Genomic DNA, 264556 nt, shown 5'->3' on the forward strand with positions numbered 1-264556 from the left:
TCACACCACATGACTGGTGACCTCAACAAATTTCTTACCTTGAAGGAATTTGATGGCGGATTTGTGAGATTTGGTAATGACTCACCCTGCATGGTAAAAGGTAAGGGAAATATTTATCTTAATGGGAAGAGTAGTGCAGATAATATCTACTGGGTTGAAGGATTAAAGCACAATCTTTTGCGTGTTGCACAACTCAATGACAGAGGATATCATTGGAGTTTAAGAATGGAATGTGCAAAATAAATGGGAGCAAAGGTGAACTGATTGCAACCGGAAAGTAGACTAAAGGTACCCCATTTCACCTGAATCCTAAAGTCAACAATTGTTTAATTGCTAAAGTAGATGATAGTTGGCTTTGGCATAGGAGATTTTGTCATATAAATTCTCTTGCACTCGATAGTTGCTAGCCCCCCTAGATTAATCTGTCTGCTAGATAGTTATAGAATCGAGCTAGAATAAGGTTGGTTGTTTCTTTTACAGAATCATGTTTTGCTGGATTTACTTCTGGACCACTGCTGCATAGCGAGAAGAACAACTTTGTTGGAAAAAAATAGGCGAGAACACTTCTTACTTTATGGTTGTTTATGATGGCTTAGCCAGTCGATTATAGCCACTACCCGTAGGGCCCCCCTACTATTCTAAAGGGCCCCCAACAATATCAACTATGATTGGGGGGGGGGAGGTGGGGCGGTTTCTCGAATTCACAACTATAATTACCCGAACTGGGGTGGGTGGGAGGAGGCTATGGGACTAATTAATTAACACTTAATGGCTATGGGTCTGGTTCTCGTAAGTATGGGTCTGGTACAGGATCTTTATCTTGATCTCGAGCATCTGAACCACAAGTATCAGGATCTCTATCACGATCATAAGGATCTGGACCTGGAACTGGGCACGGAACCAGAACCATGGGCTTTGCCCTAGCTTTCTATGTCTTTGATGCCTCATCCAAGACAGTGAGAGGTTTGCCTCAGTTGGGAAAACCGGTTAATGCTCTGTGTAAGGAATGTCAATTGGGAAAGATGACATCCTCAACTTTTAAGAGAAAATCTTTTTCAGTGGAACATCTATTAGATTTGGTTCATACAGATCTCTGTGGACCAGTAAGGACCAAAAGCATTCAAGGTGACGGATATTTTATGATCTTAACTGATGATTGCTCAAGAATGATGTGGGTCACATTCTTGAAGGATAAAACATAAGCTTTTAGTAAGTTAAAGGCATTCAAGGCTTTAGTAGAAAAGGAAAGTGGCAAGAAGATAAAGTGTCTGAGGATTGATCAAGGTGGTGAATTCACTTATGTGGAATTCACTAGATATTGTGAAGAAAATGGTATCAAACGGAAGCTTTCTGCACCGAGGACACCACATCAGAATGGTATTGCAGAGAGGAACAACCGGCCAGTTGTTGAAGCTGCTAGAACGATGTTGATAGAAGAAGGTATAGCAAAAAAATTCTGGAGAGAAGCTATCAGCACAACTGTCTACACTATGAACTAGATATTAGTAAAGAGAGGTAAGGATATGACTCCTTATGAATACTGGTATGGTAGATCACCTAATGTCAGTTATTTTAAGATATTTGGTAGTAAATGTTTTATTAAGAGAGGTGACTATGTCAGCAAGTTTGAGGCTAAAAGTGATGAAGGTATATTTTTTGGTTACTCTACCAAGAGTAACGCCTACAAATATTATAACAAACAGACACAAAGAATTATTGAGAGTGTTGATGTTTGAGTGGATGAGTATCCTGAAGTCTCAGGGGAAACCAGTTAGCAGAAAAAGGATGAAGATCCTTGCATTTTGATTTTGGAACTAGAATCAGTGAAGCCAGAAGCTGATAAAGAGAATGTTATTGTACAGTTCAACCGGAACAGGTAGATTCAAAAGAAGATGATGATAACGAAGAAGAAGAACCTAGAGATAATGATCATATTATTCTGAGGTATGTGAGACTCAATCACAATCCTGACCAGATTATTGGAGATAAGGATGCTGGAGTATTAACCAGAAGAAGAATTAGAGAGAATTCTTGCATGATCTCCACTATTGAGCCTAGAATTGCTAAGGAAGCATTTGGAGATGGTCACTGGATTAAAGCTATGGAGGAGGATCTTGATCAAATTGAGAAGAACAACACATGGACCCTAGTATCCAGATCGGTGAATAAAAATGTGATAGGTACTAAGTGGGTATTTAGGAATAAATTGAATGAAGATGGTGTAGTAGTCCAAAACAAAGCTAGATTGGTTTGCAAAGGTTATGCACAAGAAGATGGAGAAGACTATGGTGAGACTTTTGCACCAGTTGCTAGACTGGAAGGTGCCAGGACTTTACTTGAATTTGCAGCATATAAGGGATTCAAAGAATATCAGATGGATGCGAAGTCAACATTTTTTAATGGGATATTGGAAGAAGAAGTATACATTGAGCACCCAGATGGTTATGCTTTGACTGATGAAAAATACATGGTATGAAAATTGCACAAGGCACTATACAGGTTAAAGAATGCATCAAGAGAATGGTATGAGAGGCTTCATTCACACCTGATGAAGATAGGTTTTCAGAGAACTAGTGAAGACAACAACATATATCTCAAATCTGAAGGAGATAAGATACTGGTTAGTGAAGTGTTTGTGGATGATATCATATTTGGAGGCAATGATGACATGAGCAATGACTTTGCAAATGAGATGAAAAATGAGTTGGAAATGTCTCTACTGGGAGAGATAAAAAAATTGATAGGCTTACAAATACAACAAATGAAGAGTGGTATTTTCATCACACAGTCTAAATATGTGAAAGAGGTATTGAAGACATTTAGAATGAGTGACTGTAAACCAATTGGGACACCAATGGTTACAGGTTGTAAATTGTCTAAAAAAGATGAAGCCACATCTGTTGATGAAAAGGAGTACAGGTCAATGATTGGGAAATTGCACTATGTTGTTCACAGCAGACCGGATATAGGTCATGCAGTTGGTCTATTTTCCAGATTTTAGAAGAATCCAAAGGAAACACACCCGATAGAAACCAAGAGGATATTCAGATATTTGAAAGGCACTATTGATTATGGATTATGGTATCCATATGCAGGTAACTTTGATTTGAACGTGTATACATATGCAGACTGGGCAGGTAATGTTGATGATAGAAAAAGCACAACCGGTGGAGCATTTTTTCTTGGAGGAAGACTTGTTTCATGGAGTAGCAAGAAGCGGAGTTGTATATCACAGACTACTGTTGAAGCTGAGTATGTTGCAGCTTATATAAATTGTACCCAGGCTATCTGGATGAAACACATTCTGGAAGGATTCAAGTTGAAGATTACATATCCAATAAAGATCTTATGTGACAATACCAGTGCCATAAATATTTCAAAGAACCTTGTTTTGCTTGCACGAACCAAGCATATTGAATTGAAGTATCATTTATTGAGAGAAAAAGTGCATAGTAAAGATGTGATATTGGAGCATGTTTCTACCAAGGAGAAGCTTGCAGATATCTTTACAGAACCTCTGCCTAAGACTACTTTTAAGTATCTTAGAAGTCAGCTAGGGGTTGTACCCCTTCATGAGGTCAATTGAGCATGATGTAGATTACATCAGTCCTGGAGCTATTTGTTGAATTTTACAATAGGATTGGTGTAGAGTGGAGTTATTCCATAGGGGGAGCATCAAGTTGCAGGTTGATGATGCTTAACAGTGAAGTTCGAAATTCCATGTTTTACTTTCACTTTGGCATTGTTGTCAAAGGGGGAGAAGAACTATATGAGAAGAATTGTATGATTGGCAGAGAGGTCTATAGCCAACTACCAGCTGAAGACAATGAGAATACATGGTAAAATGTAAACCAGGATTCCAATTCACAATCATAGCAATCAAGGGTATTGATACTTGTATTGCCATCAATGCCAAAGGGGGAGATTGTTAGAATTTGCATGAAGATTGCATTAATGAAATGTTATGTTGTCATTGATGTCAATTAACTGGTAATGATGTTGTTATAATGTTGTTTTGTAACCGATAGGAAGAGCTAGTGAAAGGAACTGCAACCGGTAGGTGAATCTGTGGAGGAAACCGGTATTGCTATGAAATGGAGAGGTGAACCGGTAAACCCTAACCGATGAAGTTTGGTGAATCAGTTGTATTGGTTTATGATCTGATGATGAGCAGTAATGATTATGACATGTATGCATGTTGTATGAGAAGAGTTTCAAATGGTTTTTGGCACGTAGAGATAACGGTTTTTATCTTGGGAATGAGCAAGTTCATTGCATGTAATGTAAACGGCGAGATGAGTTACAGTGTTCGATGAAGCGGTGATCAAGGAGCGGTCGAGGTTATCTTGAATGATGTGCAATGATTGTTATGTAATCCAATGGTCATACTTGAACCGATTTGTTTGTAATCTCTATGAGAAAATTAGGTTTGTGATGTGTTACTGACCTATTATTTTGTTGATAAGGTCGATGAGTTGTTTTATTGAAGAGTTGGCAATTTGTAGTTGAGAGTGAGTGTGGTTGTTGAACCAGATGATGTATCTGCAGTATGTGTAAAGGCAGATAGGAGCATGAAAAGGATCTAAACAAGCAAGTGTAGTGCTATTCAAACAGATCAGCAAACCCCTATTGTTTTCTAACAATTACAACACTCAAATCCCCTAACTGGGTAAGCTCTAACAAGCTTAGTGTTATTCAAATCCTCTAATCAAGTGATCCATTAGCTTGGATTTCAAATCCTCTACCGAGGCTACTCCTTACAGGTTATTGTTTCTAATAGGGCATTATAGTCAATCCCTTAACCGGGTGGTCCCTAACAGGATTTGTTCTAAACAGGACGTTGTAAAGCTTTAACAGGCTTGACTCCTAACAAGGCGAACTTCAGAAGAGTTCAGAATACTTGTGGGTATTCATCCCCACAGTGTTTTTTCCCATTTGGGTTTCCACATAAAAAATATTGTGTCAAGTGGTGAATGTTTTTTTTGTTATGTTTACTATGGTTGAATTGCTTAACTGCTAAATCCACTTTGATATATTATGTTAAACGACAACAATCTAAAATATGTTTTAACTAATGTCAGTAAAGTATTTGAATGATTCAATTAATGGTTTGTGAGTTTCAGAGATGTTTTACTGTTAGTCTATTATAAAAGTCAACCGGTTTACTTATTGCATTTGATGTTCAATGTTTAAACCAGTCAGTTTAGAGTTTGCTTTGAGAGGTTGATTTTGAGATTGGTGAAAGTTTATGCTAGTTTTCTATCTACTGATTCACCCCCCCCCCCCCTCTCAGTAGTTGACCGGATCCTTATTCTTTCATCATACCATCATCGACTTCCAACTAGGCCTCAAGAACACAAACTAACATTTCCAGTGGTCCCCACAAAGAGCGAGCTAAGCATTGGTATTTCCAATCGACCTAAGGATTAGAAACTTCCAATCAACTCCCAAATCAGTGAACTAAAGATTGATTATTTTCGATCAACCCTTCAATCATCGAACTAAGATTTCCTATCAACCTTCCAAAGTGGGACCTAAGCATTGAGATTTCTAATCACCCCCCAAATGTGTGACCTAAACATAAGCATTCCTACCACCAAAGATGGAGTGTGATCTAGCATTCAAGGCGAAGGGAGAAACATTTAAGAGTTTGTGCCACCTTGAGAAAGGGCCCCACAATGAAGAAGAATGTTTTATTCAAATTCAAACTTGACAAAACACGTCAACTTTCAAACTTCAAATTGTAAATCATTAAATGATAGCCAAGTCGGCCTTGTGATGAGGTATCACACCGCTTTCAACCACTATAAAGATACCATTGATCATTTCCTTTGATCAATATGCAATTCATAAGGTGAATTCACTCAATCAAGCAATGATTCCATTCAAGGAAATATATTGTCACAATCTTCATTGCTAGAACATCAATTCTTTCACCATTGGTGGCAATTTGATCATGTTTCAACACTAAATAATTTCGGCAAGGCAAATTCTTCCAAGACTAAGTGAATCCTTTATTTGCCAAGCAACATATCCCCCCAAAGACAATAAATTTGTCACTGCTAGTATCAACATTGCGACATTCAAATATCAGTAAATTCATCATTGGAATCGATGATTCTACATTAGCATCTGATCAAGAGCGCATCAACATAAAGGAAAATTTTGCCAAATTATCAATCAATCTGAAGTTTCTAGGTAGATTTTAGATTGTTTCCAGGTATGAATTAACTATTATTTAATCATTTTTATTGAAATCAGACCATAATTTAGCGTTGGTACAACTTCGTGTTTATTATTTTCATATTGTTTTAGTTATGAGATGCTTTGTTCATTAAAATTTTGACCATCTAGCGTGCTTTAAGGAGGCAATTCATTTAACTTGGATGGTATTTTTTTAGATTTCAAGCAAATCTAGGGTTTTATCCATGCCTAAGGTTTTGTGATTCATCAATGATTTTGATGATTCTATGAGTTTTTTTTGGAAGGAAAATTACTAACCTTGAGACATTTTTAGCATTATTGACATTATAATCATATCAAGACCCTATCTTAGGCAACTCTCAAAGGTAGAGCATGACAAATCTGAAGATCGAAGTGGGTGCACAACAAGATCTCATCAAGGAAGATTTGAAGGGAGAAGAGTTGGAGTCCAAGATTACATCATTTTGGGGAAATGTAGGAGACACCAACCTCGACCACATCAACATGAAGTTCCAAGGACCCTTGTATACCACCAAGCCTTCCGGATTCTCAAAGATGATAATCAAGAGCGGGATAGTGCAAGCAATAGGCTTCCCTTCAGCTATACAATGCAATGAATTGATCATTGAGTATGCTAAACACTATGACGCGAGAAAAAGAATGATAGTAGCACCTAATGGTAGAGAGCTCACCTATCTATCTGAAATGACTATTAGTGAAGCTTTCCACATACCTAAATTCAATGACATGATTTACAAAACCAAGGAAGTAGTATAGGTATTCTATGATGTTGATCCTGACAAATGCCTTGGCATAATCAACAAGTATTGTTTATTGAAGAACAGGTTGGGCATATGCAAGCTACCCACAAAGCTCTAGAAGATTGACTTCAAGGAGGAATTCAATGACTTGATCACTTTTCTCAACCGAATCATGGGAACCCCTCAAGCATCCCAGTTCGAGAATTGGATGTTCTACTTCATGGAGATCATATCAATTGGAAAGGAGAGAATCAATTGGGCAAAAATCATAAGCAATAACATTGATATACAACTCAAGAGACTTGCATGAACCAAAACATTCTACATGAGTTCATATCTTATATATTCGCTTTCAAGAGCTCATGAATATGTGGTTTTAATTCATAGATGTCTAGTCAGTATGCAAGCTGGAGAATTGAGAGCATGTGAATCATACATGATGAATACTAAGAGGGGGGGGTGGATTAGTATACCAAAAACTATTGTACTTAAACACTTTAACAGTCTGGCAATAAACCGGTAAAACAGTTTAACAAACAAACCGGTTAACACACATGCAAACCAAATAGCAAATAAGGCATTCACCCATAGAAGCACAATCACCATAACACAAGAGATTTTGACGTGGAAACCCAAATGGGAAAAACCACAGTGAGATGAAACTCACAAGAAAATATCTATAGAATAGTAACCAGACCGGTTAAGGTCATACAATGTTCTTTACCAGAACAGTTCCTATTAGGAATCTCAGTCTCTATTAGGAGATAAGTTCGATCAAAGACTACCTTGTGAGAGGATTTCAGATCCACAGTTGTGAACCACCTTGTTAGAGGATTTACAAAGGCTTTTCTGGGCCTACCCGGTTAAGGGTTTCTGACTTGTCAAAGATGTGAGTAATCAACAAGTGAATGATCTAGCAAATGGCACAGTCTGCTTGATTAGATCCATTGTAGCTCATAGCTTCTCTTCAACATTACTTCAATCTTCAGTAAATCCACACTCTACAGAATTGATCTTCTCAGTTAAGATCGCACATACAAGAGCTTCAAATGACCACCAAAACCTAACAGCTACTCTCATACATACACATACAAAACCCTAGACATGATGTCCTAAAAAGGAATCTGATTTCATGTCGGTCCAATAGGATTACATTGCAAGTTCCTAGGTTCATTGTATCTAGACACATTTGATAACACGACACAAAATCACCGTCAAAGTGTCGGTGGATGGTAACTCATCACAAAAATATATCGGTTGGTAACTCATCACATAGTATTACCGGTTTATACAAATTTTCCGGTTACCGGTTGATAACTCAGAGTAATACCGGTTTAACAGATTACCGGTTGACAAAAATTGAAGACTAGGAAAAAGATAACTGTCGCTTCTGGCTCCTTTGCTCCACTCTGCTTGAGATCCTTAAACTGTTTGATCTCTCTATGCCGCTTGGGTCTTTATACCGCTTGAGATCGATAAACATCAATAGTCTAAACACTACAACATGATACCAGTTTGGAACAATTACCGGTTGAGCATAATTCATACATTCACAAAGTGATCTCATAGCAAGTGTGTGTCCATCAATGACAATCACAACATAATCATCAAAATGCCAACAATACACACAACTACAATATCCTAGTAGGACATATTACATAAGGTTGAACAATGCTTTCACTATGCATATAACATGAACTTTGCAAGGTGTCATTCATCAAAGATTATCTCCACAAGCAAATTTATTGATAAAGAAATTTGGTGCTTGGTTTATTCAGATTCCCAAGTTCACCTACATAAGGATACAAGGATGCTCTTGTACACCCTACAAGATAGTATTGCTTGAGTTGGTGAGGCAGTTGATGGCATACAACAAAGTACACAATAATAAACACAAGTCAAGAATTTCAATTCCCATTTTAATTGGACAGTTATTGGAAGTGTGTCCATCCTTGCAACACCAGAAAAGGTGGAAGAAGAATTGAAATTTCTCCTTCTTATTCCATACTTTTCCAAAGACACCTTTGATCCCTATGACAATATCAAAAGATCCAATGGAAGAGGGCACAAACACAAGCTACAATTTGAAGACCATTTTATGAATGCTCAAGATGATCTAGACATAAGAAGAAGGATGTGTTCAAGACTACTTATTGACATCATTAGGACGTGCAAGGTGTTTGACATTCCATATCAGGCGCAAGATAATGGAAAACACCTCCAACCTATATATGAACAAGAGAAAGACAAAGAGGTGAAGGTCAATTGGATTGATGTGGAGATCACCAACCTAGAATATTTAATGAAGCCAATCTTTGCATATACAAAACGATGGGTAGACATCCAAATCCATAAATTGAAGAGCTAAGATACCCAGTTGACTTTCAAATTGATGGGAGACGTAGAGTCTTTTGATGATGATATAGAAAGTGAAAGCATGAGTGGAAGTGCCACCTAGTCAACTCATTCCAAAGGATCTAAGAGAAAAGAAAGTCACAAGGAAGAGACCCAAACAAGAAGCACAAATCAATTTCAAGCTGCCCTTCTACTAGCACCTCTTTAGTGCATGAAGTAGAAATGAATCAAGCAGTTGACAAGGAAAATCATCCACCTAGGGAGAGCATTGATCATGGAGTGAATGAGTCCATGGAATCTACAGTTTAGAACAGTAGGTGTGAAAGGACAGACAAGGGTAAGTAACCATTGGGTCAAGACAATTCAGTCTCACTTGAATCAATAAAAGATGAAGTAGGAAAAGATGTGTATGTAAACATTGAAAAAGAAGATAAAGAAGTAACATCTCAACCTTGAGAAGATCATCAACTAAATGAGATGAAAGTAGGAGAAGAGAAATCTGCTATCCCTCCATGGCTTAGGTAGAGGTTAACAAAATAAGCGATAATAGTAGAGGAAAATCCTATTGATTTGGACAAAACTCAAGAGATTGTTGAGAAGAAGAAAGTAGTGAAAATGTCAAAAATGACAAGAGACTATGCAAGATCCCTAGTGATACAGACTGCCACTCCAAGAGTAGATAAACCTAAAGGGGAGATCACATCAAAGAAATGTGACTTGGACATGATTGATTTAGGTCCTCCCACCATTGAGAAAGTGTTGGAAGACATGAACGACACGGTGAAGACAGTCCATGACATGCTAAAGTTGGAAGTAGAGAAGAATAAGAAATTTGAAAGGGAAATAATTGTATTGAGAAGTCACTTCCAGTAGTTCAAGCAATCATTGAGGCATCATGATCCTTCAACTATGCCACCATCATTGCTTCCTCTAGATTCAGTTGACAATTTTGAAAAGATGAGAACCTTATCACAACTGATGGATACTTGGATAAATAAGACCAAAAGGGTGAATGCATTATTGAAAGAACTAGTGAAGATTTTGATAAGGTTGTAAGTGTCCTTGAAAGAACTCAAACATCATTAGGATTTCCCTTTGGATCCCTTCTTTTGGGATCTAAGGGTCATGTCAAAAGAAAGCGAAGACCTTTAGAATGTTTGCTTTTAACCAAAATCCAACCTTCTTCAACCTTAGCAGCCTCAACTTGCCAATCCAGCGAATCCAAGGTAGGAAACCCAGCACCCAAGGAGAGGCCAGCAAACATCGAAGAGCCAATAGGACCAGTAGAGACAGGGCCAGACACATCCCTGGAAGAAGAAACAGACAATGGGACAGCTTCAACAGACGCATTAGAAGCAAAAACAGGTATAGGGGCAACTCCAGCAGACATACCATCCAAAATCCTGACACACCCAACAGCAGGGACAGATCCAACAAGTAATATATCAGGGCCACCAGATGGCTCAAAAGGAGTCGAAGCAGGAACAACATTTGAAACATCAACAGAAGGGACAACACCAACAACAACATCCACTGAGGGAGTATCAGATCCCGTCCCAGGGACCAAGGGGGCAGATCCAACAGAATCTACCATAGGTACTTTAGAGCCACTGATGGGAAGATCCTGCCCAACTGTCTGAGAAGAGCTCTTGAAAACCATATAATGTTGAGAAGAGGCACCTTTCCACCATGAAGAGGGCTTCTTCACTTTAACTTTCTCTAAATCACATTTAACCGTGGCATGCCTAGTCTTGAAGCATCTTCTACATCTGAAGGGAATCCCTTCATAATCCAAAGGTTGAATCCAGAAACCCTTGGGGGTCGAAAGTTTGATCTCTGCTGGCACCCCCTTAGAAGCATCAATATCTACCAAAATACAAGCATAGGTAGAATGGAGGATATCAGAGGAGTCCACATCCACCATAAGAAAATCTCCCAACGCCTCACCCACTTCCTCAAGGACTTGGTCCACCCAAAGATGAAGTGGGAGGTTGGGGAGTCTAACCCAAATTGGCATTTTACAAAAGGATTCAAAGGAGGGATTAAAATCCTCATGCCAGGGTTTAATCGTCAAAGGGAAACGATTCTCCCAAGTAAAAAAATGATCACATAGAATGATCTTTCTATCTACCAAATTATCAAACTTGGCAATAAAAAAACCTTTGGCCAAAGGGAAAATCTGAACCGAATCCGACATGAGGGGTTCCCAATGCTTGGAGATCCAGTCATGGAGTCCCAAGAGACTGGACCAAAAACCCCTAAACCGGCATATAACCGCAGTAGAAGAAAGATCAGAGGCAACCCGATCAATCTCTGTAACCATCTCTTCTTCCAGATTAATAGCAATAGACTTACAAACAAGAAAAGGCTTAGTCTCAGCATGAGCAGGTCCCTTACCCCCACCAAAAGCCAGACGATCCACATAAGATCCCCTAGAGACCCCAAAAGTTGAGCAATCAGCACAATCCTTCCCTACACCCCCTATGGTAGATCCATCCACAATAGTGGGAGCAAAAGCGGACCCATCACCGTTCAAAGCAGCTACAGCAGGGGCGATCTTGTCCACTCGGGCAGGAGAGTCGTTAGACCTGCATTTCAAATTCTCAGACATCGGGAGGGATGAAGAATTGTTGCTCAATGCTACAAAATTAATAAAATCATTGAAGTATTGGTAACTTGTTGAGTTTTGAAACATTTGCTTGTTTCTTCATCCTTTTATCAGAGAACTTAATATTGAAAAGAAAAAAAAAATTAGAGTAGAATCTGCTTTAAGTATTTTAGATGAATGAAAGATGCATGTGCATGATTGATAGTGAAGCTCATTGTTCATACTACTAGTACTCCATAAATGATGAAGTATCTCGCATAGTCAACTAAACTCATTTTAGCAAAACTTAACTTCAATTACTATTTCATAATTGATATGCTTCATCTTGAAGGTATCCATGCCTGTGGTAGTGATTTGAAAATCATCAAGCTATCCTTGAAGATTGCACTAGCGATGTGGAGATGTTCATGACATGTCAAAGAAAAGCTTAGTTGAGCTCACTTGAAGTTGTCCATTATTTTGCATTCTTAGCATTAGCATTAGCGTAGAATTCTTAAACCTTGCTCCCTTTTCATTTTTTTTTATCAAAGATCATTAGCAGAAGGAAAAAGCAATATTGCAACATCATTTGAAGAGTAACCATCGTTGAACTTAGATTGATGAAGAACAACTAAGTAAGTCCCCTTGCAGGTACAGAGAACACATCATACCAATGAAGTTATCCAGCACGTCAAGACCAGACATTATAAACCTTGGAGTCTCAAGTGATCCTTTGCCATCTTTAGCATTTGAGAAGTCTTTGTTCAAAAGAGGGTAGAGGATTCAATGCTTTATTATGTGTTCGATAGTGCATAAAAAACACCATCAACACATACCATGACTACCCATATATTTATTTGTAAACTCTCACATAAATACTTTTTCGATTATTACTTGAGTCTAGGAACTTGTCTTTTGACCTTTTAATTTGCCAAGCGTTGTCCATTCCTTAAATGATTGTCCTCATGCGTTGCATCCAACATTTGGTTCTAAACCATGTTGTGATATCTCCAAACCATGCTTCCTAACAAGTTGCAAATAAGTGTTCAACTCCTAAAACCACCATTTATCTGATTTCTTGAATTGACATGAACTAATCGCTTTGATCTCTTAAGCTAATCTCATTCACTTGTCCTCCCATCATAATGAAATAGTAGAACGGTGCGATTTTTTGAGAACTTTGAAACTGCAGCATTAACAATATTTCTTTTGTTCAAAGTCAACTGTGAAAGTCAGCAAGTAATTTTGTTTGAATACAATTTCCTAACTAGGCTACCCCACAATCTACGAAGATATATGTCTGCTTCTGGGACAACAAATTCCAAGAAGTATCTCTGCTCCACGAGGATTTGTGGGTACATATATCTTAGAGCTGCTCTTAGACCGAGAATCCTGTGTAGATTTAGTATTAAATGAAACAGCCAAATGTGGGAAGGAAATCCCAATAAGAAAACCCAAAAACAATTCCAAATGTTGATGTATTGATAAGCCTCATGGTCTCATTTGGCTTCTTCAGGACTCCACTGTTACATTTGCTGTAAAAATGTGCTTGGTCAGTCTCTCTGTTCATTGTGCAACCTGTCATACCACTTTTTTCTTCTTTTCAACGTGCTCTACGCGTGAATAGCCAATTGTCTCTCGGCCTTCAACATGCCATGCATCTCTCCATACCCTACAACATGGTCAATCCTCTCCATGACTTCTGCAATATTCATGCCAGTTATGGAGAAATCTCTTTAATGCAAGTAACTGAAAACCCTAGACTTGCATATGCTAGGTGAGATACCTGGGTGAAACAAGGAACTGACTTGCAAAATTTATTTTCTCTCCCTTTCGTCATCTAACAAACTCCTAAATGTTTGATTTTGTAAAAAACCAAAAAAAACCTTTTCCCTTCAGAAAATGTAGAGCAAAACTAAGATATAACAAAGCAACAAGAGTAACTTCATGTAAATGCCGGTCAATGCTCATGGTTGGCAATGCTTCCATAGATAATCATTCATACATACAACCTTTTGTCATCAAAATTTTATTTCAAATTAATTTAGTAGTTTTTTTTTTAATTTTATTTATATTTCATAATTCAATTTTTAACTCTATTTTTTTTTCAATAGGTTGTTAGTTCATTTACATCTAAGATGAATTAAAACACATATTCCTTCATCCACTCAATAAAAGGCATTCAACTACACTGAAAAACGACAAAAAAAGGTAGTGTATGTGCATTCAAACTTGTCTCTCCTTTCAAACAAACATATTGACTTGGATGCTTCCACTTCCTACCTTATTTTCCTTGATGTTAAAAATAAATCAACTAGCAAGCATAAGAGTGCTAATGCCAATGGCATTGCTTGTGGTTCTTCTAACATATCAAACCAATACCTACATCATCTAAATTAAAGTGATGATATTTTTGAAGATCCATATGATAATTTTTGATGAAGAATGGTTGATTGTTGACACTTGGCATTATAATTTTTTGTATTTTAATATATATTAGAACATTTGAGTTTGACTTATTGACATTGCAATATTTTGATATTTTTGTGGTGGTTTTATTTATATTGCAATATTTTTAATTTTTGTGGTGATTTTATTTATTTTCCATTATATGATTGTATGTAGTATTTTGAACTTAGTAACTACTACAAATATATTTATTTTTCATCTTCATATGTTTTTTTAATGAATGAACTCAAAACAAATCCAAACCCCAACTTCTTTTTCTCGAACCCCTACTAAGATTGGTAACTTAAAGAGTGCTTTATAGTATAACCACAGGTTTCACTAATATTAACTGCAACCTTGATAAAGAAATTGTGTTACCTAACCTTCAAACAATGACAAACTTTCATTGTTTGGTTTTGTCGCCATGACATGGGTTTGGTTTGTTGTTTTCATGCATGAATACTTTTGTCTCCTTGCCAATTCAAATCATAACCCCACTGTTGATCTTGCAAAAATGCATAAAAGAGGACAAAAACCACAAAGAAAAACAAGACAACCCTAATTCCTGACTTGTGCTCAAGAGTTTAAAAGCTTGATATAATTTGACATTTTTATAAAAGTACAACATAGTACATAGCATTTGCAGGGATTCCATGAAACAAGTGTTTAAAAGTTGTGAAGGTTTCAGTGTTAAAATTTTAAACAGTTAACCTCACAGTGAAGTTTTGAAGGAGAAAGTTTGGCTAACTGACATCTTTTCGTATCCCAAATACCATAAAAATGAATACCTTTGGATGATGCTTGTTTTCTTTGTTTTGGTCTGTTTCACAAATGATAGAATGGCATCCCAGGGACATTTTATTGACTCCGGACTTATGTGCTGTTTGAAATCCAAATGAAATATCAATTGATTCTTTCACATTGTGCAAAGCATTATTTTTCATTTTAAATCAGACACCATTGATAGAACATGAATTCCATAATGAAGCACAGATAGAAAATAGCATGCCCTTAATGACAGTAAATTCTAGTTTTCTATCTTCCAATACATGATTCACAAGTAGTCAGTCAAGCCAGCCAAAAACAAAAGCCGAGAAAGAAAATAATTTTTGGAAACAAACCCACTTAAATTCCTTCAGATGATATCTTTCGAAATTTTAGTTAAAAAATGTACATTCTAATATGTAAAATACATATTATCTGAAGCTTATAGGATAACCCGGTGCTTCATTACATCAGAATCGAATTCTGGCAAGAGTTTCAAGTACCCCAATGGAAATTAAAATTAGTAGAAATACAATGTAGATTAAATTTAGATACTTCCTTCACAACTTCTTATCTTATATGAGGATAGTCATATGTAAGGATTAAGGCATGTTGCTGTTAAAGAAGGATGCAGCACGGTAGCTCATTTTCCATGGATGTGGCTAATATAAGAGAGTTTCCAGGTCAGATGATTGGCAATCATCCCTTGCGTGAACATAAAAAGTTACCATGGCATAGACAAGCCTTCCTAAAGAAAAATTGTTTCAGGGATCTGATTGGAAACCCCCAGTAACAACATATAATCTTACAAACTGTTATTCCATCAGATATTGTTGTAACCCGATTATGTGTAATCCAGAAGTACAGATTCCCTGTTGAGGTGCAGATATTTGAAAAACAATCTGCAAATGAAGGAGGTGCATCTTGTAAATTTATCTAAATAGAGATTGATTTGGCATCATTTTCAGTTATGTTTGAAATGAACTCTCCTTTCATGATATGATCTTCATTCTGAACCCTGGAAGTTTCTTCAACTATTTCTTCACTTGAACTTTGTTGAAATCCCAATGCAGTGCTTATCTGGGGAGGGTATATCAAACTTGGAAGTTCATGTTGTTTTATGCACATATCAAGAGGCAAAGAATAATTATCAAGAACCCCAACTGCTATTTCTCGATCAATCTCAAGTAATTCTTCCTCCTCACTTCCTGGTTGACTATTCAAATCAATTCGGCCTTTGCTCACTAAATAATCTTCTTTCACACCTTCATTGTCCTTACAAGAAGCATCTAAGTTCAGATTTGAAGGCAATTTAACTTCATTTCCTGGATAATCATGACTTTTGGTAATCCCCTCCTTGCAAAATGGTGCTGGAGTTTCCCACACGAATTCATTCTCAAAATCAGAATGCACATCAGATTCCTTTCTCTCACCACTGTTGACATCTTTCTGCTCATTCAAAGAATTATGCTTCTTCCTTGCATTTTCTGCTTCTTTTCTGCGCCGCATCATAAGTGTCTTGAATCTACGTTTGACAGTAATACAAACATTGCAGGTGCAAGAAGGTTTATGTTTTGGTCCCATTCCACTGGGAGGCTGAATACAAACAATGCACGTGCATCCCAGTCTGTGTCGAGGGTGTTTTGTTGTGGGACTGACCAAGGACGATGCAGTAATTTTCTCCCCAAGAGCGACTGCATTGGCTGGAGCATCCAGACCACAAGAGTTCACTGGGCCTGAATGACTATCAGAAACGTTTCTCCTTTTTGTTCCTGTGTCAATCAAAAAAGTAGAAAAAAGAGGATAATAAAAGTTGGATATACTGTACATACAACCAGAAGCATTTTCTTAATTGTACCCATCCTATGAGTGCATTAAATTTCCACAGCATAAGCCTACAAATATATATCCAACATCAAAGGAAGAAATTCAACAGAAAATATACCTATACTTTGTTCAGGAAGTTTATCAAGATCTCCAGAGCTAACTTCACAAGGTGGAGATGAGGGAGCCCTGAGTGGACAGAACAACCCAAGTTAGAAGAAATTTTTATAAGCTTTCTCAATAATATTACTCGTGTAGAGAGAATAAGAAAAAAGTATTGGATTCTATTCGTCAAATTGATGGTACTATTCCCCAAATACTACACCTTCTCAGTGATGTGTTCAAATGGCGGAATAGCATTAAGTATGACTAGCGCAAAAATTGAACTTGTGACAAACTTGATAAGGACTTTCTAGAAAGATAGTTCAAGCAAACCAGCTTACAAAAAAAGATTGAACGAGTAAAAAAGAAGTAAAATGATAAGGTCAGAAATTAAACCAAAAAGGTGAATTTAATCGATATGAATAAGAAATTTGTAATTTTTCTTGTAAAAGTCTCTTCAAGCATCTTGCAAGAGTTACTAAACTCAATAGCTTTAGTTGGAGGCCCCAACCATTTCTTAGAAAAGATAAAAAATTAATGCAGACTATCACTACTTTTCTAATACACCAATTATACGTGCATGTCATATCCCCTAGAAACCTCATTAATTCCCTTGCATGAACCCTAGCCCCAAAGTAATTTAGACTAGGGATGGAGTAAGAATTTAATTCCCTTGCATGTGAACCTGTGTGTGTGTGTGTGTGTATGTTGGTTGTGAACCTTGATGCTAAGATTCTTGAATGTAATTATTATCCTTACTTATTATGTTATCTATAATTTATCACATTGATTTTGTTTAGAGTCTTTAGACTAACCCGGACTAATAAATGTGTCCATGGACTTGTGTGAGGTTTGTCCTTGGTTGCAGGTACCCAAGGTGCAATATGAAGCAGATTTTGTGGTTCCCTTGGTGAGAGACAGGTAGTTTCGTGTCATCCTTTGTGTCAAGATCTTTTGTTAACATTGCAAAAATTAATAATTATTTATGTACTTAGCCAAGTCTCCCTGGATTGGTTTGAATCCTCACGTCTAAACTCTAGGAACCCCGACACCTCATCATTAGCAATTGTTTATTTGTTTTTGCTTGTCTACAAGACATTGATAAGAATTTAATTTTGAACACTTGCAGCCATGGAGTAATAATAATAGTAGAATCATCAAGAATACTTGATTGGATAAATAAAATTTTGCAAATAAATAATGAAATTACTTGAATAACTAAAAGACTAGGTTCATTCAATATAAATTATAAATAAAAGAATTTATAAATAAACGAAGATTATAGGGGTAAGAGGGCATTTAAATAATTAATAGACAATAAACCTTTTCGGGTGTTTGACTTGGTAAAACAAAGGAGAATTAAAAACCAAGGTTACCAGGAGGCGGGGATACTTGGAGATGATTCTTTTATATAATTTAATAATTTCCATAAAATGTCATGACATAGAACTTTGGAAACAATAACAGTGGTAAATTTTAACATTAAATTTGAATTTGAACAAAAATTGAAATTAAAATTGCTTATATTGGTGGTATTATAGCTAGTCTAAATGGTTCAGTGAAAGTAAGGTAATATAGGTGTTGAGCACATTCAATATTTCCGACTAAATAGTAAAGGCAATGTCTCTTTAGACCATTACAATGACAGGAAATCAGTCATACAACTGTTTATGTCCCTCTGAAAAAGCCTACACTATCAGTAGATTTTTATCCTCCTGCAGTGTAGTTTCCTTATTAGTTATTTCCCTACGACTTTGCTTTGCTGGGCTTGTTTTATTTATTTGCCTTCTACAACGTTTTGCCCTAAGTTTTTTGGCGAGAGACATCAATTTCTGGTCAGGAAACTTTAGAGACAGCAGGAGATGGCAACCAAAAGCAGCCAATGCATTGGGAAGTATCCGGGGACAGTAATCAAAATCACCCAATATTTATTTGATTTAATTATTTAAATCCTCTCTTACCCCTATAATCTTCATTTAAATCAAATAAACATTTTGGGGCGTTCAACTTGGTAAAACAAAGGAAAGCAAAGTTACAAAAAAAAGCATCCACAGGAGAGGAAGGGCGATGGAGAGAGCAGAAACCGTCATCAATGGATCGCCTACTCCTTCCTACGGCAGAAGACAACCTATCATCAACAATAATGGCAATAGGCATGGATAGAAGAGATCGACCATTTTCTGGGCAGCATGGCATCACCAAGAAAGATGTTTGCCGAGATTGACTTAGAGAAACAGCTCCTTGAAATCCAATCCCATCCTCTTTAAATCAGAAAAAATGGGATTCATTCTAGGGGGGAAAAGAGGCAAATTGGAGTGGAGAATAAGGTCGAGCAAGAGAGAGAGCAAAAGATGGGAAGCTGGATCAGCGGGCGTGAGAGCAAGGAGGTGAAATTGTCGTTTCAAGCTTTGGAAACGCTCAGATGCCATCAATCCAAGTTTTCTTTCCTTTTTTTAGTCAAATTTCTGACCTATAATGTTGCTCAAGGGTTAAAAACTAAGATACCGGTTCTTGGCATTTTAGGCTGGGTCCGAGTCCTGGTTCTTGCCCGGTCCTGGTCCTCCCCGGGTCCTGCCCAGGTGGATGGGTTCTATGTGGGTCCTGCCACAGAGAACCCACAAAGAACCCATCCACCTGGGCAGGACCTGGGTGGAACCCAGGGAGAACCTGGGCAGACCCAGGAGAACCCAGGCCCGTGGGTTTCCAAAAACAGGGCCTATGGGTCATAAAAACACAAAAACCAATAAAAAAATACTTTAGTATTTTTAAATATTTTTTTAACATGTAAACCCATGTCTCTCTGATCTTTTCCAATATGCTTCACCGATCTACTTTGAATTCTGCTCTTATCCTCTACATAAGGCTGCTCATATATTCTCTTGTTCTATTGAACCAAGCTGTTCTAGTCTCTGTCGTGCTCTAACTTAGGATCCTTTTTTCGTGGTTGAATGATGTTGTATTATATTATTCTCTCTAATATCTGATATGTTTATAACTGGTGTAATATATTATTGCAGCAGTCACATTGTATATTTCATTTTTGTATGGATTGTATCATTGTAATAATCAATGATGGTAGTGATAGTTTATAAATTATATAATTATATTTTATAATTTTGATGTTTGAACATATATATATATATATATATATATATATCTCTGTGTGTGTGTACGGACGAACCCGTACCCAAGAATTTATTTTTTTTGCCGAATCCGTACCTGAATCCGAACCCGAACCGGTAACTTAGGTTAAAAATTTAGCTATCAGCACTTTAAAAACATTATTATGAATACTGGGTGGTGTAGATTTAAAAATTTAACCTTAGGAACTCTTAAATCACCACTCTTTTGTTGTTGGTGTGAAATATATAGTTAATGAAATTTTGGTTTGTGCATTGTCTTTTGTAAGGCTAGGCTGAATCCCTTCATTTTTTAATGCTCAATCCTTCCACTTAGCAAGCTGAAGCAAAAATATGGTTCTATTTAGATTACCTGGTGTATTTGCTACAAGCATCATATCCTTAGCAGATTGCTATACTTCTAGGGGCAGCACAGCAGTAGTAACATGATAGTAGAAGGATAAATTTACCTTTACCTCCTTGGGAATAATCCTAATCAGCTCAAGCACCACTCACATTACTAGGGAAACTCTAGACATCCTAGCGAATGGTATAAGAGGTGAACATAAGATTCAAACCCTCACAGCCCTATACATTTACCAAGGAAGAAGCCAAATAGTAATAAGATTAGGAATTAAAGATTTAAAGTTTCTTGTTGAGTATGTAATGTCCCCTTTCTAGGCAACAGGAGATGAGTAGAGGGTTGACCTATCACTCGAGTTCCCGTAGGTCAACCAGATGGTTAGGGGACTCTTTCTGAGGGGCATAGAGCTTTGTAGGGGTTCTGTGAGCCATTTTGAGCATTTACACAGCAGTTCCTACTTTTTAGGGAAGTCTCCTATTTTTAGAGAGAACAAGCAGTTGACTGGATGACCACCCGAGGGACCACGGAGTAGAGCAAGAGCCTTTTGAGCAGTTTCTAGAGTTTGGAGTGAGGTTCCTATTTTTAGGGCCAGTTCTTATTTTTTAGGAGGAACTGCCAATTGGCCAACAGGACTCAGGTGGCATCAGTGACCACAATGCTTCAGACGGAATTCAGATCTGAATTCCGGATTACATTTTATGAATAAATAAGGAAATATTTTAATATTTCCTAAGTTATGAATTTAAATAAATTATATTAAAGTGATATTATAATCCCTTTATAATAAAATACCATATAATAAGTTGACCCCCTTTTTCCTAGGTGTTTGAGACATAAAATGTTGTAATAACAAGGGGAAAACATTATAATAATAAAATATAATGCCTAAGGGGTCAATTTTTAAAGGAAGACTTGTATTTTATTAAAAATAATAAGGTCATTTTTGGAGGTCATTTTTCATCATCCTTGATTCATTTTTTACATATTTTCATCATTGGAGAGGTCTGCAACAGCAAGCTTCAGTTGGATTTTAGGTTGGGAACGGAAACTCTCAATCATTTATAGTGTTGGACGCAAACCCACACACTTGCAGCATAGAAAGGAACCCCTTTCGAGCCATTGGAGGCCAAAATATTGAGTAACTAATACATTTACAGCAGGTCTGAGATAGCAATAGCAAATCTGGTCAGATTAGAAGACATTCCCAGCAAAATAAGTATTAATTATTGCAGGCCATACCATTCTTCTTGACTAGGAGAGTGAAATAAATTAATAAGATCTTAGGAGTGGAAAAAGTGACAAAATTCATTGTCAGCATTTAGGAACAGCAGATCAGGGGTTAAATTGGAAAGATTGAATTGTTTCAGTTCTACATCAGCATTTCATTGTGGAAATTTGTCATAATTGGGGAACCTTGCCTGGCAACCCTAGAGAATTTGCATCATTCTTTCATAAATTGTTTTTAGTAATTATTGTGGAAGTCAATAAAGTACTTTGGTGCTGTTGAAAGCCATTGGAAGACTCTATATCTCTTCATTCAGCAGATCCACCAATAAATCAGGTTCATCCAAGCTAGCGTGGGACACCTAGTATGCCAATTTGGGCTCTAGGTGCTAAAATTTGTTCATTCTTGAATTTATAAATTGCTGGTAATAAAAATCAGAATTCTGAATTTTGTTTCAGTCCATTATTCTTTCATTTATTCCATTTATATTCAATTCGGCATTGTCAACATCCAAGCAAAAACCTTCAAAAGCCATAAAAACTTCAAAATTCACCCAAAAATCCAAAAACACATTTGCTGGTCAAAGATTTGAAATCAAACCAGGACCACCAGTTTTGGCAAGATTCCTAGTTGGTATCTTACAGAGTAGCATTATATTAATATGAGAGTGTACCAATTATTAAGACGATATAATTAATAAGAATGGTTATTTCAGTCATAAAATGGTTGATCTGTTATATGCCTATATAATCTAGAGGTGATTATTATGTTCTAAGGTTGGGAGTGGGTGGAAGTTATCAACCAAAACTTAATAATGGAAGACTTAGTACCACCCGGAGGTCATAGCAGCAAATAAATCCTTTCACCCAACTCAATCATGTCATTTCCAAACACTAGATTAAGCAAAAGTATGGCTCAAGAAGTGAGAAATCATCTTAGACAGCGTACACATATTTTGCTATTGCTGGATATGGATATTGTATTGGATTTAAATGACCATTTCAGCTACCTCCTTGATTTTATTTCCATCTTCCTTTCCAATGGACTCTAAACATGAAACTAGTGATAAACGCATTGCTGACATTCATTAATAGCAGTTAGTCATACCATTAATTCCACCTATAATCTTGCCTTTCTCATTGTACTTTCTTACCAAGTTGTAAGAAAAGTGCAGATTGTAATGCTCCTATATGATTACCCCAACGGGATACTTTTGGTAACAAACTACCTTATTGGTGTTTTGCCATGTAGGGTATGTTTTAGAACATCACAGAATGCAAGCAAAACATAATAATACACATGCACGAAATGTAGAAAACTCAGAACTGTGTATTCATTAATGCCAACATTACAATGTATCTTCAAAATAACATCAATATAACATAATTGCATAATCATATCCCGAGATTGGGGTACACGGATATATATACATGGGTGTCGACCGGTTGCCGGTGCCAACCGTCAGCAACCGTCGACCCCTAAACATTTACTAACAAATACTAATTTTCCTGACAACATCATCCCCCCCACAAAAAAGAGAGTCGTCTCCGGACGACACACAACAAAATAGGGAAACAACTAGACAAAAGAAATCAAGGAGTTGGGGGTCTAGAGGGCATCCCTAAGGAAGGAGCCGGTGGGACTGATGTAGCCAACTGCTCCCGCAATTGGAGAACCTGTTGCATCCTATACTGGAGGTCCCTCTCGAGTAACAGGTGTCGCTCCCTCGAAATCTTCACCATGAACACCGCCTCCATGACTTCCTTATGTTTCTTGTCCAACTCCTCCAAAACTGAAGTGAGGTGAGTCTCTGTTGCCACCTCCTGTGCCAATTCCACCTTTGCCTCGACCAACTCATCCTCCAATGTCGTAACCCGAGCCCTCTGTTGTAGGAGCTCCTCCTTAATGGTCTGCAACCGAGTGGCTAGCTCCTCCCTAGCTGTAATGGCTGCCACCCACTTTGCCTCTGCCCCAAATGCCAAATGTTGTGCACGTCGGAGCTCATAGTAGCCGTCTTGGAAGGCCTGCTCCACTTGCCACAACAACAAGTATGTCCCACTCTCACCAGCCGACTCCTTGCACCTCCACTCCATCATGGCAAGTGTGTCTACGGCAGGCCATCCCCTCGAATCGAAACACCTGGCAAACTCCTCTGCACATCCCCCTGTGGCAAATGCAAGTAGATTCTCCACTGCTCCAAGAGTCAGTTCCTGAATTGAAGCCGCCATCCACCGTGCACTGGCCTCCACATTTGCCAAGGCAACAATCCTCTGTGCACTGGCCTCCATCTCTGCCAGAAACTGCTCCACCACACTTGCCTCACCCTGCATAGTGGATGCTATCTGTTAGTTGGGCTCAACAACCCTATAGTCCTCTCCCTGCACCCTATCCTGGAAGACATCCATAGCTGACTCCTACTGCAAGTGAGAACTCCCCTCCTCTAAATCCACAATCTCTGGTGACACCAGTGGTTGTGGTGAAGGAGGTCGAGATCCAACCGGTGCCATGGGGGTTGCCTAGTAGCGATCCAACCATGCATCCCATGCGTGGACTGTACCCTCCAACTTGGCCCCTTTCTCTTGTAGCGAGCTCCTGACTAGCAGGCACTCTGTGTGTTGGTGGGGCGACACTAAAGGGTGTCTGCGTGGGTGGAGGTCGCAATTGCTTGAATCCTGGCACTAGTATGGCTCCAATTGTCATCCCCGAAGTAGGGAGTGGAGTCTTTTCACCGTCCACCTGTAGCAAGGCTAGATCGAAAATAAGTCGTCCAGTCATCACCTCTCTCGAAGGTTTGACCCCCCTCGATGGTGCTACTCCAACCGTACTCATACCACTCAAGGGTGTACCCATGACACCTTCCGCACGTTTACCGCCACCAGCACTATCCAACGTCTCCTCTCCAGGACTCCTTCCCACTTCTCCTCGACTAGTCAGACGGAAGGCATCATTGCTTCCATTGCTACTGGAAGAGGTATCTACCGACTCTTCCCCTGCGCTACCCTCCTCTTCTGCCGACTCTGGCTCACTCTCTGAAGCCACCACCTACTGCCGCCTTCGCTTCCTACTAGGTTGGACATCCCCGCTATCTGTGAAGGTATCTAGGTGAGTCCAATAAAAGATAGGTGGCCGCGAAGGGTCCACCCGATTCTGCGGCTTCCACACATGTCGTTCTAAGGGTACCTGTGTTTGGGCGGCCTCCGAGAAAAGTCCAATGGCATGAAAGGGCATATAGAAGGCTCTATGTTTCAGCGTGAGGAAGTTGTGAATCCTCTCTGACAGTACAGACGCCCAATCATACACCGTACCATTCCTTAACCCATTCATCAAAGCTATCATGGGTACAGCTGTGTCGGAGGCTCGGCTAGCCCCTGTGAGTCTACTCTTCATCACACCGAGCAGACATTGCCATTAGCCTAGCACAATGTAAGACTTTTTTAACCCTCGTCCCTTCGTTGCATTCACTCTTTCCCATTCCTCTGTTGTCAAATCATCACGGCACACTAGCTGTAGAAGTTTCTACCTTCGTTCCGCAGACACTTCGTGGCGTTTTTGTCAACTTTCTTGCCTTTGCCAAGAATGTCGAACACTCTGGTAAGTGCTTCCGCTGTAAATGACACCGTTACTGTACTTTGCTAGTAGGTAAATACAGATTCCCTAGCATTTCTATCATACGCGATAATCATCATCCTGAGACATGGCTCAAAATCTCGAATGGCAAACACAAGCATTTGGATTGCCCAATGCACCCGTGCATGCCAAAGGGAATCCTTGATGGGGTGATTGTCTGGAGTCTCTAATGGGGTTCACCTAGTTTGCTCAACACTTCACCTAGCTAGTGTTGCTCAATTGCACCAACTCACCAGGCCTAGTTGCTCTCTAAACCTTCAAGTCCTTCTCAATCTCTTCTAGGGCTTGATTCTTGATCTCTCTAAGGTGTTTTGCCTCAAGTGTTTTGGCTAGGAACTTCTTGTGATGTATTCACACATCGCCCCATTGCAAATGGGGACCCCTACTTTTTGCCTTCTAGGGTTTGTTTTCTAGGTCTTTTAGGGTTTGTCTGTTAGCCTTTGCATGTTGAGTGTTGCTAGAGGGATCACTAGGATGGCAGGCTCTGCTTGAGCCAAGGTGAGTCCACGGGGCCCCAGAATTAGGGTTTCTTTGAGAGTCTTCCTTAGGGCCTGGTTTTGCTCTTGTTGCTAATTGTGTCTTGCTTGGTGAGTGAGTATCATCCTTGAAGGTCTAAGCTAGGTCAAGTTGGTGAGTGAGTATCATCCTTGAAGGTCTAAGCTAGGTCAAGTTGGTGAGTGATGAAGTTTGGAATGTCATCCTGATCTTCAAATGCCCTGAAATTTGGATGTCTGGAATGTCTTCCTGATCCTGAAATTTGACTAAGTCTAGAAAACTGAAGAATCCTCCAAAAACTAGATTTTGCATTATAACTCCTGGAGGTCCGAAACCACTCTCAAACATCCTAACAGTATTTATGGAATATAACTTAAAGTATAAGAAAGAAGAAAGACTTATACTTAAATGTTATATTCCATACATGAATCCTGACACAGAGACCAAAATGTCAAATTTCGCTCCTGACCCTTCCAAAGGGTCCAGAGCGAAATTCTCCATAAGACATTCTACATTGCCCAAAGTCATGAACTAGCTCATTCCCAGGCATTTGTGAAGGCAAAACACTTATTTGGAGTGAAAAAAATGTGAAAATGAAATCAATATTTGAGCCTAAATGTGAATTTCACTCCTGACCCTTCCAAAGGGTCCAAAGCGAAATTCTTTATTAACCTCATTTGCTTCCATGCTTGGGCTTCAAACCTTGTTCCTTAGGTGAAGAGTGATGGATTTTTGCCTTGCAATCAAGATTGGGATTGAAAAGATGAGTGATCAAGCCTAAGCCAAGATTTTCACTCCTGACCCTTCCAAAGGGTCCAGAGCGAAAATCTACCTAGCCCTCATTTTCTTCCTTGATTGATCAAATTTTAATATCCAAGGCATGTTGAAAGGAAGAATGGACATGTTTTTGCCTTTGGGAATGCTTGAAAGCGATGAAAGGTGGAGATTTTGTCCTAGAAATGGAAATTCGCTCCTGACCCTTCCAAAAGGTCCAGGGCGAAATTTCACTAGAACCACCTTTTTTCTCAATCTTATGCCAAGCCTAGTGCAAACTAAGGTGAATTGTGATGAGAGAAGTCCTTAGGAATGACTTCAAGTTGCTAGTGATCCATGAATTTGAAGGAATTGAGCAAAACCAATATTTTCGCTCCTGACCCTTCCAAAGGGTCCAGAGCGAAAATTCTACAATCACCTATTTTCCTTGCAAAAATCAAGTCAAACTTTGGGTTTTTTATAGCTTGGGTGAGTGTGAAGAAATGTTTTCTTGCCTTTTGGGCTTGATTGAGGTTGAAACGATGGAGGAATAAGCTCAAAACAAGATTTTCGCTCCTGACCCTTTCAAAGGGTCCAGAGCGAAAAACCCTAAAACCATCTTTTTCTCCAAAATTTGTGTGAAGTTAGGCCTAGGCCTAGGTGAGAAAAGCTCTTTGGATTGCCTTGGAAAGACTTTTGATCACCAAAAATGCAAATTTTGAGCTTAAACATGAAATTCACTCCTGACCCTTCCAAAGGGTCCAGAGCGAAATTTTGGATAGGTCCTGTCCCTGGCTAGGTTTTTGAGCGAATTTTCCTTTTCAAGGCTTTTGAGGATTAAGTAGATGTTGCCAAGTTGAGAAGTAGATTCAAAATGAGGGAGCCTAGAGGAAACAAAGTGAAAAGAATGGAGCTAGGTAGGAGAAGACAAGCAAAACATGAATTTCGCTCCTGACCCTTCCAAAGGGTCCAGAGTGAAATTCTTCAAACCCTCTATTTCCTCCTTGTGTCAAGTCAGGATTTTCATTCCTAGAATGTGGTTGAGATTGGAGTGAGGTTATTTAAGCCTGCAAGATGAGTTGAAGTGAAGGAGATGGAAAATTAAGCCTAAAAGGTGACTTTCGCTCCTGACCCTTCCAAAGGGTCCGGAGCGAAATTCACAAAATGTCATGTTTTCTTCAAGATAGTGTTGAGCCAAGTCAGTGATCAAGGTGAATAGACCTTAGAGATTGCCTTAGAAGAGATTGTCAATGAAACAAAGGTTAGTTTTGATACAAAGAAGGAATTTCACTCCTGACCCTTCCAAAGGGTCCAGAGCGAAATTCTCATCATCACCTAATTTGCCCATGTTAGAAGCTAAAGAATTGAATCCCTAGGCTTTGTTGAACTAAAGCTAGCATATGCTCACCTTTAAGAGGATTTTGGAGTGAAAAAATGAGGCAATTGAGGCCAAATCAAGGAAATCACTTCTGCCCCTTCTAAAGGGTCCAGGGCGAAATCCTTTGAAACTCCTATTTTTTTTTACCTTGTTTGAGCCACGCAAAGGGCTAGTTGTGCGATTATGATGAAATGAGGTCTAAATTGGCCAGGAATGCAAATTTCGCTCCTGACCCTTCCAAAGGGTCCAGGGCGAAATTCTTATAGGGCCTATCCGTGGGAAGGATTTTGAGCGAACTTTATTTTGAAGTCTTCTTGTTGATGATTTAAGGTGGAAAATGCTTTGTTGAAATGAACATGTCATATGTACTTAATCACGTTTTGGTTTATTTTGCAGATGGAGAAAACCAGATCAAGGACGACCTCTTCCAGTCTAGCATCATCAAGGACGACCTCTTGCAGTCCAGCAACATCAAGGACGACCAATTCCAGTCCATCATTGTCAAGGACGGTCCACAGGCAAAAGGGAAGACTCAAGGTGTTCAAGGAATTGCCAGCTACCTCCAGAACCTTCACTTTGCCACACTAAGGAACCACAAGATGACAATGAAAGGTGTTGCCAGCATTTCAAGGAAACGTACACCACCCATCCATCACGTCAAAGACAGAGGAGAATCAAATAAGGTCAGTGCAAGGGTCCATTGAAGAAGCAGATAGTCTTAGAAGAGTTAATTAAAGTTGGCTTCTCAACTTCATCAAATTGAACATCAACCAAGTTACAAGTGTCAGACAAGGTGGCATCCCAGTCATCATTCTTCCAGTCGGATTGGTCCACCTCAGCATGACCAGATTCAATGTACTTAATTTACCGGAGGCAGCACCAAATTCGATGTACCTACCCCTGCTTCTTATTGGTCCTCACTCTTGGAATGTAATTTTCTAATTGGCTAAGGAAGCTTGTTGTAACAAACCCTAATTAGGGTTTCTATCTTGTAATCCTAGCCATTGATTCTAAATCAATCAGAGCCGTCTATTTGTAAAGGGTTTCTCTATATAAGCCCTAGCTCCTCATTTGTAAAGGGTTAATAGTTGATAGTGGGTTAATAGTTGGTTAATAGAGAATAGATAGTAGTGAATAGTCAGAGAGTAGGAAATAGTTAGAGTAGAATAGAAAGAGAAGGCAAAGATTGTTGCCAAGATGTTGTTGTAAAGGACTTGTAAACTTCATTGAAGAAATGGTGAAATCTATGGGTCGATTCAACAATTTGCATGATCTCTATACTTCTCAGATTTGATTTCATGTTATTAGATGAGTGGAAGAAATGTGTTTGATTGATGGTGAAATTCGTATATCCATACTACTAACAGTTTGTTGATTGCAGACTTGCCTTGTGTAATCAACTGGAATCATTCAGCTTAAGCTTAACTTCAATTGTCACTTCTTCATTGATATGCATCAGCCTGATGGTGTCCATGCCTGTAGCAGTGATCTGAACATCATAAAGCTTTCCTCAGAAGATCACACTAACCTTGTGGAGATGGTCTTGGGATGTCAAAGCAAGACTTAGTTAGAATTTCATCAAAGGTCATTCATTGCTCTTACATTCTTAGTATTAGAAATAGATCTCGTTTCAACCCTTCTTTTTCCATTTTTTTCAAAATCTAGGACCAGTAAAATCTCGTGTTCCAGCAATATCCAAAGTAAATCAGACGTTCAGGTCGTCGAATATAAGTCCCCTTGTGATTCCAGTAAAATCACATCGTACCGCAAAGAGCTTATCCACACGTAGAGAACCTACATATCAGAACCTTGGAGTTACTCCCACTGATCCTTCGGTGAGATCTTCAATAGTCGGGAAACTTTGTTAAATAGAGGATAAGGTACCTTTAGGTATTTTATTCTGTGTTTGGTCATGTACAAAAGACACATCAACAGAACCCCACCAATTCATAGTGCTTCCCATGTGCTCAATTATGGCTTCTTGGCTTCAAGTTGTCAAAATGACCTCCTACCATTGTGAGATGATGCAGAGGTGTGGAGGTGTCTTCATTCATGTTTTGGGTGCATTAGGGTCCATTTGAGGTTTGCCATCAATAGGTTTCTTACCGATTCCAAAATCTTGCCTAGAAAAGGGCTACAAGGAATTAGCCCAATTAGGCCTCCTAAAACCGGTTTCTTAGGGCTTGAGTGAAAACAGTCCAAAAGACCCCCAAACAATTTTGGATTTCCTTCAATGGTTCATCTAACCTCAAGTGATTTTTGTGGTTTTAGCTTCTTGTTCCACCATTCAATGTGCTAACCCCAAAATGAGGGTTTTGGAGGGTTTCTAGGCCTTGTAGGTGGCAGTGACAAGTCAAGTTGGGGTTTAAGCAACAAATGAACTTTTCAAGGCTCCTCCTTGCATTGGCAACTCTGTCCCAACTCCTTGGACCCCTTCAAAAACTTAGAAAGTGATTTGACATCCACCCCTGCACTTGGCACTCCATTTTCAACTTATTTCCTCTAGCCAGGTTGCTCCTGGACTCACCTAGAATAAGGTGACAGTCATATCAAAGCTCTTCTCCAGCACTTGTACCTGCATATGTACACTATACAGATGGTTGCCCTCCATGTCCCAACAAGCCGTACTCCATTTTCACCTTATTTCCTCTAGCCGGGTTGCTCCTGGACTCGCCTAGAATAAGGTGACAGTCATATCAAAGCTCTTCTCCAGCACTTGTACCTGCGTATGTACACTATACAGATGGTTGCCCTCCATGTCCCAAAAAGCCGTGATGGCAGCACGTGTGGAACTCATGGGGCAACCATATTTACAAGAAAACTGCTATATACAAGCCAAAACTGGCTGCTTGCAAACTAAAGCAAGAAAACACTAATGAACAGTATCTACAAAGCTCTAAATTGAACCAACAACACAATAACACGCAAGAGAAACTCAAACCATTGCTGGATCAATGGATTCAATCCATCTTTAATTACAAAATGAGTAAAATCAAGCCAAAACGCTGCCAACTAGTCTAAAAACGAGTAGTTGCTGATTGTTCAGCTTGCAAAACACATTCACCAACCTTGGTAACCGTGCAAGAGAGGGTTCTTATAGCTTTCCCACGTGTGGAGTCATCCTAGGGCATTGAACAATCCCTAACTCCATTGCTAACCATTTCAGGACAAAAGTTGTCATGACAACTTTTTGCAACTTTGCAATTTTTGCAGTTTTGGTCTTTCCAACCTATAAGACTTATTCCAAATCATCACAAATAACTTTTAAAACTTGCCTAATACTAATTTAACCCTCCCTAATGCCTGTACCAAGTTTTGACAGTTTTGACCATCAAAAAGGTCAATTATCTACTCAAACTCACTATTTACACAAAAATGCAAACCTAAGAAGTATGAACACAACCTAGGCCTACATTGACTCAAAACTCTAACTCTTGGACCCTCCTAGAGTCCTTATTCACCACTGACTTGGCTAGGGTCAGTACAAGCTAAAATTGAAAAAAACTAAACAATCTAAGTCCTAGGTGCTCCTACACCAGTCTCCAGCCACCATGTTCTACACACAGTGCCGCTTAACCCTTTGAAGGTGATGGTGTCTGTTGTAACCTTAGTCGGCATTGTCTTCCCTTTCCCTGTATCTGTCTTTCCTACAACCCTTACTCCTGACGGCAACATTCTTTTTCCTTTGTCCATGGCTGCACTGCTGGATTTTGCCATTTTTGCTTTCTTGGACGGTTGTATTTCTAGAGGCTCTAACTGCTGCAACCGTTTTCTCCAATCTAGTTTCGCTATCCCAGACTCCATAAATTAATCTTTCTTTATTGGCAGGACACTTATACTTATTCACAAACCGTTATTTTTCTCCTGTCGGCTACAGCTATGTTGGTACGACTTTCTCCCTTATTTGCTTGTACGACGCAATTTGTACGGTTTTCCTCTTTGCCAATGTACGGATTCCAACTCCCGATGCTCTGTTTAGTCCATACGGATTTTCCCTCGCCTTGGCCTATATGGAGCAGTATGTACGAACGGATTTCTCTTTTTTTCACCTCGCTACCCTACGACCCCTTCCTCTCACTGGTGTACTAATGCCTTCGATTTTTGTCTTAACTTCTCCACCGTATGGATTTTCCACGATGACCGTTATATGGATTTCCCTATGCAAAAATATTACGGTCTTTGCCACCATACGAATTTGCTCTTGTACGGCCACAGTGGCGATTTTCTCACCTTCGCTCGACACCTCCTGAGCTATACAAATTTTCCCTTGTGACTTTAATTTTCCTACTTCATCTATCCATACTGATCATATCGCCAGCTCTCGTCGTACGGATCTATTCGCCTTCTTCCACTTTGCCCGTACGACCTCTGACTCTGTTTTCTTCCACCGCCATACGGTTTCTTCCTCAATCTGAGTTGTACGATTTGTACGGTTTTCACTTCACTCTTTCCGATTTTGCTCTTTGACAGTACGATGTTCTCCTTTTATTATCCGTACAATTCTACGTTGATGAAGGTCGTACAATTCAAGGGTGCACTTTATACTTCTCCCTTTACCGTCATTCGGTTTTTTTTGCTGATCGTATGGTCAGTTCTCTTTTTTTCTTTTTTCTTTTTTTTTTCCTAACTAAAAAAAAATAATTACCTTTTCAAATTGTCCGGCTAGGCCTTGCCTTCGAACGAACTGGGTCATTTCGCTGCTGCCTGCGATGATACATTTTTAATTTCGATCCGTTCATTGTCTCCTTGATTGGTTGGTCGTCCAACGTCAACAACTTGATTGCTCCATTCTCCACTACTTCTTGAACTTTGTAGGGACCCAGCCATCTCACTTTAAATTTCCGAGGTTTTATCTCATTTCGGCCATTGTACTTCAACGCCCATTGGCCTGGACGGAATTGTTGGGCTGCTTCAGTGGTCCATTGAGCCATCATTCTTCATTCGTCCAGCTTACCCAGTGCGTATAGTCGTTCCCGTAGACTCTCCATGTCTCCTAGTTGGTTCTCAATTGCTATCCGCAGGCTAGGTACCATGAATTCCGCTGGTCCAATGGCCTCCTGATCATACATCAATTGAAAGGGTGTCTAGCCTGTTGTCACTTTGTACGTGGTCCGGTAGGCCCACAATACGGATGGTAGCTTTTCTTCCCAATCTTCTTGTTCGATCCCGCAGGATTTATAGATTATCGACACCAATATGTTGTTAGTGGCCTCTGCCTAGCCGTTGGCCCTAGGTTAGTACGGGCTCGACAAGGAATGAAAATATAATGTCCCCACTTCCTGAGTGATCTACCAGGATGGAGATTCACCTATCATTCGTCTCCACAAGTGAATTTAATGGTTGGAGATGAGTTGCTTACCAAAGGAAGTTCTATACTTAGTTATTTTTATGACTTTGGTAAGTTAATAAAATAACTTTATAATTTAAAGTTATAAAAGATAACTTTTTCTAAAAATAGAAAAGTAAATAAGTTATAAGATGATTATTAAACAGCTTTATGTTTTCACCATGGCACCTTTTTCTAAGTTGTTTTTTTAATCAAAAGGTGGCCCCACTTTAATGATGAGCTTACACATACTTGGGAGTACCTTTTTGGAGGTTTAAGATTCCATGGGAATCTTTCTAAGATGCCATGAGAAGTTCGAATTAGGGTTGGAGAGGTAAAAAGAATGTTTGGGGGTAATTGGAGAGCATTTTGAATTTTATTTTTACATCTAGTTTTGAAGGTTCAGGTCTGCAATATGGCAGAGAACAAGAAATTGGAGACGGTACCTTCTGATTTGTAGTGGAAGGACGAAAACCCTTTCATTGTGACACCACGTGGGAGCTATATCAGCTTGCATATGACCAATAGAGGGTCAAATCAGCAGGCATTTGTCAGTTACAGCAGTATAGGAGGCAACCGATCAGATATGGGCAAGGTTCCATCAGCAAATAACAGATTTGATATTGTTTTATGCAGGTCGTACCTTTCCCAGCAGGGCCGTACCACTTACTTTGCCTGGGGAAGCCAAATAAATAAATCAAGGGTTAATTAGTTGGTTTGAGTGCTCAGATTTTATTGTTATCAGCAAATAAGAACAATCCAATAGCTTCTTTGGTGGAAGGACGTCAATTCTGATCTACAACAGCAAAACAGTGGGAAAATTGGCTAATTTTGGAGATCTTGCCTGGCAAGATTTTAGGATTCATACCAGACTTAGGGTTTCTTTATCAAAAGGTTTTAGATAATTATCGTAGAGTGAAATGAAGTCATTTGCAGCCATTAACAGCAACTGGAGGAGCTTGGTTCAGTCATTCCTCGTTCCAGGCTTATATTCCACCTTCAAACCCCAGTGCTAGACTTCCAATAGGCCTTAATTGGCTTAGTTTGCTAAGAATAGACATTTCAAATTTATATGTACTTGCTGCAATTAAAAATCAGAAGTTTGAATTTCATTTCCAACTCAATATTTATTGTATTGCATTTATTATATTTTCATGCATTGTCAAAATTCCAAAAAATAACAAAAAAATTGAAAAACCACAAACTCCCAAAAAACACCTTTCATTGGTCAAAGAATTTGAATTTGAAAACAATCAGTAGTTTGGATAATATTTCTAGTCAAGGTAAAACAATGCGAGACACGCAATGGATTTCAAAGAATTGATTTAATTAACAGAATGAGCGAGACGCTCATAAATAATACAAGGATATTTACAAGAATAGCAAGTTTCTAATAAGAAACTGCTGAGAAGATCGAAGACGATCTAACTAAAATAGAATATACACTATTGAGCATTAATACTAAAATTAACATTATTTTAATATTCTATTACCCTCCCTTAATGCTCAATCTATTAACTACACCTATAGACCCCCTGACTTTTACAAATTTATCAGGACCAAGGGGCTTGGTGAAGATGTCTGCTGGCTGCTCCGAGGTAGGAACATACAGCAACTGGATGGATCCGTCTTCAACCAGCTGTCGAATATAGTGACAATGAGTTTCCACATGCTTGGTTCTTTCATGGAAGACTGGATTCTTGGCGAGTTTGAGCACTCCCCGATTATCACAGAACAAGGGAGTAGGACCTGCCTGAGATACATGCATATCCGCAAGCATTCGTCGAAGCCAAACCGCCTCACAAGATGCCTTAACTGCTCCCCGATACTCTGCTTCTGTCGAGGAGAGAGCCACTGCCTGCTGCTTCTTACTAGTCCATGTGACAGCACCAGATCCCAAACTAAACACATACCCTACTGTAGACTTACGGTCATCAACCGAACCTGCCCAGTCAGAATCTGTGTAACCACTGAGTATAGGATCAGAACTCCGAGTGTACAGAAGTCCATAATCAGGAGTGCCACTCACATAACGCAACACACGCTTCGCTGCTATCCAATGATCAGCCTTGGGAGCTGTCATGAAGCGTGAAATGTAGCTCACTGCAAAACTGATGTCAGGTCTAGTGGCAGTAAGATGGATGAGGCTGCCCACTAGTTGCCTGAACAAAGATTCATCCACAACTGGTGAAGATGACTGAGCTGAAAGTTTGAGCCCAGGTTCCATAGGAGTAGAGGTAGGTTTGCAATCCTGCATTCTGAACCTGTCCACAAGACTTCTGGCATACTTGGACTGAGAGAGAAAGATACTGTTCTCAATCTGCCAGACTTCAACTCCTAAGCAGTAATGTAGAAGTCCCAAATCTGTCATATCAAAGGTGCGGCACAAATCCTGTTTGATCCCAGTGATCAAATGTGCTGAACTGCCAGTAATGATTAAGTCATCCACATAGACAACCACAAACAGAATATCATTACTAGAATGCTTGATATACAAGTTTGCATCAGATGGACTCCGCTGAAAATTATGATCTGTCAGGTACTTATCAATTTTCATGTACCAAGCCCGAGGAGCTTGTTTCAGACCATAGAGTGCTTTGACTAATCTACAGACCTTCTGTTCTTGACCAGCAACCTTGAATCCTGGGGGTTGCGTCATGTAGACTTCTTCCTGTAAGTCACCATTCAAAAAAGCACTCTTGACGTCCATCTGATGGACTTTCCAACTGAACTGGGCTGCCAAGGCAAGAACGAGCCGTATGGTACTCATTTTGGCTGTAGGAGCAAAAGTCTCCTCGTAGTCAATGCCTTCTTTCTGTGAGAACCCACGAGCAACAAGACGAGCCTTATACTTGTCTAGGGTTCCATCAGCTTTGTATTTTACTTTGTACACCCATTTGCAGCTAATGGGCTTCTTCCCTGAAGGAAGATCAGAAAGGGCCCAAGTGTGATTCTTCTGAAGACTCTGGAACTCAGCTTCCATAGCCTGTTCCCATTCAGGTATACCTTTAGCCTCTGAGTATGTCTGAGGCTCAAAAACACTGTGTATGTTAGCCATGAGAGCAAAATTGACTGTATGCTGTTGTTTGCTCTTATTACAGGAGGTTCTACCCTCAATGAGCTCAGTATCCCTGAGATCACCAATGGTCTTGGCCCACCATTTAGGCCGGAGAGTAGAAGTGCGAACATCTGGAGGAGCTGGAAGAGGCTCAGGATCAGGAACAGGAGCAGCAAGAGGAGGATTATTCTCCGGAGGGAACTCAGGTAGTGCATCATCGAAAATAGATTCTACATCATCCCTCCCATCAGGCGAACCTAATGGAATAAGAACACTGTGAGGCTGATCCTCAGAACTCTGCTCAGAAGAAGGGGACTAAAAGAATCCTTTGTCTTCATCAAATACAACATCACGACTGAAGATAAGACGTTCAGTGTCTATATCTATCAATCTGTAGGCCTTATGGTGATCACTGTATCCTGTCATCATGAGTTTCTGACTTTTGGAATCCAACTTGGAGCGCTTAGCATCTGGAATCCAAACATAGGCAACAGAGCCAAAAACCTTCAGGTGGCTGATCTTAGGCTTCCGACCAGACCAAACCTCTTCTGGACTCTTCCCCTTAACAGCCTGAGTAGGAGAACGGTTAAGTAGGTAGACAGCAGTAAATACTGCTTCAGCCCAATACTTATTCGGAACACTCCTGTGTTGTAACATAAAGCGAGCCATCTCAACAACCGTACAATTGCGACGCTCGACAACACTGTTTTGCTGAGGAGTGTAGGGTGTAGTCAACTGGCGTTTGATGCCATGGGTATCACAGAAGTTGGAGAATGCAGAAGAACAAAATTCCCCCCCCGTTATCTGTCCTAAGAGTAATGATACTATGTCCAGACTCTTTTTCAACAAAGGACTTAAACTTCTGAAAGATACTAAATACATCTGATTTATGTTTAAGAAAGTACACCCACATCTTTCTACTAAAATCATCTACAATAAGCAAAAAATATTTGCAACCAGTAACATAAGATGTATTCATAGGACCACAAATATCAGCATGGAGTAATTGAAGTACCTTAGATGCGCGCCAAGACTTTCCATGTGTGAATGAAGTCCGATGCTGTTTGCTAGCTTGACAGGCGCCACATACTCCAAGATGCTGAGTCTGAATATCAGGTAACCCTGAAACAAGTCCCTCCCGAGATAGCTGAGAGAGATACTGAATGTTGAGATGTCCATATCTCTGATGCCACAAAGTGCTAAGACGAGAAACACGAGCTGCCAGAGCCACTTCAGGAGAATCACCAGTGTCAAGAAGCCTATATAGGCCATGATCCTCTAGACCAACAACAACAGTAAGACGAGTCTCCTGATCAATGATGGAACACTTGTGAGCACTGAACACCACATCTAGTTGAGGAGAATTCCTCATAATCTGGCTGACAAAGAGCAGATTAAGTTCCATTCCAGGAACATAGTACACATTCAGAAAAATGAGAGTCCTGCCACCAGACTGTATCTGAACAGTGCCTTTGCCAACAACTGTATACTCCTCACCTCTGCCAAATACAACGGAATCACTGAAAGGTGAGAAGTCTGTAAACCAGTCACACCGATGAGAAAAGTGACGTGATGCACCAGAGTCGATGTACCAAGTAGAAGACCTGGCATGATCTAAAGACCTCTTAGCCATAAAGGCATAAAGGCAGACTCCTTCTGCTCGGAATGTTCAGCAACATGCGCCTTCTGGTGTGACCCTCCCTGCTTCTTTTGTTCAGAAGCGAGCCTCTGACGGCAATCTTTCTTCATATGGCCGTACTTGTGACAGTAATTGCACTACACATTCTTCTTCTTAGCTCCATCCTGTGTCTGAGAAGAGCCTTTCTGCTGAGAAGACTGAGAGGACTGAAATTTGCCTTTATCCTTCTGAAAGGATTGAGCTGTGAAGGCATTTTCCGAGGAGGCTGATGTAGTACCACTACCAAACTGTTGTTTCCAGCGATCCTGCTGTAGAAGTTTGGTGCACAATTCTGAAAACTTCAGATCAACATTAGTGGAAGTAATATTGAGGGTCTCAATGAAGTGTTCATACGATTTCGGAAGACTTTTCAGAGTGATTACTACCATGTCTTCTTCCTCCATAGTCCGACCAATAGCTTCGAGCTGATCTCGAATGTCCTTAATCCTCGTGAGGTGTTCCTGTAAGGACATACATTCGTCCATCATAATGGAGAACAGCTGATTCTTTAGAAAGAATGCTCGGCTCTTGTCGGATGTCTCATGCAATTCCTTCAGATGCTTCCAGATGTCGGAAGCTGTCTTGCCGGAAGGAATCTGCGGTAACTGATCATCAGTCACTGAGAGTTTGAGAAGCATAACTGCCTCCCGATTGCGTTCATCAAACTTTATCTTGATCTGCACCAGGGGTACCAAGACTGAGCTCTTTTCCCAAAACAAGCTGGTCAAGACGCCTATATTCAAAAATGGTCAACATACGCTGTTTCCAGATGTTGTAATTGTTGCCATTAAAGCGTTGACTGCCTTCTAACATCAGGTTGGTTAGAGAAGCCATTTGCACGTTTCCCAAAAAAAATTCCCGGCTGACCCAGAAAAATCCAAAGACAACCCAGAAATGCGTGCTAAAAGCCCAGAAGGAATCTGCTGTCAGAATCTAGATCCGCGGGCTCGAAAATCGAGGCACCTAGAAAAATCGGGCAACTACCCAGATTAGGTTTCGAAAAATCCAGCAAGATTCTGCAAGAAAAATTTATTTTCGATGAAAAACAGAAGGTAAACACTTGAATCGAAAAAAATTCCGAAGGTCGTGGGATTGCACAGAAAGTTTTGCAGAGGTTCCTGAGCAGATTATGCAGAAGGCGCACTCTGTGAAGTTCGCGCGTCAGAAAACGCGCGCTGTGAAGTTCGCGCGTGAGCCACGGAGGGAGGCACGAGCAGAAGTGGTTATCGCGCGGACCAGCAATAGGAGGTTTGGCGGGCCGAAACAAATCCCGCTTGAGCCAACAACAAGACGTCGCGCGCGGATAAAGACAGACAGACCGCAAAAAAAAATCGCGATCACTAAGAAACCCACACTCACAGGCACAGCAGTCGACGTTGCGCGGCCAGGATGAAAATCCGAACAAGAAGGAAAAAATCCTTTGATTTTTTTCAAAACAATAGAACGAAACTGAATTTTTTTTGCTTAAAAAAAAAATTCAAATTTTTAAGGAACCTGGCTCTGATACCATAAAACAATGCGAGACACGCAATGGATTTCAAAGAATTGATATAATTAACAGAATGAGCGAGACGCTCATAAATAATACAAGGATATTTACAAGAATAGCAAGTTTCTAATAAGAAACTGCTGAGAAGATCGAAGACGATCTAACTAAAATAGAATATACACTATTGAGCATTAATACTAAAATTAACATTATTTTAATATTCTATTACAAGGATCTTTCAGAAAAATCTTGAACTTCGTCGTAAGCAATTTAATTACATGGTTTACAAAGTGTCTACCTCAATCACTTGTCAATTGAATAGGAATGCCATACCTCGTAATGATTTTCTAATAAATGAATCTCGCCGTACTCGAGGCTGAATTATCTAGCAGCACCCGTGCCTCTACCCACTTTGTCAAATATTCGGTGGCCACCACAATGTACCGACACCTTCGTGCATGGCTGGCCTTCAATGATCTGATGAAATCTAGAGCCCATCGCTTGAACAGTTCCTAAGCATGGGAAGGATTTAGGGGCATAAAGTCCCTCTTCAATGGTTTTACTGCCCTCTAGCAAGTATCACATCCCACCACCCATTCACGTGCATCATTATACAGGGTAGGCCACCCTAGTCCTACAAGCAATACTTTTCGCGCCGTGGTGTCTGGTCCCATGTGACCACTTGCGGGTCCTTCATGTGCTTCCCTTAGCTCTCCTGGGATCTCCTCTTCCATAACACACCTTCTCAGTACTTGATCAGGGCCCATTTAGTAATGTAACCCATTAATCAATTGAAATGTCCTGCTTCTCAGGACCAACTTCCTTCTTTTTCCCGATAGCATGTCTCCTAGGAACCGGGAGGTTGACAAGTACTCCCCGATGCTTTCGTACCATGATGGTAATGCAACTATTTGAAATAAATGGGCATCGAGTAAATCATCATTCACTCCGTCGAGTGGCTCTCTGGATTTAATCCGTGACAGTTGATAGACAATGGCATGGCTCTTGCCAGGACGTACAATGATTGTGAACGTGAACTCCTGAAGTAGGAGAAGCCATCGACAAATCCTCCCCTGAATAATAGGTTTGTTCACAAGGTACATGAATGCCCGATGATCAACATAAAATGTAAACGGGGTCGCCAACAGATAATGGCGAAATTTTTAAACATCATAAACCATCTCGAGGGCTTCCCTCTCGATAGTACTGTAATTCTTCTCTGCCTTCGACAATAACCAGCTGGCAAAATAAATGGGGTGATCGAGTCCATGTCCTCCCTCCTGTGCTAATGTGGCACCAATTACACAGTTAGAGGCATCCACATGGACCCACGGAATTCCCTATCCCAATTCGGGTAGGCAAGAATAGGTGCAGCCACCAGCCTCATCTTTAGTTCCTCGAATGCTTCTGCCTGTGCCGTCTCCCACACGTACGACTCTCCCTTCCGAGTGAGTTTGTCAAGGGGGTACGAAATCTGTGCGAAGTTTTTCATAAACTTCCGGTAGTACCCTATGTGGCCGAGAAAGGACTTGATTACTGACACGTGTTAGAGACTCCATCTCCACTATTACCCTTACCTTATCCGGGTTTGTCTTCAAACCGGCTTTACAGACAATGTGGCCAAGCAATTTTCCTTGAGGCACCATAAACCTGCATTTCTTCAAGTTCAAGGCTCGTCGGGCCCTCTGACATCGTTCCATACATTCCCTTAATGCCACCAAGTGAGTGTCTTGTCCACTATAGATGGACCAATCATCCAAGAAGGCCTTGAAATTCCCTACAGACATTTTGTCGAAAATATGGAGAACTATTCTCTAGAATGTAGCAGGAGCATTGCACAATCCGAACGGCATTTGGTTGTACGCATATACACCATCTTCTACCACGAATGTGGTCTTCAATTTGTCCTCCTCAACTATAGAGATTTGGTTGTATCCTGAAAAGTCGTCCAAGAATGAGTACATTTCATGTCCGGCTACCTCCTCGAGGATACTGTCTGTAAAGGGTATCGGAAACAGGTCCTTGATGGTGACCGCATTGAGACATTGAAAATCCACACAAATACGGATTTGGTTGGCCTCCTTCATTGATATCACAATCGGTAATACCCACTCACTTGTCTCGACCCGGAATATGATGCCTGCCTCCAGCATTTGCTCGATCTCCTCATTCACTCGGGCAGTATAATTTTTATTCATGCGGTACGGTCTCTTCCGTACCGGTTGGGCTCCTGGTACCAATGGGACCCAGTGGACACAATTCTGGAGGAACTCCCTTCAGGTCTTTATAGGTCCATGCGAACACGTCCTTATACTCCATGAAAATCTTGAAGGTCGATGCCTTCAACACTAGGTCCCAGTCGTCCCCAGCTAGAATATTCTTGGGACTTGTTTCATCCCCCAAATTCATCTCCTTCAGGTTGGGGTCCTTGTACCTTATGGGTTTGTCTTTAGCAAATTGGTGCACCGAGGTGTCATTAACTTGAGCGACCCCTTCCTCATATTCTCTATACTCGAGTGCGAACATGTCCTTCTCCTCTCGTACTTCTATATGCAACATGTGACATGCAGGATGGAAGACTTCATAATCCTCCATCTGCCAGTGGAAAAGCCCGTTTAGTGAGCCCACCTCATCTTCAGAACAACCCTCCAACTCTAAAACACCTTCATCATTGGGCTCCATCTTCTGTGTACCCTCATCAATTCCAAAAGGTTCTCCTTCCGATTCGGATTCCGAGGAGGATGCCAACTCCTCACTCACTACCTGCATCCTCAGGTCGATCACAAATTTCTGACCCCCACTTTCCATGGATAGCGTATTATGCTTCCAATTGTGGTTTACCCTAGCAGCGATGAGCCATCCTCTCCCCAGGATTGCATCATAACCTTTCTTTTTAAGAGGGACAACTACAAAATCTAGAAAGAAGGGCTGAGTGCCAATGGTTACCTGTTGTGCCATGAGAGTCCCGATTGGTTTAATGTCATGTTGATCAGTCCCTACCAGGTTGAATATTGACGGCCACAATGTCAAGTTCCCCAATTTCCTCCATGTCTCCTCAGGGAGCACATTCACCCCAGATCCTCCATCGACAATAGTGTCGTGAGGATCGTACCTAATATTCCCGTTTCTACTACAGCAGGGTGTCTTCCACTATTCACAACCAATAGCATTGGATCCACTGAAGGGCTGACTGGAATCTTCGTGTGGAGTGTCGCCGTACAGATAGGCACATCTATAGCGTTGGTAATGGCCTCCTTCAATCGTGGCATAGTGCTAAGGTCTCTGATTTTTATGGACACATATGTCTGCAACACTTGTCTGAGGATATTTTGTTCGTATTCGGTAGAAGTGCAGGTGGCCTCATTTGTTATTTCCCTTTGCTCCTTCTTCATCTCCCTTTCAATGTCGGCCTTAGCTGCCCGTACCCTCTCCTTTTCCGTACGAGGGTTTGGGTATGTAGCCTTTTTTGCTTGTGCCCTTGTGATTGCCAGTGTCTCCTCTTCCTTCGTCCTGTCAATGGTCAACAGGTTCACTCTAGACTTCGGGCAATTCCCATCATCGTGGTCACCTGGACCACACCATCTGCACAGGTGTTGTGAATTTTCTCCCTTCGGGTAATCCCTGGCAAAATGTCCCCATTCGCTACAAGCTCGACATTGAATCATTGGTCGGCCTTTGGCATCATACTGTATATTATTATTGTTGTTTTTTCCTCCCCTCCGGTTATATTAATAGCCACTGAATGATGCAGTTGTGTTGGCCGATTGTTGTGGGGTGGCCGCTACCACGGCCATTGATGGTTGCTCCTGGGTAAGGAGTACTTGTGCACCTCTGGTCTTCATGTTGTATGGGCACTCCTTGGTGGAGTGTCCAAACACCTGACAAATGTCGCAAAATGCCTTTTTAGGGCACATGCCTTTAGTGTGACCTTCCTTGCAATTGGCACACCCTAGTTCCCCTTCATTTTTACTACTACTCCCCTTCATAGCTTTAAATTCCTTCATCATTCTATGCATATCTTTCTGTAGGGCTTGTACCTTCTTGCTTGATTCCTCGTCACTACTGCTCCCCTCGGACGAATCATCATCTGATTTGTTCTTCTTTTTCCGAGACGTTTTGTCTTTGCTCTCTATGTCCATGGCCCTTTATATGCATCTTCATAGGACGTAGGGGGGATCACCTTCATTTTCCTCTTCAACCAGGATTTCAAACCCTCTCCGAACCAGCACTTCTTCAATCCGTCGGCGGGTTGGTTTTCCATCTTCCCCAGCAACTCCTTAAGTCATCGGTTGTATGTCCTCACACTTTCATGTTTATTTTGCTTTGTGCTATAAATTTCGGCTACGATCTCATAATCCTCCCGAAGCAATTTAAATTCAGCCTGAAACACTTTCTTTAGGTCAGTCCATGTACCGACTTTGGTTTTGTCAACTTCAAAGAACCAATCTATCGATACTCCCCGTAGCATAGCAGGAAACTGTGTCACCCAATCATCTTGGTTTGTCTGCCCAATGGCAGACCAAATTGTTTCGCGCGTTCTACAATGTCGTATGGGGTCCTCCATTCCATCCCCCGTAAACTTCGGCAATTTTTGTTGCTTCGACATTGTCCTAACTCCCTGTGGTGGCACGCTTTGAGTGCTCGGTCCGGTTGGAATCTGAGACCCACGCCGTCTGCTAGGTCTGGTTGGAATCTAAGACCCACTCTATCCGCTAGGTCCGGTTGGAGTTGCTCCCTGGTTCGGTGCACTAGACGAATGTTCTGGGTACAGTGCTCTAGTGTCCTTCTGACACTCTTAGCCACTCTCGTATCCCCTACACCTCTGTCTCCGGTGTGCTCCTCACTCTGTGTCCTTCCAGCCTCGGATCCTCTTGAATCCCTTCGAAACAGTGTGTCTGGTTCCACTCTGCTACCCTCACCAATCTCGTCCAACGTGAGGGTTAGGTCCCCCAAACGATGTCGGGTGTTCTCAATCAATTCAAATACGTGGCCATCTCTGACCAATCTCTCACCGCCATCATGGTCTCCTTCAGTTGCTCCTTCGGCAATTCTCTGTAACCGCCTTCTTCGTTTCGCTTGCTCTTCCAACCTCAATGCTCTATAGACAACCTCATGCTCGTCCTCTTGCCCCTTCGGCACACGATTCCTATCCTTATTCAACATTACTAGCATTAATTATTTTCTCTGTACTGGTTGAGGATCCTTTGTCGTCAACGGTTCTCGTCACATTCCTCCTCTTCTCGTCAAGTCCTTTCCTCGAATCGCTACAGGATATGTTGCCAACGACGTTCACAATTGGTCTCTTCCCTTCGGTCTTCAAGTTCAATTAAATTTCTTGCCAAAATCCTCAAGAGGCTCCCCAGAAGATCAAATACGAGTGTGTTGACCATGATTTCACTACGTACAGTGCCTTCAGGAATGGCTCTCTCCCGACCCTCCCTCTACACGTACTGGGTGACGAAAACGTCCCACAAGTCTACCAAATCATTCATCGACTGATTCTCTCGTGCTTCAGCCTGGGTTTCCTCTTCGTGTGTATCACTGTCGATAACGATCAACTGTTGATCAAATGGTCAGCCCATTAGTGCCTACCACCTGCAGCCATCTTGATCTCCGGCATTTGAATCGGCTATGGCACCAAATGTTTTGCCCTCTAGGGTATGTTTCAGAACATCACATAATGCAAGCAAAACATAATACTACACATATGCACGAAATGTAGAGAACTCGGAACTGTACAATCATTAATGCCAACATTACAATGAATCTTCAGAACAACATCAATATAACATAATTGCATAATCATATCCCAAGATTGGGGTACACGGATATATATACACGAGTGTCGACCGGCTTGTTGGTGTCTGTTTTATCATCTACCAAACATTAGGATAGGATACCCGAAGGCATTCAATCCTCTCCTAAAAAATTACTATTGATTCCAAGGTCTATATGTGCGAACAAGCAACTTTAGTGGAATAGCTTCTTGGGTAGTGTACGCTGAAATTTCAAGGGGGACTTACGTTTAACAAGTATCTTGAACTGCTGGACTTAGATGGATTTAGCAATTTTAGGCTCTTCTTTTTTGGGGGGGAATTTTCTGGGATTTAGAATTTTCAAAAGAAAGGGAAAAAAAAGATAGGGTTAAGAAGGCTAATCTAATCCTACGAACTCTGGAGACGGTATCAACTGGGTGCTCTCGAGAAACCAAACCTTGCTTCGCCACACTAGGGACAACTACACAAGGCCGGTGCAATCTTCAATGGGTTGTGCTTATGATCGAGATGTAGGAATGCACAGGGGATGGGCTCAGACTAACTTTGCACGGTAGAATGGAAATCATCCATTTACCAAAAGTATGAGCGGAGATACACCATCAATTGACACTTATCAAATCCTTCATTCAAATTAACAACAATGAAAGAAAATCTAGATTAATTTTAACTAAGTGTTGAGGCAATTGAAACCATGCAAATCATTCAAATAATAGAGATTACCAAGCAGCGCACATGCAATATATTATCTCGAAATGACCTTAAGCAACAATACATCAAAAACCTCACACCCTCCAAATGAGAGGAGGCAACCTTATATAGTTTTTCAAAATGAATGAATGGCCGAGATCAAACAGCGATCAAGGACCAAGATTGAAAGTTTTAAACCCTAATTAGGGTTTCCCGAAATACTATCAACTCAAACAAATGAAAGAGTGACACGTGGCGCAGCTGCTAATTTCAATGAGGTGAGTGGCCACTTTCTTCTTTCAGAGATTCAACGTATCTAGACACAATGAGCTTGACCTCCTCCATGGTGACACTTGGCAAACTGCCAATCCGGAAGTCGATGAGGTCCACAACATCGGTACATGTGGCAAGGATGCCTTCCCATTCAACTGCTTGGGTGAGGAAGTTCTCATCGATGGAGAGGAAGTTTGCAATCTTTGAAAGATCGCCTTTGTCAATCATCCCTGAATCCCGGAAGAAGCTTGCTTGAATCCTGGCTCTCAAGTTCTCTGCTTGTAAATGCTTCTCCCTTAGGCTTTCCTTCTTCCAAACCTTTGACGCCACACGAAATACCTTACCCAAGATCTTTCTAACACTTGCCTCTGTCTCAAAGCACTTGGTCTCGGATTTCTTCAAAACCTCAATCCGAGTGACCAGAGTATAGTACCACGTGCTGAAGTCGTACATGTCTCCTGTCTATATGATGCCTGCATCCACTAAGCTTCTCTTCGACATGCCTCGGATAACCTTCAAATGAGGGAGTATTTCATTCTGAATTTCATCCACCTCTTCCCAATTAGAGGCTAGATCCTGGATACGATCAATTAATAAAGAAGTTGGCTTATGTGTCCATACTAAGTTTTCTACCAATGTGTCAACACGCACTGAAGCGTCTAAAATCCACTCCTTTTCTTAAGTGTACGAGCCCTTCATATCATCATAGTCTTTCATTGATCCCTGCTGAAGAGGTTGTGGCGGAGTAGCCGGAACCTCACGATTGAGTGGGCAAGTGATATGGAGAACATATTTCTTCCACTGTTGGTTCTCTTCTTCAACCTTCCTCCTCTTTTCCTTTTCATAAGATAGCCTCGTCTTTAGAACGTTGCAGGAGTCATCAAAATATTGGACCTCTTGGTCCTGGGTGGGTTTACCCAACTCTATGGTGGTAACCTTGTAATCATCCGCAATGACATTGTCTCTAGTCTTCCCTTCTTTGGGCACCGCTATCTGGACTGTCCTAAATCCTACGCTGTCTCTCTGAATTAGGGAAAACTTCCTGCCCGGTTTGGGTGGTTTAACTATAGTGGGTTCATTCACCTTCTCCAGGAATGCCGCGGTGACCTCCTCGGGGAAGGCCTCCTTGGGAACCTTGGCCTCTATCCTTGCTCTCAGCCAATCCGGAATGGTTGATTTCTCTATAGTGTTCCGATCAAACTCATCATCTACCTCTCCTGGGTTTGCTGGTATGCCATCCAAGAAGATTGTAGGTGCTTCAATTTGCTCTCTGTCTGGACTTTGGAAGACCTCTTCCACTACTTCCTCAACTGGCTAGGAAAGCACTCTTACTTCATCGTCGATCACACAGATGTTCATCTCTTGCTCCCCAGTTGCACTCTGATCGGGCGCAATGGAAGCAGCACTTAGGATGGAGTGACTCTCGCTAGATTCTCTTCTCTCACCTACAATCCTTTTCCCTGTGACCTTTGTGGAGCTTCCAACCAACTCCTTCCTCTTTCGAGACCCAACACTTTTTGGATTTCGAGCATCACCGGCAGAGGTACAAGGATTGACGGACGGAGTATCATCTACTCCCATTAATTCATAAGTCAAGGTCACACCTTTGGCCTTCAACTGTTTTGTCTTTTCAGACGCCCACCACCTTGAATACTCAACCACCGACCTCATGAGGTCTGCTAGATCTGATTTCTCTCCCTCTGTCCAATCTATTAAGACTAAGGGTTCATTTTTCATCTTCACAAAGCCCGGCTGCTGAAGTTCTAGGCTTTCTTCTACCTAATCGACAACTTTGAATACTTTCGTTGCTCTCACCATACTCAAAGGGATTCTTGACCAGTATCTCTTCCTGATCTCGAAGCTATCGGCTGCATTAGCCCAGTAGTCTTCTAGATCCAATCTGTGCTCAAACGGTGTTCCTTCGATCTTCTTTATCCTATGGAATGGATCGAAATCTTTTCTTGCCTTGTATTGATAGAAGGGATACCAGGCCAACTCCTTCACAGCGGTTGCAGCAGCTTGTGATGATGGACATGTTTCCAGCCCATTACCAATTTGTTGTGACGTATTCACACATCGCCCCATTGCAAATGGGGACCCCTGCTTTTTGCTTTCTCGGGTTTCTTTTTCTGGGTTTCTAGGGTTTTGTCTTTGAGCCTTTGCGTTTTGAGTGTTGTTAGGGGGATTGCTGGATAGCAGGCTCTGCTTGAGATAGGATGAGTCAGTGGGTGCTCCGAGTTAGGGTTTCCTTCAAGGTCTTCCTTAGGCTTAGTTTTTGCTAGTGGCGTCCCGTTTGAGTCCTAGGAAGTCAGAGAGTGGTTGAGCAAATTTGGCAAGGATATTGAAGGAATGAATCAAGGATCTAGCCTAGGAAAAAGTCAAGCCAGTTTGAGGGTGAATTGAACCTAGAATGGGAATTTCGCTCCTGACCCTTCCAAAGGGTCCAGAGCAAAATTCATGTAAAACCCTATTTTCCACAAAAACTGGGGCTATATGTCAGCCTAAAGGAGAAATTTGCATGATCATGAGGAAAGGAGGCCTAATGAAGTTTGTCCAAAGTGTGAGGAGGAGAAAATACGTGAGAAGTTGGCTCAAAAGGTGAATTTCGCTTCTGACCCTTCCAAAGGGTCCAGAGCGAAATTCATATTTCCTCCATTTTGCTTCTTAGCTTTTGACCAAGTTAGGAGCTTCTAAGGCATGGTTTGGTAGGTTCTGATACATATTTGCCTTGAAGAGGAATTTTTGGACCTCAAGATGATGAAAGCTAGCCTCAAATGGGAATTTCACTCCTGACCCTTCCAAAGGGTCCAGAGCGAAATCTTCCCTTGTTGCCTTCCTTTGGCCTTAAAACCTAGTCCGACCTTGCCTGGACCCAGTTGGGTGATGAAATATCTTGATAGTGAAAGAAGGAAGTTGATTTGATCAAGTTTGGTGGAGAATGAAGTGAACCTAAGTGAGAAGCTAGCCAAATCATGATTTTCGCTCTTGACCCTTCCAAAGGGTCCAGAGCGAAAATCCTCGAAAACCTCAAAATTCTCACTTATCATGGCCAAATTCATAGTTCATTAGGCATGTATAGAGGTGTTTTGACATGTTCTAGCCTTAGGAGATGAGTAAAGGTGAAAGGAATGAAGGATTCTAGCCTAAAGGGTGAATTTCGCTACTGACCCTTCCAAAGGGTCCAAAGCGAAATTCTTGAAAACACTCATTTTTCCTTTAGCAAGAGTCAGGACCAAGGTGGAGATGCATGAGGAAGGATCTATGTTTGCCTCCCAAAGAGGATGAGAGTTGGAAAAGTCGAGGATCAAACCCAAAACATGATTTTCGCTCCTGACCCTTCCAAAGGGTCCAAAGCGAAAATCTTTGTAGCTCTCATTTCCTTTCTAATTTTGACTAAGTGTTGGTCTCTAAGGCACGTTGGAAGATGAATTAGTATGTTTTTGCCTTGAGATGGAGTTGGATGATTTTGAAGATCAAGATTTTAGCCTAAAAGAGAATTTCGCTCCTGACCCTTCCAAAGGGTCTAGAGCGAAATTCATTATATACTTCATTTGCTCCCTTGTTTTAGCTAGAAACCTTGCTCCTTAGATGGAAAACGATCTATATTTGCCTCCAGGAGAAAATTGGAGTTTGAAAAACGAACAATCAAGCCCAAATTGTGATTTTCGCTCTTGACCCTTCCAAAGGGTCCAAAGCGAAAATCCTCCTAAGGCTCATTTCCTCCCTAGTTTGACCAAATTTTGATTTGCAAGGCATCTTGAAGGGAAGAGTGGTCATGTTTGGACTTTGGAAATGTTTGAAAGCTTTGAAAAAATGAAGGATCAAGTCAAGAATGAGATTTTCGCTCCTGACCCTTCCAAAGGGTCTAGAGCGAATTTTCTCAAAACCACCCTTTTTTACCAATTTTGTGCCAAGCCTAGTGCTGACTAAGGTGAGTTTTGATGGAGAGGTCCTTAGGAATGACTTTGACTTATCAATGATTATCAAACGTGAAGGATTTTGAGCCAAATAGTGGAATTCGCACCTGACCCTTCCAAAGGATCCAGTGCGAAAATCCTAAAAACTATCCTTTTCTCCAAATTTTGTGCTAAGTCGGACCTAAACTAGGGTGAGAGAAGCTATTTGGAATGCCATGGAAAGATGTTTGACCATCAAAAGTGTAAATTTGAGCTAAAATGAGAATTTCGCTCCTAACCCTTCAAAAGGGTCCAGAGCGAAATTCTAGATAGGTCTCGTCCCTGGCTAGGTTTCTGAGCGAATTTGACCTTTTCGGCCTTGTAAAGATCAAACCAATGTTGCCAAGCTGGGAAATGAATTCAATGTGAGGGAATCCAAAGGAAATCAAGTGAAGAAAGTCAAATTGGGTGTGAATGGGCAAGCAAAATGAGAATTTCGCTCTTGACCCTTCCAAAGGGTCCAGAGCGAAATTCATCAAAATCACTATTTCCCCTTTGTGTTAAGATAGGATTTTGATTCCTAAGGCATGAAAAGACTGGAGGGAGGTTACTTAATCCTTGCAAGATAAATTGAAAGTGAATAAGATGGAGGATTAAGCCTAAAACAAGAATTTCGCTCATGACCCTTCCAGAGGGTCCAGAGCGAAATTCCCAATTTCACTCAAATTGCTCATGATAGAGGTCAAGGCGTGGATCCCTGGGCTCTGGAGGGAGGAAAACTAGTGTGTGCTTGCCTTGGAAGGTATTTTGGAGCGGAAACATGATAGATTTTGTCCTAAAAGGTGAATTTCGCTCCTGACCCTTCCAGAGGGTCCAGAGCGAAATTCTTAAAAGCCTCTCTTTTGCCCCAAATTTGCATCAAGATTGTTGTTGGTTGAGAATAAGGGCGTCCTTTGGCATGTATCTAAGCAAGTACGGTTGCAAAGTGAGAACAATTTGAGCCAAGAATGCAAATGTCGCTCCTGACCCTTCCAGAGGGTCCAAGGCGAAATTCTTATAAGGCCTCTCCCTGGGGAGAGTATTGAGCAAGCTTCATTTTAACATCTTCTTGTTGATGATTTAAGGTAGAAAATGCTATGTTGAAATGAATTTATTGTATGTCCTTAATCATCTTTTGGTTTGCTTTGCAGAGGAAAGAAGACCAGATCGACGACAACCGCTTTCAGTCCAGCATCATCAAGGACGACCTCTTCCAGTCCAGCATTTCAAGGAAAGGTACACCATCCATCCTATACATCAAAGACAAAGGAGGTCAGAGCAAGGGTTCGTTGAAGAAGCAGACAGTTTCAGAAGAGTTAATTAAAGTTAGCTTCTCAGCATCATCAAATTGAACATCAACCAAGTTGCAAGTGTCAAACAAGGTGGCGTCCCAGTCATCATTCCTCCAGTTGGGTTGGTCCACCTCAGCGTGTCCAGATTCATTGTACCTGACTCATCAAAGATGACACAAACTTTGATGTACCTACCCCGGTTATCCATTGGTCGAATATTCCAGAGAAGAAGTGTCCAAATAATGCAATTATTTCATTGGCCAGAATTGAGTTTGTTGTAACAAACCCTAATTAGGGTTTTCATTGTAAAATCTCGGCCATTCATCTCAAGTTGATCTCAGCCATTGAATTGTATTGAAAGCGCTATATAAGCCCTGGCTCCTCATTTGTAAAGGCTAATAGTTAGTCCATAGCTAGAAGGTTAATAGTTAGTTCATAGAGGTTAGAATAGCTAATGATTAATAGCGAATAGAATAGCAGTTAGAGTAGAATAGGAAAAGAAGGCAAAGATTGTTGTCAAGATGTTGTAAAAGACTTGTAAACTTCATTGAAGAAATGGTGAAATCTATGGGTCGATTAAACAATTTGCATGGTCTCTATACTTCTCAGATTTGATTTCATGTTATTAGATGAGTGGAAGAAATGTGTTTAATTGATGGTGAAATTTGTATATCCATACTACTACCAATTTGTTGATTGCAAACTTGCTTTGAGTAGTCAACTGGAATCATTCAACTTGAGCTTAACTGCAATTGTCGCTTCTTCATAGACATGCATCAGCCTGATGGTGTCTATGCCTGTAGTGATGATCTGAACATCATAAAGCTTTCCTCCGAAGATCACACTAACCTTGTGGAGATGGTCCTAGGATGTCAAAACAAGACTTAGTTAGAATTTCATCAAAGGTCATTCATTGCTCTTAAATTCTTAGCGTCAGAATTGGATCCTTTCCTCGCCCTCATCCTTTTCCTTTTTTTTTCAAAATCTAGACTAGTGAAATCCTATGTTCCAGTAATATTCAAAGCGAATCAAACGTTCAGTCATCAAGTGTAAGTCCCCTTGTGATTCCAGCAAAAATCACATCATACCACAAAGAGCTTATCCGCGAGTAGAGAACCTACATACAAGAACCTTGGAGTTACTCCAACTGATCCTTCGGCGAGATCTTTAGCAGTCGGAAACTTTGCTCAAGAGAGGATAAGATACCTCTGCGTATTTTATTCTGTGTTTGGTCCTGTAATAAATACAGATCAACACAATTGTAAGTGAGGACGTTCCTGCCTTCTTCTGCTTATCCCTTTGAATCACTATATACTCCTCCAATTGTCTCACAACCTTGAGCAACACCACTCGGTTAGTAGGGTAAGCTGGAAGCTTGTATGGAGGCTCGAAGAATCCCTGAATTCAGAGGTAAGTGAATTTTGGATATTGGATGTACCAACACCCGAACCGACCGATGAAGTCCATAGACTCTTGAGAGAGCCTCTAGTGCAAGCCACCTTGAAGTGTCCGGGTAATGTGCATCAGGAAGGTATCATTCACCCTTTTGAAATGGAATTTCTCCTCCATGTGGAGCAAGGGATAGCAATCGTATACTGGAAACTGGTTCTCCTTGTTCCCAACTTCTCCTCTACAAGTGAGACCTTTGTACCTGTAGGTCCTGGCCAAAGAATAAAACAAGTAAGAACTCATGAAGAAAGTCCTATTCGTCTCCAGGTTCCTTAGCTGGTTGTCTAGGTTGTCGCTAATCATTCGGGCCCAGTCTATTATTTTTACTCCATTGATTATTTCATTAATGAAATAATACATCCAGGGTTCGAATGGAGCTCCCTGAGGATTTCCTATTATTCTATTGAGTAGGACAATCATGTCCCCAATGTCCTCCTTGAAGTATGCTCGCACTAGGCTCTTTCTCTGGAGTTTGGAGGCGCCTTTCCTCGGCTTGTCTAGCCAGGAATGGTTAACTATGGCATCATATTCCTCTAGGTGGTCCTGGTACAAACTGTCAGCTTCGTCCTTAGTCATATACACTGTGTTGTGGTACTCTGGGATCCTGAAGGCCTCTCTGATGGCCTCATCGCTGACATTTGCCAACACTCTTCCATCAGGTGCAACAATGTCCTTACTGATGGGGTTGTAGTGTTTGGCACATTCGACTACTAGTTCATCGCACTGCATGGTGGGGAGGAAGCCAGCAACATGCACAATACCACTCTTCATCATCTTTCGCGCAATGGTGGTAGGCACAAGGTTGTCCAGACCAAACATTCGCTTCTTAAATTCCCTCAGATTGATGTGTCCGACGTTGGTGTCGCTGATGTTCTTCCACTTTGAAGTCATCCTCGACTCTGGAGGAGCATCTTTGTCTACCTGGACTTTCATAATGTCTAGGGCCTGCAGGCAAACAATGAAATTTTAAAGTTAGAAAATAATTTGCAAAGTTTTGAAAATAACGGGGCTACGAAATGGCTAAGTGTTGGAAAATTTTCCATTTTTATTCTCATACTTAGCCATAAAAATCGAATTTTCACCTTAAAACCCTCAGTCTTAAGGCTAGTTGTCGTTATCATCAAGTGTCAAAACTCTCAAAAAATTTCATACTTAGCCGAAAAAAATGATTTTCTTTCTCCAAAATTTTCGAAAAAATCATTTATTAAATTCTGGAAAATATTTAGAGAATTCATAATTTTAATTTCACCTCTGACTTGGATAGAAGTAAGTCTAGAATTTTCTCCAGAATACTCAGAAAATTCAGAAAAATTTAGATAATTCTTCCTCGTACTAATTGCCTTTCTCCAAAAATCTGTAAAACTTTTGCCCAAAACATAGTTATCCAACTTCCAGCAATATCTAAAATTTTCTTCAGATGATCTTCAAACTGACATACTTTACTAAGCTCTCCTTACTAACTTTGAACTTCTTGGTGTAATAATGAAGTTGATAATGAAGTATTTGTAGACAAGGTTAAGTAGAAACCCTCAAAATCATCCAACTCATACTTCTAATTTTAACTTCATGTTTCCCAGTTTTAAGACAATATCTCAAAAAATACTTTCCATTTTGATTTAAGTTTGAAGATATTTATCAATTCTCCAATATTCCCTTTCAACAAAAAACTTTCCATTCTGATTTAATATCTCAATAATCTTTCAATATTCTTTCAATATTCTCTTCCTCCAAAAACTCTTTCCATTTTGGATTTATTTTGAAGATATTTAATAATCCTTAGATATTTTCTTCATTTTGGATTTAATTTTGAAATCTCTGTGGATTTTTGTGACATCATGTTGACTTGGTTTGACCTTCCATGTGTAGGCGAACTTTAGGCAAGGCTCCCACCTTGGGCGGACTTTGGAGACACCTCCTAGGGCGGACTTCTAGCAACATCCCCTAGAGCGGACTTTTGGCAAGGCTCCCACCTTGGGCGGACTTTGGAGACACCTCCTAGGGCGGACTTCTAGCAACATCCCCTAGAGTAGACTTTTGGCAAGGCTCCCCATCACTTGGCATGCTTGGGCGGACTTTAGACAAGGCTCCTCATGGCCTAGGCAGACTTTGAAGGTTGCTCCCAACACTTAAGACCTTGGGCGGACTTCAAGCACCTCTCCTCATGACCCTCTAACCTATGGCGGACTTTGGTAGTGTCTCCCCAAGTACCTCCAGGACAGTGGCGGACTTTGGAGTGTTGGTCTTCATGGCCTCCCAACCTTGGCGGACTTTGGAGAGTGCTCCCACATGGTCTCCCGTATCATGGTGGAGTTTGAGCCTACAACAATACTTCAAAACCCTTGTTAGCCAGACTTAGAAAAATTTTCAGAGAAATTTCAAAATTTCACAACTTAATCAGATTTAACCGGATTAACTTGAAATTTGAAATCCATGCCTAGGTGGATCATCTGAAGGAGCAAAAAGCCTAAAATCTAGGGACTTAGCTTTTTAGGTCAAAACTTGGAGTTTTCGAGTTCCGATCGAAATTGGTCAATGGTGCAAGTGTAAACCCTAGGTTTGCATCCCGAAAAAGCAAAAATGCCTGAAATCTAGGGATTTAGCTTTTTAGGTCAAAACTTGGAATTTTCGAGTTCCAGTCGAAGCTGGTCAGTGGTGCAAGTGTAAACCCTAGGTTTGCATCCCGAAAAATCAAAAAGCAGACATCCCTAAAAAATAGGGAAAACTTTCTAAAAATAGCCATATCGGGGATTGGGCTAAAAATGCCAAAAACGAAACTTCCTAAAAAAATAGGAAAAAACAAAAAAAGCAAACTTTCTAAAAATAGAAAGTTGTCCAAATTCGTCCAAATCAATTGTGATCTTTGTCCTTTGGCTTTTCTAAGCACTCTGGTGGTGCTCGCATTCCGGAATCACATAACTTGCAAAAACTAACTTTCAATCGTCAGGGCCTGAAATGCTCCGAACTGGACAAGGCTTGGGGAAGCTGCAGCAAAAGGTCATAGGACACTAACAAAACCCTAGAAAGCAGGAAAAGAGAGGGTCCCCATTTGTAATGGGGCGATGTGTGAAAAAGGTCACAACACGGCTGTCAGTGCCAATCGTCAGCAATCGTCGACCAACCGCCAACCCCTAAACATTTACTAGCGAATACTAATTTTCCCAACAACAATCATCTTTTGTTAGGAATGAATCGTTATTGTCTACTCCCTAAAGTATGGGTTTTCAAACTACTAGAAGTAAACAAAACATAACAGGTACATGAACAGTAACAACAATATGATTCACAGAACAGTTATGCCAAAAAGATATAGCTTTTATTCCAACATGTAAACTGGATACAACAACAGTGCTCCTGTTCCCATTACAATATAACATATATATACCACCCAACGGTTCGCCGAGATACCAACCGTTGGCAATTGCCAACTAACCCCTACGTGACATTACATTGCCATTTATTAACTAAAAATAACCAAGTATTATTCATATGTCAGCAATTTACCGCCAACAATTATCTCCTCTTGGTTGAAAAAACAACCATAACAACACAAGAATGAATGAATTTGAACCCCTCATGTCATACAAACAACATAATGGGGGCTAGGTTTGGAATTCCTTATTCCAAATTAGGATCCTCTCTTCTAGTTATAGTGCTAAGTAGGGTACATGTGCTAACTTTTATGGCAACAGATGGAGTAAGGGCCCTACAAGGGCATAGATAGAGGCTGTATACCTCTAATATGTAGGCTATGAGAAGTAGACAGGCAATATTGAGACGGGGTGGGGGTGAATCAGTATTGCAGAAATAATACTTTTTAAAAAACAACAAAATCACAATCAGAATAATCTTCAATGACAAAAACAACAGTTATCTCGTAGAAAACCCTTTTGGGTGAAAAACCACACCATTAAAAAACTTTCATTAACTTCAAATGGGCTTCAACCCAGATTACAAGGCAACAATCGCAACAGAGCACCAACTCTCCTCTCAGCACTAACTGAGAACAGCAGAGCTCCAACCCCCACACAATTGAGAGCACCAACCCCCTCCAATACACCAACTATGAGAGCTCAGAGTTACAATTATTAAAAAGAAACTGTCTCAAAAACTCAAGATCGTTCCCATTTCAGATTCCTTCAAAATGCAGCAAACACAATTGAACTATGAACATCAAAAGAATTTTCAGCAAAAGATCAATAAGTTCCTCCAAGTGCTCATTCCAATCTCCCTTTTCAGTAAGGCGCATTCACCCAAAAAAAATTTAACCAAAAATAACTAACTCTTGAAATATATATCTGAATCTTCCTTTTTAACCCCACACGCATATCTCCTTTTTATTGAATTTTAAAAAAAAAACTCCAATAATATCTGCACCTCTAGCACTACGTTTTTGAAATCTTATTTTCCTCAAAAACTATCTTCAAAACCACGCATGACTTGTAGCCACAGAAAACGAACCAAAAACACATCCATGATTTAAAATGCACAGATTAATATTTCAACTATACCCATGAATAATAGCATTCAACAATACCACTCTTCTTTCAAATCCAACACACCTTAGATATCTCCGCAAAAAAAATTAAATTAGTAACACCACATTCACAACTTGGTATTGGTCAAAGGAAAGCATCATCCAAAAATTTTAATGCATGAGTCCAGACCACTCAAAAACTCGACCCTTCTCATAATAAAAACATATCTTATTAAATTCCTTCCACACAAGGAAGTGAACATCATGCAGTCTCTAGCCATTATTCTCCACTCTCTTTTCAAAATACAAGAGCAAGAATCTTGGAAGAATATTTCCATAAAAAAATATCATGTATTACTTGCCATGGCATCACCCAACTTCTAATCCACAAGCCAAAAAAAACGCCTTTTCAAATACCACGAAGGCACCACCATCATCGCACTAAAAAAATTCAAGTAGAACCACGACACTTCCACGGCACATTCTAGTTCATTAATAATTTTGAACCTCATGCTATTGTAAATAGAAGAACACTTTCTCCTTGCGTATCAGCTTATTGAATGTATTTTTAAAACCATATTCAAAGCTTTTACATTTCAAAAATTAAGGGAGTAGACACAGTTACTAGTAGTCTTCTACCATCCCTCAGGAGCACAATATAAATGAATTTCAGCACATAAAGTAATCACAAGAGCTCTTACAAAAGCTTAAAAAATCAGCGCTAAATAGAGGATGAAAAGATTTCGCCAAAAATTAGTATGTTGATAAATGCCCATCGCAATAGTCTTCATAAAAATATCGACCCCTAAAAAAATATGTTATCAAAACACATAATAAAAACTCCTTTGACCATAAAAAATGACAAGGCATGTAGAAAATTCAACTCAATTCAACTCATGACATGGCATAAAATCTGATTTGGCTGTTGACAAGAGACCAGTAGGCACACAGCTCAAACAGGCAAGCAACCAAGCACCTCAAGTAGGTAGACAACCAAGTAGCTGAAGCAAGAAAGTAGACAGCTGAAGCACACAACCAGCCAGCTCAACCAAGCACCTAAGCAGCTCAAGCTGCTCAACCAGGCACACAAGAAGATAGCTCAATCAACCTTCATAGACAAACTCAATTTAGCCTTTGACATCAATGACAAATAATCCAACAGGCTACCCTTCTCCATTTGAGGTGATCATTGATGGTTAAATCCTATGACTCGTTCAAAGATAAGCTTATTGACACTCAAGATTGACAATAGTCAAGGAGCGTATGCTTGAGATTGACAGTAGTTAAAGAGCGTGCTTGAGATTGACAGTAGTCAAGAAGCATATGTTTGAGATTAATACTAGTCTGTAATGTCCCCTACCTGATTAATATAATTAATCTATTTCAATATACTAAAATTGATTGAGAGACTAATCATGAAGCCAGTCATTGATATTCCTCAACTTATTAGTTATTAACAAGTGCTTATTTATTTTCCTCATTAGATGATTAATTTTGTTATTCATAGTTCTTAATATAGATATCAGACCCTGATACTACTTCAGTTTTAAGGGAGAAGGGTGTTGATGTGTAGCTAGGTCGGATCCCTTCTAGGGCCGACCTAGCACATACAAATGCTAATTGGCCTATCCGCCTTAGCATTTTATCATCATTCCGTGTTGCATTGATCAGATTTGAGGTTGGCCCTATTTGGGCGGATTATGTAACTTGTGGTTAAGTCCTGACCCAAAATGTATCGTGTAAGCTGGCAGTTATTTGTAATTATAGGTCAAGACCTATTCAAGAAACTTGTAAAGAACTTGAATTTATTGTTACTTGTCGCCAAAATTGTATAAGGCTGACCAAGATTATTGATTGTATGATTTCCTATAAATGTAAGGTGACTTGTAATCTCAAGTCAATCAAGTCATAAGAAAAATACATCTATCTCTGCTATGTACGAACTATCTAATAGCAATCTGCATCAAACATCAGCGAATCTGATCTGCAACCTTCAGCGAACTTGTTTCTTGGTGAAGCGAATCTGATCTAGATTGAGCGAATCTGTTCCAGGCTAAGCGAATATCATTCTAGGTCTGCTGAAGATTGTCTAAGGCTGCCGAACCTGCTTCACACTACCGAATCCATGTGGTTGTGGTGCGATCACCCTCAAAAAGAAAGTGAACTTCAATCTAGGATCAGCAAACTATATTCTGAGAGTCACTGTCAAGTTTGGATTTCTGATCAGCATCATATATCAGATAAGTTGCATTGTATGCCCTAGAAGGGTAATGTTAATTTGCTGTTGTGCCTAATCTAATCGGATCTGAGATTTTCTTGCAGTGTTTTTCACCTCCAAGAGGGAGGTTTTCCCAAGGTATCACTGTGTTATGTGATAAATTTATGTTTTCTGTTATCTACTTTCAGTCTGATTGCTAAACTCAACAAAGGGTCTATGGATGTTACCAAAGTGATTAGAGACTAGATACAATGGGTTCCCACAAATTTTACAAATCTAAGCCCTTACCTATCTTGGGTCTATACCCTCAAGGCTTATGGGTCGCTGATCCCCGCCCTGTCTTGGGACTTAACCTATTGCTTGGATTTAGGCTGCCCCTCTTTGGAACATCTCATCCCCATCTTCTTAAATACTGACAATACTAGCAAGAATGAATAGTATATACATTTTCTCTTTAATGTTTATTTAAGAGTTCTTTCTGATTTTTTCAATCTAATATTGTTATTTGCCTGATCAAACATTATATCTACATAAATGAATCAAATTATATTACCTATTATATAAATTATTAACACTACCATTGCCTAAAACACTAATTATTAGTCTATCTAGTGGCTGTAAAGGCAGACAGATCTGACATGTTTCAGATCTGGTTTGCCACTGTATATGAGATTAAGTATTGCTGTCTTACGTATTATAGTCTAAATTAATATTACTACTAAATCCTGCATAAGAATATTATCGGGTTGCATATATCAAGCACATCCCCATGCATACTGCCAAGAACCAAGATGTTGTTGAGACATGGACCAGCTAGGACTCGAACCTAGGACCTTCCATACGCTGCTGAAGTGCTCTACCACTGAGCTACTGGCCCCTCTTGGACCAGTCCATCGTCGGTCCGGGTGTGGCTTATTTCCAACACCAACACCCCCCCTTAAGCCACACCTCTCGTGTGCTTGGGGCTCCTAGCCTGGACCTGGCTCTGATACCATGTTGAGACATGGACCAGCTAGGACTCGAACCTAGGACCTTCCATACGCTGCTGGAGTGCTCTACCACTGAGCTACTGGCCCCTCTTGGACCAGTACACCGTCGGTCCGGGTGTGGCTTATTTCCAATACCAACAGATGTTACTGTCTGTAACTTAATAACAGTTCTGACCTGATCTGAATGATCTTGCAGACTATCAATATCTCATATATTATCAGTCTCAATCCCTTCCATTCAATGATGATCTTACTATGGCTGAATCGAGTCTCAAGACAATTTCTCATATCAATCTGATCTGCTCATTCCTTCATGCCCTTGGAATGATCTTTCAATCTCCTTTTAATGCCTTCTCAGATATCTGGAAAGAGGCGACTTTATGGAGGGATGCGTTCTTTCATTTGCTAATAGCTAATCTTGTTTCTTAATTGAAATCGCACCACCTCTAAATGAGCAGCCACGTACTTATGATGTCTCCTCAATATTGATTTTAATATTTGTTTGACTTCTTTAACAACTCCTTTGGATCGCACCCCTTGGTTAATATAATAACTGCCCTTAAGAATTTATTAACTTCCTCCAATAAATCTTAATCATTGTTTCCTCTATGGAACATAGTCGCACCTTCTAACACTTCAATATTTAATAATGTCCAAGTTTATGAACCACCGTTTGTTCTTTACATGATAATCTCTGATTTCTATAGAAATATGTTTGACTGTATTGATTAACTATAATCGCTGTGCTAACCGTATATTGAATATCTAATCGATTCATCTCTTTGGTAGTGGTAATTGATATCTGTTTGGTTGACTGGATACTAAATTTTATCTTTTAGAGATGTGGTATATGTATCATGGCAGGGGGCATGACATAGTCAATGAGCATACCATGCCGGGGGACTGTTAGCTGTACCATATAGATAGCAGGATAGATTTTGCTAGGAGCATGTGAGCCTTGGGGCCAGCAGCATGCCAGGGATGGATATTCTTGGTTGCTTAGCCATCTAATAAACTGTAGGAAAGAGAATTTTTGTAGGTAACAGATTGGGCCCACTTCATCATGTTTGATATGGTAGATCCTAATATGGAATTCGTATCTCAATTTACCATTGGTAGGGACATCTTGGGTAATTGGTTATTAGAAGGTCATCCCTAAGCACTACAGGTTGGCCTAAATGTCCATTCTCTCATCACAGACCACAAAATCTGCTTGGAAGGTTGGATAGGGATTATATCCATATTGGAGGGTCCATATTGCACCCCATGGTGAACCATGGTAGGTTAAAGACAAGGAGTCCACGTGACGTTGCATAATTCTTAAGGTAGACCTTCAGGTGATGATAATTATTTTCTTTCCATTGGTAAATATGTATATTCTTTTTATGATTCTTATAGTTAACATGTAGGATGCATGAATTATGAGAAATTACATTGCTGGAATTTACTTGTATTGCTACCCCTGAATGTACTTACTCTTTTGTTATCATAATGTTAAAAAATAAATGCGTGAAATTTTCTGATCCTCTCTAGGGTTGTTGGTAATTGGATGCAAGAATTATGAGAAATTGAATTTCTGGAATTTACTTGTATTGCTGCCCCTGAATCTACTTTCTCTTTCGTTATCATGATGTAAAAAATAAAGTGTGAAATTTTCTGGTACTGTCTGGGGTTGTCATTCAAAGAGAAAAAGTCCACAACATTGCAGAATGCTTAAGGTAGGCCATCAGGTAATGATAGTTATTTTCCTTCCATTGGTAAATATGTATATTCTTTTTATGAGAAATTACACTGCTGGAATTTACTTGTATTGCTGCCCCTGAATGTACTTACTCTTTTGTTATCATGATGTAAAAAAAAAAGAATGTGTGAAATATTCTGGTCCTGCTTGGTGTTGCCATTAACTGGATGCATGAATTATGAGAAATTACATTGCTGGAAATTACTTGTATTGTTGCCCCTGAGTATACTTACTCTTTTGTCATCACTGTGTAAAAAAAAAAAGAATGTGTGAAATTTTCTGATCCTATCTGGGGTTGTCGTTACAGTGCATCAAGGAGACGCTCGACCAACAAACTTGAAACTTTAAAAACTATCACGAAAGGAGAAACTAATTCACTTGTTCATTTGCTTGGAGGACTGTTTCTAGTACAGTTCTCTGAAGTTTTTGACTTGGAAGCAATTCCCTGAATCTCTGTAAATTATTTCAAGGTGTTTGACTTGGAAGCAGTAAAGTCTAAATAACATCCTGAGAAGCTAGAAGTGGCAGACCAAAGATAATAAACAAGATAGAAGAAAGGAGCTCCCCTAGGGAAAAACAATTATTAAGGAGAATTATAAACCTACGCAAGTGGATATTATGCATGAAACTGTGTTGATATGCAAGCAGACATGGTGGATTCCTTAGAGGGCCCCTCCTATATAGCACAATTGTATCACCCTAAGTTACCAACAGTTCAGAATATGAAGTTTTGAATTTAAATATTGGTAAGTGAATTGCATAATGAAATTCTCCTCTTCTAGAAGTTCTGCAGTGTGCTCCAAGCTGCAAAAAGTTAATAAGATCCAGCAAAACACTGGTTAATGTCTCAATAATTTCATTGTTTGGAAATCTCTCTCAACATATAGCTTAGTTAAAAAAGATCTGAAGCTTGAAGTTTTCGTGGGCACAAATAACTTCACATTTACTTTATGCATCAAATTCTGATATTTGGAAACCATATCAATAAGACATACTGACATAAAATAAGTTACACTCTTTTCATCAGTTTTTGACCATCCAAAAAGTTAAAACCCCACCATATGTATCTCTTAAACCAATGCACAAATGTTGGCACTTATGCTTCAATAAATCAGTTTTCAGTGTTCAAGGACTGGACCATTACTTGCCACCATAATGAACAAGAAATTAAAATTAAAAGAACTACCTTAATCGCTTGGAAGGAGAAGACATCCTCTTGCCAAAGATTGGAGGCTCCTACAAAATGAAACATGAAAAGAAATCTAGTTATACAAGGGAACCATGTTGTACATTGAATATCCCTCCCTTAATTTTGAAACAATTAGATTTCATCATCATAAACTTTTTTAACAAAGAAAATATTATATTGATAAAAAAGAGATTACAAAAGAGGTCTATAAACAAAATTAGACCATCTTCATGAAGTAAGCTATCAGTAGATAGAAGAGTAAATCATGGAGGCGTAAGAGCTTATGTTATCAACCAAGAGGATTTCCTAAATGAACTTGACAAGGATTATCACTCTTCTATCTGCTGAGGAAGAACACAAGCTCAAATAATAATTTGATGGTGATGGTGATGGTGATGGTGATGATGATTATAGTAATAGTATTAATAGTAACATTAAAGAAAACAGTATTCATAAATATGTAATAACAATATAAAAAAGCACTTATATTATAAACTAAAAAATACTTGCAAAAGTTTGAGATCTGGACAAAGGGGCCCCTACTTTCTGCTTGGGATGGGACAGCCATCTCAATAATTGAGAGCTTTCAAACTTTAACTAAGTTTTAGAAACCCTCCTCCAAACTAACAAAATTTACTGATTCATATACAATCAGATATAAAACATTTCACCATATAAATTACATATAAATAATCTGTCACTCCTGATCTTCTTCTCATGTTTTCATATGTTACTCTGTTTTACCATGTCTCATAGTGTGGGATGCAATTCTTAAAGCATGCAGTATAAATTCTTCCAAACAATAACAGTAATGCCTAAAAGTATGGATTCCTACTGCAACCACCATTTAAAAGACATTGAACACCTCTCCTTGAAACAAAATGTACGCTCAATTTTTCCATCATCCATCAAGACGTGTGCAATCAAACCATTTAAAACAAATGAAATAATTAAGCAGTAATATGAAATCGAGCCAATAAACCCAGACAAAAGTAGTGTGCATTGTTTACTGATGAACTTTTAGATAAATTAATAATGGACCTAAACAATGAACAAAAAGTACAGCATCTAACAAGTAAATATCAAATAACGAAAGCATAAATATCTGTCATGTTCAAATTCAAATATAAAAGAAATTAAGCAGCTGAGCTGATATAAGTCTTGTAATAGCTACAAAAAATCATTATCAAAAGATTTTTCCTAGAAATGTAAATATTTTACTCCTTCAGGTCACTCTCTCTAAAAAAAGAAAACAGAAGATTATTTACGAAACAAAAGTATCGTCAATAGCATTGTAAGAAAACCAAGTACAAACTGTGTAATGAGAATTCCAGAAAGTGAAAACAGGACAGAAATTTCTGTTGGTCTAGACTACAAAACAGTATATAATCAGAATAAAATAAGAAAGCCTAGCTCAGTAGGTGTAACTCTAGTGATAACACATAATATAATCATATTAAATACCTGTGTTCAAATCTCACCCCAGGAACCGTGCATGCTACAGATAATGCATACAAGCATTTTAAAGCATGTGCAGTAACACCCTCAAGAATGGGCATGTGTTTCTATCACATTCTTGAGGAATCGTATAATACTCACTAACCAACCAAAACATTTAGAATATGGATAGGAACAAGGGTTTAGGAGTGAGACATTCATGGTGTTCGATTCTCAACTCATGGATAAGAACCATAAATAGAAAAAATTAAGACAGAAATTTCATAAATATATTTATAATTTGTATTTGTCTTCCTCCTTTAATAAGCTTACTATTAACATAACAACAAATGAACAATTAAGATTTTTAACTAGAATTTAACCAAATCAAATATTTTAGTCTTCAACTGTTTAAATTTCTCAGAAAGAAAATTAATAATTTTAAATCTAATTTGTAAATGGGTAGGTTTTCTACTTTATTTTATTTGTTTATACATTATGATTTTGAAAATATGTATGTTGTGAACTGTTAGGGTTTCTAGTTTATTTTAGTTGCTTTTAACAACATTCAACCTTCTAATGTATTTTTTATCTTAAATGTAATGAATGACAAGTTCCTAATTCTCCTGAGCAAACAACTGTGTACTGCACGTTTCAAGCTTGTAATGACGATTTACTTTAAAACAAGAATTTTTTATAAGCTTTTTGGTGTATTTAACTTGACTAGGGCTTTTAAAGTTTATTGTTTTCTTTAAACCCTTCCTTAAGAAATCCTAATAACTTCATACATGGGAATCTAGCATCTGCAATTCTCACTCACTTGTGTTATCCTGATGATGGGTCACATACAGTAATCTGAAACATTCATGAAACATCTGCTATTCAGTTTTCCCCAAAAGCTTCGTGCTCCTCTAAATGGTTAAATAAATAAATATACTGCAAACTTCCAAATATTGATGCATTAGATGACCATAATGAGCCGTACCTCATATTCTTCAAATTCATGCCCTTCAATGATGACAACACTTGGGACAGCCATTAAAGGAGGGCAAAACAAGTTTTGAGCTTTTTCCCACGTTACTTTCAACTCTAATGCATCTTCATTATCTATCCGCAACCTCTTGTTTTTAGTGCCAAGATTATGGCTCTGCAGTTTATCCCCTAGCAATACTGACTGCAAAATTTGCCTTTCTTTTGATTTTCCTCCAGCACAATTATTTTTATACCATTTACTGTATGTATCCGAATCATTGAATGGACATATAAACTCCTCCTTCAGAGAATCTGCTTTTCGCTTCCCAGGATAATGTACAATCTCAGACGAATCAGTATTTACAGACATGTTTTCATTTATTCCACGATCAGAAAACTTGCTGGGAGATGCTCCGTTGCCAATTTTTGAAGTTAGACCAACCTGTCAATGCAGTAGAGAACACAGAACACCACTCAAACTTGTGAATGAATTTTGGTTTTACTTCTAAATCAAATTTACATCAATGCACAGTTCTTTATATTATTTTCTGTATTTTTAAATAGAAAATGTGAATTTTCAGTTATCATACAATTTTCAGTTAAGGTATTAGATAAACAAATATTTTGAATATGTGCATTTTAATCAGAGTACATCTTGGTTCTCTGTTTACTTATATCTATGTTAACCAGGGATTGCCTTTATAAATCAAGAAATGGTAAATTTTATTTCTCTATACTTTAGATGTATAATCTTTAGTTGACCACCAATCAAATTTTCTACATGAAATGCATGCTCAAGATAAAATAAATAAACAAATGCTTCCCTTCTGTCAGCAATGAGGTAGTTAACAGAGTCATTTGAATATTTGTCAAAGTCACTATTTGAAAACTTGTTGTATAAAACACAGTCAGTGCACCATGGTTAATATTTGCATTTTAATCAGAGGACGTCTTGGCTATTGCGCTTATTAATATCCATGTCAACCAGCCATTATCTTAACAAATCAAGAAACAGTGAATCCGGATTCCCCATACTTGAGAAGTTAAAAAATTTATCAACTAGAAACAGAATTTTATATGTTGTGCTGTAACGTCCCCACTTTGAAATAGAATTTATTGGCAAATAATAATAATAAAATTAAAATTAAAATATAAAAGAATATAATTAAATATAATTAAAAATTTAAATAAGTTAATGAATGATCAAAAGACATGGAATGGAAAGTTGTAACTCCCTCAAACATGAGATGTAAAAGGGAGAAGAGTACCTCATTTAAGAGGGGATAATTTTGGGAATCAGAAGTACAGATATGATTTAAATAAGAAGTGCAGATCTGATTGTGAAAGTTTGTGTCCCTTTCAAAGGGCAGAAATAATGAAAAGTTGCACTCTTTCAAAGGGTGGTAATGGTGAAAGGGTGTGTCTCTTGCCAAAGGGCATACATGATGAAGAGGTGTGACCTCTCCCTCACATTAAGTGATCTAAAGGAAAGGAATCAAAAGCCTTCAGTGATATCACCATCAATCAGATCAGATCAGAACTGTTATTAAGTTACAGGCAATAACATCCTTGTTCTTGGTGGTATGCATGGGGATGTGCTTAATATGTATGCTTAAAATATGAAGCCTGATCATGTTCTTATGCAGTATTTAATAGTAATATCAATATGGACTGTCATGTCCTCGCCACGACACTACACCGAAACAGTAAACAGATCCTAACCGTAATATGAAATTGTCTTACACAAGTAAGAGTTCATAATTTTGTTGATTGTAGAACATTCTACAATTGTCTATCCTCAACAGTCAGAGATGTTGCAGGGCAGATATGATAAGACTTGATATATAGTAAATAATATTTATATGAAAGAACCAATCCTCTTCCCTTCTAGTAGTGATCTTCTCTAGGACAGAATGGGGATTAGTTATAATAAACAATGATACATTAAAAAGAGCGATTAAATCATGCGGCATACAGTTAGTAGCAAAAGAACACATCCCATTCCAATGGTCACCACTTTGAAGGAAGGTTGTAACCCTCCAAACCGGATGGAAGAGTATAAGAAGACAACACCCGTGCATTCAAGGCATTATCAGATGAGATGAGATTTGGCATTTATAAGAAAGTAAATATACAGCAGTTCGATTCTATACAGTGGTTGTGGTATGAGTTTCCCATAATGAATACTGTTTATATCTACATACTACTGACTGATAAAGTATTTTGTTTATGATCAGTATTGTATTGGTAATTAATTACTGATCAATGCTTAAGTATTGCATTAGTGTTTGAGGATTGAATAATCTCAAAAAAGGGGAGCAGAAAGAACAGATCGAACCTGCAACCATCAGGGAGAAAAGGCGATACTCTGGGTTTTTTCTATTAAAGAGACAAGGATATTCCCTCTCTAACCTACCCTTAATAGTTAAGAATTATAATCCAGGATAAACTAGAGCATTTTATAAAAGGGGACATTACATCTTGGTTATTGCGCTTATTAATATCCATGTCAACCAGCCATTATCTTAACAAATCAAGAAACAGTGAGTCCGGATTCCCCATACTTGAGAAGTTAAAAAATTTATCAACTAGGAACCATATTTTCTGTGTTGTGTTGTAACCATACGAAATTTTTTGTATTGTGCCCAATTTCAAGCTGACTTTCAGCAAACACACATCATGATTAAAACTGTCTTGTTCTTCCATGTGATTTTTGTCATTTCTTGTTCATTACTTTGCATGATTAACAAACAAGATTTTGAACACTGCTGTCTAAGATGGAGAATGAATCAGTTTTCCACCGATGAAAAAATCAACAAACATTCAAGAAGATCAATACATGCTATGGAGGGGAAATGCGTCAGAACAGATGATTTCAGTGTTGAGGTTATTAGAGGAGAACATAGGTCAATAAGTGGAGAAATGATGATGACAAATCATAAGGCATAGAAAGGCGCACCTTTGTGAACAAAATCAAGTTTCCAATTCAAGTTCAAAATTGTACATTGAGCATACCTGATAAGGCAGAATGAGAATGAGTTCATCAAAAACAAATTTGCACCATGAAGTGCAAACCTAACAAGGGCAAGGAAGTATTACTATACCCTTCACGTTCATGAAATTGTTACATCCCATTTGTGCCCTAGTTGTTATTATGCTACATTTACGCCATGTTATTTGTGCCATAGTTGTTTTATGCTATATTTACGCGATGTTAATCATGCCATAGGTGTTTCATCTTATTATTGAGTGATGATGCCCTAGATGTTCATGTTATAATTGAGGGATGATGCCCTAGATGGTATTTGTGCTCAATGTACTAGAATGTTGATTCACAACTTTTAAATTGATGTTTTGATATTCAACATGATGACATTTAAAATGTTTTGTTGTTGTTGATAATATTTTTGAAATGTCGGAGTTAAAACAAGAGTTCAAGCGAATTGTTTGAATTGGCCAAGTGTATGCAAGAGTTCATCGTCCTCCGAGAAGGGAGGGGAAGTATCATCAAGTCGGGAGGTAATGAAAGAGAGCTCATGCCATCTAGAAACCCTAACCGTAAGTTGAGTCAGGTTGTCTCATGTTGACTATGTCTTTTGTCAACCTGTCGTGTCCAGTAACCCTAATTTGGTCTTAATAGGAGTTTTTAGGGTTTCACAACTCTAAGTCGTAGATTGGATTCCAAGTTAATTATTATTATTTTATTAAGGAATTTAATTGTTTTTATCGCTTATGCGTTAAAATAATTTATACATGTATATATTACTATATATACATATTATATACATATACTCTCATATATAAGTATGTATATGTATGTATCCAGGACATTAATGAATACATACATATAAGTGTTTGTATAGAGAAATACGCATATAATATATATGTATAAAAATATAAATATTAATTCACACCCTTTTATGGTATGATATTGATATTAAATATTTTGACGAATCCTTTGTTATGGTCTTTTATAAATTCTTATTGGATGCCAAGATTCTTGGGCAAGTCTAATGTAATTTTCATTAGCACCAAATATATAAACAAATTCATTTATATGAACTTACATTTTATTAAAGGCTTATTGTTATTTAATATATTAAAACATTAATTAGTAAAAGCATCCGTACTAGCAAAATAAAACACAGCATGCTTTTATTTGGTTTAAAATTCATTCAAATTAAAAAAGAAATTAAGCCAAAATATTAGAAGGCGATTCTTCTAGAAGATTATGAGAGGGAAGTCATTTTGATGTGATTAATAAATTCTCCCTCAAGGAAAAAGGAATGAAATTGGCGTGATCTTTTGGGAAATGAAGTTAATCGCCTCATATCGTAAAAGTTGATAGTGGTTTTGGAGAAAGCGACGAAATACTTTTCAACAGCTTGATTTTTTTTTCTTTTTTAAAAGGTCTCTGCAAGTTCTGCGTATACATTTTGAGTTCTCTTGAGAACCTACCAGCAACAGGGGTTGGAAAAGACGTGAAGGTTAGTTGGCGTCTACCATAAGAGCTTGAAGAACATTCGGTAGTAAAAGTAGCTCAAGAAGACTCTTCGAATTCTTCTTCTAATTGCCAGGCCATGTTCTTTCTTCCAAGCCTAGAAGGGCATTATGCAGCCATTCTTTCTTTTTGAGATTTCGAAATATGGAAGAAAAACGATCGCGAATATGTTATTTCTGTTCGACTGAGAATTAAGTATTTTATCAGTAAAAAAAAGGGTTGAACGCATTCCTTCATTCTCAGTTGTGAAAGGAAGAATATGATAATTAGAAGTAATTTTCGGTATGCAGATCATACTAAATATATATTGTGTCTTACGTTTTTCATACCCTATCTTCCAAATGAGAAAGGAAGAGATTCTATGCTATGGATATGCAGTATTTGCTCGTCTTACTGCTGCCGGTTAAAACAACCTTCCTTTGTTGTTGTGTAGCTAGGTCGGATCCCTTCTAGGGCCGACCTAGTGCACAAAATGCCAAGTGGCCTGTCGACCTGGACATTTGGATATCTCAGTTGTATGAGTCTAATTTGGGGCAGGCCCTATTTGGGCGAACCACATGTGTGTAACTTGTGATTAAGTTAATGTAACTTGCAACTAAGGGAGACTCATATGTAACTTGTACTCTATTGGTATGACCCTATCCTTGGCGCCAAAAGTATATGGCCGACTTGAGATCTATTAGGAGGTATTGATTCATATATATGCAAGGTCATGATTGCATCAATAGCAATGAATTCAAGAACATGAAGGACATATAGTGCACTCGGGGGTGACGATAAGAGCTTATCGTCTATGGTTGGGAAGGCAATAGATCTGATGTTTGCCTGTGATTAACGAGCACTACCATAAAATCAACATGGTATCAGAGCGAGGTTCCTTCTATAGAGCCTAACTGCTTGAAGGTAGATCCTGTTCTTTTGAGGGAGTTCAATCAAAATAATTTGCAGACTAAGAAATCTAAGTGCACGCAAAAGTCGATTACTTGAAATTCGAGTTGCGGAACACAGATGTGAGCATCGTGAAAGCCCCACGGTGAGTGATGATTGCAGAGGTGCCGACGATCACCATAGACCTAGTGGAAATCGAGAACAATTCGTCAGTGCTCAATGACAAATTCATCGCACACAAGTTGGGCCTCATCCCGCTCACCTCCAAGCGCGCAATAGAGATGAGCTTCTCGTGTGACTGCGACCGGTGTGATGGCGACGTGCAGTGCGATAACTGCTCTGTTGAATTCACCCTCCTCGCCAAATACAATAGTGACCAAACCCTCGATGTCACTATCTTAGACCTCATGTCCTCTGATCAACAAGTCGTTCTCGTTGATGTCGCCAACCGTGCTACCGGCGACTACGACCTGACCGAACAGAGCGGCATAATCACAGTTAAACTTCGACGCGGTCAAGAATTGAAGCTTTGTGCCATAGCCAGGAAGGGTATTGGCAAGGACCATGCCAAATGGTCGCCGGCTACAACGGTCACTGTGTCCTTGAAGATAAAATCGTTGTGCACTTAGTGACATTGAAATAGAAGTGGTGGCTAGGAGATTGTGACCATTGTTTGCATTGATTCTTCCATTGCAAACGTTCCACGGGAGCAGCTGAAGGTCAAGTATTTGCGAGACTTGAGGATCTGCGTGGGTAGACTGTGAGGTGGTGCAAGCCGTGGAAATCAAAGCAGCAAGAATATATTGATTTGGTTTCTTCCGAAGCATCCATTTATTTTCAGCGCAAGACTCATTTGTGGCATGGTTGAGACACCTGTGGAAAGATACTTCAAATCTTTGTGTTCCAGTCTAGATCGTGTATGGTGGTTCCCGTGAAGTTCAAACATAGAGATCATCGATTGCCGTGGATTTTCGACTATGTTTCAGATCTATGAAATCTGAAGGGAATCATAGACATACAGTTGGATGAGCTGCGATGTTAAGGAAATATTATATCCTTGAACGACATATATCCATATTAAATGCATTAGAGATTCATGCTACTTTTCTAGCCTGCGGGACATGACTGGAGAAGCTTCCAAGGAATATTGGTTGTTGCTGGAGAAAGTCGGCGGGTCATAAGGAATATGGTAGTCATGTTTTGGATGATATCAGCAAGCGTCTATGACATGCTAAATATGGACGAATCAGAGATTGCATTCAAGGAAGGAAGATTGCTTGCATTTCTTCGCAGAGGACGAATTAGCATTCAGAGGGAGCTTGACACTTCAGCTTTAGAGAAAGCCTGGCATTTCAACTTCAAAGGGAGCTTGAGGAAGCCTAACATTTCAGCTTCAGTGAGAACTTGACATTTCAACTTCAGAGGGAGCCTGCCTTTCCAGCTACAGAGGGAGCCACGTATCATGAAGATTTAATTAATGAGTTATTCTTTGTGAGGGAGACTGGCGAATCTGTCACTGATAGCAGCGACATTATGCCTGTTAGGTATCAGTGAATTGAACAACAGCAAATTCTTCATTGATCAACATCAAATTCACCATTGGAGATAGCAGATTTGGAGAAAACAGTGACTTTACATCAGCAATTTGACAAACTCCAGCATTTGACATCAAGAGCGCATTGATATAGGGGGGCAATTTTGCCAAAAGATAGATCAATTTGAAATTACCAGTCTGTTTGAAAGCGATTTGCAGGTCTGAAATAAGTTTATCTGATCATTTTTCTTAAAAATCAGATCTTGGTTTAGCCCTAATACAGCTTCTTGCTTATTGTTTTTACATGATTTTGATGATAGGATGCTTTGTTCATTGCATTTTGATCATCTAAGTACACTTCAAAGCGTAATTCATTGACTTAGATGGTAATTTTTAGGTTCTAGACAAGCCTAGGGTTTTAGTAATTCATTAGGATTTTAATGATTCTATACACTCTCAAGGGCGCATTATTAACCTAGATGCATTTTTTAGATGTTATAAGCATTAAAGTCATATCACCACCCTAACTTGAACAAATCTCACAAGTAGAGCATGGCAAGAGCACGGCAGGCTCTCATCAAGGAAGATTCAAAAGGAGAGGCAACGGAATCAAAGATTACATCCTTTTGGGGCAATGTAGGTGACAACCAACCTTGGCCAAATCAACATGAAGAAGCTTCAAGGACTTTTGTACACCACCAAGCCTTTCGGATATTCAAAGATGATGATCAAGAGTGGGGTAGTGAAAGCAGCAAGCTTCCTTCCAGCTATGCAATGCAATGAGTTGATCGTTGAGTGTGTTAAGCACTATGATGTGAGCAAAAGGATGATAATGCACCTGATGGTAGAGAACTTGCCTATCTATCTAAGACAACTATCAGTGAAACTTTCCACATACCTGAATTCAGTGGCATGATCTACAAAAGCAAGGAAGCAACGCAAGCATTCTATGATGATGATCATGACAAATGCCTTGGCATAATCAACAAGTATTGGTTATTGAAGAGCACGTCTGGCATATCTAAGTTACCCACCAAGCTCCACAAGATTGATTTCAAGGAACAATTAAGTGACTTAATCACTATGCTTAACATAGTCATGGGAGCCCCTCAAGCATCTCAGTTTGAGAATTGGATGTTCTATTTCATGGAGATCATATCAACTGGAAAAGAGAGGATCAATTGTGCAAGGATTATAAGCAATAACATTGATATACAGCTCAAGACACTTGCACGAACTAGAACATTCTACGTGAGTTCATAAATCATTTATTCACTAGCCAAAGCTCACGAATACACAAGATTAACTTATAGAGGTCCAATCAGTATGCGAGTTGGAGAATTGAGAGCATGTGAATCATATACAGAGCTACATCACCCTAGCAAATCACATTACAGAAGAGTAAATGATGCCTTCATAATGCATATAACGCGAACTTTGCAAGGTGGTATTCATCAAAGACAATCCCCACAAGCAAATGAGCTAATAGAGAAGTTTGATGCTTGGTTTACCCAGTTTCCAAGAGTTCACCTACATAAGGATACACGGATGCTCTTGTCCGCCCTACATGCTACCTAGATATCATAACGACAAGCTAGTATTGCTTGAGTTGGTAAGGCAACTGGTGGCATACAACAAAGCACAAAAGAATAGACACAAGACTAGAATTAGATTTCCTATTTCATTAGGACAATTGTTGGAAGTGTGTCCATCTTTGCAAGTAGTAGAGAAGGTAGAAGAGGAATTGAAATCTCTCCTTATTCCATACTTTTCCAAAGATAGCTTTGATCCCTACGGCAATATCAAGAGATCTAGTGGAAGAAAGCACAAGTTACAATTAGAAGATCATTTCATAAATGCATAGATAAGACAAAGAATGTGCTCAAGCCTACCTATCGACATTGTCGAGGTATGCAAGGTCTTTGAGATTCCAAATCAAGCACAAGACAATGGAAGACACCTCCACCCAATATATGAACAAGAGAAAGATAAAGAGGTGAAGGTCAATTGGATTGATATAGAGATAACCAACTTGAAAGATATATTGAAGCCAATCTTTGCATATACAAAACAATGGGTAGACGTCGAAATCCAGAAATTAAAGAGTCAAGATACCCAGTTGACCTTTGAATTGATGGGAGAGATAGAATCTTTCAGTGATGATATAGAAAATGAAAGCCTGAGAGGAAGGAACATCACAATGAAGAGCCTCAAAACAAGAAACACAAATCAAGTTGAGGTTGCCCTTCTACCAGTACCTCTTTAGTGTATGAAGTAGAAATGAAACAAGCTATTGCCCAAGAAAATCATTAGCCAAGGGAAAGCATTGATCATGGAGTGAATGAATCCATGGAATCTACAGTACAAAACAGGAGGGGCAAAAGGACAGATAAGGGTAAGCAATCAATAGGTCAAGACTATTCAATCCCACCTAAGCCAGTAGATGATAAGGCAAGCAATGATGTACATGTAAATTTTGAGGATGAAGATCAAGAAGTAACATCTCATCCCCAAGAAGATCAGCAGCTAAATGAAGTGCAAGTAGGAGAAGAGAAATAAGCTATCCCTACATGGCTTAGGGAGAGATTAACCAAGGAAGTGATAGTAGCAGAAGAAGATCCTATCGATATAGACAACTTCCTAGACAAAACTCAAGAGACTGTTGGTGAAAAAGTCAAAGATGACAAGAGATGGTACAAGATCTCGAATAATACAGATTGCCACTCCAAGATTAGATAAGCCCGAAGGCAAGATCACAGCAAAGGAATATGACTTGGAGACTATTGATTTAGCTCCTACCACTGATCAAACATTGGAAGACATGAACAATAAGGAGAAAACAGTCCATGACATGCTGAAGTTTGAAGTAGAAAAGAATAAGAAATTGGAAAGACAAGTGAACGCATGGAAGAACTACTTCCAGCAATTAAAGCAACCATTGAGGCAATATGATTCTTCAACTACACCACCACCTTTGCTTCCTCCAAACTCAATTGGCAATCTAAAAAGGATGAAATCTTCGGCACACCTGATGGATACTTGGATAAACAAGACTTTCAAAAGGGTGAATGCATTCATAAGAGAACTAGTGAAGATATTTGGCAGCACTTTAAGTGTTCTTGAAAGAACTCATGTCCTCATGGCAGCTTATGCTACTTTCGTTTTCACCAAAGACTTTACTATGCCTATATTGCAAGCAATGAAGAAGATGTCAAAGAAGACATTGGTGAACGAAGGACTATTGAAAGATGGGAAATCGCCTGATTTCCAACAGTGGTGTAACTTGCTTCACATGAGGAAGGTCATCTTTGAGGATATTAGTAGTGGATGCACCCAAGTCGATGAAGCAATAAACTTGATACATGAAAAGATCATAGAGGTAGCTGAGATCATTCTTGAGAAGGAGATGAATGAAGGAATTCACATAGATGTCGATCAGCTAGTTGAACGAGTGAAGATCATATTCTTTGGAGCAGACAAATCACCTTCTGAGAAGCAGTTGGATGATCTACACTCATTCGCAATACTTGCCAACAAAACTACAAATTTTGGGCCAGGATGGGAGACAGCTTTTGCCACAGCTTTAGAAAAAGTCAATTACATGGAAGAACAATTGAAGAACCTACCTATAGTTCCAATAACTGAGATTGAATTCATGACGTCCAGATTCATTGTTGAAAGGATAAGGGCAACAAGATTCTAGAAGATAGTTTGTTATGATCCTATGTGGTGTCATTTTTCTTATTGGAGGATTTTTCCTCATATTATGTGCCAAATGGATGTCACATTCCCATTGGTTGATATTTAATAATTTGCAAAAAGATTAGGTTTTTTGTAGAAAACCCTAGTTAGGGTTTAGATGGCAAAATATGGGCCCTCGATTTTGATTTAATCTTGGCCATTCATTGTAATTGAGAGCTCTATATTAGCTCAATCCATTTCATTTGTAAAGGATCGATTAGAAGAGCTTTAAAGAATTGTTGCTCGATGTTGCAGAAATTCATAAAATCATTTAAGTGTTGGTGACTTATTGAGTTTTGGAGCATTTGCTTGTTTCTTCATCCTTCTATGAGAGAACTTAATATTGAAAAGAAAAATAAAAATAGAATAGAATTTGCTTTAAGTGTTTTAGATGAATGAAAGATACATGTGCAAGATTTGCTTTCACTTTTTTTTTTAACAATATTAATAATATATATATTTTTTTCAAACATAGAAAAAAATATTTTTTTCTTTAAATACATACCGTACTATGTGGGGGGCCTGATTTTTGCCATCAATCTGACTTTCAGCAAAATATAGAGTATCTTATATCAAATTTTGTCTGTTCAGCCTTCTAGTCTCAATGGTGATGTCTTTTTTAGCTGAAAATGCACCCAGCAAAATCTCACTACTAAATTTCTCCCAAATTCGAGAAGAGGCTTGCAAATCTGGAAGCTCCGATACCATGTTGGAGTCACTGATGGACTCAATCTCCCAGGATCACCTACAACACCAAGATCAACCTTCTACATAAGAGCAACAGAGAGGATGAAATGCTGGAATATGGTGCAATAAGAAAATAATGATATTATCACACTCCAAATGATACAATATGGATCAGCACTCCCTTGAACTGACTGAGTTGATATGAAGTCATCTGAATTGACTCCTAAGGGAGAAGTGAGTGCTCATTATATAGAAAAATATGAGCATATAATTCCAAGAGGGATAATAACTCCCAAATAACAAAATTAGGTGGGAGTTGTGCCTACTCGGAAAATGCCAAATGCATGGTTACACTAACTCGGGTAAAGACAAACAAATGGTTATGGGGAGGTGGCTGATAAATCCAAATGAGGGTGTAACATTCAACTACCCAAATGTGGGTGTGAATGACACATGTGATTGTAGGATTATGCCACATGTCCTCATACTAACTGTTGATGTGTTTTTTATGCACATGCGAACACAGAATAAAATACCCAAGAGTATCTTATCCTCTCTTAAACAAAATCTCTCAAATGCTGAAGATTAGCTCAAGGATCACTTGAGAAGACTCCAAGGTTCATGAATGTAGGGTCACTACGTGTGGATAAGCTTCGTTGGTTGCTGTGATTGTTGTTTCATCTAGGGGGCATTTATGGTTCGAAAAGATTTCATGAAGTGATTGGCAGATGATATGCAATGAAGTCTCTTCCTAAGACTACTAAATGATTATAAAAAATGAATGGATGAAGAAATGACACAAGTGAAACTCAACTATTTATAGCATCGCCATACATTAACAACTCCACTAGAACTAGTGCAATCTTCTAAGGATGTTTAGGGATTTTCAAATCATTACTAATCATAGACACCATTAGTTGAATGTATATCAATGATCGAGCAATAATCGAACTTAAACAATTTCAAGAGTTCCAGTTGACCACACAAGGCTCGCTTACAATCAGCAAGAAAGCTAGTGGTATGGATAACAAGCTTCACAATATATCAAGTGCAACATTCCATTATATAATCTAATGCTTAAACTATCCTCAAAAGATTGGCTTGAGAAGATAAAAGAACCATGCAATAAGCTTCAAGGATTGAGCAAAAACACCATAACTTCAATGTTTTTTATTGATCCAATAGCCAAACAACAACAATTCTTCAAGTCTTTCTCTTGCCACTATTCTAGCACTATTACTCTCTTCTATTCTCTTCTACTCTATTGCTATTGCTATCCCTATTATTATTAACAATTACAAATGAAATGAGTGGAGCTTATATAAGACTCCCAAATACAATGAAGGGCCGAGATCAAATGAAGATCAAGGGCCAAAATTTTGCCACCTAAACCCTAATTAGGGTTTGATCAAATGAAAACCCTATCTAGATAATCATCATCATGAAACAACCAATGAGAAAATAGCGTGTTGGGACGAAAATCGAGGAAGCATCCTCCAATAGGAAAATGGAACGCCAAGTGGGATCATAACAAACTTTCTTCTAGAACTTTGTTGCCTTTTTCCTTTTCTTTTCTGACATATTCAATGAATCTAGACGTCATACTCTCAACTTCAAAAATTGGAAACTCAGGTAGATTCTTCATTCACTCTTCTAGGTGGATCACTTCATCAAAGGCTGCAAGAAGCGTTATCTCCCATCCATGCTCAAGTTCTTTTGTCTTATCAATAAGGAACATAGTGGTATACATACAATCCAATTGTTTTTCTGTGGTTAGTCCACCTTCTCCCTGAAAGATGACTTTTATCCTGCCCTCCAATTCTTGAATGTCCACATCTATTTCAATTTCTGCCCTTTTCTCAAGAATAACGCACATCACCTCAATTATCTTGTCATGAATAGGATAGACGGTATCTTCAACTTGACTACATCTGTTACTAACGTCCTCAAAAAGGAGTTTCTTCATTTGAAGCAAAGTCGACCACTGTAACAGATTAGGAGTTGATTCCTTTCTAATTATCCCCTCTTGTGCCAGTATCTGTCTAGGTATTTTCCTTATTGCTTGCAATACTGGAATGGTGACATCCTTAGTATGAGTGAAGGCATCAACTGTCACCATGAGGTTATGAACTATATCAAGAACTTGAATGGCTCTACCAAGTATTTTCATCATATTTCTTACAAACTCGTTAGCCATTATGAAGGATTTGTTGACCCGTGCATCTAGAAGTTGTGTTGAGTTTGCTATCTTCTCCATATGATTTACTAATTCATAAGGAAGCATTAGTGGGGGTGTGTTTGTTGGGTCATGATGCCTTAGCGGTTCCTTGAATTGATGGAAATAGCTCCTCCATGCATTTACCTCATTTTCTAACCTTTTGTTCTTTCTCTATTTCGGCCTTTAGCTTCTAATGACTGCCTTCACTAAATCGGTTGCTTCCTCCATGGCTTGTTCAAAAGTAAGTGGACCTAAGTCAAATGTCTCCAAATCATATTCATTTGCCATAATCTCATCCTCATATTTATCTACTGCTGGGGTGGCAATCCGTATCTTCCTGGAGCCTGTATTGTCTTTTATTACTTTAGACATCTTTGAAGATTTCTTCTTCTCAATGACTTCTTGAGGTCCATTTAGAAGACTCTCCAAATCAAACGCTTGTTCTTCTTCTTCCACTATTACTTCCTTGGCAAGTCTTTCCTTTAGCCAGTCAGGGATAGATCTTCCTTCTTTTACTTGCACTTCTTCTGCCAATGGCTCATTTCTGGGAGGGGAAGTTACTTCATTATTATCTCCTTGTTCCTCACCATCACAAATCTGGATATGAAGGGCCGGATTTGATGATTCTCATGGCATCTTTCCATTATCTTGTCTATCATTCATGTCATTTTGTATTGTGGACTCCATTGATTCATCCACCTCATGGACCATGTTCTCATCTATCCTTTGATCCTTGCCTTGATTTATTTCTCTTTCATGCCTAGAAGAAGCACTAGAAGGCTGGTCAGAATTTGTCTTTTGCTTCTTCTTTGATGTCTCTTTCTTTCCTTGTTCATTCTTTCTCTTTGATCCTTTAGAATGAGAAGTGCTCTCACTTCCACTTGCCCTTTCTCCTTCTTTTGTCCTTGTCTCCAAATTGAATGTCATTGTTACATCTTGCTCCTTCAAATTTTGATGTTGAATAACTACCCATCTATGTGTGCAAGTTAAGACTTGATTCATCAATTCCCTCAAATCCGTGACTTCCTTTTCATTCCAATTAATCTTTACTTTTTTTATCTTCCATCTCATAGGTAGATTGGATATATCTACCACTATTTTGTGCTTGATCGACCACTCTATAGACTTTGCATTTCCCGATGAGATCAAGAGGTAGTCGTGAATGCATCTTCTTCTTTATCTCGAAGTCATCTTGTGCGTTCATCCAAAAGTCTCCTACTTGAAACACATGTTTATGCTTTCTTCCAGCCATTTCTTCTACATTACCATAGGGATCAAAGTTATATCTAGAAGAAAATGATGTAAACAAATAAAGAGAACTCTGGCTCGGCACTTTCAGCTGCTTGAAGGGAAGGACAAACTTCTATTGAGTTCCCAAGTGAAATGGAATTAGTATTAACACCTCCATGTTTGTATCTCAATGACTTGGTACAAGATAACAATTGTCTTGCCACCTCAAGAAGTACTATCCTGTATGTGGGATAACGTGGCAACATATAAGGAGGAGAAGGACATCCTTGGATCCTTATGTATGTGAATTTAGGAAATTGTATGAACCATGCACCGTATTGTTTGACAAGTACTTGTGCCTCCAGTGACAACCTCTGATGGATTCCACCTTGTAGGATCCTAGTGATGTGCATTGTGAAAGTATCATTGACCAATCTATAGTGTTGCTTAGGTGGGTGATGCAATATTTCATAGGAATCACAAACCCTTATCTCTCCGGGCCTCCTTCCAACTTTGCCTCTATGTGGTAGTCTTGCATATTCATAATTCCTTGCTAGGGAATACATGACATATGAGCTCATATGGAATGACTTAGTCAGAACTAACCTTCTCAATTGTACATCTAGGCTATTACTAATGATTCTTGCCCAATTGATTATTCCTTTCCCTTGGATGATTATTTGTATGAAGAAGATCATTCATTTATCAAAAAAAAAGGCTTGAGGAACACCTATAACTCGACCAAACAAGGTGATCAAATCCCTGAATTCCTCTTGGAAGTCAATTCGGTGTGGCCCATTAGGTATCTTGTTCAGGCGAGGTCTACTCTTTTGCAACCAATCCCTATTGATGACTACTAGGCATGCATCAAGATCATCTTCATAAATTGACTTAGCTCCTTCCAAGCTTCTATAGATCATGTCTCTTTGTTCTAGTAGGTGGAAAGCTTCACTTATAGTTGTTTCTGATAGGTAAGCAAGAACGGTTCCATCTTCGACCACAATTGTCCTTGAGTGTGAATCATACTGTTTGGCGCACTCAATCATTAGTTCATGACATCTAACAGTAGGAGGGAAGCCGGCTGCCTTGATGATGCCGCTTTCTATTATCCTCTTAGCTATCGGTGATGGTTTGCCAATGTATGGTGTCTCACGAAACTTCTTCACATTGAAGTTCCCAAGATTTGTATCTCCAATGTTGCTCCACGGGGATGTAATCTTGGTCTCCAAGTCATCATTCTTCTGATCTTCTTTGATGAGAGCCTGCCAGGAGGTAGATCCACTTGCCCTGGGCACTACCATCATTCACCTATTAAAAATGTTCAAGTTAGGTTCTTGGTAAGGTTATGAAAATTATAAACTTTAGGCTTGCAAAACCTTAAAATGAAGAAGAAATACTGGTTTAAATCAGTCCTACACTTTAATGACTCTATTCAAATGCTCAATAAGACTGATCTAACTCTATACATGCATCCTAACTTGAGTGAATTAAAATATTGTGCCTCTAATCAGACCTGATTTTTTATCTTAAATGCAGTCCTTACCCCTGATTTCAATGATTTCCTTTCAATTAAATGACTGACACTACTTAATGAAATCACTGTTTGGAATGCAATTCTGATGTCTAAGGCAAATCAGGGCTGTCCAATGTGAATTCGCTGTATGGTAGGCTCCTAGCTGAATATATTCGCTTCAACCTGATCTTCAAATGATAAATTCCCCTTTTTGAAAAGACCAGACCTGCATTCAGTGATGAAATTCACCCTTTATAATTGCTGATGCTTGATGAAGTTCACTGCTCGATTGGAGAAATTTGCTGACCTGCTGGCAAAATTCGCTTTTGGAGCAGAATTGTGTTTTGAATTGATATTAAAATGATCCTTTTGACTTCTCTTATATATGCGATTTAAGGTAGAGTCACAACTTTTGGAGCTAAGGCCAACTTAATCTAGCAAAAATAAAACAACAAATTGTCTTCCTCATGCTGGCCGACTTAACACATTAGAGTTCTTTTAGCAATTCGAATTTTGAATTGATCTTGGCGCCAAAATGTTTGCTTTTGATGAATTTCACTTTGGGTCCTAAACAAGGTACACATATGATTCGCTCTTAGGACCTTAGGAAGGACAAGGTCAAGGTAAGAATTTCGCTCTATGTCCTTAGCAAGGACAAGGTCAAGGTAAATAGTTCGCTCCATGTCCTTAGCAAGGACAAGACCTAAATGAAAATCGCTCTTGAACCTTACTAAGGTACACGACCTTGAAAAAAAGTTCGCTCTATGTCCTTTGGAAGGACAAGGTCAAAGGAAAAAACTCGATCCATGTCCTTAGCAAGGACAAGACTCTTGATAAGAATTTCGCTCTAGGTCCTTTGGAAGGACAGGACTCAAAAATGAAATTTGCTCTATGTTCTTTCCAAGGTACATGAACTTGTATTGCAATTCGCTCCAAGACCTTCGAGAGGTACATCAATTGGAAATAATTCGCTCTACGACCTTGGTAGGGACATGATAAAATTCGCTCTCTGACCTTGGCAAGGACAAGACCTAAAATAAAATTTGTTCTCTGTTCTTTGGAAGGTACACACATGACTCTAGACAAAGCTCACTCTAAGACTTCTCCAAGGTACACATATTCAAGTTCACTCTAGACCCTTAGCAAGGACAAGAAAATTTCGCTCTAGATCCTTTGGAAGGACAAGGTCAAGGTAAGAATTTCGCTCTATGTCCTTAGCAAGGACATTCGCTCTAGGACTGCTCCAAGGACAGAGTTCACTTTGGACCCTTAGGAAGGTCTCGAAACAAGTTTGCTCTAGGACCTTAACAAGGTACGCAACTTGGAGTTGATCCTTTATCCGGCTTCTTCAATTGTCTTCCACTTAGTTGATTTTAGCCTTAGGTTTTCAAATCTTTCCTCATGAAAGCATCATCAATTCGACCTTTAAGAACACCTATGGAGAAAATTCGCTCTGGGACCTTTCGAAGGACAAGGAACAAGTTCGCTCCGGAACCTCAACAAGGTACAGGGTCAAGGTAGGAAATTCACTCCAGGTCCTTAGCACGGACAGGGTCTTAACAAAAAAATTTGCTCTCAAGTTGGGACAAGGTACACAACTTCATGACTGACTCTTCACCTAGCTATCTCACTTGACTCTACTCGGTTTGTTCAATCCTCAAGTCCATCATCGAATCATTCTTGCAACGCTTTAATGACCTACACCACTCCATTCACTAGAAAAGAGCATAGAGAGACTACTCCTAGAGAGGGCAAAACCTAAAAAAAAGGGGGTCACCATCTTGATGGGACGATGTGTGATGCGGTCACAACACTAACCATCCTAATATAACCTAAGTATGCTTAATAATGTGTAGTAAAAATATATATAAAAAACCTACACTAACAGTAGCTAGCATCTCCTTATCGTAGACTAAATATGACCTTTCTATGTCTTTGAGTTTCCTACTTTCAAAGGCTATGGGGTGTTTATTTTGCATTAACACAACCCCAATGCCTTCCCCTGATGCGTCACAATATAACTCGAATAGTGAGGAGAAATCTGTTATTGTCAATACGGGGCAGGAACTCTTTACTTCTTTGAGCTTCTCAAAAGCTGCTTGTGCCTCCTCACTCCATTTAAATGCTCCCTTCTTGGTTAAATCAGTTAATGGTGTTGTTATCTTCGATAATCATTTTACAAACCTTCGATAGTAATTGCATAAGCCCAAGAATCCTCTAAGATGTGTTAGAATCCTAGGTTTTGGCCAGTTTTGAATTGTCTCAATCTTTTCTTTGTCCACCTTTACCCCTTGAGCATTGATTTTGTGTCCTGAGTATAAAATTTCTTCCATACCAACTCACATTTTGATAATTTGGCAAACAAGGATTGCTGCTCCAATATTCCTAATATTTCATCAAATTATCGATGACCGTTGTGATTATAATTCGATGTTGTATATTAACAAAGGAGACAAGGCCTCCTAAAATAGAGATTATAGGAGAATCTTTCCATAATGAAAACGATCGAGAATAGAAACACAAAAAGAGACATTTTAAAAAGAAACTAAACATGAAAAAGGAAAGATCCTAAACTAAGTAACCAAATGACCATTATAGAAATATTACATAATTACTTTAATACCCTCCCTTAATGGTCATTCTACTAGCTATCTTATAGAAGATGTGACATAATCTGTAGTTCATTTGATCACAAATGCATAGAAGGTTGCCCCCCTCTCAGAACGTTGTGCGACATGAGCCTACTGCTGAGGCCCTCCCTGGTTCTGCAAAACTTCTAGAATAGACTAAGTTTACCACAATCCTTCCAACAAGATGTTGGGTAACAAAAGCCATCGCTTCCTTTATCTAGAGACATCGAAATCAGCTTTTCAAAACCATGCAAAAACCCATCATGATCTTTTTTGGAGAAAAAATCAGAAAACCCAAAAACACCCTTACATGATTTTTTGTGAAAACAATCAGAAGACCCAAAAAATAGCGCAACACCCTTCATGATTTTTTGTGGGAAAAATCAAAAAACTCTCCAACAAAGAAAGAACCCACGATTTTTGTGTGAAAAAATCGTGCAAAAAACAAATAGAGAAACCACGATTTTTATAGAAAATTGTGCAAAACCTCCATAATTTTTTGCGGAGAAAAATCAGAAAACCCCATCCATGATTTTTTAGGAGAAAATCATACAAAACCCCCTAATTTGTTCAAAAAATTTACTCATAGCCATCACGAGTAGTAAACAAAAATAAAAACTCCCTGATTTTTGTGGAGAAAAATCAAAAAACCCACAAATCTCGCCACAAAAGAACTGAAGCTCTGATACCATGAAATTATAATTCGATGTTGTATATTAACAAAGGAGACGAAGACTCCTTAAATAGAGATTACAAGAGGATCTTTCCATAACTGAAACAATCGAGAATAGAAACACGAATGGAGACATTCTAAAAAGAAACTAAACATGAAAAGGGAAAGATCTTAAACTAACTAACCAAATGACCATTATAGAAACATTACATAATTACTTTATTACGTTGGAACAAGATGACCACCCCCTTACATCTCTTAGCATTTGCTTTGTTGCCAATGTATTACAACAACGAGGTACTTGCACTGTCAAGGAGGATGGCACCATATAGAGATGGGGAGGTTGCTACTTGTTATAAGGTTGCATTTAGAAAGATATATACAGATGAAAAAATTTTAAGTATTGTCTTGAGCGAGTTTGGCCAATTTGTATCTTCAAAAAATCATGATACTTCCACTCTTCATGGCAAATATAGGATGAGTTGCTGATGAGTTGTGGTATGTACATGGTCAAGGCTCAATTGTCTTGCAGCCTCTTGCAATTAAAATTCTCTCCCAAGTATGTATTTTATATTTTTATTGTTTCATTCAATGCTATCATGCTATATATAATCTTAACATATTATTTTTAATAATTTATGTTTTAAGTTATGATTCTTAAATTATAAAATTAAATATTGAATGTGGTATGCAAACTCAACAGGTTGCAAGTTCTTCTTCAGCTGAGCGGAATCAGAGTACATACTCCTTCATCCACCCAGTCAAGTGCAACCATTTGGGTGCAAAAAAAGCAAAGAATTTGGTCTACATACACTCCGACCTTCAGCTATTGTCACGTAAGAAACCTGAATACAATGTGGGCACAAGAAGGAATTGGGACCTAGCCCCTGAGTGTGCTGATTTAGATGCTACAACTGCACAGCTTACCCAAGTCTTTACACATGAGGCAGCTCTTGCACTTGACACAAACACAACTAGTGGGAGTGGCAATCTAATGGATTATGGTTCAAATGAAGTTGAACAAAATGTTGACCTTGATACTTTTAATGAAGATGAATATGGATATTAAATATCAATTGTAATTTGAATTTGAATTATGTAATGACATTTTGAGACTTGAATATTATCATTTTTGCAAATTATGAATATGATATTATGAGGTATTTAAAAAATGTAATTATTGGCAATTATGGATTTATGAGTGTCACTCTTCTTATATTTATACTTATAGTTATAGTTTTGAAGTTTGAACATAAATATAATGTATGTATGTACGCATGTATGTATGTATGTATGTATGTATGTATAGATATACAATATACATATATAGTCATACCTGTACCCAAGGGGAAAAAATTTGCCGTACCATCATACCCAAACAAATATCTCGTACCCGCACCCATATAGCCAAATCGGCAACTAAGTAGTTTTCTTTTCAGTTTTTTGCAGTTTTGGATGGGTTCACTTTAAAGTGGAAATTTTTGTGATATTTTATTATTATTATTTTTTAATTCCTAAAAACAATCCTTTGAAAGCTTATAAACATGTGCTTTGAGTAAATTAACTTTTAATGCCAGTTGAAGGTGAGCTTATGATACCAAAATTATTATTCAATTATTTTGGAACTTGTATCTGTAATTTCATGAAGTAAATTGAAAGAAAATTGAATTAAATCAAGCTCTATATTAGCAAAACATGTTTGTCTAAGTTGTAGTTTTGTATGTAATTTAGTTTATTACTTCTTGAAATTCTTTGTTATTCAAATTGCTTTCCCTTCAAATCCTTGTTTTCAACAATATAATGGTTTCAGTGTTAGCCAATAGGAAGTCGTGTTTGTTTGTTTGCCATTAATAGTGTTCTCTCCTTGATATTTAAAAATCTTACTATGTAGCTTGATTGTTAACAGTCCAGCACATGCATTCAAGGAAATAAAATAGGCAGTTAGTAACTTCCATTCATATAAAAACCCCTATTGAAATCTTGTATAGCATGCATACTTGTAAAATATATCTACAGTTTTAGTTTAGGGTTATTTTAGGTTTAGTTAGGTCTCAGAGAGCTTCACCTTACAATTTGAAGAACAGTTCTAACATATGTGTTGTTATTTTTTATGGCATCTCATAGGAGACAAATAAAAACATTAGCACTGTGCTAAACCAAATTTCAAACCGTTGGAATTTTTCCTCCAAATATATTTTTAGATCAATTGGGGTATCATTGGATATAGACAACAATAGTAGTAAAAAAAAGTTTTGGCATGAGAGGCATTAGCATAGCTTTCCCAATCACTCTAAATCAAACCTTGTAAATATCATTACAAACTTCTCTATTCCGCATTAGCATAGCTTTCCCAATCACTCTCAATCAAACCTTGTAAATATCATTACAAATTTCTCTATTCCCCTCTATATTGTTGGTGTAATGGACATTGATTGGAAACTCCAAAGACATCTCATTAACATGCACTAAGACCATGCCCATATCTACCACCTTGTGACTCATCGGTGAACATTGAAGCCTGAGAAAGTAGTATTGTTGCAGCCTGAATGAGACTCTATCATTAAAAAGATTGTGTAAAACATAATGACTACATCAAGGAGTCACGTATGTAAAAAGTATCATGCTCTAGATCAAAACAAGGCAACCATATATGTCAAATGGGATGAGATTAAGTGGCATATCATTAAGGATTTCATGGTGGAGACCTAACTTCAAAACCTTAAGAGACAAGTTACAAGCTATTATATTCAAATGTCTATGTTTTTAAATTAAGTAAACTACCAAATCCAAGTTTGGGTCTAGCACACCCCAATGGATAAAAGCAGGTACAAATCCTAGGTATTTGATAGAAGAGACAATCTTAGTTATATTATCTATGCCAAAGGACACCCCTCAAGCTGAATTTCCCAATTAAAAAGCAATAGCCATGTGAGATGGCTTTCTTAACCTAAGCATGCTTACACAAATGGAAAACAAGTTCTTCAAACAATCCTAATCAGATTTTACACACGTAGAGTAAAGGTGGTGTCACTAAGGTATGGAAAAGAAAAACTTTTCCAAATCATAAATACCTTGCAAATAAAGGTAAAAATTAATTTTCTTCCAAGGTTGTCAAGGATTCTCTTAGCTTAGCTCAACCAAGAGTAAGAACCAAGCAAAAAGAAGGTCCAAAGAAATCAAAACCAAAATCATTATACCAGGTAGCAAACCCCAATTAAATAGACTTTGGAGGTGAGACTAATGAATACCATCCTTATTTCAGACATGACACGATCCATTATTTCCTACTCTCAAAGGTTGACTTAAAAACCATTTCAAAAAATGAATTCAAGGACACTGTTTACAAGACTTTCAAACTTGTTTGACAATACTCACGTTTGCATGCTTGTTTGTGTGCATATTTTTGAATAATTGAACAGCAAGAGAGAGAGAGAGAGAGAGAATCAATTAACTCACTTGCACAATAGTCAAAACCAAGAAGGTTAAGATTAAAATTTGGCATGTGACCAAGTTAGCAAAAGAAATTGTCAAGTTACTGATAATGAAATTCAAGGCTGTGAATGAGTTTGTAGAAAAGTATCGCAAGTCTAGTACTCTGGCCTCTCACCATAGCATAAAATGGTAATGCATTTCCAATTTATGAAAAAATAATAATCGTCTTCATTCACTTTTGGTAGCTTCTAAGGTTGTTTTTGTAGCTCCAGCCGCTTTTAGTCATTATTTGATAGTGCTTATATTTTAGGAAAATTTCATTCTACCTTCTCGGTACAAAATGTTTTCTTGATCATATAGATGCATCATCACGATTTATATATTTTACAGGTGGATTTTTTCCTTGGTATACCCTTTCTCATAGTATCTTAAACTAGTTTTACTTTACAGTCCCATCAAATTCATTTAATCATTCATGGACATCAAAGATCTTAAACTAGTTTTGCTTTGCACTCCCATCAAACAGATTTGATCATTCATGGACATCAAAGCAAGTTGTTTCTTTCCTACATGATAGAATGAATCTTTTGAACAAATTTATTTAAAGATAACATCATTGCAAGCTACCAAATGTAGTCAATAATTGCAAACGAAGCTTTCAAAAATGCTCAAACAGATCAAAAAACATATACACTGTTTAACAAAGTATTAACAAGTTCTCCAAAATTTTAGTTCTAGCATTTGATATCCACAAGATTCAAATAAATAATTAAACAAATCATTTATGATATACATAATTATCTCAAACTCGATATTTTCTAAGTCCCTTTAGACTTAAAAAATTTTATGAACTTCTTCATTAGCTTCTGATTATGTTATGATGTCAAACCTGGGCATTGGAGTTTGAAGCCTTTCTGAAACCCATGATTATATTTTCTTCCAGTTTGAGCTGACTGAAGTTCACTAAGTGACAAATCCAAGTAAAAGATAATAAGCATCACAATATTCATCAATTGCAAAATGCTCATACAAAATAAGTCAATAATGATATCAGATTTCCACAATCCATAATTTCATAATGTTGTTCTTTCTGGATTATGAAGTTAATAATGTACAAATGCAAACTCATACCCACAAGAGGAAAATCGTAAGCATCAGTTTCTTCAAGCAGTAAGTAAACGCTCTTACCAACAAATCAAAAGTTTTAAGCTGCTTGAATGCAACTGCAATGGGTTCTGGGAAGCAAAAAAATACAAACTAACAGTATTTATATTAGCTTATTTTTATTACAATCAGTTAATTTTATGAAAGAGGCAAATTTGAATGGTTTTTAAGTATGCACCCATTCCATGGCATAATATTCAATTATTTTGAGACAAAATATCAAACTATTGTAATTAAAAGTTCCTCCTATTATATGAAACTACTTGATCATATTTTATTATATTTCTGTTGTTCCAAATACCAGAAATAAAAAGAAAGAGGCATCTATGTTTTGTCCTACATTAAACTTCTTATAGAATGAAACCTCTCTATTATGATAGTTCATATAAAACATTCACCGTAATTACAAAGTGGCAAAGGCACTGGTATAGTAGATTGTCTATGTCAACATTATTTGTCTGCAATTATCACAAAGACATTTCACATAGTTCACTAAGAGGAAAGATAAAAGCTGCACAGCAGAAAATTAGACCAGGTGCTTGTCTCCGAGAATTCGCAAAGTCCTGACATTCAGATAAATGCTGCTGTCATGACTCCACTCACTCTGATCACCAATCTATTCTTCTTGGCTTCCACAAAGTTAACAGAACCCTGAAACAGTAGGAATTCAGATTTGAGACAATGGATGACACAGCCTGATTTCACACCCAGTACCATAAAATGGGGTAAGGAAGCTGAAAATGTACAAGGCTGTGCCATGTCAAATTCATGCAGAAAATGAATCATCTCAAGGTCCAAATGGGAGGTGGAATAAACACATTTTTGGCAATATATTTACTCAACAAGAAAATGTGGATGTTAGAATAATATTTCTTTACTGTTAATGGTCAATAATGTCTACAGTAGCAGGTAGTTAGAAGTAGGTAACTTTATTAATATCTACAGTGTTTTTGTATTTCTATAAATTGTAATCTTTTCCCAGTTAATATATAACTGAAGTTCTTTTACCAGTGAATCTCAATTATTCACATGGTATCAAAGCCTAGGTAAGCAAATTTTTTAGAAAATTCTGTGTACTTTAATTTTTTTGAAATTTTCCTCAAACCTGTCTAGGGTTTCTGTTCTTCTTGGGCGCTGTCTGTTTTTGTGGGTCTGTTCGGGGGCTTTTTTGCCCTACCCGCGTCTGTTTTCTGTCAACCCTCGATTTTTTTAATGCCATTTTTCGCGTTATTCCCTGCCGCGATTTCCCTCTATCCCACGTTTTTTATTTCGCAGCTCTCTAAACACGCACGATTTTTTTAGCGTTGTTTTAGACCCGACCCAAGTTGGGATTTTTCCACACGACTTCTTTCACCATTTCCACGCGATTTTTCGCGCCTCTGTGTGTGTGCGTCGGCGATTTTCAACGCAATTTTGTGTTTTTTTATTCGTGCGATCTGGGCTTTTTTCATGCTGTGCAATTTCGTGATTTTTCGCAGACATTTTTGCCCGCGATTCTGCTTTTGGCGACAGGGTGATGTGATTTCGCGACCTACTCAATTTTTTCCTAAGGGTTTTTGGTGCGATTTCCTTTTTTTTCACAACAGCGGATTTGTTTGTTATTTTTTCTGCAACCTCTAACCTTTTTTTTGGGCAACAAGGGTTTTATGCAATTTTTCTCAATTCCTGCCTAGCCGCCTAGGGTTTATTTTGAACCCTCTAATTTTTTTCTACACTTAGGGTTTCTACAACTTCATCTAGGGTTTTGACCCTCTGTTTCAAGGCGAAAGTTTTTTCGATTGTAGATTCTTGGTGGGTTTTTTGAAACCTCAACTGGGTCGTCGTTAAATTTTGTTGGGTCATTAGAAAAATTTCTGCCTTGAAAACTGTGCTAGGGTTTCACTTTCTGCCTTCGAATCCGACTTGCAAAATTTTTAAAAACCCTTTGTTTTCATCTACTGGTTTTCGTCCCTTGGAGTTCGTCCCTTCACCAATTCGACCTTGGGGTACGTGATGGCATCTCTGACAAATATAATTCTCAAAAGCAACTAGAAGTTCACTGGGAAGGATTACAACACCTGGAAGCAACGCATGCTTACGATCTTTGAATATCGTTGCCTTGATCAAGTTGTTTTGGGAACCGTGTCACGTCCTACTACAACGGGCAAGGATCGGGACAAATGGGATGAGCGCAACTGGGAAGCTATCATGCTCATCAAACTCTCCAACACTGATGAGCAGCTACCTCGAGTACCATCCGGCAAAACTGCAAAGGAGATATGGGATCCTCTGAAGAGTCTCCATGAAACCTCTGACCAGAGCAGAGCATTCTTTCTGAAGAACATGCTCTTTTCGATTATGATGGACGAGAGGACACCTCTGCAGGATCACTTGACAAAGATCAAGGACATCCATGATCAACTTGAGGCAATTGGTCACACAATGGAGGAAGAGGACATGGTCGTCATCACTCTGAAGAGTTTGCCCAAATCCTATGAGCATTTAATCGAAATGCTCAATATCACTTCCACTGACGTTGATTTGAAGTTTTCTGATCTTTGTAACAAACTTTTACAGCAAGATCGGTGGCGCCAACAGTTATGAAAGCAGTACCAGTTCCACCTCCACCAAGCGTTCTCTGCCAAATCTTCTACTAAGAACAAAGGGAAGGTTCAATCTTCTCAGCTGAAAGGCTCTGATTCTTCTCGAGACAACAACAACAAGAAGAACGTTCAATGCAATTATTGTCATAAGTTTGGTCACATGAAAGTCGAGTGTCGAATTCGATTGGCTTCTGAACAAAAGAAACAGGGAAGGTCTCAACAAAAGGCAAATGTCGCATAGCACTCTGAGCAGAAAGAATCTGCATTCTATGCTTTTATGGCAAAGAGAATAGCAAATCCAGTACAATCTTTTGCCTGGTATATGTTGACGTGTATTTCATACACAATCATACACAGAATAAAATACCGACAGGCATCTTATCCTCTCTTGAGAAAATAGTCTCTAACTGCTGAAGATCTGCAAAAAGGATCAGTTAGATGGACTCCAAGGTTCTTTTAGTGGGGTCTCCACGTGTGGACAAGCTTTTTAGTGGTATGATGTGATTTGCTGTTTCCTTCAAGGCGTCTTACGGATTCAATGGCTCAAAGATTTTACTAATCTAAAAAGGAACTTTCAAAAAATGGCAAAAGGACAGGGTTTAAGGAAGTCTAATCTAGCCTAACCCTATGAATGACTTAGCGTGAATGAGATTTGGCAAGACTCAACTAACTTCAATTTTGCCATAAGATAACAACGCAATTGAAATTAGTGCGATCTTCTAAGGTAATAATGGTGTTCAATGCATCAAAGACCAAGGACACTACTATGAAGGTACATATCCTAGATACGAAAATGCTTGAAGGTTAAGGATTCAAAGTGTTTTCCAGTCGACCACGCAAGGCGTTCTTACAATCAGCAAGAAGCTAGTGGTTTGGATTGCGAATCCTACCAAATATCAAATCTCACACTTAGTCTTTCAAATTAACAAACTACTTTGATTGAGCGTGATTCAAGTACATCCAACAACCATGAAGATAACTTAAGAAATTTGCAACAAAACACCATAACTTCAATATTTTATTGATTTCCAAGTCATCATATACAACAATTGCTTGAGTTTCTCTCTTCAAGACTCAATCTTGCTACAAAATAAAATTGCTTACAACTCTAATCTCTCTATTTCACTCTTATCTGACTATTCACTATTAACTATTATCAAATGAAATGAAAAATGGGGGTATAAATAGCATCCCCAGTTACAATGAAAGGTCCAGATTGAAAGTAAATCAATGGACAAGATCATGACACCTAAACCCTAATTAGGGTTTGTTACAAATGACCTCCTTTTTACTGAACAATATTAAATACATAGCCAAATATTAAATTCGGCACAAAAATCTAGGAGGTATCAACCAATGAGAAATAAGATGTCATGTCATCTGTAACAACCTTTCATCTAGAATCTTATTCCCTTTCCAACTCTCTTTCTTAGCATATGCAATGAATTTTGTCACGATTCCTTCGATTTCTGTGCTTGGAATCTCGGGAAGATTCTTGATACTCTCTTCTAAGTGGATAACCTGATCAAATGCATCTAGAAGAGCTGCGTCCCAAGTAGGTTCAAGTTCCTTTGTTCTATCAATCAGGAGCATGGTGGCATACATCTGATCATACTGCTCATCTGTAACATCTGCGTCCTTGCGAAAGATGATCGTGATTCTATCCTCAAACTCTTGTAAATCCACATCTGTCTCGACCTCGATCCTTCTGCCAAGAATGGTACGAAGTACCTCAAATACTCTGTCCTGGATCGGATTGATCACTTCCTCAACTTGGCCACATCTAACACTGATGTCCTCAAAGAGAACACTCTTTATATGGAGTAAGGTTGACCACTGAAACAAACTGTGAGAATCACCTTCTAAGATCCTCTCTTGTGCTAAAATTCTTCTGGATGTGTGTCTTATAACTTTCAAGACAGGGATGACAACGTCCTTGGTATGGGCAAATGCAGCTACTGTTGCCATCAATCTGTGAATAATCTCAAGAACTTGGATAGCCTGATGGGTGATCTTCGACATCCTTGTAACAAACTCTATGGCCACCGTGTGAGATCTATCCATCCAACCACATGTACGCTGGACCAGGTTCCTGAATCTTTCTGCTTCATTGATTGATTGAAGGGGCAATGCCTGCAATGGTGATCTAACTGGATCCTGACGTCCCAAACGTTCATTGATGTGACTGAAATATGTCCTCCATGCACCGACCTCTCTCTCAAGCTTTCTATTCTTTTCTACTTCTTCTCTAAGCTTGTCCTTCAATGCCTCAAATGTGTCGGTGGCATCATCTAAAGTCTGCTCTGCTGTGGATGGTCCTAACTCAATAGTCTGTATATGATAGTCTTCTGCTAGGATTTCACCCTCATATTTGTCTGCTGCCGGTGTAGCTATCTGCAGTTTTCTAGATCCAGTCTCATCTCGAATCATCTTGGACATCTTTGTAGCCTTCTTCTTCTCTGTTGTCATATGTGAACGCCCAACAAGGCTCTCTAAATCAATTGCACTGTCCTCGTCCTCTATTACGATCACCTTAGTCAATCTTTCCTTCAACCAATCTGGGATATTTGATCTTGTCTCTTGAACTTGAATTTCTTTGTGTACTATTTCTTCTTGTCTGGTAGGAGATGTTACTTCGTTATCTTCTTCTAAATCATAGTCTTGGAGAGATCCATCGGATGAAACATGCTGTGCCTGTCCTTCCTCCTGTCTGTCATTCTGTACCATTGATTCCATGGACTCTTCTACTTGAACTGTTCTATCCTCTGGTCTGGAAGAAGTACCTGGTGCTTGATCTTTGTTGGCACCTTGCTTTTTCTTGGAAGACTCTTTCTTTTCTGATCTTTCCTTTCTCTTCGAACCTCTCGAATGGAGATTGCCCTCACTGGCACATCGAAGGTTACCTTCACCTGAATTCCTAGGATTAGGATTGCCTTCACTAACACTGGCTCCACCTTCGGCTGGCTTCTCTTCCAAAGTAAAAGACATAGCTATGCCCTGTTCTCTCAACTTCTGATGCTGAACGTCTACTCATCTGCGAGTACAAGACAAGACTGGTGCCATCAAATCATCGAAATCCACGGCCTCGGGCTCATTCCAATTCAAACTTATTGTTTTGCTTTCTCTATCATATGAAGATTGGATGTGCCTGCCGTTGTCCTGAGCTTGGTCGGCCACTCTGTAAATCTTACATTTCCTGATGAAATCCAAAGGCAATCTAGAATGTATCTTTCGTTTCACTTAGAGATCATCTAGGAGATTCATCATAAAATCTTCAATCTGGTACTCATGTCTAAATCTTCTACCGACCGTCTCCTCTAAATGTCCATGTGGATCAAAACTATTCCTCCAAGCAAAAGATGAAAAAAGGATACAAGGCTAACTCCTTCTCTGCGTCATCCATGGCTGAGACATTGGGACATACCTCAACTGAATTACCCAAAATAATAGGTACCTGAACTCCATTCTGATGTCTGTGTCTGAATGCCTTTACATATGCTGCCAACTGCCTTGTTACTTCAAGTAACACAATTCTGTCTGTCGGGTACCTCGGCAACATGTATGGAGGTAAAGGACATCCATACACTCTAATGTAAGTGAACTTGGGAAACTGAATGAACCAAGCACCGTACCTCTTGATGAACTCCTGGGCATCCTGAGATAATCTGTTGTGAATCCCTCCTTGCAACGTCCTGGTGATGTTCATCGTGAAAGTATCATTGATTAACTTGTAGTTCTTCCCTGGTGGATGATGCAAGTAGGTATAGGATTCACAAACTCTGACCTCGCCGGGTCCTCTTCCAATCACTCCTCTGTGAGGTAGTCCTGCGTACTCAACGCTCCTGATTAAGGCATAGATGACGTATGAACTCATGTGGAAGGACTTAGTAGCCCTGAGTCTTCTCAACTGTACGTCTAAGCAATGGCTAATTATCCTAGCCCAATGTATTGTACCCTTTCCTTGAACAATCACCTGGATGAAGTAAAACATCCATTTCTCAAAATAGAAGGCATGAGGTGCTCCTGTAACTCTGTTGAGCATGGTAATCAAATCTCTGTACTCCTCCTGGAAATCAATCCTGTGTGGTGTGTTCGGTACTTTGCTCAGACGGGGACGACTCTTGAGTAGCCAGTTCTTGTTGATTATGCTTAGGCAAGCATCTGGATCATCATCGTACACTGATCTGGCTCCTTCAATGCTCTTGTATATCATGTCCCTATGCTCTGGAAGATGGAAGGCTTCACTTATAGCTTCCTCTGAAAGGTACGCCAAAGTGTTTCCCTCGTTGGACACAATTGTCCTGGACTGTGGATTGTAATGACGGGCACACTCGAGCATCAACTCGTGGCACTGAATAGCTGGAGGAAAGCCGGCCGCCTTAATGATGCCACTTTCTATTATTCTCCGGGCGACAGGTGATGGCTTGCCGATGTAAGGGACCTCTCGGAACTTCTTCGTGCTAAAGTTCCCCAAGTTTGTATCTCCAATGTTGCTCCACTTTGACACGATCTTGGTCTCCACTTCCTCGGTCTTCTGATCCTCTTTCATGAGAGCCGAGCGGCTGGTGGATGCTCCCGCCTTTGGGGTCGCCATACCTACACAACATTTCATTATAAGAAATAGATTTTGCAATAAATAACGTAAATAAGAGAGATAAATTTTAGGAAACCTCATGATAAGTCTCTAGAGTTATCATTTCCTAAAAAACAACGATCGAGCCAAGAGATTCAAAATTCAAAATTCCAAAATTTGAAATATGACGATGAATGAATAAAGCAATAATAATCCTTCAAACGTCGTCCTTCGTACTTCCTAACCTCGCTTCGCCTTGGTCTTTGATGTTATAAAGATCATCGCTCTTGTCCCTTGGAGAGGGACAGGAGCGATCCATGTTTTTTCTCCATTTTGAGCTCAAGTTGGTAACGTTTAACCTTGGTTCATTGTTTATTGCCTTCGAAATAACGTCCTTTACCTCGTCCGTCCTCGCCTTGACTTGCCTTTGAAGGAGTGTGAGTGTTTTTGATAGTATCGCCTTGGTCCTTGTCCAAAGGACAGGAGCGATATGGGGCTTTTACACTATTTGGCGATGTTTAGACGTTCAAACCCTTGCAAATTATCTTCAAACGATGTCCTGGAGCATATGTTACCTTAGGGCGTCTTGACTTAGCTTGATCTTGAAGCAAAACAAGGAATCCAAAGCAAATCGCCCTGGTCCCTTGGAGAGGGACAGGAGCGATATGGTCCCTAGGTCCAATTTGGTGATTATTTAACGTTTGAAATCTTCATGCATCACCTTTTTACCTTTCCGTGGACCCTCTAAGACCTTGCGAAGTCTTGTCCTTACGTAAATCTTGCTCAAAATGATCAATACATCTAACATCGCTCTGGTCCCTTCCTGAGGGACAGGAGCGAAGTTCATCATTATGTACTTGTTCTTGTTTGTACCAACTTGCAATCATCTTCATTACGTGAAATGATGTCCTTTCGACCCTCTTGGTTGCTCGAAACTTGTTTGCCTTTTGAAATTTACGCCATTATGTAGATATCGCTCTGGTCCCTTCCCAAGGGACAGGAGCGATCTGGGTCTTAGAGTGTAAATCTCTTCATTGTGATGACCCTTTAAGTGCTTGTGCTCAATGAAGATGTCTTGAAATGTCCTTGCCACCCTTTATCTTGGCTTAGATCGGATTTAACTTGAGTGAGGAGCAAAATAATCATTGTATCGCCCTGGTCCCTTAGAGAGGGACAGGAGCGATCTTCCCTTTGTGGCCTTCATCTCACTTTGCCAGGTTCCAAGTTTATATTCAACGGACTCGTCCTTCTTCACTCTATCCGTCCATGCCTCGACATCATTTGTAACTTTGCAAGAAAAGCAATTATATCAAAAATCGCTCTGGTCCCTTCCTGAGGGACAGGAGCGAACTAGGCATTTAACACTGGTATGGACGTCCCAAAAATCTTCAATTTGTATTCAATGCGCTCATCTCATGTTCTCCTTTGTTTTTGAACGTAAACTTGCCTTGACCCTTGTCTGGATTTTGCAAAATGAAGGAAATCGCTCTGGTCCCTGGGAGAGGGACGAGAGCTACAAGGTACTTCGCCCTGGTCCCTTGGAGAGGGACAGGAGCGATTTAGTCAATATAGGTCATTTTCCTTCGTTTTTTGCATCTCAAATTATATTCATTTGGCAAAGTATCTTCCTTCGGACGTCCTCAAATCATTAAGTTTTCGAAATCTTGCAAGGACAAGGTGAAATTTGAATTGTAGCTCCAGTCCTTCACTGAGGGACAGGAGCGATTTTCCTCCTGGAGGCATTTTTGTGCTCATAAAAATCTTCAATTTATATTCAATGGAAAGATCTCGTTGTTCTCCATCACTTCAAACGTAAAATTTGTCCGGACTCTGCAAGGATAATGAGATATTTGAAAATGAGCTCCCGTCCTTCACTGAGGGACAGGAGCGATTTTGCTCCTACAGGCCAAAATAACAAGATTTTTCACATTATAACACTTCACGAGGCGAAAACAAATCAATTCCAATGCCCAGGATCAAAATTCAAAAAAGTCAAAATTTGGTCAAAATATTCAATCGGACAAAAATTCACATTGACGGTCAACACTTAGACAAATTTAAGCTCTGCATGAACATTCCAATTGAAAATTAGACCATTTTGGCGAATTCATTGCATTCAAAATTTGCATTCTAGAAAAGGAAGCTCAAAAGCTCTCAAAAACGACTGGATTTTGGCTTGAAAAGGCAAAATTTAAAACCCTAAGGCTTGGCCCTAAATCCAGACGACTAACAAACTAACAAAACCCTAAAAACGAAAGCGAAACGAGCGAAAACAAGCAAAAAGAGGGGGTCCCCATTTGCGATGGGGCGATGTGTGAAATGGTCACAACAGTATATCAATTCAGGGACTTCGCAACACTTTACTCATCGTCGGGATTGGTTCACGAAATTTGAACCATTCTGGGATTCAGTAATCTTCGAAGGAGAAGAGTACACAGTTACTGGTAAGGGCACTATCCAGATTCACTCAAGAGGTAGAAATTTACTTTTTCTTGATGTCTACTATGTTCCAGGCATGGAACATAATCTCCTCTTCGTCAGCCAGATCATTAGGCATTCTCCTCAACTTGATGTTATCTTCAGCTCGTCCGTGTAATATTCCCCTTAATTTTTTTCAATTATTAACACAACAAGATTCACTCGTTAAGGTTAGGATAATCAAACTTGAGTAGAAAGGAAATGCTGAAAGTAACCCTCACTGAACAACTGTCGAGCATCCCCTTGTACCAGAATGGTAGCCTGCTCTAAGAGCCTTATGTGCAATTCTCCTTGCGTTAACCTGACTAGGCGCATTGTAAAAGCATCATTGACACGCTCATATTGACCAACTACGTAAGCAACGTTGTTCTTTTCTCTTTGAGCTATGTCATAGTAATGCAATTGAGGGTAGCATTCATACACCTTGACCTGATTTGGGCCGTTCCCGATTTCGCCCTTCTTGATTAATCCTGTTAGTGGTTGGTGTCGGGCAAACATGTAAATCAGGTAGGAAGTCATGGTGAAGTACTTCTTTTCCTCAAGTTCGACCAGCTGTGTATGGATATTATCATTGATGATCTGAACCCAGTCGAACTTGGACTTCCCAGCAAAGACCTGCTCCGTAAAGTAGAACATCCACTCTTCAAAAAGATTGGATTGAGGGAGTCCCATAACCCGGTTGAGTAAGGTGACCATGTCACCATACTCCTTATGAAAGTCACTTCTGGGGGTCTTTTTACTGTCCTAATGCTCGAAGGCCTTCTCTCTTTATACCATTCTTCGTTTATCAATGTCCTGCATTTAGCAGGATTCATGTCGTAAGCAACCTGTGCCTCATCTATAGTTGTAGCAATGGGATTATCGAGAAATGCGATGTCAAATGCTTCCCCAATGGCCTCAGGTGTGAAATCAGCTAGCACCATATTTTCTAGCACCACTAATTTGGTCTCTGGCTGATAATGCCTGGCAGCCTCAACTACTAGTTCATAATTTTGCACGGAAGGAGGGAAACCTGTTGCCTGAGCAATACCACTCTCCATCATCCGCCTGGGCATGCCAGCGGCGTGGGGAGAATATACCCTATTTCTGAAATCATGAATGTCTATGTGCCCCAAATCAGTATCACCTATGTTCTCCCATATGCTTTGGACTTTCGGCTCCCTAACTACTCCTCTTTGGTACTAGTACTTCATCTTCTCGCCTCTGCGGGGAATGTCAGATTTAGAGACCCAAGATGTTCCTGTTGCACCAGGTGTTTTTGAGGATTCTACCGCCGATTTAGGCATTTATCCTGCACAACCGGATGCGGATTACGAGACGAGATGAAGGAAGCAAACAGGTTAGCCAAATCAGAGGATGTTGTTAGCGTATAAAACCAAAGATCAATAGGAACACCAGATTCAGAAAAAAGCATGACACTTCAATAAAAAAGCCTGATTAATTGGAAGTGAAATGCTTTTTCGAAAGAAGAATTTAAGTTGGCTCTGTTTTAAAATTTGCCACTTGGTTGCAGTTTAGGGCTTGGGTGTTTAATGATTGCCAAATTTTGCACTCGGAGAAAAGTCTTGCTTAAGTTCAGTTTTCAAAATGTTCAAAATTTCCCTAAAGTCTGAATTTTATATTTCAAGGTAAATTTTCCTCGCAGGTTTTGCTCTTTGCGCTATGTTTAATGCTTTGTAGAATTACAACCTACGAAACTTCACTCGTCAATCATTGCTTAAACATTACGACCAATTTGCATTCACTTAATGACTTTAAAGGAGACAAAAACGAACTTACCTGGTGAACAAGGTGGTTGCCCCGTGATTTCTCCAAACTACGGGTTAGGAAAGCTTTGTGCAAGTTCGGCCTGCAAGACCCTTTTGTAACCTTTAAAAACTTCTTCCTCCGACCAGTATTTCGCAATTTTTCAACTGCGGCGGGGTTGTGAAAGGCTTTGCAAGAATGAAGGGTTTAATGAAAACGCCCTACCTTCCACGAACTTCGCGTCAAAGGGGAACTTTGCAAACTTACAAGCTTAACGCCTATCCTCCTCTCCCTTTACTTGGTTGTTTCGGCTTTAAAAGGCTTTCTGCGAGAACACAAAAACGCCCTTCCTTCCTTGCTTTGCCCAATTTCAGGCCTAGAGGCTAAAATGCAAACTCTAAATCGCCCCTTCCCTTTTGGCGATTTCGCAATTTCACGACTGTTTGCCCATTTTCGGGCTAGGAAGACGATTTTGAAGATTTATGAAAACACCCTACCTTTTATTTCGCGTTTTCGGCCTTGTTGTGACCATTTCACACATCGCCCCATTTAAATGGGGACCCCCTCTTTTTGCTCGTTTTTGCTCGTTTTTGCTTTGCTTTTTAGGGTTTTGGTTTAGTTTGTTAGTTGTCTGGACCAAGGTCAAGCCTTAGGGTTTCCGTTACTGCGTTTTCAGGCCAGAGTCCAGTCAATCTTGAGAGCTTTTTGAGCTTCCTCCCGTAGGATGCAATTTTGAATAAAGTGAATTCGCCAGAGGCTAAGTGAATTTGTCTAAGTTCAGTCGGAATTTTGAGTGCAACTCCAAAGTTTGTCTAAGAGTGAATGATGGGATTTTGATATTTTGTCCGATTGAGTAATTTTGACCAAATTTTGAAAATTTTGATGATTGATCCCGGGCATTGGAAAAGACTTGTTTTTGCCTTGTGAAGTGATTAAACTCCCAAAATCTTGATATTTTGGCCTGTAGGAGCAAAATCGCTCCTGTCCCTCAGTGAAGGACCGGAGCTTGTTTCTCAAGATTTTACTGTCTCTGCAGGATCAAGACAAATTTTTGACTGGAAATGATAAAGGGAGGCATGATCTTTCCGTTGAATATAATTTGAAGAATTTCACAAGCATGGAAATGTGCCAGGAGCAAAAAATCGCTCTTGTCCCTCAGTGGAGGACCGGAGCTCAAAATCAAACATTGCCTTGTCCTTGCAGGATTTGAACAATTTGGCGATTTGAGAAGATCAAAGGAAATATGTTTCATCAGTTGAATATAGGTTGGAAGCGCAAACATGAGGAAAACATGACTTTGAAGCTAAATCGCTCCTGTCCCTCAGCCAGGGACCAGGGCGAAATTCAGTGGTAGCTCTCGTCCCTCTCCCAGGGACCAGAGCGAATTTCCTCATGAGGCATGTTTTGGGCAAAGATCAAGCAAGTTTTGAGTTTGAGGCAAACAAAGAAGGCGTAACGAACCTGTTGAAGACAAATTGAAGAGTGCAAGACACCAAAGTGAACTCCATATTGGCCTAGGCGCTCCTGTCCCTCAGTAAGGGACCAGAGCGATTTTTGCCTTAGGTCAATTTTTCACTAAGTTAGAACGAATTTCATGCCAAGAATAGGTGAAAGGGTCCACATCGAGTCCATTGAAGATAATTTTGGAAGTTAGCAAAGTGTGATTGAGCCTAGAACATCAAATTCGCTCCTGTCCCTCAGCCAGGGACCAGGGCGAAATGGTATTTATCTTGCCTTCCTCCCAAGTTTAAACCACTCTAAGTCAGGATACAAGCTGGCAAGGACATTTTGAGGTGTATCGACGAAGAACGAAGTTGCAAGGACCGCCAAAGATGAAGGAATTGCACTATATGCTTAAGTTCGCTCCTGTCCCTCAGTCAGGGACCAGAGCGAAATGTTCAAATGAGGCCAAATTTAAGTTGCCATTCACATTTTAAATGTTTGAAAGGGAGTGAAGAACGTCGTTTTGCACTTTGAAGACAATTACAAGTTAATATGATGAACGATTTGCACCAAATGCCCAAGTTCGCTCCTGTCCCTCAGTCAGGGACCAGAGCGAAATCTTCATGAAGGCTTAAGTTTTGAATGTTGATCACGTTTCAAGTGTTCAATAAGGATCAAAGGACCTCGTTTTACATTGTGAAGGCAATTGCAAGTTGATGAGAACAAAGGTGAGCCCAAAACACCAAAATTCGCTCCTGTCCCTCAGCCAGGGACCAGGGCGATAATGATCATAAGGGGCATTCATCTACGACATTGAATCAATCAAGCACAAGATTCCCATTGAAATTGCCATTTTTAACGTAAGGGAAGTAGTTCTGAACGTCAAAAACAAGAAATCAAAGCCAAAATGAAGTTCGCTCCTGTCCCTCAGTCAGGGACCAGAGCGATATGGTTTGTACCTCTCTACATCTCCCAAATTTTGGTGCTAACATAATTTTCAAATCATATTAAATGCTAAAAATCGATGAAATTTGAAAAAAATTCAATTAAATAGCATTTAAAAATAGCGCAGGACATTTATTAATTAATTTTTTGCCTATTAAAAAATCGAATTAATAAAAAACGAAGGCATTAATTAATTAATTATTAATTCAAATAAAAAATCAAATTAAGCGCTTGGATTTAAATTCTTACAAAGTCGGCCATTGCTTTTTTATTAAAATTGCTTTTAATTATCTTTTAATTACCAAGTCGGCCCAAGGTAATGCATGACGTAAGCGCCTATAAAGGGGGGGTGTTTATTTCGTTTTCAAATCATTATTACATCCTTCACATGCGATTTGGAGAGGTGCGAATTGTGTTCAAAGTGGGGCCAATTTCCATTCCAAGCAAGGAGCGAATTTAGCAAAGAAAGTGGTGCAAGTTTGAGTTAAGCGAACTTGTCAAAGACTACTTCAAAGACTCCAAAGGTGGCGAAGTGCTAAGTGGACGTTCATTTGAAGAGAGATCACGTGGAAAAGCTTCAAACATTGATTTTTGCCTAGGCGATTCTCTTTATTTTGCATTTTTAGAGTTAGCTCTCAAAGAAGGTATGACGATGTGATTCCTTATTTTGAATTTTGATCGTCATTGCCTTAAATTTTGAATTTTTGAAATTTTGAATTTCAGTGGCTCAATCGTTTTTTAGGAAATGATAACTCAAGGACTTATCATGAAGTTTCCTAAAATTAATCTAATCTATGTTATACATTGCAAAATCTAGTTTCTTATTATGAAATGTTGTGTAGGTATGGCGACCCCGAAGGCGGGAGCATCCACCAGTCGTCCAGCTCTCATGAAGGAAGATCAAAAGACCGAAGAAGTGGAGACCAAGATCGTGTCTAAGTGGAGCAACATTGGAGATACCAACTTGGGTAACTTCAGTACGAAGAAGTTTCGAGAGGTCCCCTATATTGGCAAGCCATCACCTGTCGCCAGGAGGATAATCGAAAGTGGCATCATTAAGGCGGCCGGCTTCCCTCCAGCAGTGCAGTGCCATGAGTTGATGATCGAGTGTGCTCGTCATTATGATCCTCAATCCAGAACGATCGTGTCCAAGGAAGGAAACACTTTGGCATATCTTTCAGAGGAAGCTATAAGTGAGGCTTTCCATCTTCCAGAGCACAGGGATATGGTCTACAAGAGCATAGAAGGAGCCAGGTCCATGTACGAAGATGATCCAGATGCTTGCCTAAGCATCATCAACAAGAACTGGTTGCTTAAAAGTCGTCCTCGCCTGAGCAAGATACCGAACACACCGCATAGGATTGATTTCCAGGAGGAGTATAGAGATTTGATTACAATGCTCAACCGAGTCACAGGAGCCCCTCAGGCCTTCTATTTTGCGAAGTGGATGTTCTACTTCATCCAGGTGATAGTTCAGGGAAAAGGAACAATACATTGGGCCAGGATGATTAGCCATTGCTTGGACGTACAGTTGAGGAGACTCAAGGCTACCAAGTCCTTCCACATGAGTTCATACGTCATATATGCCTTAATCAGGAGCTTTGAGTACGCAGGACTACCTCATAGAGGAGTGATTGGAAGAGGACCCGGCAAGGTCAAGGTTTGTGATTCCTATGTCCACTTGCATCATCCGCCAGGAAGTAACTACAAGTTAGTTAATGATACCTTCACGATGAACATCACCAGGACGTTGCAAGGTGGGATTCACAATAGGCTATCACAGGATGCACAAGAACTAGTAAAGAGGTACGGTGCTTGGTTTATCCAATTTCCGAAGTTTACTTATATTAGAGTTCATGGATGTCCTTCACCTCCATACATGTTGCCGAGATATCCGACAGACAGAGTAGTGTTACTTGAGGTAACAAGACAATTGGCAGCTTATGCGAACGAGTTCAGACACAGGCATGGGAATGGAGTTCCGGTACCTATCATATTGGGCAATTCAGTTGAGGTATGTCCTAATGCTTTAGCCATGGATGACGCAGAGAAGGAGTTAGCTTTGTATTCTTTTTCATTCTTTGCCTTGAGAGAAAGCTTTGATCCACATGGATATATAGAGGAGACAGTCGATAGGAAATTTAAGTATGAGTTTCAGATAGAAGATTTTATGATGAATCTCCTAGACGATCTTGAAGTGAAAAGAAAGATGCATTCTAGATTGCCTTTGGATTTCATCAGGAAATGCAAGATTTATAGAGTGGCCGACCAAGCTCAAGACAGTGGCAGACATCTCCAGTCATCCTATGACCGAGAAAGCAAATCAGTAAGGTTAGATTGGAATGAGCCCGAGGTTGTGGATCTAGATGCTTTGATGGCTCCAGTCTTGTCTTGTACTCGCAGATGGGTTGATGTGCAGCATCAGAAGTTGAGAGAGCAAGGCATAGCTATGACTTTCACTTTGGAAGAGAAACCAGCCGAAGGTGGAGCTAGTGTAAGCGAAGGTAATCCTAATCCCAGAAATGCAAGTGAAGGCAACCTTCGAAGTGCAAGTGAAGGCGATCTCCATCCAAGAGGTTCAAAGAGAAAAGAGAGACCTGAGAAGAAAGAATCTTCCAAGAAGAAGCAAGGGGCCAACCGAGATCGCTCATCCGGCACATCTTCTCGACAAGAGAAGAGGACACTTGAAGTAGAAGAGTCTATGGAGTCAATGGTACAGAATGATAAAGAAGGACAGGCACCTCGAGGGTCACCAAGTGGATCTCTCCAAGATTATGAGTTACATGAAGACAAGAACAATGACGAGGTAACATCTCCTCCTAGAGAAGAAGAAGCATTGCATAAGGAGATACAGGTTAAAGAGACAAGATCGGCTATCCCAGATTGGTTGAAGGAAAGATTAACGAAGGTGATTGTGATCGAGGACGAAGACAATGTGATTGATTTAGAGAGCCTTGTTGGACATTCTCAGGAAGTGACAGAGAAGAAAAAGGCTACCAAGATGTCCAAGATGATTAGAGATGAGACTGGATCCAGAAAGTTACAGATAGCTACACCGGCAGTGGACAAGTATGAAGGTGAGATCCTAGCAGAGGAATATGATATAGAGACATTTGAGCTAGGTCCATCCACAGCCGAACAGACAATGGACGATGCCACCGATTCATTTGAGGCCTTGAAAGATAAGCTTAGAGAAGAAATGGAGAAGAATAGAAAGCTTGAGAGAGAGGTCGGTGCATGGAGAACATATTTCAGCCATCTCAATGAGCCTTTGGGACGTCAGGATCCAGCAAGATCACCCATACAGGCACTTCCCCTTCAATCAATTGGTGAGGCAGAGAGATTCAGGAGTATGGTCCAGCGTATGAGTACTTGGATGGACAAATCTCATACAGTTGCCATAGAATTTGCAACAAGGATGATGAAGACCATTCATAGGGCTATCCAGGTTCTTGAGATCATCCACGACTTGATGATAATAGTAGCCGCTTTTGCTCATACCAAAGATGTTATCATCCCTGTCTTGCGAGTAATCAGACAAACATCAAGGAAGGTCTTAGCACAGGAAAAGATCATGGATGGAGGACCTCATAGTTTACTTCAGTGGTCAACCTTACTCCAGATGAAGGAAGTTCTCTTCGAGGACATCAGTACTAGATGTAGCCATGTTGAGGAGGTGATAAACCCAATCCAGGACAAAGTATTTGAGGTACTGCGTACTATTCTTGACAGGAGGATCGAAGTTGAGACAGATGTGGATTTGCATGAATTGGAGGATAGAATCAAGGTCATCTTTTGCAAGGACGCTAATATCACAAATGAGCAACAGGACCAGATGTTTGCTACCATGCTCCTGATTGAAAAGACTAAGGAACTTGAACCTGGATGGGACACTGCTCATCTCGAGGCATTTGATCAGGTCATCCACTTGGAAGAAAGAATGAAGAATCTTCCCGAGATTCCAATTGCTGAGATCGAAGGAATCGTATCAAGATTCATTGCATATGCTAAAAAGGAGCATTGGAAAGGGAATAAGATTCTAGATGAAAGGTTGTTATAGAAGACATGGCATCTTAATTGTCATTGGTCTATGTCTCCTAGGTTTTTGTGCCAAATTTAATATTTGGCTATGCATTTAATATTGTTCAGTAAAAAGGAGGCTATTTGTAACAAACCCTAATTAGGGTTTAGGTGTCATGATCTTGACCGTTGATCTGCTTTTTGATCTGGACCGTTCATTGTAATTGAGGATGCTATTTATACCCTCATTTCATTTCATTTTGTAACTAGAAATTAGAGAGAGTTAGAAATTATTGATGTATTAGAGAGATTAGAGTTTAGAAGCAATTTACTTTTGTAGCAAGATTGAGCTTTGAGAAAGGAATTCAAGCAATTGTTGTACATGATAGCTTTGAGATCAATGAAATATTGAAGTTATGGTGTTTTGTTGCAATTCTTTTGGTTATCTTCATGGTTGTTCATTTTCCTTGAATCATTCTCAATCGAAGTAGTGTGTTAATTCGAAGGACAAAGTGTTGGACTTGATCTTTGGTAGGATTCGCTTTCCAAACCACTAGCTTCTTGCTGATTGTAGGAACGCCTTGCGTGGTCGACTGGAGATATTTGAATCGCTTAAATCTTCAATCGTTATTGTATCTTGGATATGTACCTTCGTGGTAGTGTTCTTGATCTTTGATGTATTGAAAAATCATTTGTTACCTTAGAAGATCGCATCAATTTCAATTGAGTTGTTAATTTATGGCAAAATTGAAGTTGGTAGAATCTCACCAAGTCTTGTCCACATCAAGTCATTCTTAGGGTCAGACTAGATTAGACCTCTTGCCAACCCTATCCTTTTGTTATTTTTTTGAAAAAGCTTGTTTAGTTTAGCAAAATCTTCGGCAACGTAAGGCCCCTTGATGACACAGCAATCACAACGACCATGTGATGTCCCCTTCTAGCTAGAGACATCACTCTAGCTTGTGATTAGCCTATTAAAGACCCTCGTAGGCTAGTAGGATTGGATAGAGGGTCACCTTGGCGTGGAGATCTCCCGGTGACAGAGCAGAGTACACTTCTGGGTTGCCAGAGTTTGTTTATGATGAGTTTTGCTTTGAGTTTGGCTTGGCCAGGCTATTTTTAGCAGTTGGAGATGGACCCCAGCTATTTTTAGCAGACATCATGGTCATATGGGTGGTAAACTAGTGAGCTCCAGTTTCAGACGGCATAGCTAAATTCAAAATATTCGTGGAGTTAGACAAGTTTGAATGACTTAGCATTTATTATTAAGTGATTTAATAATAAAGTTATAAAGTGACTTTATATTATAATCACTTAACTTGAGGGTCAACTCATCATTAGACGGGGCCATGTTTTTAATTAAATTATCTGAGCCAGACTATTGAAATATTAAAATTAAATGGCCATTTAATGATTAAAATCGTTTTGACACCCAAAGTGAAATTAAATGAAATTACAAGCAAAATTGTAATTAAGAGGATTAGGGTACGACTTGCAAAAAAGGATATATACCGTTGAGTTTGGAAAGAAGAGGATGGCTATTTTATTTTGACATTGTGAAATTGAAAGGGTTTTGCTCTGGAGACTAGGGTTTTCAGCCACCATTGGAGGACGTAGTTGCTTCAATGTTCACCATCTGAGCTGATGAAATATTCAGTGATATTTGGTTTCAGGAAGACTTCATTCAGAGGTCTTATTTGCATCTAATTGCGCAGAATTGAAGAATAAATTCACGAGAAATTATTGCAGATTCATTGATGCCATCACAGGAGGGACAACAGAAGATTGAATATCCTCCAGATATTCAGGAGCTTAGAGTTAAACACTCTAAGGTTTTCAGTGACATTCCACCAGGTAGACCACCAGACAGGGGTATTGAGCACATCATTGAGTTAGAGGAGGGGGCTAAACCCATCATGATTACACCTTACAGGCATCCGAAGAGGTTGAAGGATGAAATTGAGAAAACCGTAAAGGAGTTACTTGCTATGGGCCACATTAGACCAAGTAAGTCTCCTTTCGCTTCTTCAGTGGTCTTAGTGAAGAAGAAGGATGGGACATTGAGGATGTGCATTGATTACAGGGTGCTTAATAGGAAGACAATTAAAAACAGGTACCCCATTCCTAGGATCGATGAGTTGATAGATGAGCTTCATGGAGCTTGCTTCTTCTCGAAGATAGATTTGAGATCAGGTTATCACCAGATCAGAGTTAGAGAGCAGGACATTGAGAAGACAGCCTTTAGATGTCATTGTGGCCATTTTGAGTTTGTAGTTATGCCATTTGGGCTAACTAATGCACCTGCTACTTTTCAGGCAACAATGAATCGGGTTTTCCATCCTCAGTTGAGGAGATTTGTACTTGTCTTCTTCGATGATATCTTGGTGTACAGTAGATCTTGGGAGGAGCACTTGGTTCACCTTGACACGGTGTTGGATATATTGGGCAGAGAGTCCTTGTATGCAAAGGAGTCAAAGTGTGATTTAGGCATGACAGAGTTGTTGTACTTGGGTCACATCATCAATGCAGAGGGCGTACGCATGGATCCTGAAAAGATTCGTGCCATTGTGGAGTGGCCTTCACCGGTGAACCTTACACAGTTGAGGGGCTTTTTGGGATTATGTGGTTTCTACAGGAGGTTTGTGGATGGATATTCTAGGCATGCAGCACCCTTGACAGATTTGATGAGAAAGGGAGCTTTCTTGTGGACTCCTGAGGCACAGGAGTGTTTTGAGAAATTTAAGGAGTTGATGACTTCTTGTCCAGTGTTAGCATTACCAGATTTCAACAAACCTTTTGAGCTACACTGTGATGCTTCCGGGGAGGGCATTGGAGCGGTGCTTATGCAGGAGAAGCACCCTATTGCTTATGAGAGCAGGAAATTGAGAGGGCCAGAGCGGAGCTTCAGCATATATGATAAGGAGATGTTAGCTATTATGCATGCTTTGGCTAAATTCAGGCAATATTTGGTAGGTAGCAAATTTTGTATCAAAACCGACCATAATAGCCTAAAATACTTTTTGGGGCAGCGAGATCTCAATGATAGGCAGCAGAAGTGGGTGAGCAAGTTACAGTCCTATGACTTTGACATTACATATTTTAAGGGGACACAGAATGTAGTTGCTGATGCCTTATCACGTCGGCCCCATTTGAGCTTATTGACAGACATATCGGAGGATTGGAGACACTTGATCCTTGCAGAGTATGCAAAGGATACTTGGGCAGCTGGATTCATAGATGGGAATATTCAGGACAGCAGATACACCCTTGTGAATGAGCTCATCATTTACAAAGGGCGAATATTTTTGGTTCCAGGATCAGCAGTGAGGAGGATGGTTCTGAAAACTTTTCATGATTCACCTATGGCAGGACATCCTGGTTACTACAAGACATACCGGCAAATTAGAGAGCGCTTCACATGGAAAGGGCTCAAAGCAGAGGTACTTCAGTATGTTAGGGAGTGTCCCACCTGCCAGCAGAATAAGCAAGAACACTCCTATCCAACCGGTTTACTTCAGCCACTTCCGATTCCTGATAGGAAGTGGGAGTGTTTGTCTATGGACTTCATCACAGGACTGCCTAGAGCCCAAGGCAGGGACGGCATATATGTGGTTGTGGATCGCCTTACGAAGTTTGCACACTTCTTTCCGATCACTGCTACATACACTGCTACACAGGTGGCAGAGTTGTTCTTCAAGGAGATATTCAGATTACATGGCTTACCTCGGAGCATTGTGAGTGACAGGGACAGCAAGTTTATGAGTCACTTTTGGCAGGAGCTATTCAGGTTGTGTGCGACAGAGCTCACTCCGAGTACTAGCTACCACCCTCAGACAGATGGTCAGACGGAGATAGTGAACAAATGGGTGGAGGGATATCTCAGAAATTATATAGCAGGGCAACAGAAGGCATGGGTAAAGTGGATTTATCTCTGTGAGTATTGCTACAATACCACTTATCACATGTCTATTCAAATGTCACCCTTTATGGCCCTGTATGGGTATGAGGCACCCAATTTTATGGATCTGCTTTTGAGTGACAGTAGAGTGCCCAGTGCAGGTGATTTGTTACAGGAGAGTCAAGACATTGTTAAGACTCTCAAGGATAATATAACTAAGGCACAGAATCAGCAGAAGCAGTATGCAGATCAGAAGAGGACTGAGCGGACTTTTGAGGTTGGAGATATGGTGTATCTTATGTTGCAGCCTTACCGTCAATCCACTCTCAAGAAGAGTGGTGCCGAGAAACTTAAGCCACGATACTATGGTCCATTTAGGATTATCAGGAAAGTGGGAGAGGTGGCTTATGAGTTAGATTTACCGGCAGAGAGCAAGGTGCACAATGTTTTTCATGTGTCACGCCTCAAGAAGGCGCTAGGACATCATATTGTGCCTTCTACAGTACTACCACCCCTGGATGATGAGGGAAAACTTGTTTTGATACCGGAGGCTATCATTGATTTCAGAGAAAGGAACTTGAGGAGACGTACCATCCGGGAATATTTGGTGAAGTGGAAGGCTTTGCCAGTAGAGGATGCTACTTGGGAGAGCGAGGAGATTTTACAGCATCCAGAGTTGAGATTGCTTGAGGACAAGCAATTTCAGGGAGGGCGGACTGTGATGTCCCCTTCTAGCTAGAGACATCACTCTAGCTTGTGATTAGCCTATTAAAGACCCTCGTAGGCTAGTAGGATTGCATAGAGGGTCACCTTGGCGTGGAGATCTCCCGGTGACAGAGCAGAGTACACTTCTGGGTTGCCAGAGTTTGTTTATGATGAGTTTTGCTTTGAGTTTGGCTTGGCCAGGCTATTTTTAGCAGTTGGAGATGGACCCCAGCTATTTTTAGCAGACATCATGGTCATATGGGTGGTAAACTAGTGAGCTCCAGTTTCAGACGGCATAGCTAAATTCAAAATATTCGTGGAGTTAGACAAGTTTGAATGACTTAGCATTTATTATTAAGTGATTTAATAATAAAGTTATAAAGTGACTTTATATTATAATCACTTACTTAACTTGAGGGTCAACTCATCATTAGACGGGGCCATGTTTTTAATTAAATTATCTGAGCCAGACTATTGAAATATTAAAATTAAATGGCCATTTAATGATTAAAATCGTTTTGACACCCAAAGTGAAATTAAATGAAATTACAAGCAAAATTGTAATTAAGAGGATTAGGGTACGACATGCAAAAAAGGATATATACCGTTGAGTTTGGAAAGAAGAGGATGGCTATTTTATTTTGACATTGTGAAATTGAAAGGGTTTTGCTCTGGAGACTAGGGTTTTCAGCCACCATTGGAGGACGTAGTTGCTTCAATGTTCACCATCTGAGCTGATGAAATATTCAGTGATATTTGGTTTCAGTAAGACTTCATTCAGAGGTCTTATTTGCATCTAATTGCGCAGAATTGAAGAATAAATTCACGAGAAATTATTGCAGATTTATTGAAGAAATTTTGGTGATTAACAAGTACGGTACGGATTGCTACAGACCGCCATACGGATTGCTACAGTGCCACGTGAACAGTACCGCGTGAATAGTGCCGCCGTACGGACTGCTACAGTACCGCGTGAACAGTAATTTTTTCAAAAAAATTAAAATTTGCAGTTTGCAGATTTTTCAACTACTGGGACAGCAAAATCAGGTTTTTTATCTTACATTGTAATAAATTTGTTTCCCAGGCATATTGGCCATAAAACAGAACAACATTCCCTTGATAGTCTCATAAATTAATTCCAGCAGTAATATTATTGTTTCAGTATTATTTTAAGCATAGGAGTTTATTTCAGTATTGTATCATTGCTCATTGTTACCAAAAAAACACAAAAAAATCCATCAACATTCAAAAACCAAAACCAATTCAAATCTACTGCATTCAAAAGAAACAGTCAGCAGAGGAGAGCCAAGTTGGGTTCTTACAGACCACTGGTGCTTATCCACAAGTAGAGACCCTACTTACAAGAACATTGGAGTCATCCTAACTGATCCTTCTTGCAATATCTTCAGCAGTTAGCGACTTTATTCAAGAGAGGATAAGATGCCTTTGGGTATTTTATTCTGTGTATGATTGTGTACAAAATACACGTCAACAGGCCTCCTGGGGGATCTTGCAATGTTTTAAAGTTAGTAAAAAAAACACTTTTACTCGTATTTCGCGTTTTCGGCCCATGAGGCCCTTTTGCAAGCTTGAAGTTTATAACGCCTTATGACTTAACTTGCGATTTTCGGCTTGGGGGGTGATTTTTGCAAAGTGCTTAAGTTTTACGCCTTACCGATTTTCGTGATTTTACTTTTCGGCCTAAAGAGGCCTTTTGCAAACTCTAATGCCTTTCCTTATTTTCGGGATTTTTGGCTAGTTTGCAAAGTTTTAGTTAAACATTCTCCCTCTTTTCGCGATTTTCGAGGTTAGGAGGTGATTTGCCAATTTTTTGTTTGTGTTCGATGCCTTTCTCATTACCTTTGCGCTTTTCGGCCAAAATGGGCCTTTTGCAAGGTTTTAAGTTTATAATGCCTTATGACATCAACATTTTCGGCCCATGAGGCCCTTTTGCAAGCTTTCGAAGCTTATGATGCCTTACCTTAACTCGCGATTTTCGGGTCAAAAGGTTATTTTGAAAAGTTTTAAGACTTAACACCTTTCCATGAGCTTTTCGGCTAGATAGGTATTTTCGCAAATTTCGTGTTCTTCGGGTTGAAAGACTAAAATGTAAACTTTTAAAATGCCCTTTTCCTTTTGGCGAGTTTGTGATTTCACTGATGTTTGCCCATTTTCGGGCTGGGAAGCGATTCGCAAACTTTTCATTTTCAACGCCTTGCTCCTTTACTTGCGATTTTGAAAAGTGTTTCAATCTTAAACGTTTTGTCTTATATCGAAATTCGGCCTGGAAAGCACTTTTGCAAGCTTTAAACTTTAGCATTTTCTCCCTATCAAGCGATTTTCGAGGTAAACAGGGAGTTTGAAAACTTAGAAAGTGAAATACCCTTTATGCTTGCAATTCTGAGCTAGAAGACCCTTTTGAAAAGCTTGACCTTGAAACCAAATTTGGCCCTTAAAGTGATTTTGCAAACCCCAGGGCAACTAACACCCTGTTGATGTGTCTGAAATCGCATTGCTGCAAACTCCATAGGGCCAACGCAGAATAGAATAACCAGCTGAGTATCCTATCCTCTCTTGAGATAAGGAAGTCCCTAATGCTATTTTTTATATTTGATCAAAGGGGACAACCTCAAGGTTTCTTTTGTCAGGTCTTGACTGTGGGACTACTCAGTGGTTTGATGTGTTTTGGCTGGAAACACAAGGGGACTTACAATTTGCAACAAGCTAGTCTGCTGTGATTCTCGAATTACGAAATAAAATCAAAAGGGAAGGGTTCAGGAAGCCTAAGGACAAGGATGATAACAGCTGATGCAGTAGGTAGACAGATTTCGATAAACCAGTTCTTGTTTCGCCAGAGATACCCTCACAACTGGACAAAAATGGTGCAAGCTCCAAGGGATGAAGGATTTTCAGACCAGAGACACCCGTTTTAGGCACCCAATTCTAGCGCAGCCTAAGAGGAACATCCGCAATTGAACTAAACACAGTTTGGGTTCAGACTAACCATGCATGGTGACCTACAATCAGCAAACCCCCAATGGTATGTGTTGGGTCTCAAATCAACAGATTGGATAGGTTCTAAGGAAATGCCAGTCCCTATGGTCAAACCCTCCAATTGACTTGGCCAACATGTAGAGTGAACCTGTTTGGTTGCTTACTCTCTCACTTTAGGCTCTGCAGGACCTAGGCGGGTATACCTATTCACTGAATGTCTCCAATAAACAGTGCTTTTTATAGCAGATATGTTATCCTAATCCGATATCTCCTGATCTTGAAATGGCATGAGTTCCTTGAATGGAGATATAGCAGACGAGTTCAAGATTGTTGTTATGATAATTGTTTGTTTTATGTTTCTTAATTACTTCTATAGCTGTCAAAATGAAGAAATGATGAGGGTAATTTGTAATTTAGCCAGTGCCTTCTTCGTTAATTGGGTTGCAGAGCCATTACAATTTTCTTCAGGACTTATGGTGCGAATCTGTGAGACAGTTTTTAATTCATCCCTTATGAACCTGTCAGTTACTATTTCTGTTAAAACCAAATGAATGCTTATATTATATGCTGATTGAGTGAATTTAACCCTACCCTTAAGGGACCAGTCAATTAAGCTTTGCAAGGAACAATTACAATCCGCAAGCAGAACTTTTGTTGCAACATTATAACATAAAGCATAGATTTGATCTTAAGAACATGAATAACCTTATCTTTATCAGACAATATCACAGACGATTGCCAAAAGAAAATGAAATAATCCACAACACGCATGCAGGGAAACAATTGATCAAGATTTGTATTCCATTATAGTTCATACACAAAAGACTTACAGGCTGTCGTTCTTTCGCTCTTAATCCTATCTAATCTCTATCACCTTACATTACAAAAATCATTCTCATATATATATGAGGATGAAAGCTCTTCACGAAGAGACACGACCCTCTACAATATTAATCATTAACTTTGGATATTTCTAAACTTAAGTAAAAAGAGATTTAAGAGCCCCAAATGATGAATGTAATCATCATCTTTGAATGTTTTGATTCGAGGAGTTTGCTTCTTCAATTCATCCCCCAGCGACAGATACTTGAATATTATCTGGTTGACAGTAGGGGCCATATCCTTACTCCGATCAATCTCTGACAAGGCCCAATCCTTGACGCTGATGAGTTCTCTTCGCAGATCCTCCAAGGATATCACCTCTCCTTCCTTGTAGACGGAAGGCATTCCAACGGGTTTACCATCATCTAATTCTTTTAAGTCTCCCCTCAGCGTATCCTCGAGTTTGACATGATTGTCCATATACGCGTTTCCCTCAACCTTTTCCTCTGGTGACATGGTATCGACATTGCTCAGTACATCCTGCAATCGTGCTCTTAACCGTTCATGCTCTGTTAGCGCTTTTATCGTTCCAGTGTAAACTGTCCAATATGGTTCGACCTGTAAGAGCATGGTGTTAAACCGATGTCCTATAATGTCGTTGACCAATTTGTCCATCTTTTGTTGGACATTGTCTGCGTGTTTATTGGCCTTTTCTGCCTGATACTTCCAGTACAGAGCATCAGAGACGTCATCCAAGCTGCGTCCTGCGGGGTATGAGGTGTATTCGTTGATAGGAGTCCCCGTCTCTAATTGCAATACCTTTGCCTGCAGCTTCTGATTTTCCTCCTTGAATTTTTCATATAGTCCCTTATATGTAACGTTCTCTCTGACCAAAAACTCTGTCTGGTCCAAGTTCAATCTTGCAACATCCAGGTTGAGCTTTGCAGTGACCCTAGGATCAGTCTTTCCAACCTGATGAACAATGAGATGCCCAAAGGTTTCTTCTATATCCACAATGATAGGCCTCTTCCCCTTTGGATATAGTGCCCACTGTAGGAGAGCTTTCTTGTCTGGATCATATCCAGAGCCTAGGAACAGTTTGTCTATCTCCTGGGGCAACACTTGTTGATTCAAATCTTGTTTTTTCAAGAAGCCATCAAATAAGAGTGCTGAATTGATATCCCAACCAGAGAAGATGATTACACCGGCCTCTTTTAATAATCTCCTCCCCTTTTCAGGAGTCATGTCTTTCATGAGGACATCAATTTCATCCTGTAATCTCTTCATCTGTTCCTCCTCTGGTCTCCCAGCCATGCTTCGTTTGACATGAGCCCCTTTGTATTGGTATAAAAATGAAAGGAATTCCCTAGAGGAGGCGAATCCATCATCAGCAACGAAGTCCTCATGCTCAGTCATTCTTATGTCAACAACATCCTTGATGTTGATTTCTCCTGTGTCCATGTTCATTTCTGTTTCGAAACCAGGAGGATAATCCTCTCTAGGAGAATCAGGTGGGATACTACTGGCAGTCGACTTTGGTGACATGTGAGCTAGGGGCTGACTGTCCTTCTCAATATTAATAAAATGAAGGAATTGCGAAGGCACTCTGTGCATAATTTCTGCTTCATGTTGAAGCAGCCTTTTAGCTACTTCCAGAGGATCTTGGAGATTTCCAATTAGGTCTCCATCTATCATTCCCCTTGCCCTTTTCCATTTGTAGGCCTCCCAGACTAACTCACTCTTTCCTTTTAAAGCTTTGGCCTCCTCTCGTTCAAGGTTCTTAATTAGGTCGTCTGGCATTTTGGCCATATGTATCCCAGCTTTGAGTTTCTGTGAGGCTCTGGCAGCTCTTATATATCCTTCAGGATCAAAATTCTCCCTAGGCTCACCCAGAGTCATGCCATAGTAATCTAATTTATTCTGTAATAAATGATAACTTTTTGAACTTTTGACAATGAAATCAGAGAAAACTAATAAACCTGGAACAATAGATTGTTTACCAAAATCAGTTAAATGTTTAGCACTGGCAATAGACAATTGCCTTATAATCTCCAAGCTAGCCACTCTGTTTGGTACCGTAATTGGAAGCATGTGGGGTCGTCCTTCAAATCCAAATACCCTTATTTCTGTGTGATTATCATGGCAATACCAATCACCCCAATTATGTTCAATCTGTGATTCTGGAGAGAAATCCTTTGGCCTGAGGAACCTCATGATTTCAGGGGACAAAGTATAATCCCTGTGCTGTCCAAAAGCCGCACTGAGAGGTTTCACAAAGTATTCTTGAAAATGCCAATATTGGTTATTCATAAACCTCTGGTCCCATGCTGATACCCACAACTGAACCGGCTTCTTCAGACCATTCTTATCATAAGACCTAATGCTGAACTCTTCTGGCCAGAAGTTAATTTCTTGTCCACAATAGAGAAGAATATGCATTAACATGGAGTATAATGAAAAATGAACATTCACAAGGTCTCCTTTCAATTTTTCCAGCCCATGATTCAAGGCATCTGCAACATAAGTGGCAAAATCAAATGACCTAGGGTCTTTTGATTGTATATCAGCACATAGAACCATAACCCCAATATCCATGAGTGGATGAGCCTCTAGGCCTAGTACTTGGGCTGCAACATAATACGTATACTTGAAATATGGATGGAAGTGGTTGACATCAAACGGCACCTTGTCATCTTTGCCAAACTGAACAAATGACCCACCCACTTTTGGCCTGTGAACAGGTAGCCTCCAAGTCCTGTAGATATTTTCCAAACTAAAGAATTCCTGTGAAAGTTTCTTCATGTCGATAGTCTCCTCTACTTCCCAGTCCAAATCAAAAACCATATCAATAGTCTGCTTATTAATCACTACTAATGTATTCCCTCTGTAATCACATATGGTTTTGGTTCTTGGGTTGTAGCAATCTACCAGAGCTTTCATTAATTCTACATCTACAAACACATTTGGGACTACTAACTTGCCTAAATTCTTCTTCCATAGATTGCTTATGGGTTCAAGTGCATCCCTTCTTTTGTAACAAAACAAAAATAATTCATGCCCTCTTATCTCAATCCAAATGTCTCCTAAGTTTTCAAATCTGTCTTCTAATCCTTCTTCTTCACTTTTGATCTTTTTTGACCTTACACTAGATGATGGACACTGGTCTAATAAGTCCTAAGTCAGAGCTCTCCCTTCTTTCTTCTGTCTTTTGGGCTTCTCTTCAGGGTTCAACTCTTTTCCTTTTCTACTCTTTTTAGAAGAAGAAGACGAAGGTTCCATAGTCACAGTAAAATAAGAGAGACAATACTTACTTCGTGAATGCTCAACTTCTCTGGTTATCGCTTGCAAGTCTCTGCAGGTTCTTCGCAGCTTTCAATCTTTTAGCATCGATCTGATTCTTACGAAAATTCACTCAGTTCAACTGTAATCGTATGGGCAACTTGTGCACAGTTATTGTTCTGCATCTACAACGGCTACTCAAGTGTTTTAAACTTAATTGCAGATGTGACACTCTTCAATTGGGCCTTTTAACTCTTTCGCGGGAAGTACAGTGCGCTCAAAATGCTCATATCTCAAGTTATCGATGAAACCCTTATCTTCGGCCGAGTGTTTGAATCTTCCATCGAAAGCTCATTTTCTTCGATATTATTGTTTCGGTGAAAAGCTCATGTCGAGAGGCCACTTTTAAGATTCATCGAAATCACTCTTTCATCGATAGACCCCTTTTTCGATAAATCGCTCGCAAGTTTCATCGATGTCATACTTTCGATGAGTTTCTTTCTTCGGTGAAGGCCTATGCGCGTTCATCGATATCCCTTTTTCATCGATATCCTTCTTTATCGATGAAGCAGCCTTACTTTTGTTCGACGCTATGTTCATCGATGAAAACTTGCATTTCGATGAATGCCTTTTGAGTTTCTTCGGTAATGACATTCCTTCGAAATCACCCTTTTGCCTTTTTGTTTTTACTTTTTCGATGAAACTTAGAGTATCGATGAGTGGTTTTCTACGTTCATCGAAGGTAACCTTTTGCCGAAATACCTTTGCTTAGTGCTTGTGTCGATGAAAACACTTCTTTCGATGAAACTTCCTCTGCAATGCTCGATACAGTTTGCTGGTCGAAATATCCATTAGTCTTCATGCTTATGGAAACATACATTCTTTTATATATTTTTATTTTCAAAAACAGTGCTCAACAGTATGAACTAGAAATGCATCAAATATCCCTCCACACTTCACCATTAAAATCCCTGCACTAAAATTAACCAGCTGAAAGAAACCCTGCAAACAAACCAAAACAAAGACAACAAACACCATATTTCAATGTTCATATATTTGCTTCAGCTGCCATTACAACAATTTCTGCAACATCTCTATGCTATGCCTAAAATCTAACCTATTCTAACTCTAAAATCTAATTATCTAACTGAAATCTCTAACCCTCTAACAATCTCCAATTCTCTAACCCTTTACAAAAGAAAGGCCTCTGCCTTTTATAGATATTACAATTTTGAATCTAAGGCTAGGATGGACTGCATCCAAGGGTCCTGATCTGCCTTCCAGAAACTGGCAGCTTTAACCCATGCCGAATTAATTCTCAGTTATCCAACCAGCAACTATCTCAACTACCTGCCACTATTTGGCTTTAATTCAGGTCTATCCAATCTTCTTGGTGGTTGGGAATAGTTATCCACAAAAATATCTTGTGCGGGACCCATAGGTAGTTTACAATAAAGCAGTTTCAATTTTAAAACTGAATTTCTGGACTTAAATCCAGCTGTGCACTTTCTTGAGAATGCATAAACTTGCTGCATTCAGAGTGTTCTTTGGTCTTTGGTCCCGGTGGTGGACTTCATCTTTGTTCAGCGGCACAGTTCCCAATGTTTGGTTGCTCTCGCGCTCCTGCAGCACGTTCCCACATCTTTTCTTTTTCTAGTCTTCAACGCCTGGCCTTGAATTGTGATCCTTCCTTGATTTGCGTTTGAGACCTTCTCCTGGTTCTTCGATGACGCCCTGCGATCAATCAACCAATTTCACTTCATTAAATTAATTTGAAAAATTAATTAATTAATTTAACAAATATTAAATTTAATTACGACGTCTGGCTTGAGAAGCTCTTTGTGAGATGTATCTTGAAAATGCTTCTCCTTTCTGTTCGAATGTGAAATCTGATCCTTGGTCGATTTACTTCTGCGTGATTTTACCTTTGGAGTCTTGGGCGTTTTGAATGGGTTTACGACGTTTTGAAAAGTTCTTATAGCGTGATTCTGGAGGTTTGAAGAACTCTTGCAAATTTTAAAATCCTAACACTCATGCCTTTCTTGTGAATTTCGGAGAATTGGGGGGGGGGGGTTTGCAGACTTTAAACTTCACATCTCCATTTTCTAAATTATGAACTCTGCGTTTTCGCGTTTTGTCTAATAAACTTTATCTGCTGTGTTCTTCGGATGAATGGGGATCTATCAATTTCGCATTCCTCATGCTTGCCTTATGCGTTGCGACTTTGGGCTCTATGGCGAATTTTGGAGACTTCACGTTTTTGGCGAATTTATCCAATTTTCGGACCTTTGGGAGTTTTTTTGCAAACTGAAAGGTAATTTTCGGACCTTGTAGATGTTTTGCAACTTAAAAACTTCGGACCCTAAGCCCTCTTCTGGAAACTCTAAGAATTTCGGACCTTTCAAGCGTTTTTTGGCAAACTGGGAGTATTTTCGGAGCTAAATGCGTTTTGGCAAATTTGATATATATTTTTTGAAATTTCGAAGCTAGTTCACCCTTTGCAAATTGCGGAGTGTTTGAATGAATTTAAACGCTTTTTTGCGATTGGGGATATTTCGGAGCATTTGCCTTATTTTGCAAATAAAACTTCAGACCTTGGACGCTTCTTTATACAAACCTCGGAGCTATGGCGTCCTTCGCGATTTTCGCGTCCTTGGCAAATTTCGGAGCATGGAGAGTTTATTCCAGCTGAAGGGTAATTTTCGGACCATTAAACACTTCTGCAAATTCAGAGTTTCAAGGCGTTTTTACAAATTTCGGAGTTTTCGCGATTTTTAACCTTTTATCCGAAATTTCGGATGTTTTAGACGTTTTGCCAAAAACTTCGGAGTTCTTGGATGCTTTGCAACTTAGAAAAGCTTTCGGACCCTATCGCCATTAGTAAAAAACTTCGGACTAAAACGTGCTTTGGCAAATTCGGAGCAATTGAACCCTTTTGCGAATTTTGCCAAAATTTCAAATTTCGGAGCTAGGGTCCGAAATTGAGGTTTTAAGTGAATTTCGGACCTAGAGGAGCTTTTTGCAATATTTCACTTTTTGCCCCAAGGTCCGAAATTGGGCAACTTAAGTGAAATTCAGACCTAAAGGCACTTTTTGCAACATTTTAAACTTTTCAACTTTTTGCCCCAGGGTCCAAAATTTCGGCATTTTAGCGATTTTAAACGTTTTCCTCACGAAGTGCGAGCGTGGGAACTTGCGCGAGTTTGTCAAGATCTCGTCGAAGGATCATTTTATGGAATATAACATTTAAGTATAAGTATTCCATATATACTTTCAGGATGTTTGAGAGTGGTTTCGGACCTCCAGGAGTTATATTGCAAATTCTAGTTTTTGGAGGATTCCTCAGTTTTTCAGAGTTAGTCAAATTTCAGGATCAGGACATTCCAGACTTAGCCAAATTTCAAGGTTAGGAAATTCCAGACTTAGCCAAATTTCAGGGCATTTGAAGATCAAGATGACATTCCAGACTCCATCACTCACCAACTTGACCCTTCATATCCACTTCCTCTTCCGCAAAGACAGAAAGGCACAAACCGGGGGGTCCCTATCCAAGACGGGGATGGGTGTGCGATTCGCATAACACACCCTTGCCTATTTAGCCGATTTTCAGGCTTGTGCTAAAACTTAGTCTCCCTTGGATTGATTTTAAGCATTCAGATTGCGAGACTCTTTACGCAGGACTCCCAGGCCATGCGACTTAAAACTAACAGACGCCCCATCCCTTAATAGTTACATAGCTCATTGCTTCACTACTACTTGTTGGATCCCAAAATGGCGGATAAAAATCAAATTTGTAAACTTAGCAAGACGAAGGCTGGAAGATCAATGAGGGGGACCCTGTCAGCGACAGGGACTGTGTGCAATGCACAACACTATGTAATCTAACGGTCATGTTTAAACCGATATGTTTGTAATCTCTATGAGATCTTAGGTTTTGTGATGTGTTACCGACCTATTGTTTTGCTTATAAGATCGATGAGTTGTTTTGTAATGTTGTTGGCAATTTTGGTTGAGTGTGTTAGTCTGATTGTTGCCGAACCAAAAGGAGTATCTGCAGAATGTTTTGAAGGCAGATGGGAGCTTAAAAGGATCTGATCAAGCAAAGAAGTGCTATTACCAAATCAACAAAACCATGTTGTTCTCTAACAATTACAACAATTAAATCCTCTAATAAGGTGATCCATTAGCTTGGATTTCAAATCTTCTATCGAGGTTACTCCTAACAGGGTATTGCTCTTAACAAGGTATTATAGTCAATCCCTTAACAGGGTGGTCCTTAACCGGATCTGTTCCTAACAGGACATTTTTGTAAGCTTCTAACAAGGCTTGGCTCCTAACAGGGCGTACTTCAAAAGAGTTCAAAATACTTGTGGGTATTCATCCCAACCGTGGTTTTTCCCATTTGGGTTTCCACGTCAAAAATCAGTGTCAAGTGGTGAATAATTTTGTGTATGTTTTTGATATGGTTAATAAGTTTAACTGGTAAATCCACTAAGACATGTTTAGATGACCGGAAGTGATCTGAAATGAGCTATTACTAATGGTAGTAAAGTGTTTTGATGTTTTGGATAAAAGGTATCTAAGTTACAGATCTGATTACACTGTTATATTGATATCTTAGTCAACTGGTAAACTTGACAGTGCAGTAACAGGTTATGGTTCAGTATCTAAACTGGTTAGTTCAGAAGTTGTTTATGAGTTGGGTTTAAGTTTGGTGAAAGTTTTGTATATTTTCTATCTACTGATTCACCCCCCCCCCCCCTCTCAGTAGTTGACCGGATCATTATTTATTCATCATATCAGATTTATCAATTTGAGGGCAGGTTTCCATCAATTCTTATGCATCCAATTTTCAGATCAGCAGCTTGCTTTAGGGTTTTAGCAGCTTGGGCCTTCAAGGAACGCCAACTTTTGGAAGAATTGAGATATTTGGACGAAAACTCATCTCTCCGGGTGACAGTTTCCATCATTTTTCAGCTTCAGTGTGCTTGTGGCAGCCTTCTTTGGGGATTTTTGAGCAGTTCTATCAGTTTGAGGGCAGATTTTCTACAATTAGTTGCAGGGCAGACCTTCTAAAGGTCATTGCCATCTATTTCCAGCTCAGTTCCAGCTGGGCTGCTCCATTTTGGGAAGGAGGGCACCAAACCCTAGGGTGTAATCAGGGTTATAGCCATTATTGGAGCTGATTTCTATATTTCTGTTGGCTGGAAATTTATATCAGACTTATGGGATCATGATTATTACATGTACATCACTCTTTTAAGCAAAAGAAAGTTTCTTGATTTCCTTCTTATGTGTTATTGCATTATGCTAGTTAATATCAGCAATTTCTTTCATATAATATTCAAGAATCTTGCTAAAAACATCAAAAACCAATAAAACACAACAAAAACCAGTCAAACCCCTTCCAAATATACGCTGGCCAAAGATTTATCAGCAACAAACATTTGCACATAACCTCAAATTTTGGTTGAGTTTTGGGAAAAATTGGATTGGGGATCTTTCACCTCTACCAATAATGAAGTCGAGTTTCCTGCACTGATCAAAGGCCTAGTGGAGTGTGAGAAAAGAGAGCAGCAAAATATTGACATCGACGGTGACTTGCTAATATATATTAATACCATTAGGAAAAAACATATCCCTCACTAGAAGCTTATGAGATTAGTCTACGAAGCTTGGGAAAGAATGGAGAAGATGGAATTTTCTATTTCTCATGTGTACAGAGAGGCAAATGTGGCTACGGCTTGGTCAGCTAAACTAGGGGCTGAAGGCAATCTCTCAAAGGCCGAAGTAGTTGGTCACTCCAAGAGGGACAACTTGCTGCTTATTCTAAATAATGATGGTCACTACATGAAATACGGATTAGATTGCATTTCTGTTTGATTGGGCTAATGATTGGGGAGCCTTTGTGTAATTGATCATGAGAGGCTAAGGTTTTCTTTGGCTCGAGGCATGTGTGAGGGTGGTTAGGTGTGGTATGGTTGTTTGGAGTCAAGGCGTGGTGGTGTGGAGAGTCCATGGATATGGGGAAGTGTGGATGTTTTCAGTATTGCAAGGTGACTTGCTTTGAGGTCATGTGATGTCTGGTTCAGTCTTCTTGTTTTGGATTTTCTCTAGATTTTGGGTGCTTGAGTCGATTTCTTTGTAGGTTCAGTGGGCTGTTTTCTGTCATTTATTTATCCTTGTTTATTCCAAGGGAGTGGAGATGGTTCTTTGTGATCTCTATTGTGTGTGGTTGCTCCAACAGAGATGTATTGGTTAATTAATCCTTTGGTGTGTTTGTCATGTTCAGTATGGGCATGATGATTTTGCATGTATATGATGTAACTTTCTCTTTTGGTCCAATATAAGCGACCACCCCCTATAGTGATGCTTATCCAAATATATACATATATATATATATACACATATATACATACATATATATATATGCACATATATAATACATATATATACATATATACATACATACATATATACATACATATATATATACATATATACAAGAATATATATGTATTTATTTGTGTGTGTATATGTGTATGTGTATATACACATACATATATACATGTCTACATATATATGTATACATCTATATATGTAGATATATATATATATATACATATATATACATATATGTACATATATGTATGTATATATTTGTGTGTATGTGTGTATGTGTGTATGTGTATATACGCATATATCCATATATATATACAAATATATACATATATACATGTCTACCTATATATATGTATACATGTATATATGTATATATGTGTATATATATGTGTGTGTGTGTGTACACACATATATACATCTATATCTCTATAGATATATGTATATATATGTGTATGTGTGTATGTAAATATATATATATATATATATATATATAGAGAGAGAGAGAGAGCACCTTTTGCATGGCTAGTGTAATTTGGAGTCTTTATTTTTCAATATGAGTTTTATTAACCAAAAAAATTTGCTATTGCAGCTTGTATGAATCTTTTGTTTGTGAACAAATACCTTTCAGTGCTTAACGTATATATGTGGATTAGATATTTCAAAATAAAAATATTTATAATTATCTCTTTCTCTAAATACTAGATTGTGATTTGACCATGTTTCTCTGATGGTTACTTTTGGTTACAAGAGATTCATTTCCTTGGAAGATTGCATTACTCCTACATCAATGTTGTGCTTGGACAAATCATTGTTTGAGTAGTTCATGTGTTCACAATGGAGGCCTGGAACCAATGCTCCTCTCTCTCTCTCTCTCTCTCTCTCTCTCTCTCTCTCTCTCTCTCTCTCTAAATAGGGATAATAGAAAAACAACAATATTTCCAAAAGTAGGGCACAGAAAATTCTGAAACTTTATCTGCATATAAGAAATTCCTCAACAAATTCATATTTATATTCAGATTATTGATCTGATTTTTTTGTTTATATAAATAAATTTCTGAGTATTTCTGAGCATAGGAAAGCCTTTAATTCTGCCCAGAAATTTCAAAAATGGTTTACATTGATTTCCTTTTATTTTTTTGATGTTAAGATAAAAGTATATAGATTAGATACAATTACCTCATAAATGTCTTCAAATTCTAGTTTTCCATGCCACAACACCAAAAATATCAGTGTTAGGTATATTCTACTTGTTTCCATATGTCCTTGTTGTTGCAATCTTCAATGATGCTCAATAACATGAAGACACCTTGCTGTAGATAACCCAAATCTGAATCTGATGCTTGAATTTTCACCCTCAGAAAATAGCCTCAAACCTGATAATGAATTGCAGCTCTTAAAATGATGTGCTAGGGCATCACAGACCAAAGCCCTTCCATCGAAACACACCCTTTTAACTAGGCGGATCCCATATGTCTCTCTAAAACCAAGGATACTCAAAGGTTTCAGACCTTACACCAAAGATTGCAGCAGCAATCGATAATAGACTGCTAACATAATGACCTCTAAATGAACCCTAGAATGTTATATAATAACTCCCAAAAGGATGATTTAACCTCAACCCTTGATCCACTACCAACTCAATCCAATGCTCAACATAAAAACCCTAAAAATGAGCCAAAAGGCTCCTTGAAATCCCACTCCCACTTGGCCTTTTGGGCACATGTTTATTAAAATCACTTAAAGTACATGTAAAGAGGTCCAACTTAAGTCATTATGCAAGGACTCACTTAAGTTGCATAAAAAGACGTGCCGACAACTTAAGAATAGAATAGAATACGAGCCATAAACTCCACACTCAATAATGCTCTACATCCTCTTCCTCTAGGGTATTCCAAGGAAAGGACAGCCAATGCACTGTTGAGCCTCATTGCTTGAGTTGGGGACATCACAGTCCTCCCAACCCAAAGATGTTTGTAATCAAACATTTGTAGACTAGGATGCTTAAGAAACTCCTCTCCTTCTAATGTTGCATCCTCCAAAGGCATGTTTTTCCATTTGATGAAATATTCAGAAATTACTTCATTCCTCAACTTTTTCTCTCTTACTTGGAAAACTATTTCTGGAATGAGTATCAACATACCTACTTCATCCATAGGTGGCAATTCTATAGAAGGAATCACCTGCTGTCAAGAGCATTTTTGAGGCATGACACATGGAATACATTGTGCATTTTGCTTGTAGATGGCAGCTCCAACTCATATTTCTCTTTAACCCACTCAAGAGCTTTTGGAGCTCTAGAATTTGAGAAAAGCGAATCCACGAATGTAGAAGCTTCATAACCATACAAAGCTTTAAAAGGGGTCATAACTACGCTCATATGATATGCAATGTTGTAACAAAATTCTGTCAAATGTAACCTTGCCCACACCTTTTTCTGCCCCCAGACATAGTTTCTCAAGTAGCCTTCAAGCCATTTATTTACAATCAATGTTTGACCATCCATTTGATGATGATAACTAGTGCTCTGATCGGGTTTTGTCCAACCAGTTTCACCAACTCTTTCCAAAAAGTGCTGATGAATATGCAATCTCTGTCAAAAAATTTACAATTCTCTTTGGCACATCATGAAGTCTAAATACTTGTTCAAAAAGCAGACCAGCAACTTGTGGTGCTTTAAACTCAAAAGGCATTGACATAAAATGGGCATAATTAGTGAGTCTATTCACCACAACAACAAAAAGCTGTCCTTACCATTGATCTTGGGCAGCCCAATAATAAAATCCATTGATACGTGTTCCCACCTTTTGATTGGGAAAAGAAACTTCGTCTTTGTTGCTTAGGCACTCTATGCATTCTCTCACATGCTTGAGAACATCACTTTTCATACCTTTCCATGAAAATCTTTCACGGATGTACCTATATGTCTTAAAATAACCCAGGTGACCAACAAGCTGATTGTAATGGACAGCAATAAGAATCTTACGTTCTAGCTTACTTTCTGGTACAAAATATATTCTATCCTTCTAATAAATGATTTCATTCAACACTTTGTACTTTTCATCACTGATTTTACCATCTAGAATATCACAAGCATGCTGATTTTTTGAATATTTTACTAGTAGGTGATCCTTCCAAGAGGCTAGAATTTTTTTAAGCAAGCAAAATAAAGGGATTCTAGATAATGCATCAGCAACAACATTATTTTTTCCTTTGACAAATTCAATGTCAAAGTCATACCTTGAAGCTTACTCACCCAACACTGTTGTCTTTCATTTAATCCCTTTTGCTCTATGGAAATCTTGAGGCTATTACAATCAATCCTCAACATAAACTTGCTTCCCGCAAGATATTGACAAAAGTTTTCAAGTGCATGCATTATTGCCAACATTTCCTTGTCAAATATAGAGAACCTCCTTTCAACCTCATGCAATTTTGGCTCTCATATGCAATTGGATGCTTGTCTTGCATCAAAACAGCCCCAATACCGATACCGGATGCATCACACTCAAGAACAAAAGGTTTAGAGAAATATGATAAAAAGGGAGTTAGCTACCAAGTTATTTAACACCTAATCAAGGTGTAGAATATGATCCTCCCATGTCCTGTTGCATACTAAGATGTCATCAAAGAAAACCAACACGAATTGCTGCAGCTGCTTGTTGAATACATGCTTCATGCAAGAGCAAAAAGTAGCTGAAGCATTCGATAACCCAAAGGGCATCACCAAATACTCAAAAATGTCCATAGTGGCACCTGAAAGCTATTTTGTGCACATTCTGCTCCCAAATAGGAATCTTATGGTATCCAGAACGAAGATCTAGTTTGGAGAAAGAGATTGCCCCATGTAGCCCATCCAACAACACATCAATACGTGGAATAGGATACTTGTTCTTGATGGTCTTATTATTTAGTGCACGATAATCAATGCACATCCTCATAGTACCATCCTTCTTCACCAAGACGATAGAAGAAGCTAAGAGACTAAAACTAGGCCGTATATGTCCAACATCTAACAACTCCAGAATAGTCTTCTCAATCTCACCATTGAATTGTCTATGATGATGGTAGGGATCTGTAGCAACTAGCTTGCTATCCATAAGCTCAAAACCACCATTTGGAGCTACAACATTCGGTAGATTTAGAAATACCACACTATGCTTGTCCAACAAACCCTGTATGTCACCATGATATCCACATCGTCTTGTATCAGTAGACTTCTCTGAAACGAAACACTGCACTGCCCACTCGACCTCTAAATGTCGAAAGACTCTCCATCCTCCTAGCTGAAATAACTCTAGAGCATCTTAAGGAAAGCCTCATAATACCACCCTCTGACCATCTGTTGTGAAACTCAATTCCATAGTCTTCAAGTCGTGAGATATGGACTTATAGAATGCAACCACTTAACACCCAACGGTAAAATTGGTCTCAACAATGTCAACCACATAAAAGTCATTTGTAAGTGTGTAATTACCCAAAGTCATACTCAACTGTAGAACACGATTAACACAATGCAACATGCTACCCATTGTCCACACATGAAAACCATCATGCTCCTCAATTTGCAAACCCTGCTTCTTCACATAGGTCGAATCAATGAAGTTGTGGGTAGCCCCACTATCAATCAATACAACTCATCATCCCCACATAACGCCCCTTACTTTGAAGTCATTTAAATGAATGGTAGTGAGGGTTGTAATCGCTCCCTCCATCTGTACCAAATCATCCTAATGCTCATATGTAATACAAATGCAAAAGCATATGGATTTCAAAGAATCGATGTTATTCAATTAATCAAGGAGACAAAGATCCTTTAAATAGAGTTACAAAGAGGATGTTTCTAAAAGAAACAATCGTTAACTAGAGGCGAAATTAGAAAAAACTTAAATGACCATTAATAACACAAAGAGAAAGATATTATTCTAATACCCTCCCTTAATGGTCATTGTTCTAACTACCAAGATAAATAACAGAGAAGGTTGCCCCCTTCTTCTCAAAACACATTGCAACAGAAGACAAGAGCCTACCACTAACTCTACCACTTGAGATAAGTCTGCCACCGACCCTTCCAGAAACTACAAAATTTTTGGAGATACCCCAAACAACACCAACTGTCCAACCTGATGTTGGAGAACTGTCCCTCCCTGTAACCAGAGACACACCAAGAACAGTTGTCACGATTTCGAGGAAAAAATCGGCAAACCCTCCAAACTATTGCAGATGAGCAAGATGCCTGAAAATAGATTGCAAATAAGACACTAGTGTAGATGTTCGCACAACAACTCTAGGTGCAACTAAAAACAGACTGCAACAAAGTACAATTTTTGAGGAAAAAATCATAAACCCTCTCATGATTTTTTTTTTCAGGGACAAAAAATATTTAAAAACCCATAGATAATTTTTTAGGACAAAATTATTAAAACCCACAGATTTTTTTAAGGGAAAAAAATATTAAAAACTGAAAAAAACATCGATGCCCAAAAGTCATCTTCAAGCTTTTCAAGGCACAAAAAACGAGGTACTAAGAAGATGCTGAATGCATGAAACCCAAGGTACGAATTTCAATGCACTGAGACAAGTACAGGCGCAAATTCCAAGGCAAATTCACTGACACAAAATTTGAGGCACGGAAAACGAGGCACACAAAAAAAATCTGAGAGCAACCCAGAAAAGCTCTCGAAAAACCCACCAAGAATCTGAAATCAGAATGCAGATCCGACGGCTCAAAATTTGAGGCACGGAAAACAATGCACCCAAAAAATTTGATGCCGACTCAGTTGAGGTCTCAAAAAACCCACCAAGAATCTGCAACCAGAATAAACTTTAGACTTGAATTGAAAGGTCAAAACCCTAGTCGAAAATTGCAAAAACCCTAGGCGGCCATGAATGAACTAGATCGAGCAAAACACGTGGAGAATAGATGCGGATTGAGGGCAAAGACACGCAACGCAATTTGCAGTAAAAAATCCACGAACTGGAAGCAAACCACTTCGAAAAACTTTTATTCCTTTTGAAAATTTTTAGAATAACAAAGAAATTTCAAAAAAATTTAATTCTCTGCTCTAATACCATAATACAAATGCAAAAGCATATGGATTTCAAAGAATCGATGTTGTTCAATTAATCAAGGAGACAAAGCTCCTTTAAATAGAATTACAAAGACGATGTTTCTAAAAGAAACAATCGTTAACTAGAGGCGAAATTAGAAACAACTTAAATGACCATTAATAGCACAAAGAGAAAGATATTATTCTAATAATATGTGCCTATCTTCCCATCCATCTACTCATATTGCTCATAAAGAACTTGTGTCTCCAACTCATCATCATTAGGTTCCTCGAAGACCTCAATCCAGTGGGCCTTGCCCCCACTTCTACACTTATGTCCAAGTTGCCAAGGTTCACAACAATCAAAGGCTCTTTCATCTCAATCCATCCCTCCAATAACAAGGTGCACCACTAACTAGTCTAGAAATCTCAACAACTAGTCTAGTAAACTCTAGTGTCTTGTCCTTCCTCCACAGCAAACTCTGTGATTAGGGTCTCTGCAAAAGCTTACTAGGATATCTAGCCTGTGGTGTACATAGCTCCATGTTCCTTACACACTTAATAGCATCCCGCAAGGATTGTGGATCAAAAGCTTTGACCCAACTCCTAAGAGGTTCAAAAAAGCCCTCTATAAACCAAGAAATCAACCTCCTCTTCGTCACATCAAAAACCATTACTAACAACCGTTGAAACTCTGAAATGTATGCATCAAATGTCCCAACATGTCCCAACGGAGCCAACTCTCTAGAGTTTGCCTTTGAATCCTTGCAATCAAACTGTTCTATTAATGTAGTGCAAAACTAATCATAAGAAACTATCGCATCGTGACCCTGTGTCACTAAACTATGATACCACCACTCATGTGTCCCTCCTTAAAGAAACTATCACACCATGACCCTATGTCATTAAAATCACTTGAAGTGCATGTAAAGGGGGACAACTTAAGTCTTTAAGCCAGGATTCACTTAAGTTGCATAAAAAGACGTGACCACAACTTAAGAATAGAATAGAAAACAAGCCAAAGACTCCACACTAACCCAATATTGTTCCATGTCCTCTTCCTCTTAGGTAATCCAAGGAAAGGACAGCCAATGCATTGTTAAGCCTCATGGCTTGAGTTGGGGACATCACAGTTGGTTTAGGAGATTAGTTTATATTTAGATTAAATTTTTCTTGATCTTAAATGAATATTATTATAAAGGATCATTGAGTATTCCTATTGTGTGAACACTTTTGTGCTTATGCACAACTATCTTCGCATAAAGGAAATAACCGACTCAAGTGCAGTAGTTTAGATTTAGATTTGTTTTCTCTTGAGCTTAACTGAATATTATTTTGTAGGATCATTGAGTATTGCTATTTGTTTCAACACTTTTGAGCTTATGCACAACTATCTTTGCATAAGAGAAATAGCCAACTCAAGTGCAGTTAACTACAAACAGTGTCAATCACTAATAAGCCCCTTGTGTGTTGACACATGGCTCATCCTAGCAAGTTATCTCAATATTTAAAAACCTAATAACATAAACTTTGGGTAAATCATCTCTCCTTACAAAATAAGAGGGGCAATTTCTTGCCTTCCCTAAGTAGGTGTGTCAATACCTGGACCATGGTGCATTGTTTGACCCATCAGCAAGTCTTGCAATTGTTGATGTCATCCAAATCTTAACATGCATGCTTCTACCCCTACTACTAGAGGTTCAAGCTCTTCCCACAACAATGCACACACATCGTAAGACCACTAATGAAGTAAATACCCTATTATGGACGGTTGGCCATCCTCCTAATGACCAATTCACTGAGAATCTATTTGGAAGAAAAACACTTATAGTGAGGCCCATGGTACAAATATGTAATGTCCCCCTTTTCAAAAAATTCATGTTGAAGATCAAAAGCCCTTTTCCCATTATTCTTGGTGAGCTAAGCCTAATCATTTCCAATCCATTTGATCTCTTTTTTCTAAGTATTGAGAATTTGTGTTTGAGTTTGTATACATGAGCCTTTTGTCGACGTTTAAGATGTGGCCCTTTCAACATACCTTTTTTTGTTGAACCCAACTACTTCCTTTTCCCTTATTGGATTTTCAAGCTTTTTCCTGCCAGCATCCCTCTCCCCACCTCCACAACCTCCAAACTTTGGCTTTACCACCCTTTTGTTTATTCACCTCACCTACCTCTCTACACAACTTGACCACCATTAATGGCCTATTTGAAGCCACTGCTCTTCAACGGGTGGTTTTCTACCTAAACAAATATCACTAACATTTTATAAGACATGTTTGACTTTACTTGTGGAGTCCATGGTAGTAAACAGCTATATTTCATTTAATGTGGTGGTTGGAGCCTGGGAACATTGGATCATCACGATTTCTCAATCTTTGTTTTGGGCAGGAACTCTATTTTAACCGTATATCTTCTTATAATCTCCAACTAGATGTGTGGCAGAGGATTAATTCAACTATTTACATCCAAAAATCCCGGCAAACATTAATCAAAACACATATTATGTAGTGTGTTGAACTAAGGACGAAAACCTTCAATTCTGTAGTGAACCAAAGGACAAAAACCCTTTGGTTTCATCAATCAGAGGATGAAAACCCTTTGACCTGACAAACACAACTTCACAGGAGTTCGAGAGCAGATTTCATGGCATCGGACTCAACCTACAAGATGTAAGAACAACTGACAGGTTTCGTAAGTATTTGTAGTACCTTGATTGTGTTATAGTTGCTATCACAGCTGTCATATTCTTGCTGCTGCAGATTTGTACACTGCGATCGCAACTATTATCACTATCATGTATTAGAACATCATTGTAAACTCCATCGTCGAGTCAAAGATTTACAAATGTGTCTTCTTTTTCTATCTGTGTAATTTTGGCTATTAATATTTTATAAACCCATGAAGAATTGGAAGTTTTTCTCATATTTGGTGCAATATTAAAGCTGAGGGCAAATTATTAAAGTTAAATATTAGGGTTCTAAAGGTTAATTTCTGGGTCTTTCAAATTTAGTTAAAACTAACCACAACCTTGTTGACTTAAAAATAACCCGAAATTTACTACATAATAGCAAGTGCACTTCCCTGATTCAAGCTCTCCATTGCATTGGCAGGAGTCTCCAAACCCTCAACAACAACATAGGCATCAATGGCATCCATAACTCTATCTTGGATAAGTTTATTTTAAATAAAATTTTCCAGTGACAGAACAAGACAATTAATACTATTCTTAAGATCTAAGTCACAAGGTTCGAATTCGACAGCCATGAAATTCGGATGAAATTCGACAAGGGAAAAATTCAAAGAAAAAAAATTCGGATAAAATTTGCCTTATATAATTTTGTTTATTTTTACATATATGTATACTTCTAATAAATTATCAAAATAGCTTAACATTGCTAAATAGATTTGAAGTCGTTATAAAAAGATGGCACATTTATAAAATATAAACCATAAGAAACATAGGAATTTCAGTAATGCTAGTGATCATATATGATATGCCTAATACAATGTACAGCGGAATCCCTTTTGAACCTGCAGAAGGAAGTGCACTTGACACCTGCATTACTCTAAGAAAATTTTTACTAGGTGATAGTTCAATGTGGGTTTGCAAGTTATCATTTTCTGTCTGGCCTTTATATAGCCACAGCCGGGAACCATGTTGAATTGAATCTTAGCATGCAGGAAACCACCCTCTTATTCTAGGAACTTGCCATTTCTTTTATATACAAAAATGTCATTGTATTGGATTACTTTATTTCACATTTGTAGTTTTTGTAAAAGTTATTCTGCCATCTGCCCACTTTTTAGCAGAATTTTTTTATGGCCGAATTTGAACGATTTTTTTATAAGTTTGAAATTCGATTAAATTCGAACCTCATCCATGAAAATCACCATATTCTGTGACTTAGGTTAAGATCATGTTTGGTGCAGCTGCTAATCACAGGCTTTAAAACAAAAGCATGGCAAGGCACCAAAATCACTGTATAAAACAAATGAAGGATTGTTTATGGTGTAGGTGCCCTTCTACCTGCTTTCATTCGGCCTCAAGCTTGTTCACATTCTTCACTGCCCTTAATCTGTATGCAAGTTGTGAATCATGTCAACTTCAGTAATGCACGTGGAGACTCTGAACCTGCTGCCTAAATTGGCTGTTGTCTAAGAATTGGGACAGTATGGTCAAATTCCCCTTTCTTGCATCTTTTGCTTCTACTTTCCACTGGCATCGTATTATTTTATAAAACCATTGATGTTGTTAGGCAGTTAGCTCTAATTAGCTGTATGCAAGCAGCCCATAGCAAATATTATCATTTATCTTCTTCCTTTTCTGCTTGAGTTACATAGGCAGTTTATAACTTGGTATTCAAGAGTAATATACTTTTCATCTTTGTTCCTCCTGGGCTAGGTCCAATGTAATGATTACCAGATCTCAGAATCATGTGTGTCTTTGAAAGCTTCTCCCTTTCTAGACTGACTCGGATATATTCTTATCCTATGAATATTAATATATTTATCTTAAACCAAAAGTTAAAACAACTTTTACAAATTGGTAAAAAAAATTCAATCCAGATGAACCATAGTATAGAACAAAACTAAAGCATGCGATAACCAAAAACTATCATCACAGATTAATTGTTCCTTTCAATCTTTATCATCACATAATAAATGTTCCTTCAAATCTTTATCAGCACAGAATAATTGCTTCTATAAATGTTTACAAGGATAAATATTAAAAACTATTGCCAAAAGCAACAAACTTATGAGACTCTGCCCAAGTTTCTATTTGGCATCTTCATTTCCTCACTGAAACAGACAAATAAAACATTGACTGTTCAATCAAGAATCAAACATTAATACCAGATCATATTAAGATCATGCAAAGCATAGACTGTTGAACCAAGAATCAAGCTCTAGCACCATATTGTTCGGATTGCACAAATAACTTTCATGATTACCTGTATTGTCACCTTGCGACTGCACAGGCTGCATACAAGGTGTAATCCCCTCTAAAACATGCATACTATGGTTGTTATTGGGCCAAAAGCTAAACTGAAACATGCTGTCCTGTATGTTGGCATCTTCAATTCTCAAAGGAACCCCTTCTGATTGTGAATTTGATGAAAAATAGGCCTGTGGGTATCTGTCATAATTAGTACTTCAAAAAATATTCGCCTGCTTTAGTTTAAAAAATCCAAACTCATTCTACTTTCAAAGGAAAAAACAAGATAATAAATTATTGATATCTAATTGTTATAAATAAGAGGCCAATGAGAAATTTCTACACTTGATCCTATTACTATTACATTTTAATATTTTATCTTAGAATTCGACACAAACAAAAGCAAATCTTACAACAATAAATAAGTTGGCGCTTTCCATCTCTATTCTACAATAAGAAAATCTTTATTATAAGATAGCTGTTTATATGAAAGGAAATCTTGTTAGGTGGATGTATGCAATTAGCGTTTATGTTCTATTGAACGCCAATCTAGAACATCAAAGATTTATTCTTTGCTTTGGCAGATAGCTCAACTTCTCCCTTTGTAATTGAGCTGTCCTGCATTTTGCCATAAATTTTTACTTTTAAATAATGCCCTTTATACCTTATTCAAAATATAAAATGACAAGATTTCCCAGGAGAAGGTGAGAAGAGCCCTAGAGCTGATTGAAAATGACAAATCCATCCTCTATGAACGCTCTTCAATTTTCTCCTTCACAGAACTCATCAGATTTGTGATCTCCGTCTACTTTGTAACATTGAAATCTAGCTCTCCAAATTTGTTATTGTTTTTATGTTGAAAAATTTTGACTTATTGTTAACATTGTCTTTTGTGTTCTTTTATTGCTTGTGTAGTGAATTGGGTAAAATTCTACTCCAAAACTTGTTGTTCGGTGTCCCCCTTTATTGGAATGTGCAATACCACAAAAGTATAGATTTGTTGTTTGCTTTATTAAGTCTGAAATATCTCTCGGTACAGTAGCTCATGGGGAAGTGGCCAGTTTATGGCACATAAGCGAATGGAATTTAAGGAATTAATGGCAGTAGAGATGGAAAGGATATTAAAGATATGTTTAATACAAATGTGGAAGGGAAAACATGGTAATAAAATTCAAAGATTTAAAAAATCTTCCAAGAAGGTACTACAAGTGGAAGAAAATCCAGTGCTTCGTGAAGCTGTGTTCTTCTCTGCAAGAAATTATCATGGAGGGGAAATCAATGGCCTGTTTCAAGATAAAGTATCCATCAAAGGAAGAGATAAAAAAGTTAAGTAACCTCCTACCCTTAAGAAACTGTTGGTAATATCTCCTAACCTAGAAATCGATAAGGTAGTAAAAAAACAGGAGGAAGAGAGACTTAGAAATGTTGTCAACTTTAATGTTTATTTAAAAAAATATTCTCCTCTATCTAGAAAAAAAACTAATGATTGGGTGGCCTCTATTTGGGGCAAGAAATTGGGAATGTATCCGGATGTCTGCAGAATGATGCAATCAAGACTTTTTTATGGTTACATTTTTATGTTTTTTGGAAATAGTTTACAATGATTTTTGGAAAAAGTTTACAAATATAGCCAGTATGAGCAGTTCAATATATAGATTGAAACAAAGCTGTGATAAAAATACAAAAAGGACTGCTGCAAAGCATAACCCATCCACTGCAATGACCCCCGATTAATAAATATACCCCGGTACTTAAATTTGTCAAAGACACATTGATCATTGTCAATTAAAATAATAAATCGTTAATCATGAATTATTATTTGTAAATATTAATAAATGATAAATAATAAGTATTATTATAAATCAAGTAAATAATAAATGTTATATATTAATCATAAATTATTATTTGTAAAATAATAATAAATGATAAATAATAATTACTATTATACATCAACTAAATAATAAATAATAAAGTCATAAAATTATTTGTAGATAATAATAAATGATAAATAATAATTATTATTATAAATCAAGTAAATAAATAATAAATCGTGATTCTTTTAATAAAGAGTACCTAATAATAAATAATAAAATAGAAAAGATTAAATATTAAAATATAATGGTTAAATGATAAAAGTAGTGGATAATAATAAAAGCATTGATTAATAAACAATCATGATAAATCAAATAGGAGTATAACGAAGGATACACGTAAAAGATGAATTAAAACAAACATAGCAAGTAAACCCAAAGCGTGACATCCAAAGGTCACGACCACAAGACATGGCCGCAAAGCATATGAATAACACGTCTGGCAAACACGGACAGGAAGGAGGAGAAAGCACGGACGAGGGTGGGAAGTGCGAAGACCAAGAAATTGCCAACCCTACCAACAAGGCAATCACGCGACTAGAGCTCGGGTGTTCGCCGTATAGCCCCGCACACAGGCGAACTCTTGGGAAGGGCGTCGCCGTTTCTACGCCTGGGCACTCCCAGTAAAAACGCAGAGAAAGAAACCCAGTCCGAACACCCCAGAACCTAGTGACAAGGGAAGGAACAGAGGGTATACGCCATTTCTAGAATCCACAGGTAACTTAAGCATTAAATGTGAAAAGCATGGTTACCTTAGCCACGTTAAAAATCCAGAGAGAGATTCGTAACGAATCTCTTAGAGGCAATATATATATTGTAGAGGTTAATCATATGCATATGTCAAAGATAGGGAATCTTGAACAGAGGTGGGATCTCTGCCAGGTTTGAGAACATTAATGAGTTCACTCATTAATAGAGATCCTCTAGAGGCCTTAGGCAGATATTACCAAGTTGTCCCAACTGAGAAAGAGTTCTCAATAGAGGGTTGGGTCAATCAAGGTAAGATCAACCTAAGGAAGATTTCTATTTTTGTGTAGTTAGCAATAAATCAAAGAGCATTTAATGGTTGAATATGTAGAATAGCATATCTTTACTACTTGTATAAATAGCACACATGATTACCTATCCAGCATATTTTGGGAATACTAACGTTTGTTTGCAGGTCTTAATCGTCGAATAGACAACTCCCCACTAGGGACATTACATCCACACTGTCCAACCGAACCTAGCTATCAACATCCATCACCATATAAACAGCCATATAATAACACTAAAACAAAGGAACAGTACAAGGTAACAGCCAAATACATATACCATAACAGCAACAGAAAATATCAGATATAAAGCTCCTTTAAGCAAGAACTATTCTCACCAAGTATCCAAAATTTCTAGGAAAGACTCAACACCCTTTTCCAAAGAATTAACTCTAAAATCCACACATTCCTGAAACAAAGACTCAAGTTACCTCTTAATAGGAATAGATGGCAAAAGGGAAAAATCCATATTTGAATCTATCAGAAGAAGGCCCAAGAGAATTCTGCACATCAAACTACTCAGAAAAATCTGAAACAACACCTTTTCCTTTGTTACGAATTACAGAAGCATTTCGAGCATGAGGCATGACAGAAGAACCACCTCCACCAGGATTGATACCACTAAACGGAGAAAAATCATAATGGGAACAAACACCATCATTTGCACCGTACCAGGATAATTAGAACTAACTTCAGGAACAGGAACAAAAGAATCCACATGAAGAGCACCAGACTCAAATGACTGTCGTAAGAGGCATGAACCACCACTATATTCTTTTGAATCGGCCAACTATCGCAATCATAAACCAAATCATCAGGCACCATGTCCAATTAGACAGTATGAGGATCAGAAATTGATCTGCCTTCAACAATAAACTGCTTAATTTCCTCACTCTTCTTATGCACCTGCATAGAAACAATATTGGCAACCAAAGATACTATGACTTTTCAAGAAAAGTCAGCAAGCATGCCTTTATTCCCCTGAAAAACATCTTCATTTCCAGCGTTCCAAATAAACCACAGAACTCTAGAAGACATCACAAACCACAACACATCTAGAAACTTACCAAGAGGAGATGAACAGACAATCTTTCCATATAAAATATCATGCCAAGTAATACTATATTTACCACACACAGTACTCCAAGTAGGTAAAACAACAATGCCAAACCAACTTAGTAAAAAGGCAATCAAAAAGAAAATCCACAATTGATTCAACTCCACCAGATACTAGAGAAGATTTAGACTCAGGACCCAGCATGAGCTTATCAACAGCAAACTTGATAAATAGCAACCATCTAAAGACACATTTCTTAGGCTCTATATAATCTTCTTCAATCTCTTACCCCAAACATTACTAGATTCCTGAGCAACACAAACAAAACTTAATCTCTTAATCAATCCTCAGAAAAAGACAAACGAATATATAAATATTTCAGAGAGACCATCAAAAGTTTATTTCCACACAACCAACTCATAGTATTCCACGGATCATTGTTCCAGTTAACAACATTGAAGCAACCATCCAAACTAGACCTTTCAACCATGGTATAAGTCCACTTTTGCTGAGCAGAAACATCAAACCTATTAAGTTCCCAATCCATCAAGCTTGTTGGAATATTTGTCATTGATGTCAAAAGCTTGTTGAGGGTGTTAAGTTGCTGTTTGTGCATTTTGGTTGAGTTGCCTGTGTACCTAGTTGGTTGAGCTGCCTGTGTGCTTGGTTGAGCAGCTTGAGCTGCTTGATTGCCTTCTCGAGGTGCTTGTATGCTTGCTCGAGCTACTTGGTTGCTTGTCTACTTGAGTTGTGTGTATACTTGTTTTAGCTGCTTGAGTGTCTGCATCAGCAGCTTGTGTGCTTATTTGTCAACAACTCAACTGCTATGTCAGACTTATGTGCCATGTCAGCCTTGAATATTCAAAAGAATCAAGTTTTTCATATGCATCGTATTTTCTAAGTTAAGTGGAATCAATACTTCCTTTTGGGCATATCGTGGGCAAGCAAATTTAATTTAAGGCTGTCGTTATTTATTCAAGTTGTGCGTACCTTTTTGAGGAGTGTTATGTGGTGGTCAAAGACTCAAACATATCGAAAAAATGAAAGATGTGAGGATTTATGTCGTGGTGGAGGAGCTAAGTGGGAAGGCCATGACTTTGTTTTTAAAAATTATAACCAATGAAGTTTTGTGGTTTGTGTATCTTTTGGAGCGAGTGGAATCAAAATAGTGTAGACAGAAATTGTGGGCATGTTTTATTTTTGGAGACTTCCGTTTTTTTGAAGAGCACAATAAGGGAGGTATTAATTTTTTCCTGGATGATTCTAAAGTGGTTGGGCATTTTTGAAATTGTCAGCATGATGTGTTGTGGCAGAATTAATTTTCCTTGCAGAGTTCATGTTTACTGAAGCCGTTTTTGGTATCGTGTGTAGAAAACGTTATCGCTTTAGTTCGTGCTCATTGAAAAAAGATTTTTTTAAAATTCATATTTTGATATACATTTTTTTTGAAGTGGATTCTTTCCACAATGCTGAAGCTAAGGGCAATTTCTTGCAATCGTGGAGAACTCTGTGTGCAGTGATGATGGTGTGTATTGTGCTAAAGGCAGTGCGGCAGTTTCTGGAAGTGATGTTTACGTAAATCAAAAAGTTTCTGTGTTTTTGCTGGAACTGGGTGCATATATCGCTTTTTGCTTGTGTGAGTGTTGCAGCTACATGGGGTTGACTAAATGTGTCGAAAAATCACTTCTTCAGGAGGGATCGTGGTAGCAGAAGAATTTGATAAAACATGTAATTTTCAGATATATGTTTTTTGAAGAAGTTTTTCTTTTGGAACTGTGCAGTGTTTTCCCCGTAGGGTGTCAGGTTAAGACATTGCATAAATGACAGAAGTACACAGAATATATGGAACTCACAAGTATTCTATTGATTCATAATAAGCCAGTACATACAATGATAGCAATATGTTCGACTACAATAGCATGTCCAAAGACTGGAAACAGATACAATATAAAGGAGTCTGGTCAGTTACCCGGTGCCAATTGCCGACAACCGACGGGTTAACTGCCGACGCTAACACAATCTACCTTAATGCTTAATTACCCGACAACATCATCCCCCCCAAAAAGAAATGTCGTCTCTGGATGACAAACAACCAAAATGGGAATGATGTACAAGCAAAACTGAAAACCAAAACAACAAATCACTAGGGAGGGCAAGAGGGCGTCCCTGAAGAAGAAGGGGCTGCTGATGTCGAAGCCAACTGCGTCGGCAACCGCATCACCTGATCAGTTCGATAAGCAAGGTCACGCTCGGCCACCAACTGGTGCTCCCGTCACCGCTTCACCCTGAATACAACCTCCATGAGCTCCTTTTGCTTCGCCTCCAACTCTGTCGCAAGGCTGGTAACGCGGGTCTCTGTTGTGGTCCTCATCTCTGACTCAACCGCCAGTGCTACTCTCACAAAGCTCAATTCTCTATGCACCGTGTCCAGAACCTCCTCCGCACGGTCGGCTTGGGCCTGCTGCTGGGCCAACTCCGTCTCCAACGACGGAATGCGAGCGGCCAGCTCCGCAGCTCTTTCTGCCTGAGTCTGAGCCTCCCGGAGTCGGTAATAGCCATCCCGCACAGCCTGCTCAATCTCTCTCACCAAAGTCTGCACTCGACTCTCTTCGGCCACCTCCTGAAACTGCCACTCTGCTCTCATCTCAGGTAGGTCTATGGTGGGCCATCCCCATGCCTTAAAGCACCTCTGGAATGCCTCTCCTACCCCCGTAGTAGCAAACTTACGTAGGCTCTCCAAGGCTGGCTGAACAATGGATTCCTCAATTGTGGAGGCTACAAACGGCTGAACTGCCCCCTCCATCTCAACAAAAAATTGTGCTATGGTAATAGGCTGGGTCCTCCCTACACCTCCGTCCTGAAGGCCCATCTGTGAAGGTATCTCCTCCTTGCCACTAGTGGGCAAAACCAGCTCTGCAGGATGCTCCACCAACTCGACTACCTCTACCTTGTTGTGACCTTTTTCACACATCGCCCCATTGCAAATTGGGACCCTCTCTTTTCCTGCTTTCTAGGGTTTTGTTAGTGTCCTATGACCTTTTGCTGCAGTTTCACCAAGCCTTGTCCAGTTCAGAGCATTTCAGGCCCTAACGATTGAAAGTTCGTTTTTGCAAGTTATGTGATTCCGAAATGTGAACACCACCGGAGCGCTTAGAAAGGCCAAAGGACGAAGATCGCAATTGATTTGGACGAATTTGGACAACTTTCTATTTTTAGAAAGTTTGCTTTTTTGCTTTTTCCTATTTTTTAGGAAGTTTCGTTTTTGGCATTTTCAGCCCGATCCTCGGTATGGCTATTTTTAGAAAGTTTTTCCTATTTTTTAGGGATGTCTGCTATTTTGCTTTTTCGGCATGCGAACCTAGGGTTTACACTTGCACCACTGACCAGCTTCAACCGGAACTCGAAAATTCCAAGTTTTGACCTAAAAAGCTAAATCCCTAGATTTTAGGCTTTTTGCTTTTTCGGAATGGGAACCTAGGGTTTACACTTGCACCACTGACCAGCTTCAACCGGAACTCGAAAATTCCAAGTTTTGACCTAAAAAGCTAAATCTCTAGATTTTAGGCTTTTTGCTTTTTCAAAATGGGAACCTGGGGTTTGCACTGATACCACTGACCAGCTTCAACTGGAACTCAAAAATTCCAAGTTTTGACCTAAAAGGCCAAATCCCTAGATTTTAGGGGGCGTGATGCCTCAAATGATCCACCTAGGCATGGATTTCAAATTTCAAGTTAATCCGATTAAATTTGATTAAGCTGTGAAATTTTGAATTTTTTCTAAGAAATTTGGCTAAGTCTGGAATGTCATCCTGATCCTGAAATTTGACTAAGTTTGGAAAATTGGAGAATCCTCCAAAAACTAGATTTTGCATTATAAGTCCTAGAGACCTGAAACCACTCTCAAACATCCTGACAATATATATGAAATATAACTTAAAGTTATACTTAAATGTTATATTTCATATATAGTCCGCCCTCTTGAGAGGTCTAAAAGTCCGCCATGTTGGGAGGTAGACCAAAGTCCGCCATGTTGAGAGGTGTCTAAAGTCCGCCATGCATGTTGGAGAGGCTATGAAGAGGGAGCATAGAACTCCGCCCTCAAGGAGACCTTCCTAAAGTCCGCCTTGAGAGTCTTCAAAACTCCGCTATGTCTTGTGGACTCTCCAAAGTCCGCCCAAACTTGTTGGTGAAGATGGTAAATACATCAAAACTCCGCCCAAGCATGTCAATTGGTGGTCATGCCTCTTAAACTCCGCCCTATGCCTTGTGGAGTGAGAAAATAAGATGTGGGAGCCTTGTCCAAACTCCGCCCTCCAAGCATTGAGGGTCCTTAGAAGTCCGCCCTACCCTAGCAACATGATGGAGAGGTCTAAAAGTCCGCCTAAGAGGAGCAACCTCCAAAACTCCGCCATAGGTTAGGAGGCCATGAAGGAGCAAAGGCTAAAGTCCGCCCAAGGTCTTCAAGGCCATGTAGGAGAGACCTCCAAAGTCCGCCAAGGGTAAAGAGAGCCATGAGGAGAGGCCTTCAAAGTCCGCCCCATGCCTTCGCCAAAAAAATTCGCCATGAAGAAGCCTTGTCCAAAGTCCGCCATGCCTTGGGAGACCATGAAGGAGCCTTGTCCAAAGTCCGCCATGCCTTGGGAGACCATGAAGGAGCCTTGTCCAAAGTCCGCCATGCCTTGGGAGGCCATGAAGGAGCAATGTCTAAAGTCCGCCCCATGCCTTAGCCAAAATTTCGCCTTGATGGACCCAAGTCTAAAGTCCGCCAAAGGTTAGAGAACCATGTTGGAGATGTCTTAGAAGTCCGCCTAGGGGGTGTGTTCCAAAGTCCGCCCTATGCCTTAGCTAAAAATTCGCCTTGATTGAGCTTTGCTCAAAGTTCGCCCTCCATGTTGAATGGACCCTTCAAAACTCCGCCCAAGGAAGTAGATGCCAAGTATGATGTTGAAGAGCCTTCTCAAACTCCGCCATGCCTTGGAGAGGCAAGGAAAGTCCGCCCAAGTTTGAGGAAGATGAAGGTAAGCCTCCAAAAGTCCGCCTACACATAAAAGTCAAACAGAATCAACGAAAATACAAAATGATGTCATGAAAATCCTTCAAGATTTCGAACTTAAATCCAAAATAGAAAGTTTTCAAAAGGAGAATATTGGAAGATTGATAAGGATTTCGAACTTAAATCCAAAATGGAAAGTTTTTTTTAAAAAGAGAATATTGGAAGATTAATAAATATTTCGAACTTATAGCCAAATTGGAAACTTTTGGAATATATTTTCTTCGAATTTGGAAACATGACAACACTTTCCTAAAGAATGAAGTTAAAATTGGAAACATGAGTTGGAAGATTTTAAGGGTTTCTGATTGAGGATTTAACTTTATTTACAAATACTTCGTTGTAAACTTCATTTCTACACCAAGAAGTTCGAAAATATTAAGGAGAGCATAGTAAAATACTCAGTTTGGAGTTCATCTGGAGAAAGTTTTGGATATTGCCGGAAGTTGGATACACTTTTTTGACAAAAGTTTCACAGATTTTTGGAGAAAGACAACCAGTATAAGGACGAATTATTGAATCTCTCCTGAATTTTTGAGTATTTTTGAAGGTGAAATTAAATTCATGATGCAGATTTATGTATTTTCTGAGTTTTTCCAAAGTTTGAGAAATGATTTTTAGTAAATTTGTTCGAATTTCTAAGGGAAGAAAATCATTTTTTTGGCTAAGTATAAGAAATTTTCGGAGTTATAGCACTTGGTGTTGGATTGTGATCACAGTTATCTTGAAGGTTGGAGAATTTACATGTGAAAATCCCATTCTCATGGCTAAGTATGAAAATGAAGTGAAATTTTCCAAACACTCAGCTGTTCGCAGCCTCGATATTCTTTAATCCAAGATAGATTTCTAACTTTTTTCCTTTGGTTTTACAGGTTGCAGGAGGAAATAGAAGCGGGATCATCATAGAGATCGCAGTTGGAGTTTCAAGCCAAACGAAAGATTGAGGACAAGTTCACACGCAAGGTTCATCCGGGAGTGAAAATAGCCAAAATTTGGCTAAGTATGGGAAATGTTTCACAAAGAAAATTCCAATTTCCTCAATTATGATGAAGGCATGTCAGGGTATCGAGAAGAAGGACATGATCACAGCAAATGCCTGAACAGCTTGATCCCATCGTTTCATATTTACAAGGGGTTACCCAGAGCTTTTTAACCCTCCTCCCAAGCGCAACATAAAATGGCGCTAGAAGGAGGGCATGATCAAAATGAGTGATACTTCTAGCTTTTGAACAATTGACATCCAGATTATATCAATTTATGCTTGAGGGAGTAATTTTAAGGACTTTTTAACACTCCTCCCACGCAACATAAATTGGCAGCTGAAGCCAAGATCTTCACAGAAAACAAAAATGGAGTTTCGAGCCAAATTCAGAATTGAAGACGGGACCACGCGCAAGGTTCGTCCGAGTATAGAGAGGGTCAAAATTTGGCTAAGTATGAGAAAAACTTCACAACAGGATTTCTTCTCCAAATTCGAGGCACTTGAAAGAATCTCAAGGCATCAAGAAAGAAAAGTTCTCAGACTTGGTGAAAATATGGAAAAGTTAGATAAACTTCCCACTTCTTGAAGGATTTCATCTCCTGAAGGAATAAAAAAAGACAAGCTCCCAAGCAGAATCAAATGGCGACAAGAAGGAATCAAATTTCCATACTTGGACGATTTCTTGACACAAATTGGAGAATTCAAGAAAAACATCCAACACGTTGAGGTGGTGCCTCGTCATTTTCCAACCAATCAAATCACTCCAAGTCGGCATGTCCAGGTTCGATGAACCTGACTTATCCAGAAGCTTCTAGAAGGGCACACTTCACAATGCAACAACCTTCTAGTTTCATTGATGGTTCATATTTAGCAAGAAGGACAAGTGTCCCAAATGTAATTGGTCGAGGGTAGTTAGTTTTGGGAAACCCTAATTAGGGTTTATAGCTTTCAATCTGGGCCCTTGATCACTGTTTGATCTCGGTCATTCATTTTTTCTTGAAAACTATATAAGGCTACCTCCTCTCATTTGGAGAGTGTGAGGTTTTTGATGTATTGTTGCTTAAGGTCATTTCCAGATAATATATTGCATGTGCGTTGCTTTGTAATCTCTATTATTTGAATGATTTGCATGGTTTCAATTGCCTCAACACTTAGTTAAAATTAATCTAGATTTGCTTTCATTGTTGTTAATTTGAATGAAGGATTTGATAAGTATCAATTGATGGTGTGTCTCCGCTCATACTTTTGGTAAATGGATGATTTCCATTCTACCATGCAAAGTTAGTCTGAGCCTATCCCCTGTGCATCCCAACATCTCGATCATAAGCACAACCCATTGAAGATTGCACCGGCCTTGTGGAGTTGTCCCTAGTGTGGTGAAGCAAGGCTTGGTTTCCGAAGAGCACCCAATTGACACCGTCTCCAGAATTTGTAGGATTAGATTAGCCTTCCTAAACCCTATGTCTTTTTCCCTTTCTTTTGAAAGTCTAAATCCCAGAAAATTTCCCCAAAAAAAAAAAAGAAGAGCCTAAATTTCTAAATCCATCTAAAGTCCAGCAGTTCAAAAATACTTGTCAAACGTAAGTCCCCCTTGAAAATTTCAGCATACACTACCCAAGAAGCTATTCCACTAAAGTCGCTTGTTCGCACATATAGACCTTGGAATCAGTAGTGATTTTTCAGGAGAGGATAGAATACCTTCGGGTATCCTATCCCAATGTTTGGTAGATGATAAAACAGACAAAAACATACCTGCGTAGGATGCTCCACCAAATCAACTACCTCAACCTGTGTAGGATGGCGAGGTGTAGTAGGTGGTGGCCCTACCGGAACTATGGGTGTGGCGGCATACCGGTCCAACCATGTGTCTGTGTCCTCCACTGCTTCCCCACTGTCCTTTGCCTGCCACATGCCTTCCGTCCCAATTTCCTGTTCTGTGACAAGTGAGCGCACTGGAATACAAGGAGTGGTGGTCACTGCAGGTGTCTGCATTATAGGACAAGGATGCCTCTGCCCGAATGCTGGAATGGCCACCCCAGGAAGGACTCCCGTCGTCACCCCAGACGAGGAAAGTGGTGTCAATTCCCCGTCCACGTGCAGGAATGCTAGTGTGAATAACAATTGCCCTGCCCGAACCCCCTCTACTGGAGGTCGTGCCACACCCCCTGCTGGTAGCCCGCGGGTTCCACGTGGTACCTGGCCAAAAGACACTGCGCGACCACCCTCTTCCGTACCAGGGGTCCCTGTCGCCACCTCTACTTCGGCCAGCTCCGAGAGTCGAAAAGTAGTGTCCCCTCCGGAACACCTCGATGTCTCCTCGGACTCCACACTCTCGTCTACGCTACTCTCTGCATGTCCTGAATCGGTGTCACTGGCCGACACCACCACCAAGACCTGCCTTCTTCTCTTCCTGCTGGTCTAACCCTCTCCACCAGCCGTGAGTGCGTCCAACTCTGTCCAATAGAAAATAGTTGGCTGTAAGGAATCAATGCAGTCTTGTGGTCGCCACCCTCTCAAATTAGCTGGTACCTGTACTCGTACGGAGTCCAAAAACAACCCGATGGCATGGTATGGCATGTAAAAAACTTTGTGCTTTAGAATCAGGAAATCGTGGGCTCTATCCGATAACAAACTCGCCCAATCATATACCGTACCTTTCTTCAAGCCCTGCATCAATGCAATCATAGGTACCGCTACATCTGACGCCCTACTTGCGCTAGTTAATCGGCTCTACATCAAATCGAGCAAGCACTGCCAGATGCCAGGTTTCAGTAATGTTATCTTTAACCCTTTGCCCTGCGGTGCGAGAATCCTTGCCTGGTCGGCTATCGTCAAGTCATCCCGACACATTTCTTTTAACAGTTGCGTTTTCCGTTCTTGGGACATCTTTGTTGTATTTTTGTCAATCTTTCTCCCTTTATCTGGAATGCCAAAAACCCTCTCGAAATCATCCGGATTGAAAGAAACTATGATATCTGTATGCTGAAACTTAAATGACGACATACGCAACTCTGGATCATAGGTTTTGATCATAGTGCGCAAGCATGGTTCAAATTCCTTAATAGAAAAGATGGGCATTTGTACTGCGTCATGGACGTGTGCTTTGGCAAGGGCTACTTTGACCTCAATGTCGGCTGGGGTTAGGGTCGTTTCCCACCATTGTCTGCACGTACTGCCAGCTAGTCCCTCAAACGTCACAATGTCCGGCATAACTTTGTGCGTGCGTGCAACCTGCACCACGGCCTTCCCCCGGCTCGCATCCTGCTAATCACCCATTGAATCCTTTCTGTGTTGTCCTCTCTGAGTTTCCTGTAGCCTCCTTCGCCAATCTAATTTCTTCAACTTTCTAGTTGCCTGCTCCATCAACTGAATTTTGTTTCCTAGGGTACGCGTATAGCCAATTCCGTTATGGTGGTACGGTATGGTGGTACGGCTGCCGTAGTGTGTACGGCGTGCCAAGTTTTGACCTCTTTCCCTGATGCAATGGTGTACGGAATATGGGCATGTAGATCAAAACATCGTCAATTCAAAACCCTACGGACTTTTCTCTTTCCCATGGATTAATTCGCCATTGTACGATTCCCCTTTTTTCCTATACCAATGAATCGTACGGCCTTTTTCATACACCAATGACCGTACAGGATTGTCTTTCCTTTTATCTGGAGTTGCGTCCGTACGGAGCTGTACGGAATTGTTCCGTACGAAAAATGGCTAGGTTCGTGGCCGTACGGATTTGTGTAGTTTGTTTGACGCATTTGTCCGTACTGGTCTGTACGGAATTACCACGTACTAAAATGTCGTGCGAATGTCTTTGTCCGTACTAATCTGTCTGTACTAATATGGTCGTACTAATGTGTAACATTCCATACTTGGCAATGCTTCCCGTCCATCTGGCAATGATTTCCATCGATCTGGCAATGATTTTCGTCGATCTAGCAATGATTTCCATCGATCTGGCAATGATTGCTTGTAAAAGAAATATCACAAAAATGATGTGCGCCAGGGACTTCCGTGTGGTTCTAAAGATGGTAAATTGGTGTTGGCGGCGGGGGCGCTGCCCCTCGACCCCGCCCTGTACTACGACAGGGAGCGCACCTGGGGCGCTGCCCCTCGACCCTGCTGGGGGCAAACCTCGACCCCACTGGTACCACTGCCCCCAGACCCCCATTTTATTTTTGAGCTACAATACACTTTAGAGTTGGGCGAAGGCATCGGAGAAGTCAATTTTTTTTATTTATTTATTTTTTTTTTGCTTTTCAATTTTTACAATCTGGGCGTTCCCGTCGTTCCCGGTACACCTTCCATTTTGAGCCATTGACTGCCTCGGTCATTTCCTTGTCGTCGAGCGTCCACAGTTTAATGGCTCCGTTCACGCCGACTTCACGAACCTTAAATGGACCCAACCACTTTACCTTGAACTTGCTAGGCTTTATTTCATTGCGTCCATTAAAATTCAACACAAGTTGTTCGGGAGTAAACTGCATTCTTTGCAGGTGTTTGTCGTGCCACGTTTTCCCCCTCTGCTGTGTCGTCTCTGTCGCCCACTGAGCCATCATTTGTCGCTCATCCAATTTGTTCAAGGCGTACAACCACTCTCGGAGACTCTCCATGTCGCCTAGTCTGTTGTCAATGGCGATCCGAAGACTCGGCACCATGAATTCCACTGGCACCACCGCCTCCTGCCCGAACATTAACTGGAAGGGGGTCTGTCCTGTGGTGACCTTATACGTCGTCCGATACGCCCACAGTACCGACGATAAGCGTTCCTCCCAATCTTCCTTCTCCACTCTGCAAGACTTGTAAATCACAGAGACGATTATTTTGTTTGTCGCCTCGGCTTGCCCGTTCGCCTGAGGATGGTAGGGGCTTGATAAGGAGTGGAATATCTTGAACTCCATCGTGAGCAACCGGATTATGTGATTGACAAAATGTCCACCCCAGTCACTCGTCAATTGGATTGGAATCTCGTACCGTGTAATGATTTGCTCGTAGATAAACCTTGTCGTACTGACTGACGAATTGTCTGGCAGAGCCCCTGCCTCGACCCACTTGGTCAAGTATTATGTGGCCACCACGATGTATCTGCACCATCGGGCTCGACTTGCCTTCAAAGGTCCGATGAAATCCAGCCCCCATCGTTCAAACAGTTCCAAGGCATTGGACGGGTTGAGGGGCATAAAATCCCTCTTCAGGGGCCTCCTTGTCCGTTGGCACGTGTCACAACTCGTTACCCACTCTCAGGCGTCATTGTGCAGTGTCAGCCACCATAGCCCTGCCAATAGAACTTTCCTGGCCGTGGTGTCGGGCCCCATGTGCCCTCCTGCCAGGCCTTCATGTGCTTCTCGTAAAACACCTTGAATTTCTTCCTCCAGGACACATCGCTGTAGGACTTGATCAGGTCCCATTTTATACAAAAGGCCATTAATGAGTTGAAACGTCCTACTCCTTAGTACGAGCTTCCTTTGCTACCTGTTGTGACCATTTCACACATCGCCCCATCGCAAATGGGGACCCCCTCTTTTTGTTTGTTTTTCGCTCGTTTTCGCTTTCGTTTTTAGGGTTTTGTTAGTCAGTTAGTTGTCTGGATTTAGGGCTAAGCCTTAGGGTTTTAAATTTTGCCTTTTTTAAGCCAAAATCCAGTTGTTTGAGAGAGCTTTTGAGCTTCTTTTCTAGAATGCAAATTTTGAATGCAATGATTTCGCCAAAATGGTCTAATTTTCAATTGGAATGTTCATGCAGGGCTTAAATTTGTCTAAGTGTTGACCGTCAATGTGAATTTTTGTCTGATTGAATATTTTGACCAAATTTTGACTTTTTTGAATTTTGATCCTAGGCATTGGAATTGATTTGTTTTCGCCTCGTGAAGTGTTAAAATGTGAAAAATCTTGTTATTTTGGCCTGTAGGAGCAAAATCGCTCCTGTCCCTCAGTGAAGGACGGGAGCTCATTTTCAAATATCTCATCATCCTTGCAGAGTCCGGACAAATTTTACGTTTGAAGTGGTAGAGAACGACAAGATCTTTCCATTGAATATAAATTGAAGATTTTTATGAGCACAGACATGCCTCCAGGAGGAAAATCGCTCCTGTCCCTCAGTGAAGGACCGGAGCTACAATTCAAATTTCGCCTTGTCCTTGCAAGATTTTGAAAACTTAATGATTTGAGGACGTCCGAAGGAAGATACTTTGCCAAATGAATATAATTTGAGATGCAAAAAAACGAAGGAAAATGACCTATATTGACTAAATCGCTCCTGTCCCTCTCCAAGGGACCAGGGCGAGGTACCTTGTAGCTCTCGTCCCTCTCCCAGGGACCAGAGCGATTTCCTTCATTTTGCAAAATCCAGACAAGGGTCGAGGCAAGTTTACGTTCAAAAACAAGGGAAAACATGAGATGAACGCATTGAATATAAATTGAAGATTTTTGGGACGTCCATACCAGTGTTAAATGCCTAGTTCGCTCCTGTCCCTCAGGAAGGGACCAGAGCGATTTTTGATATAATTGCCTTTTTTGCAAAATTACAAACAATGTCAAGGCATGGGCGGATAGAGGGAAGAAGGACGAATCCGTTGAATATAAACTTAGAGTATGGCAAAGTGAGATGAAAGCCACAAGGGAAGGATCGCTCCTGTCCCTCTCCAAGGGACCAGGGCGATGATGGTGGTGATACGTCCCTCCAAGGTTCAAGGCCGATCCAAGTCAGGACGAAGGGTGGCGAGGACATTTCAAGGCATTTCCATCAAGCGCAACGTTGCAAAGGTCATCACATGGAAGGATTTGCACTCTAAAGACCTAGATCGCTCCTGTCCCTCTCCAAGGGACCAGAGCGATATCTACATAATGGCGTAGATTTCAAAAGGCAAACAAGTTTCAAGTTACCAAGAGGGTCGAAAGGACATCATTCCACGCAATGAAGATAATTGCAAGTTGGTGCAAACAAGAACAAGCACATAATGATGAACTTCGCTCCTGTCCCTCAGGAAGGGACCAGAGCGATGTTGGATGTATTGATCATTTCATGCAAAATTCACGTAAGGACAATATATTGCAATGTTCTGGAGGGTCCATCGTATGACAACAAGGTGATAAACAAGAGTTTTGAACGTCCAAACATCGCCAAATGGTGTAAAGGCCCCACATCGCTCCTGTCCTTTGGACAAGGACCAGGGCGATCCTATCAAAACACTCACGTTCCTTCGAAGATCAAGGCAAAACGAGGTTAGGAAGTGCGAAGGACGACATTTGGAGGACATTGCAAAGAGGATCGAAGTTTAAAAGTCGCCAAGATCAAGGAGAATCAATGGATCGCTCCTGTCCCTCTCCAAGGGACAAGGGCGATGGTCCTTTTAATACATCCAAACGCACAATAAAAGCAAATGGGAATAAGCGCAAAAGAACACAAGCATTGATATTTCGAAGGTCAAAGATATAAGATGAACATGAAGACATGGAGATCGCTCCTGTCCCTCTCCAAGGGACAAGGGCGATGTTAGATAGAACACATGATATTTTTGAAAATCACGTTAAGACAAGGACGTACAAGGTTCTAAATGACGTTTGGAAGATGATACAAGGAAAGGATCGTACCAAAATGGAGAGTTTCAAGCAAAAAACTTAGGATCGCTCTTGTCCCTCTCCAAGGGACCAGGGCGATAATAGCCATAAGATGTATTTGCTCGCACAAGAAAGGCAATCAAATTCGAAGGACCACCAGGTGATCGATTTGGGACATGGAAATGAAGGAGTTGAACGTTGAAAACGCAAAGATCTAGACCAAAATCATGGATCGCTCCTGTCCCTCTTCAAGGGACCAGAGCGATGAGGTACGTCCCTTTATTTTCATATTTTTGGCGCCAAATTAAACAATTCAAATTTTCTTTAAATGCTAAATCAATTTAAAAAATTGAAAATCCATTTTTTATTGGCATTTAATATGGCGTTAACATTTATTAATTATTTTTGCCTTATTTAAAAATCGAAATTTGCAATTAAAAAACGCAAGGCATTAAATAATTAATTAATTAATTAATAAAAAATCGATTTGAGCGCTCATATATGGAGGTCGGCCTTGTTATGTCATTGCAAATCATTTAAAAAACGGTTTTATTTTTATTAAGTCGGCCTAAGGGGTAAAGGATGCAAGCGCTATATAAGGGGGGTAGAATTATCATTTTCTACATCATTATTTTACCTTCCTTCATGCGAGTTGACAAGAGGCGAATATAGTGCGAGTTTCCTTTATCCAAGGTGGCGAAGACACTCCAAAGGTGGTGCGAATTGCATTGAAGACCAAGGGTGGCGCGCTTAGACATTCCAAAGGTGGTGCGACTTCAAACCAAAGGTGGCGTAGACATTCCCAAGGTGGTGTGAGGCGTGCAAAGTGTGTTTGAAGAGGTGCGAATTGCATTGAAGATCAAAGGTGGAGCGAATTTGAAGATCCATCCAAGACCACGCCTAAGGCAAATTTGCTAAAGACTTGGAGATTTATTTGTACGAATTTGAAGATCACATTCTCTCCAGAGGTGGCGAAATCAAATTTGAGGGGATCATATTGAAGATTATCTTTATACCTCAATTTTGCCTAGGCAAATTTTGTTTTTGCATTCTAGAGTTAGCTCTATATCGAGGTATGGCGATTTAATTATTATTGTTTTATTCATTCATCGTCATATTTCAAATTTTGAATTTTAAATCTCTTGGCTCAATCGTTTATTTTAGGAAATGATAACTCTAGAGACTTATCATGAGGTTTCCTAAAATCTATCTCTCTTATTTACGTTATTTATTGCAAAATCTATTTCTTACAATGAAATGTTGTGTAGGTATGGCGACCCCAAAGGCGGGAGCATCCACCAGTCGCTCGGCTCTCATGAAAGAAGATCAGAAGACCGAAGAAGTGGAGACCAAGATCGTGTCCAAGTGGAGCAACGTTGGAGATACAAACTTGGGAAACTTTAGCACGAAGAAGTTCCGAGAGGTCCCTTACATCGGCAAGCCATCACCTGTCGCCCCGAGAATAATAGAGAGTGGCATTATCAAGGCGGCCGGTTTTACTCCAGCTATTCAGTGCCACGAGTTGATGATCAAGTGTGCCCGTCATTACAATCCACAGTCCAGGACGATTGTGTCCAATGAGGGAAACACTTTGGCGTACCTTTCAGAGGAAGCCATAAGTGAAGCCTTCCATCTTCCAGAGCACAGGGACATGATATACAAGAGCATTGAAGGAGCCAGATCAGTGTACGATGATGATCCAGATGCTTGCCTAAGCATAATTAACAAGAACTGGCTACTCAAGAGTCGTCCCCGTCTGAGCAAAGTACCGAACACACCACACAGGATTGATTTCTAGGAGGAGTACAGAGATTTGATTACCATGCTCAACAGAGTTACAGGAGCACCTCATGCCTTCTATTTTGAGAAATGGATGTTTTATTTTATCCAGGTGATTGTTCAAGGAAAGGGTACAATACATTGGGCTAGGATAATTAGCCATTGCTTGGACGTACAGTTGAGAAGACTCAGGGCTACTAAGTCCTTCCACATGAGTTCATACGTCATCTATGCCTTAATCAGGAGCGTTGAGTACGCAGGACTACCTCACAGAGGAGTGATTGGAAGAGGACCCGGCGAGGTCAGAGTTTGTGAATCCTATACCTACTTGCATCATCCACCAGGGAAGAACTACAAGTTAATCAATGATACTTTCACGATGAACATCACAAGGACGTTGCAAGGAGGGATTCACAACAGATTATCTCAGGATGCCCAGGAGTTAATCAAGAGGTACGGTGCTTGGTTCATTCAGTTTCCCAAGTTCACTTACATTAGAGTGTATGGATGTCCTTTACCTCCATACATGTTGCCGAGGTACCCGACAGACAGAATTGTGTTACTTGAAGTAACAAGGCAGTTGGCAGCATATGTGAAGGCATTCAGACACAGACATCAGAATGGAGTTCAGGTACCTATTATTTTGGGTAATTCAGTTGAGGTATGTCCCAATGTCTCAGCCATGGATGATGCAGAGAGGGAGTTAGCCTTGTATCCTTTTTCATCTTTTGCTTGGAGGAATAGTTTTGATCCACATGGACATTTAGAGGAGACGGTCGGTAGAAGATTTAGACATGAGTACCAGATTGAAGATTTTATGATGAACCTCCTAGATGATCTCGAAGTGAAACGAAAGATACATTCTAGATTGCCTTTGGATTTCATCAGAAAATGTAAGATTTACAGAGTGGCCGACCAAGCTCAGGACAACGGCAGGCACATCCAATCTTCATATGATAGAGAAAGCAAAACAATAAGTTTGAATTGGAATGAGCCCGAGGCCGTGGATTTGGATGATTTGATGGCACCAGTCTTGTCTTGTACTCGCAGATGGGTAGACGTTCAGCATCAGAAGTTGAGAGAACAAGGCATAGCTATGTCTTTTACTTTGGAAGAAAAGCCAGCCGAAGGTGGAGCCAGTGTTAGTGAAGGCAATCCTAATCCTAGGAATTCAGGAGAAGGTAACCTTCGATGTGCTAGTGAGGGCAATCTTCATTCGAGAGGTTCGAAGAGAAAGGAAAGATCAGAAAAGAAAGAGTCTTCCAAGAAAAAGCAAGGTGCCGGCAAAGATCAGACTCCAGGTACTTCTTCCAGACCAGAGGATAGAACAGTTCGAGTGGAAGAGTCCATGGAATCGATGGTACAGAATGACAGACAGGAGGAAGAACAGGCACAGCATGTTTCATCCGATGGATCCCTCCAAGACTATGATTTAGATAATGATAACGAAGTAACATCTCCTCCCAGACAAGAAGAAGTAGTACACAAAGAAATTCAAGTTCAAGAGACAAGGTCAAATATCCCAGATTGGTTGAAGGAAAGATTGACTAAGGTGATCGTAATTGAGGACGAGGACAGTGCAATTGATTTAGAGAGCCTTGTTGGACGCTCACATATGACAACAGAGAAGAAGAAGGCTACAAAGATGTCCAAGATGATTCGAGATGAGACTGGATCTAGAAAACTGCAGATAGCTACACCGGCGGCAGACAAATATGAGGGTGAGATCCTAGCAGAAGACTATCATATACAGACTATTGAGTTAGGACCTTCCACAGCAGAGCAGACTTTAGATGATGCCACCGACACATTTGAGGCATTGAAGGACAAGCTTAGAGAAGAAGTGGAAAAGAATAGAAAGCTTGAGAGAGAGAGAGGTGCATGGAGGACATATTTCAGTCACATCAATGAACCTTTGGGACGTCAGGATCCAGTTAGATCACCATTGCAGGCATTGCCCCTTCAATCAATCAATGAAGCAGAAAGATTCAGGAACCTGGTCCAGCGTACATGTGGTTGGATGGATAGATCTCACACGGTGGCCATTGAGTTTATTACAAGGATGTCGAAGATCACCCATCAGGCTATCCAAGTTCTTGAGATTATTCACAGATTGATGGCAACAGTAGCTGCATTTGCCCATACCAAGGACGTTGTCATCCCTGTCTTGAAAGTTATAAGACATACATCCAGAAGAATTTTAGCGCAGGAGAGGATCTTAGAAGGTGATTCTCACAGTTTGTTTCAGTGGTCAACCTTACTCCATATAAAGAGTGTTCTCTTTGAGGACATCAGTGTTAGATGTGGTCAAGTTGAGGAGGTGATCAATCCGATCCAGGACAGAGTATTTGAGGTACTTCGTACCATTCTTGGCAGAAGGATCGAGGTCGAGACAGATGTGGATATACAAGAATTTGAGGATAGAATCACGATCATCTTTCGCAAGGACGCAGATGTTACAGATGAGCAGTATGATCAGATGTATGCCACCATGCTCCTGATTGATAGAACAAAGGAACTTGAACCTACTTGGGACGCAACTCTTCTAGATGCATTTGATCAGGTCATCCACTTAGAAGAGAGTATCAAGAATCTTCCCGAGATTCCAAGCACAGAGATCGAAGGAATCGTGACAAAATTCATTGCATATGCTAAGAAAGAGAATTGGAAAGGGAATAAGATTCTAGATGAAAGGTTGTTACAGATGACATGACATCTTATTTCTCATTGGTTGATACCTCCTAGATTTTTGTGCCAAATTTAATATTTGGCTATGTATTTAATGTTGTTCAGTAAAAAGGAGGTCATTTGTAACAAACCCTAATTAGGGTTTAGGTGTCATGATCTTGTCCATTGATTTACTTTCAATCTGGACCTTTCATTGTAACTGGGGATGCTATTTATACCCCCATTTTTCATTTCATTAGAGAATAGATAGATGTAATAGAGTAAGAGAAGAATAGAAAAATAGTGAAATAGAGAGATTAGAAGTGTAAGCAATTTTATTTTGTAGCAAGATTGAGTCTTGAAGAGAGAAGTTCAAGCAATTGTTGTATATGATGACTTGGAAATCAATAAAATATTGAAGTTATGGTGTTTTGTTGCAAGTTTCTTGAGTTATCTTCATGGTTGTTGGATGTACTTGAATCACGCTCAATCAAAGTAGTTTGTTAATTTGAAAGACTAAGTGTGAGATTTGATATTTGGTAGGATTCGCAATCCAAACCACTAGCTTCTTGCTGATTGTAGGAACGCCTTGCGTGGTCGACTGGAAAACATTTTGAGTCCTTAACCTTCAAGCATTTTCGCATCTAGGATATGTACCTTCGTAGTAGTGTCCTTGGTCTTTGATGCATTGAACACCATCATTACCTTAGAAGATCGCACTAATTTCAGTTGAGTTGTTATCTTATGGCAAAATTGAAATTGGTTGAGTCTTGCCAAATCTCATTCATACTAAGTCGCTCATAGGGTTAGGCTAGATTAGACTTTCTTAAACCCTGTCCCTTTTCCATTTTTTGAAAGTTCCTTTTAGATTAGTAAAATCTTCGAACCATTGAATCCGTAAGAAGCCTTGAAGGAAACAGCAAATCACATCATACCACTAAAAAGCTTGTCCACACGTGGAGACCCCACTAAAAGAACCTTGGAGTCTATCTAACTGATCCTTTTTGCAGATCTTCAGCAGTTAGAGACTATTTTCTCAAGAGAGGATAAGATGCCTGTCGGTATTTTATTCTGTGTATGATTGTGTACAAAATACACGTCAACAGAATTGGCGCTAGAAGGAGGGCCCTTTCGTTTCAAAGTTCGAAGTCCGAAGATTTTGAAAAGAGAAAAACATTGCAAGCATGATCATGAAGTACGATGGTGTTGCCGAATGAAGGACTGAATCAAGTGGTGCAACCCAATTTGCAAGTAGGCAATACCCAAGAAGACATCATTTCCCAATTGAATCAAGTAGCTTGGAACGCAAGGAGAAGTCAAGTCGAATATAACAGAGTCAGAATCATCTTAGAGCAAGAGGAAGATATAGCCGAAGAACATCAAAGGGTCATAGCTAGGAATCTTCGCAATCAAAGGAACCCACAATAATCCTTGCAAGACTTCACGCTGGATCGCATTGGTTCATTCTCGCCAGAGAAACATCAAAGGTTGTTGAGGTCCACACCAGGCATCAAAGATCTAAGTGAACTTCAGTTTACTTCCAAAGCAAAGCGAGTTAAGAGAGAGGACACTCCCAAAGAGTTCGAACTAAGGTTGGAAAGATCTCCTGAGTCATCACAGGTTCTTCAAGAACAAGTGCAAGCGGCAATCCAATCTAGTATCCAGGCAGTTTCACAAACAAAAGGCCAAGCTAGTTCATCAAGTTCAGTTTCGAGGAATACAATGGCTCATCGTGCTCCACCTCCACCTCCTCCTCCTCATGTACTTAATGGTGCGACGTGGCTAGTCAACAATCCATCACCGTTGGAATTTACAGTTTACCATGATATGCCGAAGAATCCAGAACACTTTTGTTCCAAGTTCAATGTCAGTGATTTCCATCGCACGGCAGAAGATCACATCAAGATGTTCGAGGACATTCTTCGTAACAGACAAATTGAATATGGAGATGTGGCATGTAGGCTTTTTCCCTACTCATTGGGAGAAGAGGCATACTTTTGGTTTATTCATTTGCCTACAGGGTCCATCAGGACTTGGGACGCGATGAAAGACGCATTCATTGCCAAATTTGGCATCCCAACTACGCCAGCGGAGTTATATAGACAGTTTGTTGAGGTACGAAGGAGGGAGCATGAACCTATTACTTCCTTCAACGACAGATTTCACCGCGCATACACAATGCTACGTCCTCCTTATCTTATTGCAGATCCAAGGGAAATTTACTATGGAGCCTTAGATCATCTCACAGCTATGTTCGTAAGGACACATCCAACTCCGAATGATCTAAATGCGGCCTATACAAGGGCCATTGAAGTAAGTAAGCACATGGGACAAAACATCACTGGACCACTACTACATATGGGACCCGTCGCAGCACCTAACCAGATGCAGGCAGTTGGCACGGCTTTAGCCAACCAAACTCCAGTCATGAATCCAATTCCGCAAGCGACATATCCCAACGTACAGTCGGCAAATCAGTTGGTCCTTCACCCAGGAGCTCCAATTTCTCAAGCCCCACCCGCTCAACCTGTGTACCTGCAAAACGCTACAAATTCGTCAAGGACACAAGAAGAGAAAGACGAAATGAAAGAGCTAATTGAACAAGTCAAGAGGCTATCGACCGAGGTAACTCATTTGAGGAACCAGAATAATCAACTCCAGAGCATGCAGAGGGCCAACCATGGCCAACACACGAACAACCAGAATTTCCAAGGGAATAATAATCAAGGATTCAGAAACAATTATCAAGGAAATAATAATCAAGGTTTCCAAAGAAGACCATGGAATACAGCTCCAAACAATGGAAATGTGGTGACGCCTCTAGACAATCCACCAAATGCGCAAAGTCAAGAGAACCCCTCTTCGAGCAAAGTGTTTTTAGCCGAAGCAGCCTTGTCCAGTTGGTGCAGACTCCACAACACGAACCAACATTCCGAGTTGCAGTGTCCTGAGTTCAAAATTGCGGCCGACATTTTCCAACAAGAGATGCGTACTACCAATCCGCCTGAAAATCCTCCCACCACAGGGTACGAAATTGTTCCAACCACGCAGTATGGTCAAGCCATGATTGTCGAAACCTGCAAATATTCACAAGAGGAAATTAGTCAAGTACAAAATGGGAGATTTCCTCCAGAATCGGCCAATGGACCAATGGTGCCACCAGGATCTCAGTTTCCGCCAGCATCTGCAAATGGACCTGTAGAGGATTCAGAATACTATTTCCCACCATTGAACGACAGTGTCTTAGTAGAGGGAATCAAGGAAGTGTTCCACCAAGCGTCAGGAGGTGCAAACCAAAGAGTTTACCACAGGAATCAGAGGAATCCTGAACCTTTAACAACATCGATTCCTCCAAACAATTTTTCAACTCCGCCAGATCCCCAAGCTAGTAACGTCCCTGAATATCCACAAAACACTCAAGAATACAGACAAAGAAATATTTCACCTCCCGCGGGAAATGAAATGAAAAGATTGGCCGCCTTGGTGTTAGATGAACTCAAGAAAGTCAAGGTAAGTTTACCACTCTATGAGTTGCTCAAAGTGTCTGAAATTAAAGAGGCAGTGATCAATAGTTTGAGTGAACCTAGTGCAACGAGGTCAAGTGTTCAAGCCACTATCAATATGACTCAAGAGGAGGCCGATTCTCAAGAAAAACCCGAACAAAACGAGTGCATGGTTCAAACTATAACCTTCCCAGCTAAAAAGGAAGATATATTGGAAGGAAAAGTATTACTCAAAAGAGGCGAGACAAAGAAAGCTCAGCCTACAGTCAAAGAGAACCTCACTACTAACTTGGTTCTTCCTGAAAAGGAAGTCGCAATCAAGAAAGATGTTGTTAAGAGGGATAAATCTACAAGCAAAGCCAGTCACTCGAAAGAGGAGAGCCCAGCGAAGGAAGATCACTCAAAGATTAATCAAGTTAAACATCAAGAATCAAGTGAAGGAAATTCAATGCCTTCTCAAGGAAAGGACGAACCGGCCCCGTTCCTGTTATCAGTCAGAATATTTGGAAAGCTATTACACAATTGCCTTTATGATTCCGGAGCCTCAAGCAATGTCATGCCTTTAGCCGTTTGTCAAAGACTTGGAATCACTCCCGCACCTACCAAGAGAAAAGTCACTCAGCTTGACAAGACAGAAGTTCCAGTCATGGGAGAGTTGAACAACATTCACATGCAATTGGCCGCAGACCCAAGAGTCCAGAATTTTATAGATATATCAGTGGTGGATATTCCAGATTCATATGGAATGCTCCTGAGTCGAGATTGGTCCCGAAAATTGAATGGATATGTATCGACCGATTTCGCACACATGTGGCTACCATGGAGAGGAGTCCCGAACCAGATTAAGATTGATAGCACCCCAAGGTTGAGGTTGATGATAACTGAATATGGAGAGGACAACGAAGTTCTATTTTTAGAGTCCGACTTAGGGACATACAAGCCAAAAGTGGAGGAGATCTTGATGATACAAGACATACAAGATGAAAATACCCAACAGGAGGTCATGGAATCGACTGAGATCGTCATTGAAAGTGATCAAGGATCCGATCAAGAGGACGAAGGCATGTTTGAAAACTTCAGAAGATTCGTACAACGAAACATCCAGCAAAGTGTGCAACTTGGCAATCTAACATCTGTCCGAGATTTGCTCCTTCCGAATTGGTGTAGAATTCACAATGCCGTCCACTCAGAATTATCTTGTGCTTTATGCCAGACCGCATTGGAACAAGTATATAAAAGAGTCCCACAGACACCAATTATAGAAGAAATTCAAGATTCAGAGAATGAAAGCTCTACAGAGACCGAGAGTTCTGTGGAAGATGAAGTTTCGTCCGATACAACAGATGAAAGTAATGAAAGTCCAGAAACAAACAATCAAGAAAATCAGATATGGACATTAAGATTCGACGGATCTAAGTCCAAACAAGGATCCGGAGCCGGATATGAATTAATTAGTCCTAAGGGAGAAACATACCTTGCCGCTCACAGATTGCAGTTCCCTTGCACCAACAACGTAGCAGAATATGAATCTTTGGTTCATGGATTACTGCTAGCCATCCAAAAGGGGGCAAAGATACTGCAAGTATACGGAGACTCAGAAATCGCAGTTAGGCAAATCAGGAAGCAATATGTTTGCCATGACAAAAGGCTAACTAAGTATAGGAATCGAGTCTGGGATTTAATTGAAAGTTTCGATGCTTTCAATATCAATTCAATTTATAGACATCAGAATCAAGTGGCCAATTCACTTGCACAGGCCGCGAGCTCATTGATTCCATTAGCAATGGAAGGATTAAAGAGGTTTACAATCGAGTTAATATCAGTTCCTTCAGTCCCAGATAACGTTACCAATTTCCAAGTTTTCGAAGACGACAAGCACATTCTAGACTTCCTAACCAGCACGGACGTCTTCTTAACACAGATCATAGATGAAGATGAAGTAGGTGAAGCTGAGTTCGATGCCGAAGGAGTCCTGAACTTAAAGACAAATACTATTCCGAAAGGAATGGTTGAATTAGAAAGGATTTTTGATCCTGACAAGTTGAAAGAAAAAAAGAATCACAGTGTAGAAGGCAATATGTGTGACGCGATCAATCTAGGTGACGAGACACAAGTTAAAAATGTTTTCATTGGAAAGTCCTGCACAGCGACTGAAAAGGACGGAATCCTGAAGAACATGAGGAACTTCCCAGATGTCATTGCATGGAGCTATGAAGATCTCAAGACCTACGACACTGCTATCATCACTCATACAATCCCGTTGAAGCCAGGAAGCAAGCCATTTAGGCAAAGACAAAGACCCGTCAATCCTTTGTTAGAACCGCTGATATACCAAGAAGTGAAAAAGTTACTCACAGCTAAAATCATCTTCCCAGTAAGACACTCGACGTGGGTCGCCAACCTGGTACCTGTTAGAAAGAAAAATGGAGAGATCAGATTGTGTGTTGATTTTAGAAACCTTAACAGAGCATCAGAGAAAGATAACTATCTGCTCCCATCATTAGATGAAGTATTGCAGATCGTCAATGGATCACAGATGATGTCCTTCCTAGACGGATATTCAGGATACAATCAAGTCCTAGTCGAACCTGAAGATCGACTAAAGACTGCTTTCACTACCAAATGGGGAACATTTGCCTATAAGAGAATGCCTTTTGGACTCATAAACGCCGGGGCCACATTCCAGAGAGCTATGGATATCGCTTTCAGAGATTTAATTGGTAAAAGTATTATTATATATATGGATGATATCACAGTTTTCTCTAGGCAGAGAGAAGATCATGTGGACGATTTGAGAAGAGTCTTCCAAAGATGTAGAAGATACGGTGTCTCCCTTAATCCAAAAAAATGCATATTTGGAGTCACAGAAGGAAAGCTTTTAGGACATGTCATTTCAGAGAAAGGAATATCTATTGATCCTGAAAGGGTGAAGGCCATATCTACTATCAATTTGCCAGCAAGCAAGAAAGAGCTCAAATCATTTTTCGGCAAGATCAACTTCGTCCGAAAGTTCATTACCAGATTTGCCGAGATTGTCAGGCCATTGAATGAAATGTTAAAGAAAGATGCAAAGGTCGAGTGGACTCCACAAGCCAGAAGGGCATTTGAAGAAATAAAGACCGCAATCATGGAGGCGCCAGTTTTGATTAGTCCTGATTATCTCAAACCATTTTATTTATATTCCTTCGCTTCCGAATACACTTGTGCCGCCATTCTCACCCAAAGAAGTGAAGAGAGGGATGAAAACCCGATTGCTTTCATGAGCACCCCGTTAAAAGATGCAGAATTGAGATATCCAAACGTTGAGAAGCAAGCATACGCATTAGTAAAGGCAGTGAAGAAATTCAGACATTACCTCCTGAGAGCCAAGATTTATGCAATAGTGCCTGATGCGGCAGTCAAGACTCTTCTCATGCAAAATGAATTAGGAGAAAGAAGAGGAAAGTGGGTCGCCATTATCCAAGAATTTGATATTGAGATACAGCCCATGAAACTGGTCCGAGGACAAGCTTTGGCGCAGACATTGGCAATAGATGGGCCAGGATTAGTCCCACAAATTTATGAATTGGAGGATGTCACACCTGATGAATGGTACAAAGACATTGTGACATATTTGCTTAATCACAGATGTCCTGCTCATATGACACCTACACAAAAGAGAGCATTAAGATTAAAGTGTCAACATTACATGCTTCAAGGATCGGTTTTGTACCGTAAAAACTATGAAGGAGTATACCTGAGATGTGTTGGCAAAGACGAAGCAAAGCAGATAATTGAACATTTCCATTCCAAGTTTGGAACCGGACATGGAGCCAACCTCGCCACAGCTCACCAGATCCTAAGAGCAGGATATTACTGGCCTACGCTTTTTAAAGATACATTCAATCACATTAAGACTTGCCACACATGTCAAGTCGCAGCTATTAGAGAGAGAAATCCTGCCATGCCACTGAATCCCGTAATTGAAGCCAGACCATTTGCTAAATGGGGAATGGACTTTATTGGTGTCATTAACCCCGCATCCTCAGCACAACACAAGTACATCATTACAGCTACAGATTATTGTACCAGATGGTCAGAGGCACAGGCACTTAAGGTTTGTTCTACTGAAGTTGTAATCAAGTTTCTAGAGGAGAACATAATCACAAGGTTTGGATGCCCCTATGCGTTGGTTTGCGACAATGGATCGGCATTCACATCATTGAGATTCTCAAATTGGGCTTTTGAGTACGGGATAACCCTCAAGTTTTCATCGAATTATTATCCTCAGGGTAATGGATTAGCAGAATCCACAAACAAAAATTTGCTCAGTGTAATCAAGAAGTTACTAGAGAGAAGTCCAAGAGAATGGCACACCCAGTTGAGATTTGCTTTATGGGCAGACAGAATCAGAACAAAGAACGCATTAGGCATTTCGCCTTATTTTCTAGTTTATGGCCAAGACCCAGTCTTCCCCATGCAACTCAGGATTCCAACCTTGAGATTCATTCAGGAGTACATGGAAGACACTGATGCAGTGCAGGCTAGATTGACACAGTTGATGAATTTAGAAGAGAAACGAGATCAAGCACTAGAAACCTTTGCTAAACACCAAGGAGTGGTGAAGAGATGGTTTGATCGACAAGCTGCTTCTCCATGCGGGGGTCCGGGTATGTGGCCTTCTTTGCTTGTGACCGTGTGATTGCCAATACCCGTTCCTCCGTCCTGTCAATGTTGAGCAGGTTCACTCCCGAATTTGGGCAAGTTCCATCATCGTGGTCTCCAGGCCCACACCATTTGCATAGTTTTTGTGGAGTTTCTTCTAAGGTGCATTCCCTGGCAAAGTGGCCCCATTGATTGCAAGCTCAGCACTGGATCATTGGTCGTCCCTTCGCATTATATTGGATCCGGCCCCTATTATTATTGTTATTATTGGTCTTCCCCCCTCGCCGATTGTTCCAGTATCCGCCAAATGATGCATTATTGTTGGTGGTTTGCGAAGTTCCACCAGCCGGCTGCTCTTGCGTGAAGAGAACTTGTTGGCTCTTGGTTTTCATATTGTAGGGACATTCCTTTGTCAAATGTCCAGCAATCTGACAAATGTCGCAGAAAGCCTTCTTGGGGCAGGACCCCTTGGTGTGTCTGTCACTCCTGCAGTTCGTACACCACACGTCGTTTTCTTCAGTCTTACTTGTACTCCCCTTCATGGCATTGAATTCTTTCAGCATTCGTTCCATGTCCTTTTGGAGCGCGTGCACCTTTTTGCTCGATTCGCCACCGCTGTTGCTTTCCCCGTCAGAGTCTTCATCATCGTCGAATGAGTATTTATTACTTTTCTTCTTCTTTGACGTTTTGTGTTCGCTCTCGAGGTCCATCGCCCTATTATAGGCGTCGTCATATGACGTCGGGGGTACAATTTTCATCTTCTTCCGTAGGGAGGATTTCAACCCTTCAACGAACCATCGTTTCTTTAACCCATCTGCGGGTTGGCTTTCCATTTTACCCAGCAGTTCTTTCAGCCTCCGGCTGTATGCCTGTACTGTCTCCTTGGGACCTTGTTTGGTACTGTATATCTCGGCTACGATTTCATTGTCATCACGGAGCAACCAAAACTCCTCCTTGAATTCCTTCTGTAGATTGGCCCATGTGGCCACTTTTTGCTTGTCAACATCGGAGTACCAATCTATGGCAGCTCCGCGTAACGTGGCTGGGAACTGTTCTACCCACTCATCCTGGTTCGTCACTCCATTGGCGGACCAAATAGTTTCACATGTACGGCAGTGCCATACGGGGTCTTCCTTGTTGTCCCCTGTGAACTTTGGCAATTTCTGTTTAGTTGCCATCCCACCATTGGGTCTTGCTCCTTTGATGCCTTGTGTGCTTGTACCTGGTGATCCTCTACCTCCGCCTCCTGCACCTGACCCTCCACTCGTGGGTCTTCCAGAGAAGGTTGGTGACCCTGAACGGAACAAATTGCCTCCCGTACAGTACCCTTGTGTTCCCTCGGTACCTTCGGCCGTCTCCCTCCGATTGGTTGTCTCCCTTTGGTTGTTCTCCGAAATGGACAAGTTCTTTAGTAGGTCTCTGGTAGCGTCGATCAGGTTTAGATTTCGCCTTGTTTGTTCCACCAACTCTTCGCGACTTCTTATCCTATGGTGGTATTCTGGCGAACTGTAGAGTTCTCATTCGGCACCCTCCGTGACTTCTTCTAGGTTCCCTTCGGGCAACCCTACAACAGTGTAGAGAATGTAATTCTCTCCATCTATCTCTGCCTCCGCAACCTCCATGACACCTCCTGGGTTCCCTTCGAGCAACCCCTCGGCCGGTCGTTCATCGACAAGCTGCCCTAACCTACGCCTTCGTTCTATCGGTTGTCCGAGATTCAACGTTCTTTGTGCCACTTCCCATTCGTCACTTTGTATCTTTTTATTTTTGTCTTTATTTAATATATTGGGCATAAATCACTTCCGTACACAGCAAGCACATACCATGTACACAACCAAACAAAAAAAAACTTTTAATACTTCATCCCTCGTACATAATGTATGTCACTGACATACTCATTACAATGGGGGTGTTCTTATTTATTCTCGCTAACCGTCAGAGTTCATGTATTGCGCTCCTCTTCTTGGCACTCCCTAAATTCTTGTAGAATTTGCTGTCGTCGGTTCTCTCGGTAGATGTCTTCCCTTCGGTTCTGGAGAGCCAAAAATCCTGGTGCCAAAAGGTTAGGCAGTTGGCTCATCAACCGATTCACAGTGGGGCTTACTTCGAGCAAACTCCACACAGCATCTTCTGGGACATTTTCGGCGATGGCTTCCCTCCGTACGTGTGTTTCGATTGCCACCTGTAGGATGCAAGAGAAATCCTTCATGAGTGTCTTTTCCCCCTCAAACAATTCGTCGGGTTCTCTGCCAGAGTCACTCGTTCCTTCTGGTAATGGTTGTCCCATTATCCGTGTGCCATGTAGTACGTCCTTTTCCCGTTGCTCCCAGGTTTTTACTTAGGCAATGGCACCAAATGTTTTCCCCGTAGGGTGTCAGGTTAAGACATTGCATAAATGACAGAAGTACACAGGATATATGGAACTCACAAGTATTCTATTGATTCATAATAAGCCAGTACATACAATGATAGCAATATGTTCGACTACAATAGCATGTCCAAAGACTGGAAACAGATACAATATAAAGGAGTCTGGTCAATTACCCAGTGCCAACTGCCGACAACCAACGGGTTAACTGCCGACGCTAACCCAATTTACCTTAATGCTTAATTACCCGACAACATGCAGAAGATTCGGATATATTTCAAAAAGGTCAGTTACTTGTTTTTGAAAAGTTGGGTGAATGCGCCTTACTGGAAAGGGAGATTGGAATGAGCGTTGGAGGGACTTATTGATCTTTTGCTAAAAGTTCTTTTAATGATCATGAAAGAAGTTTTGGTTGGTTTGCCGCATTCTGGAGGAGTCTGAAATGGGAACAAATCTGAGTTTTTGAGACATTTTTTTTTATAATTGTAATTCTGAGCTATCAAAGTTGGTGTATTGGAGGGAGTTAGTGCACTCATTTGTATGGGGGTTGGAGCCTCTGCTGTTCTCAGTTGGTGCTGAGAGGGGAGTCGGTGCTTTCTTTTGATTGTTGCTTTGTAATCTGGGTTGGAGCCCACTTGAAGTTAATGAAAGTCTTTAAATATCGTGGTTTTTTAACCGAAAGGGTTTTCAATGAGATATCTGGTGTTTTTGTCATTGTGATCATTCTTCTTGTGATTCTATATGATTTTTTATAAAAAGTTAAATTTCTGCAATACTGATTCACCCCCCCCTCTCAGTATTGCCTGTGTGCTTCTCAAAGCTATGTTTAAAGGAATGTTATCCATAGACTTTAAACCTTTATTATACCAAGAATTAGCAGAAACCTGAGTAGAAGTCAACAAAGATGTTTTGCCATCTAAGTTCCACCAAATAGACCAAAAACCCAGAACTTTACCTTTAGAAGCAAAAGAAAGTGCAGGACCTTTAGTTAGCCCTTTAACATATGCCAAGGCCTTAGAAAACAAGTGAAAAAAGGCAAAACCAAAAGGCTTGACCTTGAAGTTGCCAAAAAGGATACCCCGCAGATACAATCTATTGCATTTAAAAGTTCACCTTATAGACACACAGTTAGCAAGATTATGCCTAAAACGTTTCTGCCAAGGCATATTTCCAAACATAGCATTAATGATCCATTTAACTGCAAAAGAGGCCCCATAACTAAAAAATATCTCTTAAAACCATACCTCCCACTTCCTTTGGAGGAAATACAAAGAGCCCAGGAGACAGCATGCCTCATCCTGTTACTTCGATTATCAGACTAAAGCAAATATATAACAAGTTTAATCAGCTAATTAAACTTTGAAGAAGCAACAAGCCAACATGAAGAAAAATAGAAAGTATAAGCAGAAAATACTTTCATTCAAACTTGAAATCTCTCGGCCAAGGACAACAAATTACCCTGCAGCTTTGCAATCTTATTACTGATCTTATCCGAAACTCACTCCCACATGCATCTCAAATAAGGACTGAGAGAGAATTGGATATTCAAATACCTAATCACATCAAGTCCATAACAAAACCCCACCTACCCAAAATCCATTTAGGAAAAGAAATATTCAAACTTTAAATACTAGATTTATGAACTGCAACTTTGCAACCGAGCAACACAATACAACTCCAATCTTCTATCTACAAATATAAAATATTATTGATCTATATCAGCAAATATAGAGGTACTGAGAGCATACTCAAATTCACCAACAGAATCACCTGAAGGTAGAGACAAACTTTGAACAAGATGACCTAAAGACAAGTCACTTAAAAAATAATGCATAGTTTTAACACCAACAATAAAAAGATGAGGGGCCATAGGGCATCCCTTTTTAACATATGCTTAACAGACCTGTGAAGAGGAAATCAGTCTGACAATTCACCATTGATACAGACTTGAGCAGAAGCATCTCTAAACAAAACTTTAAGCATTCTACAAAATAATTCACCAGACCGCAGATAACATTAAGCTTTAACAGTATAAAAGGCCATTCAATCCTCTCATAGATTTCTAAATCCAAAAAAGACATAACAGCATTTTGATTAAAAGTTTTAGACCAATGCATTCTCTCACAACTAGTAACCAATATATCAAGAATATATCTCCTCATTACAAAACTAGAGCTAAAATATTAAACAACTCCTTTCGCATCCTTGGAGATAGAATATTAGCAAAGATATTATAGGACATATTCAATTATGTCATGGACCTCCACTTATTAAGCTGATAAGTGTCACCCCCTTGCAAAGAAGTTTAATAATGGCTTTATTAAAATGACATCCCAGACTACCAATCTTTCTAGCTTCAACATAAACTTCTAGCAATATCTTATTAATCTAATTAATATCATTACCAACTTTATAAAACTCAACAAAAAATCCATCACAAACAAGAGCCTTCGTCTTCTTCATATCACACACAACTGCAACAGAACTATTATGACTAAGTTTGCAAAGAACAGCCTTGGCCACAATATTCCTAGCATTATCGGCAACATCACTATCATTACCTTTAACAAAAAATAATAACTATTGCCATAAAAATTACAGAAGGCACAATAAATATCAAAATCTTATTTCAACCAGACATCATTCATATCAACAGCAAAAATATTTTCTCTAGCATGTTTCACTTTCAAAAAAATGAAGAAAAACCTAAAACCTCTATTCCACAAATGCAAGCGCATATGTCTGGATCTAAACCTAGCCCCTCTAGCCTTATAAAAACATCTAAAAGAATGTTTTATATCCATAACCTCATTTTTCAACAAAATATCAGATGGTCTACATTGAAGATAACGTACTACAATAACAAACTTCTCTTGTAACCTCTTACGCCTCTCAACTCTAGCCTTGAGTTATCCTCATTGAAAGAAATAGCAGCTTCAACAACCTTACCCCACCTACTAATATAAGAACACACATAAAACTTGCAAAAGTTCAAAACCCAAAGACTATACAATGTATTCATACAACATGAGTCTTTAAAGTGAGAAATATTAAGCTTATACAAACCCTTCAAATTACAAGCAAATTTAGGAGGGCAACTAATAGGGAAACCTCAATTTCCATAGAATAATAATCAGACAAAGTAACTAGGTGAATATGAGCCACTTTATCATCTTGAATAGGAGGGATACAAAAACAAGACTTGTCCACCATAAACCTATCCAATCTAGAAAAATACCTCTTATTACAATTCTAAAAATTTAACCAAGTTAACATGTTTAGATGAAAAGACAATAGAATTAAGCCAAAAGACTTTACAAGCACCTTCTAAATAACAATCCACAAACTTAAACTCTTGTGACAGCAAACAATCCAAGTTAAACGCAGAATATAAAGATATTTTACCAAACATTTCCTGTCATGGGTCTCAAGGCCTTGCTCAATCTTTCAAAATATGATGGTATAGTATTACCTTTCAACCCTCCTATGGAAGACATGGGCTTACTTTCATCCATAAACACATGAACCCCGCTATTACCACCCGAAATATCCAAGCCCACCATAAACCAAATAAGTTTTTCGCCTTTAGAAGACTATTTTGTGAACTAGGATCAAATTTACCAACAATCCCACTACCATCATAATGAAAAAGAAGGATTTTTCTTATAAGGGCTAACCGAACGTCTTGGGTTTTCCAAACCTTCTAAAGACCTCTTATTCTTTCCACTAACATCAAAAACCAATGTAAGCAAAATAGAAACATTCAGACTTATCCGGACAAGAAGGTATAATAAAGGCAGCAAGAATAACAGTATACTCTTCGAAACTTTCCTTGACAATCTAAGGGGGGCAAGGCTCCTCGCTATTATTCATAGTACTCATATTGATATCACTAGTCATTCGTTTGATAACTCAGGTTTCTAGTTCTTCTACTACTGAGAGGAATTGGTCTACTTATAGCTTCATACAATCTATTTAGATAAATAGGCTTACCTCTAGGAGAGCAAAGAAGCTTGTGGTTGTACATGGTGCCTTGTATCTCATTGATCACAAGACACTTACATAAAAGAAGAGTCCAACATCATAGTGGGCTGTAGAGCCAAAGGAGGTAGCATTGGTTGATGACGATGCTACATGGACAAGGCTGGATGGTATTGGTTTCGAGGAGCTTGAGCATGTAGAGTCCAACAATTCTAGTGATGAGGACTTTGGGGATGATTAGAGGCCGCACTTCATGCCATTTTGTTGTTTTGAATATTTATCATTGTAATCATCATTATGTAATTTTTTGTTTGTTTTTTTGGCAAATTGCCATCAATATGTAATTTTAAATATAACATCAATTTTGAATTTGACATTTTCGTTATTAATGTTCACTTCAAAATTAAAATGTTTAATGCAATCACTGTAATGTGTTTACAACTTTAGTTTAAAACAGTGCTCCCATGAACACATCCCCTACCCTTTTAACCACATCCCCTACAAGGGGCGTTTCAAGGATGCAAAGATGCCTAGGAAACATCCCCCTTCCCTCGTGACCTTTTTTGTCAAAATTTAGAAAATATCCCCAAGACATCAAAAAATTTGCACAGTGTGTTAGGGGCAGCTAGCTGTCCCATAACATACCTAGGGATATTTTCAGGATATTTTTGTTACTTTAAAAAAAAAAAATTGCAACCTTTCAATGTTTATTTGGCTTATGACATGCCCATCTAGGATTTACAAAACAAAATATGAAAATGGTGTTCATTTGTGTTGCCCCAAACCCCTTCAAACTATATGTCTAACCAAGAAATAGACCAATGATGAATCATGATAATAAAATCTACAATAGACATATTCCCTATTACAAATCTCCTCATCTTCACAATCAAAGCCACAATCAAGGATTATCTAGTTTCATACATTGGTCAGCTTGTTTAGTATACAAGGACTGTCATAGACAAAGTTGGCATGCTACAATCATTATATTGCTGAATACAAGTTAAGTCATAGTTGGTAAGAAATGCCATTTTCATAATGCAAGAATGTATTTGCACAACCAACTCAGAACAATCCCATCTATTACTATCCCATCTAAGGTCAAATTGGAACATAACCAATTATCTTTTTACTTAACCAAAAACTTAGGGGACCATAGATTAAGAACTTTAAATTTTAAATTTTATTGTTTAGTAGTTTTACTAGTTCGTAAAAGTTTCAATTGTAATTATTACACTTATTCCTTATATATCTTCTTATAAATACTTTTTGTTAGTGTAGGTTTTTTATTTTCCTTATGTTAGGGGGTATTTATTTTTCCTACACATATTATTTAAGCTTGCTTAGGTTATTAGGAGTGGTAAATATGCGGACACGTGGCAAAATACTTCAGCTACATGTGTCACTCTCTCCCACACATGGGTAGTTGAGTTACACACCCTCTTTTGGCTTCTTGTGCCACCTCTCATAACCACTATTTTGTCATTTTCTAAGTGGGTTATGGGGTAGTTGGGATTCTCACCCTCTTTTGGCCTTATATGCCACCTTTCATAACTCATTTTTTGTCTTCATATAAGGAGGTTGTGCCACATGTTTTGGCATTTTACCAAGTAGGTAAAAACTCCCACTTTTATGGGTAGTAGGAGTTAATGCACCTCTTGGATGTATACATCATTATTTTGCCATATAATCAGCACTCTACTCTCACCTTCATTGGTTCAGTGATAGCTCGATGAGAGTATTGAGACTCTCCTCAAAATTATCTTTCTTTGTCTCTATTTTTCACACATTTCAGATTTCTCTCCATTCAACTATTTTGATCTTCGATCGTCTGTTACTTTGAGTTGCATGTGATCTACAACCAAATCAAATCCTAGCTTAGTTTTTGCTTCTCGCAGAATCTAACATTTTTTCAAGTACTATACGTATTTCAATGCCACCCTCCCCCTCCCCAACATCCCCCCACCATCCTCGAAACCAGTCCCCACATTAGGAAACTTCGTGGAACTATAATTTTAATGAATAAACATCCAGACACCCTCACTCAACCCTCAAAAAATATTGAAGTAGTCCTACTTTACACATATTGTCCATTAGGGTCCACAATCTTGATGGCTTATCAAAATAACTATGCATTGAATCAAATTTGGCTCACCAAAGAACAATTTTGACAGAAGGCATCATATTTTAAATGCAAATCTTGAGAAAAAGTACTCCAAACTTGAATCCATATGTTCTCTACAATTTGAAACATAGTTAAAACACTTGGACTCAGCTATCATTCAACAAGCCCAAAAAAATTAAAAACTCAAAATTTGGCAAAACTCGAGGAAAAACTCAACAAATTTATCAAACATTTGAAAATACATAATTTTTTGAAATATAATTCAAAAACACACATATTACTTAATTTGTAGAATGTATTATTGATTTATATCATATATAAACCAAAATTAGAGTTTAATGTGTATTGGAGACCAAAAACTTGTTAGGAATATTACACCATTAGTTATATGTCACAAATACCCTATGATGGTTTTGTTAGTCTCAGGATACATACAAAATTATTTGTTAGCAGTTTTTTTATTTCTTATCCCATAATAATCTATATAGGGAGTTTTCATAGGAACACTTCTATAATATAGGAGATGGAACTCTTTCTCTCATGCTATAAGAGTGTGCAAATATGTGGACTGTGAGCTAGTTTGGAGTACTTGTTGCATGCAAAAGAAAAAGACAACAAAGGTTGACTTAACAGCTTCTAAGGAATCTTTGGAGCTTTTTAAGAGTAGTCTCCTTACCACTTTGATGGCCTTCGCATCAAGCCCATTGTTTGGGCTCATTGCTTTCAGCCACAAGATACAATTATATGATGTTTAGGACCCTGTTCCAGTTGTGAAGCACATTTTCATTCCTGTTGACTTGGATGGACAGGTACCTATAGAATTGAAAGATGCTATGCCTTTGTTGTCATTTTTAGCTCCCATGGAGAGTTACAAATATCACATCATAGAAGCATATAGACATATGTTACTGTTCTTTTCTATTGTAAAATAAGGATGCATATAATATTATGTAAGTTCATCCTCTTGGAGCATCATGGAGCCAAAGTGCAAGAGATGCAACTGATCCATCGTCATTCTCGCTCTATTGATGATTTGAAAGAGCCAATAAAAAGGGAAAATAAGCAGCGATTTGGATTGTATAAAGAAAACAACCTTGTTCACATGTGCATCATTTTTAATCTTCTACACAACTACAATCCCACACTTAAGTATGAGGTTCTCATCACTATCATCACACAAGATGAGAAGTACAAAGCCAAGGTTTGCATGGACGTATTAGTGGAAAGGTTAGGAGATGCAATGCTCCAAGGATCACTCCATAAAGGACCTTCAATCATTGCTCTTTGTGCCTTGCCAGAGTGCTTTGCATGGAGTATCACAGCATTTTGTTTGGACCATCAACAAGCATCTTGCAAAATCTGAAGCACTTGATAAATAAATATATTTTTCACCTTGGATAAATATTCTTAATTAATCAAAGCTCTTGACTAGGTGCCAACTTGATGAAGGATAGAATCAAGATCCATGGCTTCTCAATGTCCTAGGAGCTGAAAATTTGGATATGGTGGATGCCTTATTATTATCATTATTATGTTCATTGTGAATTATAGTTAGATGCTTTTAACTTTTAGGCATAAAAGGAGATTATTTCGGAGTGAAAGCAATCACCAGGCTTGAGTACAATTTCAAAAAAGATCTTCCTCCACTTAAGAGGCCAGATAAGTTGAGCTTGCTGATATTCTTCTACTGCTCAGTCCCATAGGGTACTGTTCCTTGAAAAAAAAAACATACAAATCATGAACTTTCAATAGCCATTGTTGAGCTTGATTTAAATCTTCCTCCATGACCATTCAACAGGTCTAAATGACTCTTGTATTTTTTATGGAAGTGCAACCTAAAAAACGAGGAAGACAATTGCAGATCTTGTTATTGAGAATCTAGAGGCACACTTTTTCAAAAAGCCTTTGCTCACTCTTGTGCTCTTGTGAAAAGAGTAATCAAAGTCAAAACAAATGGTAACAAAAAATTTCATTGTGGTAGTGTAGTTGTTTGATTTTGTCTTGATGCAAATTTATCTTTAATGGGATTCATCCCTTTCAATAAATGTCCAAAGTTTTTGTTAGTCTTCTATTAGGGTAGTTTATTTATTCATTATATAGAATCAATTTTCCCTATAAAAATGTATTTGGAGTGCATGATCAATGGTACTTAACACTCCCATGGTTTGAAGAAGACAAGTTCACATCAAAGGGGGCATTCTCAAACTAAGTCTCAGAGCCAAATTCAGTAGCAAGTCAACTAGGTGATGGAGGCACAAACGACCTCTCATAAATCACTAGCAATGGGGTTGCAAAAAATTGAGTGAAAAAACTACTCGTGCCAAAGTGATTAAAGCTAGGATCGATTTCTAGGTGGCAGTGATGACTGTCTCATATCGTTTGTGATCAAGGTAGCAATGATCTATAATGATGGCCACATATGTGACAATGAGGATGTAGCCCTCAAATTTGTTATATTGTAATTAGAAGTGTATGTCCCCAATTGCATTTGTTGAAAGACAGTGATTGGATATGTTTTCCCCCAATCACATTTGATGAGCGATGATGATTGGATGTGTTAGATGTGTTTGTCCCTATCCAAATTTGTTGTGTGACCTTGAATATCAGTGTTAATACCTATCCTTAGTTTCATAGGTAGAAGTGTTTGTCCCTATCATAGGATATAGTTCAGAAGCATAGTGAGGCAAGTTCCAGTATTGTTTATCTAGAGTAGATGTTTATGTCCCTACTCTTACCTTATGATGAACTACTAAACATGGTGAACATGGTCATCAAGCATTATTAGTCCACCTAGCCCCATTTGGAGAATGATGTAATATGGGGAAGCGTTAAGAATATTACATTATTAGTTATATGTCACGAATCCCATGTGATAGGTTTGTTAGTCTTAGGATACATAAAAAATTATTTGTTTTGAGTTTGTTTATTTTTTATCCCGTAACAATCTACATTAAAGAGTTGTCATAGGAACACTCCTACAATATAGGAGATGAAAATCCTATAAATATGTAATATGATTGAATGAATATGTGAGAAAAATATAATATTTCTTGTGTGCTAAAATCTGCTCCTGATTTTTCTCACAAAAATGAGTTCAACTTAAAATGAGTTACAACGCCACTTCAAAAAGCCATGTCACATGTAGAAATTGTCTCATCTAAACAGATTTTTGGCAAGTGAACTTAGCAAACTCGAGTTATATCCCAATTTCTCATCACTCTCTCATTTTAATCAAGTTTCTTATGTGACAAGAGATCCCAATAACTAGTGGTAGTCTAGGACTGGAGGCCCTGATGGGGTCGAGAGCCAATGCCCCTAATAGGGGTCCTAGGGCAATGCCTCTGTTGACGTGTATTTTGTACACAATCATACACAGAATAAAATACCAACAGGCATCTTATCCTCTCTTGAGAAAATAGTCTCTAACTGCTGAAGATCTGCAAAAAGGATCAGTTAGATGGACTCCAAGGTTCTTTTAGTGGGGTCTCCACGTGTGGACAAGCTTTTTAGTGGTATGATGTGATTTGTTGTTTCCTCCAAGGCGTCTTACGGATTCCAAAGGCTCGAAGATTCTACTAAACTAAAAAGGAACTTTCAAAAAATAGCAAAAGGATAGGGTTTAAGGAAGTCTAATCTAGCCTAACCCTATGAACGACTTAGCATGAATGAGATTTGGCAAGACTCAACCAACTTCAATTTTGCCATAAGATACCAACTCAATTGAAATTAGTGCGATCTTCTAAGGTAATAATGATGTTCAATGCATCAAAGACCAAGGACACTACTACGAAGGTACATATCCTAGATACGAAAATGCTTGAAGGTTAAGGACTCAAAATGTTCTCCAGTCGACCACGCAAGGCGTTCCTACAATCAGCAAGAAGCTAGTGGTATGGATTGCGAATCCCACCAAATATCAAATCTCACACTTAGTCTTGCAAATTAACAAACTACTTTGATTGAGCGTGATTCAAGTACATCCAACAACCATGAAGATAACTTAAAAAATTTGCAACAAAACACCATAACTTCAATATTTTATTGATTTCCAAGTCATCATATACAACAATTGCTTGAATTTCTCTCTTCAAGACTCAATCTTGCTACAAAATAAAAATTGCTTCTAACTCTAATCTCTCTATTTCACTCTTATCTGACTATTCGACTATTAACTATTACACTATTATCAAATGAAATGAAAAATGGGGGTATAAATAGCATCCCCAGTTACAATGAAAGGTCCAGATTGAAAATAAATCAATGGACAAGATCATGACACCTAAACCCTAATTAGGGTTTGTTACAAATGACCTCCTTTTTACTGAACAATATTAAATACATAGCCAAATATTAAATTTGGCACAAAAATCTAGGAGGTATCAACCAATGAGAAATAAGATGTCATGTCATCTGTAACAACCTTTCATCTAGAATCTTATTCCCTTTCCAATTCTCTTTCTTAGCGTATGCAATGAATTTTGTCACGATTCCTTCGATTTCTGTGATTGGAATCTCGGGAAGATTCTTGATACTCTCTTCTAAGTGGATGACCTGATCGAATGCATCTAGAAGAGCTGCGTCCCAAGTAGGTTCAAGTTCCTTCGTTCTATCAATCAGGAGCATGGTGGCATACATCTGATCATACTGTTCATCTGTAACATCTGCGTCCTTGCGAAAGATGATCTTGATTCTATCCTCAAATTCTTGTATATCCACATCTATCTTGACCTCGATCCTTCTGCCAAGAATGGTACGAAGTACCTCAAATACTCTGTCCTGGATCGGATTGATCACCTCCTCAACTTGACCACATCTAACACTGATGTCCTCGAAGAGAACACTCTTTATATGGAGTAAGGTTGACCATTGAAACAAACTGTGAGAATCACCCTCCAAGATCCTCTCCTGCGCTAAAATTCTTCTGGATGTATGTCTTATTACTTTCAAGATAGGGATGACAACGTCCTTGGTATGGGCAAATGCAGCTACTATTGCCATCAATCTGTGGATTATCTCAAGAACTTGGATAGCCTGATGGGTGATCTTCGACATCCTTGAAACAAATTCTATGGCCACTGTGTGAGATCTATCCATCCAACTACATGTACGCTGGACCAGCTTCCTGAATCTTTCTGCTTCATTGATCGATTGAAGGGGCAATGCCTGCACTGGTGATCTAACTGGATCCTGACGTCCCAAAGGTTCATTGATGTGACTGAAATATGTCCTCCATGCACCGACCTCTCTCTCCAGCTTTCTATTCTTTTCTACTTCTTCTCTAAACTTGTCCTTCAATGCCTCAAATGTGTCGGTGGCATCATCTAAAGTCTGCTCTGCTGTGGATGGTCCTAACTCAAAAGTCTGTACATCATAATCTTCTGCTAGGATCTCACCCTCATATTTATCTGCTGCCGGTGTAGCTATCTGCAGTTTTCTAGATCCAATCTCATCTCGAATCATCTTGGACATCTTTGTAGCCTTCTTCTTCTCTGTTACTTCATGTGAGCGTCCAACAAGGCTCTCTAAATCAATTGCATTGTCCTCGTCCTCAATTACGATCACCTTGGTTAATCTTTCCTTCAACCAATCTGGAATATTCGATCTTGTCTCTTGAACTTGAATTTTTTTATGTACTATTTCTTCTTGTCTGGGAGGAGATGTTACTTCATTATCCTCTTCTAACTCATAATCTTGGAGAGATCCATCTGACGAAACATGCTGTGCCTGTCCGTCCTCCTGTCTGTCATTCTGTACCATCGACTCCATGGACTCTTCCACTCGAACTGTTCTATCCTCTGGTCTGGAAGAAGTACCTGGTACTTGATCTTTGTTGGCACCTTGCTTTTTCTTGGAAGACTCTTTCTTTTCTGATCTTTCCTTTCTCTTCGAACCTCTCGAATGGAGATTGCCCTCACTGGCACATCGAAGGTTACCTTCACCTGAATTCCTAGGATTAGGATTGCCTTCACTAACACTGGCTCCACCTTCGGCTGGTTTCTCTTCCAAAGTAAAAGACATAGCTATGCCTTGTTCTCTCAACTTCTGATGCTGAACGTCTACCCATCTGCGAGTACAAGACAAGACTAGTGCCATCAAATCATCTAAATCCACGACCTCAAGTTCATTCCAATTCAAACTAATTGTTTTGCTTTCTCTATCATATGAAGACTGGATGTGCCTGCCGTTGTCCTGAGCTTGGTCGGCCACTCTGTAAATCCTGCATTTCCTGATGAAATCCAAAGGCAATCTAGAATGTATCTTTCGTTTCACTTCGAGATCATCTAGGAGGTTCATCATAAAATCTTCAATCTGGTGCTCATGTCTAAATCTTCTACCGACCGTCTCCTCTAAATGTCCATGTGGATCAAAACTATTCCTCCAAGCAAAAGATGAAAAAGAATACAAAGCTAACTCCTTCTCTGCGTCATCCATGGCTAAGACATTAGGACATACCTCAACTGAATTACCCAAAATAATAGGTACCTGAACTCCATTCTGATGTCTGTGTCTGAATGCCTTCACATATGCTGCCAACTGCCTTGTTACCTCAAGTAACACAATTCTGTCTGTTGGATACCTCGGCAGCATGTATGGAGGTAAAGGACATCCATGCACCCTAATGTAAGTGAACTTGGGAAACTGAATGAACCAAGCACCATACCTTTTGATGAATTCCTGGGCATCCTGAGATAATCTGTTGTGAATCCCTCCTTGCAACGTCCTTGTGATGTTCATCGTGAAAGTATCATTGACTAACTTGTAGTTTTTCCCTGGCGGATGATGCAAGTAGGTATAGGATTCACAAGCTCTGACCTCGCCGGGTCCTCTTCCAATCATTCCTCTGTGAGGTAGTCCTGCGTACTCAACACTTCTGATCAACGCATAGATGACGTATGAACTCATGTGGAAGGACTTAGTAGCCCTGAGTCTCCTCAACTGTACGTCTAAGCAATGGCTAATTATCCTAGCCCAATGTATTGTACCCTTTCCTTGAACAATCACCTGGATGAAGTAAAACATCCATTTCTCAAAATAGAAGGCATGAGGTGCTCCTGTAACTCTGTTGAGCATGGTAATCAAATCTCTGTACTCCTCCTGGAAATCAATCCGATGCGGTGTGTTCGGTACTTTGCTCAGACGGGGACGACTCTTGAGTAGCCAGTTCTTGTTGATTATGCTTAGGCAAGCATCTGGATCATCATCGTACACTGATCTGGCTCCTTCAATGCTCTTATATATCATGTCCCTGTGCTCTGGAAGATGGAAAGCTTCACTTATGGCTTCCTCTGAAAGGTACGCCAAAGTGTTTCCCTCATTGGACACAATTGTCCTGGACTGTGGATTGTAGTGACGGGCACACTCAATCATCAACTCGTGGCACTGAATAGCTGGAGGAAAACCGGCCGCCTTGATGATGCCACTCTCTATTATTCTCCGGGCGACAGGTGATGGCTTGCCGATGTAAGGGACCTCTCGGAACTTCTTCGTGCTAAAGTTCCCCAAGTTGGTATCTCCAATGTTGCTCCACTTCAACACGATCCTGGTCTCCACTTCTTCGGTCTTCTGATCTTCTTTCATGAGAGCCGAGCGGCTGGTGGATGCTCCCGCCTTCGAGGTCGCCATACCTACACAACATTTCATTATTAGGACTAGATTTTGCAATAAATAGCGTAAATAAGAGAGAAAAGTTTTTAGGAAACATCATGATAAGTCTTTAGAGTTATCATTTCCTAAAAAACAATGATTGAGCTAAGAGATTCAAAATTCAAAATTTCAAAATTTGAAATATGACGACGAATGAATAAAGCAATAATAATTAAATCGCCATACCTCGATAGAGAGCTAACTCTAGAATGCAAAAACAAAATTCGCCTAGGCAAAATTGAGGTATAAAATAATCTTCAATATGATCTCCCCAAAATTGACTTTGCCACCTTTGGAGTGAACGTGATCTTCAATTATCGCCTTTGACGTGGCCTTAAATGGATCTTCAAATTTGCCCTTGACAAATCGCTCAAACAAATCCTCCAAGTCCTTAGCAAATTCGCCTTAATGTATCCTCAAGTTCGCATTTGGTGTGGTCTTCAAATTCGCACCACCCTTTGATAACTAAGCGCCACTCTTGGTTTGAATTCGCACCACCTTTGAACACACTTCGCACTATATTCGCCTCAAGATCGCATGAAGGAAGGTAAAAATGATGATGTGAAAATGATAATTCCACTCCCCTTATATAGCACTTGCAATCGATTTATCCCTTAGGCCGACTTGGAGATAAAAAAAAAAAAAAAAACACTTTTAAAAATGACTTTAAATGATTTGCAATAAAATAAGAAGGCCGACCTCCTTAATTGAGCGCTTGAAATCGATTTTATATTAATTAATTAATTAATTATTAATGCCTTGCGTTTTTATTTTGCAAATTTCGATTTTAAAAGATAAAGGCAAAATAATTAATAAAGACAACGCCACATTAAATGCAAGTCAAAATGGATTTTCAATTTTTTATCGAACTTGGCATTTAAGAAAATTTGAATTTGTTTGTTTGGCGCCAAAAATATGAAAATGGAAGGGACGTACCTCATCGCTCTGGTCCCTTGGAGAGGGACAGGAGCGATCCATGATTTTGTCTTGATTTTTGCATTTTCTACGTTCAACTCCTTCATCTCCATGTTCAAAATCGATCATCATGATGGCCGTTCGAATTTGATTGCCTTGTGTGCGCATATGGGTGTCCTTTAAATGCATATCGCCCTGGTCCTTGTCCAAAGGACAGGAGCGATCTATGTTTTTCACGTTCAATATGCATCTTCTATCTTCGATCTTCATTGTAATGTCCTCTAAATGCCGTCCCTTACCTTGCTTAACCTTGCCTTGCTTCGCTTTTGAAAGAATATGAGCGCTTTTGGTGATATCGCCTTGGTCCTTGTCCAAAGGACAGGAGCGATGTGAGCTTTTACCCTGATTGGCAATGTTTGGACGTTCAACACTCTTGCGAATTATCTTCAAACGATGCCTTGGACCATATGCTATCTTATGACGTCTTGACTTAGCTTGAACTTGAAGCAAAACGAGGAATCCAAAGCAAATCGCCCTGGTCCCTTGGAGAGGGACAGGAGCGATATAGTCTCCATGCTCAAAATGATGATCATTTTACGTTCAAAACCCTTGTATATCATCCTTTTATCATACCATGGACCTTCTAGAACATTGCAACATCTTGTCCTTACGTAAATTTTGCATGAAATGGCCAATGCATCTAACATCGCCCTGGTCCCTTCCTGAGGGACAGGAGCGATATAGGCTATAGGGTGCGAATTTCATCATTGTGACAACCTTTTAATGTTCGTGCTTGCTAGAGATGCCTTGAAATGTCCCTCGCCACCTTGTCTTGACTTGGATCGTCTTTGAACTTGCGTAGGAAGCAACATCATCCTTGTATCGCCCTTGTCCCTTGGAGAGGGACAGGAGCGATCCTCCTTTTGTAGCCTTTATCTCACCTTGCCAGGTTCCGAGTTTATATTCAACGAACTTGTCCTTCTTCACTCTATTCGTTCATGCCTTGACATTGTTTGTAACTTTGCAAGAAAATCAATTATATCAAAAATCGCTCTGGTCCCTTCCTGAGGGACAGGAGCGAACTAGGCATTTAGCACTGTTATGGACGTCCCAAAAATCTTCAATTTATATTCAACGCATTTATCTCATGTTTTTCCTTGTTTTTGAACGTAAACTTGCCTTGACCTTTGTCTGGATTTTGCATAATGAAGGAAATCGCTCTGGTCCCTGGGAGAGGGACGAGAGCTACAAGGTATTTCGCCTTGGTCCCTTGGAGAGGGACAGGAGCGATTTGGTCAATATAGGTCATTCTCCTTCGTTTTTGCATCTCAAATTATATTCATTTGGCAAAGCATCTTCCTTTGGACGTCCTCAAATCATTAAGTCTTCGAAATCTCGCAAGGACAAGGCGAAATTGAATTTGTAGCTCCGGTCCTTCACTGAGGGACAGGAGCGATTTTCCTCCTGGAGGCATTTCTGTGCTCATGAAAATCTTCAATTTATATTCAATGGAAAGATATCGCCGTTCTCCATCACTTCCAACTCGAAATTTGTCTGGACTCTGCAGGGACGATGAGATATTTGAAAATGAGCTCCCGTCCTTCACTGAGGGACAGGAGCGATTTTGCTCCTACAGGCCAAAATAACATGATTTTTCACATTTTAACACTTCACGAGGCGAAAACAAATCAATCCCAATGCCCAGGGTCAAAATCAAAAAAAGTCAAAATTTGGTCAAAATATTCAATCGGACAAAAATTCTCATTGACTGTCAACACTTGGACAAATTTAAGCTCTGCATTAACATTCCTATTGAAAATTAGACCATTTTGGCGAATTCATTGCATTCAAAACTTGCATCCTAGAAAAGAAGCTCGAAAACTCTCAAAAAACGACTGGACTCTGGCTTGAGAAGATAAAATTTAAAACCCTAAGGCTTGACCCTAAATCCAGACGACTAACTAACTAACAAAACCCTAAAAAACGAAAACAAAAACGAACGAAAAAACAAGCAAAAAGAGGGGGTCCCCATTTGCGATGGGGCGATGTGTGAAATCGTCACAACAGCCTCCAACAAGGTTGAGTGGCAGCACCTCCCGCAACGTCCAAGGGCTCATGATATAGGGCTGGCACAAAGCCAACACCTCCAAGCCCAAATTAAGGCCTTTGAAGCCAAAAAAATCGTCATGGCGCATGCCATTTTCACAATTATATCACTCAAGGGTGAAATTAGGTATTTGGCAATTTTTTGTTTATTATAATGTTTTTAAAAAATGATTCTTTTTGCTTTTTCTTTTGGCAACCCTTGGGTCCCTCTAGCTTCACATGCCCTAAATCACCAATCACAAGATTGAAATTCAAAAATCATATAATTTTTTTACCATTCGGTGAAACGATAAATTTATACTCATTTAGGTGAAGTTTTGGTGATTTATTGACAAGTTTTATCAAAAATTGTAAGGAGTTCTATAAAAAATCACTAGTGAGTTTTTAGGCAAGTAACTTGCCCATGGTTTTTGACTCGCAAGTACTTGCCAATTTTGCAAGTTTTTCATCTATGAGTTGGAACATAGATTGGTTTATGGAAAGAATCAAAATTATGTCATAATTCTGAATGATGTAATTCTTAACAAGAACAACTTTCATGATCAAGTTGATGATATTGTTCAACAACGTCAACAATAGCAAAAAAATTGTTTACATAATTGCATATACAAGTATATATCTATTGATCAATAACATCATAGTTTCATGTCATAACTTCCAAAAATCCTTCAATTGTTTGTCTTCCACAAGAAAAAATTGGTTACGATTCTCTAAATGTGGAATTTTTGTGTCTTTGTAGGATAAATTTTATAAAAATCTTGAAGCAAATTCTTAGGTTACATATTTTCCCTTTGAATTTTTAAGTTGTAAAGATAGTACACATTGAATTTTATTTTAAGTCTTTATTAAAACAATGTAATGTTTCTTTAATGTTCATCTTAGTTGCTTTAGGAAGTTTCATTTTCTGTCTTTAGTTCACAATTGTTTCATTTAGAAACATTGTCTTTGCAAATCTATTTAACGAGCCTTTGTCTCCTTTGTTTAATACATTGATTTACCATAGCATGGTATCAAAGTGGGTCGATACAGTTTCATAAAATTTGGTGAATTTTTTAAACAAAAATTCATAGCCTCTTCTAATCTGGAAGATTTCCAAAAATTTGTTTTTTGATTTTTTATGAAAATAAAAATCGTTGGAGGTTTTGTTGAAATCATTGGAGAGTTTGTGGATTTTTTGTGAGCAAATTCGCAAGCATTTTCCTCCTGTTTTTTGTCAAGGGTTTTACAAACCCGTCCAACGTTTTATGTTTGTATTTCTGAGAGTTCGTGAGTTATTCGTGATCGTGGGAGCTCGTGGGTTTTCTGTGCGAATCCTACAGAGTTTGTGGTTGTTCTCCAAATCACAGCATCTTCTCTTTGTGCCCGTGTGCAATATTTTTTTCGTCTTTGTTGTCCTCTACACGCGATCTGCATTTGTGCCTGTGTTTTTTTAGGCTCTTTCAGCCTGTGGTCGGCTGTAGTTCTTTTGTCCAACCCGCACAGCCTCTTTGTTCACGTCTCTGTTGACAGCGGTTGACGGGTTTTGTTACACGCTTTGTTTAAGTAGACCTACAACCTCGACTTCCATGGTCATGTTTTTTTGTTTTCCTAAGCCGGCATTTTCATAATCTATGCAACCCTTGCTTGAGCGGTTCTGCTTTTGATGCCCGTTTTGTGATCTGGCATCAAGGCTTTTATGATTTTTTCGCTAGGAAAAAAATCATTGGATGGGTTTTATAATTTTTTCCATAAAAAATTATTTTTGAGTTTTGTACGATTTTTTTTCCACAAAAATCATTTTGTACAACGGTTTTACCGCTTTTTCCTCAAAAACGAAGTTGTGCATGCTGATCTGTGTCTAGGATTTTGTGCCAATTACTCGTTGATGTTTCAGTGTGTGGGTTTTGATCAGTTTTTCTCCTCAAAAATTGTGTCTGGTTTTTTCGATTTTTCTCCTTAAAAGTAAGGTTTTATAATTTTGTCCTGAAAAAATTACTACTTTGTGGGTGATCTTTGCATCACATCGGGTTTGGCGATTTTGTCCACAAAAATCGTGGTTTGTTGCAGTATGTTTTGGATCGCAGCTGGAGTTGTTGGGCAAACATCTACAACAGTAGTTTCTTGCAATGCTAGGGCAAACAGTGCTCGGTGCTCATTTGCAAAAGTTTTGTGGTTTTTGCTAAAATCGAGTTTAGCTCTTTGGAGGGTTTGTCGATTTTTCCTCAAAATCGTGGTTTCACTTTGACTAGCTGTCCCTGATATCTCTAGCTACAAGGAGGGACAATTTTGTTTCCCAACATCAGATTGGAAGCATTCTGGTACTCTTGATCATTAACATTTTGTAGCTCCAAGGAGAGTCTCGGCAGCAATAGAGTGTTCTAAAGAGAAGGGGCAGCCTACTTTGTGTTTGTGATCAAAAGACTTGCAGATTGTCTTTTGTAGGGTTGTTCAAACTTCAAACGATGACCATTAAGGGAGGGTATTAAAATAATGTAATGTCTCTTTAATGATCATCTTAGTTGCTTTAGGAAGTTTCCTTTTCTATCTTCAATTCATGATTATTTCATTTAAAAACATCATCTTTGTAAATCTATTTAAGGGAGCCTTCATCTCCTTTGTTTGATACATCAATTTACCATAACAGTCTTAAGATTTAAAATTTATCTTATAATTAACATACAAAACCACATTAGAACGCAAAAATATGTACATACTTGAAACTTGCAATTGAAATCCTTGATTGAATCTAAAAGAAAAACATTTGGACTTGCCATGCATTTGTTCTAAAGAAGGAACATAGCAAATTGGCATGCAACAAACAACTTTGTAAGCAATATCATCTTATTTCCTAGAACTTAATATTGTAGATGACTCTTAAACTATGGTGATGTTTTCATTGAAAATCATGATTTGAACAACAAAGCATTTTGATGCATATCATGAAAACTACTCCTTAATTCTTTGGATGGAAAGATAGAAAATCAGCAATAAAAAATATTACAAATCTGAACTGCAAAATAAATGGTGGCTAACTTGAACTCAGATATCTCATGATGGACTCATTCTATTTAATGATGATTAGACAACCACTGCAAGCTAAAATGCAATCATTATAACTCCAAATGTATTTTGAACTCCCTAGAAATGCCAAGGTAGGATGCCAAAGAAAAGCTAATAGAAGACTTCAGCAAATATTGGCATGCTCTATTTGACTTAAGGAAAAAAGATCTTACTGAAATATGGCTGCCCCTTTTCCTGGCACAAAGAATGCATTCAATGCCTCCACCATCAAGATGCATGAATAAATTGATAGACGAAATGCACCCACAATGGACACGCTGCAGGATGACAGCTGAAGATTAAATTTTCCCTTTCCTAGAAGCTCAAACCCACTGTTAAAATGCATTTTTGTCAAAACAAAAATAAGTAAATAAAGTGATAAGAGTTCACAGTACTGGGACGGTGCAGAAAAACACCTAAAATAAAATCCGTATGCAACACAATCTCAGAAATTTAAAACAATCCCGTAATCTCTGAAAGTTGTGCTTACTAAGTCTATATGCCTTCTTACCTTTTTACACATCTTGCAGGTCCTCCAACCAGTATCATCTGAGTGAAATATTTCACAAAATCTCATTTGCTCAAAGGCGGACCTGCATTTAACAATTAATCAGGAATATCTGCTATGAATCATGGCGATTTTTAGAGATACACAACATAGAAAGAAAGTCTCACATTTTTATGACATGCAATTAGATCATTAATACATTCAAGTGAACATGTATGATCTTTTAGTGATAATCATATTTAATTTTACAATGTAATAATGACATAAGAAAGGGTACAAAATCCATAACATGGTCCATAAAGACTTATTAAATGTTTCAGTATTTGTCTCACCTTTCACATCATATAACATCCATTAAAGACCTTCTCCCTATGGTTAGCATTTGCATTTGTTGTACTCCTATGGTTAGCATTTGCATTTGTTTGTACTCCAACTAGTTAGTATTATTTATATGGCTCTACATACTTCATCATAACATAGTAGGAACATGATACTACAATATTCTTTTTATACCCCCTAATTAAAATCAAACAAAACATGCTTATACTTCTGCATGTGTAAATATGTGGCCAAAATAAATTTATATTACTCATGGATGGGTGTGATAAAAGTGATTGTTGTTAAGAGGGGCTATATCGAAGGTATGTGTGATGATACCTAGGTTATAGATCCATGAGACTACCTTGATCCATTTGAATTCCTTTACAATCAGAAAACTAGAAAAACTCATTTTACATTTGCGTATAATCATTGCCAGATATTTTTTGCCCCCAATACACGTATTATTACATGAACATACATCAATTTACATTTATATGTAACCATTTCCATATAATTGTCACCCTTTGCACACGAATTATGACATGAAAAGCAAATATAGCTTATAGCATGTATTTGGAAAACATCAGTTTCCAAATCGTATCCATTTATACATCATGTTTCAATCTGTCTTTTTTGCCATGTCATTTGTGCTTTTTTATTTTTTGCGCTCATATTTTTGTTGATCAACAAACGTAGAAAGATCTTCAAAACACACTTGTCATGCCAAAAAAAGGCTCAAAAGATGAAGAGGTAGCTGAGATTTGTCAAGTGCAAAACTACTACGTAAAAAATAAATTTTGCTATACTTTCCACCATCCTTGAAGACTAAGACGAAAAGAAGCCCAAGAGTCGGTCTAGAATGAATTGGATGATAGGTGGTGATTTGATGACAGAGACCACCATTCCTCCACAAGATAAACATGCAAAATATTGATTTGGCTGATTTCTAGATAACCAAGACCAATTTGGGGGTTAACACACATCATAGTGATGCAAACATGGTGGAAGTTGTCTCAAAGAACATCATGGACAAAGATGACAAACAACTTTGAAGTTTGAAATCAAACAGCTCCAAAGATTTATAACTCATCTCTGCCATTAGATTGACTAATGAGCAAAGTGATCAGATCTGCTCAGAAAGAATATGGAAAAATGGTTTGATGATATATGCCAACAAGGTACTGTTGTGACATATTCACACATCGCCCCATTGCAAATGGGGAACCCTACTTTTTTTTTGCTTTCTAGGGTTTTTTAGGGTTTTGTTTGTTAGCCCTTTCATTTTGAGTGTCACCAGAGGGATCACTAGGATGGCAGGCTCTGCTTGAGCCAGGGGGAGTCAGCAGGTGCTCCAGGTTAGGGTTTCTTTGAAAATCTCCCTTACGCCTAGTTTTGCTCTTGTTGCTAATAGTGTCTTGTTTGAGTTTCAGGAGGTCAATGAAGCTTGGTGAGTTAATATCATCTTTGAAGATCTGAGTTAGGTCAAATTGGTGAGTGATGAAGTCTGGAATGTCATCCTGATCTTCAAATGTCCTGAAATTTGGCTAAGTCTGGAATGTCATCCTGATCTGAAATTTGACTGTCTGGAAAATTGAAGAATCCTCCAAAAACTAGATTTTGCATTATAACTCCTGGAGGTCCAAAACCACTATCAAACATCCTGACAGTATATATGGAATATAACTTGAAGTATAAGAAAGAAGAAAGATATAAGGAAATGTCACTTATACTTAAATGTTATATTCCATATATGAATCCTGACGGAGAGACCAAAATGTCAAATTTCGCTCCTGACCCTTCCAAAGGGTCCAGAGCGAATTCCTCTATAGGACATTCTACTTTGATCCAAACTTAGAACTAACTTATTCCCAGGCATTATTGAGGGCAAAACACTTCTTTGGAGCGAAGAAATATGAAAATGAAGTCAGGATTTGAGCATAAGGAGGAATTTCGCTCCTGACCCTTCCAAAGGGTAAAGAGCGAAATTCATATGAGACCCTTTTTTATTCACAAAACCTTCAAGTGAATGCTAACTTGGACTGGATTTCTAAGGCATGATTCAAGTGACCTTGAGGTGTTCTAGCCTTTGAAAAGAGGTTTGAGGCGATGAAATGCTGAAAATCAACCTAGAATGGAAATTTCGCTCCTGACCCTTCCAAAGGGTCCAGAACGAAATCCTCATCTGACCCTCTATTTTGCCTAGGACATTCGAAAGACCTTGTTTTGAGCTAAGTAAGTGGCAAATAGACTTGATGGTGATAAGGAGAGGTGAATTTAATCAAGTTTGAAGGTGAATTGAGGCAATGGAGTGTGAAATCAACCTAATTTATGAATTTCGCTCCTGACCCTTCCAAAGGGTCCAGAGCAAACCCTCAATTTGACCTTCTTTTTTGCCTTAAGCCCTAGGTTAGCCTTGTCTGGAGCTAGTTTGATGGTGGATTGCCTTGATTAGGGTGGAAGGAAGTTGAATTGATCACGTTTGAGGAAGAATTGGATGAATGAAGTAGAAAATCAAGCCAAGACTGAGGATTTCGCTCCTGACCCTTCCAAAGGGTCCAGAGCGAAAATCCCCATAGACCTCATTTTCTTCCTTGTTTTGGCCAAGTTCTTAGTTTCTAAGGCATGTTGGAGGGTGGATTGATATGTTTTTGCCTTAGAAAGTGACTCAAAGTGAAGGAGTGAAGGATTTTAGCCTAAAATAGAAATTTCGCTCCTGACCCTTCCAAAGGGTCCAGAGCGAAATTCTTGGAAACTCCTGTTTTCTTCTTGGATGAGCTCAAGACAGTGATTCCTATGGCGTAGGTGCAAGTGGAGTGGTGTATATTTGCCTCGCAAAGAAGATTGGAGTTGAAAAGATGAAATATCAAGCCTAGAGTGTGAATTTCGCTCCTGACCCTTCCAAAGGGTCCAGAGCGAAATTCCACAAAACCACTCTTTTCTCCCAGTTTTGTGCCAAGTCAAGTGTGGGTCAGGGTGAGATAGGATTGGATATGTCCTTAGGAATGACTTTGAGTTGCTAGTGATCAATAAATTTGAAGGAATTGGGAAAAAACTAGAATTTCGCTCCTGACCCTTCTAAAGGGTCCAGAGCGAAATTCCTAAGATCACCTATTTCCCTTGCAAATCAAGTCAAACTTTTGGTTTTTATGACTTAGGGAAGAATGGAGCAATGTTTCCTTGACCATTGAGGTGAGTTGAAGTGGAAGAATGAAGGAATGAACTCAAGCAAGGATTTCGCTCCTGATCCTTCCAAAGGGTCCAGAGCGAAAATCCTAAAAACTATTCTATCTTCCAACATTTGTGCCAAGCCGAGCCTAGACCAAGGTGAGAGAAGTTGGGAGATGCCCCTAGGATTGCCCTTGGATGGATTTTGGCCACCAAAGATGAAGATTTTGAGGTAGGACAAGAATTTCACTCCTGACCCTTCCAAAGGGTCCAGAGCGAAATCCTAAATAGGTCCTATCCATGGCCATGATTCTTAGCGAAATTCTCCTTTCTAGCTATTTTGAGGGTCAAGCAAGTTTTGTCATGTTGAGAGAGGGATTCAAAAATGAAAGTCCAAGTATGAAAAGTGAAAAGAGTAGACTTAGTTGAAGGAAAACAAGCAAGTCGAGAATTTCGCTCCTGACCCTTCCAGAGGGTCCAGAGCGAAATTCTCAATTTCACCTAATTTGCCCATGATGAAGGTCAAGAGATGGATTCCCAGGCCTTGGTGGAGAGAAGACTAGTGTATGCTTGCCTTGGAAGGCATTTTGGAGTAGAGAAATGATAGAATTTGTCCTAGAATGTGAATTTCGCTCCTGACCCTTCCAAAGGGTCCAAAGCAAAATTCTTAAAACCTCTATTTTGCTCCAATTTCGCATCAAGCCTAGTGTTGATTGAGATTAAAGGCATCCTTAGACATGCATTTGAGCAAGTTGTGGTCACAAAATGTGAAGATTTTATCCTAAAATGCAAATTTGGCTCCTGACCCTTCCAAAGGGTCCAGAGCAAAATTCCTTATAGGTACTGTCCTTGGCCAAGGTCCAAAGTTAAATCCACTCTTTTGGTCTTTTAGGAGATCAAATCAATGATGTCTTCAGGAGAAAGCAATTAAAAGGTCAAGGGAAGTTCAAGGGAAGTAGATGATGAAATTTGAGCTAAAATGCAAATTTTGCTCCTGACCCTTCCAAAGGGTCCAAAGCGAAATTCTTATAGGGCCTATCCCTGGGGAGGATCTTGAGCGAATTTCATTCTAATGCCTTTTTGTTGATGATTTAAGGTAAGAAATGCTATGATCGGGATAAATATATCATGTGTCCTTAATCATCTTTTGGTTTGTTTTGCAGATGGAGGAGGATCAGACCAAGACAAGGACGACTTGTTCTAGTCCATCATCATCAAGGACATTCCAAAGGCATAAAGGTGGACTACATGTGTTCTAGGAGTTGCCATCTACCTCCAAAACCTTCACTTCGCCACACTAAGTAACCACAAGATGACAAAGAAAGGATTCGCCAGCACTTCAAGGCAAGGTATGCTACCGGAGAAGGAAGACTTAACGACAAGAAAGCCTCATCAAGCACTTGGGAGTAAAAGAGGTACATCATTCATCAAATTGAGACAGAAAAGAGATCAACCAAGACACAGACGTCAAACAAGGTGGCATCCCAGTCACTGCTCCTCCAGTCGGATTGGTCCACCTCAGCATGTCCAGATTCAATGTCCCTGACTCATAGGAGGCGGCACAAACTTCGGTGTAAATACCCCTGCTTCCTATTGGTCCTCGCTCCGGGAATGTAATTTTCTAATTGGCTAAGGAAGTTTGTTGTGACAAACCCTAATTAGGGTTTCTATCTTGTAATCCTAGCCCTTGATTCTAAGTCAATCAGAGTCGTTTGTTTGTAAAGGGTTCTTTATATAAAGCCCTGGCTCCTCATTTGTAAAGGTTAATAGCTAGTTAATAGTGAATAGTTAGAGTAGAGTAGAAAGAGAAGGCAAAGATTGTTGCCAAGATATTGTTGCAAAAGACTTGTAAACTTCATTGAAGAAATGGTGAATTCTATGGGTCGATTCACCAATTTGCATGGTCTATATACTTCTCAAATTTGATTTCATGTTATTAGGTGAATGGAAGAAATTTGTATGATCAACGGTGAAATTTGTATATCCATACTACTAGCGGTTTGTTGATTGCAAACTTGCCTTGCGTAGTCAACTGGAATCATTCAACTTAAGCTTAACTTCAATTATCGCTTCTTCATTGATATGCATCAACCTAACAGTGTCCATGCTTGTAACGGTGATCTAAACATCATAAAGCTTTCCTCAGAAGATCACACTAATCTTGTGGAGATGATCCTAGGATGTCAAAGCAAGACTTAGTTAGAATTTCATCAAAGGTCATCCATTGCTCCTACATTCTTAGTGTTAGAATTAGATCCTTCTCCAACCCTTATCCTTTTCCCTTTTTTAAAAATCAAGGATCAGTAAAGACCCACGTTCCAGCGATATCCAAAGCAAATCAAACGCTCAGGTCATCGAGTGTAAGTCCCCTTGTGATTCCAGCAAAATCACATCATACCGCGAGAAGCTTATCCACACGTAGAGACCCTACATACAAGAACCTTGGAGTTGCCTCGATTGATCCTTCGGCGAGATCTTCAGCAAACGGGAAACTTTGTTCAAGAGAGGATAAGATACCTTGGTATTTTATTCTGTGTTTGCATGTGCATGAAAAACACATCAACAGGTACCAAGATGTTGAGTAAGTTGATATCCAAAGAAAAGGAATTTGGATATAAGATAATCAAGATGGAAAAAGGTATGACTGAAAACTTTCCTAGCTATGAGCAAATTGCAAAGAATATCTCACCTACCATTACACTAGGATTGAATTAGTTGCAAGAAAAATAGAAATTTACATGGAATGGGCAATACAGGTTTCTGATGAGAATTTTGGATGAAGATGTCTATACTTCGTATGAACAGAATAACAAATTGAATAAAGTAGAAGAGCTTCTTTCCAAATTCGTGATTTATGTTCCATGTAAACATGTAGAAAAAGACGGTAGGATAGTTGATCTAGATGAAGTATAGGATGAATTTTAGTAGTTGATAAAGGACAATTTTGGGAAAACTCGACATTTGTGCAATATGTATGAGTTGCGTAAAATCACAATTCATATATGTAGAGGTGAAGAAAACTAACAAAATTTGAGTCAACAATTTAAAGGCTAACTGTGCATTTCAGATGCAAATTATTCAAATGGATTCAATTTTTGTAGTTGGAGAATCAAGAATTAATCAATTTCCTCAAAATATCTAGAATGCTACTTAGGCACAAAGCTTGTCAACGGGAGTTATTGAGTAGTTATTTTTAGCTGCCTCTATTTTGGGCTTAATATACTTATTTGAGGAATCTCTATTTTCAGAGACCTATTTTAAATCTCTTAATTCAAGAGATGTGAGATTTTGGATCCATATCTGTAAATTTAGTTGGCGATATTTTGGACATGCTTTCTGTGCAAGCCAACTATTATTAACTTGTAAGTTCTAATTAGATTTTTATTTGTTTCTCATGCAATATTCTGTAAACCTTTTAAATGTCATTTGCACTTAGGTTTTCAATAATCTGCATGCCTACTTTTTGTTGAAATTGTAGATGGCAAAGTTCTTTGCCTTCCTTGTGCAATTGTCTTGTGACTTGAGTGCAATTTAGTAATTATTGCAAGCTTTGTTTTGCAAATTTTATTATGAGAAATCTTGTAGCTTTGTATGCAATTCTTCCACAATTAACACATAGTAATATTTGTTTGTATTCTTTCAATTCAACCATGCGTTCCCTGTATTTTTTTGCCCCTAAATTTAGCTATACAAGTACAAGTGTCATTTGTTGTGTTAGATCCTTTTATATGTTAGATAAATAGAAAGCATAAGATATCTTGTCTAGTGTAGAAGTGTTGAATCACCTTATGCCCTAGCCTAAGAACAACAAGAGAGCTTTATTTGCGTTAAAGTTTGTTTGCATTGCATACTTGAATCCCCCTTGGGTTCGGCTCAAGTTTGCTTGGGTTTGGATCAAGCTTCACCCAAGGTCCCTCTCCATAACTAATTCCCCCCTCTTATATAAAAATATAGAAGAAAGATAAATTCTCTCTCTCTCCCTCTCTCTGAAAGATCCCCAACCCAATTTTACCAAATCTGATCCAAACCAACTGTTTGTTTTGCTGATAAAGTCTTTGGCCAGCGTATGTTAAGTGGGGGTTTGACTGATTTCTTTGTTTTGTTTGTGTTTTTTGAGACTTTTTGAGTAATGTTTTGAATGCTAAGTGAAATAAATAGCTGATACAATATAGAATAATGCATAACACATTAAGAAGGCAATTAAGATAGCTTTCTTTCACTTAAAAAGACCGATGTACATACCTTTAACTGAGCATAAAGGTCTGATACTGTTGTGACATATTCACACATCGCCCCATTGCAAATGGGGACCCCTGCTTTTTGCTTTCTAGAGTTAGTTTTCTTGCTTTTTTAGGTTCTTGGCTATTAGTCTTTGCATTGAAGGGTCGCCAGAGGGCTCATTAGGATAGGGTCGTCTGCTTAGGTTCAAATTGGTCAGTAGGTGGTCCAAGTCAGGGTCTCTATTTAAAGCTTCCTCTTAGTTAGGCCTAAGTCTTGCTTCTTGGGTTAAGTCTTCATTGAGTTTGGGAAAATCTTTGTATCATGCTAGGAATCTCGCCTTTGAGACCTATGTCATTAAGTTAAGAAAGTGAATGGAGGTATGTGAACAGGTGTTCTCAAGGATTCTTCCCTTTGAGGGTTTTGAGATTGGTCCGGTTGATGAATGGTGAAGTTCTAGGCATTGATTGATGTGAAACTGACCTATTTATCCTTGGAAAACGCCTAATGATCAAGTCTAGACTTGAAAATTTGGAGAAAGGTCAAGAATTTGAGCATATTTTCCAAAATTCACTCTTGACCCTTCCAAAGGGTCCAGAGCAAATTTTCTTAGACTCCTCTCTTGCTCCCAGTCTAGACCTCAAAGCTTGCTCCTACGTCTTGACTGAGTGAGGAATGACCTATCTATGCCTTGTGGGCAAGTTGGAACGAGATGGGATGAGGAAATTGAGCATAAAACATCAGTTTCGCTCCTGACCCTTCCAAAGGATCCAAAGCGAAATCCTTAGAAAGGCCTAATTTGTCATCAAAAGGCATTGAGTTGTGAAAGATCCCTGATGGATCCCCTTGCTGATCTGCTGTAATTTTTAAAATAATAAACTATCTTTTCCTGTGATTTTGCTGATGGTCTTACAGAATAGAGAAGTTGCAGAATGTTTGGTTTCTTTTTTTACTTTTTGAATATACAAGCAAGTAATGAATAAAGAACAGCAAATAAGGAAGGAAGCTGAAACAAGTAAGAACATTCAATTAAATCAGAATTGATATAACATACCAGGCAGATTTCTGATTTATAATATCCAGATTATTCCCTACGCACTGGGGATGTGCTTACATCCAATAATGGCGCCAACTAAAGGGTAGATGATGAACACAAACCAAGAACATCAGCTATGGCTGAATGAAAGTCTTCGCCACTTCCAGCGTAAAGTGTACTTGCTGTAATGGTGGCATCAAGCTGAAACAATCACGCCCCAGCTGGGAAATTCAACCACCCTACTGAAACCCTCACCAAGCAATCTGAATCTCCACAAGGAATAGAGCATACACTCTGACCAATAATGCCACTGCCAAAAGAATCCACTGCCAATCAATAGCTGAGGGCTACGTCCCAGCCAGTACCAATCATGGGGTTTGCGTCCCAGATTGAAGAATTGCTCTACCAGAGCAATATCGCACCAAACAAGTTTTCAATATGTAAAAGATATGAGAAATTAGGTTTCCTTCTCCTTATATCTCTTTCCTTCCAAATCGAACCCTAAAGATATATGAAAAGTGCGCTTTAATATAAAGTCATATTTCCCAATATTGGGCGCCCAAGTATACAGAAAACACCACTTTTTCAATATAAAATAACTCCAAGCGCCAAAAGGACCCTAGCAAGTGAAAATCATTTAGAAAAGTTCAAGACCTTTCCAACGAGCTATAACACATGGGCATACGAATCCAGATGAAGCCAAAAACCCCTTATTACTCTGAAATGGCTATAGACATAGCCTTATTTAAAATATTAAAACGCTAACTTTGGAAATATTTAAATATATTAAAAATATAACCCAAATAGCTACAGAAAGCTCGAAACACGCCAAAAGCCTGAAACTAAACCTGTCACCTGTTTGTGACTGATGTCGGAAATCATGGATCTGTTGTGACCTTTTTCACACATCGCCCCATTGCTACTGGGGACCCTCTGATTTTCCTGCTTTCTAGGGTTTTGCTAGCGTCCTGTGGCCTTTTGCTGCAGTTTCACCAAGCCTTGTCCAGTTCAGAGCATTTCAAGCCCTAACAATTGAAAGTTAGTTTTTGCAAGTTATGTGATTCTGGAGTGTGAACACCACCAGAGTGCTTAGAGAGGCCAAAGGACGAAGATGCAAGAGAGGCCATGAAGGAGCCCTACCTGAAATCCGCCATGCCTTAGAAGGCTGTGAGGGTGCTCAGTCTAAAGTCCGCCATGCCTTTGAGAGGTCACATGGGTGCCAAGCCAAAAGTCCGCCATGCATTTGGAGGTCATGTGGGAGACACCTTCAAAGTCCGCCCAAGCATGTGGAGAGATAGAAGAGCCAAGTCCGCCAAGGTTAGGAGGGTCAAGGTGAAGGAGCCTCCACCGAAGTCCGCCCAAGTGAGGGGAGCCTTCCAAAGTCCGCCCAATGTGGAGAGCCTTCCAAAGTCTGCCCAAGCAAGAAGAGGGATGCCTAAAGTCCGCCCAAGTGATGGAGGAGCACACCTCAAAGTCCGCCCCACCTAGAGAGGTCATGGAGGAGTCCACACCAAAGTCCACCAAGGCAAAGGAGGCCATGTGGGAGCAAGGGTCAAAGTCCACCTCAATGCCTTAGCCAAATTTTCACTTTAATGGAGGCCTTGAAGGTGCCTAGCCTAAAGTCCACCAAGGATGATGGAGACCTTGAAGGTGCCTACTCCAAAGTCCGCCCAACCTAGAGAGGCCATGGAGGAGTCAACACCAAAGTCCGCCAAGGCAAAGGAGGCCATGTGAGAGCAAGGGTCAAAGTCCGCCCCAATGCCTTGGCCAAATTTTCACTTTAATGGAGGCCATGAAGGAGTTCTAGCCAAAGTCCGCCATACCTTGGAGAGGTTGGCAAAGTGCGCCAAAACTTGAAAATGGAAATTCAAAATTCAAAAAAATCCACCTACACATTCAAAAGTCAAACAAAGATGCCAGTGATGTCACTAAATACACTGGGATTTCAAAATTAAATCCAAAATGAAGAAATATCTAAATAAATAAATCCTCAAAATAAATCCAAAATGGAAAGTTTTTTTGAGAATATTGAGGGAATATTGGAAAATTATTGAGATATCAATTCAAAATGGAAAGTTTTTTTTTTGAAAAGGAATATTGGAGGATTGATGAATATCTTCAAACTTAAATCAAAATGGAAAGTTTTTTTTTAGAATTAGAAGTATGAGCTGGATGATTTTAGGGGTTTTCCTTAACCTTGTCTACAAATACTTCATTATCAACTTCATTATTACACCAAGAAATTCAAAATTACTAAGGAGAGCTTAGTAAAGTATGTCAGTTTGAAGATCATCTGGAGAAAATTCTAGATATTGCTGGAAGTGGGATAATATTTTTGGCAGAAGGCTTATAGATTTCTGGAGAAAGGCGTCTTTTCTGAATTTTCTGAATATTTTGGAGAAAAGTCTAGCCTTACTCCTATCCGAGTCAGAGGTGAAATTAAAATTGTGAATTTTCTGAATATTTTCCAGAATTTAATAAATGATTTTTTCGAAAATTTGGAGAAAGAAAATCAATTTTTTTGGCTAAGTATGAAATTTTTTTGGAAGTTTTGACACTTGGTGGTAACCACAACCAACTTTAAGACTGAGCGTTTTAAGGAGAAAATTCGATTTTTATGGCTAAGTATGAGAATTAAAAAAAAAAATTGGAAAATTTTACAACACTTGCCATTTCGCAGCCCCATTATTTTCAAAACTATGCAAATCATTTTCTAACTTTAAAATTTCCATCGTTTGCCTGCAGGCCCTAGACATTATGAAATTCCAGGTAGACAAAGATGCTCCTCCAGAGTCGAGGATGACTTCCAAGTGGAAGAACATCAACGACACCAACCTCGGACACATCAATCTGAGGGAGTTTAAGAAGCGAATGTTTGGTCTGGACAACCTCATGCCTACCACCATTGCGCGAAAAATGATGAAGAGTGGTATCGTGCACGCTGTCAGCTTCCTCACCACCATGCAGTGCAATGAACTAGTAGTTGAATGTGCCAAACACTACAACCCCATCAGTAAGGACATTGTTGCACCTGATGGAAGAGTGTTGGCGAATGTCAGCGATGAGGCCATCAGAGAGGCCTTCAGGATCCCTGAGTACCACAACGCAGTATATATGACCAAGGACGAAGCTGACAGTCTGTACCACGATCACCTAGAAGAATATGATGCCATAGTTAATCATTCTTGGCTAGACAAGCTGAGGAAGGGTGCCTCCAAACTCCAGAGAAAGAGCCTAGTGCGAGCATACTTCAAGGAGGACATTGGGGACATGATTGTCTTGCTCAATAGAATAATAGGAAATCCTCAGGGAGCTCCATTCAAACCCTGCATGTATTATTTCATTAATGAAATAATCAATGGAGTAAAAATGATAGACTGGGCCCGTATGATCAGCGACAACCTAGACAACCAGCTAAGGAATCTGGAGGCGAATAGGACTTTCTTCATGAGTTCTTACTTGTTCTATTCTTTAGCCAGGACCTACAGGTACAGAGGTCTCACTTGTAGAGGAGAAGTTGGGAACAAGGAGAACCAATTTCCGATATATGATTGCTATCCCCAGCTCCATATGGAGGAGAAGTTCCATGTCAAAAGGGTGAATGATACCTTCCTGATGCACATTACCCGGACCCTTCAAGGTGGTCTGCACCAGAGGCTCTCTCAAGAGTCTATGGACTTCATCGGTCGGTTCGGGTGTTGGTACATCCAATATCCAAAGTTCACTTACCTCCGAATTCAGGGATTCTCTGGGCCCCCATACAAGCTTCCAGCTTACCCTACCAACCGAGTGGTGTTGCTCAAGGTTGTGAGACAATTGGAGGAGTATATAGTGATTCAAAGGGATAAGCAGAAGAAGGCAGGGACATCCTCACTTACAATTGGTAATGGGCTGGAAACATGTCCATCATCACAGGCTGCAGGTACCGCTGAGAAAGAACTGGCCTGGTATCCCTTCTACCAATACAAGGCAAGAAAGGATTTCGATCCATTCCATAGGATAAAGAAGATCGAAGGGACAACGTTTGAGCACAGACTGGATCTAGAAGACTACTGGGCTAATGCAGCCGATAGTTTCGAGATCCGGAAGAGGTTCTGGTCAAGAATTCCTTTAAGTATGGTGAGAGCAACGGAAGTATTCAAAGTTGCCGATTAGGTAGAAGAAAGCCTAGAACTTGAGCAGCCGGGTTTTGAGAAGATGAAGAATGAACCTTTAGTCTTGATAGATTGGACAGAGGGAGAAAAATCAGATCTAGCAGACCTCATGAGGTCGGTGGTTGAGTACTCAAGGTGGTGGGCATCTGAAAAGACAAAACAGTTGAAGGCCAAAGGTGTGGTTCTAACTTATGAATTAATGGGAGTAGATGATACTCTGTCCGTCCATCCTTATACCTCCATCGGTGATGCTCGGAATCCAGAAAGTGTTGGATCTCGAAAGAGAAAGGAGTTGGGTGGAAGCTCCACAAAGGTCACAGGGAAAAGGGTTGTAGGTGAGAGAAGAGAATCCAGCGAAAGTCACTCCATCCCAGTGTTGCTTCCATTGCGCCTGATCAGAGTACAATTGGGGAGCAAGAGATGAACATCTATGTGATTGATAATGAAGTAAGAGTGCTTTCCCAGCCAATTGAGGAAGTAGTGGAGAAGGTCTTCCGAACTCCAGACAGGGGGCAGATTGAAGCCCCTACAATCTTCTTGGATGGCATACCAGCGAACCCAGGAGAAGCAGATGATGAGTTTGATCGGAACACTGTAGAACAATCAACCATTCCTGATTGGCTGAGAGCAAGGATAAAGGCCAAGGTTCCCAAGGATGCCCACTCAACCGAGGAGGTTACCGCAGCATTCCTGGAGAAGGTGAATGAACCCGCTATAGCTAAACCACCCAAACCAGCCAGGAAATTTTCCCTGATTCAGAGAGATAGTGCCGGATTCAGGACAGTCCAGATAGCAGTGCCCAAAGAAGGGAAGACTAGGGACAATGTCACAGCAGATGACTACAAGATTACCACCATAGAGATGGGTAAGCCTACCCAGGACCAGGAGATCCAATATTTTGATGACTCCTGCAACGTTCTAAAGACGAGGCTGGCTCATGAAAAAGAAAAGAGGAAGAAAGTGGAAGAAGAGAACCAGCAATGGAAGAAATATGTTCTCCATCTTACCAGCCCGCTCAACCATGAAGTCCCGGCTACTCCACCACAGCCTCTTCAGCAGGGATCAATGAAGGACTATGATGATATGAAGGGATCATACACTCAAGAAAAGGAGTGGATTTCAGATGCTGTGATACGTGCTGACACCCTGGGAGAAAACTTAGTATCACCACATGAGGCAACTTCTTTGTTGATTGATCGTATCCAAGATCTAGCATCCAATTGGGAAGAAGTGGATGAAATTCAAAATGAAATACTCCCTCACCTGAAGGTTATCCGAGGCATGTCAAAGAAGAGCTTAGTGGATGCAGGCATCATACAGACAGGAGACAGGTACGACTTCGGCAGGTGGTACTATGCTCTGGTCACTCAGATTGAGGTTCTGAAGAAATCCGAGACCAAGTGTTTTGAGACAGACGCAAGGGTTAGAGAGATCCTGGGCAAGGTATTCCGTGTGGCGTCACAGATCTGGAAGAAGGAAAGCCTAAGGGAGAAGCATTTACAAGCAGAGAACCTGAAAGCCAAGATTCAGGCAAGCTTCTTCCGAGATTCAGGGATGATTAACAAAGGCGATCTTTCGAAGATTGCAAACTTCCTCTCCATCGATGACAACTTCCTCACCCAAGCAGTGGAGTGGGAAGGCATCCTTGCCACATGCGCCGACGATGTGGATCTCATCGACTTCCAGATTGGCGGTTTGCCAAGTGTCACCATGGAGGAGGTCAAGCTCGCGGTGTCCAGATACGTTGAATCTCTGAAAGAGGAAAGTGGCCACTCACCTCAGTAAAATTAGCAGCTGCGCCACTTGTCACTCTTTCATTTGCTTGAACTGATAGTATTTCGGGAAACCCTAATTAGGGTTTAGGACTTTCAATCTTGGCCCTTGATCACTGTTTGATCTCAACCATTCATTTATTTTTGAGAAACTATATAAGGTTGCCTCCTCTCATTTGAAAAGGGTGAGGTTTTGATGTATTGTTGCTTAAGGTCATTTCCAGATAATATATTGCATGTGCGCTGCTTTGTAATCTCTATTATTTAAATGATTTGCATGGTGTCAATTGCCTCAACACTTAGTTAGAAATAATCTAGATTTGCTTTCATTGTTGTTAATTTGGATGAAGGATTTGATAAGTATCAATTGACGGTGTATCTCCGCTCATACTTTTGGTAAATGGATGATTTCCATTCTACCGTGCAAAGTTAGTCTGAGCCCATCCCCTGTGCATCCCAACATCTCGATCATAAGCACAACCCATTAAAGATTGCACCGGCATTGTGTAGTTGTCCCTAGTGTGGCGAAGCAAGGTTTGGTTTCTCAAGAGCACCCAGTTGATACTGTCTCCAGAGTTCGTAGGATTAGATTAGCCTTCCTAAACCCTATCCCTTTTTCCCTTTATTTTGAAAGTCTAAATCCCAGAAAATTCCCCTCAAAAAAAAGAAGAGCCCAAAATTGCTAAATCCATCTAAGTCCAGCAGTTCAAGATACTTGTTAAAAGTAAGTCCCCCTTGAAATTTCAGCATACACTACCCAAGAAGCTATTCCACTAAAGCCGCTTGTTCGCACATATAGACCTTGGAATCAGTAGTGATTTTTCAGGAGAGGATAGAATACCTTCGGGTATCCTATCCTAACGTTTGGTAGATGATAAAACAGACACCAACAGGATCAACTAGCAGTCTCATCCCTAAAATCTAAGGATGCTCCTAGAAACTAGGAAACACACCCAAATCTCCTAAAACTGAAACCATCTGAAAGGTCATGAATAACCTCACGACTGGCAACTGTCACGACATCTTAAAATTTAGGGATATCCCCTAAAATCTAGGAACTGCTCCAAACTGGCTCCAAACTGCCTGTAAAGCCAAAATCCAATCACTATATGCACTGAATGAGTCCCAATCAACCTCTGCTAGCCTATGAGACTCCAATGATAGGCCAACTCCTCCGCTGATGTCCACTCTAGAAAGGGGACATGACAAGTTGACATCACCTTGAAGGCAAAACACTTGTTTTTTATGAGGAAAGGTTGAAAATGAAGTAAATAATGGAAAAATTGAGTGTAAACATCAATTTCGCTCCTGACCCTTCCAAAGGGTCCAGAGCGAATTTTTCCATGAAGCATTATATCTTGCTCAAACCTATGAACTAATCCATTCCCAAGCATTTTTGAAGGTAAATGGACTTGATTAAGATGAAGGAAGGACCCAAAGGCCAAGTCTAAGAACAAAGTTGAAGGAAATGGGGAGAATTTGTGCAAAAAGAGAAATTTCGCTCCTGACCCTTCCAAAGGGTCCAAAGCGAAATTCCTAGATAGGTCGTGTCCTTCCAAAGGTACCTAAGCGAAATTGTTAAGATGCACTTTTGATCGAAGGTTTTGAGCTAAGTGCCTCCTTAAGGTGATTTGTTGGCGTGTCCTAAGGTGAGAACAATGTGATTGAGGGTGAAGTTTGAGTGTTTGGAAGGTATCTAAGACTAATTCCTCAAATTCGCTCCTGACCCTTCCAAAGGGTCCAAAGCGAATTTCCTTATATCTCCCTTCTTGGTCCTAATTTGCCTCATAAACCTTATCCCTATGGTGTGATTGAGAGAGTATTGATGTGTGAAGCATAGTGAAGTGATGGAAAGTGAAGGATTTGAGCATAATTGCAAATTTCGCTTCTAGAGCGAAATTTTTCTAAGCTCCTAACCCTTCCAAAGGGTCCAAAGTGAAATCCTCCAAAAGACTTATTCCTTCACTAGGGACATAAAATGGTGGACATACATGGCAAGGAAAGGATTCAAAAAGACAAGTCTAAAGCCAGATGAGTGAAAAGAAGAAAGAATTGGGTCTAGAGGAAGAATTTCGCTCTTGACCCTTCCAAACGGTCTAGAGCGAATTTCTCAAAAACATGTATTTTCCTCACAATTTTAATGCAAACTGCCCTCAAGGTATTTTCCTAAGATGGTTTGAAGCTAAACAAGCAAGCTAGGAGAAAGCTTTATCAAGGACAAGCCCTATTTTCCAAATTTCGCTCCTGACCCTTCCAAAGGGTTCAGAGCGAAATTCTTTAAGCTCTTGACCCTTCTAGAGGGTCCAGAGCGAAATCCTTAGGATAGCCTAATTTTTTGTCAAAAAACATTGAGTAGACACCGCTTTGAGAGCAAGTTGGCTTGAATATGATAGGATAAAGGGGAATGGACAAGTCCAAGGCAAATTGGATGTGAATTGAGCCTAGAAATGCAAAATTCGCTCCTGACCCTTCCAGAGGGTCCAGAGCGAAATCCTTAGGAGGACTCCTTATTTCATCTAATGCACCCAAGAGATCTTGTTTTAGGCTAAATTGAGGGCAAATTCACTTGATGATGATAGAGGGAGATTTGAAAAGAAGATGAATGGTGTCAAAATGCAAATTTCGCTTGAAACCTCTTTTGCTCCCAATTTTGTGTCAAGCCTAGTGTTGATTGAGGTGGATTGAACTTAGAAGCATCCTTAGGCATGCATTTGAGTGAGTTGTGGTCACAAAATGTGAAGAATGTGTCCAAAAATGCCAATTTCGCTCTTGACCCTTCTAAAGGGTCCAGAGCTAAATTCCTAGGAGGTCTTTGCCTAGGCCCTTGAGGGAAACTTATTCCTAGGCAATTTTGGAGACAAATGATTTGATCTTGGTAAGGTAAGGTTGAAAATGAGGTCTAATTGAGCAACTTTGTCAATTTTCGCTCCTGACCCTTACAGAGGGTCCTCAACGAAAACCTCATTATAGGTCATGTCCCTGGAGAGGATCCAGAGCGCATTTCATTATAGGTCATGTCCTTGGAGAGGTCCAAAGCGAATTGATCTTAATGCCTTCTTATTAATGGTTTGAAGTAAGAAATACCATGTTATAATAAATATATTATGTATACTTAATCATCTTTTGGTTTGTTTTGCAGATCAACAAAATCGAGCTAGAAGGAAGAACAAACAAGGAGGACCTATTCAAGTTTCATCATCATTAAAGACGCCTCAAATGCATGGAGGAGGACTCAAAGTGCTTCCAAGTTGGAGGACTTCAAGTGTTCAAAGAGTTGCACGTAATAGACCAAGTTATCTCAAGGACCTCATTCTACTACACGGAGAAATCACAAGATATCAGAAGAAGGATCTTGCAGACACTTCAATGGGAGATAAGATGACAAAAAAGAAAGAAAGACTTGATCGTGAAGAGGCCTCATCGAACACAGGGGAGTCAAAGAAAGATGCATCATTCATCAAGCACATCGAGGACGAAGGAGGATCAACCAAGGTCAGTGCAAGGGTACGTTGAAGAAGCAGATAGTTTCAGAAGAGTTAATCAAAGTTAGCTTCTCATCATCATCACATTGAATATCAAAAATTACAATGTTCCTTGATTAACCAAGCACAAACGCAAGACAAGGTGGCATCCCAGTCACTGTTCCTCCAATCAAATAGGTCCACATCAGCATGTCCAGATTCAATGTCCCTGACTCACCAATGATGGCACAAACTTCGAGGCACCTACCCTTGTTTCCTATTGGTTCTCAAATATTGAATGTAATTTTCTCATTGGCTAAGGGAGTTTGTTGTAACAAACCCTAATTAGGGTTTTCATCTTGTAATCCTAGCCATGGAATTGTAAAGAGCTCTCTATATAAAGCTTTGGCTCTTCATTTGTAAAGGTTAATGGTTAGTTGATAGTTAATAGTCAATAGAATAGTCAGTAGCAGAAGAATAGTGAGTAAAGTAGCAATTAGAATAGAGTAGGAGAAGGCAAGAAATTGTTGCCTTGATTGTAAATGAACTCCATTTTTATTGAAGTTATGGTGAAGTGTGTTGTTTCTTTGCAATATGCATGGTTTCTTGTTGAATCTTCATTTTTAGATGGTAAATAATTAGATTGAATGAAGGAAGTTTATTGAATGCACTCGTGTGGAATCCGCCTAGTCCAAACCACTAGCCTCTTGCTGATTGTAAGGCCGCCCTGCGTGGTCAACTGGCATTGAATGAGCTTAATCTCGAGTCGTTACGCGTTTATTGTTCATGCATTAACTTGAATGGTGATCAGTGTTATATGGTGTAACGATTTGAACATATTCGAAGCATCCCTTAGAAGATCGCACTGAGCTAGTGTTGAATTGTTCAGTTTGATGGTGAGACCTAGCCCAGTAGGACTCCAACTAGTCATTCATCCATCTTCTTGCATTCTAGGTCTTAGAGTAGACTTTCTGAGCCTTTCACCTTTTGCTATTTCTTTATTATCCCAGTGAGTAGATAGGACTTGAGTTCCAACAAATCAGACGCTCAGGCATTCGAATGTAAGTCCCCTTGTGATTCCAGCATAATCACATCACACCATAAGAGCTTATCTACACGTAGAGACCCTACATACCAGAACCTTGGAGTTGCCTCGATTGATCCTTAGGCGAAATCTTCAGCATTTGGGGAAACTTTGTTCAAGAGAGGATAAGATACCTTGGTATTTTATTCTGTGTTCGCATGTGCATAAAAAACACATCAACAGATACAAATTTCCAGCAGATAGAATATAAGAAATCAGCTCTAATATTAGCTGCAACTCCAAATACACCCTAGGGTTTGATACCCTTATTTCCAAAATAGAGCGGCTGGCTGAGAATAAGCTAAAAATGGCTAGTGATGACCTCTAGAAGACTTGCCTTGCAATTAATTGATGGAAACCTGCCCTCAAACTGATAAATCTGCACTTAAATCCCCAATGAAGGCTGCCAAATGCACATTGAAGCTAAATACTAATGTAACATGTCACCAAGAGAGATGGGTTTTCGTCCAAATCTCCAAATTCTTCCAGAAGTTTGCGTTCCTGGAAGCTCCAAGCTGCTGAAACCCTCAAGCAAGCTGCTGATCTGAAAATTGGAAGCATAAGAATTAATCCAAATGATACGGAAAATGCAATTTTATCTATTTTGGGGTTACTATTTGGCCTTAAAATCATAAAATATCCTTGAGGGTCTAATTTCTCAGTGTGAACTTGGCCCCCTTTAAAAAAAAAACTTAAGTTACTAGGATGGGGGGCACTTTTCACAATTCCTCTTATGTTTCTCTGTTACTATTCACTTTTTACTATTCACATAAGGCCAACTTTAATATTTCAATTTTAATCATGGTTTCACCCCAAAACTCCAAACTGAAAGACTCGTAAAGCTCCCTGTTGAGCTCCACAACCCTCGATTGGGTCCCCAACCCACACCGTTGGCCTATGGAACCCTAATAGTAAGCCAACCTCCACTATAGTCTGATACGCCTAAGGAAGGGACATTACTCTCTCTCTCTCTCTCTCTCTCTCTCTCTCTCTCTCTCTCTCTCTCTCTCTCTCTCTCGCTACAATGTTTTGGTTTAGATCAGAAACGTTAAATTGTAAGAAGACTCAAACTCAAATCATAGCCTCTCTCTCTCTCTCTCTCTCTCTCTCTATATATATATATATATATATAAAATCTCAATACACCATAGAAATTACAATCAATATTAAATCATCTTCATATTGCTCTTCATCAAAAGCATCAAAGTCAATATATGGTTTATAACCACAATCGATTGGAGTGCCACTCCCACTAGCTATGTCACGTGCAGAAGCTACCTCATCTATAGTGACTTCAACAAATTGTTCAACTGTAGTGCCTAAGTCAACACACTCGGGACTTTGATCCCAATTCTTTGTCACCCCCTCATTATATTCAGGTGTCTTATTTTAGAAGAGACGAAGATTGGAGTGCAAAATCACCAAATCCCCAACCCTTTTTGCACTCAATCAATTGCACTTAACCGAGTGGATGAAAGAGTATGTACTCCAATTCCATTCAGCTAAAGAACATGCAACCTATTGAATTTGCATACAATATTTACTATTTAATTTTATAAATACAAAACATGAATTATAAAATTATATTATCATAATATATAGCAACAAATAAAAAACTAGAAAATTAAAAAATAAAAATATACATACTTGAGAGAGAAAATTATTGGAAGAGGCTACAAGTAAATAAAGCAGTAGCCATGTAAGTACCACCATTCATGAGCATCTTTTTTGTATTTGCCTTGAAGAACACAAACATCATGATTCCTTGAAGATATGAAGTGCCCAAACTCACTTAAAAAAACAATTTCTATATCTATATCTAGGATATTCTTCTAAATGCAATCTTGTAGCCAATAGAAACCTCTTCATTCCTATATGGTGCCACCCTCCTCGGCAAGGAAAATATCTATTTGCTATAATACTTCGGGAACAAAGAGAATTCTAGGAGATGTAAGGGCACGGTCATCTTGTTCAAACAGTCAACAATGATTGGAAAATGTTTCTATTCGCTCATATTCCTTGTCTTTTATTACGGTTCTGGTTTTTACAACCATGGAGTCCATGCCATCATAAATTTAACCCAAACATGGGCATTTTGTATCAATGTAACTAATCATGTTGATGATGGACTTTATTCCACATAAGCCCATTGCTCATAATCTAGGATCATTTTTTTACTTTTTGGCCCTCCTTGTACTTGATTGCCTCCATACACTCCAAAGATTGTTTATGACCATAGCAATCAATGCATTTTGCAACTTCACAAGTCATCTTAAGACGATTGTGTGTGAAGCAAATGAATTTTTGATGACCTAACATGGCATAAAAAATACAAATTAAAATATTAAAAGGTAGATGACATGTCATATATTAACAATTAAAAATTAAAATTAAATATATTAGGAAATAAGATTAAAATCACCTTCAACAACTACAAGTTGGAGAAGGTTATGACGATGTCTTGTGACATATAATGATTAGTCACAAACATTTGAATCTCCTCAATCTCTATGTAGATTTGTTTGACCCACTTAATTTATGTGCCAATCTTTTGCAATAGAAAATTGACTAACTGGATTGTACCTAGTATCCAAAAAAAGTGACCACATGTACCCTTCGCCATAGAACCAACTATCCTACAATTTTTAGCATTGTTCACCATTTCAATGGATTCTATGAAGATATTGGCAATGAAAGTTGCACCATTCACTTGCCCCTCACAATCCATTCCCTTAGAAAATATTGCCCCTTTAGGAGACACTATTTCAAGATTCGTTTCACAATTTCTTTTTGAAGAATGATTGTTATGCATTTTATTTAAAGATCTTCAAGAAAACTTAGAGATGCAGGGTTTTGTGTTATCATTTTCATATTATAAATTTCTTGCATTTCATTTAAGGAATTCCCAAATTTAACCTAGGATTTAATTCACAATTATGATCCAAGATATTTTCTCTTTCTTTTTCAAGGATAATTGCAAGGAAACGGAGGGAATTGGGTGAGAGACAAGAACGATGGAAGACAAGATTGACATGTTCAAGAGGAGGATGGTGAACCATGAAGAAGAACACTTCAAGAACATGACAAGGAAGGACATTACAACATGAATGACTCAACAACTAATAAAAGGAGATCAAGGTCAAGGATATTCAAGAAGAAGGCAAAAGATGAAGATGGCTATGTGTAAGATGAAGATGGCTATGTGTAATGAAGCCTAAGGAAAGCATTTTGAATTTTCAGAAAAGTTAATCAAAGTGAGAAACTCATCCGGTGGAGATATAAAGAATGATGCAAGGGAGCCTTTCAAGGATTGCCTTGGATAAAGAAGGATGATGTTGAGTATCAAGAGATATTGCTAAAGATGCAGAGACTTCTTTATGATAAAAGAAAAAAAATTGCAAGACATGTAAGAGTTGAGGTGGCACCTAATCACCTCCACCAATCAAATAATCCAAGGTCAACATGTCCAAAATCATCGCACCTGACTCCTACAAAGAAGGATATTGGCATGTGGAATTAAATTTAATATGATGTTATAACTCATTTTTCATTGGTCCTTTCCCTAAAAGGACATGTATTCAAAGTTGTGTAATCTTCTCCTCGGTCAAAAATGTTGTAAGACGTGTTACTTATAACCAACTCCACTTAAGGTTTTATTGAATTATCTTAACTCTTGATTTAGAATCAATCTAGGCCCTTCATTTTGTAACTCAAAGCCTATATAAAGCTTGGCCTTTTCATTTGTAAAGGGTTAGAGGTTAGAAGTTAATAGTGGTCGGAATTGGTGCCAAGACTATGTCAAAATCAATACATAATTTTCATTGAAGATGTGGTGGATCTTTGTATGAAATTTTTCAACATTTTGCATGGTTTCTACTTCTCAACATTTAGTTGAAGTTGATTGATTTTAATGGAGAAATGTGAAGATACTTGATGAATTCCTTGGTTCATAACATTTGTAGTTTGTTGATCACAAATTGCAATGTATGGTTAGTTTGAACCTCCTATCGGCAATAGTTTGATTGTGGATGTTCATTTGGATTGCGCCAGCATTGGGTATTTGGATGGATGTTTACAATATGAAAATCTTTCACTATCCTTAGAAGATTGCACTCTTTCTATGGCATTGTGAGCTATCTCTAGTTAAGTAGAAAGTAGTTCCATAAGGAATTTGTCTATCTTAGCACTATCCTTTATTACCATTGTCCTTAGGTTCTTAGATTAGATTCCTTAACCCTAATCATTTTGTCCTTTTGTTTAAAGAGTTTGAGTTAATTTAGGAAGAAAGCATCACCTAAATTGCTATATAGGATGTTCAAGTTCCAGTTGCTTTGTAGAAGTGTATAGCGTAAGTCCCTTGTGTAAACAGCAAATCAAATCATCTCACTTGAGCCTATCTATTACATCATCAAGACCTGACGTATAGGAACCTTGGGGTTACCTTAATTGATCACATTGTTGAGCATTTGAGGTTTCCTTATTCAAGGGAGGATAGAATACTTAGTATTTTATTTTGTGTTGGAGAGTGTCACAAAACACCCATCAACACGATGGTGCCTACAAAGGCTCCTATCGTGGGCAACAAAGTATAGAGAGTAGTCATTAGATTATGGTGACAATTTTTTGAGCCCTCTGGTTTGTAATGTCCTATGGTAGTGGAATAGGTTTTTGGGAAAGATGTTTGTAAATGGATTTGAGGTTGTATGACTTTGTTATAAATGCTTCTGAGCCGTACTGGAAGTCTAAAGATGTAAAATGAGTTTGGCTCCCTTGAGTCAAATTTATATATCAAAAACAAATGTGGCAAAAAAAATTCCAAATAATGAAAACACCTTATGGAAGTACTAGAGGCTTGGCAAGCAAAAAATTCCCTTTAATGTCAAGGAACCAAGAGGAAGGAAGTTATAAAGCATGCCCAACTACCTCTCATTAAGAATAAATAGGTAAAAAATTAATGGGATGAATTATAATTTTCCTTTTAGATTTGAAGAACCAACAGAAAGGTAGTAATATTGTCCAAAAACATCCAAAAGGAGGGTGAAAAGGGCAAGCTTCAAAACAATCTACTTTATGGAGCCCTAATAGATCTCCACCATAATACAATGGGTCACGATGATTATCAGGTTTCAAACTCTACTAGAGATTCTGATGCTTCTAACTATGTGACTAAGTGATCAAGTATGTGGAAGCCTTGGGTAGATCTTGAAGAAAGAGGTATTGTTGGGCATGATCAAGAGATACTAGAGAACACGGGTTCTCCAAGCACTTCCTAGGTAGCAGTTATTTATTTGCTCTTAAACAAGAAGCCAAACAAAATCTTTCGAGATATAAATCCTAAACTATGTCTCAAGATTTGAGTCAAATATTTAGATTTAATGAGAAGAGATATCCTAAAACATGGCTCAAAGAGATACATGGGAAGTAGGGTTTCTCAACTTCAAAGCTTCTTCTGTTTTACAGTGCACTAAATAGTAAATATCATTCCCCATTTGCATGCATACAAAATAAAAATAACGCTTGAACACCCAAGTTCTACAAACCAGTTAGCATATGCCAAAGAGGTTCTACTTTGGCAGAAGGGCAGAGATAAGCTCCCATATTGCTGCTTCTTGGATAAAAGGTTTCCTGAGTTTTACAGCACAGTACCTAGGCAGCATCTCCCTAACTGTATTCAAACAAGAAATTTAATAATAAAAAAAACTTCAAACCATAGCAGGGCATTCTTAGTTCAAGCCCGGCAACAAATCTTATGTGAATTTTGACAGAAAAAGCATCCCTTGGATAGAGTTCAAAACATACCCTCCCAAATGGCTAGACAAAAGAGTTTCCTTTTATACCCTATTTGCATTCAAACAAAAACACAATCTCTTCGAATTGAAAAAACACAAGCTAGTTCATTAGCATCAGGTATGTTGACAGAAGAGATGCCCTTGAACAAAGGTTAAGATGCACCCTCTCACATAGCTCCTCCTTATCCTAAAGGTTAAAGGCTTCCTGATTTCCCCTCTTTCCCTTGCAGGAAAAAAGTATATATATTTTTTAAAAAGCAATATTCCTCTGGCTGCACTACAAACCTACAAATGGAAATGGTAAAAAGAAATTTTCTGTGAAGATTTAACCTCGCTGACACATTTCACCGAAATTTAAATTAACCCAACAAATGGGTGAACTAAATTGACCTAAAGCAAAAAGAAAAACAAATGTATAAACAGCTACCCTGACGCAAAATAATAAATTATAAACAAAGCTGATAAAGATCAACCCCAATAAAGAAAGACTTGGCAGAATTTACTGATACCCGCAAGAATCGCAAAGATCGGCGAATTGTCCCGACCGGAGAAGCCATCCACTTCTCCACTCCACACTCGATGTGGCACCGCATCTTATATTTAAGCAAACTTTGGCGGCCGACATTGCTGCTTATTTTTCTCCCCCGTCTGACAGTCCCTACTTGAAAAAAATGGAAGATTATTTGAAAATGAGCTTGGCGGCCATTGGCGTTGTGATATTTCGAAAAACCTTTGCCAAAACGGTTGTAATTATGATAGAGTTGCACTTGCCATGGCGGAGAAAAGTGAAGTCAGAATCTTGCGAGTACTAAGTACTTGCAAGATCCCTCTGCTATCTACATCCGTACGCATAATGTCTCAGCAATCTCGTGTATTTTATTTATTTATATCACTTTACATACACCCACTCATCACGTTTCTTTCATGTCGATGGGGAATTTTGTTTTGTATATTGCTATATTTGATTTCTTTATGTTTGAATGAATGAATGATTTTATTGACATTCATGAGACGGATCAGTTTATGGGATTAAGGATTCACATCTTTTAACTATCTGCACATTCTTTTCAATGTCTAACTTTAAAGAATTTTTCCTTTTTTTTTACAACTACTATTGTCTATGCTATCAATTTCAAATATCAACTTCCTTGAGGTGATTGTCACTTATCATGTTATCAAGTTGGCTAAGCAGAAAGGATTTACTAATGTGATAGTTGAAAGAGATTCCAGAAACGCAATCATGATGTTGCACAGTAGTGCCACTCTCACCTAGTCTCTCCAAGACCTCATAATTTATTTTCATCACAACATGATGAGCTTAATAAGATCAAGCATGTCTTCTATGAATGTAACATGTTAGTTGACTTGCTAGCAAATTTAGGCTCCTTTATCCAAACTATTAAAGTTTAGACAAAAATGTATTAGCTCCCAAAACATGTGAGTTCCTCAATTACTAAAGAAGAAAAAAAATTATCACCTCTAATGTTAGAGGTGGGAAGGGAAACCTCCCTTGCTATAATGGCTCGCACGCTTGTTAAGCCCCTCAATTATGATTGCTTAGGGATGGATGTGATCTCCCCTCCCTCAATGGAAATTTAATATGCATTAATTCTTCACCTTCTCATTTTGGGTTTAGAAAGCTCTAGATTTTCTATTTCTCTATGTTTGTTTTCTATGTAGTTCCATTGTTGTGTTTAGTATGTTCACCATGGGAGGAGACATCATCTACATTGAGCCCAGCAATTGTGAGACTCTGAAGAATGATCAGGAGGTCTAGTCCATACTCCAAAAAGGTAATTTGGCCTCTTATATTGAATCTATGAATAGTCATGATCCATGATCCTATCATTTTGGATGAGTTGAAGCTTATCCCTACAAAGATTGATTAGTAAATGTGGGGGGGGCTCTCTTTCAATGTTAATGTTGAGCTCATCATAATGGATATTAGCCTTCTCCTCAATGGAACCACTTTCCCTAGAAATCTAAAAGAGTATTATCGAGAAAACATGAAAAGTTTCTTGAAAAGGGGGAAAAGATTAATTAGATGCAAAAAGGGTTTAATTGTGAGGACTTTCATGGGGTTTGGAAGAATATCATTGAGGTTCTTATGAGGTATGTCACTCTAGATGGTTGTTTCAAAAGATTTCATTCTCAACTATTTCATATGCTTAATCATTTTAGGCATAATATGAAGATGAATTTTGCATTCTAGATTGTTCTTCATTAGAGCAATCTATGAAAGCGGTCTTGGCTAGTGGCAAGTTTGTGCCCCTTCATGAGAGATTAATTTATAACCTTTACTGGTTCAATTTAGCTCTTACATCGGCTTTTTTCTCTCACCCACTCATTACCAATCCCTCACTCCATCATGGTAAAGAACCTTGCCTACAATGTGAAGAACTCAAGTAACCCCTCCCCCTTTTCTTCAAATGCCCTCACCATTTTGGAAAAGGATTCCCATGCCAACCCCCCTGTCATCACGGCTACCAAGTCCCTTATCTCCTCTTAAAAAAAAGTGCCTCTTTAGAGGACCCCCCAAAAATTTATCTCAAATGATGACTCATGTTCCACATGGTCTCCCTCCTCTAAAGACTCCCCAAGTGGTTCTCCACCCTCTCACAACTCCCTTATTAGTCCCCCTCCTTGTAAGAACCTCCATAAGTAAAATAATTACATACACATGATTTCAACGGACTTGCTCAAATTTAAGAACAAAGACATGTCTTAACAATCTAAGTACATAAGCTTAATGACTAGGCAATATATAAGGGAAGTATTTCCTACATGAAAACCATAAGGTCAATCACAATAGTTTATAAAATAAATAACTAAAATTATCATAATGGGAACTCTTGACATGTGACCTTTGCATGAGAACACTGTGAGCGAGAACATCATCAAAGCACTTTACCTCCTAACCATGAACCATGTGCTTTCCTAGGATCCATCAAATAAAGAATACTCAACCTTGCATGAGGATGCCTAGCAATTCAAATCCAAGTAATAGAATCTAGTGCAACATGATATATTTAACATCCTACATGCATATTTAAATGCTAATACATCAATATCTGGCGTGCAAAAGAGAAAGAAGAACATTCAAATTTAGTAAATATTTAGTAATCACTAGCAAGCTTTGACCAAAGCACATTTTAAGCCGACTAGATTGATTGGTAGGTTTGATATATTTACGAGTATATAAAACTTATAAATGCATACATAATCCCACAAAGGCATTAATCCATGCAATATCTACTTGATAACTTATCAAAGTTTTGAAAATTGTTGGTGTAATTAATTATTCATGTTGGATATTATTACATCTTACTTAAGTTTACTTAGGATAATGCATTTCATAGTAGTTTGGGTATGAGACACTTGGGTGTTTGTGCCACATTGGGATAGTGTGTGTAGGAGAATTTCCACATTTTATGGTGTGATCATGTTACTACTCTATCATATCCACTTATTGTGGAGTGATAATTCCACCTTCGGTGGGTGAACCACCTCATGTGGAATATTTTATTGTTTCTCCTACCTACCACACCTATTTCCTACCTACCCTTGTTTCTTATTGAGTCACATGTCATGTTTGTGTGCTCACATATCCATATAGCCTTGCCTATATATGCAGGCTCATATTCATTGTACAACAACCATTTTTTATCTATTGATGAGAATACAATTTATTCTTCTCCTATATTTTGTCTCTCTTTTGTACTTTTCATTGAGCTCTTGATCTTGGCAAAATCTTACATGGTATCAAAGCCATTAGAGTGTCATTGATTCATCTTTGAGAGGCATTATTGTGGCGTCAAGAGGTAGATTTGAGGAGAAGCATCTTTTGGAGGCGTCCTAGACCAGATCCGACCTCGTCATTGAGTCCAGGTGGTCATTTCCATGAATTTTGACTATAAATTCGCCTATATTGGGTGAAAGTCAAATTTGGGGCTTGGAGAAAAAACATCAACCTATTAGGTTGTACGGTATGGATTTTCGAAAAAAAATTAAAATAATATATATTTTTTTGTATTTTCTGCGAAATTTTAAAAAACTAAAATAAAAATTCATATTACATTTTGCAGTTTTTTGAAAAGTTTTATTGAAAAAAAAAAAATATATATATATATATATATATATTTTGTTACGAGGGGTTACCTTAACCCCACCCCCGTACTAGTCGTGCTCGCAGAATTTGCAGGCGCCATACCTGCCAGCGCTGTCGTGCTTCAACCCCAACCGGCTCTCGATGATGACTTTCCAGCCCCGTGCAGTGTCCAGCGACCGTACACTGCAGCCAACACATATTTCCCGGGCTACTCCCAGCGGCCTGCTTCATTCTCCGGCAACCTGTGCCTTGTTGTCGGCACCTACAAACTTTCTCCTGTCGGGACCCTACCCCTGTCGGCCACACCGCTTCCATCGACGACTTGCACACACATCGGCCCTCATTGCCACTGCCACCCTCTGGTGCCCGACCTCATCCCATCAGGCAGGCCTACAACCTCGTGGTCCCACCGTCCGCCACCTTGTACGCCCTGTCAGCTCCTGCTCAGTGCCAGCTGAGAGCCGCCACGTGGGGCCACAGACATGTGTCCTGCCACGTGACAGAATAGTCACCTCGCCATACAGACCATTCGTACAACCACATCAGCTTGCCACTGTACTACCACGTCTTTTTTTTTTTTGCCTATCAAGTTGTGACACGTGTCAAGTCCATACCATACGGACATCCAATCAAGCAAGGAGGCAAAGTTTTGGCGATGGCCATACGACCGTCAAATTTAAACGTGTAGTTTTCTAACGTCTTTTTTTTCAAAATTTGGCAGGCCCCTCTCATTTGGCTTTTCGATTTTGCAATTCAACTTCAAATGGCCAATCTTGCTCATTTTTTATCCTTTTTTGTGCACTTTTTTTTGAAATGGGCTAATTTTTCGTGTAATTTCTTGTGGTGGGATTATTTTCTGATTTTGATGAACATATTTTTCATAAATCCTAGTTTTTGGTGACTGTACCTATCTAATCCCCGTTTCTGTAACTTCTGGGACTCCGTTTGGGCTCATACGAACTCCTTTTCAGGTGCTGTTTTTTTTGAAAGTGCATAATTTTTTTCTAATTTCATAATCTGCTATAATTTTGCAGTGATTTTGAGTAGAAATTGTACTTTCAGCATATGGTCGTTTTTGGCCAATTTGGCACTTGTATTGCATAGATCTCTCTTGTTGGTCTTTTGCATTGTAGTTCTCAGCCTATTGGGGCAGTTGTGAATCAAAATCAAAAGTCCACCTTACCATTGTTTGCAAATGGCCTATTGTACACGCACTACATATAAAGTGCCAAAATCATCATTTTTTACTTTTTTTTTGGCGGGGGTGTCTATTGTGCTTTTGTGCTCTTGTGTTCTTTCATTTTGCTGCTATGGGCTCTCCTAAGTTTCCTCTCTTAACTCCTCATAATTATGCTACTTGGATAATTGATGCATGGGGTAAACTTATGAAAAATGGACTAACTCATTACATTGATGGAACTATTGTTGCTCCCGCTAATCCTAAGGCTGATCCTGTTGCTCACTTGGATTATCTCACTAAAAATATCATGGCAATTCGTACCTTAAGAAAGTATGTATCAAAGGATCTCACTTTTCATATTGAGAAATGTACTCTAATCAAGGATGCTTGGCAAAAGTTTCAAGACTTGTATGGTCATGTTAATGAGATTAGGGGACATCAAATTGATAGTGATCTCACCATGTTAGATCCCAAGAACTTTGATACTATACAAGATTATGTCACTAAGGCAAAAGATTTGAGGGCACAACTCAAAGATTGTGGCATTGATAAGAAGGATACTCAATTGATCTTCAATTTGATGGGAAAACTTCCACAAGAATATGCAACATTTGTTTCTAGTTTCCAAACCCATAGGATGACAATGGGTTCAAGCTACACAATGCCTACATTTGATGCTTTCGCCGAAATATTGATGATGGAACAAACTAAGTTGATAAGCATGGGCATTCTTAAGACTTCTAAGTCTCAAGCATTAGTGGCAAATCAAGGGAACAAAGGAAATCAAGGAAAGGACAACTCAAACAAGAAGAAATGGCAATCAAAGCCTAAGGACAAAGCATCACCTTATCCATAACAAGGAGATTCATCCTCTTCCAACAAGGACAATTCCCCAAAGAGGGAGAGACCTACTTGTGCCTATTGTAAAAATGTTGGTCATGAGGAGCGTCATTGCCATTCTAAGAAGATTGATGAGCTCACACATATCCTCAAAAAGCACAACATTGATTTGCCTAATTCCTACAAGAATGATGATTCATCAACTTCCACTTCCTCTCATTCAAAAGGAAAAGGGAAAGCATTCATGGCTTCTACAAGTGGGAAGACTCACTCTTTTGGGATAAGAAAAGGAAAATCTCCTTGTGCTACTACAAGTCATGATTCAGGGAGATGGCTTCTAGATTCAGGGGCTTCTCATCATATGACATCTTCGTAGTCTATGTTTTCTTCATTTGATCCTTACACCATGCCGCAGATTTTGATGGGCAATCATACATACATGGATGTGATTGGGAAAGGATCTATTGTCATTGGGGATAACTCCTTCAATGATGTGTTGTGTGTACCCCATTTGACAAACAATCTCCTTTTTATCTATCAAATCACACATGGGGCAACTAAGAGAATTGTGGATTTCACACCTGAGTCAGTTTTCATTAGAGAGTGGGAGACTAGAGCTATCATTGCAACTGGGATGGTTGATCATGCATCTCGGTTATATTCCTTTTCAGATTTTGTTGATGAGGATGATTTTACATATGATGATTCTTCACATGATGATTCTACATATGATGATTCAGATTTTGAGGAGAACTTTGGGTACTTGAACTTGGGGATTCTCACATGTGACCCCGTTCTTGAGATTTGTATTTCATCTCCTCCTATTGATATCACAACACCTATTGCACCTGATGATGCAGCTAGTGCGACAATTTTGCCTTCCTGTGATTCAGTGCAACAGGATATATCTTGTCTTCCAGCTTCAGTTCATTGGGATGCCTACTGCCTACTTGACAAACATTGCAGGTTTGTTTGTGGAGTTCTACATTGCAGATTTGGGAGACATCATTGATGATATTCATCTTCTCATTGATGAAGATGACCCTTCTTCGATTGTTGCGAGGGCTCACTCTGATCCTCTTGATCATTCTCTACATGATCATTTTTTTGAGGTCGACGTGATTGTGGATTCTTATGTACAACATTTGGAGGAGGTCTCTTTATCCTTAGAGGAGACATGCGAGTCTTTGGATCATGTTCTACTTTCTTCTCCACTCGATCTTGGAGTGTCTTTTTCAGCAGTGTGGAGCAGTTCACCACCTTTGGAGGGGGTATCTTTCAGCATCAACATGGGGACACTTGAGCAGTTTTCAGAGACTTCATTCATCATGAGTTTTTTCCCTACATCTTCCCTTCATGATTGGGGAGACTTCATGGATACACCTTTGGTTTTGTTTCTTCCTAAGGGGAGGAATGTTGTTCGACGTTCATGGAGCGGTTTCTTCATTCATTCTTGAGCTTCTACCATTGGTGCAGATTCTACATTAAGGGGGGGCTACCTATCTTCTCTTCTTCTCTCATATGGGGGGAACTTTTTCCTCACATGGGATTTTGTTCCTCACATGCTTCTATGTGATTTATCTTGTATAGTTTTCATCTCTCTTTTGGGGGAGGATTTTTTCCTATTGGATTTTTCTCTCTTTCCCCGCTTTATGAGAGATTTCATTGCATTGATTTGCTTTGCATTTGCATTTGTACATGGGTACCTAATATGGCCTCGTAGCCGGGACCTATCTTGCATTGCTTAGTTGCATTGTAGACTTAAATGCATTCCCCTAAGTTGCACTTAAGGGGGGGTGTTGACCTGTAATTAATTATTCAGGTTGGATATTATTACACCTTACTTGAGTTTACTTAGGATAATGCATTTCATAGTAGTTTGGGTATGAGACACTTGGGTGTTTGTGCCACATTGGGATAGTGTGTGTAGGAGAATTTCCACCTTTTATGGTGTGATCTTGTTACTACTCTATCATATCCACTTATTGTGGAGTGATAATTCCACCTTCGGTGCCCGTGATCCACCTCATGTGGAATATTTTATTGTTTCTCCTACCTACCACACCTATTTCCTACCTACCCTTATTTCTTATTGAGCCACATGTCATGTTTGTGTGCTCACATATCCATATAGCCTTGCCTATATATGCAAGCTCATATTCATTGTACAACAACCATTTTTGTCTATTGATGAGAATATGGTTTATTTTTGTCCTATATTTTGTCTCTTTTTTGTACTTTTCATTGAGCTCTTGATCTTGGCAAAATCTCATAAAAACCAATTCAATCAGATTATTCCATAAAAAAGTTATCCACATATGTTTATTATGCATGCACAAAAGCATATACCTTGCATGTTTAATTAAAGACAATCTTAATTCATTCACACAAAGTTTCATGACCCAAACATAACCATTTAAACATGAACCAATAATGGAAGTCAAGTGTGATGATAAATGATGACCAACACATTACTAAATACATCCAAGAATTTAAGCTACGATAATCACCAATGACTACAATTAATTACCAATGAAGTTATGATAAGTTAACTCACCCTTGCTTCCCTATCTCAAGGCTTCCTTACTTTGTTGGTTCTAATGATAAGGTCTCATACCATTTCATAAATAATGTATATAACATTTAATACATACAAAAGCTTCTAAGTAATAATATAAAGTTGTATTTGTAACACTTACAACAATGAGCCATTTGAACTTAAAATAGGAAATTCAAAAAATATTTAATATGCAATGCTTTCAACAATTTTAATCTAAACATGATTGGATCAGTAATCATTCAATATCAAGACTATCAAAAATATTATCCACTTAATAAAAAGGATATACATTTTTGAAATATTGTCGATTCAAGAAAATGATATGTAAACCTATATCAAATGATGACCACTAGTTCACTCATGCAATAATGATGCAAGTTTGATAAATTGACATCCCAAAATGATGATATCCTTAAATTGTCTCTTATGTGTGGTATCCAATATATTAACTATAAAATCAGCATACTTTGAGTTCGCTATTTAGAAACAACAACATGATACAATACTATAAGCTGGTATATCAAGACATATTTAATCATAGTATATATTATCTTTAGCAATGGATGAACACTTACATACTCACATAATCATATAACCGAAATAAACAACTAAGATTAATGAAAACATATATCATATAATTCATCTATCCTAAAACAATCAAACAATTAAAAATTCCTTATTACATTTATATTTAATTAAATTAACCCAATAATAATTTTATAGAGCCAATCTTTAATAATAAGTATACATATTTATCTTGATTAGTCAAAAGTTCTCTTTCTACACCTAAACTTATTATCAAAAAGAGGTATTTATGGTCATTGAACTCTATGTCTTATAACTTAATAATAACACAATAAGATCCAATATATACATCCTTCTATAAGAACATTGAGCAAATAAGAGTGTGGCAAGGCTCATGAAGTATGCACTAGACTATGTTGGCATAGTGGAAAAACTTCTTTGACAAGTACACAAATGCAAAATCAAAGGAGAATGGGTACAAGTATGGATTTGCAAACTTCATACTTCATACTGTGCAATTTTGTGAACGCGTACATTTGAAATTTTTTATTATTTTTACATCAATTATTGGAAAATGCACTCCAATCTAACAGACATAGTTCGCATTAAAGAAGCTACGGTTTCAAAACAATATCATAAAGCACAATACCATTTTTCTTGGCTTGCACAACGCAACATAGCATTATTAAAAAAAATCCACCTATTATTACTTGATAATGCACGCTAAAGATATTGCAGGTCAATGTAGATGCAATTCCACAAATTTAAAGGCATAAATCTTAGTAAAGGAGATGCAAAAATCTTCACTAACAACATATAGGAAAGGTAATAGCTATAAATTTTGTGGAGTATGAAATGATCGACAATAATTATTGAAAAGAATGTATTTCAGTCTTGATTCTCATTAAACATTAAAAGATATCATTTTAAAACATATGTGCATTCAATCTAGAGTAAAAGGAGAGCAAAAGGAGTGGTATTGTAAAAAAAAAAAAGAATATCTTGTATCATCTATCATGAGTATTTAAGCAAAATGGACTTAACTATTTGTGTATCTATGTCACATTTGTGTTCTCAGCATTTTGCACATGCTTCCATAATGTCATTGTGTTTCCAGCTTAGGAAGCCATTGCACTCAATCCATCAGAGGACTTATTGCATGCAAGCTTCATCACAAGATTCCTATTCATCTCCGACCAATCTTAAACCACACACATTAAGTAACATATTAAGCCTAGAGAATGTTAGTCAACTTTGAGTGCTTCACACTTTTAAGCCTAGTAGTCAAAGCTTAGTGTGTATGATTTAAGCTGTCCACTCATCTCCTGTCCACCACTATCTCTCTATTACTAGTGATCATTACCAACTTTCCCTAAAGATCTTAGTTTCTCCCTTGTTTTATCTCCACTCAATCTTTCCCCCTTTGCACATATTTTTATATGAAGAGTATTTATCATCAACTATGATAAGCTAGTGAATTCAAAAAGAATGGTGAGTCCTCCTCTAAATAGCATCCCTATTATTATAATTAAAATTGTTGTCTTCCAAGAAGCCTCTATCTTTAGGAGTATGCAATGTTTCCATATTCCTTCCTTAAAATAGTTTGGGATTAAGGTGTTTCAACTTTAGAGTTTCTTACTAAGTTGCTATATCACTTAGTGGGACTCGATTGTGAGTTGGCTTTCTATATGTAAAGTGAGGAGCACAAATTTGTGCCACTTGTCACTTGGGCACTCATCTTGGACAAATGAATTTGTAAAATTCTTAGGAGTTGTGCTTTGCTAACATTTGTCATTGTATGTTGAGTTTACACTTGACAAGATTTTGGAAATTCCTATGTTGGGACTAAAGATTCATGTGGAGTTAATGTTTGGCAGTTTATATTTATTGTTTAGTTCTTTTATTAGGTATCTAAATGCATGGTGGATGCTTAATTATCAATTTGGTAGTTTCTATGTAAGTGGGTGTACTGCATATTGGAAATTTACCATTATGAAAGGATATGTGTTAGTGTTTTTCAAAGTTCTATAAATTGTAACATGTAAAGGATATGGAAAGTTGTTGTTTCAGAGACTACTTGACTACCTAGGGGTGGAAGATGGTTTTGGAAATCATGGGTGTTTACCTTTCATATGTAAGCTCTATAAATATGATGGTCCTTGGTTGTTTTTTGTGTGAGACACTTTAGTTATTTTCTAGGACATTATTATGTCATAAGAGTTCCTCTGAATTTCTCTATTGTTGTAACTACGTACTTCTAAACAACTTTAGCTTTGTGCATTGCATTGTAATCTTTGTTACTGTAATACAATTGATCTCTCTCTTTTGGAGTGTGAGTTTTTTTCTCACAAGTGTTTTTCCACATAAATCCGGTGTTATGTGTTTTTCTATTTGAAATTGATATTGCTTTTGAGCATCTACTCTATAACTAATTAAGGGTTTGTAAGATATTTTTACATGAACTCTCCTATTAGATTTAGCATTTCAAAGCATTATTCAGTACTACTCAACTTCCTTTCGATTAGTATCAAAGCCTAACCAACTTTTTTATCCCTGTTGGGTAGAAGGTTCTTTTGTGTAGATCTTGTTTCAATGGGAGTTTTGTAGAAGAGATTCATGTAACCTTGTTGCAGCTTTGAGATGACAAGCACATACAATAAAATAGAGATGGAGAAGTTTCGTGGCAACATTTTTGAGTTGTTGAAACTCCAAATGGAGGATATGCTCGTATATAGAGATCTATGGGTTGTGGTTACATCAACAAAACCTCAAACTATGGCCAAAGATATATGGGATATAATGGATCAGAAAGTCAAGGGTTATGTAGACATTTAAAATTAATTTAAGCCTTTCAAAATAATTAATTACTTTAATTGTGTTGGTCCCTTTCTTTTTAGAATTAATTAAATTATATTTTAATTAATTTTATCACTATAGTCCTCTAATTAATTTATCAAAATTAATTATTCCTCCATTCTTCTAAAATCAAATATCATTTATTTCTTATATCATTTATTTCTTCTAAACCCTACTTAGTTAATTAATTTCAATTAACTAAACTAACCATGTGATTCCTACAAATCACCTTTCCCAACCCTATCATTTAGCCTAATTAATTCTTCCTTAATCATGCTTATCATTATCCTCCAATTTTATATTCCTCCACTCAATATCTCTCCTCGTGTCACATCCTCCTAGCTTTCCCACTTGCACTCTAATCCTTCATTAATCCATCTAATAAATCTCTTTAATCATTTGCACGTCCTTAATCACCTTGATCCTTTCAAAGAAATTCAAATTCTTTGAATCTCCCCATGCATCCTCTTCCCAAAGAATTTTTAATTCATTTTCTCATTTAGTCTTCCCACACATCCTCTATTTTGGAATTTTTAATTCCTCTCCTCTTTCTCCAAGGAATTTTTAATTCTTTTTTCTCTTCCCAATGTACTTGGGAGCTCTTCCCCATGTACCTTGAGGGGTGAGAAGACAAGAAATGTCTTTATGACATATCTCTTGGTCTCCACACCTTGTCCTCTCAATCCTCTCCCACTCTTTCTTTCAATCCTAACCCTTCATGCCAAATTAATTTGGGCCCTCCAATTTGGCCTCCTCCAATCTATAAATTGGAGTCTCCTCTCGTCACAAATCATCCACTTCTCATGCATTTTTATGTTGTCCATTTTAGTCTCAAGATCTTCCATAGCACCATCATAATGCCTCAATCTTGCCTCACATAGCCAATCCATTTCATCCTACTCAATCACTAAATCCATTCTCTTGTTGTGAAGTGGAGAGCAATCCAAACCAATCCCTCATCCAAGGAGCAAATCAAGTGGAGCAACAAGGGCGCCTTTACTCCATCAAGCTCAATCTGAGGAGTAAGACGAGACTTTGGAAGGTATAATGGTTATTTTATGCATCTTTCAATGATTTTGTACTTATTTGGATAAATACTAACCATCATCACCTTTGGAAGTTTTCCCTTGGTTCAGGTTGTATAAGACTTTGTTTCGTTGATTTTGTGCTTCTGAGTGTCATGAAAAGAAGACTACAACTGAACTTTGGAAGAAACTTGGAGATATTTATCAAGGGAAATCCTTCATAAATAAGTTGTTCCTAAGAAAGAAGTATTCTCTAAAGATTGAGGAAGGAAGATCCATTACAGATCATGTAAATGTGTTTAAAATGATTGTTGCTTATTTGAGTTATATTAGCATAAAGATCGATGATAAAAAAAAGTGTATGTTTTTGTTATGTTCTTTGTCAGACTCATGGGATCACTTTGCTATGGCCATTAGAAGCACAACAACCACTTTCAAGATGGAGGATGTGGTTGTTTTTTTGTTGTCTGAAGAGATGTGAAGGAAATCTTATGTGATGGCTCAGGAGGCCCTAATTGCTCATGGTAGATCAATCAAGAAAGACAAGAATGACAAGAAGTATAAATCCAAGTCTCCTAATAAAAATTCCAACGCAAAATGGTAGAATCATGGCAAATTTGGTCATTTCTGAAAAGAGCACAAGGAGGAAAAGAAAGAGAAAGGTAAAAAGGATTTCTCTAAATTTGACTCTGGAAAAAATCTCTTAAGATGATGCAGATGCTTTTGTTGCAACCTTGGTACCACATGCATTAGAAGATGTGTGGTTGATAGACTTAGGTGTGTTAGAAGTTTGGTTGTTTTTGCACCGAAAGATCAAACTGTTAATACTCAATACAACCAGTAGACTTATAGAATCCACGAGAGGTAGTTAAGCCATGTCACCAACCTGAGTGCTACGTTGCACAACACAAGGAGACCAAGGGGGTACACCTTACAACAATCCCACCCCACCCAGTGCAAGCAAGGGGGTTTGAACTTGTGACCCAAGCTCTGATACCACTTCTTAGAAGTATAGTTGTCATTGCACCCCAATATCAACTTGTTAATGACCAATACAACCACTAGACATATAGAATCCACATGAGGCAATTAAGTCATGTCATAAACCCAAGTGATGGGTTACATAACACAAGGAGACCAAGGGCACACACCTTACAACAAGGTGCCTCGTTTTGCATGACCTCTCATAAAAGTTAGTTTATGAAGAATGAATAGTATGATGGTGGGAAAGTGTATTTGGGTGATGACTTGCATTTGAAGATTGTTGGTTGTGGTAGGGTCAAGATCAAAATCCCTAATGGTAGAGTGAATGTAATTGATGGTGTTCTATATATCCCTGGTTTGGCATGAAACCTTCTTTCAGTGAGTAATTTGAATGATGCAGGTGTGTAAGATTTTTTCTTGAATGAAGGATGTAAGATGAGAAGAGGATCCATGATGTTAACTATAGATTTGAATGATCCTTTTACTTCTCATCCTCTTAAGAGTGTTATTATGGAAGGCTCTTTTACATCTGGCTCACAGACTAACTCTTGAAACAATACTTTGATGAATACTCCTCGAGGGTCTTCTCTTTCTATCAATCATGAGTCTGCTCTTACAATTTTGTTTAACCGTATTCAAACTTTAGAGGAGAACCCGAGGGACTTCAAAGGGTTGCTAAATCAAGAGAATGTCCTCCCCTGAGCTGGTTATGTGATTAATAGTCTAAGATATATGCTTATCTTAGATACAAAGAGCTTGGAGGTGTTAAGGGATTTGTCTATGATCTTGAGACCTCATGTTCTAGTTACTGAGCCTAGCACCCATGACAATCAATTTTATACCATTAGCACACAAATTGGTGTCTCTATACCTAGGATGTCATTCCACATTGTAGATTCTACTATTGATTCATTATCTGGTGACACTATGAAAGATCTCCACTCCAATTTTCACCCAATTTGATCCAACGTAGGATGTTAAGTGCAATGTTTATTTGTTGATTAGTCTTTGGTTAGCATATATTTGGATAGATTTGATTGGTCTTTGCTTTTGTTTTTTTGGTTGGGTTTGAAGTTTACGCAAGATTTTTTAATATTACATAAAAGAGATTGTTGATTTAACATAACAAAATGCATAACACATAAGGAAGATAATTAAGAAACCTTCTTTTTGCTTAAAAGAGCAATGAACATACCATTAACATGTGCCCATAGGTCTGATGTAAATTTCCAGCCAATAGAAATGTAGGAATCAGCTCTAAATAATGCTAAAGCCCTAAATACACTCCAGGGTTTGAAATCCTTCAACCCAAAATGGAGTTGCTGACTAAAATATAGCTGGAAATAGATAATAATGACCACTAGAAGGTTTTCCCTACAACCAATTGTAAAAAATCTGCCCTCCAACTGATAGATTTGCTCATAAATCCCTAGAGAAGGCTTCCATATGCACACTAAAGTTGTATACTGATGGAAACTGATACCTGTTGAGATTGGTTTTCGTCCAAATCCCCCAAATCTTCCAGAAGTTGGCGTTCATGGAAGCCCAAAGTTGTTGAAACCCTCATGCAAGCTACTGATCTGAAAATGGAGAGATAAGAATGAGAGCAAATGTTATGAAAGTTACTTTTTATAACTCTCCAAAAATTTTGATCCATGAGAGGGGTTACTTTTTGACCTTAAAAACTTAAAATTGAACTTGGTCTATTTTCTCATTGACAAAATGACCCCCTTTTAGAAACAAATTGAGTTACTAGGTAGGGGATCACTTTTCACTATTCATCCTTATGTTTTTTAGTTACTATTCACTTTTCACTATTCACATAAGGCCAACATTAGAATTTCAATTTTAACCATAAAAATAACTCCTATGAAGCTCCCAAACTGGCTCCGTCAACCCAGGGTTGGGTCCCAAACAACCCTGCTGACCTATGGGACCCCAATAGTAGGTAAACCTCCACTAAAAATATAAGGGGACTAAGGAGGGGACATTACAATCCTCCTTTCCTGGAATCGCTTGCCCTCAAGCAATTGCAGAGCTGGATGCTGAAGTATAATCTCACTTTCCCACGTGGCATCCTCCAAAGGCAAGTCCTTCCATCGTACTAAATACTCCCTGATGACTCTGTTCCTTAGCCGCCTCTCTCTCATGTCAAGAATCTCTGCAGAAATTAGTATCAACCGGCCTTCGTCATCCAACAGAGGCAAATCTAGTGATGAAGTAACATGTTGTCCCAGATCCTTCTTCAAAAAAGACACACGAAAAACATTATGTATCTTGCTTTATGGAGGTAGGTCAAGCTTGTAAGCAACCTCTCCAACCCTCTAGAGAACTCTATATGGTCCATAAAATCTCGGCCTGATATTTTCAGCCCCACTCCTCTTGATTGTACTTTGTCTGTCAGGTTGTAGACATAGGAAAACCATATCACCTACCTCAAAGGTCCTCTCTGTTTGGTGCCAATCACCATAAAGCTTCTGTTGATTCCGTGTCTGCTAAATGTTATCCTTAAGTGCCTTAAGGATATCCTAATTGTCTTGAAGCCACTCACGAGTTCTAGATGCCCTACTATCACCTAGTGCCAGATGCACAAACGACAGGGTATCATAACTATATATAATGCTCGGAAGGGAGTCATGCCAATAGACAAATTATGCGCATTATTATAACAATACTTTCCCAAGAATAACCATCGTACCCATGTTCTCTGTTGGATTGACACATAGTTACGCAACTATCCCTCAACCCACTTGTTGACATTCTCCGTATGCCCATAAGTCTGAGGGTGGTAACTGGTACTAGGGGTCAACTCGATACCTGTAAGTTGGGATAGTTCTTGCCAGAATATACTCGTAAATCTGCTATCTCGATCATTGACAATGGTCCTCAGAATTCCATGGAGATGGAATAACTCACGAAAGATTAACCATGCCACCTATGAGGTTGTGAAGTTTGTTGCAATAGGAAAGAAGTGTGCATATTTTGTCAACCTATCAACAACCACATATATGCAGTCCTTCCCTTGAACCCTCAAAAGACTTGTAATGAAATCCATCAATATACATTCCCACTTCTGTTCTGGAATAGGCAATGGTTGTAGAAGTTCAGCTGGGAAAGTATGCTCTCACTTGTTCTACTGACAAGTCACACACTCATGAACATAGTGCAGGACATCATCCTTAAGTCCTTTCCATGAAAATCTCTTGCGAACCTACCTGTAAGTTTTGAAGTACCCAAGATGTCCTGCTAGTGGAGTATCATGAATGGCAAGTAGAATCTTTTCCTTCAACTTCATTCTAGGAACTAAATAGATTATATTCTTATAGTATATCACCTCATCAATCACCGCATACCTGTCATCCTGGACCTGCCCATCTATAATCTCACATGCAAACTAATTTTTGGAATACTCAACTGAAAGTGCATCGACAACAACATTTTTCTTCCCTTTGACAAACTCAATGTCGAAATTATATGCATGAATCTTGCTAACCCATTTTTGTTGGCACTCATTGAGTTCTCTTTATTCCAAGAAGTATTTCAAGCTCTTGTGGTTGGTTCTCACTACAAACTTCCCATCAACTAAATACTGACAAAACTTCACCAAAGCATGCATGATGGTGAGAACCTCCTTATCGTAGGTGGAGTACAATCTCTCATTGCCCCTCAATGTCCTACTCTTGTATACAATGGGATGGCAATTCTGCATAAGTACTGCCCCTATACCACCTCCTGAAGTGTCACACTCTAGAACAACAGGCTGAGAGAAATCTGGAAGGGCTAGGACAGGACGTGCTCATAACCTACTTAAGCTTGACAAATACATTAGGAGCCTCATCTGTCTAGCAAGAAGAAACCTTCCGTGTAAGATCCATTAGAGGGGCCGCTAGCTGTGAATTTCCCTTCACAAATCTCCTGTAATATGCACATAATCCAAGGAAACCCCGCAACTCTGAAACATTCCTAGGTGGCAGCCAATCTAGCATTGCTTGTATCTTTTCCTGGTGAACCTTCACTCCATTTGCATCAATCACGTGACCCAAGTATAATATCTCTGTAAGTCCAAATTTACACTTGGACATTTTGGTAAACAAAGACTGAGCCTCCATAATACCAAGAACCTTATCCTTTTGCCTCATGTGCTCCTCCCAGGTTCTATTGTCTATCAGGATGTCATCAAAGAATACAAACACTTACTTACACAACTGCTTATTGAATACATGATTCATGCATGGCTGAAATCTAGTAGGTTTGTTAGTGAGACTGAATGGCATCACTAAAAACTCATAATGTTTGCAGTGGCAACTGAATACAGTCTTATTGATGTCCTCCTCACAAATACAAGTTTGATGGTATCCCGATCAAAGATCAATCTTTGAAAAATACACTGCCCCATGGAGCTCATCTATGCGCAGAATCAAATACATGTTCTTAATAGTTTTCTTATTGAGTGCACGGTAATAAATGCACATGCACATGGTGCCATCTTCACCAACATAACAAAAGAAGCAAAGGGGCTAGAACTAGGCCTGATGAGTCCCATGTCCAGTAATTCCTGGATGGTCTTCTCTATCTCATTCTTAATGCCTTAGGATGCCAATAAGGGTCAGTAATCATGGGCTTGGCGTCATCCTCTAGCTCTATCACATGCTCAAACCCACAGTCAGGAGGTCTACTCGAAGGAAAGTCTCCAAACACTATGTTGTTTCTGTCTAATATCATTTGAACATCTCCATGCAATGTTGGTCTATCATCTAAAGAAGGTGATTTGGACGAGATAAAACATTGTGTCACCCAAGAAACATCCCCATGCTTGAAAATAGAATCCATCCCGTGTGCTGAAACTACAATAGGTCCACCATCAGGGAGAGCCTTCAACACAACATTCTTGCCATCTGCTACAAACTCCAACTCCATCCGCCTGAAATCCTGAACATATCTACCTACTGACTAAAACCACTGGATACCAAGCAACGTGTCAATCTCCCCAAGACCCACAACATAGAAGTCATCGGTCAACATGTAGTCCCCCATTTGAATACAAAGCTATGGAACCCTCCTAGTGCAAAGCATAGAAAATCCGTCTGAAACTGTCACACTAAAACCCAGGAAATCCTCTACTTGTAGCCCACGCTTAGCAACCAAACCCTTGTCAACAAAATTATGAGTGGCACCATTTTCCATAAGGCAAATAACATGTTGTCCCTTAATCACTCCCTTTAAACGAAAGAGATGGATCCTAGGGACTCCTAAAAGGGTGGCAATATCAGTGATGTCACAACCCTCCTTTATCACTTTTGATTTAAATACAATTCTATTATGTTTTTTTTTGGTTGAGCTATTAAAAATGATTGAATAAATGTTATAAAAGAATAAAAATAATAATAAGCACACACACACACACACACTTGGAGATTATAATTCAAAGGCATTATTTTTATTTTTATTTATTTTTCCCACTCCCAATTATGGCACATGTTGTAGGAGGAATTAGAAGCTTCTAGAGGAATCTCCACCACCTTGCATGTAACTCCCCCACTAAGTTTTTAATCAATTTGCATGAGTCCAATATTGGAAAAGAACCTTTTTTTTAATTAAATTCTCTAGATAGTGGAATTGAGGGATTTTTCTTATAAAATTATATGCAAGTTTCAAAGAAGGGAGTTGATTATGTTTTGAAGAAATTTCCCAAGTTTTTAGTAGTAGGATCTTCTTTGGTAGTCTCATTTTCGTTGCAGGATTTTTAAGTTGTTGTTTGAAAGATTTCTCTCAAGTTGCAAGGAAGGATCAAAAGGATAGCTAGAGGATTCAACATCAAGCTTCGATAAGCCAGGTTCTCTTCTTGTTATTTCACATTCACATATGAGAAATGGTATTATCCAAAATATAGTTTCTAGATCTTCCCTTATTGTAAATCTTTTCTTCTTATTTAGGAATAAATATTGATAAAATACTTTCACATAATGCATGTAAAAGATAGTTTTATTATTTATTTTATTTTCCTTAGGAAATATGCACATGATCTTGCTTTTTGCTTTTCCAAAGATTTTAGATCTATCCAAAAATCATATTTCCCTTATTTAAAATTATTTTTCTGAGATTAAAAATCTTCCCTGTGTGATTAAATGATATGAATCTTAATATTTATTCTTCTCTTGAATTCTTTTCTCTGGCTCTTCGAATGGAAATCTGAAAGTAAAATCTCATCCTTTAATTAAATTTTACTTCTCTGTGAACAGAAAAGTCTGATAATAAAATATAAACCTCACTGTGTTCATTATTCACTGTGGGAAATATTATTCTTTTCCTCTCAGAAAGCCCTCTCTCTGTGAATATTAATTTTCTGATTACTATTTAAAACAATTTGCCTACCTTTGTGATAACTTAATTATCTATTTCAGTTCTGAAGGAAATCTCTCTATTTCAATTTATTCCTGTGAATAAATTCTTGTTCTTATTTTTATAAATACTCTTTTTTATATACATTAAAAAAAATCTGGGAATGTAACCACATATATATATATATATATATATATATATATATATATATATATATATATATATATATATATATATATATATATATATATATATATATATATATATATATATATATTCCAAACGAAAATGAATATATTTAATATTGCAAGTAAACTTAATGTAAAAATCATGTCCTTCGAAATCTATTTCGAATCTGTATCGGGCGGCATGCAGGGTAGTGGAGGTGGTTAATGTAACTGCCGGGGAAGTGGTACCCTCCACTTCCCCTGCGGTCACTGTCACGGCAGTGGCCGCAAGGTAGTGGAGGGGACCACGGGGTCCCCTCATCACTGCGGGCCTGCTTCCGCAGACCCACAGTGGTGATGGGACCCGTGGGCCCCACTCCCCACTATTCCTTAAACAAAGATTCGCCTACCTTCTTTTATATATATATTTATTTTTATTTAAGTTTTTTTTATATAAATATAAATGTATAAATTTCAATTTAGGAATTGTTAATTCTTTTCTTAGTATAAATTTTAAGTTATTAAATTTAACTTAGAAAAATTTATAAATATCGGGGATTAATGTGTAGTAAAATCATAATTAATTTATCTTAAGTAAATTTTATATTTGTAAATTATATAATTAGAGTTGTTCAATCCATTTAAGATCCATTGGGGCACTTAGTTGGCATTATGACAATTAATTCATATTAATATGATTCGAACCAAATGTCTAAGCTAATTACTATTTTTGGGTCCAATGACTCTATAAGTGATTATTCTCATGATAGAAATCAACGCATTTCTCAACCTTGCATGTAACTTACTCTACCCTTGCTTCATGCGAATTACTTAATTGCATTTATTTATTTTTTCTTCATCTTCATGCAAGTCATATATTCTAGTTTTGAATATTAAATAATTTAGTTATGGTTTTTATTCTACGTAGTTCATCAAGTAGTTATTTCAATTAATTGAGCTTTTCAATGTTTAATTATGCATGTTCAATTCACAATTGTTTCCAAGCATGTTTTTCATAAGTTTCTTAGTTAAGAAAACTAAATAAAGGAAGTCGGAAAAACCAAAACCTAGTAGTGTTCGGTATATACAGTGCCTCTGGGTCACGCTTACGGGTAATGCCGTCGTGTTGAACTACTGCACTTAACGCCTAATAAAGCTGCATCAACGATGTCTGTGGCATCGTCCCTATAAATCGTCGGGGAGTAATAAGGGACACTTGAAAGTTAAAATCCAAGGGGCAGGTAATCCCCCTTGGATCGATAATCTAATAAGATAATCCTTAAATGATTTTTCATCCGTTGAGTTAAACCATAGTAAACCCCCTTAAGGTTATTTGAGTGAAATACTTTTATGAAATTGATATAATCTCGAAGAGTTGTTGACGATTGACAATTGGTCAAGGGTGACGCTTATGATAGGTATTAGGATGTAGTTGTTTAGGTCACAAACAATAGGCCATCTTGAGCCTTTGTTTAAGTGCTACCACCGTGGGTAGCAACCGCAGAGAAACTGTCTGGGACATTGACCCTAGAAAGGGTTGCGTACCCACTAATTAGTTTACATCAAACCATAGAGTAGAAAATAGAACTACATACTTTACGCCTTGAGCTCGTGCCAAAACGAGTATGTAGGCAGTCTTGGGACGAAGTTGTCCCCAGTACTCAGGCGTTCGTGGGTGGGGTCTAGGCTTGGTAAAGAAGGATTGAGTAGAATCCTAATTTGAAAGATAAGTATAATAAAATGGAAAAAGCAATTCAATGCATACTCGGAAGGAATCTTGTATGGATTCGCTTGACTTCCCGAGGCTTTAAGCCAAATTCTGAGGCGGATCTCAAGCTTGTATTATGTTATTTAATTACTCCTAAGGACGGAGACCTCGGTGCACTTCTATTAGAAGAGTGTAGTACTTAGTGAGTGGCTCAAGACCCGAATGGTCTCGATGAGTCTAAGTCTCTGGCTAGAGCACATCCTATCCTGATTGGATAGATGCCTACCTCGTATGGGTAGATGCCTATCCCGTATTGGATAGATGAAATCTTATGTCCCGTATGGACAGATGCCTAACCCGTATGGTTAGATGCTCATCCCGGATGGATGAATACCTAATCCAAATGGATGGATGCCCAGAGTATGCGATTAAATCAAACACAATGATTAAATTTAAAAAAAAAAAAAAAAAGAGGTCGCATTTTGTTGAGTTAAGTATGGTGGGTTATTACAAGTGACCTTGGACATATCCAAAGCCTCATCCTCTCCAATCTCAACCTGTGGAACCTCATGCTCGTTATCACTATGGCTACCCTAAGATGTTGTATCTAGAGTGTTCTCATCCCCTACATCTAAGTAAACCTCTATAAGATGTGTTTTTCCTTTCCCAAGGCATCTGTGTCCAGGCTCCCAAGGTTCCTTACAGGAGAAGCAAATCTTCTTCCTCCTCAACTCATTTTGTGTCTCTTGATCCATCCTAGGAGGAGGTGGTGTACTCCTTTGTCGAGTAGAAGACCTCTGATTAGGATTAGATCCTTTGGGAAACTTCATGTCCGAGTGATAATAAGTGGGTGGTGGTGGTGTGGTGTCTAGGTCCAAAGTAATCTATATAGCTTCCTGAAGGATACTAGGCTTAAGAGTCTTGAATAGTCCCCGTAGTCTGTCATGTAATCCCTGCACAAATAACATCACCACACGTCTAACTGGCATATCAGGAACCATCACTATAATGCATTTAAACTCATTCATGTAAGTTTTAACATGGCATGCCTATCTCAATAGTGCTAGATCCCTGTAATATAATTCCACATCCTTGTGGTCAAATTTAGAAATCAATCGCTCGATAAACTTAGTATAGGAGTGCATAATTCCATGGTTTTGGGTGACCAAACCATGGTGCCACTAGTTGTAGGCCACACCCTCAAGATACAACATTGTGAACTATATGGACTCATCCTTGAGCATAGGCTTGAGCGACAAGTAAATATCCAACTTCTGCACCCAAGCTTGAGCACTCATCGTCCCACTGCCATCAAAAGTAGATAAATAGAGCTTGTTGGTAGCCCTCTGTAGGTCACTATTCCCCTATTGATGGGGGCGTATATCATCCCTCCTCATGCTATCTCTACGCTGAGAACATTATTGGGGAAGAGGGAATGCCTCTCTCACATGAGTAGGTAGGCGGGTCTGCTCATCACTAGCTTCCATCACCACATCCTGAAATGTAATGCCCTCTTGTGGGTCATCAGGAAGTGGCTCATCTCTAGGAGGGAAATGAGGCTATAGGGATCTATCTATTGTCCAACTGTGAGCCCTCGCGTGTCTATGTGAACCATATGCACTGTCAAACGATGATGGGGCACTACTATTGCCATGACTACCAGCTGCAGATACCGATCTATCATGCTTGTCATGCCTATCCTTATGGCACCCCAAGTCCAATCTGTCCAATGTATCCTGTAAATTGTCAAGTGCCTACACAATCCTAGGCTGAGACTTTGCAAGAGTTCTAAGGAGATCATCGGGGTCTGGATGATTTTGTCTATGATTAGGGGTCTTACCACCCTCCTGATGATCCCCCATGTCTCCACCTGCTGGGACATTCGAATTAATGGCCAAATGACGGGGTTCTCTCCTGCGGGTGTAGTATCTGTAAGACCCAATCTATCTATGATGCATGTAGAAGACACAAGACCCTTAGGTTGGTAGGGGCATGGCACTGATACCATTGAAAGGTCCCCACTCCAATCCAACATAGGAGGCTATGTGCAATGTTTATTTGTTGCTTAGTCTTTGGCCAACGTATATTTAGATGGGTTTGATTGGTCTTTGTTTTATTTTTTTGGTTAGTTTATGGAAGATTTTTTAATATTACATAAAAGAGATTATTGATTTAACATAACAATATGCATAACACATAAGGAAGATAATCAAGAAACCTTCTTTTTGCTTAAAAGAGAAATGAACATACCATTAACATGTGCCCGTAGGTTTGATGTAATTTTCTAGCCAATAGAAATATAGAAATCAACTCCAAATAATGTTAAATCCCTAAATACACTCTAGGGTTTGAAATCCTTCAACCCAAAATGGAGCGGCTGACTAAAATAGAGTTGGAAATAGATAGTAATGACCACTAGAAGATCTACCCTGCAACCAATTGTAGAAAAATTGTCAACTGATAGATGTGCTCATAAATCCTAAGAGAAGGCTGCCATATGCACACTGAAGTTGTATATTGATGCAAAATGATACCCAGAGAGATGGGTTTTCATCCAAATCCCTCAAATCTTCAAGAAGTTGGCATTCTTGGAAGCCCAAAGTTGCTGAAACCCTCATGCAAGCTACTGATCCAAAAATTGAGAGGTAAGAATGAGAGCAAATGTTATGAAAGTTACTTTTTATAACTCTCCAAGAAGTTCGATCCATGAGAGGGGTTACTTTTTGGCCTAAAAAACTGAAAATTGAACTTGAAGGTCTATTTTCTCATTGACAAAATGACCCCCTTTCAAAAACAACTTGAGTTACTAGGTAGGGGGTCACTTTTCACTACTCATCCTTATGTTTTTTAGTTACTATTCACTTTTCACTATTCACATAAGGCCGACCTTGGAATTTCAATTTTAACCATAGAAATAACTCCCAAAAACCAACTGGAAGACCTATAAAGCTCCCAAACTAGATCCATCAACCCCGGGTTTGGTCCCAAACTAGTCAACCTCCACCAAAAATCTGAGAGGTCTAAGGAGGGGACATTACACACTATTCCAAGTATTAATGTTTCTCATATTCCCTTGGGGTACAAAGGCATGTCTATTAGCTCTACTATTGCTACATTTACTATTCAAGATGGTTCAGTTAGCATTGGTGTGGGTGTTGGTGTTGTTATTGGTGTTGTTGCTAGGAGTGGTTTTGGTACCCATGCATCTAATACTCTACCTCTACCTCCTCAACCCAAAAATCCTATTTTAAACACCATCTTGCAAAGTATGGGACAATTGCAACAATAACTTACCACCCTAACATCTATTGCCAATCAATCTTTGCTTACTTCTTACTATCAATGTAGTCCACTTAACCTGAGCATCTTGAACACCATTACCCCCAAGGGGTTGAGGCACTAAAATTTATTAATGGCTTACATAGGGTGAGATATGATGAGTGTCGTGTCATTATTCATATACATGATGGGTTATTCATTCCTCCTGTGGGTTGTACCATCTTGATGGTCCTCATCAAACCCAAGGAGGCGTCAAACACTTTTGTTGTCATCCTTGAGTCAAACATTCCATATCAAGTTGGGTATCCACTGACTGATCTCCATGGATGGAGTCCCCTCGATTGTTCATAAATGCCTAAAGTTTCCCCATTAAGGCACAATGCATGTTTCTTACGATACTAAATACTAGACATTGGTTGCCAGTGGGGGGTTTTCATTAGATCATTTTTGGCTTGCTTCAATTTGGCCTATGCTTCCCTATGGAAGCTTGTTAGATGAATCTTATTAAGTATAAGAAAATGGAGTTGGAACCTAGGTCAGTTCAACTTATTGTTTCTTTACCTCCTTTTGCATTAGTTTTCGATCCTTCTTCCCCATATGCTACTATAATACATCAGGTTATATCTTATACTCTTTCTTCATCAAGGGCTAAGGATAGACCTATTCCTCAACATAGACCTCCCCATCCACCTAGGACTACACAAGCTCTGGTGGTGTCCTCTATTCCAACATCTATGCCTAGAATATACAAAGGAAAATCACTCATGCTATTAAAGTCTACAACCCACCCTCCCTTCGAGCTCCAGAACCTCGCTAATATCCCTTGTCCTACCTCGTATGGTAAGGGTAGGCATTTACCTCAAGCTCATCCTTCACCTTTGGCTCTTATATCACAACCTCTAAGGGTATCCCCTATTCCTCTAACTACTCCCAAAGAAAAATGGGGAAGGGTGTCTATGGCTGCACCTACAAAGCCTATTCCAGCAACACCTCTTGCCTCATCGGTTGGGCCTTCTCCTTTGCCAAAAATGACACAGGAAACCTCTCTTATGGAGCAAGATATTATTGGCCCTTCTCAAAACTCTTTTCCTAGTCCCCATCTGTGCCGAAACCAGCTTGTGTGAGCATAAGCACTATCAATAGGAAATGACCTAGGAAGATGAGGTCACTTTGAAGGCGTAGGGTGAGTTGTCGGTGTCTTCTCCTACTCCCATTGTGTCTATGATTTCTCCCACTTTCATTGCTCCCACTGTTAGCTCTACATCTACCTCTACTTTGTCTTTTGTTCTACTTCCTGCCATTCCAGGGATTGTTAATGAGCCTTGCCCTAAATGGGTATAGGTTTTCATTGCTAGTCCATCCTTGAAGCCACCCCTCATCACCTCCTTGAATGATATCCCTACATTCTCCCAGCTTGTTGACATGTTGCATGTACACAAGTTATGTCCAATGCAACTAATTCTTCTCATCTTTCTTTGCAACCTCATCTTCATTACAACTTTCTTAAGGTACTCAAACCTGCTATGGATGATAGGAGGCCTTCAGCTTTGCATCAGCCTAAGTAGAAGTTTGGGGATGACACCATTCCAAAGTTTTGTTGTCGAAAGTTAGCCCTGGCGACCTCCTTGCCTATTTCTCAAGTTTTTTCTTTGCCTACTTCTGTTTGTGTTGTTGAGGGGGCTCGCCTTCTTTAGAGTTTTTATTTCTCCCTCTCTCAAAGGTCGACGGTGTGGCTATTGTTTCTCCACCTCAAGCTGAGACACCTACCTCCTCTGTAAAGGGCCATTTATTTGACTCTTTAGAGGACATCTTGACATTGTATATGATCTTCACATGATCATTTATTCTTTCCTCTCATGAGTTCTTAGATGAGAGTGTAGACGCATCATCATCATTGGCTCTTGTTGCTGGTGAGGTGCCCAGTATTTCCCTAGTAGGTGTCCCTCTTCAGATTCATCCTCTCTCCCCATATGATCAAGATTTGTAGGATGATGATCTAATGGGGGGGGCGCATTATTAGGTTGGTACTCTTCTTATCTTGTAGATTAGAGTGCTCCCCCATGCTTGTCTTTATATTTATGTTCCCTCCTAAAGGACCCAAGTTACTCGGTAGGTACTTGGAAATAGGGGGTTATGATTGTTTTTATGTGTTTGTGCTCTCATGGACGACCCAAGTCACTTTGTAGATGCCTAGAAATAGGAGATTATTTGTCACACCCTTCCTCTATTTTCTTATCATCTTTCTTTTATGTATCTTGATTTTCGACATTTGGGGATGATGCAAAATGTTGGAGGTATTTAGGCCTTCTTCGATCTTGACCTGAATTTTTATTTTACCTTTGTCTTCATGTGTCTTTCTTCAAATCTAAAAACTTCAAGACCATAATGAGTAACTTATACACAACCATATGCAAAATCTAATTTAATTGTTGTGATTTCTTCTAATGTTGAATAATTACATCCCCCTTACTCTTTGTGTTTTGTTGATGTTGTGGGTATCACGTGTCTTCTATTAAAAGGTAATATTCCACAAAAAAACATCTCATTATGTTGAAGTGACACAACATCTCTTCTCCTTATAATGACTTGTGTTCCCTCTATGCAACACAACATTCTAAGGGGGGCTATCAGGTCTACATTTTTGCATATCTGCATTCATATATACCTTAGTATCTATTTATAATAATCTTGTATCGTATCAATTATCTTATTTCCTTTGTGGGGACCAAACCACTATCAAATTAATCATTGATCTTTTTATGCGATTGTCCCACAATGTAATTTGTAGTAGTCACATGCTGCCCTATCATATGCTTATCTAGCATAATACAACTTGCTACCCATACAGACACAATCTCTTATCTCAATTATCACTATCTTTCAATTTATGCACATTTGATCATATAGTTATTGTATCAAAAAAATTCTTTTTTGTTTAAAATGTTTGTCTCCAACTAAGATATTTGTGATGAAATAGCCTAACAACATCTCACAAAGGTTTAGGTTTCTTCCCTGGGGGAAACTCCTCACAAAAAGTGATTCTACTTCACCTTAATACCTCATTATAATCATTTCAACTTTTTCTCTTTACTTTAGTTCGCATTTCTCAATGATATGCTCACTAAAGTGGGGAAAAAATATAACATCGTGAATTGAAAACCATGCAATTCCATGTCATATACGCGCCTCTATTTTAAGTTGAATAGGAGATTACCCTTAGCTTCCATCTATCTACCTACTCAACTTGCCTTATCAACCTCTTCTTATCATTTTCTCGACCTTATTGACTATTTTACTTAAGGACGCCTACGTGTCACCGAGATGCCTGTGTGCTACTCTAACATCTCAGCATATTGTAGTCTAAAGGTGGTTTTTGAAGCATTAAACATGCTATTTCGACAATGTAACACCTCCTTCTACATGCATCGACATCAAGATTCCTTCATAGGTCCTTTATCTTGCCTTTTTGGCCTCTTTTTGGCTCTCTAATCACTCTCTAGTCTCTTGGATTGATCTTCAACAACTCTTGAAGCTCTCTTGTATGTTCTTACAGAGATATTTTTGGTTTTTTTGCATCTTTCGCGCGCCTGTTCATTATATTGTCACCATTATAGCAACTTTGTGTGCTTGAGGGTCTTGCACTCTTCTTCACTCCAGTAGTCATCCTGTTCCCTAGTGTTGAAGGGGAGTCCCTTCCCTCTCTTTTTTTGCATTTTCCATTATCTCCACTAGCATATCGTGAGCATATCATCTATCTTGTTTATCTTTTCATATTTTGTTATCATTTTTATCTATCAATCTATCTCGGTTTCATGTGGAGGTGCAAGCACTAAAACAAGGTCTTGCCTGTGGTAGACCTCTTAAACACAACCCCAACATTTTCATCTTTGCTTTGTTGTGTGCAAGTTTATCGAAGAAGATTTATTTTTGTTGGAAGATTCAATCGTTGGACTCTTGTGAGCTTACTTTCCTTTAATTATCTTTCTTTTTATTTTTTACTAGAGCTATTATTTCATTCATTGTCATTTTAAGCTTTTCATATCATTAATAATATAAAAAGTCAAATTCTAGTCGTATTTGTTCTTTCTAGTATAGCCTTTGTACTATGTTTGTACAAGATGCGTTGTCATCCATCACTCACGTGTGCACCCTGGACAAAGAGATAGCAAAGGTCATCAAAGGATCTCTATGACTTGAGCTTTCAGGTTTTTATAGTAAAAACATTTTTATCTAGTGGAACTTGACATTTTTTGTGCTTTGTTCTTATCTTGAGTGGAGAGGTAGATTATTGAGTCCTCAAGAGGTTAACACATACCTCTCAAAGTGGTTCACTTTTTCCCCCTCTATAGTTTGGAAAGTTGTATTTGCAATGTGTCAAGGATATGGAAATTTGTTTTGGACACCATTTGACTACCTAGGCATGAGATATGGTTATAGAAACCATGGGTGCCTACCTTTCATATGTGAGCTCTATAAATATGTCAGTGCCTTAGTTATTTTTTGTGTGAGACACAATGGTTATTTTCTTAGATGTTGTTATGTTGCTAGAATTGCTCCTGATGTTTGTATTATTGCAACTACTCGTGAAGAGCTTTAGCTTTGTGTATGTTATATAATCGTTGATACTCTAATACAATCTAGCTATCCATTTTAGAGTGTGGGTTTTTTCTCATGAGGATTTTCACATGTAAATATGGTGTTATGTATTTAATTGTTTGAAACCAATATTGCTTTTCAACATCTAATCCATAATTGATTAAGGGTTTGTAAGAACTTTTTACGTTCACTCTATTGTTAGATTTAACATTTGGAAGAGTTATTCCACACTCAACTTCCTTTCAGAATCTTCAATTGGTTATTAAAAGACCTTGTAACTCTATTTTGTTATAAAGATGCTCAAATCCAATGAATTTGGAATCCCTTTTTTAATTTATGTAATAAAATTAGATCTTGAAATGAAAAAGAATAATTTGATTATAACAAATCAAATGATAATAATAAAATTGTATTTAAAAGCAACTTGATAATTAATTTAAAATGTTCTATCACAAACATATTTTAAAAATATAATTTAAAACAAGAGATATAATTAAGGTTCTGACACTCCATCTCCTTAGGTGGAGAGAATCCTAGTGTTGGGTCTATGGACTAGTTAGTTTCACAAAAGCCCCCAATTGTAAAGCTTCATGACAAAAATTGTGACAAGGTGAATGATTTGTTCAAGACTTACAATCTCCAGAAATATATCTTGAAGTGATGTCTTTCTTAACTACACACGACCAAGATGAAGATCCATAAACGAATTCCACAACCCTAGCTAAGACTTTCAACTGATCCACTAAGACAATGTATGATGAGATTTGAGATGTCATGAAGTGGATTGCTGCTAAGTTCGACAAGTTTATTATGTTGAAAAAAGAGCTAGAGAATATAAAAAAGCCATTGATTCTATGGAGGACCACAAGAAGATGAAGCAAGTGGTTTGTTATGTTCTCTTTCTATTTTTAGCTCTTACTATATATAATAAGTTTGGTTATCTATAAATAGTAATTCACAACCCGATAATAAACTGAGAAAGTTAAACTGTCAAAAAGAATTAATTAAATAAATAATAATGGCAATTAATAAATGCTATTTGAAATATTGCTAAAATCCAAAAGATAGTGTGAGTTCTAAATTAGCAACTTTATCCTACAAATTGAAAATGAAAGTTGTCGATCTAGGAGATAAAATTGGCACTTTGGAATAAAATGTTGGAAGGTGATTGACAAGTGGCAAGCAAATGTTCATAATTTGAATTTCAAACATCTTTCCCTCCTAAGTATTAGATGTGGGCAACGAAGTTTTAATTTGAATGGGTTTCTATTTAGTTGGTTGGATTTGGCAACATTCAATCATTCTTTCTCAACTTTTGCTAATAAGCTTGTGATGTTTTCTTCAAAGGTTGCTAAACCAATGAAGAATTGATCCCTAGGGCTTATAAACTATGGAGGTTAGAGACTCAACAATAATTGCTCCAAGGGTTTCCTGGAGCAATATCACTTAAAGATTGCATTTGCACTTCATGCTTTGTAGTTGCATATTTTTGTGCTAGATTGTGAGTGATTTTCAAAAGTTTTGCAAGTGAACATTATAAAAGTTTATTTTAGTTTGTTTTGCTAATTATAATAGCATATGTCATTGAATATTTTATTGTCGAAGACGTCCTATATTTTTTTATTTCAATAATATTTATGTTTGGTGTTGTTTGATGGAATTTGAAGTTTTCTCTATTTTCTTGTTTCATTCATTTTTTTAAAATCTAAATTGAGGAATTAGAGGGTTTTTTAATTTGATTTAAATAATTAATAAGGGTTATAATAGTGGTATCAAAGATGTGATCTAGTTATCTTGAGGGTTTAATGTGATTTATGTTTCTCAGTGATAGAGAAATCAGATATATAAGGAGGGAGAGAAAGAAATCTTTTATGGGAAAATTTGTTCCTGAAGAAATAATCATGTTTAAAAAAGTAAGAGAAAAACAAAAAGAGGATAAGGCCTTTTTAGTAGTAGACAAACTACCCTTGGTGGTGGAGAAAATGTGGTCCCAACAAAATAAGAAGAGTACAAAAGAGAGTAGATTGGTGGAAAGTTTCGTCGGAGGAAACAAATCAATTCTCAATTCAAAGAAAACTAAGAACATTTTCTTACCTGATAATAAAAGAGAAGGAGCTACCCATATCATTTCAACAAAAAGTTCCACGGTTAAGGTAGTTGCCAAATGGTGTCAGGATTATGTTAAGCAATTTGATAATTTCAAAGCAACTCTCCCATTTGAGAAATGTATAGAGATTCATGAAAGTGATCCAAACAAAAGAGACAAATGAAGAAGCATTATCATACAATAGCACCTGCACAAAAGAATACAAGTCAAATTATTACAGAGATGAAGAAAGACACTAGAAGTGAAATTTGAAGAAAAATGCTTTGAGTTACATGCCAGGAACATTGGGAACCAAGTCCTGGATGTGGAAGAAATGAAGAAACAAAAGGAGAATAATGTATGAATGAGATGGTGGAAACAAAAAGGGTGATGGATACATCATTTCACTTTCAATATTAGGTAGAAGAATCAAAATCAAATCCAATTGAAGGTAATGAACTATAAATTGAGAGATATTTTAGTGAATGGGATTTCACAACAAGAATGTGTTTCTTTTGATGAAGTTAATTAAGGATCACCATTGCATGTTGAATATGAAGTCCCCAAAATTGGAAAGGTTGGTCCCTTGAATTTTAATGGTGTTTAAGGAACAACCATTGAGGTTCTAAGTAATAAAAAGAAGAAAGTAGAAAAAGAATATTTTCAAGCTAACTTTTCAAAGGTTTCAATAGAGGAGTTTGTTGATTTTGGAAATCAAAGCTCAAAGGATGTATGAAAATCTAGGAGTCACAAATATGAAGTTATTAAGATTATCTTAAAATTATCTCTCATGGAAAAGACTTGAGAGACAGCCCAAGGTATGATTTAATATGTCCTACAATGTCTCTACAATATTTCTATCAATTTGGGAAAATGTTCTAAATAGGAAGATGAGAATAAGGATGTAGTTTGCAGCTTAGAGTATGAGAGCATATTAATTCCAAGTAAAGGTTTCATTGGCATTTTGGCCCATTACATGTAATTCATGGATGCCAGAATATGTAGCATGGATAGAAAGAGGTTTGGAAATAGCTCATGCTAATTCTTTCACATTTGTACACTGTAAAGCTTTAAATTCGTTGTATTTCATTGATGAGATTACTTTTGAAGAAGTGAAAGTATTGAAGGGAGGATCAATAGTCTTAGAAATAGAAGATGCAATTGAATATTGGTAATGACTCCAACGTAATGAAACTCCATACTCAAGTCATAACCCTTGACACATGAGAAAATGCCACACTAAGGACATTTGAATCTCTGTCTCGATAATCAAATCATATCTTGTATTTTACATTTATGATTTTTCATATCCACATGTAGAGGAGTACAATGTTTTTGATTAAGGAAAAACAAGTTTTTAAGGGACCAGAAACCCTTTACAAGACAGGTTTTAGAAGGACCTGTAACCCGAACCGAAAGATAAACTTGAAAGTCCACTCAAAGAAACAGAACACAATAGAGACTCGGCACAACCAATCAAAAGAAGGGGAACAACATATACCCCCACCAAACACCAACAGGCTGCAAAAAACCACCAGCCCTAACCCAACCAGGAAGGATTAATAATTTGTCCTACCCTTGTGGGATCGAAGGGTCATATCAAAAGAGGACTGGGACAATTTTGATTTTTTACTTTTAACAGTAATCCATCCCTCCTCAACCCTAGCAGCAGCCTTTTGCCAAGAGGATGGATCCAGAATAGAGGACTTCCCATCATCAGGAGGAACAGAGCTAGCATCCAGAGAGGTAGGAACAACAGAGGTAGGGACAACAGAAGATCCAGCAGCAATCTGGGACGCAGGAAAATAATGGAAAATAATTTGTTTGATGGTGAAGAGCATGCAGGTTATGGTTTTCACCAGTGAGCATCATAGAACTCATTCTATTATTTCATTGCTACCATATTCGTAAAGAAGGTTGTATAGACATATGCATATAGGATCATTTGTGGAAAAGATAGTTCAACATACCATTGGTTGTGAAGACATCAATATTATTTCATATTGTGATTTGACACCATCTCACTCTCAATTATCTATTTACAAGGATTGCATGGAGTACAATCTCTCGCTTTATATGGCGACTCTCCAGTTCATGTGAATCAAGTGACAAATTTTGTTGATGATATTTTGATACTTGAGAAGTTTTGGAAATAAGCTTGGGAGTCTCTGGAATCAGCTATGGGTATATATCAGCAACAAGAGTTCTTTTATACGACACTCTCTTGGGGAATTTATGACATGTGCACCAATGTTGTGCTATTGGTACTCAAGGATATGTTGTCTTAAGGAAATATGGTTAAAACTCTTGCTCTTATGAGAAGGTAATTGGTATCACAAGGAAACTCCAAGGAGATGTTCAGCATGTCATGATGGTATTACAAAAGTCTTGTGTAATGATTCTTAGAAGGTTTCTAATTTTGAATGTTTGTCATAGAATACAAATTCTTATGGAAGGAATATCAATCATTGGATGGTTAATTAAAGTTTCCTATGACCTATATTGCTGGTGCATTTCTATTGTATTCCAATTATATTATTGATCTTAATGTTTTCAAACCTTCTATAGTTGAGTACAATCTTACCCATTTTCATACAAGGTGACATGACAATCATGAGTGTTGTAGTTCATATTCTAGTAGAAATTTCAGATATGGGAAAGAATAACTTTCAAATTGTTTATTAATATCTCTTCACGGGTTTATTTCTCTTGACGGGTTTAGTTTTATTTAGATTAATTTTTCATTAGTTTATTTATTAGGTTTTTCTGTTCCGACAGTTTTGTATAACAGTTTACAACTGTTTTTGCCTCCTCTTTATATCTGCTTGTTTATTTTATTTTGGATGTACAGTTTTTTTATTGGAATACAAATTATATTCAGATTGCCATTCTTTCCATTCTTTTTTCTATCTGCTGCTAACAGAGATTCCAGATTGTTATTTTCTCCTAGGCTAACAGTGGTATCAGAGCTTTGGAGTTTGGAGTATATTTTTATTTGAAGCATTTGAAGATTGCAGCTTTCTACAGAATCAAAATACAGAAACTAAAAAAAAAATCGATTCAGGTGAAATCAATTTATTTATTTGTACAAGAATTTTATATCTTGTTATATTTGGTAAAGTTTGGCAAGAGATTTTGAGCAATCCTATAAAATTTGCAAACTCTACAAATTCTATATACATTTATTTTCAATTTACAATGCAGTCCATTGTTTCATTGATTGGGGAAATATTAACTGGAAAAGATACTTAGTTGGAATGGCATAGAAAAGTGGAAAATACATTAATTTTTAATGATTTATGGTATAAAATATGTGATGGAGATACCCAACCTACAGAACCAACAGATGTTAAAGAAAAAGAAATTTGGAATTATAAAAATTCAAAAGCCTTGGCTTTGATAAGAGCTTCAGTTAATGGAGATGTATATCGTCATATACAGGGATGCAAATTTGCTTGGGAAGCCCTTGACAAATTAAAAAATTTATTTGATTCTCATTCAGAATTAGAATTTATTCAGTTACAATTAAAATTGTTCAATCTTGAATTAAAAAATGGTGATGTTATGAGTTTGGCTTCTGAAATTAGAGCCATAAAACAAGATGTTAATGCTGCTGGTGGGAAAGTTGATATTTATCTCACTGCTTTTATTAAGGCACTCCTTCCAACACATTCTACTTATCTAGAGTCCCTTCAAGCAAGTAACCAATTGAAAACCATTACTTTTGATTTATTGGTTGAAAAGTTGGCTGAACGTGAAAAAGCTTTTGGAAGGAAAATAGATAATACTAATGAAAATGTTTGTTTTGCTCACCAAGAAAAACCTCTAAATAAGAGCTCTTCAAGAGGAGGTTATAATGATAGAGGCAAAGGTAGAGGTCAATGGAGGAAAAATGATAATCAAAATGATAGGCAACATTTATATTGTAAAAGATGTGGTAGAAAAGGAAGTCATGAAGCACATGAATGCAAGTTGTCATGGGATAAGATAGAAAGTTTTAAAGAAAATACTTTTAAGCAAAAAGATAAAATAAAAGTTTATAATGATGATAAACATTCAGATGATAAAATTCCAGGAGCAGCCCAATTTGCTTGTGATAGTGATGGTGATCAATATGTGCTTTCTGTTTTTGACTTTGCATCTAATTCCTCATGGTATGATTCTTGGATCTTAGATACTGGAGCCACACAACATATGACATTTCGGCATGATTACTTTGAGGAATTTCATGAAAGTGCATGTGGTCCAATTTATTTAGCTGATAAATCAAGTCTCAAACCTATTGGAAAAGGAACTGTTCGATTTAAGTTGCCTAATCTTCCAGACTTTGTGCTTCATGATGTATTGTTTATTCCTCAATTGCAATGTAATTTGTTATCACTAGTATTGATTCAACAAGGCTACTCTATTCTGTTAAAAGATGGGCAAGTTGTTGTTAGAAAACAATCAAATAATCAAATTGTATTCACTGGATGTGAGGATGGGAGATTATTAAAACTAAATGGCACTTCTTTTTCTAAAATTTTTGCATATCTTACTGAAGAAGGTAGTCTATCTCCTGTTCTTTTATGGCATGTAAGACTTGGGCATATTGGTTATGATAACATTCATATCTTGCAAAAGCATGGTGTTGATGGCTTGCCTGTCTTGCCTAAAACAATTGAAAAATGTGAAGCATGTATTCTTGCCAAGCAACATAGAAATTCTTTTCCTCGCTCCACTTGGAGAGCACAAAGAAAATTGCAGCTTATTCATTCTGATTTATGTGGGCCTTTACCAATAAATTCTGTGGGAGGATCTAAGTATTTCATGTTGTTTATTGATGATTACAGTCGCATGACTTGGATTTATTTCTTGCAGCAAAAATCAGAAGCTTTTGAAATTTTTAAAAGGTTTCGTGTTATGATTGAAAAACAAGCTCAATCTCAAATTGGTACTCTTCGAACAGATAATGGTGGAGAATTTACTTCTCTAGTTTTTGAGGACTATCTACGTCAAAATGGGATCCAACATCATCTTACTGTTCCAGGTACTCCTCAACAAAACGGTGTTGTTGAACGAATGAATAGAACTATCATGAATATGGTCCATGCAATGTTATATTTTAAAGGAATAAAATTACATTTTTGGGCTGAAGCAGCAAGAACTGCCGTTTATCTTCGTAATAGATCTCCATCATCTGCATTGCATCAATCTATTCCATATGAAGTGTGGTTTGGATATCCTCCTTCTGTTCGACATCTTCGCATTTTTGGTTCCACTTGCTATGCTTTAATTCCCAAGGACAAAAGAAGTAAGTTACAACATCACAGTATTAAGTGTATTTTTCTTGGTTATTTAGAATCTTCCAAAGCATATCGGTTGTATGATGAAGTCAACAAAACTTTCTTTATTACATGTGATGTTGTATTTGTTGAAACCTCCAACAATGCTGAAAATGATGAATGTAAATTCAAACAGCTTGATACAATTACAAATTTGTCTCCTTTGATAGAAAACTCTTGTGAGATTCCACATATAGAATCTATATCTCCAAGTGATATAATTCACGTTGCTCCATCAATAAATGACCAAGAAGAAGCCCATCATGATGAGCTTGAACTCTCTGAACTATTAACCACTGATACAACATCTAGTAATGAAATGGTCACATCTTTTGTGCAACCAAAGTCTTCTCATAAATGGGCAAAACAAGTCCAACAAACATTGAAAGATTTAAGACTTGATGAAATAGGTAAAACAGGTACAAGAAGCTCTTACAAAGCAAGGCTCCAAGCTCAAACCAATAGTGCAGATAACTTGGAGGCCATTGGTGAACTCAATCTCATAATTGACTCTGAACCGTCATCCTATAATGAAGCCAAAAATATTACAGTATGGAGGAAAGCTATGCAAGATGAGTATGATGCTCTTTTGAAAAATGGCACATGGCAGCTGGTTGATCCTCCACTTGGTTGTAAACCTATTGGCTGCAAGTGGATTTTCAGGAATAAATATAAAGCAGATGGTACACTTGACAAACACAAAGCCCGACTTGTTGCCAAAGGTTATGCTCAAAAGGAGGGGATAGATTATGATGAAACCTTTGCACCTACTGCAAAATGGACCACCATTTGTGCTTTGTTGGCCCTTGCAGCTCAATATGGGTGGAAAATTCACCAAATGGATGTTAAAACGACATTCTTAAATGGTGATCTCAAAGAATCAGTTTATATGACTCAACCAGATGGGTATGCAGTCAATGGAAAAGAACATCAGGTATGCAAGCTTGTCAAATCATTATATGGTTTGAAACAAGCTCCTCGAGCCTGGTATGAAAAACTTACCGAGTATCTTTTAAAGTTGAATTTCCAGCATTTTGAATTTGATGATGCCACACTTTTTGTTAAAAAACTTGATAAGATTATTGTCTAGCTTATTGTTTATGTGGATGATTTATTTATCACTGGTCCCAATGAGAATAATATTCAAAATGTGAAAGAACAACTGAAGCAAGGTTTTGATATGACTGATTTGGGCCATCTTCATTACTATTTGGGTATTGAGGTAACTCAAACACCTCATTTTATATTTATCACCCAACAAAAATATATTGGTGAACTTTTGCATAAGTTTGGCATGGTTGATTGTAAACCCCTTAGTACTCCTATGGAGAAAAATCTTAAGCTCTCTTCAGATGACCCTTCAGCATTGGTTGATGCAACTATCTATAGGAAACTTGTTGGTAGTTTGATTTATGCTACAACTACCCGTCTGAATATTTCTTTTGCTGTTGGAGTTCTTTCAAGGTTTATGCAACAACCTAGAGAAACTCATTGGTTAGCTGCCAAGCGCATTCTTCGCTATTTGCAAGGTACTCAGAACTATGGGCTCAAATACTCCAAGACAAACCAATTTTCTTTGGTTGGCTATTCCGATTCCGATTATGCAGGTGATTCTACAGATGGAAAATCTACATCCGGGTATTTAATGTATCTTGGATCTGCTCTCATCTCTTGGAGATCTAAAAAGCAATCTGTTCCAGCTACCTCTTCTTCCGAAGCTGAATATATGGCCGCCTTTGAAGCAACTCGGGAAATCTTATGGTTTCGAAGAATTCTTGAAGACTTTCAGACACCACAGATTTCATCAACTCCACTCTTCATTGACAATCAATCTGCTATCAAAATGGCTAAAAATCCAGTATTTCATGATCGCACCAAGCACATCAATACAAAGTTTCATTTGATTCGGCATTATGTGAAAGATGGCACCATATACCTTAAATATTGCCCCACTGCAGATCAACCAGCAGATATTCTTACCAAGGCTTTGGGCAGAGAAAAGTTTGAGATGTTCAGAGAAATGCTTGGCTTAACCCCTTCAGTTTAAGGGGGGGATGTTAATATCTCTTCACGGGTTTATTTCTCTTGACGGGTTTAGTTTCATTTAGATTAATTTTTCATTAGTTTATTTATTAGGTTTTTCTGTTCCGACAGTTTTGTATAACAGTTTACAACTGTTTTTGCCTCCTCTTTATATCTGCTTGTTTATTTTATTTTGGATGTACAGTTTTTTTATTGGAATACAAATTATATTCAGATTGCCATTCTTTCCATTCTTTTTTCTATCTGCTGCTAACAGAGATTCCAGATTGTTATTTTCTCCTAGGCTAACATTGTGGTTACTCATAGATATTTTGCAGCCCTTACATGATTTTCCACTCATTATACGAGGAACACATCATGGTATTCTACTCAGACAAGTCATTTTTGCAATTGTTACATCATTGATAAATTGTTGATCATGGTAACTCTTGTTTTGAATAGCTATAGATTGTGCAACTTGGAAAATGTTCCCTTACACAATGAGGCTAGAAGATCATATTTGTTATTGATAAATGATCTGACTACTATACCTTTGATCTGGAGGAGATCCTTTATTGGAGGAAATCACATGGATCTGAGGATGATATACATAGAGATTCCCATGATCGGTTTTGGCAAAGTCTTTAGGATGATAGTCATAGAAAGGAGGGCGAGTCCAATTTCCATATAGATAGGCAACATCTCTTTCTTGAGCCTAAGATGAAGAGAAGGATACGGAGGGAATCTGAAAGCACTTCGTATTTTAAGAACATCAAATATATATTGATAAATTATTTTAGACGCTGCACCATTCTCCACCAAAATAAGATATGACCTACACTCTGGATGTCTAAAGTATTATGGGATGAATGCCATTGTTGTATAACATAAATAGTTGCTCCATTGTTGAAAATTTGCTGTTACAAACCAGTACATAAAGCTGAAAATGGCAATCAACGAATTGAGATATTTTATGGAAATACTGTTGCGCATTTTTGTAAATTAATTTTCCATATTATTAAGGTGAAAGAAAGAATTGTGTCCAAAAATTGTATTTGTTGTAGTACTGGATGCAATGGTTGTTATAATAGTCTTAATAGGAGCAAAATTCAGATCGACAACATCATCAAACATACATTTAGTTTCTAGTACAAGTTTCTTAATGTTTGTGCAACTATATAGTTTTGGAGTTGAGCTAGGAGAGATATTTCTAAAATAAGGAAATTGGAAAATGATAGAATGGAAAGGTTGGTTATACATTAAAGGAAGTCATAAAAAAATCATTCAACATTTGTGCACCTTCTAAAGTTTCTTTGAAATGCTTAGAAGGAAGATGGAACTTCTCATAAGTACAAGATCTCGAATTCATATGCAGTTTGACATGATAGATTATTTTGGCATCAATACCATGGAGCATCATGTTTATGATTGTTTGAGGACAAGAAATTTAGGGAAGAGAGGATTTGTTATGTCCCCTTTCTATTTTTAGCACTTATTATTTACAGTAAGTATGGTTCGCTATAAATAGTAAAATTGGGAAAGTAAAATTGTCAAAAGGAATTAATAAATCAAAATTAATGAAAAATAATAAATGCTATTTCAAATGTTGCTAAAATACAAAAGATGGTGTGAGTTCCGAATTAACAACTTTACCCTGCAAACTAAAAATGGAACTTGTTAACATAAGAGATAAAATTGGCAGTTTGGAATAGAATGTGAGAAGGTGGTCAACAAATGGCAAGTGAATGTTCCTAATTTAAATTTTAAACATCTTTCGTCTAGATCATTGGATTTGGGCACCCAAGTTTGAATTTGAACAAGTTAAAATTTAGTTGGTTGGAGTTGGAAACATTTAAATTCTATTTCAACTTTTGCTAATAGGCTTATGGTGATTTTTTTCGAGGTGGCCAAACCAATGAATAATTGATCGCCGAGGCTGATAAACCAGGGAGATTAGAGACTCAATGGTAGTGGGTCCAAGGGTTTCCAGGAGTAATCTCACTTAGGGGTTGCATTTGCACTTCATGCTTTGTAGTTGCAGATTTTTGTAATAGATTGTGGGTGATTTTTAGAAGCTTTGCAAGTGAATATTGTAGAAGTGTATTTCAGTTTGTTTTGCTGATTATAACAACACATGTTGTTGAATATTTTGTTGTTGTAAGGCATCTTAGATTTTTTTTTTCAAAAATATTTCAGTTTGGTGTCATTTGATGAATTTGTAGTTTAATTGATTTGCTTGTTTTATTCATTTTTGCAAATTTAAACTGAAGAATTAAAGGGATTGCAAATATGATTTAAATAATTAATAAGAGTTATTACATGGTTGGCAGTCTCCAAGGCAACCATAATAAAATATTTAACAATATGCAAGATATCATAGCTTACTGCAAGGAGACAATCAATCATACAATAGTGACTCTTCAAGTTTTTCAACAAGAGTTGTAGAAAAGGAAGGCCCTAAGCATAAAATGGATGAACTTTTCTGATTTGTGAGATTTTTCATATAGATTTTAAATATATATTTTTAAAATAATTAGAAATGAATTGTTCATATTGTTATGTAACTTTTAATAACTTAATATTTACAATAATCAACATTTTTCAGAAGTATTTGTTTGTCACACCAATATCTAGTGGATGGATATTTTTACATATTTTTTTGTTATATATATTATATATATTGAAGTTAATTGTAATTTGGACAAAGGTGTATTATGTAATGCATAAATTTTTTTCTATGCATTTGAACCAATTTCTTCTTTTTGTGGTGAAATGAGGATATCAATACAAAAAAAAAATATTGTAGGGAAAAGATATTTTTTACAATAAAATTCTCTATTTTCAATTTTTTCACGTGTGAAACACAATCCTTACTGTTTGATGAAAAACCTACATTCATAAGAAATCAAACATAAATATATTAATGAAATTAAAATTTAGTAAAAATTATACTATTTGGAAAGCTTATAATAAGGACTACATACTTAAAAATTAAAACTTCTAAATGAATTCATTTGACCTCTCAAAAGCTAATATAAAAGTGGTTTTTTATCAACATTTTGATAGGTGTGAAGGAGACTTCATTGTAGGTATGGTTTAAGAGTAGAGAGGTTTTGTCCAAGGGATATTGATCTAAGAGGTTTTGATCCGACTCTCTTCAATTAATTACTTCAAATGAGACATCCCAACACTTAAATCATTACATTTTCTAAAAAATGTCTGATTTCAGCAAAAATCAAGATGTACCAAAAAGTGTAACCCAGTATTGTGGGATCACCATTGAACCACCCAGAAGCTACTGCCAACAAAGTTTCAAACGAATTGTCCTTTGAGGACAAGTTGGAGATCTTAAACAAGGAGTGGTAGGAGTTGGTCTTCAAGTTTTGACTGGTCTTTTTTTGGTCCCCTCTATGTTTTCTCTTATTACTAGTCTTTCTTCTTAGTTAGTGTTTTTTTTTATGATGTCTCACCCCTTGTGAGACTCTTCTATGCTGCTTTAATGGATGTTTTGTATATGGGTTTGGGCCCTTCCAGCTTCATCTAATCAAAACAAATTAAGATTTAATATAAATAATATTAAAAACTAATTTTTTACTAATAAAAAATAATTGTAAAAACCTAAGAAGTCAATACCTAATTTTTTTCATTAAACAATTATATCAATTAGTTTAATTGACCAAAACATTAAATACTATAACTAGCATACTTATCTTTAGAGGAATATAGGTGAAGTAAGTAGAAAAGTATCATATTTGTTCATTATTCCACTTAAAAAATAATTATACTCTAATTAATAGTGCGTCAAGTCCTTTAGTATCATGTGGGCTAGGGGGAGACTAGACCTCGTGACCTTGTGCTTCACCACTAGAAGCTCTCACCAATCGAGCTAGACCCCCAACCCTTTATATTGTTATGTTTTAATATATTCTTCTTATTATTATTATATTTTTATATTTCCTTTAAACTCTTTACAAAAGAAGCAAAACATTGCATTATTACTTCAATATACATAAGTCTACAATCGCATATGCACCTCATCATAAAATCAATAGACACTAAAATTATTTCGGTATAAAGATAATGATTAGATTGCCAATCAATTCCATTTTACCTATAAATATGTAGAGAATTATTATAATTATTTTTTATTTTTATAAGGGATAAACATTAAGTATTTGTAAATCATTTTTATTTTTATTTTTATTCTATAATGAGATAAACATTAAACATTTATAAAATCATTTTTATTGTTTTCTTTTTCTTTCTTTTTTATAACAGATAAACATCAAGTATTTGTAAACCATTATTATTTTTATTTTTATTCCTTTAATGAGATAAATAAATTAAAAAATATCTTTTTTATTTATTTTTATAACGGATAAAAACATTAAGTATTTGTGAACTATTTTTCTATTTATTTTAATTTCTATAATGAGATTAAAAAATAAACAAATATTCTTATTATTTGTAAAATTATTTTTATTTTTATTTTTATTTTTATTTTTTATTTTTTATTTTTATAATCATAATGTAATATAAATTACAATATAATAAGATATATCGATGTACTTTATATAGATTATCCTTGAGATATATGTTCTAGTTATTATTATATTATCATATCATTATATTTTTATTTTATATTCTTGTTCTTATCCTTATCCTTCATAAAAAAGTGGATTTTATGTAAAGACGCTTTCAATCCCCCGTAATTAATAATATTATTTCTAATCTATTATTATACTACTATTCTAGAGTACATTATATATTTAAACCAATGCAGAAATTTTTCTTGTTTATATATAGAAATAAATACTTTTTAGACACTCAAGGATATTGATCTATGTAAAGTTACAAATCATAAATTTGAATGATGTGTACTCTTGTTGCCATGAGTGTTCCATCTTGAGAATCTACAAGAACATAGTAAAAATTATATTGAATAATGTTTATCAAATATTTAAAAATTAATATAATAATAACATGCTAAAATTACTTGCAAACAATTAAAGATAAGTGAGGGATTTTGGCTATTATGGATAGTGATAAAAAGCTTTAATTATGTAGGCAAATGCAAAGAACTCCAACCAAGAAAATAAAGGCTCCAACTAGGTAGATAAATATGGAGGAATCCAACCAAATGAATAAGGTGCTAAAAGACTTCAACCATGGGGATCAAGATTCAATTCTACAAATAGTGCATGATTAAAGGTTCTAATCAAGCATAAATTTTCTTCATTTAAAAATGGCAATGAAGCATAGAAAAGGTAAGAACATCCTAGGAAGGGTCCCCATTCGAACACAAACCACACAGTCGGAAGGCAAAGACGCATGCCCCTTTGTGAACCCAGGCTTTCCCATTAGATCCATCATCCTCATCTAATTGATCTTCGCTATCCCTACTATCTCTTGCAATTGAAACCCCAATCATGCTTCTCGCTCTCCTACACATCTTTTAAAAGTTCATGATTCATTGTATACTATACAATGCAATTGTTTGTTAGCTATTAGGGGAAGTGTACTGATAGTGATTATAGCTGAGTTTGTGCACCCACAGATCCTAAACAGTACATTAGATTTCAACATTTTTTTTGTTGTCTTCATAAGCAACTTAATTGCTTATAGGTAAGGTTTTGGCTTCTGGGTAGTAACAATAGACATTGTGGGATGAATTATGTACACAATGGTCAACAAGTACACATTTCAAAGTGTCACTTGATACCTACTTAAAGATGTTCCAATAATTGTCCACTCAAAATTGCTAGTGATTGTGGACAAATGTCTCATTAGTTGTGCACAAATGTCTTAGTAGTGGTGCACAAATGGGCCAATTATGGTTCAAAAAAGCTAAAAAGTGATGGGCTATTGGTACATGTGAAACTTATTAATGATCTTTTCATTATCATTTTTTTCGCTTTTCATAAATAGTTTTTTGACTTTTCATTATCACGTTTGTTAGGTTTTTTCTTATAATGGCTTCCTACACTAAATTATGTGTTATTTATTATCTTTGCTCAACATTTGATTTAAAATCATGTAACTTTGTTATAACTCTTATATGAGGATGAAGTGAGAATATGCCCTTCATTCCCTTTATTTGGTATCAAAGCATAATCAACTCTAATCCTTGTTTGAAAAGGGAAAATATCTTGTTTTTATTCTTTGGTTTCAATAGGATTTTTCCTACACAAGTGAGTCTTTTTCAAGGACTGGGAAATGACTAACATTTATGGAAGAACGAAAATCAAAATTTCAATGGAAGGAATTTTGAGCTATTGGAAGCTTAAAAAAGGAAGACTTCCCAGTCAATCATGTGATGGGATTAGGTGTTGTTTAGCTTGTATTATTAATGTTAATATTTATTTGCAATTAGTATCAATTACATGTCCACATGGAAATACATGTCTTATATAATAGGCATTGTCTACCACATGTAAACATGTGATATTTGTAGCTTATACTTGACAAGTTATAAGTAGCTATCATAAAAGTCATAAATATGATATTGACACTTGTAAGGTGTGAAAATTTTGTGTTGGGTATAGAGTATGAAGAAAGTGGGGGTGGCATATTGTAGGGTTATGGTGTCAATTTATGGCCATGGATTGTATCTCGTTGCTCACGTTGTGATATTGTAGTATGACCATAAATGGATGGTTGGGATGCTATTGGTTTTTTCATGGGGTGGAGAGCATTTTTTAGAGGTGTGTTTTATGAGAAGATTGACTTCATGAAGTTAGTGATTTGAGATATCCTCCTTATACTCTTGATATAGCATTAAAACTTTGACAATATATTCTAATAGTTTTATTTTAAACAATACATCGTGTGTTCTTTGGAGATTAGGTTTTCATTGCAAGGGTTTCCCAAAATATATACTATGCCATGTATTTTTCTCTACTATTTAACTTTAGTGTCTTTAGCTTATTTATGTTGTTTCTATCATAGAATTATTGTGAGAATTATTTCATCTATCTTTGCAAGCTTAGTTTTCCTTCACTTGGTTTGATACAAGTGATGTGATCATAATAGTTCCTTTTAATTTGGTGTTGAAGCAATGGTTTTGGTTGTAGGATGATTATCTCCTTATGGTAGTAATCCTTGGTTGAATGTGCTAGAGTCATCAGTGGGCTTAATCCTCTAGGATAACCTACAAAACCAAAGGATACCTTCCACAAGAGATGGACAAGAGAAAAATATTGCTTAATTATGGGCACAATGGATTATATTGATGTTGGAATTCAAATGTACATATGATATCTTGCTTATATAGGCAAGGTTGAGAGATAGGACTAGCTAGGATTAAGACAAGTGTCTTAACCCTATACAATGAGACAACTAGTTTTAATATATGATAAGTTTAAACAACACCTAGGACTTCTAGAAATATTACTAGCTCCCTAAGTAAACTTAACATGTGAACATGTGTGAAAAGCACCTAACTAGGAATAAGTTAGATAATGTGCCTTATTTACACTACAAAGGGGTAAACCATATAGGAAAAATCGTTGTTCACACCAACAACCGCTCCCCCCTTCTCCCTCCCCTTAAGTTTAATTTAGGGAGAATATAAACATATGCAAATCATGCAAAGATGTAAATGGTTATGTGTATGAACTACTAGACTAGGTTAGGTATCCATTTATAAATGTAATCTCTCACAAATAGAGGAAAGGAGAGATCCCATTGGGAAAAAATCCTCTCCAAAAAAGAAAAAAGATGCAAACAAGTGATGAATGGAGAACTCAAGATCCCCAATGATTGAGATACATCACAAGTATACAATCGATTATCTCATAAAAGGGAAAGAGGGAGACTTTGTAACCACCCATGATGTTTAATATCCCATGAAAATGATAAATGCTTGAAGATAAAACATTATACGATGCATTTAAACAATATTTCTCCCTTTGGGAAGATAGACCAAATACAAATGCATAAATGCTTCCCATTTTGAATAGGAATTGGTAGGAAGAACAATCTAAATTTGGATCTCGCACCTTTACTTTTTTTTTTTGGCTCCTCATATTTGAGCATTTGGATAGTTGATCTTTATGTTTTTGATCATTTTTTATCCATTAATGATGTTCATTTTTCTCCAAGATGAGCTAATTTCTCCATCAAAGCTATATCTATCAAAGTTTGGATATAAAGTTACATATTCAATACTTTGATACTATGTTGGAGTTGATAGTGAACCCCATAGCTCTCGGAAATAACCTGCAACCTAAACACCTATCACATTTGAAGAGAAAAAATGATTGATTATGTTATGCAACCTTGGGAGATGAAATGATTCATAGGATAATCTTCTTATATTGAGATGAATTTGAATAGCCTAGGTTAAATTGATTAAATTGGATAGATTACAATCAATACAAATGAATGTTTATAAAAGCATAAAGATAAAACCTTAGATACAACCCTGGGAGAGGATTAAGTTAGATCATGGCAAGTGTCCTTGTCCTATTTTATGAGATAACATGACCTATAATTAGCTTAATCTAAATATAGAAATTCTCTCTTAAGTATACCTTAAGTGTAATAAATTAATAGGGGACCTAAGTAATTAATTATCGATTAATTAATCATTAAGGTGATCACCTAATTACTCCAACACCCATTATCCAATTTTGTTTACTTGTCCTTTGACACATGTGTATGCTTCACAACTAAAAACTCTTAGATGTCTAAGCAAGGGCTTGTGACCTAACAATGCTTCTATTGTTATCTTGTCAGTAAGAGTTGATGTACGAGACTTGGTCATTAGGTAGTAAGCAATGGCTACAAATTCTACAAAGACTTTTGTTCTAATCTAACACCACTTGGCATATTCCTAGCCTTCTCTATCAAGGTCTTGATAATTCTTTTTTGCAACCCTAGTTTACTATGGAGAATATGAATTTTTCTTATATTCTTGGATACTGCAACCTTTGCTAAATGTTACAAAATCATTAGAGCAAAATTCACTACCTTTATTTGTCTTCAAGCACTTAATCTTTTTTTTATCAATCTAAACTTAACCATTGCTTTAAATTTTTTGAAACAATTGAAAACATTGGCTATACTCTTTAAAAATAAACCTATGTCCTATTGAAATAATCAATAAAAGAAACATAATAAACCAACTTGCCAATTGAAGGAAAATCAAATAGGCCAAATATATCAAAATGGATTAAGTCCAAAATACATAAAAAAATTATGAGAACTTGAGTAAAATCGAAAATGGTTTTGTTTACCATAAATACAAATCGAGCAAAAGTCAAATTCAAGATTATAGTCATCCAATCAATTGCTAAGGTTTTTGTTTTTCAAAGTTTGTAGATCCTCTTCTCCTATGTAGCCAAGTTTTCGGTCTCATAACATGGTCTTCTTTGTAGTTAACTTCGATTATGTAAATAAAGCACCTTGGGTACCCAAAAGCCATGACCATTTGCTAAAGAGGAGACGATCTCTTTTCCAGTGAAGTAGTCTTCAATTTAATCTTCATAGAAGCGTTATTGCACTCAACCGTGCATGCATCAAGCTAGTATAATGTACCTAATCTACTTTCTCTTGCTATCACTATAACATCTCTCACCATTTTTGCACCTACTGAGAAAAATTCTACATGCACACCCATATCTATTAGTTTGCTAATAGATGATAAATTGCTTGATAATCTTGGGATATGCAAGACATCATCAAATCATCTCACTCTACCATAATTTCTTCACATAAATACTGCCACAACCAACAATGTTAGGAATGAATTATCACCCAAATACACCTTATCACCATCATATTTGTCGTACTTACTGAGCCAATTTTTGTTTGGAGTCATGTGGAAAGATGCACCCGAGTCAATCAACCATGTAGTACCACTTGTGTGAATCACCAATGCTACAATTAAGACACTTCCATCTTCCTTCTTGAACTCAAAATTAGAATCTTCTTGTTGCTTCTTTTTCTTCTCTTCTTTATAGTCCTTTTGAAAGTGTCTAGATTTGTCATAGCTTTAGCATATTGTGTTGGACTTCCTAGTGGATTTTGATGTCCCCTTATTCTTGGACTTAGAA

The 264556-nt window shown here is 38.6% G+C and overlaps 1 protein-coding gene and 1 pseudogene across 3 annotated transcripts; one reads left to right on the plus strand and one right to left on the minus strand.

The window, feature by feature from the left end:
• Nucleotides 1-15461: 15461 nt before the first annotated feature.
• On the minus strand, nucleotides 15462-215814 carry LOC131032019 (B3 domain-containing transcription repressor VAL2). 3 transcript variants are annotated; one of them, XM_059212159.1, is made up of 10 exons: nucleotides 215671-215814; nucleotides 215409-215557; nucleotides 189903-189984; nucleotides 189565-189669; nucleotides 137091-137265; nucleotides 89928-90001; nucleotides 66005-66433; nucleotides 63580-63629; nucleotides 17066-17133; nucleotides 15462-16892 (listed from the first exon to the last, which is right to left on the minus strand). In XM_059212159.1, exons 2-10 carry the CDS (start codon nucleotides 215522-215524, stop codon nucleotides 16057-16059), a joined length of 1935 nt encoding a protein of 644 aa, XP_059068142.1. In that variant the 5' UTR covers nucleotides 215525-215557; nucleotides 215671-215814; the 3' UTR covers nucleotides 15462-16056. The 3 variants fall into 3 exon arrangements, with proteins under 3 accessions (XP_059068142.1, XP_057818888.2, XP_057818887.2); XM_057962905.2 differs by adding an exon at nucleotides 214651-214775 and having other exon boundaries at nucleotides 215409-215768; XM_057962904.2 differs by having other exon boundaries at nucleotides 215409-215767.
• Nucleotides 70834-72788, plus strand: LOC131032029 (DNA-directed RNA polymerases II, IV and V subunit 3-like; annotated as a pseudogene).
• Nucleotides 215815-264556: the final 48742 nt, after the last annotated feature.

The sequence above is a fragment of the Cryptomeria japonica genome, chromosome 10, assembly GCF_030272615.1.
Source record: "Cryptomeria japonica chromosome 10, Sugi_1.0, whole genome shotgun sequence".
Lineage (NCBI taxonomy): Eukaryota > Viridiplantae > Streptophyta > Pinopsida > Cupressales > Cupressaceae > Cryptomeria > Cryptomeria japonica.

What these genes read in the sequence shown, in the direction of transcription:
- LOC131032019 (XM_059212159.1), bottom strand. Translation starts at nt 215,524, where the DNA reads ATGTCGGCCGCCAAAGTTTGCTTAAATATAAGATGCGGTGCCACATCG. An exon ending in GTCGCAAGGTGACAATACAG is followed by an intron (nt 90,002 to 137,090) that starts GTAATCATGAAA and finishes TTTGTCACTTAG; the next exon opens with TGAACTTCAGTCAGCTCAAA. An exon ending in TCTCCTTCCAAGCGATTAAG is followed by an intron (nt 17,134 to 63,579) that starts GTAGTTCTTTTA and finishes CTGTCCACTCAG; the next exon opens with GGCTCCCTCATCTCCACCTT.